Consider the following 255,457-nt stretch of genomic DNA (forward strand, 5'->3'; position numbering starts at 1 on the left):
AATTTCGATGAATTTATATCACGCACGGACGATTTAGAGCATAAATCTGAGTGTTCGAGTTGATACGTAGGTCAATTGAAGTGAAAATATCAACGAAAACTAAGATTTTAGAAAACTGCATTTGAAAATTAGAACTGACGTAACTTTTAGCTCGGAAGACTTGAGGTTTTTCAGTGAGGTGAATATCGTTATGATATGATGTCAAATCTGATACCTTTAGAATTCTTTTTGAATGGGTTACAATCATTAATCGATGTATTTTCGGTGGGGCAATGCAAATTTTCAAAAATATTTGTTTTGCTCACGTTTTTTGCATAGTGTTCGTTTTACCACCAATCGCTGATCATTTTACCCACATAGTGCAGGTAAAATGAACATTTGTATCGCTTTTTGATAGCGATGAAAATTTGTGAAAATTTAGTCATTTTAGTCTGAATCCATGTCGCTGCTATAGATTACATCCCTATTTTTGATGTTGCGCGATAGAACAATACAAATTTCTCGTTTTTCTATCAGAAACAAGATGATTTCCTTAAGGTGTTCATTTTACCACCCCTTCCCCTATAAAAAGATTGCCATTTTGCTCTGCCCGATTTGTTGCCACCCTTGGGGATAACTAAGTACTGTACAATTTTGTTTTTTGACACGACTCCAAATCAGTATTGTTGGCACTTAGTTGCTGCCCTAGCATTGATCTGAAGCTTTACATAACGCTTTGAAATTGGAAAAGTTAACTCAGGGTTAATGAAGTCATGCAATGCTTCATTACCAGCTTAATGGCACAAATCTCCCAACTGGTTGGGAACGTGCCTTCTGATGGGCCACAAATCATTTTTTCGCGACAGAATTTCAAGCTTGAAGGTTAAATGAACAAAAATCAATCTAAAATTAATACAATCCAAAGAAAACAAGTAAAAGTTGTGTTTGTAAGGACTAAATTGCATTTTAAATTGATTTGAGATTTGTAGGGATTATGTTTTCTTTGTAAAATTTGTACATATCATTCATATATTTTAAAGTTCTCAGAATAGTTTGAACTGCCTGAAAATATGATCATGAAGTCATAGTTGTGTGGAATCCATGGACAACTATTTATAAAAAATTTTCATCAATATTTAACAGTATATTTGCATTTAATTGATTATTTTCACTATTAAGTTTTTATAACGCATTGTTTTTACTGTACATTACCTATCACAAGGCCATAAAACCATCATAGAGTCATGGAAGCATTGTGCAACATGGAACAAATGAATATGAATTACATATTTATAGATGAAATGCTTTTTTTAAGTTAAAAATTTCACATTGTTTGAAGTGTTTCTAACAAATTCACTTTCAAACATTATGGTCAGAAATGCATTAGCTGTAATCCTTAATTGATGTGGTTAAACATCAGAGCATCCAGTTTACACCAGCTTTTGGACTATTATCATATGCAGAAAATATTTATATGAGAATCATAAATTCGTATTCAGATCTTGTTTATGATTGATATTATATTGAAATAAATCAGTCAAAATTCCTGATGCCTCATTTACTTTCAACGAAATAAGATAAATCATATATGCACAATTCAATAGTTCATATGCTTAAACTACTTGAACTACATTATCTCGATCAAGGATGGAAAAAATCATCTCTAGCGACAAACAACACAGTATTAGAACGGTCTAAGAGGCTATCGCTCTTGCAGCAGTATGATTTGAGCACTTCACTACCTGTGACAAGACTCGCGGAGACGGTCTTCTTGTTCTGTGATTGCTGAGTTTTTTTTTTCTTATTCCACTCTGTGTTTTCATCAATCATGCGCCAGCCGTTCAAACCTCCACATGAACTTCTCAGCAAAAAATCATTGCGTTTCCCTCACACCGAAGCATAAATAGCCTTTTGAGCGAAATTCCATGCCAGCAAACGTAGCAGACAATAAAAATAACTAGTCCTGTGTTTATATTTATCAACATCTTTGAAAAAACTGCTCCGCTGACTGAGGGTTTTTTTTATTAACAGTTTATTTTGAATACAATACTGTAGTATGTAAAAGTTTTGTAGTGAATTAAAAAAAAACGAAACAAAAAAAAGCGTGTTTGATGACATTCCCGAATATCCCTGTAATGTAATAGATTCAATTGTGTTTGGGGTAGAGATGAAATGTTAAGAAAGAGAAGTCACTCACGAATATGTCCGGAGCAGAGTCTATGAATGGAGAGTTGCGCGAAGAGTGAAACCAAATCTACCTATCGAACTGTCAAACCGTCTACCTATCGAGCAGACCAGCAAAACAGATAGGGGCTATTTTGGAAGACGAAGAAGAACAACCATTCAAAGAAGTCTCTTCGCGCAACTCTCCATTCATAGACTCTGAAGTCGTGATCATTCGCGTCAAAAAGGCACCGGGACTCGATGGCATCCCGAATGTTGCCTTAAAAGTGGCAGTGAATGCTGATCCGGACATGTTCCGAACCGTGATGCAACACTGCATAGATGAAGGAGTCTTCCCGGACAGAAATTGGTGCTACCAAAGGCGAAGAGACCCGTCGGCGTATAGACCTATATGTCTACTAGATACGACGGGCAAGTTATTGGAGAGGTTGATTCTCAAAAGGCTAGTACCGTATACGGAGAGTGTGGACGGCCTGTCCAACAACCAGTTTGGATTCAGGAAAGGGGCGATCCATTAATTACGTAAGACAATTTTCGAGGTTTTTCGACCCCCCCCCCCTCCCCCCATGGTAAGATTTTTTGTATGAAAATTAAAAATAAATTGTATGACGCGTAAGAAATCTCAAACCCCCCCTCCCCCCATAAACCCTTACGTAATTAATGGACAGCCCCAAAGGTAAATCTACTCTGGACGCTATCCAGTCGGTCGTTCAGACAGCTGAAGTGGCAATCGAGCATAAAAGGAGCGGCATCCGTTTCTGCGCGGTTGTCACCCTAGATGTGAAGAATGCGTTCAACAGCGCAAGCTGGGAAGCAATAGCAGACGTGCTTCATCGCCTCAAAGTACCGGTGCAGTTGTGTAAGCTTCTAGAAAGCTACCTTTTAAACACACCATCGTATATGATGGTATACAAGAGTACAAAGGTGGAGGCGATATACGCACATCTTGCATGCAGCCTTGTGGCGCATGAACGTATATCGCCTCCACTTTTATACTCTTATACGCTATCGTATACGAGTTTGTGTTCACTGGGTATTTTGGTGGTAGGATTCTACTGTATGACACAGAGGATAGGTAGAAAAGCGTCGAACGCATAATTACCACAGGAATACCTCAAGGTTCAATCCTGGGCCCGATGTAATGGCATATACGATGTACGATGGCGTGCTGACTCTGTAACGTCCGACGGGTATTAACGATATCAACCTACCATCTACGGCTATGGATGGAGGATGATGTCTAACAGCTCTTCTGTAATTGCCAGCAAACGCAAGCTACTGGCAAGCGTGGCGCTATCCATACTACGGCGCTATCCATACTAGTCTTAAGAGTAGCAGGCGCGTACCGAACGGTATCTAAAGAGGACATGTGCATCATAGCCGGGATGACGCCCATCGGGCTCATCATCAAGGAAGCTGTTCGATGCTTCAACCAAAGAGGTACCAGAGGAGTCCGCAACGCGTGTAAAGATATAACGCTCAGAAGTTGGAAGCAGGAATGCGATTATTCCACTAAAGCAAGATGGACCCATCGGCTGATATCAAATGTGTCAGGTTGGTATGAAAGAAACTATGGGGAAGTGAACTTCCACCTGACGCAGGTTCTGTCAGGACGTGGTTGCTATAGACTATAGAGTATAGACAGTATTTGCATAGGTACTGGCATATAGCCTTCTTCTCAGCTTTAGAAGGCATGGAAATCTCCTTGTTCCCGCGGATACGATCCGGTAGGGAATAACTATTATGAGACAGAGATACGTTCTAGTTCACGATTTATTTCAGATTGATTTAATACATAGAATTTCGCCCTATATATAGTCCTTTACCCTATTGTATATTGCATGGAATTTTCCAGAAGTGTATTGTGGTATACAATAATGAGTTAAGAGATAACTGTAATAGACTGGATAAACTAACTGAATTGAAATTTCTGGAAATGCCAGTCAATGATACAATGCAAGAAGGGTAAACAATAATAATGTGGTGTCGATCTAGAATGATCGTAATGGTATTGTTCGTTTTGTTGACGAATAGATTGTATTGCAAATTTTCAACGTGGGGAAATAAATATTCACACGTCTTTTTATATGACAATTTAGCAGAAGCACGCACCTTGCATGCAATACACAATCCAACACGTTATATGTGCGTTACGTGTTGGTTTTGTCAGCTACGACGCCATCCAATATATGGCAAACATGGTGGGAGAATATTTTGGTGGGACAACATTTTTTAGGTGTGAGTCAATTGGAGGGCAAAATCCCCAATAAGTAGATGTAATGATGAAATTATAATGTTTTACTGATGTTTTCTGTTTTGTTTCAGGTGTGCTCGATTGCTATGGTATGTTCGTAATTTCAGTGGCGTAAAAAAAGGTGAATTTGAAGTGATTGTAGCCGGCAGCGTGTGGTATGCTGCTTCCACTGGTGTGGTGCTGTATTAGGCACCCGGAGGCTTGCTGCTTGCCGGAACACTCCTATTATACGAAAAGATCCTGAACTGACCGGGAATCGAACCCAGACACCTTCAACATAGTTTTTCTTTGTAGCCGTGGACATTACCATTAGACTAAGGAAGGCCCCCAAGATACTTTTAGTCCTGAAGTGCCGAGATTATTACGAAAAAAAACCTTCGAGCAGTGGGATTCGAACTTACAACCCAACACTAAGATAATTTTGAATATTTTCGCGTTTAGCGCTACAGAAATTTGGGCACATAAATAGGGTAACCAATATATTTTGGACCCCCTGGGCCATTTTCCTGCAAAGTTCCCAGTTTAAATCGAAAGACCAACTCAATACGCATGCCATTTGGAAAGATAGGACTATTCCGTTTCAACCGTTTGTATACATACAATGTGTTTATTTTATCTGAAATTAATTTAATTTAATCGGTTCATCCATGCAACCGTTACAGCACATTACACACAGAAATTGGAGCCGTTAGAAATTTTTCAAATGTAAACAAAAACTTTTTTTCAAAATTCTGAACTAAAAGCGTACAATTTCTTCGATTTTCCACTGTTAAACGATTGATTAGACTATGAGAAAGCATGTTATATAACCAGTGTCGTGGACTTAGTCTCCGAACGATAAGAAACGCCGGGGGTCCAAAATATATACTTTGAGGGCCCAAAATGTATTGGTGTGTCTAAAATAATTATAAACAGTGATTAACAATTCAATTATTTTCGACTTTTTTGGATCCTACATGACCGTATGGGCATTTTAATCTCGTAGAGGAAGTTTTTCTCTACATTTTGGCATGTTCTTTGACTTGGTTACGCTGTGCAATTAATTAATTGGGACAAAAAACTAAAATCACTTCCTTAGGGGGTCCAAAATACGACCGTTACCCTATAAACAAAAATAAAAACGATGAAACCGATAATTCACTATCACAAAAGTCTTAATAATATAGCGATTTAAATGGTTGTCCCGTATTTGCTTATCTGAAATAATCTCTGAGAGATTTTGAAAGCCTTGAAAAATCTCTAAAGAAATATTTGCAACCAATCTCGAAAAAAACCTTGGAGAAATTAATGGGGAAATATTGCAAGAAAACTTGATAGATAATGTCTGGGATACTTCAGAATATATTTGATTTTATTTATAATCTCTGAACAAATTAAAAAAGTAGTTCCTGAACGAATTCCTAGAAAAAAAAATAAAGAACCAGAAAAAGTACAAAAAAAAACAGAAAGGAACTTGCAGGAATATTTGGAGGAATTACCCCCGGAAACATGTGTATAATTTATGGAAAAAAAAGTTTAAGAAAAATCTTTGGAAATTTTTTGTATTGGAAACATTTCGTGAAAAATATTTAAATTTTTGGTGTTTAAAAGCTTTCACTTTTAAGGCTCGTTTCAATAATCATTTTCTATAGATATCTATGTCGATTTATAATGCTCAACTACCTTTAACGTCTCTTTAGTCGTTTGACTATTTCATTTGATGATTTGACTTTTCTATATGTGATTTTCATGATCTGCCCGGAATTCAAGTCAAAATGTTCGGAATATGAGGCCAAAGTAAGGAAGTGTCCGGAATCATATAAAGTCTACACATTTGTATTAATTTAAAATTGTTCATGTTGCGGAGTCAAAAACATCACCAAAATATTCGAAAGTTAAGTGTTTTAAAGTAAAAAAGCGAAAAAATCACACGGAATGATTTATTGTATATGTTTTTCAATGGGTTATACCTACTTCATTGAGTCCTAATTCGTCCGTAATATGATAAAAACGTACAAATTTACTACTGAATTGTTTTAAAAAATGCTTAAGAAATTTCTTGAAAGAATTCTTGTTGAAATTACCAAAGGAAATTTTGAAAGTACAGTAAAGAAAATCATACAGAATTACTAGAGGATTCGATTGAGAATTTTATGTAACCGTCAGCGGATTACCTACTTATAAATTCATTTAAGAAATTTAGGTATCCTATATCCATGTAATCATTTGAAGCGCTGGCAGATAAATACCTATAACATAGGGTGTCCTAGAAAGCATGGGTACGACCATTTCAAGACTATTACAGATACAAATCTGATTTTAACACGTTTTATTCTTGGACTTATTAAGAATTTCTAGAAGTTCAGTTTTGCACTAATCGTGTTATACCTGAGCACGAAATTTGTGCTTTGTCATAAAGTACGTACAATAAAAATCTTAAAAAAATATATTTCTCATTGCCGATACGATAAATGATCAGACTATCACTTATTTAAATGGAAATTTTAAATTTAAATATATGAAATTTGAATAGTAACAATACGATTTGAAGTGTGGTCGCTATATGAAAGGGTCAAAACCAATAAGAGAAAACTTTGAAAAACCTTCTTTGTTAATAATTCTTGGACATACACTTGTATTTCTTCTTTAGTGTCTTTGAGTTTCTTTTGTAGTGTCTTAGAATCATGAAAATATTTCAATTGATTTTTATCCAGGAATCTTTTGAGATCTGTAGAGTGGTTACTGAAGGTATCTTTGTATGCATTCTTAAAGTAATTGTTGGTCTTATAGCCATTCTGAAGTAATATCTTAAGGAATTCATGCAGGAAACTCTAAAAGAGTTCAAGGAGAAATCCGTGGGAAAATCTCTGAAGAATCTATGAAAGGTTTCAAGATATAGTTGATAGAGACATTCCTGACATCCATATAGAAATACAAGGATGAGTTTTTTGATAAATTCCGTGATGAATTTCTGTAAGGATCCCTATAGGAATTCTTTAAGCATTTGCAGGATTATTTTTCTGAGCCTTTTGTTATTAAAAGTTTCAGTTTTTTCGAGCTGAATTATTTATCGGCGTGCGAATACAAAATCAACGGCGTAGACATGAAAAAAAACAGATCGACATCTATCAAGATTGAATGCTTAGATACTGGTTCAAAAAGAGCAAGCTAGATCGCGAGAATTACGCTAATAAAGAAATCAATTCGACATCGTACTGCACCTACTTAATGAAACCAGCCAATGACTTTGTTACGTTGCTCAAACGAAAATGATTCAATCTTCCACACCTGCCGGTCTTCTGTTTGAGGAACAGCAAATTCTGCATACCCTCCGCCAGTTATGAGTGGAAAGTCAAAGCATACAAAACAAACCGTGGCTAACTGTCGTAGTTGTTTTTCACTTTTGTTCACTTGATCTTACCGACCTGCGGCGACGATTTAGAAACGCTACTGGAAGTTCCATTTAAGAGAACTCAATTTCTTTATGGGAAAAATATTATCATGTCCTAGAAAAACGATAACCATCACTAGTTTATTCAATAACAGTCAATGAAATATTCCAAACAAGCAGTAATTATGTATAAATTAGCAAATAAAAATTCCGAAATGGCATTGATGTATAGTTTTCGCCGAAAATAAGCATTACAGTATTGAAAATTTCCAAAGAAAAATAAAAAAGTACCACTTATAACCTTCTAAAAGCAATATTTTTTACTGTTTTTAAATGTTCTTTTTATTTATTTACTGCTTATTTTTATTTTTCTATTTGTGTTTTTAAAGTTTTTGGAATGGTTTTGAGTTTTATAGTGCCAATTTTAACATTTTTAGTGCTATTTTATATTTATTACCAATTTTCTATAAGTATAACCATTGATTTTTTTAACTGCTAGTTATTTTATCATTGATTTTTTATTCCTAACACTGTGCGAACTATTGATTTGCTTATGTAGTATCTGTTTATAAGTTTTTATAAGTATCCAATTATTGATAAATCATAGACTATTCCCCTTATTTAAATGCTTGCTAATTTGCCTACCATTTCTTTATGCGAATGACTGACTAGACCCATGATGAAGCACGCAGTTTAACTAGTTTATCGACCGCGTTTACTTCCGCTTTTCCGAAACGATGTCGGGTTTTTTCGTGAGGTGGACGGATTGGCTGCAGTCGTTACAAATGATCGTTTTGAGTCAGGTGAAATTGGTGGCTATTATTATGCTCAAATTGAATTAAACTGAGACGCATGTTTAACGATCTTTTTGATGGTTGGGAGAGTGGTGAACGAGGTTCGTTGGAGCAAAGGGAAACTTTGAATTTGGTAATAATCGCAAAATCTGTGCCAACGGAAAATCAGCTCCAGTCTAGGCACAGTTGGATATGGGTGGGCTGATGGATTTACGTAAGTTGGATGTTTATGATCTATGTTATGATCGGATTTCACTTTCAAAATGCTAGTAACGATTTGAAACTTTGCATATGGAGGCAATCGGAAGACACTGGGAAGCGATTCTTTTATTAATACTAAATTAATACTAAGAAACTGTTAGTAGAAAGTACTCAAGCATAAACACGATTATGAGTTTACTTTCACTTGAGTAAATTACTGTGAATAGGACAACCTAACCATTTTTGTTTTTTTTTATACTGAACGCATTCTGTTTATATTCAGTATTTATTTTTATTCGTTTATTTAGTTAGTATTTAGCTCCATACAACTCACACCAATATGGACCAGCTGTTGTAATGACAAAAAAGCTCTGCTGGGTATTGATTTTCTTTTGAAAATGATTGTTAAGCTCTTTCCCTGGTATAATAATAATGAATTACATAGAACATCCAATGTTGAGATATTTTAATGTTATATGTTGTTAATAAAAGATTAATAATAGCCTAATTTAGTATCATAAAAAAAACAAATGCATCTAAGCAGCTTTGAATATGCTACATACCCAAATATTATATTTCTTAAAAAAGAATCTTCTTGAAAAATCATGAAATTTATTATTTATTAACTGAATATATTAAACTTAAATCATTCCTATTTCTGGCAAGCTTTCAAAAAGGCATATACCTATTCCTGTATTCACAATGTTAAAATATTCCCATCTATCCGACCCACCTCATCCTATTCACAAACCAAACTTCTCACGCCACCACCCGTAGGGTCGGTGTTCCCTTTGTAGACAGTCCCCTATAGTCGCACTAGTGGCTTTTTACGGCTGTTTTGCCAAATTTTATTTCAAAATATTTTTTGACATGAAGGTCAGGAGCTATTTATCTAAGTACCATTGATACGCAGCTTGATTTTGTTCAAAAAATGATCGAAATAACTAGTTTTGCTTAAAATTTGAGCTCCCTTGCGCCTATAGAAAACCTATTGTTCCTATAGTAGCGCTACTGAGAGAAACTATTTTTTTATACGAAATAATTGATGAATTAAAAACTTTTTTTACATCAAACGAAAGTTTTTGATCCACACTTTGTAGGAAAAATGTAAAAGTTTTGTAAAAATACGGTCTTAATTAAGGGTATGCGATATGGATTTTTTTCATGTCGATACGAAACGAAACGATACGCGGAATATCTTGCGCTGATAAAGACGAAACGAAACGAAATATTAAAATGTTTCGTGTAACTCGATACGAAATCAAATATCTCACGGAATTTTTCGAAACGAAACGAAATTTTTGAATTTGTTTCGCGGAATACACGTTTAAGTTTTTGTTCTTGTCAAAAGCTGGAAATTTGACCATAGGCATAGAAAACGTGTTTTTAAATCTTCTACCATATGGAAACCTTAGTGTTGCACAGCGGAATCCTTAGGGTTTTGTTCTACTTCGTCGTAAGCGCTACAATTCGTCGTATCAAACTTTAAATGTTCCACCACGGCGGATAATGAAACTTACCTGCAACATAGATCCATTATCCAAGTGTATTTTTGTGAAAGCTTTTATGGTTTGTACACTTGTACACCAAAAATGCAATAAAACTACTGTATTTCGGTAAATAATTTCAGTTCAAATATCCACTTTGCACTTTTTCACCGAAATCGCATGGACGAACACGATTTGAGAGAAATGCTTAGCGATCGACTGAGCCACACCACTTTCCAACACAAGTTTCTTTCCGCCCCCGTGGGTTACTTACTTCGCCGGGCACTTATTTTCACTATGGAAAACCTTCGTACTTCATCACTGAAGGATTTCATTCCAATCACACGCCGTCAAAGTTCTATAAATCACCAAATTTTACGAAATTTCCTCAACCGCCGCGTATAATTGAGAATGTAAACAAAGTTCGTACTGAGAAAAAAAAGCTTGTGCGCATCAATTTGTGCGCGACGCTCAACGTAAAAATGCGGCTCCTTTGATTGTGTTGTTTTCGCTGTACTGTGAGCAAATACCATAATTGTACGGTCAAAAGGAATTGTGTTCATATGTTAGGGCTGAATTTTGATGACGAACAATTAATTTTAAAGAAAATTAGTATTAGTACTATCATGCTGAAGGAATGGGGAGATGCCCGTAGATCTATATATTCTAGTAAAACATTTTATTAAAGTGTTGATATGTTGTGTTTTAACCACTCAATACACACAGTGAGCCGTAAGTTGTGAGACGAATCTGGAAACTCATTACGACGGAGTTGAAAACCATACGACGGATTGAGAATACGGTAAGGTGCATTTTATTTGCATATTCATTTTTTTACTGTACTGTATGCTTTGTGGCATGAATGAATGAGATAGGGGACACAAGTCGATAAGTGATCATGAAAACACTAAACTGAGATGCAGACTCTGTCCCAGTTGGAACATAACGCCAGAAAGAAGAAGAAAAATAAGTAGAACAGAGATCACTGAAATATTTGCTTTAGTATTTGCTGAAGTATTGAATCAAATTAAATTTTTAAGAATCCATCAACACATACCTAAGAAATCAATCAAGATAAATTTAAAAGAACTGCACAAGTAATAAACTCCAAGGGATGTTGCGGCAGTAACTTAACCAGGTTTGCCTGTTGGTGTTAATTTAGAAGTTCCTAATAAATTTTCTGGAAAAGCCTTCAATAAACTGTGAATTAATTCTTGGAGGGATCAAATTTGGACGAAAGCAAATGTTTAGAGTAAACCTTATAGAAAATACTGAAGGTATTTCTATTATTTTGAAGAGCAAATACTGGAGAAATGATCCTATTCCAAAATCTGTGAAGGAATTTCTGGACGATTTCTGGAAGAATTAAGGATTGTTGATATTATCTCATTTTCAGATTCTTTGTTTAAAACTGACTACAAAATCACATTTTCACTAAATTTTGAGCCTCGAAAGTATTTTAAAAAATATTTGAAAATTTCGAAAAAAAAAAGTTTTGAACCTGGACTTCATAGCATAGAGGAACCGCAAATAAGGTTTACAAGTTCACCCATGTTCGTTCAGACAATCCGTCTTTCAATGAGCTAAATTTAATGTTTGGCTCATTTTTTTTTCTCGGGATTTAGATGTGCGAAAATCGGAAAAAATGTTGCTCTTTTCCATTGTGAAGTACCCTAAGTACCCCACCAAACTTGAATCTATATCCGGAATTAATTTTGATGGTGCATGCAATGCATGAATCAAATTTATAACTGATTTTGCGAAACTAGAGAATTTTGAAACTTGTTGTCGGTATTGAAAAGGTTAAGACTTCTGCCTTGCGGTATTTGGCTTCTAATACTTGTAATGATATATCATCAATATTAGCATTTTTTTAAATTGGGGGTCGTGAGGAAATTATGTCACGTTATAAGAGGAGAGAGGAGTTGGTGGTGTGGTACAGCGTGAATAAACCTAGATTCACTTCTCGTTAAAAAATAATGTATTCATCTTCCTTGTTTAAGGTGAATATAAATCGAAGGCATACCTCAGAATTTCAAGATCACAAATCTAACGAACTCGACAGCGGTTCAAGCTGAACACTTGATCGATTGGCCATCGAGTAACCAACCGATAGAGTTTTCAGCTTGAATGGACGTCTGGTTCTTTAGATTTGTGCTCTTGAAGATTTGAGGTGTGGCTTTGGATCACCCAAATCAACGCGATTTTTTACGGCGACAGCGACAAACAATCGCTGCAATTTCGCTGCTACATGTAGAGTTTTATGACACAACAACGAAATCGCGGCGATTTTTTGTCGTCATCGCGGAAAAAATCGCGTTGATTTGGGAGAGCTGTTCTTATGCTGTGTTAAAAGTGACGTCATAGCGGGAAAGCACGCTCCGCAGCTTTTTTACATTTGTGTACAAACAGTTTTTGCGATATATTAACGGATTTGCTCAACAGGACACGCGATGTTTCCCGGAGGAAACCGTGGTTTTGCTTTCTTCATTCTTATGGAAGATAACATTGCGATAGTTCATCAAACGCAGTTGTTCCTTTCCTGGGCTATTCGCCGCGAGGAATTTAGGGCAACTGGGCGTTTTTGGAAACTTTACAACGGCAGTGCAGTTTATCATATCCTGCGGACCAGTCAATACTACAGTCATCCAACAGTTATGGATAGCACACAGATATGGATCAAAGTTGGATTAAACGGAGAATATCTCATCAAATAGAGTAGCAATTACGCAGAACCTACTTTACCTACGCGAACTATAAATCTATACAGCATCGCAATCAACAATAACATGCTTAAACACTTTTGTTCCATTCGTAGGATATAAAATTTCATACATATGCCTAGAAGCGTCGATTCATATTTGTGGGGCATTGAAACCCATACCACAGTTGGTCGGTGTTCAGACAGAACGGACTAGATGATATTTTGGCATTCTAAAGATACGATAAGGACTCAATCAAATGTGATTTTTCCTATGCTATTTTTATACAGATGTATCATCAAATAGACAAGTTCCATTATTACAGCAAATAACACAAATAATTGGATATTTCGCATGCCTGAACACCGACCAGTTGTGAATCTAAGATAAGACGATTCCTAAAGAAACGCCAAAACGTATGCTTTCACTAGCACACTATTCGTTTGCCTCGCAGATAATTTGCTGTTATAGTGTTCTGATCCATGATATGAGTCAATTTGATCCGTAATACGGACCCATTTTTGACTGTAGCTAGGAGTAGAAGCGAACGCTTTGCCTTTTTTTTGTTCGAAATTAAACTCGAATTTCGCGAAATTCCGTTTTATTCCGTTTGTTTTCAATTTTCCGTGGAAATATTTTAACAATTTGGCGAAACGAAACGAAATAGCAAAATACAAATTTAGCCTGTGCGAGTTCCGTGGAATTCCGCGGAATTTCGTTTCGAAGCGTATTTGACGGAATCATTCGGTATTTCGCATACCCTTAGTCTTGATAAGTATTTTGCCAACGCCGTGAGGCTAGTACTACTATAGGAACAGAAAAAAGACATAGTGCTACTATAGGCACATGTATTCCTATAGTGGCACACGCGATAATAAATACAAACATTTGAGTTTTTGTAGTTTTTTTATATTTTTCCCACAAAACCAAGATAAAAAGCTTTCAGATGATGTAAAAATAATGACGCTAGCGTTATTTTTCGATTTTATACGAATTTTTGTTCTTAGCTATGCGGCTATTGGTACATCGACCCTAACTATCTTCAAGATCACGATCTTAATTAAAATCACATCGATGTCAACACGATTACTTCTCACCTTTTACAAATCCGTTCTCGCTTTGCTTTCCAGTCGACCGTTATCGAACGCCAAAGCCGCGAATCCGTGAGCGCGACGACCGAACCGCCTCAAGCGAAGAGCATTTTCGAACTTGGGCGTCTCTCAGTAAGGAGCGCTAGTTTCTCTGTTTACCGACAAAAGCTCTTAGTTCGAATTTGTGCGCGCGTACGAAACTCTCTGGTCACGAGAGCAGCGATGCCATATTTTCAGAGCAATGATTTCGTAAATTCTATTAGCCAAATATTCGTGTATATTTAATCCAATAACTGCTAAAATTATCTACAGAAAATCTTCGCGAAATTTCCACAAGGGATATTTAGATGATACATCTAATGACTTCTTCAAAATTCGCACCTTAAATATTTTTTCCCCAATATTCCTTCAGAAATTCCCAACAAAATCTGTATAAGATAAATTTGTACTCACATTTTTTAATATTTTCAGGGAGTCCTAGAAAAGAATTTCAAACAGTTTTTTCACCAATATTGAAGAAATTGGTACCTAAACTTTTAAAGCGTTTGTTAGTCCTTCGTGAATATCTTTATAAATTCTTTCAAGAAACATTTTCTAAAATAATAAAAAAATTTCGATATCAATATGTCTAAAAATAATATAAAGAATATTTCTAGATTTTAATTCGGAATTCGTTCCCCAACAGATTTTTAGAAAAGCTTGTAGACATTTCTCATTGAATTGATTAAATTTCTTCAAGGATTCACCTTGTAAATATATAACCAATAATTGCTTGTCAAATTCCTCAAAGGATTTCTGTAGGTTTTTCCCTATGCCTTTTTAAATTTCTTCAGTCTTGTTCTTCAATATTTCTCACATACTACGAGGAGAAATTTCTGTAACTATATGATGCAATAAAAGGTTGAAAAGGTTTCCATGAATTACTTCAGGAATGGTTTCTTCATTTACTCTAGGATTATTTTCATTTATTTTTCTAAAATCCCCTAAGGATTCCGCTAAAGATAAGTTTAGAACATCTACAGGAAATTATGTTTCTTTCAATATTTTATGAACCTCTTTTAATTTATTCAATGGATTCCGGTTGATTTTTTTGTGAATCACTCAAGCAATTCTTCGATGAATCCCCTGTGGCATCTCTCGTGAATCTCTATGAACAAATTTATTAAGAAATAACTGAAAACACTACATGGAATGTTTGCGACAAGTGTCTGTCTCCCCGTTGACTTCAACCTTGTATGCATGTTCGATACTGTAGCTGACCTACAAAACAAGATGCAACAAACATCCATTGTCTCAATCCAATATCGGCAGCAGCGATCGAGATGATAGATAGCGTAGACAGACAGTAGCAGTACCAGAGGGATAGATGATGAGAGAATCGTCAGAATTCAGAGCAAATAGAGCATTGCAAGGTATCCCTCGCTTATTAAGGGTTGAAGTGGTGATTTACTATAACGAAAGCTGAGAGAGTTGCCTTCTGAATCCGATTTTAAAACATCGCATGGAGCGTTCGGGTGGAGGACAACCAGTAGGTATCCAAATTTTAGTTTAGTTACCTACAACCATCATACGAGCATGGAGCTCGCGCGCACAATTTCATCTTCTACTTAATTTGTGCTAGCTGTAAGAAAATTGTTAGAATTTAAAGAATAAATGTTAGTTAAATGGTAATACATGTAGTGTTGTTAAGTGTCAAATAAACGTTTAGTTTTGTTTGTGTGGTGATGTGTCATAATCGCGTATGTTAAGTATTGGCTGTTGAAATTCCCAGGAAGTTCCCACAATTTGTGTCCCGATTCATTTGCCCTCTGTTTTGGATTTAACGCCGAGTGTTGGAGGGCTATTTGGAGGTGGCTATCGAATTTGTAAAGAAAGTACTTAGTTCCCCAACATGTTTGGTCCTTCGAGCCGGATATTGGGTAGCGCGAGGCAAGGCAAGCTTCTTATTACTGAAGCCTTTCCGGAAGAGTCATTGCAGAAATACCTGGATGAACCTATGGTGGAGAAATGTGGACTAAACATCAGGCAGCAGCTTGAAGTTTAAGATGAAAGATACATACTTCACAAGCAAAAGAGGATGAAGGAAGCTAAGCAATTTAGATTAAAACTGATGATTTTTAAACGTAGCTGGAGGTCCTTAGCAAAACTGCACAGAATGTTCAAAGATTATAAGAACTTCTAACAGGTATTTTTTTTAGATTTGGTCACTATCTTCAAGCAAATCTATAGAAAGTTGTTATTTTAAATAGAACATCTCATAAGTCTTTTTGAGGCAAAATTACTATTAAGTTGAAGATGAATCGAAGCCAAAGTTCAAATTTTCAAGAGCACGGATCTGGAGAACCAAACATCCGTTTGAACTGAAAACCTAGTCGATTGGTCAATACCAGCTAGTGACCAATCGATTAAGTTTTCAACTTAAACAAAAGTTTGGTTCTCCAAATCCGTGCGCTTGAAAATTTGAAGTTTGGCTTCGATTCATCTTCACTTTAATCAATCTGTCCGAACTCTTTGGTGGACCCTAGACCGCTATTTGAGAGTTGCCTCCTTCTTGCCCATTATCACATAAAAAGAGAGATTTCGGTCTGTTCTCTACCTCTCAGACGAAACAGATGCAAAATAGTCTCCAAAGTTCTTATTCTAATTTCTCGGAGGAAATGTTCACTGATATAGACAACATAGTCTCAAAGGTTACATTTGAGGATCTTTGTACGAGTTTTCTTCTACAGAAGATTGTCAGATTTTTCTCAAGGTCTTCCATCAATGACAGGTGTTGAATTATGAAAAAACGAGCGTATATCTCACTAACTCACTGAACCACTGCACATCATAACAGTCTGTTTATCGTCTACTGCTACAGCTCTGATTATATCGGAGGGATAACGGTACATGGTAAAACTTATCTAAACAAGCACCAAACTTGGGGGACACTACTGCTTTAGGATGTTTGGGGATGATAAACTGTCCCAGTAGCATTAAATATTTACCCCATTGGTCCCAAAGCCATATCTAGGAAGATAAAATGTTTGAACCTAAACCGTCAGTTGTAGTCTTCCAATTTTTCACATTTTTGCTGAAGTCACCAAAGAGATATGTATATCGATTATTTTTCAAGTTATAGACGTTTTACGTTTAAAAACACATTATTTTCAAAAAAAATTGATTTCTTCCAACAAAAATCGTCCCCACAGTTGTTTTACCTTAACTAGAAAAAAAAGATTATCTTTACAATGGCGACAGAAGATTGAGAGCCAACGGATGCCTTTCAGAGATATTGACATTTGAAACCAACCAATTTTTCCAAGAAAATCTCTGATAACTATGCAACCATAAGAGATAGAACAGTAGTCTTTTCAGCAAAAAGTTGCGCAATCAAAAGTTATAAAGTGGTTTTTGCGAGAAATTATAGTATAAAAAATTATCAAGAAAAAACTGATTTTTAATGTCCACCCTAACTTATTTGTTAAAAAAAATCATAACTCGCGAGCTATAAGAGATAGAAATTTGGGTGCTTTTGCAAAATTACTCCAAATCGATTGTTCTAAGACATTGTAGAACACTGTATAAGGCTAAATGTGTCAGCTAAAAAATGATGTTGTCTGATCTCGTAAACCATGTGGACCACCCTAATTCCACATCACTGAAAAAATGTCTAAACAATATGGATAAACTTTCTTGAAGACACCGTATAGCTAAAACTGGCGCTAGATGTCTTCCTAGATACGGTATGGTGCAAAGGTAAACAAGCAAACAAAATGGATTTTATCATCGCTATCTCATTGGGGCGATTTACCAAATTCTGCAATGCCAAAAACGAATTCGGCAATGCCTGTACAAACAAAAATTCCGTTATCCACATAAAATATTTGAACCCAAAATATAACAAAATGAATTATATTTATTATGAATATACTGTTGTTTGTTCATTTTTTTTTAATATAATAAAAATAATACATAATTGCAAATTTCAATCAATTTGGGTTTTTTGACTCTGGCGAAACATTTTTTTTTTGGGAAGAATGAAAGGCAAATCTTTTGGGTTTGTAAAACCATCCAATCGGCAAAAAAATGTTATGGTATTAATTTAGTCATTGACTTATTGCAAGTGATTGGAAATTGACATGTTACGACAATAGCTCAGTTATGAATTGCTTGTTCTATATCAAAACATACTTTGTCCTATCTATTGCACTGAATATAAAGTTTTGTATGAATGTTCATATAATTTAAAAAAAACACTTGTAGATGAATGTATCCCATATATTAGGCAATTTCATAGTTTTGATAATTTGTATCGAACATCATAACTAAGTTTGATAGGTTTAAAACACATTATGTTATATTGATGTTTAAATTTATATACTTTTTTGTTATGTTTTAGTTATTTCAAAAACATCCTGCATCAAGCTTGTTACAACCTTTGTTCGATAAATCTTTATATCATTTTAACATAAGCTGATATAATTTGTTATGTACCCGTGGTCGGGTACATAAGGAAAGGAATTATTTTTGAAATTCCAGGGCATAGAGTATTTTCGTCCTTGCCCAGGACTTCACAGTTATGAGCTCAGCTTGATTGGTCGCCCACGGTTGGCACTCCAGATCAGCTGCACTTACACAAGGAACCAACCGGATGAATGTTTGTGGATTAACAGACACCCTCAAAGTATAAATGCTTGTGATCTTTTATTTTTAGGCAACAATGGCGCACGCCACGTCAAAATGCTGACCCTCATTGGCCATTGAAAGGGAGAAGAATGTATGCTGCATTAAACTGGCTCCAGTAGACTGGATAAACCCCTGCATCTACGCCGGTTTATACGAGAAGGTGGAGGGGTGTTAAATATATGGAAGAGAGGTTTTTTGTTTGAAACCCAACCACGTATCGTATAAGAATATGCATCCAAAATCACATATTTGTAAGTCAGAAATCAGAATCGTCAGAAAGTGAATCAGAATTATTTGGAATAGATCCATGATTGTGACGAACAATCAATTAATTGTCCAAATTATGGATCACTATTTGGAACAGCTAATATTAAGTATATTGATCCAACAATCAAGAAATATGTTTTCCAACGATGAACTCATACTAAGTCTAAGCGAACGAGGAATTATTATGCTATGATATTTGAATTTTATCACCTGTGGGAGCTTATGAATGCGAACGGTTCTTCTAACTGAAAACGACTATATAATGATGACTTTGTTATAAGAATTCAACTTTTGTTAAAAATACCATAATTTTGTAATTTTGCGGTTCAATTTTATGCTTAAGATTACAAATAGTTTGACTTTCAAAAATAAGTTTCACGTTAACATGTATGTTTTGAGCGAGTTATCCGATGTTGGACGCCAATGTGCGCCAAGTGGTCTCTTGACAAAGAAAGCTCTTAGTTTTCTTAGTTAAAATTATAATATAAAATATTTCAAAATAATATATTTAATGCGTCACCAACAGCACACCAAAAATCCTTGTTTGTCGCAAGGATCAAATCGTGTGTCTCTACTGGGTTTATTAATGTTAACTTGAAATTTGAACTACGATTTATCCATTTTTTTAATGATCTAATCCATCTAGCTTGCAGAATAGGATTCAAACTTTAATGTAGGATACTGTTTAGTTTCAATTGCGCAATTAAATTTCAATTATATCGATTTTTTCATACAATTTTTTTTCTTTTGTATCGCAAGAAACAATGCTTTCCTGAATCATCAAATAATAACTTTTTTGTATCAAAAGTATTATAAACTGTGTTACTTATCATACGTTAACACACAAAGTGTTTGAGCTCCCGAGCTCTGTAATAAGTTAGACAAATAGATCGCCATACAAGCTGGTAAACTTGCATGCAAGTTACATAAAATTATTCAATAATGCATTTTCAACAACTAGGGTTTTGTTCTACTTCACCGTAAGCGCTACTATTCGTCGTATCAAACTTTAAATGTTCCACTACGGCAGATATTCAAACTTACCTGCAACATAGATTCATTATCCAAGAGTAATTTTGTGAAAGCTGTTATGGTTTGTACACTTGTACACCAAAAATGCAATAAAACTACTGTATTTCGGTAAATAACTTCAGTTCAATTATCCACTTTGCACTTTTTCACCGAAATCGCATGGACGAACACGATTTGAGAGAAATGCTTAGCGATCGACTGAGCCACACCACTTTCCAACACAAGTTTCTTCCCGCCCCCGTGGGTGACTTACTTCCCCGGGCACTTATTTTCACTATGGAAAACCTTCATACTTCTTCACTGAAGGATTTCATTCCAATCACACGCCGTAAAACTTCAATTAATCACCAAACTTTACGAAATTTCCTAAATGGCCGCGTATAATTGAGAATGTAAACAAAGTTCAATCCGTCGTACTGAGAAAAAAAGCTTGTGCGCATCAATATGTGCGCGACGCTCGACGTTAAAATACGGTTCCTTTGATTGTGTTGTTTTTGCTGTACTGTGAGCAAATGCCATAATTGTACGGTCAAAAGGAATTGTGTTCATATTTTTGTGCTGATTTTTGATGACGAACAATTAATTTTAAAGGAAATTAGTATATTCCATCATGCTGAAGGAATGGAGGGAGATGCCCGTAGATCTATATATTCTAGTAAAACTTTTTATTATAGCGTTGATAGGCTGTGTTTTAACCACTCAATACACACAGTGAGCCGTAAGCCGTAGAGCTTTGGCGCGGGAAGTGGGTAGGACAGGTAGGACATGTACTACGCATGAAAACACCTGGGTAGGACAGTCAATGGATTGTCCTACCAACGATTCAACAAAAAAAAAACAATATCAACAGAAAGTTTGAAAAATAACTTAAACTTTTAATCATCTGTTCAAAATACATAAAACTCGATCTACGTCGTAAGATACGATAAGGTATTTAAGGTAGTTTCTGCGCGATGAACCATTTTTTCGAACATCTTCAGAATCTCCTGAAAACTTTTGCAATTAGCTGAGTCACTATCGGCGCAAAAAAAAAAAAACTATGCAAATTCACAGAATTTTAGCGCTTCATCCATTTGTCATCTAGAAAAAGATGGGGCAGTTTGGAAAATAGGTCATTTCATTGTTTTACCCAATAAAGTAGATTTGAAAAGGATATAAATATAAAGAAAATTCATTTTTCCATGAATGATAACAAAAGTTGATCCGATGAATAATGCCAAAGGTAGCACTGGTATAAGGTTTCTTTTTAGATACTTGGTCTCTGTTTAATAAAGTTGCAATAAAGTCTGTAAATAGTCCTTATTTTCAATGGAGGGTCTCTCAAGTATCTATTTTATCCAAAATGGTCTCTAAAGTCTTGTGGGCTTCGTGGCCTTGCAATTAGCGGCGTCAGTCGTCTAGGCGTATTTTGAAAACTTTTCGTCAAACGAAAAATTCATCGTTGGGCTGCTGGGTGTTTCGTGTTGTCCGTTGCCTAATGTTAGTGATAGTTCAGTCTGTGCAGCCTATGTGCTGAAGACAGTGTAAATTGTCTTTTTAAGTCTCTTTTTCCTTATTATGCTTGCATTGAATCCTGATGCAAAAATGTACAGGCTTCAAGAAACCTCCGGAGACTATAACGAGTTCAACAGGCTCTTAGGTTTGCGTCTTAGATTTCCCGAAGCTTCAAAAATTATCATAGTGATATTATTTAGTATACTTCAGAAATAGTTCTAAAAATATCTCTACCGATTCTCCCAGAAATTCTTCCAGCGATTTTCGAAGGATGCTAAGAAGAATTTCACTTTCTTTTCTTATCAAGGAAATCCATAACAACTCCAAAGCAACTATCTTCAGTAGTTTCCTTTGATTTTTTTTTCCAAAACTATTCTAAAATTTCATCCAGATTCACTAAACCTTCAACTAAATTCGCCAGTTGTGACTTTAGGAGATCTTCCAAAAATTTGTACACAATTTCTTTCGAGGAAATTTATAATTGTTTAGTTCAAAGCGTTTGAAAACAACAGCTCAAGGGTTCATTTTTTTTTTCAAGAAACTGCAAGAATTCCTCCGCCTGTTTATGTAGATTCCTACAAACATTCATCCACGTTCTCTCTCAAAAGTCGAAAATTCCTTAACGGGTTCTTCAAACAACCAGTTTAAACAAGCATTTTTTAGTTTCCTCCGATTATTACTACACAATATTTAAGCTGAGTATGCTGTTTCGCACGAGGAAAGTAAAGAAATGCTTTGACTGAATGGGTCAAGAAATTTCCTTCAGAGAGGCCTATGTGAAATAATATTCTACTTAACTGCGATCACTTTTCTTGTAATCAGAAAACCAGCTTTTACTTGATAAAATCTCAAAGAATTTCTTTAGAAATCTTGGATGGAACCTCTGGAGCAATTGCTGAAGGTATCTTTAGAGAAATTCTTAGTTGAAATCTTATACAAACCCTGAAAAATGATTTTAAAGGAAATCCTTAGAATTTTAGAAAATGTTTTGATTTGGGAATATTGGAGGATGTCCCAGGGAAATCGATGGATGAAATCTTGGAGGGGTTAGGACTTTCGAAGAATAAAACTTTGGAGGAGTAAGAACTTTCTTAAAAAAAAATCTCAAAGACATTTTAGGTGAATTTAGATGATTTCTGGAATAATCTTTGGAGAATTCCCATTTCTACGGTTCCCCTGGGGAAAATCCATGTTGAATTCTTGAGGCATCCTTAATAAAAATCTTGGTGAAATCCCCTAGCAAAATTCGCGGAAAAATTTAATGGAAAATAATTCGGAGTAACATGTGGGCAAATACTTGAATAAATTTCTGATTCAATTCCTAGAGAAAATCATGATAAAACACAATACTTGTCGTAATGTCACAAGGAATTAAAAAAAATGATCTTACACATATGTCTGCTCTGATGCTAAAAGAATCAAACTCTTATCTTCTGGCTCTTATTAGGTTTTATTTAAAAAACTAGCCAGTCTCCTAAAAATTATGTTGTTTTTTCCCGTTGAGCGAAAAAAAAAAACACTTGAAAATATCGTTAGAATGCTTGGAAACCGTACAATTTCCTCAACTCAACTCTAAGCCGGCTAGAATGTCACTTACATCCTTTGCGTTTGAGCCCCTCAAATATGGGGCTCTGCGCTGTATTAGTTCTGCATGAGATTTTGATATTTACTGGCCTTGTTGTTTACTAATTTCATGACAGAGTGAAAGAGAGAGAGATTGATTTTTGTGCAGAGCCCCATAGTCACTTTTAATTTCCAGTCCAGGGTTATTTTTTTTTTCTTTGATTCACTGTGCAAAAATATTTGCCAACGTTTGTCCTACCCATGGTTGCGAACGTGGACGCGCCTCTGTTTGAGACGAATCTGGAAATTGATTGCGACGGAGTTGAAAACAATACGACGGATTGAGAATACGGTAAGATGCATTTTCTTTGCATTATTTCCAAAAAGAGATCAAGATTTATCAAAATGTTATTGTACAATGCTGAAGCCGTTTTGAGAAAGAATTTTTTGGCATCGGTTTGTATCAGCATCATTCACTGCAATACTGGGAAAATTGCAGTTCTCACTGATCAATGCTAATACGATGGATACTAGCACATCACCCTAAGCACCCTTATTATTGTTTACGGTGGATCCAACTTTCGATCGAATCTCGAATCCAATTCGTTCGAATCCATGCACAATGGTCGGAAGAAAATGAAGTTTGGCCAAAACTATTTTTATCGCCTTAATCGATGAAATATGTAATCTGAATGTGTTATTTGGCGTTTTTATTGTTTCAGAAGGGGTTATTCCCAAATTACGTAACTTTTTGAAAAAACAAATATTTTTAATTAAATTTGTTATCAAACTGGGTTGAAAGCACAAATTTTGTTTGTATTTGATCAAGTTTGATGAAAATGTGTATGAATAGTGGTTAAATATATTTTATATAAACTTTGTATGAAAAATACAGTCAAAATATATGTAAAATAATGAATTATTCAAATAGCTCTAACTTGCAAATCGACAAATTTCTGCAAAAATTTTAAAGGTTTTTTGTAAGATCTAAGGATGCTTTTTGATGAGCAATTCGAAATGGCGGCGACATAACGCGACAAGAGTTGGTTTTCATGTTCAATATCATCAAAATTACTAAAGTTTAATATTGAATAGTATTAAAACTTCAACCAGTTATTTTTTTCCATCCTCATGGTCGATAAAAGTGTTGAACCATAAGCTTACAGATATTGCGTAACTTGGGAAAATATTGCATTCCTAAATTATAAATATTGTGCTTTATTTTATTGTTACATTTTTCAATTTTTTAACTTCAGTTTGTTTGCCATCATAAAAGTCATAGAAATTTAAATTTTAATTCAATTTCAATTAAGGATCATAATAATATAACACATTAGGTATATTTTTAAAATTATAAAAATAATAAAAATCTCAAAAAAGTTTTTGGTAGTTTTGGCCGCCTCTTTATATGGAGCCCGACCATTGTGCCATGGCTGGCGTAAACTGGAATACAAAACAGTTTTCGATCGAAAAAGCATTCGAACGTTCTTATAAATGTTCGAAAGCTCGAAACAAAATGTTTTGCAGTGTTTGTTAGTCAAATCTACGGAATCAAAGTAGTGACAATCTGGCATCACTGTTCACGAGCACGCTCCCGCGGGAAAATAGCAAAGTGCATTTTCGAAATTTTCTCTCCCACTGCTGTTCGTCACCGTCGGCGGCGGCGGCGGCGTCGTCGGAACAGTGTCGCGTAGAATCGGAACTAAAGACAGCGAGCAAGAGCAACATCAACATGTGCGCGCACGACTTGCACTCGGTGCGCTCGCGTTTCGTTAGTCGGTCACCAACTTCCGAGTCGAATAGACGCGTCCGTTTTTCTGTGTGTTCGGTGCCCCAGGATCGCCAGTTCGTTATTTGGCGCCTCGACCGATTCTGGTTGGTAGGTGGATCTTTCCTCCACTGCCCCCGGTGGGGTTCGGTTTAAGTGGATTCGCTAATTAATATTACCGTGCGTTTGGCATTTGGGAGCGCGGCGCGTATAACAGGAGTTGTCTTCTTCCGCGCCTTGGGGGTTTTAGCATAGCGACGAAGAAACACCATCAACAACAACGACAATAATTGCCAGCCGAAAGTTATTTGGCTTTTTATTTGTGGGCCACTAAGGCAGGAAGAAAAGTGAAAATTGAAATTGTGCTCGAGTGCGGATCGAGTGAGTTTTCCGTCTCATGGGGGTAAAGAATCGCTGGCAGTGCGTCAGAGAGATTGTAAAGATCGGGAGCTGGTTGTAAAGCCACATTTGATCGATTTCAACGTTCGACCGCTATCGAGCTGACTAGCGGAATTGTTATTCCAGAATTAAAGGAAATTTTCGAATACGGTGATGTTGTAGCGATCGGAAAAAGAACAACCAAAAAGTGCGCTTCATTATCGAAGCTTGTGCTCGGGAAAGGATTTGCTTCTGAAGTGGTTTTAATTTTAGCATTTGGCACATAAATTAAACGCCGGTTCTAAAAGAATATCCGTCGCGGAGGAATATGTGCACGGTGAAGCCAAGGAGGGTAGAGAATAAATGGTGCACATGATTTGAGAGCTGTATGTTTTTCGGTTTGTTTTGAGTTTTCTTTGTCGGTGACTAAAAGGAGGAAGAAAGAGAAGGATTAGCTTCTGCTTAGTGATACCAGTGAGTGATGTTCAGTAATTATTGATGAGTGAGTTTTTATCTTATATGATTGAGTGACTGTGGCTTTCTTCGGCTGAAAAAATTGGGAACAAAATAAACTGTCTGACAGTAAATTAGGAACGCAGCCGAAACAACAGACATTGTTGAACGTAAGTATGAAAAATGAGCAGTGCTTCTTTATTATTTTTTTTTTTTACATTACGTATGATGGGGTAGAATTTTGATTTAACTTAAATTATTAAGGATCGAAAGTATAAAATCTGTCAAAATATTAAACTAAAAGAAGACTGGGTAGATTGTTACCCGGGGAGACATAATCCCTCACTGATTTCTCGGAATCTGCAACAGTTTTGAACAGCTCTGCAAAATCTAAAATAAATATACCAGTGTATTTTACCGAAGTTTCTCAAATTTGCTTAGTATGACTGAATGAAAAAAACGGGGGAAATATGATGCATCAATTAACATTCAGACAATATATTTGAGGTGCAATAATATTTCATTATATAAGTATCAAAACAAAATTATATTACATTTTTCAGAATACATCTGCTCTCTCTTCAGTACATGTGTTCAAAACGGAATGATGTGTTACTCAACTTTTTTAAAACGATATTTCGGATCCTAACAGAATTGTTAACTCATTCCATAATTTATGGTTATGCAAAATATGTTGATTGGCCTGTGCGATTTCCTGCAGAATTACAGCCGCAACTCGAATGCCATTACCCCGAATATACCTTTATCTCAAACGATATTTGGGGTAATGGCATTCGGGGTAATGGGAAATCTTTGTCCGTTAGCAGTTACTCAATACTCATTTTTTTATTCCAATTTTTTAACTAGCGTTCTAATCTAATAACTTCGACAAAGCATGTGTCATTTTATTTTTATTTTTGAAGTATTTCCACAGTTTTCTATACCAATATATTTTGTATGCGTTTGAGGGGGTTAGAAGTAATGGTTGAGAAAATCGGCTTCGAAGTTTGTTTCAACAACGTTTCATTCCATACAAATTGTATGGGAGCCAAAAAAAGTCAATTTTCTACGAACTACTATGTAATTTTTCCTGTTGATGATGATGATGATGATGATGATGATTATTTAGCCACCATCAGCGCAAGGATTACCTATGGCTGCAGAATCATATCGGGATGGTATGATCTACCTGATGGTTTGTTGTAGCAGGACTAGTTAATATCTTTGAAGACCTTTGGAAGACAACACTAAGGCTGTTTTCTCATGACAAAAGGCTGGCGACCCCACGCACTTTCATCCAGTCAACAGTTCAATTAACTCCCTTAGGCTACCCCTCCCCAATACCCAATATACAGTAATATATCATACATAGTGTTATTAAAGTATCTTACCGTAAAATTATAGGAATAAAGATATTAAAAATTCTACTCAGCTCCAAATAAACTCAAAAACAACGTCCGGGAAAGTATTTCAAGCTTGAAAGGATCACATCCAAACGCTCGCCACAATCTCCTGGAACTTGTATCCGAAACGCTACAGCACACACGGAAACCGAAACATCGAACAGCTTCTATGGTTCGGAAAATTTTCTCTTCCGAGTACTTTCCGGGCACCGAGAGTCTTAGCTTGTCTTCATAAAAAGCTAACCAGCTGCAGCTGGCAGAGGAATCTTGAGATGAATTTTGATTTTCTTGATTTCACGAAAGTATTTATTTTCACATGTATTATAAAACTATAAAATTCACAACACTTTCGAATAACACACAGTTATTATAGTCACTTAAAAATTAGCTCCATCCAAATTCGTGACAGAAGCAAATTTGTGACCAGTCGCTAGCAAGGCTTACTGCGATCTTACTATGTAATTTTTCCTGTTGAATACAAAAACCAACGGAATTTGTTGGAAAGCTTAAAAGTCATAGAATTGTGTAATATATACTCAACTCAAAAGCGATTAAAGTATCTCTTATATCCATTTTCGTTCGGGCCCCTCATTTGTTTGTCGAATTGTGGTTAGTAATTATATAAGAAAAGAACATCAAAGTTGAACAAAACGTTTTAGAAAACCATTTGAACTATTGTCCATTTGTTTCGATATACCCAAGAAGGTGGTTCAAATTACGAAAAAGATTGAAAATTTTCCGTTTTTTTCTAGTAGAAAACATGTTACATGTTTGGAATTACGAAAATTGTCTCTTTTTTTTTGGAATATTTCAAGGAGCATCTATCGTATTTTCACTCAGAAAACCTTACCTGAGTCGAAGCTAGTTGGCTTAGTCATGAGCAATCCAGATTATTTTGATAAAAGCACTCACTATCAGAAATTCTCTTCTTCTTTCTCAGGATTGTTTAAAAAATTTGCAGCAAAAACTGTCCAGGACTTGAAAAATAAAAATAAAATATAAATGTTGAATATTGGCAGGTTGTAAAGTAATTATCATTCTAACAGCACGTCTTGCAAGAGTTGATAGAATAGCAGATTATAATAATGGTTAACATTAAGCTTTACTAAAGAACTGGGTCGCCTATTTTTAAAAGAAGGCAAAATTAATGATTAAGGCCGCACGGGACGTCATCATAATCACCCTATCCATTTCAAGAAGAAAATCCCAAGAACCACTCCATATATCGATGCGAAAATGTATCACTATGATTCTATATATGAAGTGCACAACCCAATACATTTTCAGCTGCATCGGTTCATTAAAACTCGAGATTTGCTTCCACAAAGTTTTGATGATAATTGTTAGAATGAGACGAAAGATAGGGAAAATAACACGGTCTCCCGTGTCGCCTTAAGTCAATAGACGATTGGACGCCAAAAAAATATTGCGGCATAAGAAAACGAAAAGACATAAAAAATTGAGTTCAGACTCATCGAAGTGATTGTGTTACTTTTCCCCAAATGTCGTTTTTCCGAATGTCGGTTTCCCGCATGCCATTACCCCGAATGACCCGTTTCCCCGAAATGTGGTGCAGATTAAATAGGTGCTATAAAAGTCTTCACTGGCTGGATAGTGAACGAAAAAGAACGATAAGCAATCAAAAAAGGAGGTATTCTGTCATTCTCGGCTATACACATGTTGGCAAAAATGCTGAGCACGGTAAAACTCGAAAGAACCGCCAATTAAATAAAGAAGGACGCATATTACATGACCAGTTCGTTCACCACCCTGAACTGTATGAAGTTACGACAATTATGAGTGCTTAAAACTGTTCGGGGAGGTGGGTTAATCGGAGAAACGGGATATTCGGGGAACTGACATTCGGAGAAGCGACATTCGGGGAAAAGTAGCACAACCCACCAAAGTAACTGCAGTAACAGATTTATCTCTTCGCTGAAAACTTGAGCAGATCAATGTTATCGATTGCCGCCCTTTTGTCAGTTGGAAACAATAAAATATTTAAAAAAAATAGATCTCCACACAACAGCCTATGTTTAAAAGAAGGTGAATTTTTTTCAAATTTAAAATCAACAGTTTTTATACCTATAATTATGGTTACATCATATTTAGAAAAAAAAAACATAAAATGTTTGAAAGAAGTGTAAATTTGTGCTAAATATATCAAAATCTCCAGTGCAAAAAATTCAATAACGCAACTCAAATGAAATCAAATGAATTAATATTTGAAAGAAGGGTGATTTCTGGATAAATAATAAAAGACTATTGGCAATAATTTTCCTAATATGCTTTAGTTTTTGCAAGTGTATATGATTGTTGAATTAAGTGTCATTTTGTATCAACTGACTCCATAACAAGCCTGAGGTCACCAGAAAGATTCAATAGAAACGTAAAAACAAATGTCATCTTAAGAAATTCTTGATTTCAGACTCATTATGCCAAACGACTATATGCCAAACGGTTTTATGCTAAATGACCGCGGCTACAAAGCACAGCCATGATGAAAGTGTCTGGGTTCGATTCCCGGTCGGTCCAGGATCTTTTCGTAATGGAAATTAAATTAATCTTGACTTCCCTGGGCATAAAGTATAATCGTACCTGCCACACAATATACGAATGCAAAAATAGCAATTTGGCAAAGAAAGCTCTCAGTTAATAATTGTGGAAGTGCTCATAAGAACACTTGGCTGAGAAGCAGGCTCTGTGCCGATGAGGACGTTAATGCCAAGAAGAAGAAAAAGTGATTTAAAAAATACTAATAAAAGATTTTTTGGAACAAGTGTTATGCATTCCTACTTAATGGATTTTGATCGTAATTGAAAATAAATCTTTGAAAATACCTTTTTTTTACTTTTTCTAAACAAAAGAATAGCACAGTAATCTACTGAAAAAAAATTCAAATATTAACACGACCGCCTTTATGTGACCGTTTTAAGCTTAAAATAATAATTGTCTTTTCCGTGCCTCCCATGTCCTCCCCATGAACCCATGCATATGTATGTTTCATTCATAAAATTAACCTCTTCCAAGTCAATTCCATTCGTAAAACTCCAAGTCATGAATGAAATGTTATTGAACCAGCTGTGTCCACTCACATACCGCCCTTCTTCTTCGGTTCGGTAGCTACAGATACAAGATGAATGGATTTTTCTCTAAACCTACTCTCGCGGTTTCCAGTTTTCTGCTTTTTTTCCACTACCCACCTTTCAATCGCGCAAGTGCCTTTCTTCAGGTTAAATTCTTTCTTCAGTTTAGAGTAAAGAGGTGCAAAAGTACGAGTGATGTTAAAGTTTCTTTTTGATGTTTCTGCTAAAGTAAGAAACTTTCACTCCATATATTTTAGAAACTGATTAATATTTGGAAAAGTTTCTGACGATTTTGTAATTATAATTTTTTGATCAAACTTCCATTCCATGGAGCACAATATGCAGAAGTGCAATTTCATTTAATTGTTTAAGCGTGTCGTAAGGATGTTTTGAAGTTTTTCAACTATATGAGCTCTTCTGAAAATATGGATCATTTCCAATGGTTTAACTTTCGCCCCACCTTACCCTATTCGTTTCGAATGAGCCAGGCAATCGACGTTCGGAAAAAAAGTGCCGGCCAAATCAAATTGGACTGTTGTTACAAGTTACAAGCAAACCCGTTCCCGGGACCGCCCATGTATGGATGGACGGACTGGACATCGAAAGACAAGAGTCTACGGCGAGGACGACTTCGACGAATTCCGAATGGGGGATCTTGATTTAACCGTTCGTCTCGTTTTGTTATCCGGCCCAGCCCATGCTGTTTTTTCTGCTAAGTTGGACTCCAAACTCTTGGTGGGTAATTCCTCAAGACGGCAGCATCGTCTGCACCGGGAGCGGCTTGACGATTCGTCATGATTTCGTTTGCGCGGACATCTGTTTTTCTTTTTTCAAGATCCCTGCCTGGGTCTGGGTCACTTTCAAGTGCTTTCGACTGGATACTTTATAGCTATTTGAATGGTTCGGAGAAATAATTAGTCTAATGATATTTGAAGGATATTAGTCACTGAAAAAATTTCTAATCCTAAACAAAATTTAGTACTGTTTTGCATAAAAGAAGAATCTGTCAAAAAAAAGAACAAGGAAAGCAAGAAAGGTCTAGAAGTCAAAATTCCTTATATAAAAAAGGAATAATTTTATAGCGAAGCAAAACTAACATCTCTTTTTGTCCTAAAGATCAAATTATATGCATCTAGTGTATATGAGTTTAATGAATCTGATGCCGCTCTCAGAAATAATTCAACACGTCCCAATTTTTAAGTACAGGCCACCAAAATTATCTAAAATGCTTGATTTATTGATGTTTATATAAAACTTAAACTTGGATTTATCAAACTTTTAAGTTGAACACTGAAGCACGCAAAATAAGATTTAAGCTTTCGTGTAGGATACTCCATACAAAATTCTTAGTTTCTTGTACATGGAAGCATACAATAAGGTATAAAAAAAATATAAGATCAGAAAATGGTGCATTTTGACAACTAATTTTTTCCCCAACATAAAAAAAATATTTTAAATTTTTTTAAACCTATGTTTTCATCAGAGATATTTATTTGGTTTTTATTTAAGTCTGTTGTTTTGAGACAAACTTTTCTCACAAATATAAGTGTTACTATTTCGTGTAATGTTGCTAAAAGTGATTGTTTACATTATATGTGTAAACATCGTTCTCATAATTTTTGTCCTTAAGGCGAAGTAGGCCGTCATTGACAATTGTATGCGTCGTTGATGATTGCTGCTAATTCATCTCAAGATTTTGAATCAAAGAAAATCCGTTTGGTTCCGCAGTGATACTGCTGAAAAACTATCAGCATGCTTTATGCATGTTAGCGCGTACTGTGATACTTTTTCAAGATAATACAAACTTTCAAGACTGAATTTTATCACTTTGAAATTGCAAGCTTCCAAGTCATCATCACTGCCAAAACGAATGACGAGTTACTTAGCCTTAAAAAAGGCGCTTCTTTGAGTTTACACTGTTCAAGTTAGCGTGGGCGCTTTAGTAACTAACAATTCATCTTTTACATTTGATTTTTTCTTTTCATATTATCAAGAGCATTATGTTAACACTCTCAGGCATATATCAGCAGCATAAAACATATCGATGTCCTGGACAAAATAAAATAACAGTTTTTAGTTTTGTCAAGACTGAAAAGTCAATCTATCATCAACTTTTGAAAAGAAGCCATTACCTGGAAAAACCTGGAAAACCTGGAATTATCAGGGAATTTTATACAACCTGGAAAAAAAACCTGGAATTCTCAAGGAATTTCGATCACAATCAGGGAAACTGTTTTGAGGCAGTATTTTATGATAGAATATGTTCACGACAAAGGGTTTTTGCGTCATCACACAGAGCTACCATTATTTGCCAGAAATTTCTCTTCATTAAAAAAAAATCGGCTGCGCCGCTGTCAAAACACTATATGAGCTGTACAGTGAGGATCCTTTCAAGTATGAAATTTTATCAGCTTATTAAAACATGATTGATGTTTTTAATGTCTCTATATTTATTCAGTAAAGGATTAACATATCTAGGGCTGGTAGCAGGTTTATCTTTGGATACAGTTTTTATGCAAGCCTCTTTTTATGATAAAAGGTGTCTGAAGTCTCTATTTTAACCAAAATAGTCTCTAAAGACTCTTTTTACCCTTACCTTGCTTGCAGATAATTGAGATGCAAAATTTCTTCTCATATATCTCGAGAACAGCTTCAGGAATTATCCTTGTAGTTTCTCCAGAGATTTTATCAGGAGTTCTTCAAGAAATTCCTCTACCAATTCCTTCAGCAATTTTTCATAGGATGCTTACAGGAATTCCTCCAGAATCCGCTACAGGAAATCTTTGAGTATTTCAACGTTACTACCTCTAGTAATTTTCTTAGGGAGTACTTTGAACAAATACTATCCTAGGACTTCCTCCAGATATTTTTTCACAAACTTTTCAACCGAATTCTACAGTCGTTAATCTAAGAGATATCTAAAGTTTTCCACAGAATTTCTTCCAAGAAAACTCGACAAGAATTTCAACGCCATTTCATTTGCGGTTATTCCACAGAATATCTCCAAAAGTTCCTCGAGGGGTTATTCAAGTGAATCTATTAAGAACATTTCAAATAATTCCTTAAATTCGACCTGTGTCTCTTTATTAAGTTTCTTTAGCTTTTTTTCAAGGAATTTCTCCAGAATTTAATCCAAGGATTACTGGAGTCCCCTCCAACATTTTTTTATGAATTTCTCAAAAAATCCCCATGGGATATTGAAAAGTTCATTGAAGGTTTTACACCAGTACATCAATTGTTTTTTTTATGAAATCCTCCGACTGTAGAAATAATTATGCCTACACATTGTTTTAGGCGTTTCGTCCTGTTTTCCAGGAGTTCCTTCACAATAGCCTGCGAGATGTTATGATTTTTCTTTTTTTAAATTATCTTAGCAATAATCTTTAAAATTTTCTAAAAGTTCTTCAAGAGTGAGTTCCTGAAAATCCTATTTCATCAAGGGTGACCTAAGAAATTAAAAGGTAACTATAATAGAAGCTATCCTAAAATTTGCTTTAGGAATACGTCAAGAATTTTTCTCAACAATTTCTCAGCTTTCTGGAAAATTTAATTCAAATTTCCTTGAAGAAAACTCCTGGAAGAATGGTTGAGAAAAAAGTTTTGAAAACTTCCTTAAGAAATCTCTTGGAGGAATTTCCGAAGAAATCTTGGGAGCAATCTCTGGAGTAATTCCTAAAGGTATCCCCAGAGAAATTTGTAGTTAAAATCTTTTAAAAGTCTTAAGAACATTTTTATAGAAAATCCTGAGAAATCCTTGTAGAAGTTGGAGAATCACCGGATAATATCCTAGAGAGCTATGGGCTTTTTAGAAAAATATCTGAAATAATATAAGAAGGAATTTCTGATGGAAGCCCTGGGGTATTTTTGTGATATTTTTTGAAAAAATCCTGGTTATATTTTGAGATATCCAAAACAAACTTTTTGGATGAATTCCTTGAATGTTTGTCCTTCGATGGCTTTGCTGGTATATCGTTGTAATGTCACGAGAAAAGACAAAAGTTTTAAAAACATTCTCAGAGAAATGTCTGGTCTGATCAAACTATTTTATCATGCTTCCTGTTAGGTTTCGTTTTGTTTTTTTTTTATTACTGTTTTGTTTCATTTCGGTCTCTTTTTTCTGGAAAGAGGTTTCTAAATTTCCTATTTTAACTCAGTCACCGCCAGCCCTGCTTCATGCACAATTTTTAAAATTATTGGAAAATATTTCATTTAAGAAAAATGCAATTTACGAAAAGTAACCTGGAATTTAAACAACTTTAAACTCAAAATTTTGTAACAATCATGATTAATTTAGAAATTTGTCGCATGCAAAAAAATAATTAACCACAGGTAAATGTTATACAGCCGAACGCGGTTACCCAGGGGCTTGATTATCCGATGATGATTAAAAAATAATTGATTCAATTTGACATATTTTAAAGAATTTGGCTTTTTTGCAAGTCAGAACTGAATGATTACTTGCTAATACATCTGTAAACTTAGTATACATTGTGAAATATTGCCACAAGTCCAAATAAAGTTTTTTTTTGCGCCTATGAAGCTGTCTTACTTATCCAAACGACCGATGGAAATGAATGGTACATAATCTGTACTAAGAATATTTTTTAGAAAAAGCATAGTGATGTACTTGAAAGTTCCGTTTAGTTCACAGAGCTCTTACAATCGAAATAAACAACATCATTATTGTCAAATACAATTCATTTGAATAAAACTTAAGCTCTGGTATTGTGAGCATCTTCATATTGGATATTGGAATAGCTTCAGCATGCTTTAAAAAATGTTTGGAAGTGTATAAATAGCTATTAAATCGCTTAAACACTTTATAATTTGTCATTAGTTTGTTTTAGACGTATAAAATAAGAGTATTTCTTGAACCTGGACTTTTTTTTTTGTAAAACTTGTAAAACCTGGAAATATCAGGGAATTTCATTTTGGTAAACGAGTAGACACCCTGCATTAAATCATTAATGTTTAATCGAATAATTAGGCGTTCTAATACCATTAAGCATGTTCAAATGTTCTCCAGGACACATTGAACCTACATGCCGCCAAAGTCTTCCACAATTAGCTGTTTTTTCATAGGCTCAAGCGATATGAGGCTATGGTTGGCGAACACATTGACTACCCTATGTTGAAGAGGCTCGACGGATCAGGGAAACTAGTACAGGTCGAACTCGATTATCCGGGATTCGATTATCCGGAATTTTAGACTCGTTTATTCGGAGTATGTTTTTTATATTCTTGTTTTTCAGGTTTTATGCATTCATTTTGTATTGCATGGTTTGGCTGCTTGGGACATAGGTAAGGAAAGGGGGTTTGAATAATGGGATTTTTGTGTATGCTGGTCAAAATTTATTATGTTCTCAAGATCCCCAATGTTCCCAAAAATAATTTCTGGCTACGCCACTGCATCTTATAAAAAAAAAACAACTAAAAAAAAAATATTGAAGTTCTTTTATCGCAGATTTTAATTTTTCTTTTAGTGATTCGATTATCCAGAGTATTCGATTATCCAGAGGATTCCGGAGTAAAAAAAAAATCGATGCTCCAGATAATCGAGTCATGCTAGAGCTGTTAGCAACCTATGAACTGGCAACACTTACCCGCTTGAGTGGCGTGAAATTCTCGTCGTTCTTATCCCGAAACCCGGAAAACAAATGCGGGAAACAACAAGCTACCGGCCAATTTCCCTCACTTGCTGATTTTCGAGAGGATGGTAAACCGCGAGGTCTTGCAAGAAGCGATGGATAAAAACCATAACACCGAGATGATCTCGTTGAAGCCTTTAACCGGATTTGGACGCCTTTCGTACTAGAAAAGCTGGTCAGCTGGGGCCTTACCGGTCATATTCTGCATTTTATCCGAAACTTTCTGACAAACCGTTGCTTCAGGGTAGTCATTGGAGACACAGAGTCTGCACCCTTTAAGGAGGAAACCGGTGTTCCGCAGGGATCCGTCATATCGGTAACCTTGTTCCTGATTATGATGGATGGCATTTTCAAGGATCTTCCTACTGGACTCCAAATATTTGTATACGCGGACGATATACTAATAGTAGTGTCAGGACCGACAATCACAGCTACACGCAGAAAAGCCCAAGCAGCCGTCGTGGCTATTGCCTTTTAAACTAGCCCGCGATTAAGTAATAGCCCTGTTAAGATTCTAAAATCAATCCAAAATAGTTTGTAGTTTTTTCAGGCGAGTCTTTTTGACTCGTCCTGCTTATTTCACTGGAGATGAACCTGCCTACGGTAGAACATCCCTCACTTAAAAAGTTAATTAAAAAAATACTACCGGGAATCGAACACAGCCACGTTTAGCATGGCTATACTTTGTAGCCGCGGACTTTAGTCACTTGGCTAAGGCAGGCCCCCAAACACACATTACCACGGACAGTAGATCAGCAATAAATAACAGTAAAGTCTTGATGTGGATAAGAAAAACAAGGACTTTAAACGCCAAAACGTCTGTTTTAGAATATCTTGAGAAAACACTAAACTAAACTAAATACTCTTTCGTTCAAATACCACAACTTACACATTTCAATAGTTATACGATGTGCAGTACACTAGAAAAATCTGTAACTCATGTAATCATATACCATACCATTTGAAAACAACGAAATCTTATTTAAAAATTCCACTGAAATCTGGTGGTTTACACAAAAGTCGATGTAAATACTTCAAAAATAGAGCAATTTTTAGAACTTTAAGGAAACACGCAGCAAACTGGACTATCGAATTTCATACATTTTTCCTTATGAAAGGTGGAACGATTATCGCAAAACGAACGCTATATGTATCGTTTTAGCATCACTCCACATCAAGACGTCGATAGGCGCGTAGTGTACGCTCAGGCCTATCGATCGCAAGGTGCTTGGTTCGATTTCAGGTTTGCCGCGAAAGCGATTTTTGTTTTCAAATTCTGGTTTCATAAGGCAAATTTATGAATTTCAATCCGATTTCTTGTGGCGAACTTTCATAAGGGGTTCCTATGTTTATCGATACTCAATTTGCCTGAGTGAACATATTGATAAACTTTTAAAGAAAACAGGGGTGCCCTAAAGTCCACTATCTGTAAATTATGGCTATCGTCCATGCACAAACCAACCTCATACTACAGTTCAGTTTTGAATTGTTTTTATGGCAATTGTACTTTATAGCAAACGTCCGTATGGCTAACGTATTTGCGCCTAATTGGGTGTCATCTAGAAAACTTATATGAAAGTTTCCTGAAATCGACAAATAATACATTTTGAACAAACAGCATCTCGAAAAAAAAAATTGTCCAAAAACTTTATTATTTTGAATGAAAGATAATAAAATGAGGCGTTGTGAGCCTCACGGAGGTTATAAGAAGGGTCTGCGTGATCTGTGGGGATTTGAATCCGAAACTAGTAACCTTCTGAGTTATTGGGTCACTAAGAGACTCCCCTACCAGTGGATTACAACAGAGTTGCAACAAATTTTGTTACTCAGTTAGCGCGTTTTTTTTTTCAACAAAATATGTTATAATTTTGGCTGATAAGCAGTTAAAATAACAAAAATTATAATACGATTTGCTCTACACTAAACAAAATCTATATAAATAAAAATGAAGTGGTTTTTGTATGTCACGAAATGGTTTGAGAACGGATGAACGGATTGCCGTTAAATTTTTACAGCTGCACTCAACAAGGGATGCGACGTGATAGTGCGAAGAAAAATATTGAAATTTAGTATGAGGGATAACATGAGGTTTAACAAGAGCCTACTTGATGGCAAGACGAAGTTAATAAATTAAACAAAAAATGTTACTCATTATGTTTCAAATCGAACAAAAATATAACTCATTTTGTTATTTTTAATAACTAAATGATAACAAAATTTGTTATAAGCTATTGCTCTCAATTTTTTATAACAAATTGTGTTATAATTATGTTTCAAATTGAATCAAATTTAAAATAGCTTTTATTATAAATGATTTTGTTTTAAGTATGTTATAAATTCGTCCATCAACTCAAAGTGCTTCTAACACCAATGAAACAAAATTTGTTATTTGTAACAATTCTTGATATAATTGTGCTACAATTTAGTTGTAATCCACTGGTCGAGTTGGTAGCTTAGTAAATGAAGCACTCGTCTAGCATACAAGACATGTGGGCTTCGTGGTCGTGCGGTTAGCGGCGTCAGTCGTTCAGGCGTGTTGTTAGTGCCACCCAGCGTGGGTTCGATTCCCGCTCCAGTCGGTGGAAACTTTTCGTCGAACGAAAAATTCATCACTGAGCTACTAGGTGTTTCGTGTTGTCCGTTACCTAATGTTCGTGATTGATCGATCTGTGCAACTTTAGGCTGAAGAACGGTGTAAATTGTCTTTTTTCATAATTTCACAAATAGTTTTAATAAACTTTACCATACGTAATGAGTTCATGAATTTAAAAACCATGCGGATTGGATTACCGAACCACTCAATATATGTGTCAATACATTTCCATATTTTTGAGGGTGTGAACCAAAAATTTTGCACATAAGTGCGGATACCACATAAACAGAAGGTATAAATAACTCAATGGGGTTTCGTTCGCTTTCTGCTGTCGATCATCATCTTCATCAAAGTTACTATATAATTAGTTTATTAGTTCGACTGCAGCGGTTTACAGTACCAAACTTGTGTATATTTCGCATGTTTAAACAAAACTGGCAGTCGGAAATTGGCGCATTGTAAACTTCCCTCCCCGTAGCTAATTTGACGTACAGCGTGAAATTACGAAGAATCAATAAAAGGCAAAATCCAAAACAAACTGAGTAAGTAATAGCTTCAGCTGCGGTGGTTTCTTGTTAAATAGAGATCAGTCAGGGCTGTTTTAGGAAAATCTCTAAAGAAGGAGTGATATGTAAATGCAAAATCGACTATCGTATCAGTTGAAGTCAAAGCAGATGAAATTGGGTTAGCCTGGAAATGAAAACATGTTAAAACAAGATTATTTTTGAGGTTGAAGGTCCCAATATAATCTCATGATATGACCATCATCACGTGACTGTCGCCGTTACTGACCTAATGAAATTAGAACTTCTAAGCTCGATAAATTCGTTCCACTTTTCGAGAAAAATGCATGATGTTCAACGTCATTAGAACAAACCAATTATAATCTCGTTCTTCGCCGGTAGACTCGCTTCGGAGCTACCTCAATTGGCAAAATATTGAGTGGTCCATATGAGGTGCGATCGACCGCAATTAAGAATCTGCGTAATGTTTTCGGAAGAGGCAGACGTCGAATTGGATACCGCCAACACGTTCACACACCCATAATTTGCAGCGAAGAAACGAAAAATAGAACAAATAATACATTGATTGCATCCCAGATAATGGAAAAGTGTTGTCGGGTAAACAGAAAGACCCGAAAACGAACCTCGTCTGCATACGGCTTTTAAATCCAATTATCATGATTCGCAAGGAAAGGAAATTATCTGTGGTCATGATCTGGTTTCACTGTTTCCCATATCGTGTTTAAGTGAATCCGTTATAATTATTCATGCAATCGGAAATTCTTAAATTGCGGTTGAGGTTTTCGTGCCAGAAATCAAATTGATAACCCAATGATTGATGTTAATTCGATACCCCCCTCATTTCAATCATTTCCGACATTTTTATTTCTCCTTCAATACATGTTAGATGATGCTCCTCTCAGTAGTTCAGTGTCAAACTGCCTCCCACCCCAGGAATCCGGATTGACAATGGCTGCAATTATCTGCTCTATATATTCTCTCTACTTCCAACGATCCGGAATCGTCTCCAACCCAAACTTCCACTCTAACAAAAAATGATAAAATATTGTCTCGCAGCATCATCGTTCACCTATCATGATTGCTGTCAATAGCGAATAAATTGCAGCAACAATCATCGCACTCCGCGAGAACGCATTCCTACCTGTCTGTCGTCGTCGATTGCGTTGTCGTTTGTCGGGTAAGTTGCGAATATAATAACATAATTTATTCGCTTCTGTTCTGCTCGGTCGGATGGTCCTCAATGGATCATGATGTGGCGATGGCGCAGATGGCACAGATTTTTCAATGCCCTGTTCGGGGAAACGTACGACGCGACGACAATCGGGCGGTAAATGATGAATACGAGCAACGATTGCGATCTGCGGTTTTCCACGAACGCGTGATCAAATTAGCTTCAGTTACTGGTTGAATTGTTGTTCGATGCGTGTTTTTGCCGTATAAATCTTTGCGTTGCATGGAATAGGGTGACCAACGATGACTCTATATCGAGAAAGTTGATTTCAAAAAGGTTCAACTGCAGAATGGTCTTTGATTTTTCCCTACGTCTCAACTGTAACAGAACCTGCTTTCCTACGAACACAGCCAATGTTATTAACCCATTTACCGTTAGCATCACTTTCAATTTTTGCACAAATTTTCAAATAATTTATATTTTTAGAATCTGCGTCGATATCAATCAATGTTTCTAAAGGTATTAAGAGGTTCCTTCATTAACCTTAACTAACCAATTAAATACATCGATCGTCATTTATCTTTTTTTTTAATAATGATGGCTATATAATGTTGATATTAAGAAATTTCTCTTAATAAATCATGTAATCGTTTTGTCTCCACCAAATCTGATAATTACAAAATGATGTTTTTTTTATGTTTTCGAATCTTTCTACGATCAAAGTGGCACATGTTTCAATACTCGAAAACGGTTGCACAAATTTGCTTCATCTTTTCGTAACAGACTTTCATTGAAGTATTGTTTTGAAAACATATTTCCTAAACAAAAGAAAAAATCTGTAGCCTGAGATACTTAAAGTGATTCGAGGCATAAGTTCGCAGTGGGTCTTTTTCAGCACAAGAGGAAGAAACTCTGGAAACACTGTATGGGTTTGCACCTTATTAAGTTAACTGTTCATAGATAGAAACAAGTTGAATGAAGTTGTTTTTGAAACGTTCTGATCTAATATTTAAAAATTGTTCAGTAAGAAGTTTAAATGGTAAAATTTTTTTCCAATCTCTAGTAACTTTGAATGGTAAATTATGGCTAATTTTAGGGTACATTTGGAGTACTTCGTGGAAGTCCAAGCAATCGTGTTGGGTTTTGCTGGGCAGTGCGTCGTGGAAGCCTAAGCAGTCGTGTTTTTGTTTCGTCGGGGCATCGATTTTTTTTCTCCGATTTCACGCGTTCTGCTGAGCAGTGCGTGGTGTAGGTCGAAGTAATCGTGTTTTTGTTTCCTTTTTTTATGGCGTCGTGTTTGATTCATGTTGTGCGAGTGCGAGAAGATATACGTGTTCAATCGGAGGATGGATTACCAGCTGGTGAGCTCGTTTCATGCTTTAAATAACAAATTTCTATCGTTGCAACGTACTATTTGTGTAATTTTCAAACAAACTATGGTCGGTTAATCACTTTAAGTGTCGGTATTAACCCTTATTTTTGTTTTACATAATTATAATATACATACAGTTAACTCTCCCTTACTCGATATTCCGTATCTCGATATCGAGTTAGAGAACCATAGTAAAATTTGGTTTTCATGGCTAACTCGATGGTCCCTTGGAACGCAGTTGCCCTGCTTTTGTGTTCTGTAACTCGATACCTCCCTAACTCGATGGTCCCTTCAATATCGAGTAAGGGAGAGATGACTGTAGCTTCCTTTTCTCTTCTATTACTAAATATAACCCTTGAATAGTTCGATATTTTGAATGTGGACATATTTTTTAAAACTTCTACAGGTATGTTCCGTTTTTATAACGTTCCGATTTTGTCACGTTCCGATTTCGTCAACAAATTATTCCGTTTCTATCAACACACAAAAATTGTTTTTTTTTTTTTTAATTTTCAAAATATTTAGAATATGAACCAAATACTTATTTCGATGCAATTCAAATGCTTTTCAATAGCCTCAGAGTTGAATATGCTTATGTTAATATTGAGTACCTACGATACGTGGTAGGTGTCAAGTCATATACGATTCAATAAGGTTTGACCTATCCACTAATCAATAGGAGTTTTCCAACTAAGCATGGTCTGTTGAACAAATTTAACCCATCTTTCAGTTACTCTGGCCACGTCCTAGCAACAACTGCAGAGACCTCTCCTTTGTCTTATATAACATGGTATCAAAGAATTTTCTATGAAAATTCGACAGACATAGGGGCTGTCCTTTGATTGTGTAAGACAATTTTGGCGGTTTTTCTATCCCCCTCCTCCTATGATATGATTTTTTGTATGAAAACTAAAAAAAATAATTTGTATGGCACATCAGATATCTCAAATCCCATTCTCCTCCCATAACCCATTACGTGATTAATGGACGGATCCATACATGTTCAGTTTTTTTTTATAAGGGAAGCACTTGGAAATAAACTCAATAATGTTTGGGCAATGACAAGAGACATGATAGAGTTTATTTTATGTTTGATTTATTTATTTTTATTTTTTTATTCGACTGTCGACCCCGTCATATTTTGGACATTATCTTCTATCTCTCAAACTCGATATCATTGCACAAATTATAACAAATAGCCATTGATTAGATTCTGTTGAAGGGGTAGGGGAAGAAGTCCAGCTAAGCAATCTATAGAAAAATGTTCATCTCCATTTGATAAGTTTGTATCGAGAAAAAGGGGAAATGGCTGAAATGGCTGACAATTTAAGGAACTGTTGATACTGAACATTCCCACGTCACACACGATACCATCCCAAATTTACTGGGATCTTGATCTTTGAGCAGATATAAACCCCTTCCCCACATGGAGGCTATAAGGCTAATTAGGAGTCTTATATCAACAGCCATACGTTTATTCGTAAAACTTTACAAAAGAGTTTTTTACCAAAAAGAGAATTTATACACTTTTGTATTTTGGATGAACTTCTATATAAATTAAAAATGGAATTGTGTTTGTATGTCACGAAATGGCTCAAGAACGGGCTAATAGACTTACATGATTATTTCACTGTCGCATTGCTCAAGTGTTACGACGTGTTTGAGTGAAGGAAATTATTTGAAAAAATCTCTGGAATAATTGGAAAAACAACTGAAAACTAATCGGTCGTATTGTTTGGGAGATTGTATTCCAGCAGCCTACTTGATGGCAAAACGAAGTTTGACGGGATCACTAGTATTTAGGGGTCTATTTTATAACTCGAGTCGATCAAAATGACTCGACCGGAGTCACTGTCGACCAAAAATTTCCATCGACACGGCCTTGTCACTCGAGATTTTCGACAGTTGTCACTTCATGTGACTGAATTAATATGGACCAAAGCACGCCTTCATTATTTGACGTTTGAGCGGTGCCATGTTATTTACGTGACCATAGTGAATTCGGCACCGCGCAAACATCAAATTAGTGAACTCGAGCATTGGTCCATGGGAGTCGCGGGTGACATATGAGATATGCATGCTTACTTTGTTCGACAGCGACCAAAAACGAGTCACCCAAATTTTCAAAACAGACCGCTTAATATTATTTTTACTTAACAAAAAATTAAAATTTTAGGTCAGTTTATTGCCAGTCTCTTCGTGTTCTAAGGTAAAGCTAAAAGGCGATGGTGGCGCTGTTCTATATTGGCGATTAGTGTATTCCTTTCAAAGTTACTAGTAATAACTTCAGAATAAAGATCACCACAATCATTTTACTGATAACATTCTGGCAATTCAAAGCACAGGGAATCGTAAATATTAATTTCAGTTTGCAAAACTTTCGCAACATGGCTTCCACATTTAATCACCAATCGCGCTTTCTCAGTTGGGATATTATTCCAAAAAGAAGAAGAAGCACAAGGTTAAGGATGAACAGTGGAAAAAAAGTGGTTTCTTGTTTGAACTTTCTTGAAAAAAAAAAACAATGATCAGCTTGCCCCACTTTCTTGTAGTTATTTTTACACATTATGATATAAAGGACGTTTATGTGATTACACAGCGTAACAAAAATGACATTTTTGCTTGTCTCAAGGATCAAATTATGTGTCTCTAGTAGATTTGGGGTTGCTGAATCTGGTGCCATTCTCAGAAATGTTCTAGCACGTCACAATTTTTAGCTACAGGTCGCCAAAGTTGTATAAAACACTGGTTTTATTCATGTTTACATGAAATTTAAAGTACGATTTGTCAGAATTTTTTGTGATATAATCCGCCAAACATGCAAAATAGAACTTGAACTTTCATTTCAGACATAATTTGATTGAAATTGCGCGATTAAATTTCGATTAAACCGATTTTTTCAACATGCTTGCAGTCTCCATACAAAATTCTTCGTTTCTTCTATATGGCAAAATACAACCATTCTCTAAACCATCAAAAAATAACTTTTCCGCATCAAAAGTATTACAAACTTTGATAATAAGTATTGTTATACACATAAAGTTTGAATTCCGTGGCAAATTAAGCCAATATATTACCTTACAAGCTGGCAAACTTGCATGCAAGTTGGCTGAAATAGTCATTTTTTGCATTTTCAACTGTCAATATCTCAAAAACTAGACGTGCTATGACATTTCTGAAAACGGCAATGGATTCAGCAACCCTTAATTAAGTGAATAGCGGTATTTTGGTGCTGGAGACAAAAACGTGTTCCGCAGTGTTATCGTTATAATATTCTATAATACATTTATCGAAATTCTAACCAAAAAACTAAAACTATTAATGATTTATTATAAAATCATATTGATTGATAGGCATTTGTAATCAACTTCCATTACAAATCTATAGGAATAAACAATCTACATGGTCCTTTCAGCTCCAAAACATCAATAATGTGCATTTATATGATGAAAATGTATGTTATCATGACAAAACTGCAATTTTATTTTCAAATTTGTAAAATATTTTGTCTAAGAAATTTTTTCCGTTTTTGTCACGGTTCCGTTTTCATCAACTGAAAATTGCCGATCGTGTTGATAAAAACGGAACATACCTGTATTAATATATTTTCACAGCAAAACAGAATTGCAAAACTAGTTTTTATTTCGAAAACGTATTTTTCCTCCCTACCCATGGATCGCATCACCGACCAGGTGACTTCCAGATCCTTTTGCTCCCTCACTAATAAACATCCTTCCCGTGATAATTGTGGAGATGCAAATGTATTTTCGGTCTCTAGAAGCAACAATCATTACACACTAACATTCCTTTCCTATCCTAACTGACTGTAAGGACTTGGCCGACGCCGTAATTGATCAGTAATATGAGAGTTGCTAAAATGTACACTTCAAGAGTAAACGGAAAGTCTCATCCCTTAATCATTTAGATCGAAGTGCAATTCTTACCAGTTCCGATCAATCACGGAGTAGCAACCATTGACATGAGTGAGTCATGCTCTGCTACAGTTGTGTTCAGAATAATAGTAGTGAAAGCCGATTTTCATACAAAATGCTCAACTTTAGCATGCTGTAACTTTGTTTCCATATGAGCTATCGGCATGAAATTTTGGCAGTGAACTACAAATATACTCAATTTACAAATTTACAAAATTTGAAAAAGTTCACACTACCGGCTAAAAAGTTAAGCACCAGGTGAAATCGCTCAAAATAATAGTAGTTTTTCTTTTGCAAATTTTTGTTCAGCAACAATTTTATAAAAAAATTGGCTTGTTCATACATTTATGGCCTGGGTGGAAATGATTAAAACGATCAATAAAGAAAAATTTAAAAACTCAAAATACAGCAGATATTTAAATTGTTAAAACTACTATTATTTTGAGCGATTTCACCTGGTGCTTAACTTTTTAGCCGGGAGTGTAAAAATTTTCAAATCTTGTGATAATAAAATTGAGTATATTTGTAGTTCACTGACAAAATTTCATGCTGATTGCTCATATGGAAACAAAGTTACAGCATGCCAAAGTTGAGCATTTTGTATGAAAATCGGCTTTCACTACTATTATTCTGAACACAACTGTATATTTTGGCTGATTGTAGGGTGCATTCGATTAAACAAAAAAAAAAAACAAATAAATTGAAATTAGTAGAAGACAGTAAAACAATCAACATAACTTCAGCTACTTTAATTCCAGATATAAATGCAAGAAATCTACTAGAAATGCATGAAATGTGCAAACAAAATACTCGGAATATTATGGCAAGAGAATTTATCTAAATTTGAAAAGAAGAATCTGTTATTCTCAATATTCCTGCCACGTGGAAGAGTAATATTTCGAGGAGAGCTTTCAAGTTGTTAAGCATTTCATGTGTAACTGTGGAATCAGCTTACAGATCACTAATCCGAAAACAGCCTGTGCCCATATTCGATTGTAACGCCAAATTCTTTTTTATGTTTCGTAACAAGGGAAAGTAGATGAGTGTAAAAAAAAAACATTATAGTATAGTCAGTGCACACTTTTGTCCATAATATCAAAAATTTAAATCGAGACAGATTCTGAAAATAAAAGAATGTTTCGCAAACTTGTGACGAAATGGTGCTAAAAATGTGTAAAATCATTAAAGTTATAGAGAACAATACATTTTATTTAAAGAAATTGATTTTGACCTAACACAGATAAAAATATTTAAATTTCAATATATTGTCAACTGAGACATAAAGTTAGAATAAACCGAAGCTATAGAAAAGTTTAGTAGAATGAAAATAAAATATCCGGAGAGTTACAAATATGTGTAATGTTACTCCAATTTGATGACTCTTTCATAACTTCGTGAAGGTTGAGTAAAATAAATCATTTGTATAGAATACTTGAAATGGACCTACATGATAGATGATTAGATTGAATTTTGACTGAATTGTTCTAAATCAAGTTCAAAATTTAAAATGTTCTAGTTGAAATCAAGACTTATAGAGATAAAGACTTGGATAACAATACCTAAAGACTGATAGATGATAGAGACTTGGATAATAATACCAAAGATTAAATCAATATTTTTTTATATATATTGCTGCAGATATTTCTCCCCATAAATGATCGCGTGGTTTAAGGACGACCCCATATGAGCCTTTCCAAAGTCTTATGTCTTTGGCCTTTGCTTTATAATTTCAATGTTTCAGATATTGACAACAGTTCATGAACATCTATGCACGCTTAGACAACTTACAGATGATGCTATAGTCTCTGTTAATTGCCTTCGGGCGGAAATCTTGCAAAGACCTTACCACTAGGGCAAGCAATTTAGGGATCGTAGAAAATATACATCAACAATGTACGGTACCGACGCCCGCCCCGGTACAATCTCGAGCGGCTGAAACAACCGGATGTCGCTAATGCGTACGCGCAGCATCTTGAGGCAGCGTTGCCGGATGAGGGCGCGCTCGATAGGGCCCCTCTTGAGGACTGCTGGAGGACAGTCAAAGCAGCCATTAACGATGCTGCCGAAAGCGTTGTCGGATATGTGGAACGGAGCTCAAGAAACGATTGGTTCGACGAGGAGTGCCAGGAGGTTTTAGAAGAGAAGAATGCAGCGCGGGCTGCAATGCTGCAGCATGGTACGCGGCAAAACGTGGAACGATACAGACTGAAGCGGAAACAGCAAACCCGCCTATTCCGGGACAAAAAGCGCCGCCTGGAAGAGGTGGAATGCCAAGAGATGGAGTTGCTGTACCGTTCTCAAGAAACGCGGAAGTTCTATCAGAAGCTCAACACATCCCGCAAAGGCTTCGTGCCGCGAGCTGAGATGTGCCGGGATAAGGATGGAAGCATCTTGACGGACGGACACGAGTTGATCGAAAGGTGGAAGCAGCACTACGATGAACACCTAAATGGTGCAGAGAACACAGGCACAGAAGGTCAGGACAGCGAAGGCGATGGCTACGTCAGCACAGCGGACAGCGGAAATCAACCAGCTCCCACGATGGGGGAAGTTAAGGATGCCATTCAACAGCTCAAGAACAATAAAGCCGCTGGCAAGGATGGTATCGGAGCCGAACTCATCAAGATGGGCCCGGACAGGTTGGCCGCTTGTCTGCATCGGCTGATAGTCAGAATCTGGGAAACGGAACAGCTACCGGAGGAGTGGAAGCAAGGCGTTATATGCCCTATCTACAAAAACGGCGACAAACTGGAGTGTGAAAATTATCGTGCAGTCACCATCCTAAATGCCGCCTATAAAGTGCTATCCCAGATTCTCTTCCGTCGTCTATCACCTATAGCAAACGAGTTCGTGGGAAGTTATCAAGCAGGTTTCATCGACGGCCGCTCGACTACGGACCAGATCTTTTACGTGCGGCAAATCCTCCAGAAATGCCGTGAGTACCAGGTCCCTACGCACCATTTGTTCATCGATTTCAAGGCGGCATACGATAGTATCGACCGCATAGAGCTATGGAAAATCATGGACGAGAACAGCTTTCCCGGGAAGCTCACAAGATTGATCAGAGCAACGATGGACGATGTGCAAAACTGCGTGAAGATTTCGGGCGAACACTCCAGTTCGTTCGAGTCTCGGCGGGGACTACGACAGGGCGACGGACTTTCGTGCCTGTTGTTCAATATTGCGCTTGAAGGTGTCATGCGGAGAGCCGGACTTAACAGTCGAGGCACGATTTTCACGAGATCCGGACAATTTGTTTGCTTCGCGGACGACATGGATATTATTGGGAGAAAATTTGAAACGGTGGCAGATTTGTTCACCCGCCTGAAACGCGAAGCAACAAGAGTCGGGCTAATGGTGAATGCGTCGAGAACAAAGTACATGCTGGTTGGCGGAACTGAGCGCGACAGGGCCCGCCTAGGAAGCAGTGTTACGATAGACAGAGATACCTTCGAGGTGGTGGACGAGTTCGTCTACCTCGGATCCTCGTTGACGGCTGACAACAATGTTAGTCGGGAAATACGAAGGCGCATCATCAGCGGAAGTCGTGCCTACTATGGGCTCCAGAAGAAACTGCGGTCAAGAAAGATTCACCCCCGCACCAAATGCACGATGTACAAAACGCTCATAAGACCGGTAGTCCTCTATGGGCATGAGGCGTGGACTATGCTCGAGGAGGACTTGCAAGCTCTTGGGATTTTCGAACGCTGAGTGCTAAGGACGATCTTCGGCGGCGTGCAGGAGAACGGCGGGTGGCGGCGAAGGATGAACCACGAGCTCGCTCAACTCTACGGCGAACCCAATATCGTGAAGGTAGCTAAAGCTGGAAGGATACGCTGGGCAGGGCATGTTGCAAGAATGCCGGACAACAACCCTGTAAAGATGGTGTTCGCCACGAATCCGGTCGGAACAAGAAGGCGTGGGGCCCAGCGAGCTAGGTGGATTGACCAGGTATACCAGGACCTGGAGAGCGTGGGTCACAGACGAGGATGGAGAGAAGTGGCTATGAACCGAGGGAATTGGCGAAATATTGTTGGCGAGGCTTTATCAAGATAATTGATGTAAAGCCAAATAAGTAAGTAAGTAAAGTTGTGTCAAATGGAAAAGAGTGTAGTAGAATACTGAAATACTGATTTTCCGGTAGAGTACCTTCGTCTTTTCAAAACCATTCCAGGACATAAAGCACTGTAATTTGGACTGTATCTTTTCAGAAAGCTGTGACAGTTTGTTGAATATTAATCCGAGAGTTTTAAAGCGGGCGATTTGAAATGGATGGTGTTAATCAGCGCATAGAAAGGTATTTATTGCAACTGAAAAATTCTGATAAAAGTCGTATGGAATTGAGCTTGAGCTTGATTGGTCGCCTTTGATTTCTGCTTCAGTATTGCCAGATCAGCTATACTTACACAAAGAACCACCCACTCGTTTAGCATCCGTTTAGCATAAAGTCATTTGGCATAAAGTCGTTTGGCATAACGTTGTTTGGCATAATGGCCGTTTGGCATAATGAGTGATTTAGAATAATTATCGGCATTTTTCGAAGCTTTGACAGAGTTCAACACCAACGAGCCCGTAGCAAAAAAATTTGGTAGGCACTCAACAAGCGTTGTGTTCGTTCAGAAGTTTTCCAAGCTATGGATATCAAAAAATTTTGTGACATTAGAGATTAAAACCAAATAAAACTCGTGACCAATGAACAACACATTTTGAAAAGCAAATATTTGTGGAATTTTTTTCCAACGATTCAATATTATTTTAATTTTGAAAATGGTAGCGGAATATGGGGCAAGTGGGCCACCTTAAGCAAATTGATCTCTAACTTTGCCTAAAGCTTATAAAATCAACTTATTTAGCCTCATGATGTTAGTTTCACATCTTTTCATAACCACTGTATCATTCAAAAAGAAAATAACTTCAAAAAGTATTAGTTTTGGAGCTTCTCAAATACCATCCAAAATAACCTATTTTTCGACACTATGGGGCAAGTGTGCCACCCATATGGGGCAAGACGGCCACCGAATGAACATCGCATGTAATTCTACATGTAATACAATTTTCTTATTTCCTAATAATATAACTTACAAAGCAAACGCTAATCGATAATTTAAAAAAATAATTTAAGTTTACCGTAACAAGGGGATGATTTATAACAAGGTTCAAAACATGCCTAGCTCTTTATTACTCAATTAGAATAACTTAAATGGTTGTTTTTGTCTCCATTCAATAGAATATATGTATTACCCTTATATTACGGCGAATATGTATAATACTACACTAGATCAGCACTATATAACCGTGAAATATTGATGTACATATGTCAAACGGTACTTAATAAGCCGAAAAACAAGTTATATTTGAATATTTAGAGAAACAAATCACTTTATTGGCAAAAAAATCAGTTATTCCCCTACTATACTTCAGAAACCACTACTGATGCCTCATTTTGGTTTATTATTATTATTATTTTAATGATGATGATTACATTTTTATAAATTTCACTCCAACAATTTTCGTTTACCAAATAGGTGGCACACTTGCCCCTATAAGTATAGATTTCAACCAAACTGGATTTCGTATGTAGAACTAAATTCTTTTTTCGTTCAAATGACACAATAACTTACACATTTGAATAGTTTCACGATCTACAGTACATAAAAAAAATCTGTTAATAATTTATCTTTTACCATGCTATTTAGAAACAACGAAATCTTGTAAAAGTCCAATCAAATTTGGTTGTCTTTGCAAAAGTCGATGTAAATACGTGAAAAATAAAGCAACTTTCATCATATTTTGATAATTGTATTGTGAACTATAAGGGAACATATTGCTAAGCTCAAATAGAAAATATATATTGTAGTTTTAAGAAAAAGCAGGGGTGGCACACTTGCCCCTATGGCACACTTGCCCCAAAGTCCGCTAATTAAAAACACCGTCTATTATCGAAAGAAAAGAAAATCTGTGATTGAAATAATATTTTTCCACCATATCTCAATAGGAGATCATGTGTGTGTGTAAAAAAAATATATTAGCAGGTTCTAAACTTATGATCATTCTAACCAAACGGCTTGCAAGAATTAATAAAATAGCCAAATATAAAAATGTTTAACATTTAGCTTTACTTAAATTTATCTTTTTACAGTATAAATATGAGAAACAGCATATTAAAAAAAAAGCTTTGTTTAAAAAAAAGCAAAATTTATGATGCCAGAATACTATTTCTCTTTTCGCTGATAACTTAAGCATATCAATGTAATCGAATGCCGCTGAAACAAACAAATGGCAAAAAAAGTATAGCCCCATATAAATAAAACAAAGTGAAATTTATTTAAAATCATCAGACATATATCTATAATAATGGTTACATCATATTTAGAAGGATCATCCAATGTTTGACAGAAGGGTAAATTTGTGTTAAATAGCGCAACTCAATAGAAGAATTATTATATGAATGAAGGGTAATTTCTAGATAAAAAAAACAATACTATTGGCAACAACTTTCCTAACCCAACTAACACAGCTAGCTGTATAAAAGTTTAAAATTCACGATTCATACATCTTCGGTTGTATTTTTCTAGCATTATTGGCTCAATAACATACACTTGTACAGCTGAAAAAGCGCAAAAAATGGCGGCTTATATAACATCTTATAGATGACTCGCAATGAATTTAAAGATGTAGTAAATGTGTTCATAAGTCGAATTATAGACGTATTTCAAACATCATAGAAGTAACGTTTGCATTTACATTCCAGTTAGTTATAATTGGGTGTTTGATCTACAATTAATTCTTGCAAAAGACATGCATATTACAATCACTTACATATGTTGAAATCAAGCTACATGCAAATGATATAACTTGGTAAAAACATTTATATTACAGCATGATGCAAAAGTTGAAATTAAGCTATTTGCAAGTTATCGAACTTGCGGAAAACATTTGTATTACAAACAACTTATGGATAAATCCAGCTGCATGTAAAGTATAGTAAATTAAAAACAACTAAAAGAAAAAAATCTTCGGAATATATATGGCCTCTTCAACTCGAAAAAAATTCCACTAATGATGAAGCCAATGATCGCCAATTATAGGTCAAATTACAAAATCGGTTTGATTGAATATAACATTCAACAATGAGAGTCATGTTTTCAATGCGGTTCAAGATACATGGCGCAACTTTTCATTTAACTCTCCAATAATTCGCGCGCCATCAATGTAATTGGAAAATGAAATACGAAATCATCAAAATTGCAGTTTTCTTGAAACATTTGTTTTGATAGACAAAACAAACCAATATGGCACAGAGCTTACTGTGCCGTTGAAAAATATTTAGACAGTTAATATTTTTAACACATACTTGTATTGAAATTCCAAAATGATACGGATACTGATTAAATTTATGATAATAAATTAAAATTCTACTGGTCACATTAATTTCACCTAACACTTTTTTAATTTGGAAATTTCCATATTTGAATCAACTAACCAAAATAAATTCAGATCTTTGGTCTCAAAGTTTAGGGCATTGCTTACTCGCTTTCACAGATTCATATTTTTGATCGGTACTTTAAAATGCATTCTTTTCTTAACCAATCGTGCTATAATGAAGAAATGTGTTATTATTACATTTAATTTATGTTTTGACGACAGCCTTATAACATGTTTGCAAATATACTTACAATTTACTTCAGTAATACATTATTAAAGCATATTTACAACATACTCTCAAATGAGTTATTATTGTGTATTTCCATAGTCATTATAACACTAAAATAACTGAATTAAAGCTTCTTTTCTAGAAAATCAAAATCAATCCAAACGTCAAAATATTGTTTGTTTGTAAACATTCCGGTGATAATTTTCGCGGCATTCAGAAAAAAAGGCGTTCAATTAAGTTTAACGGGAGTGTGACGAACTGCTGCAAAGGAAAGAGGACGTCTTGATACGGTAACAGAACGAATTTATAGAAGTTCAATTGTGGAATTTGAACGAAACAGTCTGAAGTAACGGCAAAAGCAACACGCCTATCGATTGAATGCCGAGGCCACTTGAACATGCTGGTCGTTGAGCCACAGCTACCAATGTAGAACTCCATATAGTTTTCAGCTCCCGCAGAACATACCGCTAAAACACCAGCAGACTTGCTTCAAAATGGAGCACAATCATTTCTATTGTGTGACAGAACTTCACAATTATGGAAGTAAACACTGGTAAATAGGCGCGATTAGAAGTTGTTTGAGTCAAAGTGAACAATTTGCTGCTGGCAATCTATGTCAATGTTGACATTTGTGTGAAATCCATTTGATTTGATGATCAATGTCATCAAGTGAGAATTAAGTCTTTATGAAGTTATTTAGATGTACATGGAGCTATAATATTACGTAGACAATTCGTCATTCTTCTAATAAATGTTTTTCTGTTATGTTTTCTGTGAACTGTTCAATAGCTTCAATATTACTCAAGTAGTTATAAATTCCACCAATAGAGCTGTTATATAACATCATTTTCTATCTGCTCTTAGAAAGATGTTTTCGGTGTTACTTGGGAATATGCTTGAGTTTATTCAAGATTATATGATTGTTTAACAATGTGTCATTTTTGTACCAATTGACTCCAAAATAATCCTAATGTCGTCAGAGGGTGTCAATAGAAACGTAAAAATGAATGTAATTTTAATAAATTCCTGATTTCAGATTCACGCCAAGCGGCCATTATCCCAAATGACCATTATGCAAAACGAATTTATGCCAAATGACCTTCCGCCATTTGGGACTAACAGGCATCCTCAGTGTATAAGTGCTGGTGATCTTCTATTTTTTGGCAATGCCGACCAATGAGGGGAAGGGGGAGGAACTAATGTTGCATTTTACAACTGGCCCACAGTAGATAGCATATACTCCTGCATCTACGCCAGTTCATGTGGAATAGTAAAGGGGTAAGGTAATTGTTTTATGCCATAGAGGCTTGCTTTTCGTCGAAATGGATCTTGGCCGTTCTCTGGTTCTAGCGAATGCTATGAACGAAGAGATTGTGCTAAATTAACAGTGGAAGATAGAAGCAAGGAATAGATACAACTACAAAGTACAAGAAAAGGGACTTGGGATTGAACCCACGATCTTCTGCATGTAAAGCAGAAGCGACAGCCATTAGACCACCAACGCTGTCTGTCAAAAATCGTATGTAATTCACTAAGCATAAACACATTATCTCAGGTCATAATATATCTGTCAGAAATCTTTCTGGTTTGTATTTTCAATTCAAAATTATTAATGTAAAAAAAAAATCATTGAATTTTGTTTTATTTTATTTATCACTTCTCATTGTGGCACCCTTGATCGGGAGGGCCGGAGCATTTCCTTCCTTAGCACCCCCCAGTACATTTAATTGAAAAATAAGAGATTGATTGTTCCCAATACAGTTTATTTGGATGCTCCAAATATGTGCATGAAAATAAACTTCAATTTGCAACTTTTTTTTAGCTGTGTAGAGGTGTTAAGGAACCATTCAATAAATAAACATTTTTGTACATTAACAATGGAATCATCTTCTTCTTTCTACCAACTTTGATAGAGACTGCTTATCGACTTGATGTTCTTTCAATAGCTCCAGAAGCATGCAAAAAGATTTGGAATCAGTTAAGTATTCATGAAGCTATGGTCAAACAAATATATATTTTTTAGTAAAATAAGGAAAAAATTGGAGGTAACTACTTATAACTAAGACTAGTTTTGCTTTTAGACGAATTTGGTGTTCAACAAAGTTCATAAATCTAATTTTAAAGATAATAGTGCTTAAAGTTTCAAAATTAATCAGAAAATAATAAAGTTATGGTGACTTCACTGAAGGCCATTTTTTATAACTAGAAAATTCACCTTCAGAACGCTTGCACCACCTCTAAATCTTAATATTTTTAGCTCAAACTTTGAGGTTTCCCTTTCAATGTGATTTGCATTCATAAGAGTGCACGAATTTTCAGTTTTGAGAACTTTTGAAAAATAAGCCGCACCCTAATGTCCAGGGAAGTCAAGAAAATTACTTTTACCAAAAGATCCTCGACCAAAGGGATTGAAACCCACGATACTCAGCATGATCTTGCTGAAAAGCTACTAAGGCCCATCAGCAGGTCTTTGGTAGCTTTTGTCCGGGCTGATAATGCTTAATCGCCATGGCTAAGCTATCTGAAACTAACAAACGAGGACATTCGTACTAGTCAGCTGAAGTCTTTGTAATTTTAATTAATATATGAAAGTGCCTAAAACGATGGTCAACACACTCTACATTGTTTGATCCAGGTTCTAAAGCACAGGTTAGGCTAAAGTGGTCCAAAATACCACAAATTGTGTCGGTTTTCTCGCACTAAGATCAACATTTAAAGGCTCCATGACTCCATGGGGAGTTTTGCGGACGCTAAAGAAGCATGATCGAAGTTGTTTTAAATTGAAAGTGCCAGCTTGGTGATCATTTCACATAGAATTGAGCACCCAATTTCCGTTAATGTATTTATTAATTTAAAAAGAACCTTTCTTCAAGACAGTTGAAGGTAAGAGTAAAGAGTAAAGAGTAAGGTAAATTAACCCTCTAATACCCAACCCCGCCTTTAGACGGGGTACACTTTGCAATTTTGTGTATTTTTATGTAGCTCAGAAATCAAAATGATTTTATTTTTGGCTTAAATCTCGGCTCATAACACGCATATAAGGGAAGTTTTTTATAACTTTTGAAACTTTTTTGTATTTTTGAATTTTTTTTGAAAAAATGTATTCTTATATAGCCTCAAATGCCTGGGGTTAATATAAAATCGTATCTCTAATATTTTCCTACAATCAATCTATCATGGAAGAAGAGCCTGATGGTATTGAAATAATTTTTTTCCGTTAGTTTAACGGAAAATAAAATATGCTCCAGAAAAAAAAATTAAAAAAATATATTTTCCAAAGTACCGTAAAATGGGGTGTTAAGGGATGAAAAAATATCAACTTAAATTTCGAGCAACTTCTAGTATGCCAATAATTGAACAAAATACAGTCCTACCATTCTCCTGTCGTGTATATCAAAAGCCAATCACAATGAAGACGATCCTATGGCAGATTTCTGAGATAGTCATACAAATGTGTGATTTTTGACGAAACTGTAAAATGGGGTGTTAAGGAATTTGAGCTTTGTAAATAAAACTATATCTTGTCAACAGCATAAAAATAATATTTTGGTGAATATCGTTGATATGTCCCTTCAATTTTGAAGAACTTGTTCAATTTAAAGATGATATTACTTCAATACAAATCAAGTTGGAACTCCCGAAAACGTTAACCGTTTTATTTGAATTTAGCAGTTCTCTCATACATATTGATTCTATTTTCAAACAAGCTGTCAGTGCATCGCACAATTGTCTTGAAAATATTTTTATGCTTATATGTAGTATTGGTATGTATGTATGTATGTATGTATATTTTTTAGAGACCGTTTAAATGTAGTATTGGTATCCTAGAACAGTGCAGTGCAACCTTGTCAAAAAAGGACAATTTCAACAAGTTTTATGTTTGAAAGGGCAAGTGGGCTTCGTGGCCGTGTGGTTAGTGTTACCAAGCATTTAGCCGCATCGAGTCAAGGAGTGTGGGTTCGATTCCCGCTTCAGTCCGAAAAACTTTTCGTAAGAAATGTATTTCGACTGTGCCACTGGGCGTTGCATGCTAGTCCGTTGTATAGTGTGGAGCTTGCTTCAAAGGGCAAATCGTCCACTGGAAGCATTATCGTGTCGGTGTATTTTTTAAAGTGTTCCATTTGTCTTTTAAATAAAACACCACACCGAATAACGGATTTGCATGTAACACCCAGTGGCATGATCAGAAAAAATCTTTACGAAAAGTTTCCAATATACAGCGGAAATCGCACACAGTATATCACAATGTACTCAATGCTCGAATACACTTAACACATGCACATGCCCACGAAGCCTAGAATGTTCTCCAAAAAGACCTCGGAAATAACATTATATTATTATTATTTATCTAGGACCTAGGTAGTACTTTAAAGAATCAATAGCTTCAAAACCATCCTAATTAAATTTACCAATGTGATGGAACAACTTTTGACAATATTATCATGAAAACCCCATATTTACATTAATCAGTTTTTATCTGCATGTTCCTACCAATTTTACCAAAATTTGAGATGAGTCATTTTTGGTGATATTCAGTGACTTACGAAATAGATCTCTTAACTTTACATTGCAGGCTAACTTCGCGGAACAACTTAAAACTATATTTAAATATATTACGACACAAATTGAATGAGTTTGGTAACATAGAAAAGTTAGAATTGACAATTCCTTAACACCCCATTTATTTTTTAAACAAGACTTTTTTCATAAAAGTTTCCAATAACCGAAACCCATATATAAATTTAAAAAGTTTTTGTTTGTACTTTGATCTCAATTAAATTTACTTATCTTTTACGGTACCCGTAAATTTTTTTAAAATATATTTCTTGGTTTTGTAGATTGATGTATTTAGCTCATAAAATTCTAACAAAAATGTTTTGAAACGTTTTTAATTTCTAGAAACCACAATACTTCATATTAATGGACAGCTCCTATTACATAATACAGTTCACAATCCGCCGAACAAATCGAGCATTTCAGATGACTTATATATCGACTTTCAACGTTTCTGTGATTTGTCGAACTTGATTGAGAAGTTCAATCCCTTAAAACCCCACGTGTCCTTAACACCCCATTTTACGGTACCGTAGAAATGTGATTTTTTATTATTGCCAAAAATCAGTAATCAGGAGAGGTTTAAAAAAAATGAAAAAGGATAGGGATGTTCTAAAATAAAAATTATAAAAATAGAAATTCATAAATTTGCAAATAAAAATAAATCATTGCCCAAAACGTGTTTAGAACGATTTTAGATAACAAAAAATGATATTTAGATTGAAAATAAAAATTTGGGTATTAGAGGGTTAAGAACTTTGTTAAAGTGACAACAGTTTTCCACTAGAGTTTGAGTTTGTTATATATTTATCAGTAAAAAGAACTTGATTCATAGGAAACATGTCAGACTCGGTGAAAAATTTGTGTTTTCACTAATTTGGTCTTATTTTGCCAATAACTCTAAAACCGTAGGCTGTAGAAATTCAACGTCTTCGAAAGAGTTGTTTGTTCTATCAAAATCACGGTAGACACAACAAGGTAGGCTATTCCCACGTGTAAACAACTGTTTTCAATCAAAACATGTGTCGTCATTCCTATCGTCAAGCATGAGGCTTACAGGATAGTAAAAGAGACCAAGCCTTGCTTTCTTTTGCACTCGTTCGAGTTTGCGATAGGAATGACGTCACTGCCAAATGTCACTTTTCGGAGTATAATACCTTGCTTCTTTTTACCGTGTATCAAAATGAACAATTTTGCCAAACATTTCATTTCTCTAGCACGTCACAGTAAAAAGTAAGACTGTGTCGCCACTTACACGGAAAATTTACGAACTATCCGCTTGTCAGTAGAGGGTCCTTCTTATTATGAAAAAACTTTACCCACGACACAAAGTTGCGGAAATGCTTCCTCTAAACTAAAAATACGATAAAATAAGTCAAACAGATGAGTCAACTCATCCATTCCATGTTTTTTTGACTGCTGAGTTGCGTGATCGACAACAAACGCATGAAAATTTTCAATTGTGAGATATGAGAATCTGAGATTCTCAGAACACAGTGTGCAATGCGAAACAAATATCTTAATGGCCAGGTTCACTGTTAAGACTTTTTTGCAATTTCTCACGTAATAGTGTTGAAATATCAATTTCTGCACCGGTCTAATCTAGATGCTGATAATGGACCACTATGGACAAAAGATTGTATGCCAACCGGCTGGACAATAGTTTCGCTTTGCCGTTCGTCTATTGTACACACATGACATGCATAAACGAAAGAGCTGGATAGGTTTGGAGTTTGTGATAATTTGTATGTATAGTTTTATCTATCGCTATCACTCCATGTATTGTAAATATGATACCGACCAAATTGAATTGAATAAATTGTCTTTTGGATATCGATCTGAAGAATACGTAAATAAGGTATATTGAGATTGATGTCAAACCAGGTCCGTCACACTCGGGCTCAGATTGGGTACCACTTCTAGTACTGCATTTCGTCCCTCGGTAGTACAAAACGTACCCAAGTTTGACAGATCGCAGTACACTTTTCACGGCATTCTAGATTACCTTATGAGCCATAAAATTTTGGGCAACTGCAAGGGACATGGTGGTCTTTAATTTGTCTTTGGTCAAACCTCAACAAATAGACTGTTTTTCATCACGCCAGTCTGTCATGAAACGGCCTACTTTCTTGCACTAAAATCAGTTCCAAACTGAACATTACGGCAAGCCTCGTTGGATAAATGTACGACTCGTGTTGTAAAAACCATCGTTCTGCAACGTGTTGCGTAAACTACTATTTTGCAAATTCTCATCATTCTTCTTCTTGGCATTAACGTCCTCACTGGGACAGAGCCTGCTTCTCAGCGCAGTGTTCTCATGAGCACTTCCGCAGTTATCAACTGAGAGCTTCCTTTGCCAAAGTTGCCATTTTCGCATTCCAATATCGTGTGGCAGGTACGATGATACTCTATGCCCAGGGAAGTCAAGGAAATTTCCATTACGAAAAGATCCTGGACCGACCGGGAATCGAACCCAGGCACCTTCAGCATGACTTTGCTTTGTAGCCGTGGACTCTAACCACTCGGCTATGGAAGGCCCCTTAATTACTCATCATAATAGGCAGTTTTTCATCACGCCAATCTGTCATGAAACGGCCTACTTTCCTGCACTGAGTTATGCAGTGCGGTAAAAGTCATAACGTAACTGAAATCAATTGCGTAATGGTAGTTTACGGAACAAGTTGCAGAATGATGATTTTTACAGCACGAGTCCTAAATTTATTCTATGAGGCTTGCCGAGTAGGATAATAACGACGAGTGCTGTAAACATCGAGTTCTGCAACGAGTTACGTACATCATTTTTTGCAATTTCGTAAAAAAACACTTGAGGATATCAGAAATTATATCGCAATGCATTCACCATTATTTTACAATTTCTGAAAAAATGTTGTGTTATCATTCATTATGCAACTCAAAACAATTGCGTAATGAGAAAGCGTTGCGTAATGAATCATTACAGCACTGGTTTCAGTTCCGTAATGACTTTTCTCGTTTCATGACACATTGGCGTGATGAAAAAGAGCCTATTACGATGAGAAATAGCAAAAAAAATACACTATATGATTTCTTATATCTTTAAGTAGTCTTTTATCAAATTGCAAAAAAATACAGCACTCGTCATAATTATCCGACTCGGCCATATTTACACGGCCATTCTGGAAAAAAAAAAAAACAATATTAAAAATATTAACAATCTTGCTTGTTTTCTATTTGCTTTCAGCAGTTTTGCTTTTGACTTGAAGTAAAGGATATTCACAGGGCCTATTCAATGAAATGCGTGTAAATGATAAGGTGGTGGAAAAAGTAAGAAATGACGAAATCTAGGTACCTACATAGGTCAGCCTCGAAAGAGATGAAAAACGCATTCCCAGCGAAGGTAAACTGCAGTATAATTTCTTGCAGTGCCATTCATGATGGGACATACACTGGGTTCACTTTTCCCTGTTGCTGTCGATATTTAATAAACATTTAATTCAGACACGAATCGACGATGGCCCTTGATCGCAAAACGAAACATGAAATATAGAATGAAGGGTCGAAGCACTTGAGTTGTCATTGATGGCGCACGCTGACTTAGGTATACTGACTTGAGGCGGAGAAGGGCCGAGGGGACTGAGAAATGATTGAAGTGATCTTGAGAGTAATTGTTCGTACAGGTGAGAGGGGCTTCGAGATTGAATGTGCCTCGAAAGGTATTTGTTTTGTTGGATCGAAGTGTGTTGACATTTCCGCTAAAGAAAGCAACAATGAAGGATTGTGTGAATGAATGGAACCGAAAGCCCCCGGATGTAGGAAATTTATCCCTTAGACTTAGCGGTTCATATTAATGTCAGGTGTTATTGAGAGTTGATGTGTTTCGCTAATTGAGGGTTAGTGTTGGACAAATGTAAAAATGCAACCTTGAGTGGAAGAAACTTGTTAGTTTGAAATTTCCTAAACGATATTGACGGTTTTACTACCAATGCTAATGTGAAAACTCAAACAAGCATTCACCAGCATGATAACCGGAATTATTTTTATGAAACTCTAATTAATTTAAATGATCTCATTTCATCGCACACCAACTGAACTGCTCTACTAAGGAAATCCCAAGCGATGATGATCCGTGACGACGATCCGTCGTTTATAGACGTGATGACGATAGAAGAAATCTTTGAGCTCCATTCGTATCGAGACAGCCAGTGCAAACGATCCGTTTTACGAGCTTTTTACAGTCTCAATTTTGACTGTTGAGTTCGTAATAAAAAAGAGGAACGGGAAGAATTGCATTCCGGCAAATGTGCGTTGGAGATCGAAACTCTCATATTCAACCGCAAGGTTGTTTGTATAACCGCTAAAAGCTTGATTACAACTCATCCAGGCTTCAAGGAGGCCATATAAACCAGTGGTGCCTGAACTGTGGTCCTCATGACTTTTAAATGTGGCTTGTGGAACGCTTTCTTAAAATACACAAATAAGCTGTTCATTATTCGAATTATAATTAAGCATCAATTATATTTAAAAAATTGAGGAGTTCAATAAATAAACGTTAATGTCTAGCCCTAGAAAGTGTTGTGTTTGGATGGTCATCTAATTTTTCCGAAAGAGGTGCGCTTTATTGCGATTATTGAGCTGAAATCTAATTTGGGTTAACTTCTACGTCCATGAGTCCTCTTGCGGCGTAGGGGTAACGCGTCCTATCTAGTGAACAGGGAGTCGTGAGTTCGATTCTCACCGAGAAGACGTGTAACTTTTTTGCAAATTTCACATCAATTTGTCTATTTAATCCAATTGAAAAGTATATGTAATGTTTAGTTTTTCGATACTAGGATCTCGTTGAAAAAGCTGAAACTTTTGTCCGAAGATTTCAAGCGTCTGTTAAAATCGATTAGAAGGAATTCCCAACTTCAAATGAGATCCCTGGCAGGCAGTGGTGGAAATGTTCGCATCAAGAAGCACATGAAAACATGACATACTGTGAGTACTCTCGCACCTGCTTGCACATACCAAAAAATAATAGCAAAAAGTTCACAAACCTTCACTCGCGAGTAACCGAACAAGGTGTGATTTTTTATGGTTTTGACAGATAAATCAATTGTATATCCATCAAATTGACATCAAACCACCAGTCTGTAGTCAAAAACCTTTAAAAACCTGAATCCTGGAGGGAAACAGTTTTTGTTTTGTTCCAACAGGGCCATTCACTCTGAACAACTCCGAACCCGTTCACGAATCACTTTAGCTTGGTTTACTCGCGAGCATGACAGATGCGAATAAATCAGCACTCTGATGCTCGCGAGCGTTTTGTTCAGAATATTCTATCACTGCTCAAAGGAGCCTTAAGATTTTTAGTATTTACCGTATTCTGGATTTAAACTGATATCTGGGCGGATTTGATCAGATCTGTATCAACTGATGTCTCGTTGGTAACGTCGACATTCCATTTTTTTCATAGAAGTCTACTACTTATTTCAAACTATTTAATTTTAAATATGATTAATAATTTTTATCCTTGAAACACGTACTTGTTTGAAGGAAAATTGGCTACATTTAGGCGTAAAATGCTGATTTTCAAAATTTAACTTTGAAATAGAATGGACCAATGGTACACGAGATATAAGTATTTTGACGTAAATTTCTGAATTAAAAAAAAATATTTTTTCTCATTTACTTGTTTGGTAGGTAATCAATTTTACCCGAATGACGTACACTGATAGAGATCAACAAAGTACTGATTTTGCTGAATTTCTGTTGACAATATCTTAATTCTTTTATCTATTTTTCTATCTCACTTAATTTTGATTGAGTTCTTTCCGGATTCCTTTGGTCTGCTAGGAATCTCAGAGGTTCAACTTTTATGAATCCAACAAGAAGCCTACAGAATTTCATAAGAGTTTTCTAGTAATCCTCGGAATCCACTGAGAATACTCAAGCGTCCACTGAAAACTCAAGCATCTACTGAAAACTCCCATGCCCATGCAAGAAATCGCCAGGATTACATTAGAAAAGCTTTTGCATCTCTTTTCCTATTTTCCCAAGCTCTCACAAGAAATCCTCACAAGCCCACCCCAAATTCTCAGGATCTCACTAGGAACTAACAAAAACCACATCTATATAGATAAAAATGGAAAGGTGTTTGTTCGTCACGAAATTGCTTGAGAACGGGCCTGGTCAACAGATTAACGTGATTCCTTTGCAGTTGCGTTCCTCAATGGTTGCGACGTGATTGTGGGGAATAATAGTAGCTAAACAATCACTGGGAAAGTTAGAAAATCTGGAAAGCCAATTTGACCTGTTTAATTAAAGTTTTTCCATGGCCTACCCCAAAGCCTACTTGGCAGTACAAAGTATGCCGGGACAACTAGTTTGTTATAAAATTCTGCTAGGACATAACAAAATCTCGCTGTAATGTTCTCATCTAGAATTGTCAGTATCTTGCTCAGAGTTTCCCCAAATTGCTCAGCACTCTCATTTCATTCAAGGCTGGAAGGCTGGAAGGCTGGAAAACTGGAAGGCTGGAAGGCGGGAAGACTGGAAGGCTGGAAGACTGGAAAACTGGAAGACTGGAAGACTGGAATAAGGAAGGCTGAAAATTTATAAGTTAAAGTATTGAAGAGGGAAGTCCCTTGAACAAGCCAACTAACATTTTAGAAGAAAAGCTTCAAGGCAAAACATGTCGGTATCCAAACATGGCTGTCATAATGGCCGGCTTGTACCCCTACTAACGATTTCAAAGGCAAAGGGCTTCTGGAATAGACCATCCAAACTTTTGGAAGTCTAGAAGCTATACCGGGATTATGGGTGTTTTTTACAGAATTTTGCTGAAGGTTTTCTAGAGTTCCGTACGAAGCCCCAAGCGCTCGTGCTCCCTTTCGCACGTTCGGAGTGATTTTGTTTATTTTTTTTCGGTTTGCGCTTCGTTCGTTTCCGAGGGGAGTCTGTAAAAGATCAGTCAAGCTAAAAGAGGATTGTGGCTGCTCAGTCAAGGATGAAGGTTCAACTGGTGAGCTTGTTTCATGATTTTATTTTAAATTTATACATTATTTACGACTGTACATTTAATTATTACAACGTGGGACGTATATATGATTTTCAACAAACTATGGAATGTCACTGTCAGTGTCGGCATAAACTATTTATAAATATTTATGTCTTACTTTTATTCAAAACACCCCTTTCCGTTTACCTTTATTTTTGTAATTAAAAAAAAAAACTTTGAATGGTTCAACACTATAAGTGTAGACTTGTAAAAGGCTCACTTAATTCAACAAACTTTGAATGGTTCGCCACTGTAAGTATATTTTGATTCAGTATTTCATGTATGAAGCTTTTGCTCCTGGCACTATAATTCAAGGGGCAGGATCCATCATTGATTTCGGAATTTTTAAAAGCAGGTTTTTCCTTCAAATTCAAGAAACTTTACATGAAAATATGTTCACTGTGTTCTATTCTCCGACCGAAACACAGTGAACACATTTTTATCGAATAATTTATAGCTTTGATCAGTACAATTGCTTTTGAAGTTTTGATGATGACGATGATTGCGATGACGGATCCGCAAGCAAGATAGCTTTTCAACACTTATTTTTGGGACACTCTGTGAATGCTTTTATGTCATTTTTTGTCCCGTTATCAATGTGATGACACTTTCAAGCAATTCCATGAGCAGTGGAAATAAGTTTTTTTTTATTAAGGCTGCACAAATATCGATATTATCGGGTCATCCCGATATTTTCCGATATCGATAATACTGTAGAACTATATTCATTGATTGTATCACATAGATGAAACTGGTTCATTGAAATTTTAAATATTCACATATCATAACTATAGGAATTGAGAGGGGTCAAATAAGCAGAAGGGCATATAGTTCCAGTTACAATGAAAACCTAAGCAAACGGGAAAAGGCGAATGACGCGTCAGTCTTGTAAAGTGTTTCGAGCGACGAAGTTTCGATAGAATTGCTCCTGTTGCAGTTCGGCTGATTGAGGCCATTAGTTTTGAATGTGCCGGTTCCTCCTTCCGGACACTATACAATGGCACAGTTGGTAAGTATATTGTGCGCTCCCTAACATTCAAAGTCTCGGCCTGAAACGGAAGACATTTACTGGTACAAAAGTGGTAAAAACTTTGAATGTTTTCAGTTTTGTTTGGCATTTCCGTTTGAAGTAAACCAAGACGATGAATTATTCCGTAGAGGTTTATATTGGAATCATTTGTGTTGGTATTGCAAGCAGAATAAGCACAATAGCGACGTCATATTTTCGTGGTAAATTTTTTTTTGTTGATTTTATGCTGCATTGCTTTGATGGAATTCAGAGGTCGCAATTCATGTGTTCTTAGGATTTGTTTTTTTGTTGCTTGTAGTGAATTCAAGTGTTGAATAAGCAAACAAAAAATGTTATTTTATATGTATGAATGACCCGGTATTATTCAGAGTAATGTAAATAAATAAGTTTGAACACAGTTTGAAAATGATATTGCGCGTATCATTGCTTAATAACACAGCGCAACAAAAATGACATTTTTGCGTGTCTCAAGGATCAAATTATGTGTCTCTAGTAGATTTGGGGTTGCTGAATCTAATACCGTTCTCAGAAATTTTCCAACACGTCAGGATTTTTAGCTACAGGTCGCCAAAGTTGTTTAAAACACTGGTTTTATTGATGTTTACATGAAATTTAAGGTATGTTTTATCAAAAATTTTCGTAATCTAATCCATCAAACATGCAAAATAGGTCTTCAACTTTCATTTTAGATGTAATTTGGTTGAAATCACACGATTAAATTTTGATTAAATCGATTTTTTCAACATACTAACAGTCTCCATACAAATCTCTTCGTTTCTTCTATATGGAAAAATACAATACTTTTCTAAATCATCAAAAAATAACTTTTGAGAATCAAAAATATTATGAACTTTGTTGATAAGTATTGTTATACACGTGAAGTATGAGTTCTGAGGCAAATTAAGCAAATAAATTACCTTACAAGCTGGCAAACTTGCATGCAGTTGGCTGAAATAGTCAAATCTAGTATTTTTAACATTCAATATCTCAAAAACTAGACGTGCTATGATGTTTCTGAAAACGGCAATGTATTCAGCAACCATTAATTAAGTAAATAGCGGTATTTTGGTGCTTGAGACAAAAACGTGTTCCGCAGTGTAATTTGTTATAAGGTCAAATACATCAAGGCAATGCATAAACTCACCTGAAAGGGTAAATCAATTCCCCTGAGAGGGTAAAGTAATTCCCCCAAGAGGGTAAAGTAATTCCCCCGAGAGGGTTAACAAATTCCCCGAGAGGGTAAAGCAATTCCTCCGAGAGGGTAAAGTAATTCCCCCGAGAGGGTAAAGTGATTCCTCTGAGAGGGTTAATCAATTCCCCCGAGAGGGTAAAGTAATTCCCCTGAGAGGGTAAATGAATTCCCATGAAAGGGTAAATCAATTCTACGAGAGGAATGAAGTGTAATGAATGAGGAGTTAGGGATAAAGAGTGAGGAATGAGCAATAAGGAGTAAAAAGTGAAGAATGAGAAGTGAGGTGTAATGAATGAGGAATAAGAAATGAGTGAAGAATAAGGAATTAGAAATGAGGAATAAGGAATGAGAAGTGAGTTGTGAAGAGTGAGAAATAAGCCGAGGGTGAAGAATAAGGATTGAGAAGTGATGAATAAGGAATGAGAGTGAGAAGTTAGGAATGAGAAGTGAGGAATGAGAAATGCGGAATGAGGAGTGAGGAATGAGTTGTAAAATGAGGAGTGAAATGTGAAGAGTGAGGAATGAAAAATAAGCAGTGCAGAATGAAGATTGAGGAATGAGTGAGAAGAGTGAGAAACGAAGAATGAGGAGGAATGAAGAGCGAGGAATGAGTAGTAAACATGAGGAGTGAGAAGTGAGGAATGAGATATGAGGTGTGGGTGATGAAGAATGAGGAATGAGGTGTGAACAGTGACGAGTGAGGAATAAGGAATAACGAATGAGACGTGAGGAATGAGGAACGAGGAGTGAGGTATGAAGAGTATGAGGAATGAGAAATAAGGATTAAAGAACGAGGAATGAGGAATGAAGAGTGACAAGTGAGGAATGAGAATGAGGAGTGTGGATTGAGGAATGAGGAATACATAATGAGGAGTTAGAGATGAGGAATGAGCAGTGAAACGTGAGGAATGAGAAATTAGGAGTGAGGAGTAAAGAATGAGACATGAGGAATGTGGAGTAAGAAGTGAACAATAAGATGTGAAGTATGAGGAATGAGGAGTAAGGAATGAGAAATGAGAGATGAAGAATGAGGAGTAAGAAATGAGGATTGAGAAATGAGAGATGAAGAATGAGGAGTTAGGAATGAGGAATGAGGAGTAAGGATTGAGGAATGCGGAATGAGGATTGAGGAATGAGGTTTGAAGAGTGAGATATGAGAAATGAGGAGTAAGGAATGATGAATGAGGAATGAGGGGTGAGGTGTGAAAAGTGAGAAGTGAGGAATAAGGAGTGACGAGTGAGGAATGAGGTTTAAGGAATGAGGAATGAGGAGTGAGTAATGTGGTGTGAGGAATGAAGAATTAGGAATCATATGTGAAGAGTGAGAAGTGAGGAATGAGGGATTACGAATGAGGAGTAAGGAGTGAGGAATTATCAATAAGGAATGATGGGTAAGGAATGAGTAATGAGGAGTGAGGAATGAGGAACGAGGAATGAGGAGCGAGGAATGAGGAGTGAGGAATGAGGAGTGAGGAGTGAAGAATGAGGATGTGGAGTGAGGAATAAGAAGTGAAGAGTGAGAAATGAGGAATCAGAAGTGCTAAGTGAAGAGGAACGGATGAAGAATAATGAATGATTTGTAAGGAATAAGGAAAGAGGGGTGAGGAATGAAGAATTAGGACTCAGATGTGAAGAGTGGGAAGTGAGGAATGAGGGATAACGAATGAGGTGTAAGGAGTGAGGAGTTAGCAATAAGGAATGATGGGTAAGGAATGAGAAATGAGGAGTGAGGAATGAGGCACGAGGAATGAAGAGTGAGGCGTTAAAAATGAGAAGTAAAGAATGAAAATTAAGGGTTGAGGGATGAGGAATTAGGAGTGAAGAGTGAGGAATGAGAAATGAGGAATAAGGAGTGAGAAGTGTGAAATGAAGAGTGAAGAATAAGGAATGAGGAGTGAAGCAAAGGAATGAGACGCGAGAAGTGACGAATGATGAGTGAGGATTGAGAAGTGAAAAGTGAGGATTGAGGAATGAGAAATGAGGAATAAGAATTGAGGAGTAAGGAATGAAGAATAAGAATTGAGATATGAGGGGTGAGAAGTGACGAATGAATGAAGTGTGAAAAATATCACTCCTTAGTAGTAAGAAATTATGAATGAGGATTAAGGAGTAAGACATGAGGAGTGAGGAGCGAGGATTAAGGAATGAGCAGCGAAAATGAGAAGTGAGAAGTGTGCAATGAGAAATGATGTTGATTAGAAATAAGAAGTGAGGAGAGAAAAATGAGGACTAAGGAGTTAGGAGTGAGGAATTAGGAATGGGGAGTGAGGAGTGAAGAATAAAGAGTGATGAGTAAGAAATGAAGACTGAGGAATGAGTAATGAGGAATGATGATGATGATGTTGTAGATATAAAATTTGATCACATAAATTACGAGTAACTGACACTGAAGAAGACTGCAAGTGGTAGTCGAAATACGCGTATCTGTCAAAGATAAGCATTCAGGAGCGGAATTTAAAAGGTACACGGTACTCCATCTACTTTAAAGTTTTTCTATTGAGATTCTGCTCAGAGGATTCGAACATTAATAAGAGGTGTAAAAATACAATTTTGGATTCACACACATCTTTTTAAAATTATCAGATATCGGGTCAATGCCGATAATGTCAGAACCGATATTTTGTCGATATCGATATTGGATCAATATGATATTATTGGTACTGATGAATGCTCGTTGTACATTGCCCTATTTTTTATATATATTGCATCAGACCAAACGTGTACTGTAAAAAAATGCCCATAGATTTTTATTCAAATGGTGTAATAATCAGTTGATAATTATAAATGTAAAATATTTCGAGCGTTTATAGATTATTTGCACAACACCTATCGATATTACCCATCGTTATAACTTGAACTCTAATGAAAAATCTCGATTCGGCCCGCAGAACTACTTAAGTTGAGCACCACTGATACAGACGTACAAATGAAGTCTGGATGATATAGAACCGCAGTCGGAGAAAAGCGCCTCCGACGCACGATTTACGATTATGTTTACGGTAATGGTTGTATAATGTTCGATTCAAACCCATTCCCCCTAGGGACCCTAAGGGCAGCGATTATTGAGTGTTTATAAATCAGTTTGATTGCTTTTGCGATTGGGTTTGAGTAGATTTCATCTCAAAAGATAATGGATTGGTTTTACGAGATAAGCTGCGGATGATTTACGAAATCCGACGATGAATACTATGTTGCGACAGTATCAACCGGATTCAGTGTTATCAAATGCTGGTATCGCTAATTGAATTGAGCTACGAATCGTGGTGACATCTTCGTACAGTAGCTTGGCTGGATGTCACTTTAATCCCAGTTATTTTGGTTCGAGAGATAAGGTCGCTAACCGCGCGAAACAAAAATGACTTTGCTGAATCCACTTGTACGCACATACAGTTCCGTTCAGAATACAGTATGGCCCAAAATATATGCGAAAATTGTCATATAATAATGATAATAATAATAATAATATAAGAATAAATTGTATTCACAAGTTGATTTGTTTAATCTGTTCAGACTCTGTTTTTCATTTTAAGTATGATTTTTATCCATCAAGCATACCTTCTAATTTTATCATGCAGCTTGATTCAATTTCTTTGTGAAGAAAGCTTTTAAAACGTCAATGATGGGGTGAGATTCTTCACATGTCGTATCTCGAACATCCGCCCATTTCAAATGATAGAATACATTTATTCTCTATTTGTACTTCTAATATATCTCAACCTACAAATACATAACAAGTCGATTGTTTTACAAAATTGTTGGCCAGCAAACATTTTCTAAATAAACTACTATTATTTTAGGCGGTTTCACCTGCTGTTAAAATTTTTAACAGGTACTTTGCACAACTTTAAATTTTGTGATAACAAACTCGAGTATATTTCTAGCTGCCAAAATTCGTACGAAAACAATATTACAGCATATGAAAGTTGAGCATTTTGCATGGAAATTGGCTGTTATCATTATTTTGAACACCACTGTAAGTTCGCTGTGGGGAACCCGAAGAATTCGCGGGATGCTGGCAGATCTAATGACGACTTTCGGGTCCGCCAGTGGAGATGTTTGATTGCGTGTTCTGCATTCCGAAGGGACTATTAGACGAGTGGTTTCTTTCAACTTATGGGGTAACGGGTTTTATGATTGGTGCGCGTGTTGTTTATTAGGACATGCGCTTGTCTGATACCGAGCAGGATTTACGATTTGCATGTTTAGCGAGTGCGTATGCAGGGGTTGAACTGCGTACCATCGACCTAGATAAATATTTTGTGGAGATTCGCAAAAATCACTTAACTCGTTCAAGTCGAGTGGTAAATCCAACCACGTTGTTGTAGAACATGTTCAGCGAGGTGGCTACGAGTGGATACGAGTAACTGACACTGAAGAAGACTGCAAGTGGTAGTCGAAATACGCGTATCTGTCAAAGATAAGCATTTAGGAGCGGAATTAAAAGGTACACGGTACTCCATCTACTTTTAAGTTTCTCTCTATATGTTTTCGACAGAAATTCTCAAGTACGCAGTGCAATGCAATCCTCCTGCAAAGCGCAACGAAAGCGAGTCACAAAATTAGTGGATGCATTCATCAAAACCCACCAGAAACTGTTGGTAAGATCATCTGAGTTCGGTTCCGTGATTAGACAGTGAACTGAAGACAGTAGTTTTTATCATTTCGGTGGTGTTTTCTTTTCAGATTCAAACATTTATTCCTGCTCCTGTTACGAACGCCATGGAGATCGGTTTCGAAGTTCTACCTATGAGGAATGCCAAAACCGTGCGGTGCTTCGAAAATACTAGTGCATCAAATTAATATATGAATAAAAGATTATTTGATTTACAAATCGCATCAAATGGTTAATGTTTTTCTGTCTTTTTTTTTTTTTTTTTTGATGGATTGAATAGCTGGTGAATGAAGGGGGAAAATGCGAATTACCGTATAGATCGGTAAACGGACCTAAAATTTACCAAAGTGTTCAGCAATTTTTGACGTTTCATGGCAAATCACAGTTTACCGACCAGTCGGTACTTTTTTCGTTTACCGAACGCATTACCGACTGTTCAGCTGTTGAGATTTCGGTAAATAAATTACCGACGTCGGTGATTTATTCTAAGTGATTTATTCTAACTCTTGAGTATCCAAATTAAGTTCATTTTTTGCTATTCAATAGAGAAAACAGTAGATAAAAAAATCTTGTGGAACAAGGTTATGGTTTCCCAATTTTTAAAGTTATTAGTAATAATAAATCAAAATAAGATAGATAGATATTCATCAAACTTATGTGGATCGGAAATTGCAGCTGGAAATTATTGGCAATTTCAGAGGTTCCATTCCGTTCTAATAACACTGCGGAACACGATTTTGTCTCCAGCACCAAAATACCACTATTCACTCAATTGAGGCTAGCTAAATCTATTGCCGTTTTCAGAAATATCATAGCACGTCTAGGTTTTGAGATATTTACTGCTGAAAATGCGAAAAATCACTATATTTTTGCCAGCTTGTACGGCAATTTATTTGCTTAATTTGCCATAGAATTCAAAAAACAATACTTTTCATCAAAGTCCATTATACTTTCGATGCGGAAATAATACTTTTTGATGGTTTAGAATATTATTGTATTTTGCCATATAAGAGAAACGAAGAATTTTGTATGGAGAAAGCAAGCTTGTTGAAAAAATCGGTTTCAACGAAATTTAATCGTGCAATTTCAATCAAATTATATCTTAAATTGAAGTTTGAGTTCTATTTTGCATGTTTGGGGGATTAGATTACAAAAAAGTTTGATATATTGTTCTTTAAATTGCATGTAAACATCAATAAAACCAGTGTTTTATACAACTTTGGCGACCTGTAGCTAAAAATTGTGACGTGCTGGAACATTTCTGAGAACGGAATCAGATTCAGCAACTCCAAATCTATTAGAGACACATAATTTGATCCTTGAGACACGCAAAAATGTCGTTTTTGTTACGCTGTGTAATCCATAAGGTCGAATGGGTAGGTAAGGATAATTTGCACTATCTAGAAACCGCCGAATGAATGTTTAGGTCGAATGGGTTGTAAGTTGTAGGATCAGGATAACTTGCATTACCGAAAAGCCCACAATATCCGCTGTGAAATATAGCTGGAAAAAACAGCCTTTGAATAAAAGAAGAAAAAACACTGATGAATGTTTGTCAAATAATATTTCGGCCTAACGACCCTTTCGTCCTAATGGCGTTTGGCCTAACGTTATTCAGCCTAACGACCTGCTCCCTTTTTCAGGAAACCTTAATTTAACGTTTATTTAAGGGTTTGCATGAGAATATTTCCGCCAACCTAATAAAATTTAACTCAACTTTTATTTTTTAATTCTTCGAGTATTATTTTGGTTGTTAAAAATTTCCTGAAAAAGACACAAATCTATTAAAATGTTATGAAAGATTTTAAATTCTTAAAAAAAATATTAAAGATTAAAGACATATACTCCTTGGTTTTTTAATTCCGTATAGTTAGATTTAAAAAAAAATCAGCCAGCTAAAGTAGTTGAATTTACTGAAAAAAAATCTTCGACAATTTTGTGATCCATAGATAACTATTGAGGATGTATGAAAACTATTTCGGATAACAAAAAATGCCTAAGTTTGATGGACATTCTGCGAATATTATTCGGTTTATCGATAATTAAAACATTTGGAGAGTATATCAACCAACTAAAGTGTTTAAAACTTATTGAAAACTTAACAAAAATGTATTGACGATAACCACTTAGGATCTCTCAAAGCTTAGCTTAGCTTAGCTTAGACTGACTACACATATCAATGGTTGCTATTCCGTGATTGACCGAAGTCAATGAAAATGCACAAAGAATCAACTAGAAGATCGGCTGGGATTGGCCATAATCTTCTTCAGTGTGCATAATTCAGTGCCTCTATTTATACATGATCAATAACGGCGCCGGCCACGTCCTTGCAGTCAGGCGGAATAGGGGGAAGGAATGTTACTGTGTAACCTTTGCTATTTGGCGACCGTGTTTGCCTCTGCATCTCCACAAAGGTTACTGGGAGGGATGTTTGTTAATGGAGAGGATCGTTGGGTCACAGGATTCATCTTGATAAGCGATTAGACCATGATAAATAATTATTGGTGAGATATAAACATGCTTATATGTAAATATAATATTTTCATTTAATACGAACAATATCTATGTAGAGAAAAATTATGCCGACACTTGACGTGATGAACCTTTCAAAGTTTGTTGAATAAAGTGAACCTTTCGCAAGTCTACACTCGTAGTGTCGAACAATTCAAAGTTATGTTTTAATTACAAAAATAAAGGTAAAAGGAAAAAAAGTGTTATAAAAAAAGGGATAAATAATTTATGAATCAGAGTTTATGTCGACACTCACAGTGACGAACCTTTCATAGTTTGTTGAAAAATCATATTTACGTCTCACCGTTGTAACGATTAAAGGTGCAGCCATACATATTTTATAGATTAGAAATAGTAGCATGAAACGAGCTCACCAATTGATCCGTCATCCTTGAGCAGCAACAATCCACTTGAAGCTTCACTCGTTTGCTCGGTTATATAAAAGCACTCAGAGAAAATAGGCGCGCGACCCGAGAGGTAAAACAACTGCTCGGGCTTTCTTGATGCACTGCCCAGGAGCAAGCGTCAAGGTCGAAAGATCAAAAAGAATTAATCGAACGTGGCACTTTTTCACTTTACTCGACCGACGCGCGACATGTTTGATACTGCCCTCATCGCCGGCCCCCGCAGGAGCAAGCGTCAAGGTCGAATGATCAAACACAACTCGATAATCACTTAGGATCTCTCAAAGAATACATAAAGCAACTAAATTTTTCAGACATGTTTGAATTCTTTGAGGTACATTCTTTTAGCTCATGTATGGAAATTTATCAAGCCCTGATGTTTTTCTTCAGAGAAACTTTCGTATATAATCTAAACTATCAAAATTAAAAAAAATGATTTTTACAAGCTTTAACGTGAGAACAATCTAGCAGAATCTTCATGATTGATTTTGGTGGAACCACAACATTTTTGTTTCGTTCCTTTTCAAGAAATTTTAAAAATTTGTCTTAGTAACTAGGGAAAGTGTACCAGTTATGGCTATAGTGGTTCCTTATTTGACCGTATGTGTTTTATCAAAAAATTGCACATTTTGAACCTCTCTGAATGTTTTAACATCAAGATATATTTGATATCAAACTACTTAAACACACAGAATGATTAAACATTTGAATATAACCAAATTATCACGTATGGTGAAACAGTGAACCATTATGTTCATATTTTTATAAGGTTTAATCACCGCATGACTTTAACATTATGAAAATTTATTGGCTTTTCTCGGTGAATGCAATACAATAATATCAAAGTCATACGGTGATTAAACCTTATAAATGTAGAATCAATTTGGCAAAGAAATTTAACTTCAGTTCGAATAGGATCACTTGGGCAAATTAGGGGTATGCGAGATTAGACGCGAAAAATCCAATAAGTAACGTCACTTTCGTATCAATCTCCGAAAATATGCCAACGATCGATAGAACTGTTATATATGCCGAACAATATAGTTAACAGGTCGAGGCGACAAATTTTTGCCTGTCTAGTGTTAGTAGTGACCAACACTACAACATCTAGCCGTTTGAGACCAGGACGTTAGGCAACGATTTGTCGTTTCGATTGTGTTGTTCACACATATGGCCCTCTGTTGAAAACAAATTTTCAACTTCTTTTCATTTCTCTCGTCGCTCGCTTGCGGTTCTATCCATCTTGTCATTTCATTACTTTCGTTACTCCCTTTCACTCTGAGTACAGTATTGCATTCACCGAAAAAAGCCAATAAATTTTCATAACATTATGTTCATAGCTGGTACCCCATGATAGGGGTGATATAGTTGACATGTTTCTAAGAAGCATTCAAGAACATAGGTGAAAATACGAAATAAGTTTTTTTTCGCGACATTTCTCATATTGGCTCACGATCCACAGTTTGGGAAACAATGAACTTAACCTTCGGGCTGTCGCGCTGTTGTAAGGACTGTTCATTTTATATAGTGGACACCTTGTTTATGCTATATCTTTTTTATTTATTGATGAAATCGTAAACGGTTTTCTGTGTATCGTTCAACTATTATTCTACAATGTTATGAAAATACAGAAACTTACAAAATGCTTTCGGTTCAAGAACTAAATAGTTTTTGCAAAAACTCCTAAGAAAAACTGTTCGTCAAGTTTAAGCATTATTTTTCGCATGAAAAAAATCCTAAATTTAATGAACAAATTGTATGTTGGTATCCTTTACTATTCAACTTAAGGTAGAGCTTTTAAAAACATCAATAATATTCCATCAGTTCCTGACGCTGAGTTACTTTAGTGATCTATTCCTTATGTTCAAATTTGCTGATACACCATCTTTTTACTACCAGCAAAAAAGTAAAGTAATAAGCGTGTTGAAAACTGGTTTAGATTACTAAAGAAACTATATATGTATAAAAAAAGCAAAATCTTGAGTTTTAACCGCATTCTTGGGTACCAAATTTACTCTTTATGGTCGTTTTATTGAAAAATCCCATACTTTTAAAATTATATACGCATGTTTATCGATCTAGAGCAAACTGTAAGCGTTTTTCTCAAAATATTTTGATAGGTAGTCTCAGAATAACACATTCTGAAAATAATACATGCACAATAAATTTGATTTAATTCAAGCAGTGTTCCCAATCTTGATGATTGTCATTGTGCTTTGAGTGGTCTTCCGAAAATAAATTATTTGTTTTTCTATTGTGCTTAAAATATGACGTGGGACTAAATCAGCAACTCTATGAAGGCGTAAGTTATTTTTATTATAAATACTATATTATTACTTCCGTCTGGACGTACTTTAAACCTTAAAATTCTACTCATATCAGTTCCATTTAAATTTAAGATATTTTTCTTTAAAAAAAATTGATAAAAAATGATTTTATGATATCTGCAAAATTGCTTCTCCAAAAATAACTTGATATTTTTTAGCAAGCTTCTAATTGATGATGCTTTCTAAGTACAATAATTTTTTGAAAATAAAAAATATAAATTGTCGAATTTTCCTGCCGATTTTTAATAATCCTTGATTTTGATAACCTCCAAAAATCGACCGTTCTAAACGTTGTGGCTTATTAGTGTGAAATCATATTATTTTGGTAACTTTTTTATTACCACAGCATTGTACAATATTAGTCGAACGATGTACAGAAAACCGATGTTAAGAACAATATTCACCGTTTTTTTTTTTTTTTTTTTTTTTTTTTTTTTTTTTTTTTTTTTTTTTTTTTTTTTTTTTTTTTTTTTTGATCGATCGCAGCAAGCCATGCGCGCGGGCGGCTGCGTTTTGAATTTTCTGTTACGTTTACTTCGGTTCCGCGTTTCGGACGGTGAAAAATAGATTCGGCTGATGCCGATATTAGCAGGTGCAACGTAATCCGGGTTGTAGTGCTTTGTACAGTGATAAACAGCTGCAATAAAACTGGCTGATAATGCAGTGATTTACGTGTTACATTTTATTTGCGACGATTTTAAAGATGGCTTGTAGCGTGCTAAATTTTTGCATGATTCCGTTAGTGTTACGCCACCCGGATAGTTTTTTTTCGTTTGGAATAAGTGTGACTTTGACAAAATAAGATAAAAAATCATACGGTTGTGAGATTTATATTATTTTTAATTTGAAAACCTGTGTTAAGTATGAAAGCCGCCTTCGATGATAATTATTGTGCTACGCAGAAATTAGTTCAAACCAAATTCCGATATGGAACCATTCAGAGGATGTCGATTCAAGTTCCCAACAGATTAATATTAAAGTTTTTGAGGAAACGTGTTTTTACTCGGCGTTTCGATAAGTGGACGGATTTGGTGAGTTTGTTCCGATTTAACCGCTATTATTAATTCTGGGCTATTTCTGTAGCATGAGGTTGGGTCACTTTATCTTCTCGTTTCAGAGAGCGAGTAATGGCGCTCAAACCAAAGCTTCTTAGCTAGGGCACAAGGTGGAAATACCTGTGTCTCATCCCTGGAAGACGAACACGCATGGAGTGACTTTAACTTTCTTAGCAACGTCACTCCCAACGATGATGAAAACATTACATTCACGCTTACACTCAATTACAAAAAGTATACTAAACTACACATACACTAAATTTCAATCCGGTCGCATCACTCGCTTATAGTGAATCCTAGATCATTACCCTTCCCATCATCCAACTCCTTGACATCTATGAGGGCGTCGGTGAGTTGCTGGCCTCTCTTCAAGTAGGTGTCATATCATCATTTTCCTTTCCTTTCCTCGTAACGGAGAAGATGGGCGTGGCCGGCAATAGAAATTATCATGTCTTTGCATCTCTGAATTCCGATTGGATAACTATTTGATTCAAAATAGTTTTCCATGAGTAATTGGAATAAGTGTTGTAAAGTTTCTAACATGACAGTTTTCAGTATGCAATCTACGAAATACTCCGTTACCACGCAACGCAACGCAACGCAAGAACAATATTCGACGGTTTTTATTTACAGTATGACCCTTGATAATCCGGTAAACCAACAAATATACATGAAAGTCGCATAATAATGAACGCACTATATACGGTTCGAGTAAACCACAGTTTTAAATCGGTATATGTATCTCAAAATCCAGATAATATAGAAACTTGGGGTCTTTAGTAAAGTTGTTCTGGAGGTGAAGCGCTATTTGATCGTACCGCATTTAATTCGGAATTTGACCGCTAGGTAGCACTAGTGGGCATGGAAATTTTACTTTTGTTTTGCAAATATTTCAGGATCCTGATCATTTAGAAGGATGGCGTCTTCGGCAAAGTTGTTTAGTAAGTTAAGGACTATCATTGTTCGAGCTAGTTGATTCAAAATTTGGCCACAAAGCGGTGCTAGTGTGCATGAATCTTTTGTTTGCAGATATCTCAGAATCCTGATCACTTAGAGAGATAGTGTGTCCGACAAAGTAGTTCAGTAGCTCAAGGACTATCATTATTTGAGGTAAGAAATAGGATATTTTGCCACCAGGCGGCGGTAGTGAGCATACAATTTTTGTTTTGTGGATACTGCAGGATCTTGACTTTTTTTACAGGTACCTTCAGCAAAGTTATTCAGAAGCTCAAGAACTACCATTATTTTACAAAATCTCGAACTCTAAGGATTAAACAAAGAAATAATTTGAACTACTGAACAACTCTGCCGAAGACGACATCTTTCTAAGTGATCAGGCTCCTGAGGTATTTGCAAAACAAATGTTTTATGCTCACTAGTGCCGCCTAGGGGACGGACCTGGTGTAGTGGTTAGAACACTCGCCTTTCACGCCGAGGACCTGGGATCGAATCCCATCCCCGACATAGTCACTTATGACGTAAAAAGTTATAGTGACGACTTCCTTCGGAAGGGAAGTAAAGCCGTTGGTCCCGAGGTGAACTAGCCCAGGGCTAAAAATCTCGTTAATAAAGTCAAACCAACCAACCAACTAGTGCCGCCTGGTGGCAAAATTTTGAATCAACTAGCTCTAACAATGATAGTCCATAAGTTACCGAGCAACTTTGCCGAAGACGTCATCTTTCTAAGTGGTCATACTCCTGGGATATTCGCAAAACCAAGGGTGTTGTACAAAGTACAACGCCTCGCGTTACAAAAATTCGCGCGACGACCGAAAGGTTAAACATTATTGACGATTCCATGTAAAATCGTTCAGTCACAGAACTCCACAGTTTTTGATTAGCTGTAAATTTTGCTCATGTTTTCAGTATGATAGAATATATCTTTTCTAAAGATGAATCGACTCAAGAATAACTTCTTAAAATGCCTTTAAGTTTTGACATGCATTTATTTGAATAATGTTAGCTAGAATACTTAAGATTTTAGAGGGAAACGTTCTATGGACAAGTTGCAGCTAACCGTTAGGGCCACAAGAAATAAATATGCACTTAAAAATATATTTTTTTATAATTAATAATAATAACCTGGTTTTTAAATCACACGAGACCCCCAATTTCAATATTTATTATTATTGTTTATTTATTATATTAATTAGACTCTGCTAATTTATTGTTTTTGATGGTAAATCGCGAATAACTAATTTTAATGACCTTCACCATACTGAATACTCAATAGAATTTAATCCAAATCGAAGGTTATTGGCATTGGCGTAGGAACAGGGAGGGCAAGGGGGCCAGAGCTTAGCTCTTACGGTGAATTCCACCGTAATCTCAACAGCTGAACAGTTCGGTGAAATAAAACACCGTAACTTCGTCGGAATTTAACGGATTCCGGTGTTTTTTTACGGTATACTGTAAAAATTTACCGTACTCCGTCAATTTATTTTACCGAACTGTTCAGCTGTTGAGATTTCACAGGAATCCGTAAAATAATTTAAGTGTGTAGTTTTTCAAAAAAAAAGTCCTTCAGAAATACTTTCAAAATACATCGTAAATTCTGTAACAAATTCTCCTAAAATTTTTGTTTCTGTAAATTCTGCTTCAATTCCCCCGGATTATGTAGGAATTATCTATGAGAAGTATTTTGAAATATCCTTTGGCTTCGAATCTTCAGAGGAAATTTGTTGACAAAACCCCAGGCAAGCTTTTGCTTCCAAAATTAGCAAAATGACTGTGCAGGGATTTATTAAAAATTCATAAAGAAATTTGGCAGAATTCTTAGAGGCTTTTTGGCGGAACTATGGGGAGTCCAGAAGTCAAAGAAGGAATTCAGCTAGCATTCATTGATAATTTCTAAAGAAGATGCTGATGGAGCTCCTTGAGGTATTCGTGTTTTTTAATTTGAATTTTTTAATTATCCTGTAGTTTTTCACCGCAAGAGGAAAGATTATAGATTATCACTTATTTTTGGTTCTTTCGTTATCCATTAACATTTTGTTGTTTCTCTTTCCTTCGCATGACCTCGCAACCTCGTACAAAAAATCGTACTCCAAAAAGTAAAATTTCAAAGAATCTAATGAAAAAAAAATAAATTCTTGCAGTTTTGAAAAATTTCAGAATTCTTATACTTCTCCTAATTTCCTAATTTTTGAAAGTCTATCAGAAATTCTTAAACGTTTTTTCAAAGCAATGCAAAAAATGTCCTCCAAGTTTGTTTTATATTATGAATTTTACCATAAGACATCTTTGGTAATGTTCTTGAAAAATACCGCCAATATTTTCACGTTAAACTTCTACAGTTCTACCACACCAGTTAAAAATATTTCCTCCAAAATATATATTCCCTCCGTTTTAACATAAATCTTTGTCCATTACAAACGACGATAAAAATAAACAAGATTTTTTGTAGGTATTCTTACAAAAAAACACCAGAGCTTTTTCTGCGAGGTACATCGTCAGAAATTTCGTAAAAAGTTCCAAAATTCTACGGTGAATATTTGAATTTCTTGAAAATACTAAGCATTATTAATTTGTTTGTTAATTAATTAATTTATTTACCGGCATATCTATTTTGTCTATATTGCTCGAAGTAAGAGCGAGCATGGAGAAGTAATGAATACTAGATGGATAGGTACCGTAAGGGAACGGCGAGAGAAATTGGATTAGATGTTGAAGAGGGCAAACCATATGAAACAGTATTATTTGAAACGTCCTTCCTTGTGGCTAACGTTCCCTATAGGAACGGCTTGGTGTGTTTTGAGAATGACACTACCAAGAGTAAGTATTTTTTCCAAATTCAATTCGAACTTGAATAATATCAATGAAGTGATTCGTAGAGTAATTTGTTATGATGTACCTTAAAAATATTGAGGTATTTCTGGAGTAGTTTTTGAGTCATATATGCAGAATTATATAGATTCCTAGATATTCTTTATAGAATAATCCTTGAATTAACTTTCGGAAAAATATTGAGTAGTTTTTAGAACCTGAAAGAATACCAGATGAAATTTCTGGAGAATTATTTTGAGAAGCTCAAAATTTGTTTGTAAAATTCTTTTGTAAATTTGTTGAGAAAAAAAAACCTTTTAAAAAATCTCCAGAAGGATCGATGCTGTTAAAAGTAGAAAATCTTCGGAAAATTCTTGGGTTGATCAATGGTGATTTTTTTGGAATGATGCTAGGACGACATCCCAGAGGAAACAATAATATAATTCTCCAAAGAAATCTCTGAACAATTTTTTTTGGGAGATTATTAAATATTTTCACGGCAGAGTTTATGAAAAAATAGCGTAACGTATTGCGCTAATAACTTTAGAATGACTGAATTAAAAAAATAATAGGTAGGCGTTTTTGAAGAAATTTTAAAACATTGTATTCGAGACAGAATTTCGAAGGACTTCGGGAATCAATATCAAATTGATTTTTAGATAAATCTAAAGAAGCACTTAGAGAATTTTCTGTGATAAAATGTAGATAGATTTGTGAAAAACTTCTCTGAAAAATCACAATGAATTGAATTTGATTGAAATTGAAATTTGTTTAATTATTTATGAAATCCTCGTGGAATATTATGGATGAGTCACGAAACAATCAACCAATGTTGAACCGCTGTGAATTTTTCAAGCAACCGTTTAAAAATTTCTCAGAGATTTTTTGAAAGATTTGTTGAAATAATCTGAAGAGAAACCTTAGGAACAATGTCGAAGGTAAATTTGGAAAAACTGTTAGTGCACTCTGAAGAATTTGTGTAAAGCTTCCATTTTTGGTGATCTAGAAGACAATTTTGGTAATATTTATTGTACTATTTTTTGGAGAAATCCTCAGTTATTTTAGAAAATCTTCAACAAATTATCAATGTACAACAGGATGATATTTTCATTTAACAATTTATTTATGTATAACAAGTACGTTCAAACTTCGGAATTCTTCAAGAGATTATTTTGAGGAATTTGATACAGATTCTTCGAAAAAATATATGGATAGATTAGAAAACCTAGGGAAAATCCAAGCAAAAATCTGTGTTGAGACGAAGTTTAGCGAAGTTACCCTAATTGATCGCGGTGGCTTTCATCCAAAGGATTCTTTTCAATTCCCAAAAATCTCTCTCTCTCTCCAATACCTTACAATGTGACAATCGTCGCATCTATTGAATTGTATACCGTAATGGTCTCCATATGAAATGATATTATATAAAAGGAAGAAATGAAATACATCAAGTTCAGTTGAAATTGTAAGCCTAAACCCGTCTCGCGTATCGTTATTTCCTTCCGTTCACATTTCCGTAACTCATCGGCGCGCTTTTTTCGTACCTCAGAAAACCATATGGTCCTTCGAGCCGAATTCGCGAAAGTTTCGTGAAAAGTGCAGTATTGATTAACTAGTGTCACGTGCATTGGCCTTGTAGTCCGACAAGTCCTTTCTGTGCTACTGCCAATCCGTGATAGTTATCGAGCAAAACTCTCTGCGGGAAGGAAGTGCCTAGTGAACTGTGAACCCAAGATGGAGAAACTTTTTCGCGAACGTAAATCTCTGGATCCGCGGATCAAACGTGTGTCTGAAATGGTGGGCAAATTGAAGCCAGAAACAGCAGAAGAGACTGAGGTGCAAACAGAACTAGAAGTGCTTGGTGATATATGGGCCTCATATAGCATGGTGCATAAAAGAATTCTGGACGCCAGCGAGGACGATGAGTTATATGAGGATGCAGTGCAGCAACAATGTCGGTTCGAAAGTGTATATATTACCCTGAAAAACCGTTTGCTGAAAGTGTTGAAAGTGATAAAGAATCGCGATAGCAGTCATGAAGAGCGATCGTCATCCCAAAACGATGCATTGAGTCAACTCGCACAGCAGCAAGCCGAACTGCTTCGATTGATGTCTGGAAGAATGTCTGCCGGTGCTAGTACTTCTACTGCAATAGCTGAGGGTTTCCCAAACCTAACACCACTGTCCGATCTCAAATTACCACGAATGAATCTGCCTGTTTTTAGTGGAGACTATCTCGAGTGGCAGTCATTCATTGACTTGTTTCGAAGCATGGTTGATCAGAATCCTTCACTAAAGGATAGTCAAAAATTATATTTTCTGAAAACAAACCTCTCTGGTGAGGCAGCATCGCTTATTTCGCACTTGAAAATCGAGGACGTGAATTACACTCCTGCTCTGCAAAAGTTAAAGTCGCGATACGACAAACCACTCGAGATAGCCCACAAACACATTGAACGCTTCCTAAACCAGCCAGCTCTGACGTCACCATCTGCACAAGGGTTACGATCCCTGCACGATGTCTCCGATGAAGTTGTTCTCGCACTTCAAGCTATGCAGAGAGAAGATCGCGACACTTGGTTACTTTTCATTCTCATCGAAAAATTGGACCATGAAACCAAGCAGCTGTGGTACCAAAAGGCGGCAGACATGTCCGAAGCCAACGTCACTCTCCAAACGTTCTTCGCGTTCATTGACTCTCGCAGTTTTGCCTTGCAATCTGCACAAACCGTCAAACAACGAGCTTCCACTACGTACAAACCTCTAATGAAGCCGCAATATAGAGGATCAACAACGTTCGTCGCCACTAATACATTTTCGAACTGCAGTGTTTGTGATAAATCTCCCCATCCGCTCTATCGGTGCGGCAAGTTCATTCATATGAGCGCTGATGAGAGAATGAGTGCTGTTAACTCTCAGAGGCTATGCCAAAACTGCCTGAAAGGGCATGCGGGTGAAATATGCAGGTCGGGAAACTGTAGAAAATGTGGCCAACTACACCACACTCTGCTACATTACGCTATTATGCCTACCAACGTTCATCAAGGTCCATCAACAACGTATGTCGTATCTGGTGATGGTTCGGCCGCCCAATCCCTGATTTCGGCCCTTGATTCCAACACCACTTTCGACGCCACCAATACGTTACTCGCCACCGTCTCCATCAACGTCATGGACAAGCAAGGAAGGCCCCATACTTGTCGAGCGGTTCTAGATTCCGCTTCTCAAGTAAGCTTCATCAGTGAAAGCTTCTGTAAGGAGCTTGGTCTCGACTTATTAGAAGCAGACATGGACCTCGAAGGCATCTCATCTACTCCAGCGCATGTAAACAAATGCGCACAAATCGTCTTAGCATCCCGATGCACAGACTACATTACAACAGTTCCGTGTATGGTGCTCGAGACGATCACCAAATCGCTCCCAGTTAAACCGGCGAATATTGACGGCTGGCCCATTCCCAAATCTATTAATTTGGCCGACCCATTGTTCCATCGTCCAGGTAGAATCAATTTACTGCTTGGTATCGAACTATTCTTCCAGCTTCTTGAGCCAGGAAAAATCAATCTTGGTCCCGACGACAATTTTCCCATGCTGCAAAATACCAAATTTGGGTGGGTGGTAGCTGGTCGCTATCGTGACGCCAACATCCCATCATATGCAACTTCTCCAACGTGTTTTTTGGCGACTTCCGATGAAGGCCTTGATCAACAATTGCGACGTTTTTGGGAGCTGGAAGAATATGCTACACCTTCACCCCACCTAAACGAAGAGGAGAAACGGTGCGAAGATCACTTCTATAAGCACACCATTCGAGACACCTCCGGAAAATTTACCGTGCGATTGCCATTTCTACATTCCCCGACTCAACTAGGCGATTCGAGGCAAATGGCTGAAAGGCGATTAAGCCATATCGAGCGAAAACTGGATCGAAACCCACAGCTAAAGCATGAATACCACTCTTTTCTCCGTGAGTACTGTGAACTGGGACACATGACACTCGCTGACGGACCCGCACCTATAGGTTCGGTTTACCTGCCTCATCATTGTGTGGTGAAGGAAGCCAGTTCCACAACGAAATGTCGCGTCGTCTTCGATGCCTCCGCAAAAACCACCAGCGGAAAATCTCTAAACGATGTGCTCATGATAGGTCCAGTACTGCAGGACTCAATAGTCAACATTCTTTTGCGGTTCCGATTTCCGTCGATTGTGGTAGCCGGTGACATAAAACAAATGTACCGCATGGTGGACATTCACGAAGCCGATCGTGATTTCCAGAGGATTCTTTGGCGGTGGTCGAGTGATCGGCCAATCGATGAATATCGACTAAATACGGTCACGTATGGAATGAAAAGCGCATCATATCTCGCCACAAAATGCGTGCAGCAGCTATTAGAATCGCATAGAGATCAATATCCAACGACGGTTGAAAGGGCAGAAAAGGGCACTTATGTGGACGATGTGCTGACCGGCGCTGACACCGAGGAAGAAGCCATGTTATTGCGACGGCAGCTGACAACAATATTTACGGCCGGTGGGTTCCACCTGCGGAAGTGGGCTTCAAACAGCGCCACAGTACTGAACGATATACCTGACCAGGACAGAGAAGTAAAGCTACCAATCGAGCTTAACGAAACTCGCACCATAAAGGCCCTCGGCATCCACTGGCCGCCGTGCAGTGACGAGTTCCAGTTCTCCTACTCACCAACCAAGATCTCTCAGCCCACAAAGCGGAACGTGTTGTCGCAAATCGCCAGTATTTTCGACCCGCTTGGACTGTTGGCCCCAATAATTGTCAAGGCAAAACTGGCAATGCAACAGTTGTGGGAGCTGAGGGTGGACTGGGATGAAACTCTCCCCGGTGAGTTTGTTAACAATTGGTTGTTGTTCGAGCAAAATCTCTCCGATCTCCAATACTTGCAGGTACCTCGCCGAGTGATCGGTGTTGAAGGCGCACACCGCGTCTGTCTGCACGGCTACAGTGATGCATCCGAGCGAGCAATGGGTGCCTGCGTCTATATTCGCGCAGCAGATAAGCAAGGCAATACATCATCGCATCTGTTGTGTGCGAAATCCAAGACGGCACCTATCGGCAATGGACGAACAACACTACCACGATTAGAACTGTGTGCGGCGGTGATCTTATCACGACTCATGGCAAACGTTATGGCAGCAATCTCACTTCCCATCAACGAAGTTCAAGCTTTTTCGGATTCAACGGTGGCTCTGGCATGGATCTACGGTGGAGCATCGCGATGGAAGACATTCGTTGCCAATCGGGTGGCCGAAATTACTACTCATCTACCTGCAATTAATTGGCGGCACATCGACACTCACACCAACCCTGCTGATCTAATCTCGCGCGGTGCGCTACCCGATCAGATCATCGGTAACCCTCTCTGGTGGCACGGACCCGAGTGGAATGGATCGAACAGCACTCATCAATATCCCTCCATCTCCGCTCTCGACATCAATCAACAGCGACATGTGGAAAGAGAACAACGTTCAGTAGCAGTGGCGTATCTAGCAGTTTATGAAAACCCCTTTCTTGATGCGATGCTTGCCAGATACTACCCAAACCTTCAAGTTTTACTTCGAATTACGGCTCGAATATTACGCTTCTCGCACCGTGAATTTAGGCTGACTAGTCGTCTGACTCCTCCAGAAATCGATTGCGCCATGGAAATCTACGTCCGGCACATCCAGCTTCAGCACTATTGGAAAGAAATTAATCAGCTAAAGCAAAACCGCGACGTTCATCGTGGCAGCTCGCTTCATCAGTTGAAACCTTTTCTGGATGCGAATGATCTGCTCAGGGTGGGCGGTAGGCTGCAACTATGGGACCTCAGCTATGATATGAAACATCCGATTCTATTGCCTAGTCACTCACGTCTCACCGCACTGATTCTTCATCACGAGCACCACGAACAACTACACTGTGGACCACAATCATTGCTCGCGTCTATACGACGAAAATTTTGAATTGTCCGTGGAGCAAGTGCAGCTCGCAAGACATACCGAACTTGCGTTGAATGTGTTCGAACGAGATCATCACCACTACATCAGCTAATGGGCCAGCTCCCTGCAGATCGGCTAAAGCCTAATCCACCCTTTTCGATAACCGGTATTGATTATGCCGGACCAATCAACATCATTAGCCGGCGAACGCGAGGTGTTGTACCCAGCAAAGGCTACATTGCTCTATTTGTCTGCTTCACTACACGCGCAGTCCATCTCGAAGCAGTGTCAGATCTCAGTACGTCCGCATTTATTGCTGCCTTTACCCGCTTCAGTAGCCGATATGGGTTACCGAACAAGGTTTACTCAGACAACGCAACTAATCTCCGAGGAGCAGCCAGGAAGTTTAGAGAAGTGTATCAAGCCATCAATACAACTATTACTGCCGATGATGTCGCCGATTTCCTCACCAACAAAGGCATTGAGTGGCTGTTCATCCCAGCCCGATCGCCACACCATGGTGGACTTTGGGAAGCGGGTATAAAGGTGGCGAAAGGTTTTTTGAGCAAGTTCGATGATAATGTTCGGTTCACTTTCGAAGAGCTCAGCACAGTCTTGGCACAGGTAGCAGCCTGTATGAACTCACGACCGATTACTCCTCTCTCCGACGATCCAAATGAACCTCAGCCGCTCACTCCAGCACATTTTCTCATCGGACGTTCCCTAAATGCTGTGCCAGAGATAAATCAGTTGGAACGTCGCGTCGGATCCTTAAACAGGTGGGAATACGTACAACGCATCGGTCAAGAATTTCGATTGCGGTGGCAATCCGAGTACGTTTTATCTCTCCAAAGAATGACAAAGTGGCAGCGTTCAGCTCCAAATGTGTCGGTCGGTGATTTTGTTCTGTTGATCGCAGATAACGAAAAACCTAAACAATGGCCCATAGGTCGTATACTGGATGTTTTCCCAGGACAAGATGGTCATGTCAGGGTGGTTTCCGTCAAAACTGCCAACGGTGTTACACGACGAGATGTCCGGCGGATTAGGAGAATTCCATTGGAAGACGATGAATACGTTCCAGGGCGTAATGGAGCAGAAATTCCACGAGGTAATTTGGTGGGCGGCTTATGTTGAGACGAAGTTTAGCGAAGTTACCCTAATTGATCGCGGTGGCTTTCATCCAAAGGATTCCTTTCAATTCCCAAAAATCTCTCTCTCTCTCCAATACCTTACAATGTGACAATCGTCGCATCTATTGAATTGTATACCGTAATTGTCTCCATATGAAATGATATTATATAAAAGGAAGAAATGAAATACATCAAGTTCAGTTGAAATTGTAAGCCTAAACCCGTCTCGCGTATCGTTATTTCCTTCCGTTCACATTTCCGTAACTCATCGGCGCACTTTTTTCGTACCTCAGAAAACCAATCTGTTAAATAATAATTACTAATCCCGTGAATGGTTTTCCGTGGGAGTCCCAGCAGGAACTCAGTGGAAACTGGTAAAGGCGTTATTGGAGAATGTACTGGAAAAGTACGAAAATAATTTATGAAGAGAACCCCGATACCTGAAAAGTTCGTGTAAGAATTACAAAGGAATATTCCTTGTGAGTTCTTTAAAAGAATTTTTTAAGGATTTTTTACTGGATTAGAAATAGAATGAAAATCATGATTATTGCGAGCGACATTACTTCGGTAATTTTTTTAAAATAAATTGTAGATCTGATGGTGGCTGAAAACCAGTAAGCCGAAACGTTATAATCGTGTTTCAGTGTGTAGTAATCACCGAAAATTATCAACAATCTTCAAATATCACTTCGGTAAGCCAAGAATTTGCTAGCCCCCCCCCTAGGCCCCCTCCAGAAAAAAAATCCTAGCTACGCCAATGGTTATTGGGCACAATTTTCAATCATTTTGACCAATTCTGGGTGGAATTCGTCTATTCAGTTTGAATATGTATTGTGCACTTCACTCAAAATTGGGCCATTACATAAGTTGTAGTGTGGTTCTGGGTTCGTTCTTCTATCGCCGTATGCCAATTTGAAGTTAAGAAAAACTTAAAGTCAAATCTCAAAAGCTAATTGAACACAAGAATAAATTTTAAACTGTCAAATAGTTCAAATATAATGCAGATTTCTTGCAGTGTATGCAATTTTTGCGAAGTATGTTAATTCTCAGGAAATTAAGGGATGTCCATTTCGTCTCGTATGTTCTTTATCCTCTTAATCCTCATACACAGTTGTAGAGTTCAGAAAAATTAGGACAAAAGTACACGTTTGCCTACAGATCATCTCGACGCATTCGTTGCACTTGTTTCTTGAATGACAAGGATTAAGTACACCGAAGACATCCTCAGGATCTAACATTACACTGAGCTGCTATCACACTTTGGAGGAGTATGCACACTTTTGTGGCGGTCCAATTTGAGCATGAGCATTGATGACCGTATAATTCGTAGTTACTACTCCACGATTGACCAGAACAACCGAAAATTTTCGGGGACTTTAAATTTAGTTGAGTCAATAACGGCGCCGGTTATCGGGGAAGGGACATCCATTGCTACTAAAGACCGAGTATACCTCTGAATCTTAATGTAACCTCTATTTGATAAGTTTTTTATCAATGTGCCGACATTTTCAACGTCGAACTATTCAAAGGTTTGAATCTCGAAATTTTATAAAACATGAATAAGCGCTTATGCTGACATTTAAAATGACGAACCATCCATGTTTGACAAATACATAAAAATACATACCATGACACAAATGTTTTATTATAAGCATGAAACTAGCTCACCTCGACCGAGTAGTCACAATCTCGGTGTCAACACGCATAAGCTGGGATATAAAATCACTCCGATGACGCGCGAATGAAGTTCTAACTGAAAAAAAAGATCACTCCTAATGCGCGAAAAACGAATTGGACAACTTGGGCCTTCGCAAAGCACTTTTTTGTGACAGTCCAATGTGCACATGTGAAAGCTGGGAATAGAACTTAATCCTTCTTCTTCCTGACGACACTAACCGCAGCGCCACGAAACCCGCATTACGTTTCTACTGGAACAGATCCTGTTTTTTAGCTTCGTTTTCATATGAGCTCGTGTATTGTGTAGCAGACACGATCTATGTCCAGGAAGGTCAAGGATATTTCAATTTCAAAAATTGCCTGGATTGATCGGGAATTATTTTGCATGGAAAGTGTTATGTGGAAGTACTAGATCATCCAAAAATCTATTCTCCTTACAAATCATTCTCCGAATGTCTCCTACCGCAACCATTCAATCACAATCCAATCTCCTTAATGGACATCTCGATCCTCGAAGCTGCCTAATTATCAGTCTCCGCTTATGGCAAAATAGATCACTTTCTTGGAATTCTACTTCGCGCAAACAACATTGGAACAACGATCATTCGGACCTCGTCAACGACGGAACGGACGTTTGCCACATGCTATTAAACCTGCTGCTGCCGATGGAAACTGTCATTAAATGGCCGTATGATTATATGAATTATTAATAATGTGCAGGGAATACAATTATGGCAGCCGATCGATGGGTGAAGTATCCGTTCGTGGAATCAATCAGTTTGCATAAGACGTCGACGACGACGACGACGACGACGACTAGGTACGCGTTCGCTGACATTTGCAGGGACTCTTGCTAAGGTCACGCGGCACCGGCTAAACGCTACTAATTTGAGCCGGAGTGTTTAAAATTCTTGCGCCCATATTTGGCGAAAAACGCTTCGCAATGGGGCGATCCGGCCCATGTCGGGACGGAACTAATAACTAGTTGCGTCGCATTGAATTCAGGTCTCTTCATTTCGGTGGCAAATTGCTCTGGTGTGATGAAATGGAGCTCAGCACAGATTGTCAAGCCCTAATTGATTTATGTGAAGTTGATTTGCAGCGAAGTCTCTGAGACGATTTCGATTTGCAGTGTTTGAATTTGACCGAAAATGAAGCAAACTCCTTCCGTGATACAAGTTATGAAGTACACTGAAACCTCCGTTTACGTAACTTTTAATAGCACACACTTTTGAATGTTTTGTTAATTCGAATCATTGAAACTATAGTTAAACCAAAGGAACATCTTAAAGGTAACTGTACCCCTCTTGATGATCTAAGGTATGCCTTTTTGCACTCACGAACTTTTTGGAATAAGTGTCTGTTGATGTATCGGAAGCTTTATCATTGTTTGGCGTCAAATGACGAAAAAAGTTGATGTTTTATACGTATATGAATGATAATAGCAACTTCACCACATGCTCCATCCAGTCGATCATTACGATAAAAAAATGTTTGGATCTCTTTTATACAAACTAAGAATTCCATTTAGATACTCCAGACCCATTACGCAAGTGGTGATTATAGTGTAGGAGAACGCCAAAAACCGGTATGCAGGTTCCAGTCCCACGCATTCATCTTTAACCCCAACCTGCTTTCTTCCAAGCACAGACCAGAAGGAATCATCGACTTCAGAAATGACTTAATCTTCCCGGAAAGCCGCTTAACCACGCTGCAGAGCAGGTCGACAGCTTCTATCTCGGATCATTTTTTTAACTTATTGCACTTAAATTTTCTGCTTCAACCCGAATCATATCGGAAGCTGAACGGCAGACGAAGGGAAACCGCAATTAATGGCCTACATAACTTTGTCTTAATTGTTTACTAAATGTTTCTGCTGCTCGAGATGGGACTCCGTAAATTATGCCCGCCCGTTCGTTCTTCAATATGCTAATTCGATGTGATTGCATCAGATGAATCATTGTACCGTTTTAATGTGGTGCGTCAGTCATCTTGCTTCTTCTCAATCCGTAAGGATGAATATTCTATAAATACTGGTTTACGATCTGCCCCAGTAAAAACAAGATTACGTTCATATTTGTAACAATTAGCGTATGTTAATCGATAACGATCTAAGGAGCTGCTAATCCGATTATCACTTCATAAGGAGTTGTTATAGCTGCTGCTACTGATTTCTAGTCGCTACAAGATGAGAGAAGCCTCAGGGGATAGATGCAAATCAGGTGACGGGTGATTCGTTTGTAGTCTCGTTGATAGCGCATGTCGCCAGAGGAATAGCATCACTGTGCGAAATCAGTTTAACAACCGTGTTGCCGTCGTCGGTTCGAAGATTATAGCTGATAGCCCGTGAGCGTTGCACTCATTTACATCACATTGTCATATTTATGAAGAAACAATCGGATCGAATTAAGAAATATGTCTCATCATCATGTGTTGAAACTGCCAATGGTTTATGCAGCCTGGGAAACCAGCGTTCGATCACAATTCATACCGCCCAATTGCTATGTTATCATGTTTAAGGAAATTGTTAGAAAAAATGATCCTATCGCGACTCGACCACTGGGTCGAATCAAACAATATGCTTTCCAGTACTCAATTTGGCTTTCGCAAGGGTAAAGGAACAAACGATTATCTAGCGCTGCTTTCATCGGATATTCAACTAGCCTTTGCGGACAAGAAGCAATTGGCTTCAGTCTTCTTGGATATCAAGGGCGCTTTTGATTCAGTTTCCATAAAAATATTGTCAGAAAGCCTGCACAATAGTGGACTACCTGGAATGTTGAATAATTTCTTGTACAATTTGTTGTCAGAAAAAAACATGAGCTTCACTCTCGGTCCACTGACAACTTCCAGAATTAGGCCTTCCCCAAGGCTCATGTCTAAGTCCCTTGCTCTATATTTTTTATGTTAAAGATATTGACAACTGTTTGGAAGAACCATGCACGCTTAGACAACTTGCAGATGATGCTGTGGTCTCTATGAAGGGCCCACGAGCGGAAATATTGCAAAGACCATTGCAAACCTTCCTTGATAATCTATCCACTTGGGCGAGAAATTTAGGGATCGAGTTTACGCCGCAAAAAACTCAACTGGTTGTATTTTTTAGGAAGCGAAATCCAGCCCAACTAAAGCTTAAGCTATTGGGAACAGACATCGACCAGTCTTTGACTTCAAAATACCTTGGGGTCTGGTTTGATTCAAAAGGCACTTGGCGAACCCATACTAGGTATTTAACGGAAAAATGCCAACAAAGGATCAATTTTCTACGAACAATTACCGGAACATGGTGGGGTGCTCACCCGGAAGACCTCATAGAACTCTATAAAACAACAATTCTCTCTGTTCTAGAGTATGGCTCTTTCTGTTTTCTCTCAGCAGCAAACAGCCACCTTATTAAATTGGAACGAATTTAATATCGTTGTTTGCGTATCGCCCTAGGTTGTATGCATAAGACCCACAATGCGAGCCTGGAGGTGCTGGCAGGGGCTTTACCACTACAGAGCCGATTCTGGGAGCTCTCGCTAAGAACACAGTATGGCCCATAAAAATGCGAAAATTGTTTGACCGTGAATATAGCATCCACAGGCGTTATTTTCATTGTTTTTGATACTGAATGTAATTTTTGATTATTGTAGTATATTCTGACACAACTTCACTATCTAGGAAAATTTTTGTAATATTTTTCTCACTGTCCTAAATAATGTAATAAAGCAAATAAGTTCAAAGGGTTTTTCCGCCCAAAGCTTGAAACAGCGTCTGATTGTCATATACTCTGGTGATAAACTTTCCAACTTCAAAAATCACACTTTATTGTTGAAAATTTTAGTTTGTTTGGTATCAGAGGATGGAGGAGTTCTCAGAGAACGTGTTCTTCCTGATCACAATAAAATATTTTGCCAGGGTCATAGTTTTGAGGGCATTTGCGTCTTATAAGTTTGATATGCCTATATTTTTTTTTGTTAAAGTTGAATAAAAAATAAACACGGAGGCCTATAACAAATTTCTTCCTTCGGTTAGAGACAACTTATATCAATAGTAGCTCATAGGTTCTGAGCAAAACGGAGCCGCTTATCATACTTATACGAAGGTTCAATCAAAGCTCTCCAAAATGAGCCGTTTTTTCGAAAATATGTTTAAGTCTTCAATTACCCAGGTATGAACCGATTCCATCATTTGATATGGGTGTATGCTGAAGACAAAGCCTGTGAGGAATCTCATGCCATCGTTGATGTTTTAGAAGCTTTCATCACACAGATATTGAACTCGACGTCCGCATGATAAAATTTGAAGGTATGCTTCCAATTCCTCTCTGGTAAGGTGAAAATAACAGATAAAAATCATGTCCAAAGCGAAAAACTGAATTTAAATAGATTAAACAATACAAGTAATGAATAATATTTATGTTTCGTTCACATTTTCTATGTAAAAACTTTCGTAAAACATGGTATGACGATTTTCGATTTTTTTTATGGGCCATACTGTACTTATTAAGTGTGGGGTGAGCAACACACTCGTTATCGAAAACTTCGAAGAAATGCTCAAACTGAATACTCAGTCAAAATTCATGAGAGTTTATCTCAACTACATGTCATCTGGCATAAGTCTTCCATGTTATAACCCTCCACGTGTACACTTCACCAATGATAGTTCCTCTGTTGAATACGATCTGTCCATGAAACAAGCTATTCATGGAAGCCCAGATCAACTTCGATGTATAACTATCCCACGTATTTTTAACGCAAAGTATCAGAATGTCGATTCCTACAGGAGATATTTCACTGACGGGTCCCGCATCAATGGATCCACTGGCTTCGGTGTCTTCAATGAAAACTCTTCTGCCTTCCGAAAACTTCAGGAACCTTGCACGGTTTATGTTGCTGAGCTGGCAGCAATCAACTTCGCTTTGGGGATGACCTCAAACATGCCCGCAGACCACTTCTTCATCTTTTCGGATAGTCTCAGTTCTATTGAGGCACTTCGATCGATGAAACATGGTAAGCATGCATCTTACTTTCTTACAACAATAAGAGAGCAGATGTGTGCACTGGTCGAACGATCATATAAGATTACCTTTGTATGGGTCCCCTCACATTGCTTAATTTATGGCAATGAGAAGGCGGACTCTCTCGCAAAGGTGGGCGCTGAGGAAGGTGAGATTTATGATAGGCAAATTTCACACGATGATTTTTTTCATTTAGTACGTTAAAGTTCTCTTCATGGTTGGCAAAGCGATTGGCTAAATGGCCAACTGGGACGGTGGTTACATTCCATAATTCCTAAAGTTTCCTTGCGAGTGTGGTGGAAAGGTTTGGATGTAAGTCGAGATTTCATTCGCGTGATGTCAAAACTTATGTCCAACCATTACTCGCTAGATACACATTTGCACAGGATTAACCTCGCGCTGAGCAATATTTGTAATAGGTTATGGTTATGATGACATCGATCACGTAGTTTGGAAATGCCCGGATATGGACGCCTCCAGAGCGCAACTTTTGGATACCCTTCCGGCCCGAGGTAGACAACCCTATGTTCCTGTTAGAGATGTGTTGGGCACCCTGATCTCATTTATATGGTCGCAATTTACGATTTTCTTCACTTGTCCAGTATAAAAGTTTAATCCTCCTGTGTTCTCTTCTCCAGTTTTTTTTCTGTGTTTTGGCCCCTGTATGTTGGATTGATTGGTACCAACGCCACTACACGTTAATCGCGATACCACGATATACCTCCCGGATGTGCTGCAGAAACCCCGAAAGTGCTCAAAGAACAAATGGGAAGTGAAGCATCGTCTCCATTGGCAAACGAATCTTTGGATTTTGCAAGGATTTTGTGCAACGAGCTGATTTTAAACAAATTGTACATTTTTGTGGGCTTCGTGGCCTTGCGGTTAGCGGCGTCAATCGTCTAGGCGTATTGTGCCACGGAGTGCGGGTTCGATTCCCGCTCCAGTCGGAGAAAACTTTTCGTCAAACGAAAATTTATCATTGGGCTACTGGGTGTTACGTGTTGTCCGTTGCCTAATGTTAGTGGTCGTTCAGTCTGTGCAGCCTATGTGCTGAAGGCGGTGTAAATTCTCGCGTTCAGTATCATAAGGGCGTAACTGCAATGATCAATTTCTCTTCATCGATTTTCTCTTTAGCTAATTACTTGCACAATTTTATTGTTTGTAAATTCATGCGCCTCACATGAAATGGAAAAACAAAACAAAATATCCTAGAAATATGTGTGCATTCCAGTGGATCAATTCCCGATGTCAGAAACAAAATATGGCATCTTCCTTATAAAGCCTGCAGTACCGTCAAAAAATGTTTAGATGTTTATCGTTCCAATATTCAAAATTTTCTCTGTAAATTTGCCTACTAAGTAATATCCACATTACTATCAACCGTACTACCCTGGATAACACACTACTTGTGGATAATAACAATGTTTTTAGTGCACTCATTTCTCAAATTAACATTTGGACAGCATAAATCCGAACGATTTTATATACTTTGGAAATTTTTTTGGCCGTCAATGTTGCCCCGGCAAAGTTTTACTATGCATTTGTGGCATCTAAAGCGTTTGTATAGTTTGTTTGATCAACGTATTTAAGACGTATAGAAAACATGCAAAAACCTCAAACCATAAAGTAGGCTAAAACAAGTGTTAGAAGACAATTTACACCGTCTCCAGCTCTTGGCTGCACAGACTGAACGATCACAAGCATTATGCAACGGAAACACCCAGTAGCCCAATGATGAATTTTTCGTTTGACGGAAAGTTTTCACCGACTGGAGCGGGAATCGAGCCCACACTTCATGGCACAATACGCCTAGACGACTGACGCCACTAACCGCACGGCCACGAAGCCTAATAAGTGTTCATAATGCATTACTGACGTTTACATAACATCTCATTTTGAAGAAAGTTAATAAAGTCATATAGGCCTCTGCACTGTTTTGATTTTGTATGGAATTTTGACGTTTACTGGCCTTGTTGTTTACAAGTTTCATTAAAAAAAGAAAGGGAGAGGTACATATTTGTGCAGAGCTCCATACTTGTGATCTGTGATTTCATGATCTTGCATGACATGTTTTTCGAATACTTTATTATAGCTCTTATAACACAACACAAGATGTTTTATATTACACAAAGAAGCTCCAATATAACAAAATCAATATTGCGAAACAGATTCACACTTACACGTATTCACATCAACACACTTAATTATACATACACTGAATTTGAATCCGGTCGCATCACTCGCTGAATCCTAGACCATTGCCCTTACATCTATAAGGGCGTCGGTGAGTCGCTGACCTCTCTTCAAGTATGTGTCATATCATCATTATCCATTCCTTTCCTCGTAACGGAGAAATGAACATTGTCATGTCTTTTCATCTCTGACTTTCGAATGGATAGCTATTTCTTCCCAAAAAGTTTTCCATAAGCAGTAGGAATAAGAGTTGTAAAGTAAATAACATTCCACAGTTTTCAGTATGTCATCTACGAAATACTCCGTTACCACGCAGCGCAAAGTCTGATAGGCCCTTTTCACATGTTCGTTTAGTTCTGTTACGTCTTCATTCACTGGCTATGTTTTGCAGTGGAAAGAGTTACTGTCATTTTTGATTTCGACATTTATTATCGAACATTTAGCTTTCTTCTTAATCTCGGCTGTTTCATAGATTTTCCTTAGGAGAACCGAAAAAGTGGATTCAAGTATTATACCTTACAATTCCTCCCCAATTGCTTATTTTTTGACAACATATATTAGGACATAATTATGGGGTTACTGTCACTTATTGAGATTCTACTGTAGTATTTATTTATTCTTTGAAAAAATTGACAATTGAATTGAATTTAATTAAATTGAATTGAATTGAATTTGGAATTGACAACAACACTTGAAAATGACCAAATGTGTTGTTTTCGATTCTCACCAAAAATGCTAAGACAATTTTTCCCAAAGATTAAAAAAATAATTAGATGGTACAGTACTCAAAACTACGTTGTTGATAGTTTTGTTGAGATTCTGCTTGGACGGTTCGAATACGTGAAAGAGGTAAGGTGGGGCAAAAGTTCGACCTTAGTGGTATAATAAAAATTTCCAGGAAAGGGGTAGCAGTTGGAAAATAACAAATAGCATATAGTGAACCTTCAACATTTTGGCTATAATTTTGCTGAACAAACTTGTGTCAAAATATTTACTTATTTTTAGTTATAACAGTTTCAAAATTGATTGTCTTAAACAAACTTTTGCCCCACCGGTGGGGCAAGAGTTCGAATCTAGTATGGGGCAAAATTTCGCTGGCTGAAATACAAAATATCGATACTATGAAAGGCATACTTTACACCAGCCATAAACTTAAGTTTGCCGAAAATTACACACTAAAATATCATCAAAAAATTGCCCATATAAGGGTTAATTGTAATATACTCAAAAATAGTCATTTGTTAGTCACTCTCGTACAATCACATATATGCATGCGCCTCGTGCAGCAGCTCGCTTAGCGTCATAGGTGGCTATGTTGAAGAAATACAAATCAATATTGCATGAAGGTAACAAATCTTCAGATAGTTATAGCACCAACTTTATCAATTTCATTTATGATACAACCTTCTACATTATTGTTCGCTATAGTATCAAGCAATGGGTTCAATCGAATGTGATCAACAATTTTCTTGAACCTAACAGTAGATGATATGCTGTTTCCCATATATTTAACCTGAAAATCCCATATTTACTTCAATTCAGATTCGCCAGATCATGGAACGACCTATTGAGCTGAAATTTTAAGAAAGTCTTCCTCTAATCCTCAAATCACCCTCCTAGGGGGTGCCCCGTAAAATTATACAACTTTATTTTTCTCCCATACTAAGCTGGGCCAGTCTGGATGTTACGCTTATGAGGAATCATGATTACGACTTCAGGAACCATGATTTGTGGTCCTGATATCATGACCTAACCTAATTATGAATTTCATGACTTGTAAATCATTGTTTGGGAATCAGATATTTTTCCGTGCGGGATATTACCACCAACATAAAATTGGTTTTATTGGAATAGTATGTCAATTCTGTTTGCTACCATCAAACTTTCGCCCCCACTGGGACAGAGCCGGCTACTCAGCTTAGTGTTCAACGAGCCCGAGGCTAGCTCATCTTGAGTGTTTCGTGAAGCCCAAGCAGGACAGTTCGGTTTTGCGTCGTCCGATAGATTTAGCTCACAGTTTCGCGCATGTTTTCGTCGCCGGAGATTTTGTTTTTTCCTGTTTTGGAGCGTCTTGCTGGGTAGTGCTTCGTGAAGCCCAAGCAGGACAGTTCGGTTTTGCGTCGTCCGATAGATTTAGCTCACAGTTTCGCGCATGTTTTAGTCGCCGGAGATTTTGTTTTTTCCTGTTTTGGAGCGTCTTGCTGGGTAGTGCTTCGTGAAGCCCAAGCAGGACAGTTCGGTTTTGCGTCGTCCAATAGATTTAGCTCACAGTTTCGCGCATGTTTTCGTCGCCGGAGATTTTTTTTTTTTTTTTTCTTCTGTTTTGGAGCGTCTTGCTGGGTAGTGCTTCGTGAAGCCCAAGCAGGACCGTTTTTACATTCAGAAATGGAATAGTGAAAAGTGAAAAATGAAAAAGTGATTTGTTTGATTTGTGTCCTCAGTACTGTTGGTTTTTGGCCGCCCGAAGTTCACCGAACCATCCGGAAGTGACATGCAGCACATAAATTTAGAGAATCAATCCGGTGAGTTTGTTCCAGTATGATACTTTTTCTTTTGTGAGCCTTCCGGATCGTTTTTGTTCGCGTCGTGGAACTTCTGATCGTTTCTTGAACGGAAAATGATATTTTCGGAGTTTGATAATTATGTTCAGATTGCGCATTCTGTCCGGGCGGGTGTAACGCAACTAACAATCGGTTGTGGATGCTTTTTAACTGTTCGATGACCCTGGAGGGATCGATCCTGCTTTTCGTATAATTTTGAGCAGAAAAACCGACTGTGTCCTAGGGTGTTTAGTTCGAACGCGCTTCCTTTCGTTTTTCGATTATCTAAAAATACAGTACCACCCAGTACAGTTTTTCAATGAGCACAGTACAGTTTTTCAATAGGCGTGATTTTTTTTTTTTTTTTTTACGCGTATCGTTACACAATCCGATGACCCTGGAGGGATCGGTTTTGCTTTTTACTGGTTGTTGAGCAAAAATATTACTGCACAATCGACAAGCATTTCGCGAAATACTATTTATACTATAAATAAGCTATTGTTTTCTCTTTTGATTGCCGGCATTCAAAAGATTAATTTGAAAACGCTTAAACAACAAATATTTATGGTCTATCGCCAGCTTTCTAGGCGAATCCTGACAATATACCTTCCCCAACCTCCAACTCCGTAGCACTTATGAGGGTGTCGCTGAGTCGGTGGCCTCTCATTAAGTAAGTGCTACATCAACATTTCCTTCCCCTATCCCAAGTTACGGTAAAGATGGGCGTGGCCGGGAATAGCGATATTCATGCTTTTAGTATTCTTGTTTATGATTTGAACAAGGTATACTCCCCTGCCTTGTTCTTGAAAGTAGTCAGGATGAGATTATTAAAAAGAAACATGAATGTTGCTAGTATCCAATCTACGAAGTATACCGTAACTACGCTAACGCTAACGCTAACGCTAACGAGCCCGAGGCTAGCTCATCTTTTTAGGAAACAGGAAATCTAAAAGTACCTGAAGGGTATCTTCTAGCAATACAGAGTTTGAAAATATACAAAACTGATTTTTTAAAACCATACTGTCAATCAATCATTTGCAAAATATATGGAATTTAATAGATTTAAAAAGAATAACAAAGCAAAACATTCAAAATGTGATAAAAACTGGTTGGGTATTAATTTGATTTTGAGAGAATATATTTTTTTATAAACTCTTACATTTTGATCTTGAAAAAGGTGAACCAAAAATAGCTTCTGGAACAAAGATTGTCACGTGTCTCCTCAGGTTATATTATATACCTATTTTTCACAATAGATCTAAACATTTAGGCATTTCAAAGCCCCATTTTCAATCAAATAACCCCAAACAAGCGTGAAACACAATACGGCTCCATTTTTTCGCCTTCTTACTAATCCCATATGTCATTTCCCAAAACGTATAATTTCTCCCGTAATCAAGCGCAAGCCGTTTCCCAAGACATCAAAGGCAAACAAATCCAATCCAAATCCCAATCCCGGCTACCTTCCCAGCCAGTTAACGCACCGAATTGGTTGGTAGGTGTTGTGTATGCTTAACCCTAAAACACTGTGGAAACAACACCACTAACCAGAGTCGCCCTGAAACAGAGGCATAAATCTGAAGCATAAATAAACATGCCCCGAGAGTTCCACTCGCCACACTGGCGACGACGACGACGATGACTGATGCTTCGGGAAGACCCCGCGACGACTGTTTTGATTTAAAACCCTTCTATCTTGACGTCGTCGTCGTTGTCCTCCATTTCTACACCCGAGTGGAGATACCATCGACGATCGTCCACTTGTAACTGTAACATGTGTTTTTATGTTCCTGAAGTCGTTTTGTTTTCTTTTTACGCGCTCAATGCGCGTAACCATCTAGCTACTTGGGCACATGTGCGGCGTGGAACAAATTAAGTAAGGTTGGATTCAATTAGATTTGATCCCTTAACCGAAACATAGTACAAAAACTTTATTGCTGATAACTTTATCCAAACTTCACTGTATCTGTATCAATCATTTGCTGTATTTTCCGAGATAAGCAAACAAAATTAGAAGCAGACATGTTTTCAGAATTAGGTACATTTGGGAAATTTTTGTTGTTGAAGAAAAAGCATTGAAAATATGTATACTCGGGTATACATATTTCCAATGCCTTTTCTTTCAATATACAAAATCGAACAATTCATTACGATTTGCATATTTTTTGTAGTGGAAAAACGATGCTAGCAGGAGAATTTATTCAAAATGGATATAATCACAAAGCATATTATTTTTTTCACATGAATGATAACAAAAATTGATTCAATGAATGATCCTAAAGACGAAAAGATTCCTTAGCCTGGCATGGAAAAGAGTAGTACAAGCAAAGAGGTTTCAGTGGCACAAAAAATACTTAGAAGTTTTTTCAGAAATATTTTTGTAAGCAATCTTTATGGGAGTTAGAAAAAAAACTAAAAATTGTGTTTTTCTGTTATGCGGAAAAAATCACCTGAAAATATCGTTAGAAAGCTTCGAAACAGTTTTTTTTTTAATATACTAAATTCAATACCGATCAAATAATCACTTACCCCCTTTTGCGTTTTGGCTCCTCAATGCGTCAATTTCAATGTCTAGCCTAGGATTCCATAGGTTTGAACAAATTCCTTAGCTTCATTGTGCAGAAAATATTTGCCAACGTTTGTCCTACCCATGGTTTCAAATGGGGACGAGCCTCTGGTTATCGACGTGATATTACAAGGCTGCCTTTATCAACGGGAAACAGAGTTCGTTCCCTGCGTTTATCTTCAATCACCGAATCGACGAGAATTGCAATTTCATCAGTTACTTTCCACTGAATAGATTTCTTTGGCTCTTGATTTATCGCGATAACTTTTGCGAGCCAAATATCAAATTGTTGCCATTTGCTGCATTTCTGGCAAAAGCATTATCTAATCTTCGAGATTTGGGAAAAAATATTACGGCATGTTCGTTGACTGAAAAGAAAATGCATAATCTACAAAACCTATGTATTTGCACATTGGTGATGTAACAAACTTCTAGTAGCTATGGGTTTATGGCAGTGGTTCTCAACCTTTTTGAAGCTGCGGCCCCCTTTAAAGCTCTACAAACAACCTGCGGACCCCCAAAAATAAATGCCTCAGTTTCACTTTTAAGCTCACACTGCTGAAAGATTGAGCAATGTTTAAGGAATAGAATTATAACGACTGCGTGCAGATTAATTAATCCTCGTGTGCATTTTTCATTAATAGAATGACATCAAAATTATTTGCGTAGCTATAAAAGGGAAAATCAGTTATATTTCAATAATATTTGATACATCAAATGCTTTCTTGAGACAAACTTAGTATGAGATGTTTTACATTTATTCATCAATCAAGAAAAACGACACTTATTTCTCAATGGCTTCGTGGACCCCCTGAAAGGTTGTCACGGCCCCCTAGGGGTCCGCGAACCAACGGTTGAGAAACCCTGGTTTATAGGTACTGAATCTACTGGAGAAAAATCAAGTGAATCGTAGATTTGCACACACTTTCTTGTTTCCATTTTTAGTGAATTGGGACAAAATTGTACCGTAAAATCGGGTGAAATTGATCAGTAGGGTGAAATAGATCACCGTATCACTTGATTTTATTTCTTCCAAATGGAGCACAAATATCAATGTAACCTGCAGTGAATGAACGTTGTTTGTCGTAAGTTTTGTCAAATTGTATGTTGTGAAGTTTTTTTGCGTTAAAGAATGTGTATTTCTATGAAAATAATGAAAAATTCAAAAATCATGTATGGTCCAGTATTGACTAACATCTCTAAACTTCTAGCTCTAGACAAGGATTTGAACATGGTATAATCCTGAAAGTTTGTGAGGATAATTAAGATATATCCCCAAACCAAATTTCATAACCAAAACTCGTACCAATTCGCCCATTTGGTTGAAATAGTTGAATTTCTGTTAGATATCAGGAAAATCCTTAGGAAATTGCATACATTTAGGCGTTTTCTGTGTAATTCTTGAAATTTAATTATTGATTATTTCTATAAATATTGTATTAATAAAAATTTAGCAAGCAGGATTCCGTGAGCTCATATTTATTATGTAGAGTTGTTTTGAAAACTAAAAATAATCGCATTGATAAGTGATCAATTTCACCCCGAAATGACATCACCCGATTTTTTATTTTAGAGATATTTTTTAGCACTAAAATTACTTTTGCTAGAAAATTTCGGTACTTGAGCCAATGAGGCTCACCTTCGTAATTGTTTTTCTGCATTCATTTGTTTGGCATTGGCAACATTATAGAAATCAGACAAGAAAAACCCTGAAAAATGATCAATTTTACCCGAAATTACGGTACTTACTTACTTTTGCTGGCTCTACGTCCTTCAAGACATGACCTGCGCCACAATGTTACGCCAACTAAATCGGTCCATGGCTGCTAACCTCCAATTCCTCGATCGCCCCACACTTCAAAGATCCTGCTCCACTTGGTCAAACCACCTAGCTCGTTGCGCTCCCCTTCGTCTTGTACCGGCCGGATTTGAGTTGAACACCATTTTTGCGGGATTGTTGTCCGGCATTCTCACATCGTGTCCCGCCCATCATACCCTTCCAGCTTTGGCGACTTTCGTGATACTGAGTTCACCGTAGAGTTACGCAAGGTTCATCCTTGTCCTCCATACGCCGTTCTCACATACTCCGCCGAAGATCGTCCTAAGCACACGTCGTTCAAAAACTCCTAGCGCTTGCAGGTCCTCTTCGAGCATTGTCCACGTCTCATGCCCGTAGAGGACTACCGGTCTTATTAGCGTCTTGTACATGGTACACTTAGTACGGAAGTGAAGTTTACCAGACCGCAAGGTCTTGTGGAGTCCATAGTAAGCACGACTTCCGGCAATGATACGTCTTCAAATTTCTCTGCTGCAGTTGTTATCCGACGTTATCAATGATCCGAGGTAGACAAATTCGTCCACCACCTCGAACTCATCCCCGTCGATCGTCACGCGTCTGCCTATGCGAGCTCTATCGCGCTCGGTTCCTCCAGCCAGTAGATATTTCGTCTTCGACGTATTTACCTTCAATCCAACCCGATCTGCTTCACGTTTCAGCTTGGTATACTATTCAGCAACCACCTGGAACGTTCTTCCGGCAATGTCCACGTCGTCAGCGAAACAAATGAACTGGCTGGATTTATTTAAGATCGTGCCCCGCATATTGAAGCCCGCCCGTTTCATAACACCTTCTAGCGCAATATTGAACGGGAGGCAGAAAAGACCATCGCCTTGTCGAAGTCCTTTGCGTGTTTCAAACGGGTCCGATAATGCACCCGATATCTTCACATAGCACTGTACAATATCCATCGTTGCTTTGATCAGTTCCATTCTCGTCCATAATCTTCCATAGCTCTTCGCGGTCGATGGTATCATAGGCCGCTTTGAAATCGATGAATAGGTGGTGCGTAGGGACTTGATGTTCGCGACACTTTTGGAGGATCTGCCGCAACATAAAGATTTGGTCTGTCGTCGATCGCCCGTCCACAAAACCGGCTTGATAACTTCCCACAAATCTGCTTGCCAGTGGCGATAGAAGGCGGAAGATGATCTGGGAAAGCACTTTATAGGCTGCATTAAGAATGGTGATCGCTCGATAGTTCTTACATTCTAACTTGTCACCCTTTTTGTATATTGGGTATATTATTTCCTACTTCCGCTCCTCCGGTAGCTGTTCTGTATCTCAGATCTTGGCTATCAATCGGTGCAGACAAGTAGCCAACCTGTCCGGGCTTATTTTAATAAGTTCCGCTCCAATACCATCCTTTCCAGCTGCTTTGTTGTTCTTAAGCTATTTGATAGCATCCTTAACTTCACCTATTGTGGGAGTTGGCACGTTTCCCTCATCCGCCGTACTGATGAAGCCATTCCTCCTGCTGTCTTGATCTTCCTCCTCTGCGCCGTTTAGGTGTTCATCGTAGTGCTGCTTCCACCTTTTAATCACCTCACGTTCGTCCGTCAAGATACCTCCATCCTTATCCCGGCACATTTCGGCTCGCGGCACAAAGCCTTTGCGGGATGCATTTAGTTTCTTGTAGAACTTTCGTGTTTCTTGAGAACGATACAGCTGCTTCATCTCTCCGCACTCCAACTCTTCCAGGCGGCGCTTTTCATCCCGGAATAGATGGGTTTTCTGTCTTCGCTTCTGTTTGTATAGTTCCACGTTTTGACGGGTGCCTTGCTGCAGCATCATCGTCCGCGCTGCATTCTTCTCGTCCAAAACCGTCTGACACTCCTCGTCGAACCAATCGTTCCGTCGATTTGCTTCCACGAACCCAATGGCACCTTCCACTGCGTTGTTTATAGCTGCTTTGAGACTACTCCAGCAGTCATCAAGAGGGGCTTCGGTGAGCTCTCCCTCTTCCGGCAACGCTGCTTCAAGGCTTTGTGCGTAATCAGTTGCGACTTCGGGTAGCTTGAGTCGTTCCAGATTATACCGTGGCGGGCGTCGGTACCGAATGTTGTTCACAACGGAGAGTCGTTGGCGCACTTTAACCGTCACAAGGTAGTGGTCCGAATCGATGTTTACGCCGCGATAAGTTCTGACGTCGATAATGCCCGAGAAGTGTCTTCCATCAATCAAAACGTAGTCGATTTGCGATTCAGTTTGTTGGGGTGATCTCCAGGTGTACTGATACGGGAGGCTGTGCTGGAAGTAGGTACTACGTTTGGCCATGTTTTTGGAGGCGGCGAAATCAATCAGTCTAAGGCCGTTTTCGTTCGTAAGCTGGTGAGCGCTGAACTTCCCTATAATCGGTCTAAATTCCTCCTCCTGGCCAACCTGAGCGTTGAGATCTCCGATAACGATTTTGACATCATGGCTTGGGCAGCCGTCGTATTCACGTTCCAGCTGCGCGTAGAAAGCGTCCTTATCGTCATCGTCACTTGTTAGGTGAGGGCTGTGCACTAGAGTGATGCAAATTTTGAAATGTTTGCTCCCCTATGCTTAAACGATTTTAATTATGGTAAATAGCATCCTCTCAAAGTTTGAAGTGATTCGGAAGAAATTTGACTGTGCACACGCCATTTGAAGTTTATATGGAGATTACTATGGAAAACGCCAATCTTTTGTTTTCGGCTCTCTATCTCTTCGTCATAATATTTTATGGAAAAGTGAACAAATTCTTCTAATGTGAAATCCTCCCAGCTACAACTTTGCCGAAGACCACTTTTTGATTGGACGTCAGGATAAATTGTTATTCATCATCATAAAGTTGGTTTGCAGGTAGCATGCTTCACCAACTGTTTAGCAGGCAACAGTGGTACTCCTGGCGGGATGAATAGATCAAAGTAATCCAGGCTACTATGTTCTACAGCAAAAAAGCAGTGTTGCTCTGAATATAATTGAATGATCATCTCAGCATGATTTAGACTTTGTTATCAATAATAACAAATTATCCTTACGTTTAATCGAAATGTGGTCTTCGGCAAAGTTGTAGCTGGGAAGTTTTCACATGAGATGAGTGTATTCACTTTTCCATAGATTATTATGACGAGCAGTTAGAGGACTGAACTCAAAAGGTTTGCCTTTCCCATAGTAATTTCCATATAAACTTCAAATAGCGTGTGCACAACCAAATTTGTTCCGAATCGCTTCAAATTTTGGGAGGATCATTTTCATCATAATTGGCATCGTTTAAGCATAGGGGAGCAAAAACTTCAAAATTTGCATCAGTCTACTGTGCACGTTGATTATGCTGATATTGAAGAAACGGCCTTTGATCATCAACTTGCACATTCTGTTGTCGATTGGCCACCACCCAATCACGCGCCTCTGCATTTCGCCCATCACGATAAAAGCTGTGCCCAGCTCATGTCTGTTGCCGCAGCTCTGGTAGATGGTATAACCATCCCTATACGTATGTACCGTCGGCCCTTTCCAGCAAACCTCCTGCAGCGCTACGATGTCGAACTTGCGGACCCTCAATAATTCGGAAAGAATGTGGGTACTTCTCAAGAAATTGAGAGACTTACAGTTCCATGATACGAGTTTCCAATCGTTAGTCCGTTTTCGATGCCTGGGTCTATGCCGATTGTTCCGGTCCGAATTTACATTGTATGCTTCCTGTACTGATGATTTTTACGGCTGGCTTGTAAGGCCTGCACCAACCCCCTGTCTCGCCGGAGGATCATCGTGCACAGCACTGTTTAGAGTCCCACGCTGGCACTAGGACGATGATCATCCGCTCCTAACATGGAGAACAGACGCTGTTTTGAGCCGCCCCTAACATGGAGAACAGACGCTCTGATAAGCTACACCCTCAGAAGAGTGCAGCCCCCTTCCCTGTCAGCATACGACCAAGGTCCCACCAGGGTTGGTTACCCGATCTTCCCTACGGTTACTCGTACCCCAGGCGGCACTACGGGGAGGTAGGAATAGGAGTTACTGGAGAAGAGGCTAAGGACCTTAAATGGGATCTATTTATACCTGCAGGTACGCGAAATAACAATGGTACGCTTTGCCAGTCATTTACCACTCCGACAAAATTGTACTTGCTCCAAATGATTTCGCAATTGCTTGTCACTTTCCTTACAATACATTTACTACACAGCTGTTTAGAAAAAAAGTGTATCAAACAATATAGTAAGCTATACTGATGACTCTCTCTTGAAGGCAGATCTGGTGCTTGTGTATATTCTCGTGAGCTAAATCAGTTCTACTCACTAGGTAGACACTTTACCGTTTTTCAAGCGCAAATATTTGTTCTTATGTGTGGTGTGCAATAACCACTTCAACAGCACGTAATAGGCAATGTCATATTTTCTTCTATTCAGATAGACAGGCTGCTATAAAAGCTCTTGCTTCGGCCAACTCAGGGTCGAGGCTTGTTATCGCATGTCGAACTCCAATTAAGGAACTGAATTCAGTCAACTATGTAAACCTTGTATGGGTACCTGGCCATTCTTCCATCGCTGGAAATGAATTGGCTGAAGAGCTAGCTCGCGATGGAGCATCGCATGACTTCATTGGCCCTGAGTCAGCTATTCTAATTTCGAAGTGCTGGGTGAAGCTTCATATCAATGCATGGGTGGTAACTCAACGCAAGCAATACTGGAATAGTTAGGAGTCGTGCCGTCAAACAAAATTGTACATTACTGAGCCATCTCCAAGGGTGGCAAGGGTTAACAAATCTGTCAAAGCAGAATTGCAGTCTCTTGGTCGGAGCGTTGACATCCCTCGAAAATGGCATTCCTCTTTGAACAAATTTCGCATGTACCACGCTTTATGTTCGTCGACTTGGGGCGCTTGATTTGGCGCGTCATAATTTGTGACGTGAGTTGATTTCGTACCATTGCCTCCGTTCTCGCTCCTGGCTGAGGATTCTATTTCTGATCGGTTTGTTATTAGAACATGTAGTGCGATGTTTTCAGAGCAAAGTGACGATCTGGAACCGGTTTTTGCACCCACACCGGCTCGACAGATGCTAATTTGGGTAACTCCCATCTCTGTCCTGTCGCCGACAGTTCCGCTAGATACGATTTCGCAGTGACATATATACATCACTTTTCGATGATTCCAAGTAGCACTTGGCTGTAATAATCAATCATGGCACCCCACCTCTATAGAGATCAAAGAAGCGTGAAATCAATCATCGTAAAGGTCAACCTTGTCAATGGAATTGTACGTGCAGCAAATGTACATGACAGTCGTCTGACTTCGACACCTGATAAGTGATCAAAGTAGCTAGATTTGAACGAGAACGGGGAACTGTTAATTAACACGCGCCAGTGGGATATCACTTTGCAGGCAATTGGCCATGCAGCTGCAGCGCTCGAGAGATAATGTCCACCGATGTACACTGGTGGTGTCCATAGGACAAAAACCGATAAATAGGTTTTCTTGTTTTTCACTCCCTTACATTTTGATGAATCAATTATGATCTTGAAAATGCAAACACATAAGTTTTATATATCTACCTGATCTATGTTATTGACTAAGTTTCGATTTTCTGTTGATAAGTGGATACTGACATTTTATAAATTTGTTACATTCGGCTTGATTCCCCTTAATGTGATTTTTGACAGTAAGTTTTTTATCTATCATGAGCTCTAGATACTTAACTCCATCTGACCAATTAATTAGAACACCTCTAATCGTGACAACATGTCTACTTGAAGGTTTCAAATAAAGTGCTTTTGGTTTATGTGAGAATATTACAAATTGAGTTTTGGAATCATTAGGAGAAATCTTCCATTTTAGCTAGTATGAAGAAAAAATATCCAAACTTATTTGCAAACTACTACAGATGACACGCAGGCTTATAGGGGTTTTATAATGCACTACTATCCCCCCAATCTGATCAAACTTGTAGCAGTATACGATAAACAGTCTCTCAATTTCTCAATCCCTGGTTACACATAAAAGTTGACTTCTCTGAGAGTAATGGATGCGAGAAACTGACACTGAAAAGAACTACAAGTGGTTGTCGAAATACGCGTATCTGTCAACAAATAGGTAATTAGACTAAAATCATCAGGTACAATATTCAAATCTACTTTTTTGATTCTCTTCATAGATATTCTGTTCAGATGACTCAAATACGTAAAAGAGTGTATAAAATGATGTGTGACCACTTCCTAGAAAAAAAAATAAACCACTATGCGATGTCCGTCCACTGAAAAAACTGATACAAGCAATAATATCGCGTATCACGACTGCGCCATCGTCGTCCATAACTACTTACTGGCTTTGGGGTACACGATCCGCTCAATCGGTTTCAAATCGTGCAGTCAGTGGACCTACCACCCGATGATGATGATAGGAATGCACTTTGTCGGGTTAATGCCAACTAGAATCCATCAACTTTAGGCTAAGAACGAGAACGTAATAACGCCTCGCAGACTTACAGACAGTTGGAAGTGATTAACATGGAAAATGACATGCGAGGGGAACCAGCAGCGCCCCAGAATGCTGTCAAATGTCAAACATGTGTTGGAAAAAAGGGAACATTGTTGCATTCGGGTGGACGGTGAGGGTCTGATGGTGAACAGAGATAATGGGAAGCGTTTGTGAAATAAAAGTAGTTATTTTAAGAGTTCTAAATGTAATTCTAACAATATTGTTGTTTTCTTCGTTTCGGTAGTACTTTCCAATTGGAAGAGCATGCTTCTCAACAAAGTGTTTTTATGAGCATTTCTACACTAACTCACGATGTATTCCCATCGAAACTGGAGGAATTTTTGGAGAGATAATAATGAAAACTATTGGAGAAATTCTTGCAAATCTAATCTTCTCTAATCTATTTTTAATTCAAATTTAAATCTCTAAGATTCTTGATGAGGATATAATACATTCCATCATCGCCAGGGGTTTTCATATTTTTGAGCTTTTCAATAATAGTTCTCACTTCTTCCAAATCAGTCTCCCAGGAATTGTCGAAAACGTTCTCTTGATAGAGAATGCTTTCGAAATCCTGAGTACCTTAATTTTCAAATGGAAATTAAAACTTTACGTGCTCTCAAACTGCATAGCAAGTCTTTGAGCTTTTTCGCAATCAGTTAATAATAATTTGTTTTCCTCTTTCAATGGCGGAATTGGCTTCTGAGTTTTTTTTTTTCAAAATTTTAGACAATTTCCAAGAAGGCTTGGAGCCAAGATTGGGAATTTTATTTTCAAAATTGTTTTCTCCTAATAAAGAAAAGCGTTTTTTTATTCCTTTTTGCAGATCCTGCCATATCATTTTTATAGCAGGATCGCGAGTGCACTGCTTTCTTCTGATGTGTTTAAGACGTGTCAAGAGTTTGAGATCATTGTCTATAGTCACGGATTCGATTTTCACTGATAGGATTGAGAATACCTTCATGGGATATTTGAAATGTAACAGGGAAAGAATCAGAATCAAAATCAGCGTGAGTAACCAGTTGGCTACAAAAATGACTAGAGTCGGTCAAGACCAAATCAATCGTAGAAGGGTGTCTAGAAGAGAAAAAACAAGTCGGGCTCAGGATATCAGGATATTGATTTGAGAAGTATCCTGAAGAACACTTATCAAATAAAGTTTTGCTATTGGAAATGCTTTGAGAATTATTCCATGAGCGATGTTTTGCTTGAAAGTCACCAATGACAAAAAAAATACTTTTTGCTAGTCAGTTAGTCAGTCTGCTCCGCAAGTCAGTTTGAAGCAAATTTACTTGCTGCCCAGTGCATTGAAAAGGCAAATAGGCAGCTTTGCAAGTATATTTACCAAGTTGTGTTGCAACAGAAATACTCGAAGTTTCGAAAATTTTAGTTTCAAATAATTCAAATTCCAAACAATCGATCATAACGAAAAACTAAAAAAATGATCTCTTTTGAGTTTGTATCCTTGAAGCCTGGATACAAACTCAATAGAGTTATTTTTTTTTGTTTTTCGTAATGATCGATTGTTTGGAATTGGAAGTTTCAGTAATAACTGCTAGATGTATATTCTTAGCTCTTAGAAATTTTAACAGCTCGTCTTCTTTACCATTCAAATAATGAGCACTCCCTATTCAAAATATTATGTAGATTCATTGGAGAAACGAAATCCAATAACAATTGTATTAGTAAGTCTTACACCAACTTGTACTGCTTTAGCCATAGTGGTGGTTTTCATAATTGCATCCATCATTTGATATGATTGTTAAGTTAAAAATCAAAATCAGAGGAAGACTTTTTTCTAGAAGTAGGTACACTTTATGTTGAGATTTTTCGTTGATGGAGAGATAGAATAGAATTTACCTGTGGCAACATAAGCATGGCTATTTCCATTACATTCGAAATCTATGGTCATAGCATACAATAACATCAAAAATACAAACTTCCTACATATAGGGTAGATGTACCAGTTATCGTACTTGTTAAAGTGATATTTCAGATATATGACTATTTAAGTATGAAACCTAAAAGAGATATCTTGTGTTATAAGTTTTTTAGATACAATGTTATGTCATTCTTCTTCGTCGTATGCGCTATTATTCGTCGTATCAAACTTCAAATTTTTCACCACGGCGGATATTCCAACTTACCTGCAACATAGATTCATTTTCCAAGTGTTTTTCTTTTTGTGAAAGCTGTCATTGTTTGTACTCTTGTACACCAAAAATGCAATAAAACTACTGTATTTCGTTAAATAGACCGTGCATAAAGCACTGATTGTTTTAAATATTCGTGAACTTGAAAATAAAACTGATAATCTTAAGTATAGGGCCTTCCTTAGCCGAGTGGTTAGAGTCCGCGGCTACAAAGCTAATCCATGCTGAAGGTGTCTGGGTTCAAATCTCGGTCTGTCGAGGATCTTTTCGTAATGGCAATTTCCTTGCCTTCCCTGGGCATGGAGTATCATCGTATCTGCCACACGGTATACGAATGCATAAATGACAACTTTGGCAAAGAAAAGCTCTCAGTTAATAACTGTGGAAGTGTTCATAAGAACACTAAGCAGGCTCTGCCCCAGTGGGGACGTTAATGCCAAGAAGAAGAAGAAGTGGTGCTATGGCGATAACTGGTACGCCATCCATAGCTTAAAAAACCAAGACAACATTCTTTCTGAACTACTTAGTTTGAATGAGACTGCAATGTCAACGATCTCCCTCTTCGTGCTCCAACTTAGTGTGACTTTTCAAGATTAACCTGATCAAAGCATTTCTCGCATTGGGAGCCGCCGATGTTCTGAAAACATTCGTGCACAGTGTTGGCAAAATCCAGACACATGTTTTCCACGCGTTCCCACCGCAAAAGTAAACGAACCGTAAAGAGAACCACAACGATCACGACGATGGAAAGTCGTCACATGTGTACCGAAATATTTCACACCGTTTAGGTACAGTCAGATGCGTTCTCTCTCGACGATCATGTTTCGGAATGGGAATAATATTATCACGTCTTAGAAAAAGTATAACTATCAATAGTATATTCAGAAACAGCTAATGAAATAATTCAAAACAAGCAATAATTGGGTGGAAATTAGCAATAAAAATTCTAGAACAGCATTTGATTTATTAGAAATGTTTGAAAGAAAAAATAATAGCACTTCAAATATTGTAAATACAATTCAGTTTTAACAGCTTATTTTTAATTTTCAAGGTGCTATTGTTTCCATTTAAAATTGTTTGTTCCATGCTCAAATTTTTCATTGGATTTGCTATTTAGTGTTTATTATGATTTTTGTCTTGGAATATTTTTTTGCTGTCACTTCATTTTTACTTACTTATTTTTTAAGTACATATTGTTAATTCTATATTGCTAATTTTTATTTTCGTGAAAATATAGATTGATTTTATGTTGCTTATTTCATATTTGGTTAGGATTATATGAATCGATTCACTGGTGGTTGAATCTTTCAATTGCTCAAAATGTTCAAACTATTGCTTATGTCTAATTCAAGCGTGTGATAGAATAAGGGCTGTAGTCGCATGATCGATTTCTCTTCATCGATCCTCTCTAATGTGAATAAAGGTGACAAGATGCGCGTTTGTTAGCATTTTTACACTTCAAACCGCTTGGCAGCGATGCAATCTTGCGTCATGAGGTGAAAAAATGCTGACAAACTTGTGTCTTATTACCTTTATTCACAGAAGAGAGGATTGATGAAGAGAAATCAATCATGCGACTTACGCCCTTATTCTAGCACACGCTCGAATTATCTCATTGCTTTCTTTTTGAAAACACAGAGTTACCTTCTTCTTTAAATTATTGTTAATTTGGCTGCCATTTCCAAAAAATTGTGTAACCTTTCCGCATTTTGCACGGTCCGTTTGATCGGATAATTACCGAGCATTGGCTAACCATCATCCTAGGAACCCGAATTATGTATTCTAATTACGCTAATTTTCTCTAATTTCAGATCTGCTGATTCCACACAGCAAAGTCTCGATCCCGGTTCCAAATGTGCTCCAAATGTGCGAGTAGCAGCTAGTCGACGGAGTGGCCGTTGCAGAGTGACATCGGATGGAACCAGTGGGCAGCAGCAAAACTCCGAACAAAATGAATCATGTGCGAGCAGCCGCTAGAATCTTGCACATCTTGGCACTGTTGGGATGGCTACCGTATCTAACGGTGAGTTTATTTACTTGTGTACTCACTTGAGGTTGGGTAATTCTCCCCGCTGAACAGTTATGTAACGTGTGTAAATTTATACACGGCACAAAGTGCATCTGAGGTTGTTTCCGTAATTATCGTACGGTTTTGGGATTCCGATAACATGGGATAGATAAGAAATACAATTTACTCGTCGCCGGTTTTTTATTTGGTTAATGAGAATCAGTGGTAATAAATCATTGTAGGGGCTCTAGATAAAACCAATCGTTTAATTTTAACAATGATTTAGAATGATTACTCAAATCTTTTGAGGAGGTAATGCAATATAGTTTGTTCAGTGGCATCAAGTATCAGTTGGCCTCCGCCAAGAGCGCCAGCCTTCAGGGGGTGCCTTTTGTTCGACGACTCCAAACTATTCCAGTATTGCTTGTGCCTAGTCGCCGCTCAAGAATTCATCTGAATCTTCATCCAGCACTTCGAAATCGGAATAGATGGCTCAGGGCCAATAAAGGCATGCGATGCTAGCTCATCAGCCAATTAATTTCCAGCGATGGAAAATTGGCCAGGTTCCTATACAAGGTTTACAGAGTTGACTGAATTCAGTTCCTCAATTTGAGTTCGACATGCGATAAAGAGCTTCAACCTTAAGTTGGCCAAGCAAGAGCTTTTATAGTAGCCTGACTATCTGAACAGAAGTATATGACTGCCCATTACGTGCTGTTGAAGTGCTGATTGCACTCCACACATAAGAGAAAATATTTTCACCTGAAAAACGGTGCAGTGTCTATCAAGTGAGTAGAACTTATTCAGCCTTAGCTCACGACAATATACACCAGCATCAGCTCTACCTTCAAGAAGGGAGCCATCGGTGTAACATTTATTATTTAGTCAGACGTCCACTCTTCCCGTGAAGGGAATTGTGTGGTAAATGTCCTGTAAGGAAAGTGACAAGCAATTGTGAGATTACTCGGAGCAAGGACAATTTTGTCCCAATTCACCAAAAGTGGAAACAACGAAGTGTGTGTAGATCTACGATTCACTGGATTTTTCTCCAGTAGATCCAGTACCCATAAACGGTAAGAGCAAGAAAGTCGAAAAGAGAATCGAGCGCTGCTGTTGGAATTGTATAGAACGCACCAGACATCGCCATCAAGCACATCCTTTGAGGATGGCCCAATTTTGATTGGATTGTTCTCACTTCGCCCTTTTGCCGCCACACAAGACATCCATATGCCAATATTGGTCGAACAACTGTTGTGTAGATCCATGTGATATACTTGGGTTTGAGGCCCAAGGCTTTACCAAATTCTCGCCGGCATTGACCGAAGGTCATGCAAGCTTTTTTGACTCTGAAATCAATGTGAGATGTCCAAGAAAGTTAGGAATCTAGAACGACTCCGACATATTTTACCTGATCAGTTACATTAATCTCAGTGCCAAAAAGACGTAAAGGTCAAATTTCATCGTGGTTTCGACTTTCCGTAAAAAGAACAATATATGTTTTATTCTGGTTAACCGAAAGGCCATATTGGCGACACCAACTCTCGACTACCTGAAGAGCACTTTGCATCAGGTCGAATAGGGTGCTTATGCACATACCAACTATCTTGCCAACTATACAAGTTAGATAGTCGCCGGCAAATCCATAAGTTGGAAAACCGCTATTATCGAGTTGCCTCAATAGCTACAAAATTTCTCAAAACGGGTGATAAGACCTTGGGGGCATCCACAAACACTCAGTTTTCGAATCGCATCTTGACTCAATGTCGGTTTTTGATCATTTGGTGAAACCAATTGGTAATGATTCTGGGCTGCCCATGGTTTCGTAAGCATGTTGATTAACATAAAAAGGTATGTTTGCCAAATAAACATCACGGATGTGATGATCGATAATGCGTTCCAGACATTTCAGAAGAAAAGAGGTCAGATTGGTTTAAAATTCTTCGCTTCTTCATACGGCGCACATCGTCCTTTCGGGATAACCTTCACAAAAAACGCTAGGATCTGGGATACCCGGTAGCAAAACTGCTTACAAGTATCTTTTTTAAAACATGTATGATAAATTCAAGTCCCTTCTGGAGTAGAACAAGATAAAACCCATCTGCTCCTGGAGATTTGAAGGAGCAAAACTATTAAGTGTCCCTTCGAATCGATTCAGTAGTTACGATACTGCGAACCGAAGCAAGAGATTCGTAACTACATGAAAAGACATTTGGTTCATCCGTAAATGCTATGTCCACACATCCGGGGAAATGTGTATCGAATAAACATTCTAAAACTTTTTCATCAGAAGAAGTAAAGTCGCTATTATGTAAGCGACAGACTGGTTAAGTCGCTATTATGTAAGCGACTGAATGGCTCCAACTACGATAATTGGAGTTTCAGGATGAAGCTGTTGCTGACTAAGGAAGGTAACTGGTCGGTTGTTGCGGATGTGACGACGAGCAAGCGCTGGCAACAATCGGAATGGCCGTGGAGGACAACCAATTAATCCACATAAGGAAGGCTTAATCGGCTGCGGATGCTTGGAATGCTCTGGAAAATTTTCACGTGAAGAAAATGTTGACGACGAAGGTTTCGGTGATGCGAAAAGTTTGCAGTTTACGCCTGGAGAAGCACAGAAATATGGAAGCGCACGTGTCGAAGCTGGCGGAGTTGTTCAATAAGCTCAACAATTTGCAGCCTGAAAAATCCAGTGGCTGGTTGCCATTCTGTTCAGCAGTCTGCTGGAGGAATATGAGACGTTGGTGATCGCTCTCGAAGCCCGACCAGAACAAGATTTGACCCTGGATATGGTGAAAGGCAAGCTCATAGACGAGTGCCAGAAAAAGAAGCAGCGCACAGTGGTTCCATTTGTTCTACGAAGCGGACATAAATAATTTTACTCAATATCCGATGATAAATACCGTCAGAAATTGCCAAATTAATTATTATTGACTGATAAAACTCCATCGAGGTTGATACCGTTATTGATATTCCTTCAAAAATTCTAATTAGGATGCGGAGATCATATTGCGAGTGCTCTGTTATATGAATTATTATATGTGCAAAAAACTGACTTGCAATTATCTCTCTTTCCGTGTCCAAGATTTAAAATAGTATTTAATATTTTATTCATAAGTACCATTAAATCTATAGATTGAAAGCAATATATTAAGATTAATAATTGAGAACTTAAGAAGATTCCCCTCACAGAGTTGGCTTCGTTTATAAGGAACTTTTATCCTACCTTATTACATCAGCAGCTTTAGCACAGGACACCAACGCGCCAGGCATCCAGCACACCATCATCCTAGTTGTGGGTTTGAATCCTAATTCCAACAAAATAAAATCATTCAGATGGTAAAGAAAACCATTGGAAGGTAGCCAATGGATTCATTATTTTGTTTATTTTTAACGCAAGCCCTAAACATACATTATTTTAAGCTAATATACATCATGTTTGGGAGCTGGTCCTTACCTTCCTTCCGAGTGGACTGTATTTTTGGTGGCTGAAGTGGACGTCCAGCGATTATTGGGCGGCCAGCTGACCGATTCATGATGGGGTTTCTCGGGGTTTTATCCACTCAACACATCAAATTAACACCTTCACAATTTATTAAGTCCATTACACATTATTTCACATTAACACTACATTTATTGATGACACTACATTTATTAAACTAATTATTGAACATATAGGGTAGAAGCACTAGATTTCGCCCCCCTAAACCATGTAATCGCAGGAATAATAAATTTCTGACTCTATTAATCAATATCAAATAATGTTATTGGGTTTATTCAACTATTCATCTATTATTTTAGGATGATCAAGCTGCAAAGTTATCCAAAACAAAGTTTTACTATTGAAAAAAGTATAATTTTTGGATTGATGGTGTGCTTTAATTTTCGTCCCCCCAAATTCAATCTTCGCCCCACCCATGCTCTAATCTTCGCCCCCATTAATTGAAGTACAGGTTTTCGATAGTTTAATCAAGTACTTATTATCTTCTCACTTTTCATCTTCACTGGTACTTATCCTGCCTATTTCCACTATGTCTTTTTCTTTTTGGCATTACGTCCACACTAGGACAGAGCCTGATTCTCAGCTTAATTTTCAAAGAGTACTTAGTTCATAACTAAATGGTTTCTTTACATAAGTTGCCATTTCTACAGTCGTACCGTGTGGCAGGCACGATGACACTTCATGGACAAGGAACTCAAATAAAAATTCCATTACAAAAATATCCTGAACCGATAGGTAATCGAACTCAGACACCTTCAGCATGGATTTGCTTTGTAGCCGCCTACTAACGAAGGCTATGGAAGGTCCTGATTTCCACTATGTATTGTTTTTATTTATTGCAAAGTAATTATTTATGCTCTTGTAGCATTTATGTGATATATGCAGGGTTCTGAATTTTCGTATCAATGATGCGAAATCTACGATTTTTCTCACGTAAGGAGAATGCTTTTTTCGCTTCCTCACGTGAACATCTTTTATCGCTCACACTAATTTTCCCTGGAGCTACGATGGTGGATAACCGAAAACCACTCCACTCCGGGGATAATTTATTTTTCACTCCATCATATTTTCGCTCATAAACTGCTCCCGAGAATTATCACTATGTGGATAAACAAAAACTAGTGCCGGCGACGGGATTCGAACCTAGTACATTGCTAAAAACAACCGCGATGCGTGCACGCTAACCATGCTACCACCCCAACTTGACGAAAGGAGTGGTTAATTTGGTGCATAAAAGCAACTGCTGCTTGTGGCGATGGATACAGGAAAAGTTCTCCATGGATCGGAGAAAGAGGAAACAAACTTCTCACAGCTGCGGAAATGTGCAATTATCTATTTTCGCTTTGTTTTGTGGACGGATAAAATCGCAAGGCAGCTAATCGCTGAAAATTGCTGTGAGGGATAAATCCATTATCGTGAGAGTGAGTGAGAATTCGGAAGCCTGGATATATGTTATTATTCCCAGGAAGTCGAGAAATTTCCCAACATGAAATAATCCAATGTCAGAATACCGGAATCAACCCCGATATGTCATACATTAAAGTTCTCCAATATTTTTTAAATAATTATATCAAGTACCGTTATTTCGGGAGAAATTTATCATATTCAGCGTTTTCAATAATGTTAGCAGTGCCAAAAACTGAATGCGGAAAAAAAGTACTGCGGTAAACCCATTAACTCATGTAGTGGTAAAAAAAAATATTTAATATTAAAAATCGGTTGATCATATTTCGTTTCTATTCCATTCTTGCTGAATATGGTGGGTTATTTGATTGACAATAATAAGTTCAATTTGTTCTTCGTCACAGACTATCAGTTTAATGATGAGCAACAAATATCATACACTGAAATGAATTTTATTGTAGAAACTACTGAATGCATGGTAAAACTAAGAACTACACCAACAATTTTCAAGACTACATAAATCTGTTAACTTTTTTGAAGTGTAGTCAACATCAATACACAAGAAAATTTATTTATTTAACCAGAATTGCAATATTTATGACTAGAAATAAACTTGATTTGAACCACACTGTGCTGTACGGTAGGTGTCACGGATTTAAATGCTTTGTAGTTAATGCTACGATGAAAATGGTCACATTTACTGCACAGGATTTTTACCAGATTATGGTAAACTAAACAGATTTTAGTAGTCGGTTGAAAAACGTTGATGAAGTTCTTAATCCCACCTAATTCTAGTGGTAACGTCCGCGTCTACAAAGTAAAGCCATGCTGAAGGTGTCTGAGTTCAATTCCTGGTCGGTCGAAGATCTATTCTTAACGGGAATAATATTGACTTCGTTAGGCATAAAGTGTTTTTGTGCTTACCACAGAATAAAAGAATACGAAAATGGCAGCTTATGCAAAGAAACCTCTCAGCTAATAACTGTGCAAGTGCTCATATGAATACTGCTGAGAATATATAGCTAAGAACAGGCTCTGTCCCAGTGAAACGTAATACGAAGAAGAAGGAACTATTCGGTACATTTAGAAAATCCTTTAAACTTCCTGTAACCTCCTGTAAACAGTTAATAAATCAATGAGTTTGTTTTGTTTTTCGAACAATTTCGAGGAGGGGCGAAAATTAATGCACGCACCACTGAAAGAACGTTACAGGTAGTTTCGCCAGGGGCGAAGATTAGAATCGTACGAAAACGTGCTTTAGTTTTCGCCACCCTGAAAAAATAGTTTAAAACTGGTTATAATTGCTGGAATAGTTGAAAAAATCTATTCGTGTCTCTTGCTGATGCATGTCTTATCAGAACTATTCATTTTTTAAAGATGAAATAGTTATCTTAATATGTTTTCCTTGCCTTTTAAAATAGACGCTTTTCTCAATTAACGCAAAAAATAGCGTATCATTTTTTCCACATTTTTATATGTGATTATTTGGCGGTTTAGAAGATTACTTTAATTAGTAACATTTGGAAACTAAGTATATTTTATTCCAATCTTTTATATAAGTTAAAAAGTAAAACATTTTTATTTTATTACAATCTAGAACAAGCTAATGTTCTACCAGGGGGGCGAAAACTAGGGAGGGGGCGAAGATTAATACATCTACCCTATTGGAATTTGGTTTTGGATTATTTCTCGGCTCCGTCCGAGCCATATGCCGACGTATTTTGTACAATTTTATAGTTGGGTGACGAAGTCATTCGTTGTACATTCTCGTTATCTTCGGGTGCAACATTTCATAAAATAGTCAACGATTGGATATGCTACACCAGAGGTTTTTCAACGGGAATCGCAATCGTTGTGATACTCGAACACATCATGAACCCTAAATATACAAACATAAATGCTTTAGTAGGGCTTGTGCATTAAAACTGCTTTACCAAGTATTGCATTAATTTGGTTATTGTTATGCTTTATAAAGCTCTTAAAGGTTATGTCACTTTAAAACAAAATCTGATAGCATACTATAGAGCAAACATAAAGTATTCATATATAGCTTCGTGGTTACCTGGGTAGGATCATGAGAGGTGAGAAAGTGTGCGCTACGGCGGAATCCGTTGGAAATTTGTACGTGCTGCGTCAGCCCACCGAACGCGTATCAATGGCATCGGTGAATGATGACTGCGTGCATGGTGGCATCGACGATTGGGGCACAGAGATTGTGAAGCAGTGCTGAAGCTGCAAACCGTGGCTAACGCAGTGAAGTGAAGAATTGCAACTGCAGCGGTGCTTGCAACTTTATCACGTTCATCGATGACTACAGTAAGTACACGTGGTCTATTTGATGCGTGAGAAATCTGAAGCGCTCGAGAAACTAGCTAAGTACGTCGAAATGGCTAAGACGCAGTTTGGAAGGAAGCCCAAAATTTTGCGATCCGATCGAGGTGGTGAAAACAGCGGCAAGAAGTTCAAAGCGTTCCTGAAGAAAAATGGTATCGTCGGACAGTTGACAGCACCGGACACTCCACAGCAGAATTGGGTAGCTGAACGGAAGAACAGGTACCTCGTCGAAATGGCCAGAAAATCTGGGCAACCGTTTCTGGGGAGAAGCGGTTATGACGGCCAACTACATGCAGAATAGGCTGCCGTCGTGGTCCATCAGTGGCACACCACACGAACGATGATACGGAAAGAAACCCAATCTTGGTCACGTCCAGCGATTTGGTGTGGATGCACATTGTCTCCGGCCAAATGCAAAGCGAGGTAAGCTAGATCGAAAAGCTGGTTGTTCCATCTGTCAGCTGTCAACGGCTGGAACCACCAAATGAGCCGATCGAATCTGATGATGACGATGTCTAGGATGTTTCAAACGATGGAATGATTTATGTAGCGCTGAAGCTGGACTGGAGAACGTGCTTTGTATTGATGCTGGTACACGATGTCATCGATGCAAGCGAACGATACCTGGGATTTGGTCGACCTGCCCGCCGGCCGTCGCCCCATTGGATGCAAATGGGTGTTTACGCAAAAGCGGTACGAAACTGGTAAAATAGCTCGATACAAAGCCAGGGGGGCCCAGATAGCCGTAACGTTAAATGCGCAGCTATTCAGCATGACCATGCTGAGGGTCGTGGGTTCGAATCCCGCTGGTCGAGGATCTTTTCGTAAAGGAAATTTTCTCGATTCCTAGGGCAAAGAGTATCTTCGTACCTGCCACACGATATACACATGCAAAAATTGTCAATCGGCAAAGAAAGCTCTTAGTTAATAACTGTGGAAGTGCTCATAAGAAAACTAATCTGAGAAGCAGGCTTTGTCCCAGTTGGGGACGTAATGTCAGAAATAAGAAGAAGAAGACAAAGCCAGGTTGGTGGCTTGTAGCGATTAGGAATCGAGAAGTGACTATGGATTAGTTTTTGCACCTGTTGTTCGCCATGCAACGTTTCGGACGTTAATGTCCGTCGCAGCGAAGAAGAAGATGTCTGTCAAGCAATTTGACGTCAAAACGGCGTTTCTAAACGAGGAGATCTTCATGAAGCAGCCTCTCGGGTTTGTCGTTAGTGGAATGGAAAGCAAGGTATGCCGTTTGAATAAATTCTTGTAAGGGCTCAAGCAAGCGGCTCGTGCTTGGAATCAGCGACTTCACGAAGTGTTGACAGCAGATGGATTCGAGCGTTCCGAGGCAGATCCCTGTCTGTATAAGAAGCAAGCCGATAGCAAGTGGTGCTATGTTCTCGTCTACGTTGACGATCTCATCGTGGCGAGTGAGGATGAGCGCATCATCGGTGCCTTAAAGACGAAACTGTCAACAAATTTCCGGATTACCAGTCTCGGTGACGTCAAGATTTACTTGGGAGATTTCTTCATCAGTCAGCGGAACTACATTGAAAGCATTGTGCGTTCCGTTGGTTTACAAGACGCAACAGTGTCAACCGTGCCAATTGATCCTGGGTACGGTAAGACGGACGATGATGACAAGCTGCTCCCAACCAATCTGGAGTACCAAAAGGTTCTTGGGCAGTTGCTGTACATAGCGGTCAACAGCAGACCGGATATTGCAGCGGCAATTTCGATCCTGAGTCGCGACAGGAACGAACTGAAACGAATGGTTCGCTACCTGAAGGAGACAGCAAATCTGCGATGATGTTCTTTTGCGATTGGATACACCAATGCCGATTGGGCAGAATGTCGGACCGATCGGAAATCAAACAGCGGATATGTGTTCCATTACTGTGGAGGCGCAATTTCGTGGGCATGCCGGAAGCAATCTTGCGTGTCTTTGTCCACAGCAGAGGCAGAATTCGTGGCTTTTTCCGAAGCGTCCCATGAAGCAGTTTGGCTGCAGAAACTGTTGGAGGACCTAGGCGAGAGAACAAAAGTATTGTTATTTGAAGACAACCAAAGTTGTTTGAAGATGCTGGATTCCGAAAAGTTCAGTAACCGTACGAAGCACATTTCAACCAAATTTCATTATTCCAAGGACTTGAAGACGAAAGGAGTTGTTCAGTACGAATATTGTCCTACTGAAAGGATGACAGCGGATCTTCTCACGCAACCTATATTAAGGTTGCGTTTGGAGGTACTTCGACAGCAGTGCGGTGTACAGCAGCAGCGTTGAGAGTTTCGAGTGTATGCAACACAGTATGCCCTCGACAATCGAAGCAACCTTTGAAATTTGAATTTTCAATTTGACACGATAAAAAGAAACAAGGTATTATATTCCGAAAAATGACATATGCTAGTGACGTCATTTCTATCGCAAACTCGAACGAGTGCAAGAGAAAGCACTGCTCTCTATCCTACTGGACCCATGCTTGGCGATAAGAATGACCTGAGAGAGAGGAGACAGCTCACTGACAACTGGCTTGTTTTCCTTGGTTCGTTGATTTCTTCTTCTCATGTTTGGGTTGTGCACAATGGTTCGGAGAGCACAAACTGGGTCAAAACTATTTTCACATCCCAGTTGTTATCAAAAAGATAACAAAATTTAAAAACAAAATCAATAGCGATTTGAGTCCAATCGACAATCAACGATTTTATAAACGAGAGCACAGGATAACAACCTAAATTTTCAATCACATCCAGTTTTAGTTTGGCCATGTTTTGACGGTTTTTCACGCTCTGCCCTTCGAATGTGCGGTTTTCCAGTGACAGTTGATGACAGGTTCCCTTGACTTTTGGGAGTTCGCAATCTAATGTCGTTTTCGTTTTTAGGAACTGCCCGCATAAACCTGAACCATTCGTGTACTGTTTCCGAAACCATCCACAACAATTTGCGACAATACTTGGATAATTTCGTATAGCGTCTAAAATAACAATAAGTCCACTGTACCCGAAACAATTTCGAAAGTACGGGGAATGATTATTGGATAAATAACAATGTGGGGAATAGGCGGTTAAGTTATGTAACCATTTAAAAACGACGTTTTTCTCGAACAAAATTTGTCATTGAAAGTTTGCCGAATGGTAGATATATTATCCATTTTCTGGCAAATTCAACGTATACCAAACAGTTCAGAAACAGTTTCACTACATAACTTCAATAAAATTAAATAATGTTTGTGGAATTATAAGTTTATGGTACATTATAATGCAATAACCCTATGGCGTACTGTCCTGTTGTATTTGTACTATATTGGGAGATTGGATGGATAAATTCAATGAGAAACAATTAAACAAGAAAATGCGTATAGAAAAAAAACTCTCTTTGATTGAAATTTGTCTTATTTATTCCAAATGACTAACAAGCTGTAACAATTTCAATCAACAATGTATTCAGGCTATACGCACTTCTTGTTTCACTGTTTCTTATTAAAAATAAAAACTTATACAATTATGTTTACTTTAAATTTAATAATTATTATTTTAATCACGCATCACTCATTAAGATGCTAATCGTTCAGAATTAAAATGACACATTATTCACAAATATTGAATTTAACTCGAATCTGATCAGCAGCTGCTGCCATGCTGCAGCGAAAGCCCCCACAACGTTAACTGGATTGGATGCTGAACCTCCGAACACCCCTTTTGGATTTTAGCACCAGTAGTGTGGCAAGTGGTGAGTTCACAGACCAGCTTCCATTGCAGTTCCGATTCATGAGCGATGTCGTTACTCGGGGTAGAGGCTGGAACGGCTATGAATGATGGCAGCAAGTTTCTCTCCAGCAAGTTTTTCTCCCGCTTCGACCGCCACTGCATCATCTGGGAAATAAGCCATGGATTACAACTAAGTGTATGTTGATATGATCAAATTACATACCTGATTTCTTTGATTTAGAATATGATCGAATTGCAATTGAAATCAAACTTAAATCTATGAGAAAAAACTTGTTGTTGATTTCACTTTTATGTTTTCTTTTTGTCGTTTGATGACAGATATTCACTGCACTGAGCCAAGAAATATCATAAAAAGTATTAAAAAGATCACATACATTCAGAATATTACAATTCATATCCAAATTATGTGTATCCATTGGATTTCATGTAGGAATTACATAACCATCATTAAAATACTTGATTATATTCAATGACCAATACTGTAAATTGTATATGAACCAAATTCATGTATGTTATCCGATAACAATCATGTGATTTGCAGATATGAAAATTTTCTGTTTTAAAGCAGTGTTTTCAAAATGGCGTATTCGTTCGATGTACTTTTAGCAGATTTAGGATCCATTACACCTGTTTCAGTGGTTGTATGGTAAAATCAATGTTAAATGGCAACGAAACGTAAGTTAACCTTTTACACAAATCATTATGATATATAAGTTTTTTTCGCATCTTACATTTGCAGAGAGTAAGGAACAGGTCCTAAGGAAAACTCAGATTATTCGCAAGTCGCATTTGAAGGACCAAGGCAGGAAAAAAACAGACTCGGAAACTAAAAAACGAAGTCCAAAATCAAAGAAGTTTGTTTTTAATATGCAATAAGATGTATATCAAGGATGTTACAAGCAAACCCATATAATAAATTTAATAAATATATATATGAATGCAATTTATATTTTTGGTTTATTTTAGCAAAGCAAATCCTGAATATTTATTATTAAATTCATTAAACAAACAAATAAAAATTACGAACAAAACCAATAATTATCATCTTAGTTTCACATGGAATTCATTAACAAAATCCAATAACTCACACATGAATATATTATGAAAGGTATGTGATTTATCTGATGAATCTAAACAAAAATTGATCGCGATAGTTTATGTCATAAGCTGATGAAGGTTATGTGAAAAACTAGATGGAAAAAAACCATATGTGTTTTCAGATAAACCTGATATGATTACTTGGCTCAGTGTGGCAATGCGTAAAGACAAACACGGTTAAAAAATGCCACACTGCCAACAACTGAGTGAGTTTCAAAGTTCGAAACCAAAAATATTTATTGTGTTCTGTATGTAATAAAATTAAACTCGACTAAAAAATTGGATAACATAAATTTATTGTAGTTTTATTTCATAGGACGACTTGTGTGGAATTATCAATAATTTTTTAATAAATGTGAGAAATTTAGTCACCGTTAGCGTCATAATCGTCTCAGTTTTTGAGCGTGGACTCGCCATCACCAATGCATTTAACTGTTTGCCGAACTGTAAAACAAAGGTAATATATAGTGAATTTTACACGTGTAAATGGGTTGCATGAATATGAGAGCCAACTGTTTGACAAAATGTGGCTAAACATTGCTACTATTTCTAACGGGGACCAGCACCTATATTGTTGAACTATATCGGAACAGTGTAATAAATTTTCACAATTTTGTACGCATTACTCAAAACATGTTATATGGTCTTGAGCAATGGGTTTCATATTGTTTAACATAAACGCAACTGTTTGTGGTAAATTAACCTTAACGGTAACAGGATTCTAACTGTTCGCAATGTATGACAAACCGTATTTTTCTATGCGGGTGGGTCGGTGATCAACACATAAACAAACCAACGTCAAGCAAATTGTAGTTCGGTCGAACCTGAATCGGGTTAGGGTTGAAACTGTGATTCAGAACGGGTTGCGCCAGTTCCAACCTAGGTTCAAAAACGAATTCGACATAAGCCAGCTGTCTTCTCTCTCTCTCTCGGGGAATGACGACATATGTTTTTATTGAAAATCGTTGTTTACACGTGGGAATAGCCTACCTTGTTGTGTATACCGTGCAATTTGAATTCGTAGTTTGAATTATACTACCAACTAATAAACACGTATTTTAATTATAGTCAAGTTTATCTTTTCAAGTCCAGTCCGATTGACTCCCACATTCCGCCAATACTAACAGCCGACTAACTTCACTCAAACTGGAAACATTTGTACAATGGTTCTTCCAGCCGGATCGTTTAGCAGAACAAAGGCCTTCTTGTAAGCCTTGTCTAGCCTCCTTCTACATTGTATCCTAGACTCAGATCGGAATTCTACCATGAGGTCAGTGTTGACCAGACTCATTTCCCCGAAATTCGAATTGTGAAGTCATGAACTGTTATAACTGTGCGTTGAATTCCTGAGATGGAAGGGGAGGTGGTTGGGCTTGAGTGTTGCACATGGGATCCGACAGTTTCGATCTCGGTGGGCCGCAATTCAAGTTTCGGTGAAATGATTCGCACTCACTCACTCACTCATTTCATTTCACCGAAACTTGAATTGTGGCTCTCTGGGATCAAAATTGATCGATTTTGTGTACAGTACTCAGGCTTAACCATCTGCTTTTCTATCTTAGGAGGATAGAGCATGGTTGTAGTAGTTCGTGGCTTCGTAGTTCGGAAAATGTTATTTTCGGGGAAATGAGTCTGAGCAACACTGCATGAGGTACTTCTTGTAATCTTCACAGACCGCAGAGGACATGCTTCTTCAAAAGCTTCCATAATGTAGGAAATTGTACATAGTATCAACGGCATCATCCAAATCACTTGGATTTTCAATGGACGGAGAGTATCCATGAAATTAAGTAGCAATCAATTCAATAAAGAGTTCCCAGTTTGTTGACTGGACACTCCTAAAACGCAAAGTCAGCACAGTTGCAGATGTAGCGATGATCATATAATGATTCTTAATCTGATACATGCCGATTCGTCAGCTCGTGACTGATTCAGCATCTAGCAGATACCGTGAGGGTTGACCGATTGTCTATATTAACTAAGTAGTCCAAGATCTGTACATCTTATGTATTCCATCAGACTGGAGAATGTCAAAATTATATCTGAGTTGCCCCAGATGATTTCATCAAGTGATAAATAAACCGAACAATCAACTTTTTTCTATTAAACATCAATTGTAACAGCACTCACATCTCTGGTAGTTAACTGTACCATTTTTCATAAGACTACAAAGATTGATCGTTGATGTTCTTTTACGTTGAAGATTGACCTGAGATGCAGCCACTAGCCAAACCAGGCTGAATTGTCCTTTTTGTTAACCCAGCACGTAAAAGAACAGTACCGAGGAAGCCAGATCTATTAATAGCGGTATCTATTTAAAATCGCTAATGACGAAAAATAACAGAATACACTGTGTCAACAACAGAAACATAAGATCTCCTGTACCATTACTCAGGGTAGCGCAAGATACTGTGGAGCTACTGATAAATTTCAACAATCATTTAGATAGATTACCTGAACCTTTTGAGGTGATAAAGCAACAAAGTGTAATCCAGCTGTTAATTCTTGTCTCGTGAGAACGAACAAGCCGCGCATCCCATTCATCATGGAACCTCCTCAGCCGTCAGGATTAAACCCTTGACCTACGCCAAGTGATCCATTATATTGCTAGGGTACACGAATGCGAATTTCACGTCTTCCGACGAGATAAGGCATACAAGCATTTATTACAATATAAATACCACCGCCCCCTTTCCATGAAAGGCACTCCAAGATGATCATCACGAGTTTCGCGACGTCTGCAATACCAATAAAACCGCACAGCGAGCGTCAATGCGACCGCGTACGCAGAGCACAAAATGTGAAAATTATAATGGCTGTCAACTTGCGGGCTGCTCATGAAACGAGCAGCGGCTTCGGTTCGGAATGAATGAAACTTATGAATGGAAGATGGGAGGGAACGCAGTGAATGGGTAAGCCTCTCTCGTTATAGACGATGATCGGACCGGAATCGACGGATAGTTGGCTTTTATGGATGCAATTGAATGGGGATAAGAGGATCTGCAGTGTGTTTTGTAGGCCACATTGAAGGGTTCAGGTACCATCACTTTATGTTTGCAGGGCAGAAACACCTATAAGATTAATCATTCAACTAGTAGAAACTAGTAGATTGATCATTCAACAGGGTAGAAACATTATTCTGGGTTGTAGTTTTAAAGGTCACTACCTAACGCTTTTTGTATGAACATTTTCAAAAATTTGTTTGAGTCGTATCGCTTGAGCCTACCTTCTAGTAGTTCTGCTTCTTGGTATTACGTCCTCAGTGGGGTAGAGCTTGCTTATCAGCTTAATGTTTTAAAAGCACTTCCACAGTTAGAGAGTTTTCTTTATTAAAGTTGTCATTTTTGCATTCATATATCATGTGATCGGTTGACACTTAATGCGCAGGAAAGTCAAAGACGTAAAATGACCCAACAGTGGATTGTCTTTTTACATAAACTGGTGTAAAATTTATTAGAATTTTGAAAAGGGATGACAAAACTCGATTGCAACATTTACAAATCCTCTGTGCCTTTTTCTAATATCCTAAAAAGTCTTATAGGAGTAACACAAAAAATTCAAGGTGACATTTCAGAATTGTCACATTTCAAACCAATTTGACTATTAAAACGTTAGCAGTTAATAAAAATACAAAAAATCACCATTACTTCGTATTTGACTAATCTGCAAAAACAATCAACTAAAATCTCTGATCGATTGCTTTCTTAATTCTTGAATTAAATGTGTAGGCCGAATATGCGGGGAGCTACTTTCCGCACTCTGTTCAGCGCTTTTATCATCGATGTGTGGGATATGGGTAAATATGGCAAGTGCTGTCCGACCGATTTCCACCCAATGGAGCGTGTTCCATCGATCCGGACGACAACAAACCATTTGAGCCAGCCCAAGATGGACCAAATGCGGAGAATGTTTTATTACTTCCATCCGGTCCGGCAGTCGCACCAGCTTCGCGTGGGAGCCTTCGATTCCAATTGCATTCGATTTAAAGAACACTAGGGTAAAAGCGCCGGTTTTCGCCATAGCCAACTGGAGCAATGCCTGCCTTTCAGCTCAATATACTTATGAACACTTCCACAGTTATTAACTGAGAGCTCTCTTTGCCATTTGACCATTTTTGCATGTGTATATTGTTTAGCAGGTACGAAGATACTCTACCATTTATATTTAATTTAATTGTTAGACTGATCAAAACTAGACCATCTACCCTGCTCCGGAACCGCGCAGAATTTGCTTGCAGTTCTGTTTGCAGCGGGCGAGTCATTGTGCAAAACGATCAGCGAGCATAGATCAAATAAAAGTGATCTATTTGCTGCATCATGTACTGCTGTTGCCATACGATGCAACGCAACGGGAGACCACACGCAAGTCCCAGGATGACGGACTGGTTCGATCGATGATCATCAATAATAATTCGAACCTGAACCGGCTACTCCAGAAGATCTTTAATCTCTTGACCGCGAGTCGAAGAACTGAAACGGTGCCGCCACCGCCACACACAGGAGTGATTTGGATTAATCATGGCTAAATTGTTTTCTGTCCTTAAGAAGATCGTTAAGCCTAAATATGAACTTGAAAATACAATAGCTTTATTAGGATTGATTCCTAATAATTTAGGGCATTCCTTAGCTGAGTGGTTAGAGTGCGCGGATACAAAGCAAAGCCATGCCGAAGGTATCTGGGTTAGATTCCCGGTCGATCTTCTTTTCGTAATGGAAATTTCCTTGACCTTGACACGATATACGAATGCGAAAATGGCAACTTAGGCAAAGAAAGCTCTGTAGGAATGCTCATTGAACACTGAGAACTGAGCTGAAAAGCAGTCTTTGTCCCAGTGAGGACGTAATGCCAAAAAAGAAGAACTTACAATTTTGAGCACGAAACTGAGATTTGGTGCACGAAAACTTCAAGAGCACTAAATGACAGCTAGACACAATAGGGTTGTTGTTAATCCAACCTATCGTTTTCTGGTGAGTCGCAATCTTGGTAGCAATGATGATGTCGCGCTACACGATATGCGTTCATCTGAGACAACCAGACAGCTCACCAATCCATCCCGAGGTGGATCGAGCTGACTAGGCAACTGTTGTTAAGTTCTCGCATAACTTCTGATCTCGCCCTAAAAGCCATTGGTAACCATGTGTGTAGCTCGTTGTTTCTGAGCATCTGAATGAATTTTCATTTTATTTAATAACGCTATGGGGAAGAAAGGATCAACATCTACCAGCCCGTGATGTTGGTTTGGATGCTATTTCTTTCATTTGCTCAGAAACAACGAGCTACGCTCGTGGTTACCAATGGCTTTTAGGGCGTTATCTCAGAGTATGCGAGAGTTGTAAAGGAGAGCGAAAGAAGTAAAGCACAAAAGTAATTTTTGACAGCTCTGCAGAAAGCGCGCGCGCACGGAAACGGACGGCCATTCGATTTTAAATGATCGGTTATTATCATTTTTCCGCTATTGGATGTTCTAGTTTTTGGTTGATAGATTAACACTTGTTTTAGAAGCTGCTCCACTTGTTCTGCAACATTTTGCCGTGTGCAATAGTAAATAACATAACTAATTTAATTGAAATGATTTGAAATTATAATTAGTGCATAAACAAAAGGAGAATAATGCTTATGCCTGTTGTTCATTACAGAAAAAATTCAAAACTCGTTTTGAATTTGTATGTTTGGAACAATTGTTATTGTTTCATACATAGGGTGCCGGTGCCATTAGTGGACTGCCTAAGCTATGAAAAATCATAACATAATAACGAAAAGCCTTAACAGAGATCTTTTGGCGTTAACAGATAGATTTCAACCTTAACTATACGAGAAAAATATGAAAAGAGTGATAACATTTTTTTTTAGCATAAAATCGCTTGGGTCGCTATTGGTACACGTGTTCCAGTATTTGCGCTTGTGCTCCAGTAGTAGACGTTTAGGAAAGTTAAGAGGAATTTTAAACAAAATAGATATTTTTATACAAAGGTTTAACATTTTTCCCTCGGAACAGCAACTAATATCTTTCGAATGAAGCATAAAGATCATCTCTGGTGCTTTTCTTCATTCTTATACAACCATTTCAAAACTGCTTCCATCCGTTGATCCACTACGGGAACACGACGGCAACTACTGGTGCAAGGGAGCAAATTTTTTGCGTTAACTTAATTATTTATATTACTTTTTGATTAAACAAAAAGCTGAATTTTGGCAAATCGACTAAACTAGAGGCGATCTATCCACCAAAAATAGCGCATGTCGTTTTTATCGAAAAATGTACGTTTTATTCCATAGTCCAATCTACTGGTACATTACAACCATTGGTACCAGAACCCTACATATTTGAAAAAAAATTATTAATATTGATACAATATGATTCAAGTATTTAAATATCAAATAACAAACATAACTATAACCTCAAAAACTCATGCGAATGGTATTTTATTCTTTGACCTGCTATTCAATTTGGATGTACCCTAAATTCGGGTCAAATTGAACACCGTATCACACGAATTTTTTTCTTCCTAATGGAGCACAAATATCTATGTAAACTGCTGTGAATGAACGTTGTTTGTCGTAACTTATGTCGAATAGCGTATGGTGAAGTTTCTTGCTTTAAAAATTGTTTATTTGTATGAAAAGAATGTAAAATGGGGACGGACCTGGTGTAGTGGTTAGAACACACGCCTCTCACGCCAAGGACCTGGGATCGAATCCCATCCCCGAAATAGTCACTAAAAATTTCAGTGACGTCTTCCTTCGGAAGGGAAGTAAAGCCGTTGGTCCCGAGATGAACTAGCCCAGGGCTAAAAATCTCGTTAATAAAGATATATATATATATATTTATATATATATATATATATATATATATATATATATATATATATATATATATATAAAATTCCAAAATCATGTAGGGTCTAGTATTGACAAACATCCATAAACTTCTAGTTATTAACAAAGATATGAACATGGTTTTAACCTGAAAATTTGCGAGTATGTATAAATGAATGCTCAAACCAGATTTCATCTTCAAAACTCGTACCAATTTGCTCATTCGGTTGAAATAATTGAATTTATTTTATATATAATTAAATTCTATAGGAAATCGCCTACATTTAGGCGTTTTCCACATAATTCTTGAAATTTAACTGTTCAGTATTTCTATAAATATTGTATTGTCAAGAATTTAGCTAGCATATTCGGACTCAGGGATCAATTTCACCCCGAAATGGGATCTGCACTAAAATCAAATTTCTTAGAAAATTGATGTACATGTTCATTTAAAAACTGTGAATAATGATCGATTCTACCCGAAATTTCGGTACTAAAATTCCTCGAAATAAAGATTTAGAAATTAAATTTAATATTGGCATTATTGTGTCTGCAGTGAAATTAATTGCTACACATGAAACTAATTTTGATCAAAGTATTTTTATATATATCGTATGAAATCAGGAAATCATAAGATTATTTCTGATATCTCTCTGAGTGATCACAGAATGCTTCCAGATATAGCTCTGAATTATTTCCAAAGCAAATTTCGGTACCCTTCCGATATTACTTCAGAGATTCTTTCGTTCCCTTTGTGGTTCTTCTGGACATCTTTTTGGAATTCTTGCTGAAATCCCTCTCTGGTTTTTGCTTGTATGTTTTGAGGTATTACTTTTGAAATCCTGTAAATTAAATTTCACGAAATTCTTGAAAATTCGTCCGGAAATTCTATGGAAAATTCTATCAAAAATCCTGAAGCAATTCATCCGGATATTTTTAGATGCTTTTACCAAACATTCTATTCGGACTCTACTAGAAATTCTTCCAAAAATACCTCTGGAATTTATTCCGGAAATACTTCAGGGGTTCTTACGAGAATACCTCTGGGATTCTTCCGGAAATCACCTAATATGCTTCAAATCCTTTTGAATATCTTTCGAGAATTCTTCCGAAAATATTTTTAAATTTATTCTGTGATTATAGTAAAGTCGTAAAGTCAATATCCTTGAAATACTTTGGGACTCTTCCAAAAATCCGGTTAGAATTCGTCCGGATATCTTTGGAGGATTCTTCCAGAAAACCTTCTGATATTCTTTCGGAAATCTTTCTGAGGATCCTTCAAATGCTTCCTACTAGTTTTTTTGCGGGTTCTCGCAAAATCTTCCCAATTTACTCATAGGATCCAGGAGCATCCTGAATTTCTCAAGAAAACTCTATGTGATTATTCTTTCGAGTAGTTCCTTATAATTCTCTCTGGAATTCTTCTGGAATACCCCTAGATTTCTTTCAGAAATCTTGCTGTAAGGCTTCAAAATGTATTTAGAAGATTCTTCCAATCGTTTCTCCGGAATTTTTCAAATCTACCGGAAGTTTCTTGAGATTCTACGTATACTGTTTTGGTATTGGTCCAGAAATACCATTGGTATTCTTCGAAAAAAAAAAAACTATGATTCTAGAAGTATTTCCGGAAGCATACCAGGTCAATTTGCGAAAGAATTACAGAGAAATTACTGTAAGTTTTTCAGGGAGATTTCTTAAGGAATTATTCAAGTATCTTCATGATATCTAAAAGAATCCCGTGAGTATTTTTGGAATGTATTTTACAGTGATATCCAAAAGAGTCTCAGGAGTTATTTCGCAAGAATCCCTGAAAGGTTTTAAGGAAATTCACAGACCTCCAGGCGCATTCATGAATACTTTCCACAATAATTTCAGAGGAACTCCAAAAGTATTACAGAAGAATTGCAAAAGGAATCTCAAAGGAATCTCAAAAAGAATCTCAGAGGTATTTTTATTTTTATCTTAAGGAATTTCCATATGATTTCAAGAGGAGTTTTCCGAAGATTTCATCAAGGATTTTAAAAAATTCCCAAGGAAATTAACTAAAAACAAACACAAAAAATCAAGAACATTTCCCGAAGACTCACAGAGGGATTGTATCAGCATATCAGAATCCCAGAGGAATATTTGAAATTTTCCCAGAAATATTTCTGAAAATACTGAAGCAGGATTTCCATTAGAATTGAAGAAAGGGCCAGGAGGATTTCCAGCAATTTCTGAAGAGTTTTTGAAAGAATTTCTGAGAAAATTCTTGTAAAATTTCGGATGAATTTCCATAATAAAGATTATTAAATATATTCGAGATATATCCGGGAGAATTTCAACAGGATTTCCGGAAGTATTCCATAGTGATTTCCGGAAAAATGTTTTAACTACAATTACAGATGGATTTCCGGCAGAATCCCAGAAAAATCGAAAAGTGATATGTCTCAGAGATATTATATAACTCGATATACTCTATAAATCAATGGAGTTTTCGGTCCCTTCAAATATCCATACATCGTGCTCTCCATAAGTCGATATTTTTATGACTCTATATCTCCACTAGTCGATGTTACGTGAGACGTAATTTTTGAGCACTTCAAAAAAAGTTTTCAAATTTTTTTTTATTTTTGTTTTCAATCACATTTGTCATTTTACCGTGCACGCGCTCGAGAAATGAATCCTGCCATACTGTAACAACCGCACTGCATTTGAAGAATCATGTGCGGTAAAAATTGTCGGTGCTATCCATCAAATTCACTCATCAAAACCATTTTTGGTAATATAACAACACAGCTGTTTCTTGAGCAATTCACTGAGCGACAGTGAATTTGGAACCCGTTGCAAAAGTCACACTAGGGCTGTTGTTAATCCAACCAATCGTTTTCCTGGTGAGTTGCAATGAGGATGCTGCGCTACACGATAAGTTGTTCATCTGCAACAACCAGATAACTCATCAACTATTCCGAGGTGGATCGTGTTGAGTTGATGAGTTGTGAAGGAGTGAAATAATAATCCGCTAAGGGGACGGGCCTGATATAGTGGTTAGAAAACATACTTTTCACGCAGACGACCTGGGATCGAATCTCGGAAGGAAAATAAAGAATCTCGTAAATAAATATAAAAAATACGTTCTCGCCTAACCATTGCGTATAAATACAAAGCCTCGTGTGTTGTGGAATAGGCATCTTATTCTTCAAAAAGAAGTGCGGTTTGCGAAAAGGATCAGGTCATCGAGTTGAAATCAAATTTAAGTTGCCTTCTGCGTTGATATATCGTATCGTATGTAGCGGTAACGTGATCTGTCTAGCGAATTGTGAGTGTGTAATCTTCATAATTTTTAACTGTGTATCCCAAACATTAAAATTGTTAAAATATTTGCATTATTTGCTGTGATAATGATACCTATTAAGTTGATGATACATTTGTATCAAATTGCATCGAAAAATCAGAACTGATGGAGTTTTTAATGTATCCTTAGAACGTCAAAATATCACCTGGTCCGGTCTGTCTGAACAACGACCATCTTAGTACCTAAAAAAATCCAGTCGAAGTTAATCAAAAGCACATTAATAATATTCAGCTCCCTATAATGGAAAGACATAAAAAAATAGCCATGAACTTGTTTTAGTTACTCCTCTGTGCACCATTTGAGCGAACAGCGGACAGCGATGTCAGCTGGGAGTGAGCACGCAAGCAATATCCAGTTTTCTCCAAAGAACCACCCATTCGGTCGACCTGCGATCTTGATCACCACGCGTGGTGCTTTCATGTGAAGTTGATCTGATTAAGTTGAACCAACAACTCGTCCCGTTCGGGAAGACGATTTGTCGTCGTCTTCGTCGATATGGAGGCGTTTCCAATGTGTATTCTATAACTCAGCATTTCATCACTAATCACTGACCTTGGTCGGTGCTTAGCCTGTATTTTATGCTCGCCTGCCTGCTTTGAAGTGGGGAGACCTCGAAGCTCGAAACTGGAAGCTGCAATTATCATTTCGTTCTTCGTTATTGGTCTTGCTTCGGGTTTTTCGAGGAAAGGTGGATACGGTTGAATCTTCGATTGGATCGGGGCGGATCAATCGGTTTCTCCCGTTCCGAACCGGACAATTAATTCATTACGGAGGCGTGCGTTCAATGAATATGAATTATGCTCGGAGGAGGGTGGAATTAAGTTATTAGAAACGTGCTATTAGCATTCTGTTGATTAATCTCTCAAGCATCCTTGAGTCAGAATCTTCTCTCGAGACAAATTCGCAGATCGTCGCGCCACCTTTCGAGTCAATAAATATGAAGCTTATTATTCATGCGCAATTCATTTATTCTGCGCGATCGACGACCATGCTCCGAACAAGAGCTGAATTAATGCTTCCGATAAAACGCTTAAATTGAGCGTGTAATTGTCATTTATTACTGCAAATTGAGGCAATAAATTTGCGATTCGCAGTTCCATTTCCTCCGCGAGAGTGCACCGGAGCAGGCATTTCACGCACGGCAAAGTGTTTGCATACAAGTGCTCCGTCAACACGTTCCTTGCCGAAGTAAGGGTATGCGATATTGCGACTGAATTTACGCAAAATTACGAACGTCATGGCTTTCATAATGATAGCGCTTGAGCTACTGAACAACTTTGCCGCAGACGTCTTCTTCTTAAGTAGTCAGGATCCTGAGATATCCGCAAAACAAAAATCTCATGCTCACTAGCGCCGCCTAGTGGCAAAATTCCGAATCTCATGGCTCAAATAATGATAGTCCTTGAGCTACTTAACAACTTTGCCGAAAACGCCATCTTTCTAAGTGGTCAGGATCTTGAGATATCCGCTAAACGAAAGTTAATTCTTCTTAAACAGTGTTGCCAGCCACATTAACATTTGTGTATCAACCGACTGTATGGCACGCAACACTTCCTTCAACTTTGGTGAACATTCAGTAACGTTATCTTCAAAATATTTTGGTATTTGCATATAACACCTCCATATAATTGGTTCTTTTGATACCAACGAGCAGTGTCGCCATTTATTATCAGAATATGAAATTTTGAATGGCCATTTTGGAAAGTTCTCAATCAATGCTTCAATTTTGCTGAACATCTCGGATCAGTATTTCCACATCTAGATGTGGCCCCCTCCAGAGTCATCCAGGCCCCCCCCCCCCCCAGAATTTTTGGATGATAGTTAATATAAAAACTAGAAAAAAAATGAATCTAACGTGAAGAAAAATCATCTGAATAACTTTACGCGACTGTTTATCGACAGAAGAAAAATTTCTTATATAGTTACATTCTTTAATTTTGTACAACAGTTTGGAGAAAACCTCGCTTGTTGTACACATTACCAGCGTGGCGGTTCAAACTTCGATGAATCCCACAATAATCGTCTGGCTATCGTTCGATTGATTACCGCTAGAACCAGTTGATAATGTATGCGATAAGCGCAATTTTTTCGACATCTCCGTTACAAAAGAAACGTGGTACATAAAAGCGTCAACATTCCAGAAATTATGTTCCCGAAATTCGTAATATTGCAAACCAATGCTGTTTAAAATGCTTCAGTATAAAGCAGCATATTCACTGCATAAAAATTTCCTTTGTTCATGGAGGATGCTCTGCTCGATCTGTCCGTGGATTATGTTTTTCCTTATAAGAATTCACAACAGAATTCCATACATTAACTACAACTCGTATAGTGTCCGACAAAACTATTTTTAAAAACAACTGGTAACTTAAGGAATTTCTTAAACATAGAAAGCGGGAATTTTGGCAAAACATAAATCTTAATTTAGAATAGAATTTCAGGAAGTTTTAACCTGGCTAAGTTTTTTTCAGATTGGATGCAGAAATTTAACCTATTGTGGAAAATTCCAACAATATCGACAATGGTTTTTATCCCAGCAATTTTTTTCCACACATTCAACTTCAGTTTTTGATATATTTTGCATGAATAAACCCATTGGTTGAGCTCTTATAAACTTTTTGTCAAGAAAACTGAAATATGTTCTATTATTTTAGAAAACATTTGGTAAATTCAAAAACATGTTTGATTTTGATCCTGACAGATTTGTGGAAAACTTTTTTAGGTCACATTTCGATATTCTTTGATGAATTCCAGTATAATCTACTTTCCCAAGGAATAGCAAGTGGTGGTTTCAGAACTTATGCTTCAAATCTCTTGAAAGATAGTAATATAATATAATAACTTTCAAAGTGAATTCCTCCCAGAGTACAACCATTTCTTATATATTCACAAATAAAAAATACTTAACCATTTCGAAAGTTCAAAGTTTTCCCACGCGGTTCCTTCAAAATTCATTGATTCTGTCTTAATCTTATACTGAGATATTTTGCCTGAACGTTCGACTAGAAGTTTCTCAAATGAATTCATTCAAATAGTTTCTAAAAAATAAAATAAATAAATAAATGATACAAATTCTTCGCCGAAGTTCATCGAATATTGTCCAGAAATGTAACCAGATTAAACAAGAATTATCTACAAGAAGTGGTTCTGAAATGTCTCTTGCCTACGAATCGTAGAGGTAATTTGTTGAAAAACACCAGGAATACTTTTGCCTTCATATGTCAACACAGTGGTAAAGAAATTAGTTAAAGAAAAATTTAACAAAAATAGTTAGGAAGGAGAAATTATTAAGTATTCAAAAAAACTGTTAGAATAATAATCTTCCTCAAAACATTTTTTTAGAAATATTTCTATCAATTATTGGAAGAATCCATATTCTGGATGGAACAATTGTGCAATTTCAGGGCAGACTTCTTGGAGGAATTCTGACAAATGGTGGGTATCCAGAAGTCAAGGACGGCATACGGCTAGATGTTCAAGGATAATTTCTTAAGAATATTCTGATGGAACTTCTCGAGAAATTTTGTTTTTTTTTTTTATCATTAGAGAGGGCTTAACAATCTTTTAATTTTTCACCTCTAGAGAAATAATCACTTATCTTTCATTGTCCATCTGTTGTTTTGGACCTGCTTCAACATTTAGCTGTATTTCCTTCCTTAGCACGACGCTTCCTATAGGAACTAGGCACAACATTTTTATATTTCCAAAAACCAATTACAACAGAAACTGAAGAAAGAGGTAAATTGTAGCTTTGAAAATTTGCATAATACTGACACGTACGGCTGCTGATTCCTAAAAAATCCATTATGAATTCCTCAATTATTTTTAAGAGTAATGCAAAAATTTCGTCCAAGATTTAAATTCAGTTGAAACTTACGTTACGAATTATACCACAGACATCTTTGACAATGTTCTTAAAAATACCGGTCAATATTTTCACGTTCACTTTTTACAGGTCTAAGGTCTAAGGTTCACTTTCTACAGGTCTAAACACAATTATTAAAAAAAAAGTCCCTCCAAAAAAGTATGTTTGGAATTTCTGTAAGGTAAAAATTTGATTTCTACATCAATCTGTTCGCCATTTTATCATGAAACTTCGGAGTTTATGAAAACATTTCCTAAGATGTTGAGAACAAATATTGTCAATAAAAAAAACCATCCGTTTTATTGCCAATCAGAAACGGTGAAGAAAAAGAATAACAATTCTTGTAGTAAATCCAACAAAACCCGCTTAAGCTTTTCTGTCAGGTATATATTCAGGAATTTCCGACAAAACGTTTCAGAAATTCTGATGGGTGATTCTTGAATGTTTCGACAGTAAATTAGTAAATAAATGTTTTACTAGAAATATATTATATTTAGATTGTATAAGATAAATTGGATGTGGATATTTAATGATCGTAAAGTTATTTTACAAAGAAATCTCAAAAGAAAAATCCGTATTCCTGTAGTAACTCTTAAACCAAAAATGGAGAATTTGATGGATTTTTTAGCACCTGAAAGGAATACCTGATGGAATTTCTGAAATTCTGTTTAACGAGCTCAAAAGTGAATTGCATATCCTTTTAGAGAATCTTCTTTGATTTTTTTTCAATGTTCAAAAAATGCTAGTGCTTTTTGAAATAAAAATCTGGGAAAATATGTTGGATCAATTTCTATTGAATTTTTTGGAAAAACTCTCAAGCGGGCAGGAGAAAACAATAATGTATATCTCTGAAGAAATCCTTGAGCCATTTGCCCTATATGGAAATTTTGAGTATTTTAGCGGAATAGTTTTTTAATGAACAATGGAAAGTATTCTGCAATAAACTTAAAAAAATCGATTTTATTATTTTTCTTACGTTGGCAATTTTTAAAGAAACTTCAAGTTGTATTATCGAGAGCGTTTTGAAGGAGTGAGAGGACAACATTAAATTGATTTTAGAGAAATCTAAAGAGCATTCTGTGATAACATACATGTGGATTTACGAACAACTCCTCTGAGAAATTGCTATGAACATTTTCACAATTGAATTGATTAAGAAAATTGTGTGGAGTCCTTAGAATAATTCAATAGGAAGTCCTGGATAACTTGCGTTACAATTTTTAAAGATATATTTTCTGAAAGATTTGCTAAAGGAAGCTGAAGAGAAACTTTAGAAATAATCTCAAATTAAAAATTGGAAAAACTGTTGGTGAACTTTGTGTAAAGAATTCTTGCTTGGTGAGCTTGAGTTTCAATGAGACTCTTAGAGTAGCTTCTTATGCATCTTGAAGAAATCCTCAGTTATTCAATAAAATCCTAAACAAATTATCAATAAACAATTGGATGATAATCTAAACTAACAATTATACGTGCATGCAATATGAACGTAGAAGATCTTCCTGGAGAAATGTTTAAAATAATCTCAAATCAGAATAGCCTAGAAATACTGCAAGAACAAAAATTTATTAATAACTACTAATCCCAGGAATAATTTTCTGTGGACTCCCAGGAAATCTCTTAAAATCACATGGTTGAATACCTGAAAAGTTCGTGGAAGAATCCACAGGGATATTCTTTGGAGGCATTCATGAAGAAGTTTTCACTGGATTAGACAAAACATGAAGAGTTTCCGTAGTGAAAATTTGAATTTACAAATATTGCTGATATGCAGTGGAGACAAAATCACAAACAAAAAAAGCAATACAAATCTATGCAAACTACCAAATTTGTGAAAATCGTGATTACGATCGACATTACTTCTGTAAAACAAGAATTTGATAGGCCCCCTCCAGGAAAAAATCCTAGCTACGCCAATGAGACAATAAGCTGCTGGTAAGGGATGGTATCGGAGCTGAACTCATAAAGATGAGCTGATGAGCGGAGAGGCTGGCCATTTGTCTGCATCGGCTGATGGGCACAATCTGGGAAACAGATTAGCTACCGGAGGAGCGGAAGGAAGGGATAATATGCCCCATCTACAAGAAAGGCGACAAGTTCGATTGTGAAAACTTCCGAGCAATCACCATTATAAATGCGGCCTACAAAGTATTATCCCAGATCATCATCCGTCGTCTGTCACCTGTAGTAAACGAGTTCATGGGAAGTTATCGAGCCGGCTTCGTTGACGGCTGATCGACAACGGACCAGATCTGTACTGTACGACAAATCCTCCAAAAATGTCGCGAATACCAGGTTTCAACACATCACCTTTCATCGATTTCAAGGCGGCATACGACAGTATCGACCGCGTAGAGCTATGGGAAAATCATGGACGAGAACAGCTTTCCCGGGAAGCCTCACGAGACTGATAAGAGCGACAATGGAAGGTGTGCAAAATTGTGTGAAGATTTCAGGCGAATATTCCAGTTCGTTTGGATCCCGCCGGGGACTACGACAAGGTGATGGACTTTCGTGCCAGTTGTTCAATATTGCGGCAAGAAGGTGTCATGCGGAGAGCTGAACAGCCGGGGTACGATTTTTACGAGATCCAGTCAATTTGTTTGCTTCGCGGATCATATGGACATTGTCGGCCGAACATTTGAAAAGGTGGGGAGACCTGTACACCCGCCTGAAACGCGAGGCAGCAAAAGCTGGACTGGTGGTGGATGCGACCAAGACAAAGTACATGCTAGCTGGGTCCGAAATACTGAGGCGTATCATCAGTGGAAGTCGGGCCTACTATGGGCTCCACAAGAAGCTGCGGTCAAAAAAGATACATACCCGCACCAAATATATCATGTACAAGACGCTCATTAAGGCCGGTAGTCCTTTACGGGCATGAAACGTGGGCGATGCTCGAGGAAGACTTGCAATCATTAGGAGTCCTCGAACATTGGGTGCTTGGGACGATCTTTGGCTGTGTTGAGGAAAACGGCGAAGGATGAACCACGAGCTCGCCCAACTCTACGGGCGAACCCAGTATTCAGAAGGTAGCCAAAACTGGAAGGATACGATGGGCAGGGCATGTTGCAAGAATGCCGGACAGCAACCCTGCAAAGATGGTGGTTCGCTTCGGATCCGGTCGGTATAAGAAGGCGTTGATGCGCAGCGAGCTAGATTGGCGGATCAAGTGCGTATCGATTTGGCGAGCGTGGGGCAGAACCGAGGATAGAGAGATACGGTCACGAACCGAGTATTGTGGCGTGAAATTGTTGATTCAGTGTTATCTGTCTAGATATTCACTAAATAAATGATAAAAAAAAATCGTAAATAGTGAAACACAATTCCGCGGAATCCAACGGAAATAAATTAGCCAGAAATTATATTTTACAATTCATCTTATTTCGCGAATTATCGAGCTGAATTTCTGGCAAAAATACAAGCTTCGCAAGCTTAGACTGTTGTTAATCTTTATAGGAATATGGGGAAACGTTTATATAAAATGTTTTTATTCCGTGGTTTAAAACAATAAATCCCTGGACTTATCTGATCTTAAACTTGATTGAATGGTCATCGATAGATTATTTTCCTCTCAGCCGCAAGACAAGAGAAAAACACTCAATATTCATTTTAAGGTGGTTTCCGAATAAAATACTTCTACTTCTAGTTTCCTGGAAGCTCACCAATGCTTCGGGTTGGTTCAGATCGCACTGCTGAAGACGTCGAACGGATTCGAAAACCCTAAATAGTTTTTTGGAACCTCTTTGGAAACCATTAATAAACGACGAAAAATATACTTCGCGAATTGAATCGAAATTTTGTCTCATTCCGAAAAATTTGGGGCCATTTCGGATTTAGTATCGATCTTCAAAAAAACATTTGCATGTTTCGTTTTGTACAGTGCTTGCAATTCCGTGTATTTTGTTTCGTATCGACATGCCAAATTGCATATCGCATACCCTGGGACGGAGCGATCCACACACCGTATAGTTTTCGAAGATCAACAAATATTTCTTCGTTCGATCGAACCTGAAATCCGCGCGATTTACGACTGCAAGCCTGGCACGCACAAAACTACAAACCGTATTTATGGGAATCCGTTGAAATATTTTCTCGGCGCAGTTGTTTATCATCGACCGATGGGTGCGTTTCTTGAGGCTTGTATTTTTAGCACGACACGGTGCAGTAAGCATCAAAACCGGACCGTAAATTAAGTAATTTGCTTGCGGGTCCGAATATTTTCCACTCGTGAGTCTCGGTTTTTTTATTTGCACTGTTGGTAAAAACCCAACCCCGAGAGGCAGTCAATTTGTGATGAACGCATTGCTCTCGGTGCGTGACTTCAATTGGTTGCCACGCAATTAATCTTCCTGTTGCCAGGAGCAGCTGGCGGGAAGGTCCCTAATGAATGTGAAATTGTTCAAACAAATGAGGTTTCATGGTGCGAAATTGCAATGAGTGCGTTTTTTGATTTGTGTAAATTAAGGTCTGTAACTGATGGTGTTCATAAAGTTTAAAATTTAATGAATTTCCGCATATCAGATTGAAGCAAATTAACTTGCTGCTCAGTGCATTGAAAAGACAAATACACAGCATGAAAGTATATTTACCAAACTTTGTTTCAAGGTTTCAAAAACTTTTGTATTAAAAGACGAAAACATCCGATGTCCTATACGCCTCTGAATGATGACAGCAACTCCATCACATGCTCCATTCATTCGATCATAACGATAAATGTTCCTTTGCCAAGGGGTTAGAGTCCACGACTACAAAGCAAAGCCATGCTGAAGGTGTCTGGGTTCGATTCCCGGTCGGTCCAGGATCTTTTCGTAATGGAAATTTCCTTGACTTCCCTGGCCATAGAGTATTATCGTACCTGCCACACGATATACAAATAAGAAAATGGCAAGTTTGGCAAAGAAAGCTCTCAATTACTAACTGTGGAAGTGCCCATAAGAACACTAAGCTGAGAAGCATGCACTGTCGCAGTTAGGACGTTAATATCATGAAGAATAAGAAGAAGAAGAAGAAGAAGAAGAAGATAAACAAAACAGTTTGGATCTAGGTTTCAAATTAGTTTCAGTAATAACTGCTCTATGTATGTATTAACTGTCATAAAATAAAACAGCTCATCCTCTTCACCATTTAAAGAACAATCATTCGAAATCAATTTTTTTTTTCTATTTTTAAATGTTGTTTCTTTAAATTCACTTTCACTCGTTTTATTGCAAGGAATATGTAGAATATTAAAATACGAAAACCTATTCAATGTGATGCTTAACATCGACCCATCACCACACCAGACAGCTCACTCAGCCCCGAAACAGTGACTAAACAAGTGGTTAATTAAACACTCATTAACGGCTATTCCGATCTCATCAACATCACACAGTAGGGTCGTTTAGCGAACCGGGAAAAACATAATTTATTATCTCTTCCTGGCAAGCTCTTCAGCATCTCTCGCTCCCTCTGGATCTCGCCATGGGTGTCTAAACGTTCAAACGAGTGTGTCTAATCGATGTTTACGATGGCTTACAGAAGAAACAACGAAAACAAACCAACCAACAACGCAACGAAGCGCGCGGCTGCAAGTGGTGAAAAATTTGACATATACGTTTTACATCGTTTCCATTCCCAGTCCATCGCCATAAAAACCCATATGGTGTCGCTGTTGTAGCATGGACAAACAGACGAAACAGTGAAAACAATTATGATTTGATGATGAATGTCCCTTCTGGGTAAAGTCTCTCTAAACAAAAAAAATAACAATTCAAAAACATAATCAGGCGAATTAACACTGCTAAAAACACCGTGTTTGACTATCCGAGAACTAGATGGCGATAGTGAGCAAAAGCGATACGAGCGTCACGAGTGAGCAATTGGCCAACTACCAAATGTTATAATTGAGCACTATTTTGCAATACGATGAAAGTATTTCGAGTGTTACATCTGTTCGTCTGTGGTTGTAGTTCTGTTTGGCCTATGAGGGATTCGTTAGTCAAACAGCGACACAGATTTCTCCGGATCGATCCGAGATGGGCCGAAGAGGTCGCAACACGCTGCAAGAGCAACACTTATCGCACTGTTTGGGGGTAAAACAATCGTCTAATTGGTTGTTTTCTTTCACCTAATCCCTCTCACCCATACGTCCTGCTCCCGGTTGATGTCGTTTGTCTTTTTACTCGGTAGAATATGACAACGACCATCTATCTATCCACGGGGGACAAGGTGCACACCGACTTAATGGGAAGACAAACTTGTCCCCAAGACTCGGAGCCATGGCGTCCCCTCGACACGAATAAGGTGACGGAAGGCCAGATTCTTTAAATATTTAAAGTTTTAAAATTTCGATTCAATTACTTTTTATTTATAAAGTCCCACTGTTGACAGAAACAGAAGCAACGGCGGTGGCAGCATCATCAGCCATGAGAGACAGACCACTAATTTATGGTGACTTTGGACATGCTGTCTTGACAGAATGAGAGAACTACCGGTGCATGACGAGGAGGAGATGCCCTCCTTAGCGTTCAACATCTCATCGGTAGTTTAAGATGGGTCGGTAGGGGTACATATGTAGAATACAGTACATGTTCAGAAAGGTTTGATACATTTAAATCCGTTTTCCAATCAAATTAACCGAAGTTCTACTTGATCCAAGCGAAAACTTATGTGCTACTTTACGCGGTCTTTTACAAGTCTTCGTAGACCTTCGCCAGTCTTTGTATACATGCCCAGACCAGCACGGGCCTTCGTGCATCTTCGCAAAATATCACGAATATTTACGAACCTTCCTAGTCTCTCAGACAGACCTTCACTTAACTCTGTAGTCCTTCGCAAACCTTCGCGGATTGTCATGAACCTTCTGTTCCATTTCAAAAAAGAGAGATTGTTGGATCACCTGGAACAGCAGTGCAATCCAATCCAATCGGAATCCAAAGATGGCCGCCACTATGACCGACTTGTGCCCCTACTCACGTTTTCAAAGGCACTAAACTGAAGAAATAGTTGGCAAACGTTTCTGATATTCTTATTTTAATTTTTCTACTAGTGCACAAAGCCAAAATAAAAAGTGCATTGTTGTTAGATGCTTCCTTCACGAGTGTTGTGCCTTTGAAGTTTTAGTACAATCTTAGAAGTTGATTCAGAACTGTTTCATCTTAATATTCCGTTTACTTCTCGCGTTCAGTATCATGAAGGCGTAACTGCAATAATCGATTTCTCTTCATCGATTTTCTCTTATGCTTATTACTTGGCCGGGAGACAGTTTTCAACTGCTTTTTTGTAATCTGTAGAAAAAAAACTTATCGTCCTTCGTCATGTTCCATCGTTAAATGTTACCAAAACTGATTGCATTTCTTGTATTGATCCAAAGAGAAAATCGACGAAGAGAAATCGATCACTGCAGATACGCCTGTATGATACTCAACGCGAGACTTGTGTAATTTAACTCATGAACTAAATTCAATTTTAGCAAAAACCTTGATTTTTATTAGATCATGAATATGAGAAAGAGAGACACCATTTATGATTTGAAAATGTTTCATCAATGAATGTTTATTTGAACTCTAAACGAGATGGGTCATTCTGATCAATGTTACCCCGAATTACGGTACTTAAAAACATGAGAATACAACTTCATTTGCGCATTTATAATCATATGCCTGCTCGATCAGGAGCAGAGTTAGGAAAAGTTATGAGATTCACACTACAGTAGACAAGCGTAGCGAATCACAGACAGGGAAGCCAGTGAATCTCACGCCTACATGAAAAAAAATGTGATTCCCAAAGCATGATTAATTTTGAAGTCATGAAATTCATAATTTTGTCAGGTCATGATATCAGGACCACTAATCATGGTTCCTGGAGTCATAACATGGATTTCTCATAAGCGTAACATCCAGAATGACAACAGTAAACGAGGTGCATGAACAAATCTACGATGACGTCACGCTGCAACTTCCAGCGGGAAAAAAACCTTAACTGCGGGTCATGTTTACAAAAAATGAACGAGTTCGTTGCGCATTCATCCACTCAATGTTCATCCGGTGAACATTCCTGATTTAGAAAATTCATGTACCCAAAATGGGCAACTAGATGAGAATCACGATTTTGAACAACTATGGACCGATGCACGAGTTCACTATTTTGACGTTTGAACGGTGCCGAATTCACTCGTTGCCATGGTCACGTAAATAACACGGCACCGCTCAAACGTCAAAAAATGAACGCGTGCATTGATCCATAGTGAGAAGAGTCACGTGATTTTCGCGAAACTCAAGCCTACTACTATTACCATTCCCAGCTCCGATCAGGAGGGCATAACAAAACTTAAAATAAATTATATCAACTGTTTTGATATATATCTAGGTTTGTTTTATTCAGATATTAATAACATAACAATGACAAAACAAGTTACAGTTTTTTTTTTCAATGAATCAACCTTTGCGTCCCCAACCTAGTTTTTACAACCAAATTTTCATGATCTAATTTCCACAATTTTGAGCCAATTTCAATTAAATTTTGACACAAAACCACAACACTATTCAGGTTCCATGACCTGTATTGGGAATCCAAGTCGGACGGTCGGTTCCGGATTTAAATGAAGTCCTCGTGGGGTCTATCCGAAGGTCATTTGAGACATTTCCATAATTATTTTGCTCGAATCAAATTAATCTAGAGTGTTTGTAACTGAATCATAAAGTCATATACTCTTTCAACCCATTCGGAACCATTCTGACCGGTTCTAGATTCCCTGGAACCGGGTCCTGAACTGAGGCATCAATTGGGGATCTAAATTTGATCACCACAAACCATACCATGCGACACATCAATCTTCAAGATTATGCAACGGAAGTATAATGCAGTGCATATTGAGAAACTATATGCGACATATGATCATCTACAACTACTTCTGGAATAGAGTTTCCAATTTTCCAGAGTTCTGACTTCCCGGGAAACGGGGAATAACATTGTCGTTTCCTGGGAATTCCCGGGAATTCCCGGGAAATTTAAAATAAAACGACAAAATTCAGCTAATTTGATGGAGGTTTTTTGAAATTAACCACATTTTATATGTATTATATCTAAGACCAATAAATTTGTGCGGTTGTTTCTCTATTATGTGAGTAATTTATTTTTGTTTCTCCAAAAAAAATCTGTTAGCTTAGACTTAGAAACAAAAAAGTTCAAAAAATTAAGCAAAAGTCCACATGGAGGTCATTTTGGACAAATCGTTTGGAGTTTAAATAATATTTTCCAACATTTAATCAATCTTTTTAACAATAGAATTAAAACCAACTAGAGTCTTTTGTTGAAAATTGTGACTGTAACAATAAACAGAAACCGTGAATACTTTATAATCCTACTCAAATCATGGAGTGGATTCCTCGAACGTTCTTTTATATTGTATTGCATTTAAACTTTCTTTAAAAAACATACCGTCAAAGAGATATGCATTTTCCAGTGCCTATTTGATTACGAAAAACAACCAGTAAACATCAAAATACAATCAGTGATCAAGTGAGGACATTGGTTGGTATGATATGCAAAGTAAATTTTGCGATGGTTTTATTTGAATATAGATGGTCGATTCTATAATAAAATTGATTTTCCCGGGAAATACGTAAATTCCGGGATGTATGGGAATCCCGGAAAACAGAAAATCATTTCCCGGGAAACGGAAATCCCGGGAAATCTCATTTCCCGGGAAATGTTCCCGGGATTGGAAACTCTATTCCGGAATATCCTAGAACTGATTCCGAAACCCTAGAAAAGAACGTCAATCCGATGATTGAAATCCAGATAATGTGACACATCAATCTTCAAACTTTTTTGCCATGAGTGTAATACTATGCCAATTGAAACATTTCTTGCAATACAGGATCAATTACAAGTACTTCCGGGTTGTTCTAAAGTCGATTCTGGAATCGACACCAACCTATGATAACTGTCTCAAGAGACTTCGGATAGACCCCACGAGAAATTTGTTTAAATCCGCAACCACCCGTTCAAATTGGATTCCTAGTACAGGCCAAGAAACTTGAATAGTGTTGTGGTATTGTGTCATAATGTTATTGAAATCGGCTGAAAATTGTGGAAATTAGAGCTAAAGATCACGGAAACTTGGTTTTGAAAAACAGGCACATAGATTAAACAGTTGCTCTACTCCATTTGGCATAACGGCCATTTGGCATAATTTAGAAACCAAAAAAAGGTTTTTTTGCTTTCTTTTAAGGGGGCAGGATCCGTCATTGATATTAGATTTTTCAAAAGCAGTTTTTTCCTTCAAAATCAAGAACATTTACAGGAAAATGTGTTCACTGTATTCTGTTCTCCAAACGAAACACAGTGAACACATTTTCATCGATTTTTTTTTAGTTTTGAACAGAAAAACTGCTTTTGAAGTTTCGATGATGACGATGATTACGATGACGGAGCGTTGATCGTTAAGAGTATATCAAGGCGATATCAAATACTTGTGGATAGCCTCGCGGCATTAACACACAGTGGGCTGTTTTCACAAATTGTGCATTGGAGGCTTATTGGAGGACGTCCATAAACCACGTAGCCATATAGGAGGATGTGTCGGAGCATTGACCAAGGTTCATACAAATTTTAAAAATTTTGTTTGGTTAAGAGACCAAGGACAAGGGACAAGGACAAATTCAAAATAATGATTACATGGTGTATACACAATCCATGGATGAATACATCAGCAAACTAAAGTCTCTATTTGTCACTTCTAAGGTAGAGAATATCGCTGGAGACTTGCTCTCGGAGACGTTTTGCGATTTACAATGCTCTTAATACAACTGTCCCTTCACGTGGCACGTTAATTGGCTTCGCCTAGATGGAGACGCGTAGTATAAAGATACTGTTTTGTAACAAATTCCTAGCATGACTCATATTCTGAACACTCGACCTTAAACATTTTTTTTTTCAATAAACTTTAGAATTTGAGACAAGGTAATACATTTCAATACAGAATCATACGCAAGCTTTCCAGTTTTAATGTGGTGAAACACAAACACCGAACCAGATCTTTGCGCACAATTTGACTACAAGAATGAATAGACTTTTTCCATTAGCTACCGATTTCCACCCAAGCCACAGACAAAAATAGATCTCATGCTTTATCACAAATAAGTAAATAGAGTCGTTCTACATCTATTTCAACGCGATCACTCTCTGGAGCCGAATATTATGCCCCTCACATGTTGCGATACGAATGAGTACTCACAGCTACTAGCGTGGCAGTTGACAATTCTTCTGAATATTGAAAAAAATGATGTTATGGTCAAACTATGATTATTTAATCTGTTAATAGCAGTGAATCGAATTGTCACCAAAGAAGACGAAAAACAAACAACAAAGTACGCTCGCTCACAATTGTTTATCTCAACTTTTGCGGATTATGATACAATCTAAAGCAAAATTGTCATGAGAATCACAGGACGCAACATTGTTGCAACCTTTTCAACTCGTGATTAATCAGTTATTTTAAACACAAAACCAAATTTTGAAAATGTTTACCAATACAGAGAAAGTGCACGAAAATTACATTGCGAAGTCCAGAAAATCACTGCGCGCGTGGTGATCGATAATTGTCATATACTGTTCAAGTGGTGATAAACTGATGTTGTTGAATGAAATTGTTGCAACAAGAATAGGATATGACAATGTCTTTGTTGCTGCGTGTTGGGTGACAATTGATTCACTGAAAGGCATAAAGAAGACGAAGACAGAGAGAATTCCAATTAAAGTCTACGCTTCAAACAAATGTTCGTGGATATACAAGAGGGTAGAGAGTTAAAGCTGACATACAATTGGTTCAGATCATTAACAAATCCGGAGTAAAGAAAAACATTTTGTGAAAATGTATTCCTTAAATTATGTCAAATGGCCGTTATGCCAAATAGCTTTCATGCCAAATGGCCATTGTGCCAAATTACGTTACGCCGAACGGCATTATGCCAAACGGTTTTATGTTAAATGGGGTAGAGCGGTCGTAGAGCCGTGTTCAACTCCCGTCTTGATCAGGTTTTTCAAAAGTCTTGTTTTAACTGTTGTTATGTACTAGAACTACAATGACACTCTTAAAAATAACACAGCAGATCAAAAATAACCTCTTCACGTGCCTCAAAAATCAAACTATGTTATCCAGAAAATTAAGAGCTGCTGAACCCGTTGTTACCATTAGAAATGTTCCATCAAATCACAACAGCACAACGCTACAGAATGTCAAATTTGAGCAAAATTCAATTTTTATCGGTGTTTAAATGAAATCCAAACAATGATTTATTATTATTTTTAAGTACCTATTGAATCACGAAAGTATTACAAACTTTGTTGAAACATATTCTTTACGACCTAAAAACTGAATTGAGCCATTTCGGTGACCTCTTCTGTCGAGTGTTGAACTAGCTTTAAGTTAAAAAAACACTAAAATAAAGAAAAAAAATGAATTGAGCTCATAAATCAACATACAAGATGGTAAACTTGCATGCAAGTTGACTTAAATCGATAAATATGGCATTTTTAACAGACAATTTCTCAAAAACCAGACGAGCCATGACATCTTTTAAAAAAGGCATGAGATTCAGTAATCTCCAATAAAGTAAATAGTGGTATTTTGGTAACAAAACATGCTCCACTGTGTACTACATCAAAAAAGAGTGAATAGTTACCCTAATTAGTTTTTACGCAAAATTTTACAGGTTAAAATTGTTAAAATTTTGAAATAATCGTAATATCTGTTATAAATTTGTTACAGTCAGTGTACATTTTTTATATTTTAACAGCTTATCAGTTTATTTTATAACAATTTTATTTTTCGCCACTGTGCGGGTAAACTCCAATTAGTTATTGGAGGACCTAAGCTTGCACACTTTTTGGCGTAATTATGTTCTACAAAAATCAATGATATGCCCAAAACATTTATATGTACTCGTAAATCAAAGATTTTGGAAACAAAAAAGATGGATTTCCAACAAACGACTCCAAACCCCAAAACATAGTTTAACGAACCAAACGTCCTGGTTTTATCAACTGATTCAATTTACGAACTGCCTGATCTCAGTAATAATTTGCGGTTCCACGGTAAAAATAGCTTCTAAAGAAATCCCTAAGCGCTGCAAAAAAGAAACAATAATTAGTATATTGATAATCAAAAACTTTCAGTTAATAATTGGTAGGTGTTTAGTCAGACGCTATCTCAAATTCCGAAAAGTTTGGATTTCAAAGGTAAGAATTGATATTTTTACTATTTTTCAATGAAGACGATTTAAGTCATAGAAAAACTTATCATACTGTGAAGAAATTTGCTTAGCTTAGCTTAGCTAGCTTAGACTGACTACACATATCAATGGTTGCTATTCCGTGATTGACCGAAGTCAGTGAAAATGCACAAAGAATCAACTAGAAGTTCGGCTGGGATTGGCCATAATCTTCTTCAGTGTGCATAATTCAGTGCCTCTATTTATACAGGGTCAATAACGGCGCCGGCCACGTCCTTGCAGTCAGGTGGGATTGGGGGAAGGAATGTTAGTGTGTAACCTTTGCTTTTTGGAGACCGTGTTTGCCTCTGCATCTCCACAAATGTTACTGGGAGGGATGTTTGTTAATGGGGAGGATCGTTGGGTCATAGGATTCACTTTGATAAGCGATTAGACCATGATAAACAATGATTTGTGAGATATATACATGCTTATACGTAAATATAATATTTTCATTTGATATGAACAATTTCTATGTAGAGGAAAATTATGCCGACACTTGAGGTGACGAACCATTCAAAGTTTGTTGAACAAATACCTAAATGTAACATTCCTACAGCTGTCAGGACGAAAGCATGTGTTATTATATTTTACTTATTTGAAAAGAAACAAAAAACTCGATTGGTTGGGACATCATAGAACACTCTTGTTCTTATGCCGACACTTACAGTGGCGAACCATCCAAAGTTTGTTGAATAAAGTGAACCTTTCGCAAGTCTACACTTGTAGTGTCGAACCATTCAAAGTGTTTTTAATTACAAAAATAAAGGTATATAAGAGGTGTTCTGAAAAAAAATGTTGAACATAAATAAATCATGAATCAGAGTTTGTGTCGACACTCACAGTGACGAACCATCCATAGTTTGTTGAAAAATCATATTTACATCCCACCATTGTAACGATTGAATGTGCAGTCATACATATTTTATAGATTAGAAATAGTAGCATGAAACGAGCTCACCAATTGATCCGTTATCCTTGACTGAGCAGCCACAATCCACTTTCGGCTTCACTCGTTTGCTCGGCTATAAAAAAGCACTCAGGAAAAAAAAAAAAATAAGCGCGCGACCCAAAAAGAATAAAAAACAAACTGTTCGGGCTTTCTTGACGCACTGCCCAGGAGCAAACAGAACTAACCGATCGCGGCACTTTTTCAGTTACTCCAACCGAACTCACCGATCACGCCACTTTTTCACTTATTAGACCAACGCGCGACATGTTTGATCCTGCCCTCGTCGCTCGCCCCGGGAAAAGCAAGTGTCAAGGTCGAAAGATCAAACAGAACTCTAATCATACTGTGAAGAAATTTGAGCGATTTTCCTGATAAATCCCTATACAGGTTGAATGTTCGGGATATGAGTTGATTCGGAAGAGACATAACGATACATCGACTACTCATAAGAACACTATGTTGAGAAGCATGCTTTGTCCCAGTCGGAAGTTACGTCAGAAAGAAAAATAATAAAGTAAAAATAAGAGACAGCAAGGAAAAGAAAAGAAGGTAGGAAAGGAAGTTGAGTAAGGAAACAAAAAGAAGTGGAAGTCCCAGTCGGAAGTTACGTCAGAAAGAAAAATAATAAAGTAAAAATAAGAGACAGCAAGGAAAAGAAAAGAAGGTAGGAAAGGAAGTTGAGTAAGGAAACAGAAAGAAGTGGAAGGAAATGGAAAGAAATGGAAGGAAATGGAAGGAAATGGAAGAAAATGGAAGAAAATGGAAGGAAATGGAAAGAAATGGAAGGAAATGGAGGAAAATGGAAGGAAATTGAAGGAAATGGAAGGAAATAAGAGGAAATGGAAGAAAATGGAAAAAATGAAGCAAATGGAAGCAAATGGAAGGATATGGAAGGAAATCAAAGGAAATGGAAGAAAATGGGAGGAACTTGAAGGAAATGGAAGAAAATGGAAAGAAATGAAATGAAAAGGAAGGAAATGGAAGAAAATGGATGGAAATGGAAGTAAATGGAAAGAAATGGAAGGAAATGGAAGAAAATGAAAGGAAATTAAAGGAAATGGAGGGAAATGAAAGAAAATGGAATGAAATCGAAGGAAAATGAAGGAAATTTAAGGAAATGGAAGTAAATTAAAGGAAAAGGATGAAAAAGGAAGGATGGATTTTGAAGTATTTTATGGTAAAATCATATAGAAATCTCTGAACAACTGGAAAACTGAAAAAAAAAAATCTAGTAATATCTTTGAATTGAAAGAAGTTTGGGCGGGTACAATTGTTTGTAATTAGACATTATTATGTGCAAGACATATGGAGTTCTGTTGAGTTTTAATGCCCCTTCCCAGCTACGCCCATGACACCTATGCTTGAACCCTCGAGTAAAACGCTACATCCACTCAACTCAACTCACCGCCGACGACAAGCATAATTTATCAAGTCTAGAGTGATTAGAGCCGGCTTTAAGCTGATGTCGATGTCGTAAATTGGTTCTCGAATTGAGAAATTAACTAATAAACCTTGAAAAACGTTGAGGTTCTTACGTGGCGAGGACGACGACTGCCTTGGGATAAATTAATTCAGAAGGTTTTAATCGGATTCCCAGCAAAGTATGATAAACAAACAAACAAATTAGAGTTATGGTTCCTCCATGGGAGTGGCCTCGTGCCCTCCTAAATAGCACGATGCCCTCAACGCTCTGCTACCGATGCATGTGACACCCGTCAAGTCATTCGTCCAAAACGGCGATATGCATTTAGCGTTCGGTACGCTCTATGTTCCGTAGAAATGTTTTTTTACCGATTGCATTTGATGGTCACCAGACCATAGAACCCAAAAATAACACCACATATCGGGATGCATATGTTGACTGTTCCTTTCCGAAATAAAAAGCAATAAACCGCACTAATGTCACCCAACAGTGAGCCCATGTTTGAAATCGGAGATTTACGAGATTGTCTCCACATCGGGCGACGAATGAATGACGGGCTGGTGTAATTCTATACCACAAAATAACTCTCGAATCCATTTGTCGTTCCGTCAATTCTTCGGATGTTTCCATGCCAAATATGGAAGAGGAATTCCCTCCACACATGTGACCCCTGGATAGACTACAGTGCACATAGCCCATCCCGACCAGTGGATTACATAAAAACATAATTACAACACAATTTTGTTTTTAATCTGACAATAATTGCTGGAACAACAAACTGAGCTTGAACTTGGTTGCTGAGCTGAGCTTGAACCATGAGCGGTTGCTACTTCAGTATCCCCAAATCAGTTGCATTTACACAAGGGACCAATCAGATGACTGCAGGTGACTAACAGACACAGCTAAAATTATGTTGTAAATTTCAGTTTATTTTCATGCACATATTTGGAGCATCAAAATAAACTGAAATGTCAACGACAAATCGCTTATTTTTCAATTGAATGCACTTTATATTTACACGATCATGTGACATTCAAGCATCTTTAGTTGAAAATTAAACGTGATGCTGTAACAATTGATGAATTTGATTTACTTTCACTATACTATTCTGTTTACGCTACATTGAAATTTAAATATTTTTATCTGTCGACACTTACAGACTAACAGATGGCGATCTTCAATTTTTAGGCAATAATGACTCTTCAGAATGTAGGCCAAGATTGAGGTAAAGGAATTGAAATTGTATTTGGAACTAGACCAGATATGCTCCTGCATCTACGTCAGTTCATGCGGGAAAGTATAGGGGTAAGGAAATTTTTACGGATGAGAGGCTTGCTTTTGTTTAGCAGACGACTGCCTATGTATAATGAAGGAAGAACGCAGGCGTAGGAAAACGGTTTCTTGTCCGTCTCTGGTTCTAGCAATTGCTATGCACGATTAGTTCAAGTGTGATAGATTAAGAGTGGAAGATAGAAGCCAGTGAAAGATATATTAAAAAGTAAGAGGAAATTGAAGCGTCTGGGTTTGAATTCATGACCTTTTGCTTATGGAGCAGAAGTGGTAGCCAATAGACCACCAACCCCGTCCATTGTAACAAACTCCGTTACAATTATGTCGTAATTCACTGGTCGGGATCTCCATTGGAGCGTCATATCTATTGAAGTGGATCGGCGATGACAGTTGCATTCGTATGCGGATCGGCTGCGTTTTTCCCATCGAACGTGCGGTAAAAGTTGATGAACTTTTAATTATTATGCGACTGTCTCCGCCTGTCGACCACCGACGCCATCTATACTTGCTCAGGAATGTGCGCATCTCACGCGAATGATCGCAAACAGCTGAGCCGTTCTCTCGATCTATGATGATGCAGCCTGGTGCATGGAATATTGCAGTGCCCATTAGGGTGGCCCATGATGATCGAACTGCAAAAATCTTAAGTTACATTCGCCCAAATTGTTTCATTTAGAGACCCTTAGAAGCTTCTGTGGAAGTAGTAGTTTCTGGAAGCCCAATTGAACAAATTTGGGAAGGTGTAACGTAAAGTTTTTAAAGTTCGATTTTTTCACATAAAAATGGTCCACCTTAGTGCCCATTCCGAATGACACCACATTTCATTGGCTTTGCAGAACGAAAGAAATTCATGCGTGTTTGCGACGACGGGACACTCCTCAATCAGAGAGCGTGTCTGTTTGGGTGGTTGAAGAGGAGGAAATGGGCACGCTTTGATGCGCATAAATTGAGCAAATCAGTTCCAGGTTTGCCGCCATCAGAATATTTACGGAGTTCGGATGAAAGCGAATCATTCATTGGGATCTCATCGGGGGTTTAATGCAAGTGGTGCCGGTTGATTGTCTTAACGTCTATACGTTTCTGAGGATTTTGTACAGAAAGATTGATGCAATTATAGGTTTCTTGGAGAAATGCAATTAACCGATGATCTGTTATAGATTTGCGCCTTAATTTAGAATAAACATTGTTGACCACTTTTCAATAGAAAAAGCTATCTCAGAAGCTAAACATATTTTGTTGTAATGGAACGCTTTTGTTTTAATGAAATCCAAACATTTACAGACGTTAACAGGTTTGAAGAAACATGAACGGCAACCCAGTTCAAATAACCTCTAAGGGACGTTACTAATTAGCCAAATACACGTAGATGCCTTTACAAGAAATAGGAATGTCTAGGAATTCAACAAATCCTTTGGGGAATTCCGTCAAAAAACATTAAATGCACTCCCCTTCAAATTACTTTTGGAATTGCTGCAAATATTTTTATTTTTTTAAATAATTACACACAGTAATGTGAACTGCATCTCATTCTTCTTTGCTAGTGAATCCTTTAGGAATTCCTAGGAAGAAGATTTAAATGAAGGCCTTTTTCAGAGGCGACTCGTAACCTCACTTTTCACCTGTTCTACGAATCTAAAAATGGTTAATTCAACATAATTAGATTATAAAGCAAACGGTAAATCATTGGAATCGTCCTTTCTAACAGATCTCTTCTGAATAGATACAAATTGGTTGCTGAAATTTAAGAATTTCCATTCGTGGAACAGGTAGATTTGAGGTTAGGGAATCGCCACTGGCCTTTTTAAAAATCTTCATCTTCTTCTTCTGAAACAGAGCTTGTCTATTGTTTTAAAATTATATGAGTATGACACACACACAAGCTTGATATTCTGAAAGTAGATATTTCAGAATTTAATTTTCAGATTTCTGGTTGATCAGTTATGCAGGTCTGTCAGGAGAGTTGTACAGGACAGATTTCACTTCCATATGTCATGGGAAATGAATTCCACCACTACTTAGCGCTAGTGTACATGATTGCTTCCGGTTTGATATCGGTTTGAAATTCATTCTCAATGCTTTTCCGCAATGATATCTCAGACGGACATACATTTAGTGGAGTCAAACAATAATTTCAATGTCTTTACTTAATGTACGCCTACGAAACATATGAAATCATTCGATTTTTCCAGTGAAATACATTTGGAAAACCTTTGTCGAATGTTTACAAATTTGACGTTTTCTATTATGGACCCTCCATTTGATTCCCATGTAATCCGGCTCGCTGTCGACGTGCCTATTATCAGGGTGGCCTCTAAATATCCATTTTAAAATTCCCGCTTTTTTCCTGGTATAAATAAAGCTATAAGTTTTAAAGCTGAATTCAAAAAACTCATTCAATTTATTTTTGAAGAAGGTTAATCATTATTGATATACACATAATTGGCTCTTTGATTTGAACAAACACTCAGTTCTGAAAGAAGAACATCCTAAATGTAAGCAAATATTCACTTTTCTGCTAGCGGTAATAGCTGACAGCAGAAAGTTTTGCATTGTGTTTGTAGTCAGCTTTTGACAGCAGCTAAAACGGTTCACGACTTATTATTCCTGCTGCAGGACTGGATTGCTTTGATCCCTCGAAATGTATCAAGTAAATAATTTCATGATTCTAGCAGTTACAAATTTTGGCTTCATCTTTTCATAACGGAAAAACTGTGAGCTTTTTCCACGTGATTGTTCACCGAGTCAATTGGTTTACTGCTATACGCAAGCAATGGTGCAGAGCTCAGTTCACACGTTGCAATTTTAATAATGGAGGAGAAACAGAAAGAACAGCCTATGATCAAAAGAACGAAAATTTCTTATGAAAATTTAAGAAAGTGCGATGCAAACAATTTTTATATTAGTATAACTACAAAGAACTGCCGATGATTTAAAGAAGGTAAAATTCCCAATTTAATTATAAGCTGAATTATTGCCACTAGTAACGAAACCAGTATAATTCGAAAGAATAGCATATGCCTTAAGGTGAAACAGTTTGGAATCAACTTCTAAGATTGCACTACAACTTCAAAGACACAAATCTCGCGAAGTAATCATCCAACAACAGCGCATTTTTTACTTTGGCTTTGTGCACTAGCAGAAAGCTTAAAATAAGAAGATCAGGAACGTTTGCCAACTATTTCTCCAGTTTAGTGCCTTTGAAAACGTGAGTAGGGGCACAAGTCGGCCATTGTACCGTCCATCTTTGGATTCCAAGATGTTTCACCTTAAACAAGGAAAAAATTCTAATGAAATCATTAAAAAACTGGAACCCCATCATACCGTTGGTAGCCCCAGATAAAACAATCATGAATTTTGAGTCTTGACGCAATGACGCAAATTAGCCCTAAATTAACGGGTCAATTTTATTATTCTCTCGGAGCACTTATATAAATAGTGACAAACATGACGTCCCTTCACATCATTAAAGTCATTTATTGGGCAACACCTAAGAATCTTACACATAAGTGTTGTAGTATTTTGATATTTTTTGTTCGTAATTCGGCCAAACTACCGGTTCGGCCAAATGACGTTCGGCCAAATGACGTTCGGCCAAATGACGTTCGGCTAAAGAGCATTGGGCCAAACGGCGTTCGGCCAAATGGCCGTACACCCTTGAATACATGTCTGATTATCTGATGTTCTGGCATACTGTGTAACAAAAAAAAAATAAACGTCTTATCTCGGCGGAAGTAAAGCAACAGTAGATCGAAAATTTTATACATTGAGGGGTAAATTATGATTTATGAGCATTATATGGAGCGAGATATCTCACACAAGTATTGTAAAAATGCTAAAATTTCAAAGAAGTTTCATGTTAAGATGATTATTAAACGAAGCCACACCTCGTGTACAAATCTAAAGAATCAAACAGCGTTCTAAGCTAAAAATTTGTTCAATTGGTCAACACCAGCAAGTAAATAATCGATCAAATTTTCAACGTATACGGTTGTCTGATTCTCTCGATTATGCACTTGAAAATTTTAAGATTGGCTTACTTTTATAATCACCTATGAACATTTAACATGTCGTATACGATTCAAAACATGCTTAAAACAGAGAATTGAAGGTGGCCCATTTCACATAGACGTTTTGCACAATGAACGTTTCGCATAAAGCAATTGAATACAAGAACAGGTAGCATAATGGTTTAGAGTTGCGACATTGAGGTTCTGCAAAGATTTGGCCATCCTTGGAATTAATCTTGAAGGGTGTATAGAATCAACCTGTAATTTATAAAAAAAAAATTATCTAATAATATGTTGTTTTCGAGTGTTTTATTATAATAAAAAAATATATTATCGATAAAGATTTTAGTTACATTCGATACATCGAAAATACGTAAAAGTACTCTTAAAAATTTATATAACATTTCCTTAGAAATCAAAAACGGTTCCCCATAAAATAATCGACGGAAATCACGTTCTGATCTTACCAAGAATTATTAGAAAATTTTAATTTATATTATATTGGGGATTACGTCTGAAGCTCTTCGAGGATCTTAAAATAACATTCAACCACCATTGGCGAAAAAATACACAGAAAAGAGATAAATTCACCTAGTATTTTGTATTGTACTGATAGTTCCAAGATGAATCTACGCATTGCCAGTGAAATCATTCGAGAAAAAAACATTCAAAAACCGCAGAAGGAGAATGATTTTTATTTTGAGTCAGCCAAGAAACTTTTCAAAATTTTTCAAAGATATCAATAACAGTTCTCTTATGATTTAGAAGAGAATAACGCAGCTCCAAAGAAGGAAATCAGTGAGCACTATGATGATTTAAAATTTAAAAATGTTTGGAAATTGAATCTCCCATATTTGTTTTACCATCCTTACCATAAAAATAGTGTTCTGTGAAATTTTTAGCTTACTAGGTGGTGATTTAAAGGTGGCCCACAGACAATGAAGGTTTATATGGAAATTACTGTGGATAAATTTTGAGAAATTTTCCAAACCCGCTAGTACTATAATATAAGTACAAACTCATCATTCCATAGTGATAAATCATTCTTCAAACTTTGAAGTAAAAGTAAAAAAGTAAAAAATCAAATTATACAACAATCGATCCCAAACTCTTATCTTATCATCCTAATCTCTCTGTAGAATAAGCGTACACTTATGAAAGTCAGATTTGAGTGTTGTGATGTCTTTATCATAAGTGTATTGTTCAATTAAAATAGAACCGCCATTTCCAGTTGATTCAAAGACCACAAGGTTCCTTTGAAAAATTTAATAACAATAACATATTTTTAACAATATTTTCAACAAAAAAACAAGGTTTTAAGGTGACACGGGAGACCGTGTTATTTTCCCTATCTTTTGTCTCTCTCTAACAATTATCATCAAAACTTTGTGGAAGCAAATCTCGAGTTTTAGTGAACCGATGAAGCTGAAAATTTATTGGGTTGTGCACTACATATATAGAATCAAAGTGATACATTTTTCACATCGATATATGGAGTGGGTTTTGAGATTTGCTTCTTCAAATGGATAGGGTGATTATGATGACGTCCCGTGCGGTCTTAACATCTACAGTACTGGGAGCTGAAATAAATGTTTCTAAATTATCTTAACTTTGCCATCATTTCATCTATTCTGATGGAAATTTCCAGACAAATCATATATTATACTATATTTTTGATTCATGCATTGAAAATTTGACTTCAGTGATGGTACCGCATTTGCACTTCATTTTACTTCAGTGATGGTTCCGCATTGCTGCACAAATGTTATGAGACCTAAATGCAATCCAAAAACTGGACTGGAGCGATAATCTAATTTTTGTCCCACATTATTGACCATTGTTTGCATTTGTATGTAATAGTCTCCGAACTATAACAGGTGATACATATGGTTAAGTAGATCAATGTTTTATTGATATTTTGATGTTTTTTTTTCTTACATATTCCCCATGATTTCCATTTCGAAACATTCTAAGTACCACACTAAATTTGAACCTCTATTCGGAGCCATCATTGAATTCGAAATCTTTAATTCTTGAATCAAAAAAATAACCCATTTGTGATGTTTCCTGAATATTTCATCAAAATCGATAGAACGACGGAAAGTTACATAACTTTAAAGCATGGATGTCGACACCCAGTACTGTAAAAGCTAACATGCACGATTTGGATTTGATCGCATTGGTCACCTAAACATTGAAACATAGTTCATAACTCAACTTTCAAGTAACTTTTTCACAGGTTATTTCCTTCTATACATTCTTGAATAGCGATTTTACATTAAAATTAAGACTTGTGGGTAGCCAAAAACAAGACACCAATATTTCTGATCCGTGTGTAGTTTATATTTCCCTTTAGTTTGAATCTGAAATTCTGATTTTCATATTATTCTATCGAATTAAACACTTCTAGGTAATGTTTATAGCCTCTCATGTCAATAAAACCATTTTTGTTTGCAAATAATACAACCACAATTGAAGAAGTCAGAGACATGATACCGTAACAATGAAATGTGGTAAAATGCATGCTTCAAACTGCATAACGATGCTGAAGATACAGTCACCCCACGCAGTTGAATCACCCACAATTTATGAATCAGCTGACTTCAAAAGACAAAATTATTATCAAACTTGTCACAAAACATTACAGAATTATTTTTACTGACAAGAAACTACGTGTAAAAATAATTCTGTGATGTTTTGTGACAAGTTTGATAATAATTTTGTCTTTTGAAGTCAGCTGATTCATAAATTGTGGGTGATTCAACTGCGTGGGGTCACTGTAAACTGAAATGTAAAGCATTTTGAAATGAATCGCAGTTTTTGAGAAAATTGACAATTATTTTCAAGTTTTAACACACTTTCCGGTCCAAAATTTGGCAAGTATCAGAATCTACTGACCTTCAATTTGGTAATATGAATGATTGGCTAGATGGTAGATTGTTTCTATGAATTTGCTAAAATTTTGATTTTATTTGCGCAAGAAAAAAATTTCATGACAAAAATAACATTTACACTAATTTAGTCTAAAAACCATATTATATTGACGAAGTCCAATCAATCGAGACGTTCACTAACTATAAAATTACTATATGGACAAAATAATAAAAGAGAACCGAATTTTTAATTGAATCTCAAGTGATACTGTATTAATTTCGCGTTTTATGAATCTATACTGAAATGTAAATCAATTAACCCTCTATTGCTGTATTACAGTGTTGATTCGAAGACAACCTTTCTTCGAACAAATCATTTACTTAAAGCTGGAATTGAACCCATACTCTCTGAGGTGCCTAATGGTACGATCCGCCCATAGCAAACGCGCAGCTATTCAGCAAGACTAAGTTGAGGGTCGTAGGTTCGAATCACACCGGTCGAGGATCATTTCGTATGTAAAGGAAATTTTCTAGACTTCCCATGGCAAAGAGTATCATCGTAACTGCCACAAGATGTAAGCATGCAAAAATGGTTAATTGGCAAAGAAAGCTTTCAGTTAATAATTATGAAAATGCTCATAAGAAAACTAAGCTGAGAAGCAGGCTCTGTCCCGCCAAGAAGATGAAGAAGATGATGGTAAGATCCGCACGGCCCCTGGCAAACTATATTTATAAAAATCAGTCAAAATCATTTCCCTCCATACAGACACAATCGAATTCAAAATCTAGAATTGATTATCTTTGATTAATTTACATGAATTTCTTTCCTTCCCAATCGATCATCAACCCCACACATGGAAGTCGTAAATTATCACATTTGCGTCCATCATGTTCAACTTTATCGTTATCGCCGATTCAAATTCGGATAAATCTTTCGCTGGGGGTGCCCGTTTTACGATCCAACTACACATGTTTAATATGCACCCAAATGAGCGGGTCTACAACTTTTATTGGGATCCAGTTTCGTGGTGGGGAAATTGATGCATTATGCGAGAAATGGCTTGGAACAGTTGTAGACTGACTGACTATAGAGCCGTCCATACAAATTTGATTGAGTCGTTAAAAGGGCTGTTTGGTGTTCGAACGCGAAGATGATGATAGGTTTTATTGCATTTGACTGGCTGATTGACAAACAGTTTGGTAAAGGGGGAGCGAATAGAATCGGAACTGTGGGATCACTCACGTGATTGAATCAGTTCCCGACCGGAATCACGTAACAAGATCATAACACATTTCTATGACCAGCAGTTAAAAATGACGAAAGTTGCTACAATTTTACTATCAAGATGGCTTTGTTATGAACTTGTCATATTTTATATTAAAGACATCGATTTTTTAAGTTTTTTTTAAATGACATCCGAAATAATGAACATTAATGTATCTTACAATAATTTTGTGATTTTGTACCATTCTTGAACACATTCTGTAATAATTTTCTTTTAATAATGATAGGGCTTGTCATATTCTTGTTTTATTTGGTGCAGATTTTCTTAGAAACTTTTGATATTTTAACTATTACCGGTACATGTTTTATAATAACTAGTGATATAAAAAATCTTTTAAGGGAAACACATTATGTTGTAATCTTGTTTCTTCCATCTCGTCGGATTGGCCGATGATCGTATTGATGGTGCCCTGCAACTGACGTTGTTAACGGATGCGGAACACAATGGAAATCAATTTGACGAACGATTGTTACACAATCATATTGATTTTCTGTTGAACTGTTGACGTACCTCGATTCTAGTTGATTCTAGTCAATTAGGAATGTTTGTCTGGTTGATTTGTCGAATCAAGTTGAAAATAAATACATCTTGGTCAATTGCAACTATGTTTGTTAGAATATTTGAATTTCAATTTCTCTAGGCTTCACTTCAAAGTCTTACATCATTTTTTGCTTCAATTCTAATCCTTCAGTGTCATTCACATTGTTCACATCAAGAACAACACATAAATTCCATTAAGGCTCAGCACACATTCCAACAACGGATCATAAGCAAACCAAAGAGGACTCACCGAATGCACACCAATCGCTGCAAATCGACAGCCCTAATTAGCAGCCCAACCGATGTTTTCGATCCTGTTTGACGATGTTGGACCAACTTAATTATGCCCCTTCAGGGTAGATGCATCTCGACCACTTCCACAAGCAGATTGATGGTCACGGTGTGTTTGAAACCGTTATTAACGAGAAAAAATGACCATTGATTCTGCACCCACCACTTGCAAGATATGGTATCCTAGAATCCTGTTCGTGAATTTGCAGCTTTAATGGTAATTTCTTTCGTCAATAACGATTTCAGGAACACCGTGATTAATGGCTACCTCGCAGCGAAATTCTGCGCCGCGCATACAAAAGGCGAGACACAATATTTCAATTTGCTGCTGCAGCTCCTTCCTTTCGGAACCACAAGCGCCTTACCGCCGTGCCCATGTTCGAACATGTGCCCCTGCAGCGGTCAGTCAATGAGAGTGACCAGAATCAGGCCAAGATCGTGATCGCAAATATTTCACGAGAATTTTTCACCGACAGCATAAAACGGTCCATTACGAGCATGCTTCGCGTGCCTTCCTATGGTCAGATGCCTCTGCTGCCGGTCGTCACACCAACAAACGGAAACGCTAATTTATTATCCCTTTCGCTACGGTTCAGGACTCGGACTTTGCGCGAAACCGAGTCGAGTCGAGCTGAGTGAAATCAAAGAGCGAGAGTTCATAAATCTCGATCTTTTGATGCGATAATCTCCGGCAAGATTGTTACCGTTTGTTGCACTGGGTAACGAAAACCGTGCACTTTTCAGATGGGTAGCCAGGATTTCTATCAGAAGGGGTGAGGGGAGGTCGAACAACCTTCAAAGTTATTTCATATAGAGTGATTAAGGGCATAATGAGCTTGAGCTTGATTGGTCGCCCGTGGTCGCTACTCAAGTATCGCCAGATCTGCTGCACTTTAACAAGCAACCAACCAGATGACTACTTGGGACTAACAGACACCCTCAGTGTTTAAATGCTAGTGATCTTCTTATATTAGGCAACAAAGGCGCCTGCCACGTCAGAATGCAGACCAATATGGGAAAGGGGAAGGAATTGATGTTGCATTAAAAATGGCTCCCATGAGACCACATATACCCCTGTATCTACACAAGTTCATACGGAGAGGTGTATAAGGGTAAGATTATTATGGCAGACAGGTTTGCTTTTGGCTAGCAGACTGCATTTATCAATCGTAAAGAAAATCGTGTTATAATGATGGAAGAATGGAGGTGTGGAAACGGTTCAAAGTATTTTCAAATGACATAAATATTTTATTATGATTACGAAATTCTCTTTGTATAGTCGCAAGCTTATTTCTTTACGTAGTCAGGGATGGAAGGCCATCTCTGGCTCCACCCATGTAGGAAGGTATATCTATCTGTTTTTCATTGCACAAAGAGAAATCCACTTCAGAATCAAACGAGTTGATTTATCGCTATGGTGGCGTCTGTTCAGTACTGTATAGCTACTCGTGTTTAACACGGTTCATTTAGGAAAATTGTCAAACAAAAAGGGGTTCGGATTCACCGATGACCCATGGCGTTACGCGACACTGTGAAAAGCAGAGCGCCTCAACAACCAGATGTCGAGCCGTAGACATTTCGGAGAAATCGTAGCGCTTATTTTTGGGAACTATGTCGACGAAGGGTGTCGGACAACACTGAGGATTTGAGGCCCCGTTACCGCGCAATGGAGTCGAAGTCGTACCGGTATTGCTTGGGTACCAACGCGAGTCGATGTTAAAGGTCGATGATTTACGGCCTGGTTTCATTGACTTAAATTTCACTGTCTGGCACACCAGGGAAACGGTTGGTAGTTGTAGCGTGGCACAGTGCTTCGTCCCTTGGACAAAAGTCAAAAAATCAACTTTCATATTCGAAAGAATCAAGTAGGCCATGATGTTGACATATGATTTGAGCGTGTAATACAGATACTAGAAAGTTCGTGCGCTTATCAAAACAAACCAAAACACCACGTGTTAATAAGTTGTTTCATCGTTATATATAATTCATTGTTTTTGTGTCAATCAAATCCCTTTTTAATTCGCTTTATTCCCATACTAATCACATTTTCAAAGTGAAAGCCGTTAAGGATCGTGTTGAAACTAGTAAGTAGGAGTCATTCCATTTTATTTTCTGTGATATATTTTTAAAAATGTAGAAAAAGATGCTTCTGAACAATAAGCACTTTAATACAAAAGAAAATTAAAACTCCTATCTTCTTCTAGCCCATACAAAAAAGTACCTCAAAGTACCTTTCTGAAATCCACTTTAAAACAAAACTTGAAGTATTTTTCAAATTCTGAAAGTGATTCCAGCTGCATATGTTTGCCGATTGTATGTCATTTTATGATTTTTAGGTTATGCTGCCACAATCATCAATAAAGATTGTTTCAAGCAACGGTATTCTGCCAATCCACGTATTCGAAAAAAAAATCATGTTGTGGGTTTTATGTACGGTTGTTATAGCACTGATTCTTTCTCCCAGATATTTGAAAAACAGGCTTTAAAGGCTGGCATGGGAATGCCTTTCTTCTTCTTCTTCCTGGCATTACGTCCCAACTGGGACAAAGCCTGCTTCTCAGATTAGTGTTCTTATGAGCACTTCCACAGTTATTAACTGAGAGCTTTCTTTGCCGATTGACCATTTTTGCATGTGTACATCGTGTGGCAAGTACGAAGATACTCTATGCCCTGGGAATCGAGAAAATTTCCTTTACGAAAAGATCCTCGATCAGCGGGATTCGAACCCACGACCCTCAGCATGGTCATACTGAATAGCTGCGCGTTTACCGCTACGGCTATCTGGGCCCTTTCATACCGTTCAATGAATGATCATGAAAAGCCTATATATATCTTATCAACAATAATGAACCTGAAGAGCTCGCGTTCGTAGCCTATGTATCAAATTGTTTCTAATAATCATCAAACAGAAACCCACGACATTTCAACTTTCTTTGTAGAAAAGAAGATAATGATTCGATTGATATGTTTTTGGACGATTAATAGCTGATAAATGAATTGTATTGCCAATAAAAATAAATTTTATATAACCATTTTTATTGGGTTTGATTTAAGTCGTTGGAATAATCCGTGCTTATATATCCATGGTTATTGAGACACTTTTACATTTACGCATACCACATACATCGTTTATGCAAACGACTCAAGTACTTTTTCATGCGATTTTATTTTAACCATTTATTCAAAATCGGGCACTGTTCTATGGTGTCTAATGTAAAACGTGGGCTATAAGCCACTTATGCCATTACTGATGTAATATGTGTCATTCATGCCAATAATGAGATTTTTTGTGTATAACAACTTTCTCCTCAACTTCGTAGGGCAAAACCGCATAAAACATCCAGTTCTGACTTTTGTCCCGAAGTGCCATAAGTCCGAAGCACTGTGCGTGGTGTCGAGAGTCGAACAGCTGAGCTAAAAAGTAATGTGACAATAGTGGAAAATTGTTTTGGAGTATTTCCATGGTGGCCATAAATAGGTTTTAGTATTTCCGGGAAAATAATGCACAACTGTCTGTCGCGTAAAGGGGTGGTGATGTTGTCATGCCTTGTTTCATGAGATGAGCGCAATGCAATGTTTACTGTTTTTTGTCTTTTTGTATGTCATGTGTTCCGTAAACGAGGATAGTGGTATTGCTGAGCATTAGCATGACCATAAGAGGCAAATTTCAAATTTTTTTCTCCCCTACGCTTAAACGTTTTTAATAATGGTAAACATCATCCTCCAAAAAAATGAAATGATTCGGAGGAAATTTTGCTATGCACAAGCTGTTTGATGTTTATATGGAAAACATTTCTGTTACGGCCAAATCAGAAAACAAAAATATAATAAAAGGAATCGGTATTGTTCAACAAGTCATAATTCATGCTTATTTTTATTTATAAGTAATACGACATTTTATCGGCGACGAACTATAACTATTGACGACAATCGCAATTTTGGGACCACTTCAAATGGGACCCAGGTTTTCCTTTAGAAAAACCTCCAGAAATTCCTTCAAAATTGCTCTCGAAATATATTCAGAGACTCTTCCAGAAATTTCTCCAGGAATTCATTCGGAAATTCTTCCAAAGATTTTACCAAGGAATCCTCCAAGACATTTAAGACCGGTTCTGATAGACCTTCAAAAATTCGTCCAAGGATTATTCCAGGAATTTTGCAGGAATATTTCTACGGGGATTCCTTTATTTAGAGATTTCGCGGGAGTTCCTGCAGGAATGTCTCCTTCATAGATTCCTCCAGTAAAATATTTACTGGGATTTTTCCAGGAATTTCTTCAAGAATTCCTTCAGAAATTCTTCCAGAAATATTCCGGCATTTTTACGGAGAATTCTCCAAGGATTTTTAAGCGATTTCTCCTGGTATTTCTCAAAAGATTCCAATAGAAAATCTTTCATCCTCTAGGAAAATCTATACAAAGATTCTTTCAGAGATATCTTCAAATCCTTCTCCAGGAATTGTTCCAGAAGTTACACTTCAATCTCTTCAAGATAACTCAAGAGATTTCTCAAGTAATTTCTCCAGATTTATGTCCAGGAGTTATTGTGAAGATTTTTTTCCGGGATTTTTCCACGACTCGCTCCTGGGATTTAACCAGCAATTTTGCAACTCACAAATTACTCAATTCTCGCGAATTCCTCAAGGATTTCATCCAGAAATTCTCCCATTCTTATCAAGAATTCCTGCAGGAATTTCATCAGAAGTTATTCTAATAATTTCTCTAGCAATTACATTAGGTAAATGTCTACAAAAAATCCTAAAGTAAAATCTCTACATTAATTCCTTTTGTAAAATCTCTTCATGGATTCCTGCAGAGATTTCAGCTGAGTTTTGCACAGAAATTTCTCAATGGATTCCTCCAAGGATAATTCTAGGAATTTCTTCAGAAAAAAAATACTTCGGAGGGTTTTCTCGGAATTTCTCTAGGGATTTCACCAGCAAAATCTCTACAGTGATTCTTTCTGAGATACCTCGAAGATTAATCCAAGAATTCCAGAGATCCTCCAAGAGTCCTTCAGTAATAAACTTAGATAAACCTTCCTACAGGAGTTTTTCCAAAGACTCTTCCAGGGATTACTCTAGGAAAATCTCTACAGCGATCCCTGTAGAGATTTCTCCAACTTTTTCTTCAGGAATTCCTCCAAGGATTACTCCAGAAAATCTCTAATGGTTTCCTCCAGAAATTTCTCCAGGGATGAGCTGGTGGAGAATCGACTGTATATTTTAATGAAATATGCTTTCAGTCTACGTAGTCTTTATCATAAAAAAATAAAGACTGCGTAGCCAAAAAGCATATTTTATATTCCATGGATTTCTCCAGGAATTCCTTCATAAATTTACTCAAGAACCCCTCCATAGGCCTGCAAGAATTTCTCCAGAATTTTTTCCAGGAATTTCACCGGAGATTCCTTTCGATTTCTCCATGGATTGCTCCAGGAATCCCTCCTGGAGCTTGTCCAGGGATTTTAAAAAAATACTTCTTCATGAAAGGAACTTCTGGAACTCCAAAGAAACTTCAAAAAAATCGGGGTGCAAACCCTAGAGCACTTTTTAAAGAAATCCCTGGAGGAGTTCATGGGTGAATATCTGCAGGAATTTATAGAGGAATACTAAGAGGAAGGATTACCTGGAAAAACCATTAGAATAATTCATGTAGTGATTTTCCTGGAAGAATTCCTAAAGGAAACAATTGATCTCTATAGAATTTATTGGCGTTATTTCTTGAAGAAATCCTTTAAAAAATTGTCGTAATGTGAACTGGAGAAAGCCCTGAAGAAATCTCTGCAAAAATCTATAGAGATTTTCCTACAAAAAATCTTAGATGCTTCAGGAATAGTTTTTGGATGTATATCAGGAGAAATCGCTTGAAGAATCTTTGGAAAAATTCTAAGGGAGTAACAATTCCTGAGTAAAAATTTAACTGGATGAGTTTATGGTGGAATCGATAAGGGCATTCCGGCAGAAACTCCTGTAGAAATATCCCTGCAAAAATTCCTGGAATAATTCTTGGAGAAATCCCAGGAGCAAATCCTGGCGATGGGACCCAGATAGCCGTAGCGGTAAACGCGCAGCTATTCAGCAGGACCAAGATGAGGGTCGTGGGTTCGAATCCCACCGGTCGAGGATCTTTTCGGGTTGGAAATTTTCTCGACTTCCCAGGGCATAGAGTATCTTCGTACCTGCCATACGATATACGCATGCAAAAATGGTCAATGGCAAAGTAAGCTCTCAGTTAATAACTGTGGAAGAGCTCATAAGAACACTAAGCTGAGAAGCAGGCTCTGTCCCAGTGGGGACGTAACGCCAAAAAAAGAAGAAGAAATCCTGGCGAAATTCCAGAACGAATTGCTGAAGGTATTTCTGGAGCCTTATCGAAACCGGTCTAGAAAATTTGGTAGCAAACAAAAGCTCTTCCTGGATGATTCGCTGATAAAAACCGCTAGGAGAAGCCCTGGAGAAAGCGCTGTGGCGATTATTATCCTTGAGTGTCTCTGAAGATATTTCGAGAGGAAAGAATCTCTAGAAGTTTTCCTGGGGGATTTACTGGAGTCCTATTTGAAAGACACTAATCTGACAAGCAGGTTCTTTTCCGGTTCGGGCATAACACCAAAAACAAGAAGAATTTTGTGTTTGATTTTTGGCATGGTATCTATTTGGATGAAAAATAATGAATTTTGAGCTGCCGCATGATGCAGCTATATGCTGGTTTTAAAATGTCCATATCACATCCTACCGGAACCGGTTCTGGAATACCAGGTTCCCCCGTTGGTTTGAGTGAAGTGAGATGCAACGCTTTGGAACGGAACGCAGAATCAAAACAAAACAGTGAAAGAGGTAACCAGAAAAACGTTTCTAGGGTGACTAGATGTTTAAATTAAAAATGAACCCCGATGGTTTGCATGAGGTACCGTTCAAATTAGCGGGGGTGTACGGTACTCCGATCAAATCCGGCCAAATCCAGTTGTTGTGTCTCTTGTAAATCTGAATGCAAAATCATGAAATTTGAACCTTAGTTAATACATGCGTATAAACTACTGAATATGATATGTATCAGGTCCTTCTGAACTAGGTTCCAGATGTCCTTGTGCCATTGTGTCAGAATGGCCATACTCACAAAAAATGTCCAGGGATCTTTCAGAATATCTTTTATATAAAGTTAAAAGAACGAAAATCGGTTCAAAAAGAATTTTTGACAGCATTTCAAAGTAATCCCTGAGTACCCGTCTATCGCCAAACTGAATCCTAGGCGAACCCTTTTGAAATCGGCTCCGACTAGCGTTAAACCACTGGTTTTTGCCAGCATAAGAGAAAATGTCAATAAACAAAATATGGTAAGCCCAATTTATACTACAAATATGTCAAATGCAAGCTTTCAATCCATAGTATGAAAAATATCGTAACTGAGCGGAATCACATTGATTTCTTATGAAAGAGGCCAAATTAGAGACACATTGGCCAGAAATTATAAGGAAAATGAACTGTTTCCCTTATGTTTTGAATCAATACGGACGAGTAAATTAAGGACTGTTCATTTAAGAAAGTGGACACGTGTTTTTTACAGTTTATATTCGAACAAATTCATGAGTTTACCTAAAATACATGGAAATCAACGTAATTTCGATCAAATTCACATAAATTTGAACATTTATTGAGCATTGCTGGAGAATGCTCTTACTTTTCTTTTGATACCTCCCAGAAAATTCAACACAACTTTTTTCGGAACTTTTCGAACTGCTTTTTGAACTGCTGACCACATTTTCTTGAAAAAATCGATGGAGCTTGCTTCTCTTCCATCCTTCTTAAGATGCCGTTTGATTATTGCCCAATATGTTTCAATGAGGCGTAGTTCTGAGCAATTTGATGGATTCGATCATTTTTCTACAAATTCGACTTATTCCTTCTTGAGCATCTCCGAAGTAGCTGAAGCATAGTGAGCCGATACTAGGTCTGGCAAAAACAATGGAGGCATGGTATGCTTTTAGTAGATGGGCAGAAGCCATTTTTTAATGCATTCAGTTCTGTAATTTTCGCCATTGATTGAACCCGTCGTGAAATATGTAGTACTTTCATACCGCAGGAGCAAATTGCTTGCCATACCAAATCATTTTTCCCAAATTTTTCTGTTGGGATGTATCGTACGTCGTCAGCAATATCTGTTTTGGCCACAGCGTTGAAAAAATTCAATTTGGACACTTCGCGATTTAAACCAAATCTCGGAACGGCAGTTTTTCTGTACACCATTTGTGCAGAAAAAAATTGAGAGTCGTCATGTCAATTCGACCCATCGTTTAGAATTTATAATTTTTTTATGTCAACTTTTGTCTGCTGTCAAAATAAACACTTGAGATCACACTGAAACAAAATTTTATTTGTTTTTATGGAATTTTTACACCAAAATGCTAATATTAAGGTGTCCACTTTCTTAAATGAACAGTCCTTAATGTAGCTCCATCATGTAAATGCACATCCTGCATCGTCACTCTTGTCAGTCTTGTGAGCTTCCTGGGTAAAACATTCTCTTCTAAGATTCCACGATTTGCTTGTTCGGTACTTTTTATAGGGTTTCGTTCTACTTCGTCGTAAGCGCTATTATTCGTCGTATCAAACTTAAAATGTTCCACTACGACGGATATTCTAGCTTACCTGCAACATAGATTCATTTTCCAAGTGTATTTTTGTGGAAGCTGTCATGGTTTGTACACTTGTACACCAGAAATGCAATAAAACTACTGTATTTTGTTAAATAACTTCAGTTCAACTATCCACTTTGCAATTCTTCACCGAAATCGCATGGACGAACATGATTTGAGAGAAATGCTTAACGATCGACACCAGTCACACCACTTTACAAGTTTCTTTCCGCCCCCCTGTGTGACTTACTTCGCCGGGAACTTATTTTCACTATGGAAAACCTTCGTACTTCTTCACTGAAGGATTTCATTCCAATCACACGCCGTAAAAATTCTATAATTCACGAAATTTTATGAAATTTCCTCACCGACCGCGGAAAATTGAGAATTTAAACAAAGTTCAATCCGTCGTACTGAGAAAAAAACACTTGTGCCATCAATGTGTGCGCGATGCTTGACGTAAAAATACGGTTCCTTTGATTGTGTTGTTTTCGCTGCACTGTGAGCAAATGCCATGTGCCTCTGCATGCCATAACACGTTTGACTTTTACTGTGCGCCCTGTTTTCAAGTTGCCCGGGAGAGAGAGCGAGACAGCACCAACACACGGCGCACAGTAAAAGTCAAAAGATATTATGGCACGTACAGAGGCTCATAATGGATCATTGAAGATAGTTTTTGCAAGTGCTCACCGCATCAATACAAAGGCGCCACTGTATATGGAATTTACCATTATGACAGCATTGCTGTTCTGTCAAACACACAAGGCTACGGTGGTGCTATCTATGCTTTCCATAGCGACCGTTTTGGTTATTTTAATGATCCATTGTACGGTCAAGAGGAATTGTTTGGGCTGAATTTTGATAACGAACAAAGAATTTTAATGAAAATTTGTTTATTCCGTCATGCTGAAGGAATGGAGAGAGATGCCCGTAAATCTATATATTCTAGTAAAACATTCTATTATAGCGTTGATATGTTGTGTTTTGACCACTCAATATATCACAGAGAGCCGTAGGTTGTGAGACGAAACTGGAAACTGATTGCGACAGAATTGAAAACGATACGACGGATTGAGAATACGGCAAGATGCATTTTCTTTCCATTATTTCAAAAAAGATCAAGAGATCAAGATTTATCAGAACCTTATTGTATAATGCTAGAGCCGTTTTGAGAAAGAATTGTTTGGCATCGGTTTGTATCTGCATCATTCACTGCAATACTGGGAAAATTGCAGTTCTCACTGATCAATGCTTAATACGAAGGATACTAGCACATCACCCTACTGGGTATGAATTGTTTATCATAAAAAATATTGAACATCCCGCTTTTTGATTGAAAACTTATGAAGTTCAGTATAATTTTTTACTTTTTACCGAACTACGGTAGCTGTCATACCCATTTCGACCCTAATATTGCAACATTACCGAACAGGCCGAAAATTTAGTAAAAATACCTACCGAAGTATTTTACTGACTTGTCGTAAAAATCAAATGAAAACAAACGAATGCGCATGCGGGAATGTGTTATACGAGAATCTCCAGCTGTAGAATCATCCGGCATCAGGAGACATGTCTGTGGCGACCAAACTTTTCCTGTACCTATTTTGCGCATTCTTGTGGTAAGTAGTCGAATAATAAAGTGACAAAGTTAACCCTCTAATACCCAAATTTTTATTTTCGATTTAAGTAATATTTTTCGTTATCTAAAATCGTTCTAAACACGTTTTGAGCATTTATTTATTTTTATTCGCAAATTTTTAAATTTTGGTTTTTGATTTTTATAATTTTTATTTTTGAACATCCCTAGCTTTTTTCATTTTTTCTTGAAGCCTTTTCTAGTTGTTGATTTTTGGCAATAATAACAATTTTAATTGTTACGGTATTTTGAAAAATATTAAATTTTTAATTTTTTTTCGGAGCGTATTTTATTTTCCGTGTAACTAACGGAAAAACAGGTTTGAAATGATTTTAATACCACCTGGCTCTTCGTTTGTGATAGGTTAATCGTAGAAAAATATAAAAGGTACGATTTTTTATATTACACGTTCAATGAAGCCCAGGTATTTGTAGGTTATATAAGAATGCAATTTTTCAAACAATTTCTAAAAATACAAAACAGTTTCAAAAGTCATAAAAAACTTTTCTTATATGCGTGTTATGAGTCAAGGTATAAGCCAAAAGTAAAATCATTTTGATTTCCGAGCTACGAAAAAATACACAAAATTCCAAAGTGTACCCCGTCTAAAGGCGGGGTTGGGTATTAGAGGGTTAACCATTTCAAACTACCGGCTCAGCATGATTTAAACCGGTAACACTGGTTAATTTTCTTGGTTTCCATACAAGAGGTAAAATCGTCACCATCATTGAGTTTGCCTCTTGTATGGAAACCATCGAAATAGTAATGATTTTGTCACATTTTTTGACTACTTCCATTGAGATGAAAGCTTATGGTAGATGTTTATTTTCCATGTCGATTGGGTTTTTTATAAGTATTCTGTTCAAAATAATCAGAATCCGGAAGAGCAAAGGGTGAATCATGGGAAACTGGAAAAGCCAGTAAAACGCTCTACAACTGAACTGTCTAATTCAGTAATTTCCATCAATCAAAACTTATTTTGGTTTACTGGGTTTTTTTTTTGGTAATCATAAAAATTACCGAAAAATGCGTAGTTCAAAAACCCAGTAAAATTTTACTGGGGTCGGTTGTCTGAATAGGCTGTGTAGCTCTACGCGGTCCATACTATCGTATGCATAGAGATCGACATTTCTCAATTCTATAAATACACCTAAAAAAGTAAAGCTATCTCAATATGGTCCAGTTTTGTTCGATTAATTGTCAAATTTCACAGCTATTTGTTATGTTTGATAGCATCAGCTGTTACGCTATTTTGTAAATAATACATAATGATAATTGATGGGTGAATTTGGCTCAATTTCTTACACGAATTAGTAAATTCGGAATTCAACAGGAAGGTGCGACATGGCTTTCACTCCCGATCCCGCCGGAACTATATTGCCTAATTATCATAACCTCTTTGGCACATCATTTACAACCCACCCGAAATGGTCATTCCCAATTTGTTAAAGTACCTGTTGATTCCACTCGAAAATCTCTAAGCAGCACACCCACCCCCTCAGCCAGTAGAGTCCAACCAAGATGGATTATCGATCCTGATTGCAGCGCCATTGACGACGCTAAATGCCATGTACCGGTCGGTTTGGGGCAGCTCGGCCCGAGATTTATGACGCCCATTAATCTTAAGTCCCCGCGTACGACAACAGCAGCAACAACTCAACTGTACAAAGATGGCAAGGCAACTCTCACATGTTCTACTGACTATGGGGAACAACACCTATGATGAAAAGTCGCGCTTTAGCAAGCTTTTGAGCTGCTCTCCTCGGACAAGGTAATCCTTCGACCCGCTAGAGGAGTTGTAAAATTAATAACCTCGATCGTTACATGCTTAATTCAATAAGTCAGATCCGATGGCGAAGGATAGCTGTGTTTGATCTTTACTCGGAGAAGAACTTTATGCCCATAGTAGCAATTCGCGGGACACGAGGTATGATCCTGAGTTGCATTTATGGCTGATTGTGATGCAATGATCAAGTAACTGTCGTTCCGACTGCCAGGGGTGATGATAAATATTAATCTAATAAAATTCAATAAATAACTATCCACGGGTTGAGATTTAACAAGATGTCAGATTCGCTGCTGGTGGATTATGTGAGTGGGTGATGGCGAGAGGTCAGTCAGTGGAGGCGGGGAGCATAATTTATGTTAACTGAAATCAATCATTAGGGGCAAGCACACGCGCACTTCACGCTGGGGTCCGAAGACCTTCGCGAGCTCGTTGAAAAGAGGTGGATAATTAGATTAAATCGTTTATTGACCCAAACCTGATGGGAATCTAAATTGAACGTTTATGAATTTAGAACCACTAACGCCACGGGGGTTGAGTTCGTTTGAAAAGAGATTGTTAGTTGGTTTGAAATTCTAAATTATAGGCGGGTTTTCCAGTTGAACGAGTTCGAATGCCGGGCGAGCTTCTGTTTCTTTGTTCCGAACTGAGCCATAATTTCCCGCTGATTTCCCCACTGGTTAACAAATGGTCTCTGGCATCTATTTTTCATCTCACCTTTAATGGTCAACTTCTTGGGCTGTGTCGGCGGTCATGCTCACCTCGAATCGTTCCATTTATAGCAAGCAGTTCGGACTGCCATAGTAGCAACCAATCGGTAAACCGCCATAAGTTGAAATATTTGAATGAAGCCAAGAAGCTCGCGTATTGGGCCCACGCTTTATTAAAGAATGGAGTTTCAGCCCTTTTCGCGTGGTGCAGTGTGAAAGCGAGAGTCTGTGCAAAGTGCGTGGATTTCCACCACCCGCTGGGAATGTTTTGATTAATTTCGTCGCGATGGGACCCACCCGAAACCAGACGAAACGAAACATGCAAAGCTCGCTGCACTTGGTAGGCAGAGCGATGGTTGTGCCCTATATGGGAATGCGTGTTATGCGAATGGGTGGTTCATTGAAATGGAGAAACATGCGATCGTTAGCACCTGGTTCGATGAGTTGATCAAATAGTGGAAACGGGATAATGAGGTGCAGCGATTCTTAGCTTCCTACTGGAGCAGAACTTTAATTATTTTCAACCTAACTTGACTAATAGTACAAAGCACTTGCTCTCATAATTAAAAGAACACACAATCGGACTCTTCTGGACCAACACATCGTATGTGTGTTATTAGAATAGTAATCTTATATTCTTTGAGGAGCACTCCAAAAGTTTTGACGGAAAAATCTGAAAACTATTCAAAATCATCGTACATAATTTTGGTTTCACCAATCAGTAAAGTGTATCGGGCAAAAAGTTTGAGTTCACCTAAACTTACTTAAAACGCTAAAATTTTGTAAGATCTCAAACCAACCATGTACACGCCATTATTTGCATTTGAAAAAGCTATGAACTATTAAAATCTGTTAAAAAATGGCAGAGATATTGACAAAAAAATATTTGCGTGCGGCTCAGATGATCCCACACTTTTGCACGACACATAAATCATACTAAGGGGTGTACCCAAACTTTTGCACGATGACTTCGACACTGTTTCATGGATTTTGAATAGCGTAGAAGTACCAATTATGGCAAAAGTGGGAACAAAAAGAGATTTGTCATATTGTTCTAATATAATATAACGGCTAATATTCACAGGAATGATAAACCTATTTATTTTTGATGATAACAAAACATTGATAAGAACATTCAAATAATAAGCTTCGTAAAATGAACATTTGAAAATTTTGCCTCACACTTATGTCACCTTCTTAGCAGTTTGGTGAAGGACACCCGTTACAAAATTTATGTATTCATCCGCTAAAACTGCCTCAATCGATAAATATATGTTTCCTAGTGAGAACAAATGAACAAATGTAGCTGGTGAGCAATTAAATTTACTGTTTTAAGTTGGAAATCGTGTTATTTCCACTATGTCTATAATTGGTACAAAGAGTGTATTAGAGCCCAATTATGGCGATACTCTGGAGGCGGTTTGTTTACATTTTACGAACAGTGAAATAAAAGAAGTCTAGAAAGATTCGCGAATCAGGCGAAACTGACAAAATGTACACAATTTAAGAAAATATAGCGATAATTTAACTATTCAAAAAACGCAAATTTGTAGAAGACGAAACTTCAGCTCATGCCAAACCACACACTTTATTGGTTACGCCTGTGTTTTTGTTTATCAAAGTGATGGGCGCATTTGAAATCGAAATCAAAACACGGTGAGAGTAAACGGTGACACTGCAAACAAAAAATAAACAAGGCGTACATGGCGGGCTTAATTGAAACCAGAATGTAAACACGGCGCAAAGTAATAGACGACACTGAAAATAATATCGATTACAGGCTCATAACATTGGGCGATACTGGCATTCTCGAGTACGTTTTAGGTGAAACCCTTAAAGATTTTTTGAGTACGAAATAGCTAGGGGAATTGTAGGAGATGTGTGTGGTATTGATGAGGATTTTAAAACTTAGTTTATGAAATATGTTTTGATGTGAAAAGGTTAAAGTTTGAGTATATTTTCTCAAATTGGGATTTAAAATTGCACATGAAAATTTCATTGATTATTTTCTCATTGTTATTGATTTGTCAGATAGGCCCTAATCGCGAATTCCTCTAGAAGTAAAGCTATTTTATGGGTGACATCCACGACGCACAGTGGCGGGCTTTCATACAAAGGTCGGACAAAACCTCAAATACGTCCAAAATCGCTTGATAATGATAATCTATTAACTATCTTGTATACCTGATACCATACCGTTGGAAATAACTGTCAAATTGAAAATTCGATTTTTTAGTGAAATATGTCCAAATGAAGTTTTTCCATCGAATCGATTAAAAAGGCTATTGTTACAAAAAAATGGTCGTAATGCTGAAATTTGTGTAACTAGAGATACATATTTAAGTTTCTTGTAGTTATTTTAGCAAAGTTTTAAATGACTTAGAACACATTATACAGATTTGAATGATGTAATAGATAAATTATGATGAAAAATGGAAATGGAATTTTCACCTCTAGGGGCAAAGAGGAGCAATAAAACTATTGCACGTCAGAAGGTATAGATGATTTCTTCATAGTGAGTGACTTATTTTCTCGAAACACTTCACATAAAACGCACGAAATTTTTGAAATTTATCAAAACCCATTAATTGTATAAATATTGGAATAGATTTTTATTTCAATTCACGATTTTAATAGTTGACAATCGGTTGCTGAATTTAAATGTGTGGATCACCCCCTACTTTAGCTTCTGGTGTTCCGGTGTTTCTTCAAATAATCATATGTTCTTCTTCTTCTTCTTTCTGGCGTTACGTCCCCACTGGGACAGAGCCTGCTTCTCAGCTTAGTGTTCTTATGAGCACTTCCACAGTTATTCACTGAGAGCTTACTATGCCAATGACCATTTTTGCATTTGTATATCGTGTGGCAGGTACGAAGATACTCTATGCCCTGGGAAGTCGAGAAAATTTCCAGCCTGAAAAGATCCTCGACCGATGGGATTCGAACCCACGACCCTCAGCTTGGTCATGCTGAATAGCTGCGCGTTTACCGCTACGGCTATCTGGGCCCCTAAATAATCATATGTATGAAATGAAAATTATATGTTTATATCCTACACTGCGTAATAGAATTTCAATTTGCGAAACAACCCTTTCTTTATACTCCTACCCTCCTATCTACGACCAATACTGGTTAAACAACCATATTATGTATTATAACACTAAATTACTTCAAACTTTCGCATAAAAAACTAAAAAAAAAAACAATCGTAAATAACATACTTCAGATCAAGGCCGTACATTTTCATTTCGTTGAAAGCATTTTCAGTCCATAGCTGACTGACTCAAGCTTATCTTTAGCGTAGTCTCTCATTTCATCCGTGCTGCTTGTGCATCGCGCGTCATAAATCGGGGCCTCATCTTTCAATCGATAGTCTCTAACTTTAGAAGCTGATTAATTCAAATGAACGAAGTGGTGGCCAGCTTACTGCCCATAACTGCATAACAGTCACATTCGACATTTTTGACAAATTGTAGTTAATACTATGAAGAGTCATCAAATGATAAATACTTGCGATCAACTTAATGAAATCTGTGAGATTGTTCTAGAAAATTAGAAAAAAAACAACTTGTTTTGTCACATTGTTAATTATAACCGTATAACAGTTACATTGAGATTATAAATGTGCCTCGTAGTGTAATAGCAATGAAATTGCTATCAGAATTATTTTCTGACTATACACTTAGTATGCGATATGATCAGCCTCAAATAAACACTTTTGAGTTCCTGGTAATTTGTTGAAATTTTAGTTTCCTGCCATACTGCTATAAGATGCACACTTGGTATTCCATTTACTCAATGCCTACTTTTGTCGTATGTTAAAGAATGTCCACGATGAAATTGCCACACACAAAATTGATTCGCAAAATTCGAGTTTCCATCCGATTGCCATCAAATTTTCAGGGATTGAAAAATAACTATTAAACTTCATTTTACCATTTTACTCGAATTTTATTTACAGTCCATACGCAAATGCCCGCACCTTGGCCTTAACCCCGGCCATAAGATTCTGCACAACCGTTTTTTGCATGTAAACCCATACTTTCTTCAGTTCCTCGACTGTCTTCACTACCTTAGGTCTTTTAAAAAGGTGCTGCTTCATAATCGCCCAGTACTTCTCGATGGGGCAGAGCTCCGGAATGTTGGGAGGGTTGAACATTTTCGGCACGAAATTGACCTTATTGTCCGCATACCACTTCAGCACGTCCTTGGAGTAGTGGCATGAGGCCAAATCCGACCAGGACGTTGTGGGCCTTCAGGAGAGGAAGCAGCCGCTTCCGGAGGCACTGTTTCATGTACACCTGTCCGTTCATCGTGTCCTGGGTCACGAAAGGTGCACTCCGCTTCCCGCACATGCAGATGGCTTGCCAAACCAGGAATTTCTTCTCAAATTTGGACATCTTCTGAGTGCGGACATGCTCCGGAACGCTGAACTTATCCTTGGCCGTGAAAAACAGGTTGCCGGGGATCTGTTTGAAGTTGGCCTTCACATATGTTTCGTCGTCTATGATGCAGCATTCAACTTTCGTCAGCATGTTGAGGTACAATTTCCTGGCACGGGTTTTGGCGGACTTGTTCTGCTTCTCGTCGCGATTAGGGGTCTTTTGTACCTTGAACGTTCGAAGCCCAGCCTTAGTTTTGGCCTCCTTGACAAAACTTCGGCTTAGGTGCAGGTTCTTAGCCACATCTCGAACGGAGGCGTTCGGGTTTCGGTTGAATACTTTTCTCTTCGCTTCTGGGCTTCCGATCGGTGGTCAATTGTTCCTCGAACCGCTTAATCACGCGACACCGTGGAATTCACGATTTCCAACGTTTTAGCGCTGGAACGATGCGAGAGATCCTTGTTCTCGTGATGAATGTGCAAGATTTTATCACGCACGAGCTGTTCTTTCGACTCCATTTCCGCGAGTTTTGATCACAGGACTTTGAAACTTGCAGGATGTAAATAATGCAATATGAACTAAATTCACCCAATTTTCATTAAATTCTACCCAATGGCAAAATTGTGAAAATAGTGTGAAAATTTCATCGTGGACACCCTTTACAAATATACACTGCATATATATATTATATATTATGCAGTTATGGGCATCATAGTTCCCCTATCTTAATTTATTACCTAACAAGTTACCGTTAAGTCACCAGTCACCGTGCGGCCTTCATTCACCGTGCACATATCCAAAATTCTACAGAACATTCATACAATTTTCATAAATTATTCTTCTGTCAGCAAAATAAGTTAAAACTGATGAAATGAAGTAGTTCTTCTCACAAAGCATTTTGAAAAACCTAATATATGTAGTACATATCATGTGAATTCTGTTTAATAATGGGATGTTTCTAAACTCTTAGTGGAAACGCCAAAATTTCACATTTTTCATTTTAACGTTGGAGTATCAATTTTTCATAATTTCAATAAGGCCTAGAGGCTGCTTCGATTTGAATTTCAAAAAATATGTCTAAAACGTTGAACTGATTGCTCATTTCGATTAGGGTTATCAGACGTACTCTTTTTAGAGTACATGCACTCTTTTCTGGTCTTAAATATGGTATACTATTCTCTTTTGCTAAATGGCATCAAATGTACTCTTTTCTAGACATTACACAGGATTGCCGATAATTTATTGAACAAATCAGATGAAATTATAATGTGTAATTAGTTCCGGGAAAAATATGTTGCCTTAAACAGCTTACTTTTTAACTTTTGGAATAAAAATCTAATACAAAGTTTTTCAGCCTTTTTAGCTCGCGGAGCAGTTTTTGAAATAACACAGTTGCGCGGAGCACCTGTTTTTCATCTCCACTCCATTTACATAATTTAATCGACCCTTTAATTCACGCTTAAATCGACCCTATAATTGCAATGAAAGTAAGATTTATGTTTACCAGTTTTTCTTCAACGTGAAGATGATGTGAATCAAAGAGTTCTGTTTGATCTTTTGACCTTGACGCTTGCTCCTACGGAGGCGAGCGACGAAGGCAGGATCAAACATGTCGCGCGTCGGTCTAGTAAGTGAAAAAGTGGCGTGATCAGTTAGAGTAAATGAAAAGTGCCACGATCGGTTAGTTCTGTCTGATCTTTCGACCTTGACGCTTGCTCCTACGGGGGCCAGCGACGAGGGCAGGGTCAAACATGTCGCGCGTCGGTCTAGTAAGTGAAAAAGTGGCGTGATCGGTTAGTTCTTTTTGATCCTTTGACCTTGACGCTTGCTGCTGGGCAGTGCGTCAAGAAAGCCAAGTTTTTTTTTTCTTTCGGGTCGCGCGCCTTTTTTTCTGAGTGCTTTTATGTAGCCGAACAAACGAGTGAGGCTGAGAGTGGATTGTGGCTGCACAGTGAAGGATAAAGGATCAATTGGTGAGCTCGTTTCATGCTACTATTTCTAATCTATAAAATAGGTATGACTGCACATTTAATCGTTACAATTGTGGGACGTAAATATGAATTTTCAACAAACTCTGAATTGTTCGTCACTGTGAGTGTCGACACAAACTCTGATTCATGAATTATTTATGTTTCACATTTTTTTTATTTTCAGAACACTTCTATTTTTGTAATTAAAAAAAAAACTTTGAATGGTTCGACACTACAAGTGTAGACTTGCGAAAAGTTCACTTTATTCAACAAACTTTGGATGGTTCGTCACTGTAAGTGTCGGCATAAGAATAAGAGTGTTCTATGATGTTCCAACCAATCAAGTTTTTTGTTTCTTTTCAAATAAGTAAAATATAATAACACATGCTTTCGTCCTGACAGCTGTAGGAATGTTACATTTAGGTATTTGATCAACAAACTTTGAATGGTTCGTCACCTCAAGTGTCGGCATAATTTTCCACTACATAGAAATTGTTCATATCAAATGAAAATATTATATTTACAAATAAGCATGTATATATCTCACAAATCATTATTTATCATGGTCTAATCGCTTATCAAAGTGAATCCTGTGACCCAACGATCCTTCCCATTAACAAACATCCCTCCCAGTAACCTTTGTGGAGATGCAGAGGCAAACACGGTCTCCAAATAGTAAATGTTACACACTAACATTCCTTCCCCCAATCCCACCTGACTGCAAGGACGTGGCCGGCGCCGTTATTGACCCTGTATAAATAGAGGCACTGAATTATGCACATTGAAGAAGATTATGGCCAATCCCAGCCAAACTTCTAGTTGATTCTTTGTGCATTTTCACTTACTTCGGTCAATCACGGAATAGCAACCATTGATATGTGTAGTCAGTCTAAGCTAAGCTAAGCTAAGCTAACGTGAAGATGATGTGAATCAAAACCTGAAATATTCAAGAACACAAGTCTGTTAAGCCAAACAATTGTTTAACTGAAAACTTGCTGTGAGTGACTAATCGACTATATTTTCAGCTCAAATATATGCTCGGTTCTCCAGAATTGTGTTTGAGAAAATTTAAGGTTTCGCTTCGATGCATCAACACATAAGTTTTGATTGCTTTAAATTTTTTAATTGTAATCTAATACATGTGTTTTATTTTAATGGGAAAGCTTTTTTACTTCAGGATAAAACTGAGACAGTTAGGTTTCTAAATAAAACGCTAATTTTAACCAAATATTTCAAAATTCGTCGTTGTTTGTACATGAAAGTTCAATAATGATCGAGATTTTGCCACCGTATGTATAAGATTCGTCATCCACCATGACGTCGAAAATATCATAAGGTGAAGATGACCACCATTTAATTTTCAAAAAAACAAATCCTGAAAACAAAACAATGGTTTTAAATGAAAATTCAATCGGTAGGTCGCATCCAACGTGTTTCAAATCGAATAAATTTTCAGCGCAATCAGTTGTTTTGTACCTACTATGAGTTTGTACTCTCGAAAATTCTAGGTTTGCTTGGTTTAGTATAATTGGAACCGTATTTCAAAGCAAAAAGTTGCGTTTAACAAGGAATTAGTACAATTGTTCAAAACTGTAGCGGAGCACTTGTCAAAGCTTCGCAGAGCACCAAGTGCTCCCCGGAGCTCGATAAGAAAACCACTGCTCTAGTACATCTCTACTCAAATATACTGCCTTAGATCCTTAGGTTTTAATCAGGAGCCCTTTGTCGCACTTTTAGTTACTCTGCTTTCTTTTACAAACGAGTATTGTTGTATATATAGTACACACATTTTTGCTACATTTCAAAGAGAAACATTTTGAGAAAATGAAGATACTAGAAGTCGAATAACAATTATCATCATTAACCATTTCACCCCTGGAAGAAAGCGTGCATTCCGGAGAAACGTTCATTTTTCCATTTTTGCCACGTTTAGTGAAAATTTAAAACCCCACTTTTTTGGACAGAAGTTCTGAATTTAGAGATCCATTCTTCCTTTTATTCGTGGGCGCAACAATGTTCAGGTGAATAAACGAAAGAAGAGACCTTCTAAGAGGTTTTTTTTTTCAAGCTAGCTCCTGCTAACGAATCCACCGAAAAATCGAAGGCACGGGTCCAAACAAGGATCGAAAAGGGATCAATAGTGGATACTATTTTATCTACTATTGATCTTTTTCTCTAAAAATTTGTATACGCACAGCACGAAACTACGATGCGCGTTGTTTTTGATTATATGATTGGTAATAGAAAAAAGTGTTTTTAGACAATATGAGTAAACACCGTCAGTGATCGGAACCGGTTCCACCTGCCTAAAATAACGTAGAAAACTGTTTGATAAATATTGGTTCTCTCAATTTCTTAGTCAAGCATTAAGCGTGAAATAAGATTGACCTTAAAAATTAAATTTCTTTTTCCATGGTGGTAATCACATCCAAGCCATGGACAAACTCCAAATCCGGTTCTTCCAGCAGTCCTTCAGCACAGTAACAGGCAACAGAGTTCTGTATCTTTACACATCAAAAACAATATTTCAAAAGAGCGTATTTGATTTTATAGAAAGGTTATTCAAAGCTTTAAGCGACTGAATTTGTCCTCCGCGATCCAGCCTCATTATTGGAGAGAGGCTGATTCTCCAAATGTCCCGACATAGTGCCGCACAGCTACTTAGAAAGGAGTTGTTCACAAAATCATTTACGCCCTTTTAAAATATTTTTCCCGACATAAATCATTACGCATTCATCGGTCTCGTGGTATCGGTCGAGACTTACCCGACCTAGAGGTGCTAATTGAATAACTTGTAATGTCTCTGTACGCCTCGCACATGCAGAAATAGTGGGACTTCGGCGTTCATCGGTGACACGGCTTCCAAGTGCGAAATATCGCCGAAACGTTGCCGGAATTAATTCGATGACTTCGAGACGGCTCCAAAAGAGGGGTACGTGCTGTGAATTTATTGAGATGGGAGTTTTTTTTTCGTTTGCGATCAACCACCGAATCGTGAATGCAATCGATACGGGGCGTTATCTTCTTTGGTCCGATCACTGATCGACGGTATCGATAACTCATGTGGGTCATAAAAATGAAATTTGATCTAACGGACGTGCAAATTTAATTGGAGGTAGTAAAAGTTTGAATTTGGCAGGGAGTTCACGGCGAGTCGTGTGGCTCTCGCATGACTAGAATGCGAAGTTGAATAAAAATATAATTTGCGCATCGTACTCTCGTGCTGTGCGTACACAAACTCTTCCTGCTGACGAAAGCTTCGATACTACTTAAAGCATTAAAACAGTACTTTTCAGCGCTACTTTTTATACTTAATAATTCATAAGTATGCGGCATAAATGGAGAAAAGGTATTTACCGATATGCGTGTTTTCTTTAAAATGTTAAATTGTTAATGTTGATAATTGCATCGAAATGAGATTGTAAACAAATTTTTCGAGCAGCAAATCGAAGCAGCCTCTAGACTAGGCTCTTCAAATCAAATGAGGAAGCAAAGGGTGTCGCCAATCGTAGTCAGTTGTTCCGAATGTGGAGAATTTAGGCAGGAGATCTTGAACTCCATTACGGGAATTAAGGTTTCCTTCCCAATTACAAAGGATGAAGACTGTCGCGTTTTGCCGTAAACCATGAAAGATCGCGAACTTCTTCTCAACATCTTGAAGAGAAGAAGCACAAATGTTTTACTTATGACGACAAAACTGAACGTTTGTTCAAGGTCATCTTGAAAGATCTCAAGTTATTATTAGTCACTTAAAGAGATCAAAAACGTAATACCGTTTTGTCTCAAATTCCGAACAGACTCATATTCCGAACACTCGGTTTTTGTATGGCAACTTGGTTGAAATGTTTCGCTGAAATATGTCATTAAATCACTACGAAATGGCTGTCAATTGCAATTACATTTTAACGTCTTCAAATCTATTGTATAGCTCTGGAGTAGTGATGATTCTTTAGTTCAAGACCAGTAAGGCTAACTCAGATAAATTTATTTGCGAAATTATTTATTTGAATAAGATTTATTCGTGCTGTTCGGAATTTGAGTCAAGGTGTTCGGAATATGAGACAGAATGAACACAGTGTTCGGTATTTGAATCAAAATGTTGTTCCATACTTTAACGTAAAAACAATAGTAAACAAGTCTAAATAAATATTTTTTTCGGTACACCCAACAGCTAAGGGTTAGACTTTGTGAAGAAATTTAAATTTTCACAAATATCGCCTAATTTATGCTTATCAGATGCATTTGAAGTCACTGCTGACCTTAAATGTTCGGAATATGAGTCAAAACGGTAAATGATTTCTTGGATTTTCCCTAGTCCAATCCAAGTAATCATTATGTAAAAGAGAACCCAAACTGGCATTCGTCGAAAAGGGCTTTCTCAAGAATATTGTTAAGTCCACTTTAGCAAAAGTGGTCCGAACAATAGTGAGCTTTAGTAAAAATGAAAATAGCATAATTGAGCTTTATGAAATAATGATAAATATTTAATATGAATGTAGTGTTTGAAATGATACTTATAAAGAAAAGAAAAACACATAAAATACGTGGAGATGGAGAAACATAATTTGCGTAGTTAAACTGATGAACACTTAGCCTCGCCAAGATGACAACCTTCGCGAAGAGCGCGCTACATAATTCTCCCATATTTATGACACCTAACTTGACAGTGGGGACATCATCGTCGTCGTCGTAGAAAAACAATAGAGCCATACCAAACCCGAACCTACACCACGCGCAAACATTAGCAAGTCATAACAGTTTAGATAGATGCGATGTGTCGGAAGTTCGACTCCTCGAAGGGGATCGACGAAAGACATATATTCTCCACGCGGGATGTGATCTGCCCATATAGGCAAAAATAGCAACTTCTCGCAACTCGCCCGCCAAGCCAAGTCGAGACCGAGACCACCGCCGTTTTGGCTTGCGGAGGGAAAAACGATTATCGTCATCATAAACATGCAAGTTTGGCCCCGTGGGTGTTACACATATTTAAAATTCAATAATTTATTCAAATGAGCGACATCATTCCGCGAGCAGCGTTTGTAGCGTTACAATATCTTTGTTTTGCACAGATTTAGGACTATATGTCTCGCCGCGTTCGGAACTCCACACCAAGATGGATCGTGGCAAGTCCAAATCGAGCGATCGCGTACTCGATATCGAGACGGTCAATATGGAGGGAAAGACAAAAATGGCGTAAGACGCGATGTGGAGAGGGGCAACCTTGAAGGAAAAGTCGATGTGTCCAAAGATGTATTTTATCTTAACCATCTTGTTTTTGGATTCTAACGATCATACGGAAAGATATGATTGCGATCTTGATAGCGAACGTGACAGACAGTCGGATGCAGTATCGGACGCGATGGAGAAAACATCGAGGCTATGGCGATCATCAACCGTTGTTCAACAGGGTTTGATGTGGTTTGGTGAACATTTTACACGTCCGGTGGTAAAAGTCAATGTACAAGAATCGACAGCACCAAATTCACAGAGTCGGACAATTAACCTTAGCCCCCCTTTCTTAACACAAGGAAGGACGTTTCAAGTAATACTGTTTCATATGGTATGCCCTCTTCAACCTCTAATCCAATTTCTCTCGCCGTTCCCTTACGGTACCTATCCATCTAGTATTCATTGCTTTCTTCTCCATGCTCCCTCTTACTTCGAGCAAAAAATAGACCGATGTGCCGATAAACAAATTCAAAATATAATTATCACGGTCGATACCTTTGTATGTAACATTAAAATTTCTCTTAATTAATAAGAAAAAAAATGGTTTTCAGTTTTAGACGATCGTCTAGGATTGAATGATAGATTTTTGAACCTCGGTGAGCATATAGCTTATAGCATAGCGAGAGTACGTTTACTCGTCTTGGCGGTAGGTTTATTATTATCAAACAGGGTCATGACAGGGTCGGGGCAAAGCAATGATGATATACATCGTAATCATAAACTAGACTGGTCCAAATTTCAACCCTCCTCCTCGATGTGTCATCACTTGTCTACACAGTTACACAAAGTCTTGAAAACAGTTTCCATTGGACCACACAGTCTGCACAAAGCTCCCTCTCTTGCACCAAACACTCCTGCTTCGTCTAGTATAGCACTAAGTCAAAAAATTTACAAAGACTGTCCACGATGTCACACTTAGCATCGGTTTCCTTCGTCAAAACAGTCATGAAATTTTTCTTATTGGGAGCACTCCTCCTCAAAAGGATGCCCAGCTGCAGTTTTCCGGCGGTTGCCGCTCTTCCTCATACACACCGCGATCTTCAAAGCGTAGAGCTCTCCACGATGATCCGCTACTGCTTGCACCTTCCCGCTGAAACTCACTATCTGGCACCTGAATTTCACAAAGTTCGCTCTCAGTCCCTTTTGTACCAACCTCCGCAAAGAAAGTTTTACACTATCTAGCAGGTCTTTAACCCCTCGACCGGCAGCTTCATTTTTTACCGCCAAATAAAATTTCAAAACACGATATTTTTTTTATTTCTCAATATTTTTGCACCATTTTTTCACAAGATCTCAAAAAACTCTTCGAGTTTAAGAATCCTTGTCGATATTGATCATTGGTTATCTGGTTTTGAAGATATTCCGATGTTCCTTGGGGACTGACATTTTCCATATAAAATGTCTTTGGAGGCCATTTTGTTTTTAGTCAATTTATCAAAAAAATAAAATGTGTACTATATAATACCAGGTAATATGGAACTACTCTGAAAAAATTATACAAATCTGTTCAATATTCTTGGAGAAATCTGAAAATTACGATATGAGGTTTTTTAGAGTTTTCAAGGTCTTTATTTGTCCAGGGTGGTACCAGAAACATAAATGCTCATTACTCAGAGATGGTTGCATCAAGTTGCTTCTTTTTTTTCAGACAGTAAGAGCATACCTGCTGTCTTCGTTTTCGTCCTCTGTCTCCGTTATTCACTTTCAGCGCACGGTCACTGCGCTCATTGGACACTTCTCGCGTCTCCATCTGTCGGCGGTACTCGTTCATCAGTCACTGCTTCACGAACTCCAACGGTTGGTCCGCATCTGGCCGGTTCTGGCTGCACTCACTGGCTCAGGTTTCACCTCAGAAACCGCATGTCACTGACCGCAACTGATCAGTAGTAGCATTTCCATTTTCACCTTCCACATTTGATAATTTCGATTATCTAAACCGGCGGTAAACATTTTCCATTTCAAATTTCGATTTTTTTTTAGTTGGCGCACACTGTACTTACGAAGGTACAATCAACACTATTGAAAGTACACACACGCCAGCAATATACGACACAGAATCACTGCAGATTTGATTTCAATTAAATACCACTACGACTACGGCAACGATTCGCGGCACAAAATGACAATAACTTTTTCTTTTCTTCAGCCACTTCCAAAACAGTCCCTGTTGTAGCTTTTCTTCACATAGCAGCTGGACCACAAGCCAAAACGAGCGCAATAATACGATTCGCTCCCTGCAACCGGCACCACATAGGAGGTTCGTTTGCGGAACGATTTGCAATACGCGACGTTTCCGAGAAAATTCACCAGTTCTTCCACTACACTGGGCCCATAACCTGTGGCACGGTGTGCTGAAACACACATATTATCGAAGTTGCTTGAACCTCCAATCTTTTTTGACTAAAAGTTAGCCTTCATATCATGAACACGAATGTGTTATCAGGTTTAGAATTGAGCATTTTTTCTACCTGCACTCACACAACATGAACATGAGCTTTTTTTGACTACCAAGGCTAACTTTTAGTAAAACAAATCGAAGGTCCATGCAAGTTCGATAGTATGTGTGTTTCAGCACAACGTATGTGGGAATTGTTTAACCACGGAGACTCACCAGGTACACAGTGGCACCGAACAAAACAACCGGAGAAATTTTCGGACGCGTTAACGGGAAGAACACGAGAGTGCGTAGAGTACATTTACTCGTCGCGTCGGTCGGTTTATTACTACCGCCATGCGGGGTGACATTGGGCCTAGGGGGTGACTTTGACCGCCTCTTCCGATGCATCTCATGGCTAGTAGGAACGCCAAAAAAACTAATCTATGACCATGTACTGGCTATTTGTAACGCATTCTTGAAGCTTGATACATTGTTTTCATTATTCTGGCTTTAGATTGCTGTAAAAATATTGGCCCAAAGTCACCCTTATGGACCAATGTCACCCCGCACGACGGTATCAAATAAAACAACAGTAAATATACATATAAATTACAGGGTCGGCGCAAGGCAATGATGATAAGTATCGTAAACATAAACTAGACTGATACAAATTTCAACACGTACCCAGCTCTTTGAATGGTTCCTTCGAATGATATGGTAAACAACAAGTTACGAGGCAAGTCACTCTGCCTCAGTGATTCTAAAGTTATTAATATAACTGATGTTACGAACAATGCCTAAGTTTACTAATCAGTCTAAACAACATCGGGTGAAATTGATCAGTAGAGTGGAATTTATCGCCGTGTCACACGATTCTCTTACCTCCTCATGAAGCACAAATATCAAATAACCTACAATGGATGGACTTTGTTTGTCGTAATTATCGTCGAATTGTATGTTGTGAAGTTTTTTTTCGTTAAAGAATGTTTATTATTTTAAAATAATGTAAAATTTCAATATCATGTACGGCGCAGTATTGATAAACATCTATAAACTTCTAGTTCTAAACAAGGATTTGGACACGGTATAAACCTGAAAGTTTGTGAGTATGCTTAAGATGTATCCCCAAACCAGATTTCATCACCATAACTCGTACTAATTTGCACATTTGGTTGGGATAATTGAATTTCTGTTAGATATCAGGGAATTCTCTATGAAATTGCATACATTTAGGCGTTTCACACATAATTCTTGAAATTTAACTATCTATTATTTGTATGAACATTGCATTGTTAAGAATGTAGCAAGCATATTCGTATTCATCGTATTCAGGGAGCTCAAATTTAGTACGTAGAGTTGTTTTTTTAAAACTAACTATAAACGCATTGACAAGTGATCAATTTAACCCCGAAATAAGATCCCCTGATTTTTTATTATAGAAATATTTCTTAGCACTAAAATTACAATTGTTAGAAAATATCGGTACTTGAGCCAATGAGGCTTCCTTAGTACTTGTTTTCCTGCATTCATTTGTTTGGCATTGTCGTCATTGTCGAAACAGACAAGGAAAACCGTATAAAATGATCAATTTCACCCAAAATTACGGTAATCAGAATCCTAAACTTATGATTATCATGATTCTAGTGAGTTTTCATCTTTTTAAAATACCTACCTGCTTTGAAATCATGACATCATGATTTACATTGCCGATACTTATTCATTACTCATATTTATGTTACTGATTGATTAAAGTCATGAATCAAATGCATGAAACCATGATTCACGCATGCATTATGCTCCATCAACACAAAAATGTCAGAAACCAAAAAAACATAAAAATTAAAAATAGCTTGAACGGGATTCGTATCAAGAACCTCCGGATTAAGAGCCCCGTGTTTCATAACACATCCACTTCATCGTATTGGGTTGTGGGTGATCAATCTGAATAAATGGATGCAAGGCTGTTGAGTGTTATCATTTTGGATATTATGTTCATAAACAGTCATGATTTTGACTCCAGAAATCATTATGATGTCATAACCTAACCAACTTATGAAATTTATAACTAAAAAATCATGATTTAAGGATCATATTTTTATCGGTGCATAATTTATCTCAACCTGTTTGCTGTTTCTATATATTGATTTGAACGAAGTTTTGTATTCTGCAAACTACAAGTTTTGCTGCAGTAATTGATGGAGGATTAGTTGATGTATAAGAATTTGAGGCGTTGTTGATTGGAGCTCACGAATATCACCGACAAAAAATTGCATCAATCGGTTTTAATCTATTGTACAGAAATTCAGACTTGATTATGTAAGCCAAATTAAAGAGTGTTATTTCTTGGTATTCGATGCCCTATATTGTTCAAAATTTAATGACAGAAGAAAATATCCATCAAGCTAGTAGGCAGTTGTTCTTCTCCATATACTTCCGTATTTAGGAAACTCGATCCTTATCGTTCGTCAGGTCAATTTTTTGCATCCTTTCTAACCCGCTCCCATTTCCAAAAACAGTGGTTCTCTACAGTGCTTTTTCCTATCTAGTGGTCTCTATAGTTTCCTGAAACCTTCGCATGTCATTCTGATCTGTTTTGTCGCAGAGCTATTATGACACTTTCATGCTTCTTTTTCTTCGTGCCTCTGCTCAGACGGGTACTAGAAACCAACATCCTGCTTCTTCATATCCGTCACCCTTTGGCACTCTTCGTGAATCCAACCATTTGTCTTCGTTGAGTGGATAGTATATTGACAATTCGAGTGACAATAGGGTCCTAAAGCCCTGTCTCAATTTTAGTACCAAACGCTTGAGTTTAGGGCAGAAACACATATTAACTCAATTTTTAATTGATTTTCATTGGTTTAAGTACAAAAAACATTTTTTTATGATTTTTGAGATTTTGTCACACCTTTTGGTTTAAACTCAAATGTTGGGTATATTTTGTTTTCCGTGTCCCTTCCGAAATGTCAGATAGGAACAACCCCAGTGTTCAAACTATATGCCCTGTGGCATTTTTGATGAAAAAGTGAATGTCAAACAAGATCACAAGTGCCAAGGTTCATATTCGGAACCATTTTTTAAATTGAAGTTTAAAAATGTTATAGCCGTTATTTGAGCTGGAAAACTTGTTAAAGTAGTTGCAATCAGTGCTGAGAATGGTAATAGTAGTAGGCTTGAATTTCGAGAAAGTCACGTGCAAGGTATATTGAAGACAGGTAATGGGATCTAAGCAGTCAGTGGATGCGAAGTGTGGTAAACCGCGGGGGGAGGAAAATGACAGCTGACGAGTCGGCGAGCTGGCAAGCTTGTCTAAATGGTTTTGCTCCGCTATCGTTTCCATGGATATGTTGAATTATTTGTTGTTGGTAGCAGCGTCTTAAACATGAGTGAAAAGTTTTACAAAAGCTTTCGGCTGTAAGTATGTTTGTAATATTGGCTCAAAATAACTGTTAATACTGCTATTTTCAGGATACCGTTATAACATTGGACTATCTACGAGATACGAGAGGGGCACAAGCTAGTAATATAGAGCAGAGTACGTGTTGAAACCCGTTATTATGCAAATTCCCAACAGAAGCCATCAGCTGAATTTACCAGAGGAATCACAAGTTCTGAGTGACCGATAATTCGTTATATTCTTGAAAACGAGAGTTATTAAGTTGTATATTTTCTTAACCTTATACTAACGTATTATCTAATTTTCAGCACTACAAGCACATCAATGGCGAAGATGTTTCGCATTGTGGCATGCCTAAAAATAATACAGCACTAGCTCCTGCTGAACTGGTCGTGCAGAAAAGCCGAGAGATTGTAATTCGAAATGGAAGTGTTTTATAATCATGCTTGTGTTCAGAATGTTCAGAATTAAAACTTAATTTGTCGTGAGACCCATATACAATGCAAATATTTAGGAATAAAAAATGAACAATTGCGCCTAAAGTTGTTTGATTTATCAAATGCAATTAGGTTGAAAAAACATATTCATTCATTCAATTCAACTGTTACGATAAAAACTAAAACATAAATAGTTAGGGCTAAATGTTCAATGACGTTTCTTCAAGATTGAGATAAAATGTTTTTGGATTTCATGGCTTGCTGACCTGATCGTGCAAAATAAACTGGCCAGCTGTCAATTATTTTTCCAATATGGCGAAACACTGTAATTGACACATTGAAGTACCTCCCTTCTAAATACCTTGGTCACGTGGCTCTCTGACTACAGTAGTTCAAAAACGTGAATCTCATCAAGTAGCCTATGTTGGGTGTATGAATTTTCTAAATCGTTAGTGTCATTGAAGGCTCTAAATGCGGGAAATACAGCGGGAAGTAGAACATTTTTCTACAGTAATTTTAAGTTGTCCTTAGCAACGGGAGTTTTGCAATTTTCAAGGCTTTTTGCCTACAGCAGCAATGGGCGTGAGTTTCACTGGCTTCGCTGACTGTGATTGGCTTTGTTCGGCTACTGTAGAGTGAATATCAGATTTTTTACCAACCCTGGTTGCAATAACATGCTCTTTCGTATTATTAAATAAAAACAAGAATTCATTAAACATTTTAGGGCCCAATTAGAAGTTCGCCAGTCAAAACTTCGGCGAAGTTCGGTGTCGGCGTTCTAATTTAGTGCTTCGCCGACACATAAGGAATGCCTTGTCGGCATAGCACTTCGGTACTTTCATTTCTCTTATGAACTTCGGTCTTAAGTTAATCTGAATGCACAATATTTCTTCCGTGTTCCGTTTGAAATAGTCATTTAGCTTACTCCATCAAGTATCTACACCGTCAACAAGCAACTAGACATTGGAACGCATAGATTGTGAGTTCTTAGCATTCAAATGAATTGATAAATGTACTTGAATCTCACTAACAATGAGGATAGAGATATAAGATCTAACTCCTGAAAATTCTAACATCCGAAAAGTTTCATTCGATGAAGTTGCAAAATTCGTCACTTTTAGAATATCCTTGCTAGCAAACTAGGTGCTACTGATGGCTATCAAATACATCATGCTATAGGCATAGTTCTTGTCGTTTTCCGGATTTGGGCTACCGTGTACCCCCGCTAATTTGAACGGTACCTCATGCAAACCATCGGGGTTTATTTTTAATTTGAACTTCTAGTCACCCTACGTGCAACAGAAAATCGTTCTTCTGGTTACCCCTTTGGCTGTTTTGTTTTGATTCTGCGTTCCATTCCACCGTGTTCCATTTCACTTTACTTTGGTCCATGAGCAGAATGACATTTGAACTATTTTTAATCTGAACGATGTGCAAATTAGCGGGGTACAAATTAAAAAGTGTTCAGATTAAATGTGGTCAAACCAACGGGGGTACCCGGTACCACAATTCCTGAACGGCAGTTACACAGACATCAACGTTTCACAGTTCACTGGTCAAATCCAGAATCCAGGTTCGTCCAGAATCGACATTCCATATAACAAGCTTTCAATAGTGACTTATTCCAACAAGCACAATGTTTTCAATATGGACAAAACACGACAATAACTTGAAGAGTAGTATAAATAGGAACGAAAATTCAATACAGGCACCCCACAGTTATGGATGACCTAAGGGTCATTTTGTAGAATAAAAAATCGTTTAAAATCATGGTGACGCTATACAAAACAAAGTTAACTCTCTGGCACTGCAGAATATAGTTGATTTCGTAAATACACTTCAAAACTCGCGGTTTTTTACGACAAAGTATCGATTTCTGTAGAAATTTAAAACGTTGTCTATCCCACAGAAGAGGATCAATGTGAGAGGGCGATCCCTATTATGGATCAAATCCACTCATATTATAGATCAAAACACGATACAGCAAATTAATTATCTGCGAGGTGGTGTGGTATAATGGTGCGATAGTGAAAGCATACGTTTTGGCATTTTTTCGGAATCGGCTTATCTTTGATCCATAACTGTGGTATGGTTTTCAATGCCCTACAGTTATGAATCCACGTTTTTATGAATTTGGTTGACATTTTAGTTTCTACCAACAAAACAAAATGCTTTCGAGTATTACAACTATTTGCTATGTTTTATAGATTTATGCCTTACGTAGGTAAAATGTTTTCTGCGAAATTTCAATTATATATGATGAGATATTCTCAATTTTTTTTTCAACTTTGATCAATATCTGTGTGTTATCCATAACTTTGGAGTACAATGCTAGCTTTTTTTGCAAAATACAACTCTATGGATTTAAAGAATTTTCGATATCACAAACAAGCATGGGAAATATTCACTCGAATATTGCATTTCTCTCGCTCACATCCACAAGCGGTCAAGAGCGAGATTGCCGTTTCTCCGACCAAGCTAAGTGTTTCAATTTCCAATACGCTTTCTTTTTGTTCGCCGAGCGACAAGTTAGACAAAAACGGCAACAGAATGATTCACTACCGACTCCTTGTGCCGAAGGCATCCGATTTCTGTAGCGAACGATTCTTTACATTCCGATTCCGCACGAGTGGCATTCGTATTTGAGAGCTGAAGAGCGTTCACTGACTGGTAATACACAAGGCGAAATGTTTCAGTGAACGCAAAATCTGTACATTTCGCAGGAAGCTTTCAGTGATCGAATGGCGAACGCGTTCTTTCGTGTCTCCAATCTAAGAGAGGATAGGTGCTCTCTCCGCTCCGTGTATCTTTTCATTTTCGGTTTATCTCAATCGTTTACGATTCGTCGGGATTGCGCTCACCCTAGTAGCGTTCAGCAGTCATTGAACATTCGGTGGCAGCAGATACTTTGCAGATATGTTATCGGTAGCGTTCGGGTGAGTGAGTGAATTTTCCCATGCTTGATCACAAATAAGTTTTATTTTCAAAATAATGTTTCCATTCGTAACCATATTTACACAAAAATATGCAGCATGGCGAATAATATATGAACTTGCGAGGCTTATATTTGCATTAATGAATACACCACTGCAAAACTTGACTTGCACAGAACGTAATTTTTTTCTGTTATTATGAACAATTGAAAATTTTTCTTAATCCAGAATTCAGGTTCGTCCAGAATCGACATTCCATATAACAAGCTTTCAATAGTGATACAGTCATCCCTCCATGAGTCGATGTTCCATTACTCGATATCGACTCATGGAACCATACTAAAAACATAAAATCATGATTACTATGATGGTCCCTTCAAACAGCTTTCCAAAGAATAGCTGTTCCATGACTCGATATTTCCATGAGTCGATGGTCCCTTCAATATCGACTCATGGAGGTTTGACTGTAAATAGAATCTTGTACGATGCACAATATTTAGTAGACCGCAAATCCAGTCGACGATGATAAAACGAGACAATGAATAGGAGGGCATTCAAAAATGACGTCCATCATTTGGAGGAGGGGGGGGGGGGTGTTTATACCAAAGTGGGACAGTGCATGTATAAGGTATTGGAAAAAACGTGACAGTGGGGGGGTCTAGAAATCCTAAAAAGTGATGGACGTCATATATTAATCTTCCCTAGAGGAAACCGTGCTTGAGAATCACTGTTCTAGTGTAGTAAATGTTAAAACTATCCAGCCTCAAAAACCTATACGGAACAATTATGTTTTAGATGCAGTAAAATGGTACAACTAACTAAACCAAGTTTATTGTCAACATCCCAATATTTCGTACTTGGTCTGAAAATTACCTATTTCACTTCCCTTCGCTTGGACTTCACTCTCTATGGCAGGTCACATTTGACCCGGCTCACCGTATGTTCGCTCATGTTGCACGAATTTTCCACCTCGCTATTAGGTGAAGGACTCACTTCATTTGGAATGCATCGTGAACGACCTATTAAGATAACAAATTGTGTCCTAAGCTGCCAAAGTGCAGTCATGAATTGAAAATTTAGTTCGTTTCGTTATGGAGTGGCGTTGGCGTGGATGATGATCGTAATTAGTTTTCGCTTATTCAGAGCAGCCACGAAATGCAAAAAAAAGGTCTCTTCCCTATGCAACTCCGTGCAGAGTGTCACCACCAGCGGCAATGTTGCATTTTCTCTTCCTGGTGCAGCGATATGATCCGGCGACCGCACGGTGCATAAAATGTTGCACCTGAATACCAATTTCTTCGGGCTGATCGAGCTGACGAAGATTAGCACCGAATTAATCAAATCGCCAGATGAAAAGCGAGTGGTTTATTTGCACAATCGCCTGTCAGCTCGATCACGAATCATGTGCCCTGAATATTACACCTGAGTAGCGGTCTGGTTTGCTGAGGGCCTCCACTACCGTGGGATTCGAAGGAGATCTACGCCAGATCATAGGTGTCACTTTCTATATAGACCTACCTATGTACCTTCCGGGCGTTCGTTCGTTTGTCGGGGTGAATTCAAATGGGAAACGGTTACTTCTTGAGGAACGCGTCTGTGGGCCCAAAGGAGGGAACGTGTGTCGCCTACGCTCATATTGGAGTTTCGTGGAATGGAATGAAGCAGGCAGTTGAGCCATCATGTCTACCGCAGTTCGTGAACAGACCGGTAATGGAACTGCTTGAGATTTAATCGTTTGCAAATGTGACATGATGTATGAAGTGCTGATGAATTATAGTTTGGGAGATTATGGCAGAAACTGTTGTCAAATAGATACATATTACGACATGATCTATTTTAGCGTTTAAATGTGATTTGAATTCAAGGCCTGAGCGTTTTCTAATGCACGATTGATTGATTGTTACTATGAATTATTTTTGTTTTTTCGTGATATTTACATAGGATTTTGTTCTACTTCGTCGTAAGCACTATTATTCGTCGTATCAAACTTAAAATATTCCACTTCGGTGGACAACCTAGTCAACATAGACTCATTTTCCAAGTGTATTTTTGTGAAAGCTGTCATGGTTCGTACACTTGTACACCAAAAATGCAATAAAACTACTGTATTTCTAAAAATAACGTGAGTTCAATTAACCACTTTGCACTTTTTCACCGAAATCGCATGAACGAACACGATTTGAGAGAAATGCTTAACGATCGACACCATTACACCACTTTATGATACAAATTTCTTCCCGCCGTCCTGTGTGACTTACTTCGCCGGGCACTTATGTTCACCATGGAAAACCTTCGTACTTCTTCACTAAAGGATTTCATTCCAATCACACGCCGTAAAAGTTCTATAATTCACGAAACTTTATGAAATTTCCTCAATGACCACGTAAAATTGAGAATGTAAACAAAGTTCAATCCGTCGTACTGAGAAAAAATATGCTTGTGCGCATAAATGTGTGCGCCATGCTCGACGTAAAAATGCGGTTCCTTTGATTGTGTTGTTTTCGCTGCACTCTGAGCAAATGACATAATTGTTCGGTCAAAAGGAATTGTGTTTATATGTTTGGACTGAATTTTGATGGCGAACAATGATTTTTAAAGTAAATTAGTATATTCCATCATGCTGAAGGAATAGAGGGAGATGCCTGTAGATCTATAGATTCTAATAAAACATTTTATTATAGCGTTGATATGTTGTGTTTTGGTCACACACTATATAACAGTGAGCCGTAACTTGTGAGACGTATCTGGAAACTGATTACAACAGAAATGAAAACGATACGACGGATTGAGAATACGGCAAGTTGCATTTTCTTTGCATTATTTCCAAAAATAGATCAAAATTTATCAAAATCTAACTGTACAATACTAAAGCCGATTTGAGAAAGAAATGTTTGGCATTGGTTTGTTTCAACATATTTCACTGCAATACTGGGAAAATTGTAGTTCTCACTGATCAATGCTTAATATGAAGGATACTACCACATCACCTTAAACCTATATTTACATCATAAAACCAGCCACAAAAAGTTTCATTTTTAGGAATTCTACTACTAATGGCATAATTAATAAAATGAGAACTAAGGCTAGTCTAGTACACGACACTGAAGATGACCAGTTAAGGTAATACGCGTATCAGTCAAAGGATAAAAACTCTAGTGGAATTGAATGGCAAAGTACTAAATTTGGTTTCATTTATTTACAAAAACTTGTTAAAACGAACACGAAAATGTTTTTTCTCTTGTGCTTGGCATTACACCTCCAATGGAACATAGATTGCTTCTCAGTTTATTTTTTTTAATATTTTCACTGTTTTTATCTGCCAACATCTCGTATATCGTTTGTAAACATTTAACACTATAATACTTAAAGGTAAAGATGGTACGAAGCCAAACTTCAAATTTTCAGGAGCACGGTTCTGGAGAACCAAACATCCGTTTAAGCTGAAAACCTAATCGATTGGTCACTAGCTGGTCGTGATCAATCAATTAGGTTTTCAGCTCAAACGTATGTTTGGTTCTCCAGATCCCTGCTCTTGAAAATTTGATTTGTGGCTTCGATTCATCTTTAAACTCAGGGGGGTCGAGAAAACTCTCAAAATGAAATGTTTTCACCGGGATTAAAAAAGAACCCAGTTGCCTTCTGCTTCATAGGTGTCCGTTTAGTAAGGTAACCAAATAAGTTTTAGCGTTGAGCTGGGAGTGTTTAAAATAAATTGAGTTAAAAATAAAGGTCAAGAAGAAGTCACAAGTAGATTAATAGAAATAAAAAAATATTTACTTTGAGACCGTGTCGAGAATAAATTGAATTTAATTCGGAAGTAAAAATTGCATCGTAGTGAAATGAGAGTTACTAGTGAGTTACATTAGGGCAACTTCACCGGTGGTCCAAATCACTAGTTTGGTCCAATTTTGTTGACAATGTTAAAAATTGGAGCTTGCATCGGTGTTGCAAATGCGGTTCCAATTTTATTTTATACCAGTTTTCTGGTCTATTTTTTTGGAACTGACTAACTGCCTGGTCCATTTTTGGTCTGATTTGGAACAAGATTTGAACTGTTCCAAAGATGGTTTGACATATGTTTGTTTACTAGTTCGGATTTTTCTCTCTGAAACAGCCATTGTCTCTTCTTCTCATCTCAGGTAACTAGGTAAGCAAAAACAGCAACAAAAATCGCTGCTGTTTCACTAAATAATATTTATTGCTATTTCAGCACATCCTTCAGGAATTGCTTCAAGAATTTATATAGAAACACCTCCAGGAATCACCATGATTTCCCAGGAGAATCTTTTAGGAGTTCCTACAGAAATTCGTCCATGAATTTCTTCTGGAACACATCTGAAGATTCCTCAACGAAGTCCTCTTACAGAAATCTCCAGAAGCTTTTTTAGAAATTCTACCGAAATTCCTCTGATGTGTGATGAGGATTTTCTACAGGGATTCCTCGACGGATTTTAGATTTCCTACAGGAATTTATCAGAGGATTACCCCCAGGAATTTCTTGCTTTCATTATTTAATTCCCACAGGCATTTTATCCAGATTCCTTCGAGGATTTTTTCAAAGAATTTATCCGAGGCATTCTTCCAGAAATTTCGTGGAGATTTGCACCAGGAATTTCTCCGGGTATTTCATCCAGTAATTGCTCTCGGAATTTCCTGCAAAAAATCCCCCGGAGATTTTCCCCAGGAATTCCTCCAGTGATTCGCTCCAGGAATTCCTCCGGGTACTTTCTTAAGAATTTCCCTCGGAGATTTTTAACTCCGGGGATTCCGTTCAGAAATTTATTAAGAAAGCCCTCCGAGGATTATCGCCAGAAATTCTATCGGAGATTTTTTCGGAGGTTTTACCCATAGATTTCATTCAGATTTTTCTCTGGGGATTTGCACAAGGAATTTCCCCGGAGATTTCGTCCGGGAATTCCTCCGAGAATTTCCTCTTCATGAATTCATCTGAGATTTTTAATAACATTTTCTCCGAGGATTTCGTCAATGAATTCCCCTGGAGATTTCGTCCGGTAGTTTTTACGGAGATTTCCTTCACGGATTGTACCGTTGATTTTCTCCAGAAGCACCACCGGGGATTTTCTCCGGAAATTTCTCAGGGAATATCCAATAGCAATTCCTCCGGAGATTTCGTCCAGAAATTCTTGCGGGGATTTCATGAAGCAATTTCTTTGAGGATTTGCACCCGGAATTTCTGCGGAGATTTCCTCCAGAGAAGTTTTCCAAGAATTCCTCCGGAAATTTACCCTAAGAATGCTTCAATAGCAATCCCTCCGAGGATTTCGTCCAAAAATTCCATCGGTGATTTTTTCAGAGAATTTATCCGGAGATTTCCTCCATAAATTTCTCCGGGATATCCTCCGAAAATTTCAAGGATATCCCCAAAAACTCCTCCGGGGATGTCTTCCAGGAATTCATCCGGGAATTTTCTCCATGAATTCCTCCGAAAATTCCAGATTCCTCCCAAGAACTCATACGGTGATTTTCTCGAGGAATTCCTTAGGGAATTTCCAAAACCAATTCCTCCGGGGATTTCTCCCACGAACAATGGCGATTTGCTCTCGGAATTAATCCGGGAATATCTCCAAGGAATTGCTCCGGGGTTTTCTCTAGAAATTCCTCCAAAGGTTTTTTCCAATAAATTCTCCGGGGATTTCCCCCAAGAACTCCTCCGCGGATTTTTTCCTGGAATTTTTCGGATGATTTCCAATAGCAATTCCTCCTGGGATTTCAACCAGGACTTCCTCCGGGGATTTCGTCTGATTATTTTCTCCAGAAATTCCCTCTAGGGTTTATTCAGATAATTCATACCAAAATTTCCTCCAGGAATTTCTTCAGAGTTTTTCTAAAAATTATTCTACAGTTCCTCCAGCAGTTGCTTCGGAGTCTCTACACAAATTCCTTTGGATGTCCTCCAAAAATTCCTCCAGAGTTTCTCATGGAATTTCCTCGGAGTTCTTCGTGGAATTTCTCCGGAGTTCCTATGGGAACTCCTTCAGTTTTCCCCTGGAATTCTTTTGGAGCTCCACCAGGATTTCCTCCATTTTTCTTCATGGATTTTTTACGGAATTTCTATAGGAATTCTTCAGAGTTCCTTTAGTAATTATTTGAAAATCCTTCGGAGTTCCACTGGGAATTATCTTGGAGTTCTTCGAAATATTCCCTACATTTCATCCGAGGAATCCTCCAGAGTTCCTCAAGAATTCTTTCAAGAGTTTCTACGGGTATTCCTCTAATCGTCCTCTGATGATTCCTCCAGGGTTGCTCGTGTTATTCCTGCGGCGTTCTTCCCGGATTTTATAAGTGCTTCCAGAAATTATTCCGAAGTTCCTACGGCAATATCTCCGGATTTTCACCGGGAATTCTTCCAGAGTTCTTTCCAAAACTCCTCTGGAGTTCATCCAGCGATTCCTCTGGAGTCATTCAGTAATTCCTGGAAAATTTCCCAGGAGCTCCATCGGGAATTCCTTCGTATTTTCTCCTTCGTTTCTGCAGGAGCTTCTCCGAAGTTCCCCAAGCAATTCCTCCGGAGTTCTTCAGAAACGCCTCCGGAGTTCGTCCTGTAATTCCTTTGGAGTTTCGCTAGGATTTTGTTCAGAGTTCTTCCAGAAATTCCTACGGAAATTCTTTCAAAGTTCCTTCAAAAATTCCTTTAGAGCTCCACCGGGAATTGTTTTTGGATATCCTTCTTTTTTTGGATATTTTCTACTTATGAATTCCTTCAGCAATTTCTCCAGAGTTTCTCCAGCAATTCAAATTTCTTCCAGGAAATTCTGAAGAGTTCCTCCAGAATTTTCTTTTTCAGAGTTCCTCCGGGAATTCCTTCAGAGTTGCTTCGGGCATTCCTCCAAAAAAACAGAGTTCCTTCAGCTATTCTTCCAGAGTTCCTCCAGAATTTACTCCAGATTTCCTCCAGCAAATCCTCTGGATTTCATCGAACATTTTTTTCAAGATTTCATCCTGGAATTCCTGAGAAGTTCCTCCGGAGTTCAACCGAGAATTGCTCCGAAATTCTTCCGGAGTTCCTCTACAAATACCTCTGGATTTGATCCAGCAAGTCTAAAGTAGTTCCTTTGGAGCTCCACCAGGAATTCCTTCGGATTTCCTCTATAGTTTCTCCAGGAATTCATTCGGAGTTCCAGAGTACAAGAACGCTTCGGGAGTTCCTCACTCCAGAGTTACTCAATGATTTTATTCGGATATTCTCCAGTAATGCTTCGGGAGTTTCTTCAAAAATTCTTCGGGAGTTCCTCTATAATTTTTTTCAGGAGATCTTCCAGGAATTTCTAAAGTTTCTGTTCCCAGGAAATCCTCCAAAATTTTTATCGGTAATTCACCGAAGAATTTCTTAAGACCTTCTTCAAAACTTCCTAAATCCTTCTCCTAAGTTGTAATTTCTCCGGAAAGTATACGATATGTTCCACCAGGAGTTCCACACACATGACAGGTCCATTTTTGTTGAAAATTTGGACCAAATAATGGACCACCGGTGAAGTTGCCCTAAGCGAGAACTGAGAATCAGTCGAAGAAAGTGAAGGGTGATTCGAGAATGAGTCAGAAACAGAAAAATTCTAGAGCAAGTCCGGAGTTAGTCAAAGTTAATCAAAAATAGATCTAAAGGTATACCTGAACTATAGTTCAGAATGTCGCCAAAGCTGGAAAGTCACGATGGGCAGAGTACGTTGTGAGAATTTCGGACAACAATCCCGCAAAATTGTGTTCACTTCGAATCTGGTACAAGACGAAGAAGAGCGCAACGAGCTAGGTGGTTTGACCAAGTGGAGCAGGATCTAGGAAGTGTGGGGTAACCGGAAAACTGGAAGCTTGCAGCCATGGACCATGTTTATTGGCGTAACATTGTGGCACAGGTCATGTATTGAAGAAATAGCGCCATAAAAAAATTAAGAGGTATTTCAGAGTATTTTTCGAGTTATTTATAGAATGATTTAATAAAGATTTAATAAAGAATTAGTCGACTTAGTATTAATTGTAATTGTAGAGAACTTTAACAGAGAGTTGACAGCTATGATACAGAATCAGTCAAAAGTGCGTACTGTAGGAGTTGAGTTAGTCGAAAAAAATATTTATAGTGAAGAATTAGTAGAAAGTACGCCGAAAGCAATATGAAAGATGTATTTTTTTTTAATATTTTTGATAGGTACAAATTCCATGTCACAGGTGACCAACAACCCAAGCATAGCTTGAGATTATATTGAAAACTAATTTTGATGTTCTGATGTTACGAATTTAGGGCCTTCCTTAGCCGCGGCTACAAAGCAAAGCCATGCTGAAGGGGTCTGTGTTCGATTCCCGGTCGGTCCAGGATCTTTCCGTAATGGTAAATTCCTTGACTTCCCTGGGCATAGAGTATCATCGTACCTGCCACACGATATACGAATGCGAAAATGGTAACTTTGGCAAAGAAAGCTCTCAGTTAATAACTGTGGAAGTGCTCATAAGCTGAGAAGCAGGCTCTGTCCCAGTGTGGACGTTAATGCCAAGAAGAAGAAGAAGATATTGTGAATTTTGATAACTCAGTTTGCTGTCTTTTTGGTCGTTTTAACGGTTAAAATATCAAAACTGAGAACAGAAAAATTTTCCCATGAAATCAAATTGAAAGCTATTTTTGCTATCAGTTACAGCAAATTGACAACTATTTCTGCTATCATGGAGGCAAAATGAGAACTCATTGAGATGTACATATTATCGATTGATATTGAAACGAGTGTGCGACAAAATATATGCTTCATTTTTATATTCTCAATTTGTTTATACTTGTAGCACGAATTTATAATTATATAAAATTAAAACATTACCAAAAATTTGAAATGATACCAGAACGAAAACAAAACATGACATCAAATATTTCAATGACAAATTGACATCAAATTGTAATATCAACTTGATGCTGAAAACAGAATATGTTTTCGAACAGAATATTTCTTTTTAATGTTGGACTTTGCTCGGGAACTCACTCCACAAAATTTTAATATAAGTAATTAACAGCAAAATATATAAATATAACAATTGGAATTCTACAATCAAAACAAATAAAATTCACACACAAATTTCTTTCTTCATTTAAAGCCACATGCGAGTACACTAAACCTACCAGTTTTCAAATTGGAAGTAAAAATACACACTGAATATCAAGCACCAAAAACTGTGGGAAAACTTTAATTGCCTGTTTTCACCACCGGAACACTAGTACACTAGACAAACGTGAGCTTGGTTTGGTTTGCAAAACATTTTCCACACCATTATCAAAACTTTTACCTGGCACACAGCAGTTTACAGCAGTGCATGTTTCTACAAGTAGTCATGAATGGCCTTCTAATCCGTATAGGTAGTTTTTTTTTTGTAGAAAACTATCTCTCTAGAAGTTTTTTGATTTTGGTCGCAATCATTGTTTAAATGTTCCTGCGAACTCTGTTTACTATAAATGTGTCATTCGTAAGAACGAAAGGGTAAAAATTATAAACACAAAATCCCGATGCCAATATGTTAAAAATATAACAATTCAACGTTAAAAATATAACAAAATATAAAAAATGAAGGAGACGTGGTCTTAAAGTTTTATGCGTAGCAATTTTAGAGAATGATTTTTTGGGCATTCACATCAGCCTAATATAACTTCCAAACTATGATGGCAAAGAGAAGGTTATCAATGGACAATTCATAAGCACACTTGTTAAAATTTCATAACAGATTATTCATTTTGAGTCGTATATCAATTAAGAAGGAGAAAAAGAAGCATCTACCACCTCTCCAGTCATGGATCATGAATGAAATGCCCACCTGAGGGAAAGATGATCCATGAATGAAACTTCCTACACCCATTCAGTCAAGGCGCTCCAATAGAAATGCGTAAAATGTGTAGGCGTGTCAGCATAAATAATATTCCCTTATATCTTCGACCCATCTCGAGAGGTATTAAGTTAAGCAATGTGTTGATTTATCGTTCACCAACAAACCATCTATTCAGAGCGTTTATCCACGATCGTCAATGAAGAAATTCTCAGCTGACTTGTCTAGTCAACACCGAACTGCTAAACTGCGGTAGCCCAAACAAGCACTCAACAAGCTCGTTACGGTTGGTCCGGTCATCAGACACCGCTGCACCAAGAAGGTAATCACCTCCATTCATGCTTGACTAGCACGTCGAAATCAATTTCCACACCTGATCAACGCATCTGAGAAATGGACTTTTATCACGTTCCATTAGCATTTTAATCTCTCGACGACTGGTTCCTCGGAGGAGACCCGCCCAAGTCAAGTCCCTCGACCAAAGTGACTACGAGTGGCCAATTTAATGGATGCTTCCGAGCAAACGGTTTAAGCTGCAAGGATCAGATTACCGAATCACGGGTTCTGCTCTGCTGCATGTTCAACTCGCTGTCGTTCGTTTGTTCGAGGTCTAGCAGGTCAATCTTTCGAGCTCCCGTTCCGTCCCTCGGCATCATCGATGAATCGGATGTGGGTGGAAAGAAATCCGTTACTTGCGTGTGCGCGCTTCGCTTGCTGGATGATCATTTGCGTTTTGAACGTTTGTTGTGACCGGTTCCATATCTGTAGAGCATTGGCGTAGGAACAGGGGGGGGCAGGGGGGCCTGGCCCCCTCCAGAACCGTCCAGGCCCCCCCCCAGAATATTTGATGATATTAAAATTAAAAAATTAAAAAACAAACAAACAATTTAACTTGTAGCAAAATCTTCCGAATCAATCTAGGTACATGACTCTTGTTATTGACAAAAATTTCTTAAGTAGTTACGTTATTTTATGTTGTAGAACACTATAGCGAGAAAACCTCGCTTGTCTTATACAGCATCAGCGTGATAGTTCTGACTTTGGTGAATAACGCGACAACCGAAAGCTTATCCGTCCGGCTGTCGTTCGATTGGTTACTGTTAGAACTAGCTTCATGTTGTATGCGGTAAGCACAATTTTTCTGACATATCCTTTACCAAAAATATCGTGGTATGAAAAAGTGGAAGTTTGATCCCAAAAATTAGTTTTTTTTTCTGAACAATCCAATTAATTCTGTTTCAGCATAGAGCAGCACTGCAGTCTGGTTTCTCATGTTTTTGGAGGATACCCTGCTCGAGGTTTGTGGTGATGATGATTACCCTTATGAGAATCCACTAAAGAAATCCATTTAACTTCAACTCGTATGATGTCCGAAAAAAATAATTGAAAAAATAGACAAAGTTACTATAGGAATTTCTCAGACAATACATAGCGGGAATTCTTGTCGAATAATAAGAATTTTTCAAGGAATTTCGGCATGGCCAAGTTTTCTTCAAATGAATGGTAGAAATTTAACATGGCGTGAAAAAAAATGTAACAAAATCAACCATAGTGACCTTAGCTCTCTTTGATTTGGATTCAATTTTTTAAGTAGTTTTGCATGAATTAATTTATTGCTTGAACAATATTTTTTCAAGAAAGATTATAAATTCCAAAATTATTTGATTAATATTCAACAAATTTGTAGCACAATTTTTCAAAAAGCTTTTCGATATGCATTATAAAATTTTAGTTTAATCAAATACCTCAAGGAATATTTAAGGGGGGCTTCAGAACTTTCGCAAATCTTTTCGAAATAAGTCAAACAATATTGTTGGACTTGTTCATACTTACTCCTATGTCAACTTTTTATTATCAAATTGGTTTCGGATAATGTTCCCAGATTTACCTTAAAAATGTTACTTTATCTTTCAAAAAGTTTTCGCTCGCAATTCCTCCAAAAAATCATTAATTCTGTTATATCTAATTCAGAGGTATTTCGCTGAAAGTTCTATTAGAAATTCTTCTTTGAATTGCTTTAAATAGTTTTCCCAAAAATGTTATTACAAATTCTTCCGCAAATTTCATCAAAAGTCGTTGAGAAATATTTCAAAAAATGCGTCAAAAAGTTTTCTTTGTTTTCTTTTTTAGAAATTTTGGTTCAAATCCCCGGATCATTCAAGAATTGTAAAAAAAATGTTTTCAAAATGTCTCTCGAATCTTTAGAGGAAATTTGTTGAAAACCCCCAGGATAATTTTGCTTTTGAAATAAGCATAGCGGTAGAGGAGTCTGTAGCAAAATAACTGGGAAGGAGAAAATTTATTAAAATATTCATAAAGAAATTTTTATTGATTTTCTTTAAAACACTTCGTTAGAAATTGTTTCTTGGTTTGATTTTTTGTGCGATACGAAAGCGTAATTTCTAGAGGGAAAACCAGAAATCAAGGAAGGATAGCTTTTAAGGATAAAAAAGATTCTGATGTTTTATTTGTTAATTCATTAGAGAATATTTTACTATCCTGTAATTTACCTGTAGAGAAGATATTATAAATTATCTTTCATTGTACCATTGCCCACCTATTGTTCGACTTGCTTCAACATTTTAATGTTTCTTCGCAAACCGCTTTGAGGAACCTCGTACAAATCTTTCCATACTCCAAAAAGCATCGTTTTAAAGAATCTAAATCTACTTATACAAATTGTGAAAAATTACAGAATTATTCTTATGCGATTTTCAACAAATGGTAGCTAAACCGAATTGGTACGAGTAGCTCAATAATGATTGGAATAAATTTATTCGCTCATATGTCTTATCAAACATCGAAATAAGTGACCTTAGGGTCAAATTATTGGAAAACAATCAACTAACTATTTAAAAACAATAAAAAAAATATTGCGACTTTGAATAATATAGCTTATTTGTAAAAACTTTTTGTTTTTTGAAACGCCATTTTGATAGTTAAATTGTCAAACAAAGCTGTGGGAAAAAAAGGGTTAAATTAGGATTTTACATTTTCACGTTAAACTTCTACAGTACTACAAAATAGTCGATAATAAAACCTTCAAAAAAGTTTGTTTGGAATTTCTAGAGGTAGGAAAAAATGGGTTCTACATCAATATGTTCACCATAGCATCATGAATCTTCAGAGTTCATACTAAAGATTATGTAAGACACTAGTTACAAATACTTTCAGTAAAAATTTCATACGTTTTAACATGGATCATTTTCTATTATAAAAGACGTCGAAAAAGAATACGATTTTATGTAGTAAATCCTACAAGAACCACTTAAACTTTTCTGTGAGGTACATTGTTAACATGTTTCAGAAATTCTTAAATTTTACGACAGGAATTCAGTGATATTTTCCGAAGTATGTTTAAGCTGCAATTGTTCAATAACTTATCAACAAGGTTATTTCAAACCTTTCGTTACTTTAGAAATCTGATATGGAGTGATTCATAGAGGAATTTATAAAGCAATCCCTGAAAAATATTAAGTTTTTCCAGGAGTAGTTTTAAACCCAAAAAATGGAGAGTGTTTAAATTTTTATATGTCTTTTTTTTTTTTGGAAGATTCCTGAGATTTATATTCGCAAAAAATGAGTTATTTCTAGAACCTGAAAGAATATTTGATGGAGCTTCTGGAGATTTTTTTTTAAGATTAAGATTGAATTACAAGTGTTTAGTGAATCTGGTGCAAAAAATGTTCAATTAAAATCCCAAAAGAATCGTTAGTGCGGTTTTATGAAAAAAGCTCTGGAAAATGCTAAGATGAATCTTTGGTATTTTTTCAGAAGAATCTACAAGAAACAATAATATAATTCTCTAATAAATCTCTGTACAAATTACTCGGGAATCTTTGATTATTTTCACGGAAGAGATTTTGCACCTTGATTTTAGATAAATCAAAAAAATAATTATCTGTGAAAAAATACAGATTTCTTACGGAGAGCTTCTCTGAGCAATCATGAATAAAATTTCCTAATTGAATTCTTTTAAATTGCTCAGGAAAATTTTGTGGAATATTGCTAGGAATCCTTAAAGTAACACCTGGAAGAGCCAATTAATATTTTTGCAGGATGTCTGGATAATTTTGCTACGATTTCTTCAAACAATTCTATAGAGATACCTTAGAAAGAAATTCAAAAGCAAAGTTGGAAAAACTGTTTGTGAACTCTCTGAAGAATTCGTGGAATGAATCCTTGCTTGTTGATTGTGAAGTCATTTTTGGTGAGAATCCTATATATTTTTGTTCTATATTTTGGAGAAATCCTTAGAAATCGTAAACAAATTATTTATGAACACAGGGGGATACTTTAAACTAACAATTGGAATTTATATTTAATGTGTATCTAGAGGACCTTCGAGGAGAAAGTATTAAAAGAATTTATAATGCGGAATTCTTCAAACGATTTTTTAAGCAGTTCGATAGAGATTCTTCGAGAAATTTTCTGATGAGATCAAAAGGCTGAGAATGATTCTCTTGGGGAATCCCAGGACGAACTCAATGAAAACTAGTCAAGGAGTACTTGAAAAAAGCACTGAAAAGTGCGAACATAATTCATGAATAAATTCCCGTAGGGGTTCTCAAAGGAAACTCTTCAAAGCACATGATTTAATTCCTGAAATAATCAAAGAAGAAACACAAAAGACAATCCTTGTGAGCTTTTTACTAGAATTTTTTAAAGATTTTTGACTGGTTACAACATAAATGAATCTGTTTCGTAGCGATGATTGAAATTTACAAATATCACTGATATGCCACGAGATGAGACAAAATTATAAATGAATGAAATCGATACAAATCTGTAAAAACTACCAAATTTGTGAAAATCGTGATTATTGCGTCCGACATTACTTCTGTAAAACAAGTATTTGCTAGCCCCCCCCAAGGCCCCCTCCAGAAAAAAATCCTAGCTACGCCAATGCTGTAGAGTGTAGAGTAGAAGCGCAGACGAAACGATTTCAGTCTACTGTCAATAAAGTCGTTAGTTGAGTGCTCCGGGCACAAGAGGCTAACCGAGTCGACTGGAAACGAATTGAGTGCTCAAACGCGATTTCTTTTAGCATCATTAAGCGACAATAATCCGATCGGATTAGCGAGCGAATCGCTTTGCCGAGGTTGCAGCTTAAGGATTGAGCATTTTCAGAGGATTATCGGATGATTGGTGAATCGTTTAGCGATACCGACATGATTTTTGCCTTTTAAAATTAGCTTCGTTTTGCTCGATGGTTGATTCTTCAATATTTGTTGGGGTGAAAACTTATGCCAACTACCGAAGGTAAAAAAGTCGTAAGTTCCACTTCAACTATTCTGATTATCTAAGTTGTTTTAAAGGATCTTAAAAATTCTTTCAGCAATGGAACCCAAATAGCACTGGTATATTTTAGAAAAAATTAAAATACTACATTGCAATTGCAAATCAGGTACTATGTAACTTATCTAATTTATAATTACTGATATTGGTTACTAAGCTATTGCATTGTGACCAAAACGTTGTTGACATTACACAGGTTTTGCATTGTACTTCGTAGAATAAAAAGAAATTAATTACATTTTTGGTAAACATTAGGGTACACACAATCAAATACAAAGTTCGTTACAAATAGATTGCTAACTCACATGTGTGTGTTCTTCCGAAAGAGATGCGCTTGATCACGTGGTTATTGAGTTGAAATCAAATTCAGGTTAACTTCTACGTTTGTGGGTTTTCTTTTATGACGTAGCGGTAACGCGCCCTGTCAAGTTCAGTGGCAGTCTTGAGTTCGATTCTTACCGAGAAGACGTGTAACTTTTTCTCAAATTTTTTTCAATTTGTCCATTTAACCCAATTGCGAAGTATATATAATATTTACACAACTAGGGTTCTAATACCTATTACGGCTTGAACCAGCCGATGGCATCTTGAAAAAAAAAACTGCAGTTTGTAGACACAAGCAGGGCTGTGCATTTTCGAAAGCATTATTTGAAACACGAAGGCTTGGCTGTGTCGTCTCGATGGTGACGAACAAGAAAGGTGAAATGAAATAGTAAGAATTTCGTTTCATTTAATTTCATTGAAATGCATCAAAATGTTTAAAATTGAGTTTTAACTATTTTTTGCAATAACTACACGGGTCATGACGTCGTTCATTAAATTAATCGGCTCCTAAAAACAGAGACTACCGATTGAAAGGCCAGCTCGCTGCGGTGACACTCCGATTCATGACGCGCGACGCACAAGCAGCAAGAAAGAAAGGAGAGACTACGCATGCTGTGATGGAAGGAATGGTTTGTCGGTTTGAAACGAAGCAGTAGTGTTTCAACTGAAAGGTAAGCTTGAGTCAGTCAGCTGGGGACTGAAAATGCTTTCAATGAAATGAAATTGTACGGCCCTGGACACAAGAGTCGATTTAGTCAAATTGAGAAGTAAAATTAAAAAAATAATAATGGAAACGTTCTGGTGGGCTTCGATCTCACGACTCCCAGTATTTCCAGTATCGTTACCCATTCTGTGGTGTAGTTGGTTAACGCACCCTGTCTAGCGTACTGAGAGTCGTAGGATCAAAACCCACCAGAACCAGAATAAAGGTTTTATGATATTTACTTTTTCGGCAGTTGTTTAAACTTTCACTCCAGCCGTTAACCACAGACAAACAAACGTCCCACTCTCATCATTGTCCATCGACCACTTTTTAAACGTTCGATTTAAATATATTGTAGGGGGTCAATTCACCACCCGCAGCGCTCACATCGTTTTTGTATGCATTTCACTTTTACACACTACCGCCATCTGCTGGCCCATCAGCCAAACACACCGATTTTAGCACAGGGCGTACATGTTATCTCGACTATGATTTTGATCGAAATTTATTCTAAGTGTTACGTCTGTTTGTCTGTGCGTGAACGATGTTATAAAAGGTTGGACGGTCCTGTTCTATGTCTTATTTGAAAATAAATAGTGGAGTTACAACTTCTTCTTCTTGTCATTACGTCCTGATTGGGACAAAGCCTGCTTCTCGGCTCGGCAGAATTCAATGAGCGCATCCACAGTAGGGTGCGGCTTTGACCAATCTGGTCAAAAGCGCTTAGAACGAGCAGGAACCTAAAGCGGTTCGAAAGCACGTACAGGATAAAGTGCTTAAGAGTAGCAAGGGCATACCGGATGATATCTAAAGAGGCCGTGTGCATCATAGCCGGGATGACGCCCACACGGGAAAAAATCTGATTCCCAAATCATGATTTACAAGTCATGAAATTCATAATTTGGTTAGGTCATGATATCAGGACCAAAAATCATGGTTCCTGGAGCCATAATCATGATTCTCATAAGCGTAACATCCAGACTGACAATACTAAACGGGGTGCATTGCATCATTTCATTCGTTTCGATCTCTCTCATTTCAATAAGATAAAGTGGTAGTGTGTTATGCTACGGGACTCTCAACCCGAAGGTTCTTGGTTCGATTCTCGGTCTAGCTTTTTGATTTTTTTATGTTGTCATAAACGGATGCGTGACTCATGATTTTAGGAATGTGATTTATGATTTCGAGCGTGTGTTGCGTTACGGCAATTTGACTCATGATATCATGAGTCCAAATCATGGTGTATTTTTATAAGCTGAAAACACTCTGAAGTCATGATATCTCGAGTCATAATCTTGTTATTGGATGCTGATTCTACCCGTGCATCGGGCTCATCATTAAGGAAGATGTTCAATGCTTCAACCAAAGGGGTACCAGAGGAGTCCGCGACACGTGTAAAAGAGGAAACGCTCAGAAGCTGGCAGCAGGAATGGGATAACTCCACTAAGGGTAGATGTGTCAGATTGGTGTAGTAGAAACCATGGGGAAATGAACTTCCACCTGACGCAGTTTCTGTCAGGACATGGTTGCTATAGACAGTACCTGCATAGGTTCGGGCACTCAGAATCTCCTGCGTGTCCCAATTGTGCTGCTGTGGAGGAAACAGCAGAGCATGTCGTGTTCGATTGCCCCCGTTTCATTGTTGTGAGAGGTCGCATGCTCGCTACATGCGGAGGGAACACGTCCTCCAACAATATAATAGAGAGAATGTGTGCAGATGCCGAGTGCTGGAATGCAGTAACTACGGCTGTCACTCACATTATGTTAGAATTGCAGCGCTAATGGCGCGCCGACCAAGAGTTGGCTGCAAGGGATTAGCCCTGCTGAGACTGGTTCCCTGTAACATTGTTCAAGTCGGCTAGGACAGAGTTTCTCAACCGGTGGTCCGCGGCTAGGGGGCCATGAAGAGTTCTCAAGGGGTCCGCGAAGCCATTGAGAGCAAGTGTCGTTTCTCTTAATTAATGAATAAGTCTCGCGTAACAATTCAAAATGGCCAATCCTCAGATCGTTGGTTCAGTGAATATTCTATTTGAATATTATTCACAACATTTTTAATTCCCATTTATCAATATTCAAATCAATCTATAAGATTTCTTGCTCGTTGATTGATGATTTACTATTCTAATACTGTCAAAAAAGTGGAACAAAATTAGGAGTTTAAATGCTTTTTTATTTGCAAACAGGAATTGGCCTATTTATGAATTTTGTTAGCGCGCCATTGCCCAAGGCTATGCCCATTTGGTTTTCGAAGAATGAGCAAGAGAGAGTCATTGGCCTCTCACCATGCTAAGGCCTGTTTGCGAAATTTTCCGATTGAAGGCCATCGTGACGGAGATAGATCCGACCATTGAACAGAGCCGTTTTAAACAGATGACCAATGAATGGTTTGCAAAAAAAAAAAACGTTAATTAGTAATTTTGAGAATCGGTTTATAACGGTAAGTGTTATGATAATGTTGACAATGCTTGCATAATTTGTGAGCGTTGGTAGATGCTATCGAATTGTATCAAAGCCTGATTTGTTTACAATCTGATCATTGACGCTTTAGAATTGCAACGCGAAAAATGTGATAAATTTTCAATCCAACTTGGTTTCAAGAGAACATTATTACCGATTTGTAAATTTTTGATTTGTGAAGTACTTTTAAAATGAAACCTATTTTGTTACTTCCAACTGTGAAAATACTGGTAAATATCATCAATGTGATCCTGTCTGTTAAGGATTGCTAGTCAACTATAGTTACTTAACGCACATCCATGAAAATTCTATCCAGTGTGAACTTGAAAATTAAAAACTAAGATAATTTCTGTAGGTATCCATATGAATTATCTGGAATATTTGCGGCTTAATCTTTAGTAGATTTTGCAGCTTACTGCGAGATCTAAAGTTTTCAGAGATTTTCTGACGATTTTTTTTTTTTTGATGATTCTTCCTACGGCTTTCAAGGAACACGTGAAATCTGCAATCATCTCCTGGGAATATTTTTGACGATTTATTAGCAGAATTCGGAGAGTTTCCATGTAAAGTATGTTATTGTTTGCTTTCCTAATTCATTTCGACAGGGGTTTTTAGATATACTAAGCTCATATTTGATCACAATATTTCTTGTTTTCAAGCGCTTCCTTTTGCCAAGTTTCAAACAATTCGGCCGAGAAAACTCCCCCTGTCAAAGTGGATTCTAGAAGCGTCAAAGTTCTTTACTTCGTTTTGAACCGTACATTAATGAGGCATACTGTTGTGTTTCAGACAATTGGATGGCGTAAAACCCCAAGAGTAAGAGTTTGAGGCCAAAAATTAGTGTGCTCTTCTGACTTCAAATCACATAAGAAGAAAAACCTCAAATTTTGAGCCAAACATATTAAGATTTAGAGGTAGTGCGAGCGACTTGAAGGTGAATTTTCAAGTTATGAAATATGACCTTCAGTGAAGTCGTCATAACTTTGTTATTTTTCAACCGATTTATAAGCTTAAAGTATCATTCTCTTCTAAATTAAATTTTTAAAAAGTTCGTAGAATATTAAATTTGTCTAAAATCAAAACTAGTCTTAGTTAAATGTAGTTTTCTTCAAATTTTCAAATGATGAAGTCCATTGAGTTTTTCTTAACAAACATTTTCTCCAAGATTTTAATTCAGTAAATTCATTACCCACTTTACCAATACTTTGGCAATGTTCTTAAAAAATATCAATCATAGTTTTTAAAAGAACAGTTGAACACTTTCCGCTAAAAACTTTATAGGAATTTTTTTTTTTAATTTTCTTTAGTAAGCGTTTACTGAAGAAATATTAATTTTAAAAGTCTCTTGAAATATTAATTTCTAGAGACTTTTAAAGATATGTGGGAGCAACATCAAATTGAATTGAATGCAGATATATCTGCGGAAAACTTCTCTAAGTAATCGCTAAGAACATTTTTCCAATTGAATTCTGTTCAGTTGCCTATGAAAATCTTTTGGAATATTAGCAAAAATCCTTAGAGTAACACCTGGGAGAATCATTTAATCATGAACAATTTTTGCCGTAAATTTTTCAACCAAATTCTTCAAGGATTTCCGATAGTTTTCAGAAAAAAACATGTTGAACGAATCTAAAGAGAAACTAGACATCTTGACAAATTGGTGACTTCCAGTATTTCTTGTACTATTTCTTGGAGAAATCCTTATAATTCCAGAAAACCCTAAGCAAATTATTAATGAACAAATAGATGGCATAAATACATAGAGAACCTTCAAGAGAAAATGAATTTCTAAAGCATTCACTGGCCGAATTCTTCAAGAGTTTTTTTTAAGCAATTTGATAGAGATTCTTTGTGAAATTTTCTATTAGTTCAGAAAGCCTAGAGAAAATTCAGGAAAAATATGTTGAGTAATAACTACTAATCCTGGGAATGATTTTCCTTGGAAATCCCAATTGGAACACCGTGGAAACTTGAAAAGGAGTTCTTGGAGAAATTACGGGAATAATGCATGAAGATATCCCAGTGCTAGTTCTCAGAGAAATCTCGGAGGACGTGATTGGGAACGTGAGACGTTCGTGAAAGAATCACAAAAGATATTCCTCGTGAGTTTTTCGGAAGAACTATTGAAGCATACTTTTACTTGATTAGACAAAGAATAAATATTTTCCGTAGTGTAAATTAAAATTAAAAAATATCATTGATGTGCAGCGATATGAAAAAATCACAAACAAATTAAATCTATGCAAACGGGTGCAAGTCGTTAAATCGAATTCTGTTAGGCCTATGTGATGCTATTTTCAGCAAAAACACGGGTCTTTTTATGACAAACAACTTTGTAGAAAACACAAAAAATGTTAAAAATCTTGGAAAAATGTTATGATAAAAAGTATGATTTTTAGGGGCCATTCACATACAACGGCATATATCTCAAAAAGTATAAGAGATAGAAAAATCGTGTCTTCGACAAAGTTGTTTCAAATGACCAATTCTACAACTTTGCTGAAGACACCATATGTCTATCTAAATGTTTTGAAAAAACAATTTTTCTATCTCACTGCTAGGAGGATTGATCATAAAACTTTTTTCGTCAAAAGTTGCGCTTTAATATACCAAGAAACTTCTCCGAACAAACTATATCGCTAAAATCAACGGTTTGGGCGCTATTCAAAAAGCGCATGAAATCGATAAAATAAAACACAGTGCGATGGAAGGTGTGCAAAATTGTGTGAAAGTTTCAAGCGAACACTTCAGTTCGTTTGGATCCCACCGGGGACTACGACAAGGTGATGGACTTTCGTGCCTGTTGTTTAATATTGCACTAGAAGGTGTTATGCGGAGAGCCGGGCTTAACAGCCGGGGTACGATTTTAACGAGATCCAGTCAATTTGTTTGCTTCGCGGATGATATGGACATCGTCGGCCGAACATTTGAAAAGGTGGCAGACCTGTACACCCGCCTGAAACGTGAGGCAGCAAAAGTTGGACTGGTGGTGAATGCGACCAAGACAAAGTACATGCCAGCTGGTGGACCGAAAGCGACAGGGCTCGCCTTGGTAGCAGTGTTACGATACTTACGGGGATACTTTCGAGGTGGTCGATGTACCATGTACAAAACGCTCATAAGGCCGGTAGTCCTCTACGGGCATGAAACGTGGACGATGCTCGAGGAAGACCTACAAGCACTTGGAGTCTTCGAACGTCGGGTGCTTAGGACGATCTTCGGCGGTGTGCAGGAGAACGGTGTGTGGCGGCGAAGGATGAACCACGAGCTCGCCCAACTCTACGACGAACCCAGTATCCAGAAGGCCAAAGCTGGGAGGATACGATGGGCAAGGCATGTTGCAAGAATGCCGGACAGCAACCCTGAAAAGATGGTGTTCGCTTCGGATCAGGTTGGTACAAGAAGGCGTGGAGCGCAGCAAGCTAGGTGGGCGGATCAAGTGCGAATCGATTTGGCGAGCGTGGGGCAAAACCGAGGATGGAAAGATGCGGCCACGAACCGAGTATTGTGGCGTGAAATTGTTGATTTAGTGTTATCTGTCTAGATGTTAACTAAATAAATAAAATAAATAAGCACTCGATCATTTACTACTGTTCCAAATGGCTAACACATTCATCAGGGTTTTTTCTTTCTTTCAATCAAAGGTCGTTCTTTCTAGTTATACATCACAGCGAGTACTGTAAGCTACTAAGTAATGCAAATTATCCTGACCTATCCCAGTTAGTTACCATTCGACCTTACGGTTCATTAGAACTTTTGGCCATTTTAAGCCTAATGATCCTTTCGGCCTAACGACCCTTTCAGCCTAACGGCATTAGGCCTAATGGCATTCGGCCCAACGAGATAGAACCAAATACATGCAAACTACGAAATTCGTGATTATTGAGACCGATGATATTTACAAAAATAAAGAAGAAATTGCTAGGCTCTTCTAGGCCCCCTCCAGAAAAAAAAACATCTTGGTTACGCTTATCTAGTCTCTAAGTAAACATCTGAAGCTATAGAATTATTCTCATGTTCGGTTATTAACTTTTCAAGACAATATTTTGATGAAAGTCCGTTGTGAAAAAAATGAAGCAGATTATAAGCAATGGGCATTTTTTGTTTCTGGTACCACTCTCACGGAGAAGAATTTGTTTAGGTTGAGATTATTATACTGTTAATTACATTTATTAACGCAAAAATAGTAGTTTAAAAGTAAAATCAGCTACTAGGGTGCAGAGCTACTTGGGCACTTCCATGATTCACTTTGGCATTGGGGGCTTTTCTCGGCCAAAATTGTAGAAACTTTGCAATTCTTCTTCTTTGTGGCGTTACGTCCCCACTGGGACAGAGGCTGCTTCTCAGCTTAGTGTTCTTATGAGCAATTCCACAGTTATTAACTGAGAGCTTACTATGCCATGACCATTTTTGCATGCGTATATCGTGTGGCAGGTACGATGATACTCTATGCCCTGGGAAGTCGAGAAAATTTCCAACCCGAAAAGATCCTCGACCGGTGGGATTCGAACCCACGACCCTCAGCTTGGTCTTGCTGAATAGCTGCGCGTTTACCGCTACGGCTATCTGGGTCCCTAAACTTTGCAATAAGAAGCACTTTGATATGACGCATATTGTGGCCGAATATGAGCTCGGTAGCTTGCAAAAAACCCCACTGCCGAAGTGAAGTGCCAAAAATAGGATCCGGCTCCCTACTTGATATATCGCATACTAGTTTTCAGAACCGTTCATAAAGTGACTACATTCAGAGCCGAATCTTTGACATAAGGCCAAATAAAATTGGTTAGAGTTTCAAGTGGACTTGTAGATCCAAGAAACAGGGCTATACCACAAGACGTTCAACTCAATGGACCCAGTGGTTCTACGCCCCAATAAACAGAAACATAGATTCGGGAAAAAAAAAACGAAAAAGATGTAAAAACATAGATTGGTAGTACTGCACAGAACATGGTTGGATATGAACAGTTGAAAAGGAAACATTGAGTGGTTGGTAAACCTTCTTCTTCTTTTTTCTTGCGGTACGTCCCAACTGGGACAGATTTTGCTTCTCAGATTAGTGTTCTTATGAGCACTTTCACATTTATTAACTAAGAGCTTTCTTTGCCGATTTACCAATTTTGTATTTGTATTTCGTTTGGCAGGTACGTCAAGAAAGAAGAAAGTTTGTTTAATGATCAACGCTCCGTCATCGTAATCATCGTCATCCTCGAAACTTGAATAGCAGTTTTTCTGTTCAAAATTAAAAATTATTCGATGCAAATGTGTTCACTGTGTTTCGGTAGGGAAACAGAATACAGTGAACGCATTTTCCTGTAAATTTTCTTGATTTTGAACGAAAAAACTGCTTTTGAAAATTCCGAAATCAATGACGGATCCTGCCCCCTTAACGAAAAGGTCCTCGATCGCTAGGATTAGAACGCACGACCCTCACAGCTTGGCCTAGGCGGGCCCCTAGCATTGGTAGATCTAGTACACTATTTGACCTTAGCTCTCGGATGATTTGGTGAATTTAAACAATCTACTTTGCAATAAAATTGAATTATACGCCAACACTAAAACTCACGCAGAGTCATATTATGACATGGTTGGATATGCCTCGTTGATGACAAAATCTTATTGATGGATCTAGTACATCGTTTGTTCTTGATTGGTTGTTATTGATCTAGTACATAGTTTGTTCTGAAGTCTTCAGTCTTCGACGGTAGCACTGACCCGGAATATATTGAGTATATGAAATGAATCATTTGACTTCTAGTATTGTTGAGAACATCATCGACATCCAGGCTGATCAAGTAGATCAACTGATCAGAACTACAATTTGATTTGGAGACCTTGGAACATCAAGTATGAAAGTAAATGGATTGGCAGTGCTGCACAAAGGCTCACTGCTCACATAACATTGTTGGAAATGTATTATTCAAAAAGAAACAATGAAGGCCTTGGTAGATCTAGTAGATTACCTATCCTAAAATCCCGGAATGAACGGTAAGTGCACCTACCGTTTATCTTAAATTCTATGCATCCACAGCTGGATTAATATGGGTTAATTATTGAAAAATTTCGAAGGATTATTTAATGCTTGTTGAAAATCGTTTAACGATAATGATTTTTGCCTTCTAGAATAAGCTTCGATGATCAACATGCTTTGAATCGCGTGTGCCTGCTCTCACCTCAAAAGTACTAAAAGTGGTTCGCCTACAGATGTACCTTTTCCAGCGCAGAAATATTTCTATAAATATTGATGACAAACACCTCCACGCACGTTGGCAGACAAGTTCTCAAACCGCCAAACCGAACTGGAGTCAGAGGTGTACTATTGCTATGGTGAGCATTGCACAGTGGTCAACAAATTGGGTCCTAAAGCCCTGTCCCAATTTTAGTGCCAAACGCTTAAGTGTAGGCCAAAAACACATGTTTACTCAATTTTCTAATGTTTTTCGTTGGCTCAAGCCCAAAAAAAAATTTATTAGAATTTTTCACATCCTTTGGCTTAAACTCAAATTTAGGGTGTATTTTGTTTTCCGTGTCCCTTACGAAATGTCAGATAGGAACAACCCCAGTGGTCGAACTAAAACCCCTGTGGTGTTTTTGTCGACTAAGCGAACGTCAAACATGATCAAAAGTGTCAAGGTTCATTTATGGACCAAATTTTTAAATTAAAGTTTAAACATGATATAGCCATTATTTGAGCGGGAAAAATTGCTAAAGTAATTACAGTAACATGCTTTTTCGTGTTATTAAATAAAAACAAGATTTCATTACATATTTTAGGACCCAATTATTCAGCATTTCCTGGCCGTAGTTTCCGATACGTAGGCTGTTGTTAGAAATACATAAAGGTTCGACAACTACGACGCGACCACGAGAAGATCAATGGCCAACCTGCTTCATTGATTTCGACACCGAATATCGAGAAGTCTAAGTGCTTGTTGGTCCATCGGTCGTCACAGAGCGTTTGCAGTTGTAGGCAACGAAAGTGTGACATGGAAAACATAAAATCAAACAACCACAGCCGGTATCCAGCTAAGATTACAAGTTGTTTTCTCACTTGAAGCTGTGTCATTAGCATATGCTGACGATTGACGACACTGTTTGTTTTGATTTTTGTTACTGTTGTAAGTTTTCGTTTTGCTCCCTCGTGACATGATTCTGAAGAGCAGCGATCTTTATGTTGCACCTACAGTAAAATCCATTGGTTTGATTTTGAAACCTGGAATAAGCATATTCCGAATTATTACACACAGTTTTACAAAAAATTGATAATAAAAACATTAATTAACTCTAAGGTAACCGGCACATAGAGCGAAAACGAATCAACATGGCAATTAAATATATTAACTTATTGCGCGTGGTAAACGTGATTAAACTATGAGTGAAATTATTGAACCTCCGATCTTTTTTTTTTAGAATTCAAACCACTGCGACAATGAGGTTGATCTATTGTGGTATACCCACGACTCTTGTGTTTGAACCGAGCGTTTTGACCAACTTAACTACTGAACCACTCGATGAGCCAATTTTTCATTAAATTACAAATTTCGAATTCAAACCCAACAGCTCACGCAGATAGCCGCAGGGCCCAGATAGCCGTAGCGGTAAACGCGTAGCTATTCAGCAAGACCAAGCTGAGGGTCGTGGGTTCGAATCCCACCGGTCGAGGATCTTTTCAGGTTGGAAATTTTCTCGACTTCCCAGGGCATAAGGTATCATCGTACCTGCCACACGATATACGCATGCAAAATGGTCATTGGCATAGTAAGCCCTCAGTTAATAACTGTGGAAGTGCTCATAAGAACACTAAGCTGAGAAGCAGGCTCAGTCCCAGTGGGGACGTAACGCCAGAAAGAAGAAGAAGAAGCTCACGCAGATCTCACGAAATCCCGTATTGGAACAAGACAAGACCCACTAAGACAATTTAATTTCATGAAGCTAATTAATTGACCCATCTTGCAGGACTCTGCATTCCGCCATCTGCGACCACACAGCAAAAAGACCCTTTCACGGCCTCCGGGCCCAGCAGCGGGGCCACACGATTAACTCAACTCGAATTTGGATTTTCTGCAGTTTGATTTATGACCAAACTGTAAATAAATCACGTCTCCAACCGGTCTGCCAGGTCCACCACTTGTGGCGGCGTAGAGTACAGTAGAGAACAGTATGTCACTCCGCCAACGACAGCTAAATTAACAAGCGTTTAGTGAAGTGTCCCCTCTGTGTTTTATGAAAAAGTAGTCAATTATATGATTAGACATGAGCAATAGTTTGAACATATTTGGCAATAACAAACTTCAAAGAAGCACTAAAATGTATTTTTTTACCGGTAAATCAATAAAAATAAGCAATGATAAATTGGAAACCAGCAATAAAAAAACACATCGATAATCCTAGAGTAATTTATACACGAGCATTAAGAAATTGACACTAAACGAAAAACAAGCACTAAAAATGAAATTGTCTGAGAACCAAATGATAATTGATAAAAAATCCAAAGAAAAAATAAAACTTGGCAATGAGAAATTGAAGAACACAAATAAAGAAGAGCACTAAAAACAAAAAGCAATAAAAAAGAAACTATAAAAACTTATTGTTCTCCATATTTTTAAGTGGTATTTCTATTTTTCTTTGAAAAATTTCAATTGTAATGCTTTTTTTCATTTTTTGCTTCAGGACAAGTTGTTTCGAGTTGTTTTATTGACTGTTTTTGGTGAAACTAGTGGTTGTTATCCTTTTCCTAAGGCATGATCATATTTTTCCAACCCGCCACCTCTCCGCCAGTCAGTCAATCTTTTCGTTGACGGGGTTCATTGGCGAGCGGTAATTCTGCTGCCCGTCTCTCTCTGGATTAGGTTAGAAAAATTGGTTGGCGGCTTGACGAGCAGCAAGTTGACAAGCCACATGGGTGTAGAAGGTAGCCAGGTACATATATTTCGTACTTACTTGGTTATTAGCGCTTTTGAAGTGGCAACCACGTCCGCGTGCTTCTGAAATGTCGATTCGTGTCACAAATTACAACACAACCGGCGGTTGTGGGTAGCGTCAGAGTGTCTAGCGAGGACGTTTGAATGTTCGGGGAACTACCTAGAGAAACGGCTGTAAGCGATTCAGTAATAGCGTTTTCATAGTTCATAAATTGTTTTTCTAATCTTTTTGTTAGAATCATTTCAGAGATAACATTTATTTCTTATACCTATGAGTTCAGTGTTTTTGGCAACACTTTATCCTAATTTGGACAAACTTAATTAAGCTGTTATTAATATTTTGTTAACAACAAATTATATTTGATTTTCCGTTATATTTGAAAGTCAATTTTTATCTAGCATAAGTCCTAGATACTTAACTTCATCTGAGCAATTTATTGGAACCCCTTTCATTGTGGGTGGTTTATATCTACTTAAAGGTTTCAAATAAAGAGCTTAGATAATTAAAAGTGGATCTGATAGGATTGAGAATCACTTCATGGGATATTTGAAATTCAACAGCGTTATGATCAAATTCTAAGTTGACGTGAGTAACAAATTGGCTACAAAGCTGACTAAATTCGGTTAGGATCAAAATTTGACCTAATCAATCGTAGAATGATTTCTAGACAAAGAGAAACAAGTAGGGCTATTAGGATATGATATTGAGTAATATTCTGAAGAGCACTCATTCAATAGAAATTAGCCGTTGGAATTGCTTTGCGAATTATTCCATGATTGAAATTTTGCATAAGAGCCACCAATGACATTTTTTACTTTTTGCGAGTCAATTTCCTCAAGTCATTTAGAAGCAAATTAACTTGCTGCCCACCGCATTGAAAAGGCAAATACCTATGAAAGTATATTCACCAAGTTGCGTTTAAACAGAAAAACCAAAAGTTTCAAAAACGTTGGTTACAAATGTCGAAAAAAGTTGATGACAGCACTTCCACCACATGCTCTATCCAGGCGATGATTTCGATAAACAAAAAAGTTTTGTTCTAGCTGTGAAATAAGTTTCAGTAATAACTATTAGTTCATACAATGTTAACTGCCCACTGCACAATGGTCCAGATAGCAAGTTTAGGCGGACATGAACTTTTCGACGTCATTTTGTGGTTTTAGAGTATAGGTTACTTCCCAGAAGTGTCTCGAAATTAATTTTACTACAATTCGTACGAAAGGAATTTTTACTCTGCACTAATCGCAATAGTGTCCTATACGCCAACTTTTTTATGTTAATAGATAGCAAGTTGGTATGTTCAGCAAAGTTGTAGCATATTTCAATACAAAAAACTTTGTAGAACAAACTTTTTCTCTATCTCTTATACTTTCTGAGATAATTGACTTTATATATGAAACAAATGAAGAAAATCATTTTTTCACTCATAAGTCATTTATTTACAAATTTTAGCAGCCTACTATGTTCTACAAAGTTTTTGGTACTGCTATATTCTACAACTTTGGTGAATATACCACAGTTGTATTTCTTCTCGTTTTCTTATTGTCTTCTTCTTCTTCTTCCTGACGTTACGTCCCAGAGAAGATTTTAATTTAAAATCATGCCGTATTAAAAGTCATACATGGTAATATGTTGCAAGAGTTGAGAGGCATTCAATTTATTTATCTTGAGTCTTTGATTTATGTATAGCAGTAATTATTACAGTAGTTAAAGTCGTATTGACATCAGTCATAGTAACCATGTCAAAAAAATACAATTGCGATTGCCACTCACATCAGATCCAGTGATCTCACTGACAAATCGTCGAATCGCACAGAAGCATTCGGAATTGCACGAAAAAGCGCAAGAATTATTGAAAAAGTTTTGAAAATTATGCTTTTTAACAAATATAGTACACTTTACAAAATCAAACAGGTGTTGATTATTTCATGCTGAATCGCGGCGGTCATGACTTTTGTGTGTTTTATAAAAAAGATGACTAATTAATGTGTTTTTATTGCAAATCACCCGTCATTGAAAATAGTCTTAAAAATATATATAAACATAATATATTCATCAAATTTCACTCAAATACTCTTTAAGGGGTGTAGAGCCACGGTGTGACAGGTAGGTTCATTTTCAAGTGCATCTTTGCGAGTTATTTGGCCTGTAATACGGTATGATTTTAAATTAATATCTCCTACAATAAGAAAACCAGAAGAAACACAACTGTGGTATATTCACCAAAGTTGTACAATATAATAGTACCAAAAACTTTGTAGAACATAGTAGGCTGCTTAAATTTGGATAAATTAAATTTAAATGACTTATGAGTGGAAAAATGATTTTCTTCATTTTTTTATATAAAAAGTCAATTATCTCAGAAAGTATAAGAGATAGAGAAAAAGTTTGTTCTACAAAGTTTTTTGTATTGAAATATGCTACAACTTTGCTGAACATACCAACTTGCTATCTATTAACATAAAAAAGTTGGCGTATAGGACACTATTGCGATTAGTGCAGAGAAAAAATCCCTTTCGTACGAATTGTAGTACAACTAATTTCGAGACACTTCTGGGAAGCAACCTATACTCTAAAACCACAAAATGACGTCGAAAAGTTCATGTCCGCCTAAACTTGCTATCTGGACCACTGTGCACTGTTATTAACGATCGCCGTTTCACCTTATTTCCTTACAGGCGTTCCACATTCCACCCACAAAACCAGGAATCCAGACGTTGAGCAGCATCAGACAGACATCCACCAAGCAGAACCTTCTGCATCCGGCGCAGTTTTTCGTGCCGGTCAAAGCGAACAACTCATCCGACGAGGACTACGAAGGCTCGGCCGAAAGCATAGACCGCAGTTTTAAGGCGCGCAAGATTGTCTACAAATATCCGGTGCGATATTCGAAGAAGAAAGTCAAACACCCGCCGCTGCATCCCAAGTTCTACACGCCGTACTCGCACTGGACGAAGTGCGACGTGTTCTGTCGACAGCGAAGGGAACGATACTGCGTTGTGCGATCGAAGTGCGGCTATCACATCCACGTGGAAGAACGGCGATGTAATCGACATTTGTAAGTGGACACTTCAATCTGTTTGAGCTGGTAGAGAATCGACTGTGTGGTTCAAATATGTTTTCCGGCTACGGAGCCATGTACCTGAAATATTCAGACCTGATAGTTAAAGTTATGGACCAATGTACGAGTTCACTAATTTGACGTTTGAGCGGTGCCGAATTGACTGGTTTTAATGGTCACATAAACTACATGTCACCGCTAAAACGTCGAATAGCGAACTCGTGCATTGGTCCATACAAAACATAGGACTACAAACGACAAAAATATTTATAGGGGAAGGGGTGGTAAAATGAACACCTTAAGGATATCATCTTGTTTCTGATAGAAAAACGAGGAATTTGTATGGTTCTATCGCACAACATCAAAGATAGGGATGTTATCTATAGCACAAATTCAGACTGAAATAGCTAAATTTTTACTTACTCTTATCGCTAGCAAAACACGATGCAAATGTTCATTTTACCTGCACTATGTGAGTAAAATGAACAGCTGTTGGTTGTAAAATGAAGATCATGCAAAAAACGTGAGCAAAACAAATGTTTTTGAAAATTTACATTGCATTCCCGAAAATATACGGGTTTTCGGATAAACTTTATAATGGCGACCAAATTCAGAATGGCCTCCTTTTTTCACTTCGAATGAAAACTGCATTCTTCTTCTATACGAGGACACTGAGTTTTATATGTATTTCAAAAGAAATATGAGATACAACTCGTAAAGAAACACCTAAGATTCATCAAAAACTGAGCTTTTTACAATCTATCTAGTTCACTGATTTGCGAGGGGTCAACTAATTTGAGTTAATCAAAACACTTTTCATCTAGTTCTAGCATACTTTGAGATCTGTCTTTCTATGATTTTATTTGAGGAGTGTTGCCAGTTTCCAAAAAATGTTTTTAATAGGGCGTCTGTACCAACGATAGAGGCAATAGTAACGGGTTGAGCAACACAAAATCGCCAGAAAATAACGGAAGCTCGTTTTCCATATCTGAATACGACATTCGAAAGCTTTTTTGTTCTATTTCACGTAAAAAATAATCTTAGAACGATAAAATCCCTGAATCCTTTCTACTGCTTCCTAACTAATTTCCAAGATTTTTTTTTCAAGGGCAATGTTAGGAAAATACACATTTAAATAAAAATTGCCTATAACACGCTCGAAACCTCACTACCACTATTATTGGTACACACGCTACCACTGGATCAGCCACCCTAGCATATGCAAATCATCATTAGAATGAGTGGAGTGCTTCGACATTGGCGTAAGAATATTGTGACCAGGAGGGCCAGACCCCCTCCCCTAGAATTTAGGATGTCAATGCCAAGGTTTTTGGATGATGCCCTGCTCGAGGTGTCCGATGATGATGACGATAATTTTCCTCATAAGAATTCGCTTAAGAAATCCATCCATAAAACTTGTATATTGTCCGACAAAATTATTTGAAAAAAAATAGGCAAAATTAGTAGGAAAAATCTTGGACAATAGATAGCGGAAAGTTTTTCGCGGAAAACTAAGCTTAATTCATTACAGATCATTTCAAGGAATTTCAAATTGGCTAAATTTGTTTTTTGTCAGAGGGGTGACAGAAACCTTGTTTGAAAATGATTAACAAAATCGACACAGTTTTTTATATTTGTTTGATTTTGATCCAATTTTTTAAAGCTACTTCTATTTGAAAGTATGCACTTCAACAGAAACGTAATCGCCTATCTCGATGCGTGGGAAATTTTTTGCAAATAATGCTCAATAGAAGCATTTTTCTTTAATCGCAGTTCGCAGTGGAAATGTCAATACAAATGGAGTTCACTGTGGAAAATTACTTGAACATTTCTTGCGCTGAAACTTTTACTTTTCTTGAACGGAACAGCATACCTAGCTTATAAATTAACTTATTACTTAAATTCTAAACTTATTATGTTTTAAATTCTTGAGAAATTCAAAAAAAATCATTAATTTCAAATTGATTTGTAACAAAGTTTTTGACGCCACTCTTCGATTTTTGCTAAAGAATTTGAGTATAATCGAATTTTGCATGGAATATCAAAGGGTAGCTTCAGAACTTTTGCTACAAATCATGGAAATTAAATAATCAAATAATGTTGTCAAATCTATTCATAAATTCAACATGAATCCCACCTGAACAACTGTGAGCAGAACCACTGCACATGAAGTGCGCTACACGAAAAAAAAGAACCGAAAAGAGATTTCACCGAGAATGAAAAACACGAGACACGTTTAATTTAAGAAAAGATTTAATTCGTGTGTTAACTTTACGAAGTACTGGTTGATACTGAAAACAGAAGTTCACCGCGCTACTTCAGTGTGCTTTTGTTTTGTCTCTGTCATGTTGGCAATGCTAAAAGTATGAGTGATCGTTTATGCCTGATTCGCTGCTGACAAGTAATTTCTCGGCCTATCTTGATGCATGGAAAATTTCTGCAAGGAATCGATCAAGAATGCGCTTTTTTCTGATCGCAGTACGCAGTTGAAAAGAAATGTCAGTACAAATGGGAGTCGCTGTAGAAAATTTCTGCAAGGAATCGACGAGAAATTTCTTTAGCGATTCCTTTTCAGTAGCAAATCAGGCTTTAGCAGCAAGATGGTTAGATGAAAGGAGGTAGACGTGTTGCCAATTTCCACAAAACCAACGATTGTTTCTATGTATTCTTTTTATCCACAAATTGATTCCAGAATATGTTTCCGGAATCAACAATACAAATTTAACTATACCTTTCAAAAATTCAAAATTTTCCTTCTCAATTCCTCCAAAAAATCATCGATACTGTCTTAGCTGAAAGTTCTATTGGATATTACTCTGTTAATCCCTTAAAATAGCAGTTACACAAGAATTATTCCAAATTATTTTGCAAAGTTCATTAAAAGAAATATTTCATAAATATTATAGATTGAGCCAAAAAGTAGTGCTTTGCGAAGGCTCAAGCTGTCAATTTCTTTCAATATATTTTCACTGTGATACAAAAATTCAACACTTTCCCTCCTAATCCATGGATCGCATCACCGACCAAAGGTGACTCCCAGATATTTTTCCTCCCTTACTAACCACACCTGTCCCGTAATGATTGTGGAGTTGCAGAGGTATTCTCGGTCTTTAGAAGCAACGATCATTACACAATAACGTTCCTTATCCTTCCCAACTGACTGTAAGGACTTGGCCGGCGCCGTTATTGATCAATAATATGAGAGCTGCGAAAATTGCACTTCGAGAATATGCGGAAAATCCCATCCCTTATTCATTTGGATCGAAGTGCAATTCTTACCGGTTCGGATCAATCACGGAGTAGCAATCATTGACATGTACAGTCAGTCTATGCTATGGTATGCTTTGCTAGATTGAGCCAAAAATTCTACAATTTCTGCTTCAAGTCTCCGGATTATACAATAATCACCTAAGAAAAATGTTTGGAAAGTTCTGTTCGTATCTTCAGAGGAAATTTTGTTTAAAAAAACAGGAACATTTTTGTTTCTGACATCATAATAGCGGGTAAGAAATTTGTGAAAGAGCATTTAGCAAAATAACTGGGTAGGGGAAAGGAATTATTAAGATATACTAAAAGAAATTTTTAAGGGTCTTCCTTAAAATATTTTTTTAGAATTCATATAGAATTCTGGGAAGTCCAAAAGTTAAGAAAGGAATTTAGCTAGATTTCAAGTTAAATTTTTAAAATATATATTCTTATGGAACTTTTTGATTTTTTTACATTAGAGAGCTTTTAAAAATTTAGCAATAATTCACTTCTAGAGAAAAGATTAATAAATAATCACTTATATTTTGCTGTTCATCGCATGACACGTTCTTGAGAAACTTCACACACCAATCTTTTCGTACTCCTAAGAGCAACACTATAAAGAATCTAAAGAAGAAAGTAAATTCAAGCAATCTTGAAAAGTTGCAGAAGTCTTTTACGTATGATTCCCGATTTCTGAAAGTTCATCTGGAATTCCTCAAAATAAAATCAAAGTAATGCAAGCATTTCCTTTCCACGCCAATAATTTCATGTTAAACTTCCTCAGTTCTAACATAATAATTGAAAATACGAATGACGATTTCAATTGATTATATGACTTTCCTATCTATGCTTTAAATGAGCTGTCCGGAATTTGAATCAAAGTGTCCGGAATATGAGGCAAGAGTGAGAAAGCGTCCGGAATAAGTATCAGGAAAACTCCACACATTTATATTTATTTAAAATGAATCATGTTTCGGAATCAACATCTTCACCCACCATTCGAAAGCTAAGTGTTTTAAAGGCTAACGCGGAGGAACCATACATAATGTTTTAATTTGTATGCTTTCTTATAAATTATACTTCACTGGGGCCTTAAGTGTCCGTAATATGAATAAAAACGGTATTCCTCCACTCAGGCAAATGGACTATCGATAAACATAGGAATCCCTTATGAAAATTCGCCACAAGAAATCGGATTGAAATTCATAAATTTGCCTTATGAAACCAGAATTTTTAAACAAAAAAATGTTTTCGCGGCAACCTGGAATCGAACCAAGAATCTTGCGATCGATAGACTCGAGCGTACATCACGCGCCTATCGACGCCTTGATGTGGAATGATGCTAAAACGATACATAAAGCGTTCGTATTGCAATAACCACCTTTCCATAAGGCAAAATTTATGAAATTCGATAGTCCAGTTCGCTGCGTGTGGAGTTGTTGGTTCAATTCAAACCAACAATGGAGAGTGGGTTGATTTCTAGACGTTATACGTTATACGTTAGGCTGATACAAATATTAATTTTCTTTTATGTCCGAGACCACTTGGACGGTACGAGGGGGGGGATAAAAATAAATAAGGAACAAAAAAATAAAAATGAAAAAAAAAGTTATTTTTCGAATTTTTATTTTTAACGATAGTTGTTAAGCTTTTTCCAATCGTCATCTGGATCACTATTTTACCTGGGTTTTACTCTAAAAATTAAAAAAAACCTAACTGATTGTAAAAAATTTTTTTTTTCTCCCCTTCAAAATTTTCGGAAAGAAGAAAATTAATATTTGTATCAGCCTTATTAAAAAAAAAGTTGTTTTTAAAACCAAAAACAAAAGCTGATAGAATTCCTGGATATTATTTTCGAGAAGTAAGAATGAATTTCAAAATCCTTTAGTAAACCAGTTGAAAAAATTATTGAAAAAAATGCCAGAAGAAAACAATCTCGGGATAGTATTTGGATCAATCTCTTGCGAATGTTTCCGAAAAGTCCCAGGACGACATCCCAATGGAAACAATTATATAATTTTCTAAAGAAATTCCTGAACAAATTGCTCAGGAAAATTGTAAGTATTTTCATGGCCGAGTTTTTGAAAACAATTGAACGTAGGGAGACTTACGGCTTCGGCACCTTGCGACTATTATCGGCAACCAAATTTCAAACGCCAAATACACAGTGTATAACTATCAAAACACACCAATGAAAACATTCAGATGATTTTTCGTTCTGTCAGCTACCCGCTTACGAGATTTCCGAGACGGAACAAACAATTACGCCAAAGATGTCAGCAATACAAATAACCACGCCTCAAAATGCGACTGATTTGGAGCTGCCGAAGTGATTCATTTGCAGCTCTTATGGGAAAGCTGCCGAACAGAATGGGAGCCTCAGTAGGCTCCGTCATCGTTGAATTCTTCTTTGTGTGAATGTTTGTTTGACAATACATGCACGAATCTGGTAGAACGTGCATTCAGTTTTTCAATTACTTTTGCTACAGTTATTCTCATCCACTACTGACATTCAAATTCAATTTCACTAGTGAAAAAAATCATTTCCGTCAGAATACCCCACAAAACATCCGGAAATTGCAAAAGTTGTATTTTTTTATTAAAAGACAATCATGATTCATCAACTGGAGGCATCACATTGCCGTTTTCTTACACCAGTAATATAAAATTCATTTGTAATTTTTTATATTCAATTTTCAATTTCAGTGCCTCTAGGTGAAACTGAATTTTGAAATGAGACCAACAGTGGGTGAAACTGAATGTGTGCGTGCGTTGCACCCACTCTCTTTCTCGTCGCATTCGCACTCGAAGTCAGATTGGTTTCTTGCTAGCGGAGTTTGTTTTTGTTCGTTTTCGCACTGATCGGGTATCATTCGGCTGAATTTTTACGACACTGGTTCGCAGCGTTGTAAAAACGTTTCCAAAAAGCTTTTAACAAATCTGTCGGTGTGAATCGATAAAGGATTGATCAGTGCATAAATGTAAACAAACAAATACGTAATTTGTCTGCTGATGTCCGAAAAAATCACAAGATTAACGCGGCATCGGCTTAGACTGCCGAGAATACGTAAGTTCTCCTATTCCGCAATAAAATTTAAAGAAAATTTTTGACTTTTTATACATTTTCTTGGGAGTGAGCGAATTTTTATTTATAGAGAAACATTACTTAGAAAATGTTTAGTTTAGTTTAGCTGTTAGATCTGTGAAGAACTTCTCTGAGAAATCACTAAGAACATTTTCCTAAATGATTTATATTTTTTCAATTGATTGTAAAAATCTTGTGGAATATTAGGAGAAATCCTTAGAATTGTACCTGGAAGAATCATTTAATGTTTTTTGTTAGAAGTTCCGGATATTTTTTACTGCAACTTTTTCAATCAATCCCTGTAGAATTTACGAGAGATTTTCCGAAAAATTTGTTAAATGAATCTGAAGAAAAACTTTAACCTCACAGGCAAAAATGGAAAAACGGTTGGTGAACTCTCTGAAAAATTTGTGGAAAATTCCTTGTTTGGTGATCGTGAAGACAATTTTAATGAGACTCCTAAAATTTCTTCTAATTGTGGAAATCCTCAGTTATTTTTTAGCAAGTTGATATTTCAAAACTAAAAATTGTAATTTATATGTAATAAGTACACAGAGAACTTTCCTGGATATTAGTTTACCGTGGTAATCCCAGGAGGAATCGAAAACTAGTAAAGAAGTTCTTGTAGAAAGCACTGGAAAAGTACGGAAGTACATAATTCATGGAGAAATCCCAGTGAGAATTCTCACAGAAATTTCTTAATAGTAAATGGTTGAAAACTTGGAAAATTTGTTGAAAAATCACAAGGGTATTCCTCGTGAGTTCTTGGGAGAATTATCCTGACGATATAGTTATATTATTTCATAATCGTGATTATGGCGACCAACATTACTTCTGTAAAACAATAATTTCTTACTCCTCTTCTAGGCCTCCTCCAGAAAAAAATCCTATCTACGGCAATGTCCTTCGGAAAACTCAAGCAAGACGGTTTGTTTTCTGAACGCCGGAGTATTTTTTTTTTTTCATTTTTGTACACTCAAAATAATCCAAACGTCATTGTTACGTGAAAACGTACGTGGTTTTTTTCCATCCCACTTTTCACGTAGCACCTACGTGGATCATAGACAGCACTGAATGAACGCATGAACAAATGCACCTCATCAGATCCATCGAAGTTTCGAAGTCACAGCTACATGAATTTCCACGTAGCTTTTACGAAGTATCCCAATAGATCGTAAATGGTTATTCATTAAATGTTATCAGAATAATTGCATAGAAACCAATTCTGTTTTGCATAGGCTTATGCAATCAAATAGCTTTCAAATTAAAAAACAACTCAAAAGATTACACTATTTATTATATTATAACACCATTTCCAATAAAATATCCAGTAAGATGACTAGTAACAAAAAATACATTGGCTGACACGGCGGCATTCCATCAAAACAAACGCACATTTTTCTCAAGTTGGTCCATTGAAAAATGTCTGGTTTCTCCACTCTTGCTGTTCAAAGTTGCGTAATATGAAATTTATATTACATAAGGTGTAAAAATGTATGATTCATTGGTATTTATCACATATTTACCTTGAAATCAGTTATGTTGAAGTCCAGCAGCTCCTAGATAAACTTGCGGCCACCATCTTTGAATTTGAACTCAAGAGAGAATGAACACGAAATGCAGACATCCAAATTAATTTATGGGCCTACGTGATTTTCACGTCAGTGCTATTGATAGCCTCAGTACATACATGCTCTAGTAACTATTACCACCTACAAGTATCGGCATACTATTTTATGTATTCCTGTTTTATAAAATTTCAATATTCTTATACTTTTTTCTCATTACTAAAATAAGATTAAAAAATATTTCAACATTTATAATGTCTAGCCTTTCAATTCAACATTCCAGTTCAATAGTTCGAGTTATGGAAAGTTGACTGTGTAAAGAAGTGTCAGTATCTCAAAGACAAGGAACAAATATCTTCTAAACCAGGTGACCAATGATCAAAACCTATACAGATTTTGAAAGTTCGAAACCTTTCCCTAACTTTGATAAATATCTTTGCGTTTTAATATCTATTAATATAATTTACATCAAACGGAAGCTTTTGATCCACACTGTGTAGGAAAAATATAAAAGTTTTGTAAAAATACGATTTTGATAAGTATTTTGCCAATGCCGTGATGCTAGTGCTACTATAGGAACAGGAATTAGAAATAGTGCTACTATAGGCACATGTATTCCTATAGTGGCACACGCGATAATAAATACAAACATTTGAGTTTTTGTAGTTTTCATATTTTTCCCACAAAACCAAGATAAAAAGCTTTTAGATGATGTAAAAATAATGACGCTAGCGTTATTTTTCGATTTTCTACGATTTTTTGTTCTTAGCTATGCGGCTATTGGTACATCGACCCTAGTCGTTATTTTTTCTGGAAACATAATAAAATCTTATTTTTTTACGATTCCATTATAATAGGTCGGAGCATGTTTAGCTCAAAACTAACAGCATAAATTATCCCAACATCTTTCAGGTGTTCACCATTGACGATCCCCGGGGAATACGATCGTATCCCGGTGCACAAGTACTCCGTCACGGGAGTCGAACCGTGGAAACCGAAGAAAAAGAAGAAACGGATTATCGTCGAGGAAGAAGACGATGATTACTATGATGAGGACGAGGATGATACCGAGTACGTGATCGTCAAGAAGAAAGCTAAGAAGACAAAGCATAACCGATGGAAGCGCCCCCACATCGTGTACAGACACAGGAAGTTCCCAAAGAATCACCGTCTAGAATCGGACTACGAAGACGAAACAGAATACGTAACGGAACAGCGGATCCACAACCAACGGAAACCCCTAAAAGTCATCGTCGATGATTTCGACGATCGTAAGATCTTCAGCCCAAGTCCTCATTTCCATCAACCGTACAGTTCGGCGCAGAAATTCCAGCGAAGACCTCACACAGCTGTGATCAAACGAAAGCCCCAGAGGCTCACCGATTACTTCGAAGACTATTACGATCATCTATATCGGGACGGTACTGGATTTGCCAACCGAAAAGATGACCTGGTTGATCTCGATGGGTTGCCAGCCGTTCAAGAAGCGTTAACCTCGGTTACAGACGACGATCATGAGGACGCAAACGTCACTACGTCCTCGACGGAGTTCAATAAACTAATGGAATCGTTTCCAACTACCGAACCTTCGTCAGGGGAGTCACATCACACTAAGCGAGACATTAGTAACTTCCTGGAAGACTCCGCGGAGGATCTGGATGGATCACAAGAAGATGACTTCAACAGTGACAGTCTAGATGAAATCTCCAATGATGGCAAGAAAAATCCTGAAAAGAGCATGCTCAAACTTGGGACGGCCGTAACACAGAAAAAGGCGCGGGAGAAGGCGGTGTTCGAAATGCCACGAAAGGTTGACAATCCGTATTCCAAGTGGAGCCGATGGTCCAAGTGCACTGCGAAGTGCACCACTCGGAGATTCAAGTAATATCCTCTCTTTGTATTGCAAGCATTGAAACTCATTCTACTATAATCTTTTTTCCACAGACGATGTAAGATTCCGTCCATCTGTAGCAACGACATCATCCGAGAGGTGGCCTACTGCTACACCGAGGGCAGTTTCTGCGAGGAATGGATCGGTAACCAACTTTATCAGAACAATAGGCCTCAGCAAACGCCGGCGATCGTCGCTACGACTCCGAAACCAACGAAACCTGCCCGAAATCAGGCGCTGTCGAACTACCAGCCGGTAGGTCGGGGGCGAAGTGATTTTCAGGATAACTCGATCGCACAACAACCTGCGGCCAATCGGAGAGGATTCCTCCAACCGGAATACATGCCGCAGGAGTTGACCTGCGGTATTCCAGCGGTACGTGGAAAACCGAAGAAGTATCTCTACAATATGCTTCGCATAATCGGCGGGAAAACGTCTCGCAAAGGTCAGTGGCCATGGCAGGTTGCCATCCTGAATCGGTTCAAGGTACGTTTACTTTGCCACTTTGAGTTATTCTTGAAGTTTTGATTAAATCCTTCTTCTCCTTTTCTAGGAAGCCTTCTGCGGAGGAACTCTGGTCGCACCGCGTTGGATCCTAACAGCGGCGCACTGCGTCCGCAAACGGCTCTTCATTCGCCTTGGAGAGCACAACCTTCAGCAGCCGGACGGAACGGAGATGGAGTTTCGCATCGAGTACAGTATTAAGCATCCCCGGTACGACAAAAAGATAGTGGACAACGACGTAGCCCTACTGAGGCTTCCCCGTGACGTCGAGCGGTCCAACTACGTGGGGTACGCCTGCCTGCCGGAACGGTTCCAAGCCCTTCCCACCGGCAACACGTGTACCATCATCGGGTGGGGCAAGAAGCGGCACAGCGACGAGGCCGGAACGGACATTCTACACGAAGCCGAAGTTCCGATCATCAGTAACGAGCGTTGCCGAGCGGTGTACCACGATTACACCATTACGAAGAATATGTTCTGCGCCGGTCACAAACGTGGCCGCGTGGACACGTGCGCCGGCGATAGCGGAGGTCCTCTTTTGTGTAGGGACTCCACCAAGGAGAACAGTCCTTGGACGATATTCGGAATAACCAGCTTTGGCGATGGCTGTGGGAAGAAGAACAAGTTTGGTATCTACACCAAGTTGCCAAATTACGTGGACTGGATTTGGTCGGTGATAAACTGTAACGGAAACTGCCGAACGTGATGATGGCGGGAGGACGTAAGCTATGTACGAGAAAGTGCAAATGTGTGCGAGAGGAAACGGCGAGAGTAATGATTTCAGCTGGATTTTTATGTATAAATTAAGATGCTTCTATGCTGTAGAGAAATGATCCTTCCTCCACAGTTTTATATTTATTGATGAGCTCTGCGAAATTGAGCTCATAAATAGAAGAGATCTAGCCGTATCGATAATTTCTACGTTAGTTATTTATTACGATTACTGTGTATAGTACTTTTACGAACAATAAAGGTGATAATTTAATAACAGTTACCAGCTTGTTGATGGTGTTTAATTTCTTAACCTTGCCAATGGTCAATTCAGATTTCCTTTTATCCCAGACTGTGCTCAAACCATTCCAAAATTGATTATGTGACTCTACCCTTAGATACTTTTGCAAAATTGTTAGAAACTTCTCCGCAAAGTTCTGAAGAAGATCACAGTGCACTGCAGTGGAACTAAAGGTAAAAATAACGGGTTTTTTGTCCCATGTCGTTCCCAAAAATTGTACAGCGTGTGTGGTAACAACGCAAAACCAAAAAACCCCATCAAATTTTTGAGTAAAATAACGAATCCAGGAATGTTCTTTTTGTTTATTTTATTGGGAAGGAGCACTTTTACTTATAAGAATAATATTGTTTTCTTTAGTTTCACTTAATTCATCTGTCAATTTATTACAACTCTGGTGTAGTATTTATGACTAGGAATATTCTAGCTTTAAGAAGTTTAGCATCATACTTTTGACCACACTGTGTTGTACGGTGGGGTTCACGGATTAAAATACAATGCTTTGTAGTGGATGATACTATGGACATAGTCAAATTTACTGCACTGCTCAGTGATTTTCACCAGATTATAGTAAACTTAACAGATTTTTGTAGTCGGTTGAAAATTGTTGGTGCAGTTCTTAATTCTACCATGGATTCGGTAGATTATACAAGAAAATTTGTTTGCGTGTAGTTTATCCAGAGCCGTAGCGTGGCTTCATGGCGCCCTTGGCGAACCTCCATTTCAGCGCCCCTTAATCAAAGCTCAGCAGAAAAAAAAATGATTCTGAGCGATTTCTACGAGAATTTTTATGAAAATCGTCAAAAGTGTCATAAAAGGTTATATTATTTCCTTGAGATCAGAACATATTAAATTATTGACTAAATCTCCTGCAAGAAAAAATGAGTATTCTTTTATTTTCTAATGAAAATTTTCTGAGTACTTTTGAATAATATCTGAAAGATGCATTGACAAATTCCGAAGAAAAATATAGTTTATATAGCTAAGAACAAATGTACAGTTTCTACTAGATATTTCAAACAAAATTTGTAAATTTTGGTGAAATGCAAATTTCTAAAGAAATTCTCCTTTACATGTCGGACCATTTGCTTTCAAGCAGAGTCTTAAAACTTTTCGCTCTGAATAACTGGAAAGAATTTTAGAGCTTATGCCAGAAATACAACTCGAAAGCCATAGCAATCCTTTACAAAATTATGATTCTTAAACAAAGACCAACCTCATAATAGTAATCGTAAAGGAAAAATTGTTATATTTTCTGAGATATGATAGGATGGTTTAGATTCTTTGGATATTTATAGAAATATCATTTTTCAGGAAATTCATAGAGAAAGCAAAGAAAATCTAGGATTCAAAAGGAAATATTTTTATTTGAAATTTTGCGTAGATTTAGTCAAGACATTATTTAAAAGCTTGATTGCAAAACTGCTGTTTGTTAATCAATAAAAAATATTTGAAATATATCGAAGAGTTTTCAATTTACTTTCAAGGAATTGCTATTACCATTCAAATTGAAAGCATTCTTCACAGTGAGATATCGAAAAGTGGAAATATTAACAAAAAATCTAAAGTTTTTTCCAAGAACCTTTACGGTGGAAGAGAAGGTGAACATGGAAAATGTCAATCATGCAAACTTTTTGAAAGGTGATCAAATATTAACAATAATGTTAATTAAGAAGTCTAAATAGTTACATTCAACTTTTCCACCGCATTTTTTTTAAACCAAACGAGTTTCAGCTAGTGTAGAACATGTTTACGGTTATCTATCTATATAAATAAAAAATAAATGGTGTTTGTATGTCACGAAATGGTTTACGAACGGGTCAACGGAATATAAAGATTTTTTCTCCGTTTTGTTCGTTAAGGGTTCCAACGAGTTTGTGTGTATAAAAATCCCAGGATATTCACCGGGAACGTTGAAAAAACGAGAGTGCACGGAGCTGTCATTTTGTATGGTACGATCCATAGCGTTTTTCAACAGACTACTTGATGGCAAGACGAAGTTTGCTGGGAACACTAGTTAAAAATATATTACAAATTCTAGAATTATGTCTGGTGTGAGAATTTTCGTCTAGGTATAGAGCAGTTTACAAAATAATTAGAGTTATGAAAAAATTACGCAACATTATATCAGAATGACGCCTAGAGTGAAAGACCGATCAAGATAAAGCAAGAGCCTGCTGCTTAGAATCTTGTAATTGATTCTGTGAGAATCTTGCCCAATTTTCTGTTGAAAATCTTCCCATAATTTCGTGGATCCCACTCAGGATAATCTTAGATTCATGTTCAGTATTCTGTGAAAATATTTCTTGTAATTTAACTAAAACAAACGAGTGATCGAAACATACAGTCTAACTTTTAGCATACATACAAATCTGAATGATACAAATCTTTGTTTCTTATCATTAACAAATTTAATTTATGTGTATTTATTTGAACTTCAAACTTTAAAAATACATATAGGAATGAACAATATCTTTTGAAATACTTATTGTATATTTCGTTAAAGCCTTTCAAAACCTGTTTTGTATGTTTTTTTATTATGTCATATTTGTTTTTTTTTTTGGAATTGTTACTAATAATAAGCACTATTCGTTGAGTGCTATGGAAAATGGAAATCATGTGGAAGCTTTGTACACAGATTTTAGTAAAGCATTTGACCGTGTTGATATACCCATGCTTATATTTAAACTGCGAAAAATGGGTATTGAAGCCAAACTGCTGGAATGGATCGAATCATATTTAACCACTCGCGAGCTAATAGTGAAATTAAAAGGAAATAGGTCAACTCCCATACATGCCACTTCAGGGGTTCCACAAGGCTCTCATTTAGGTTCGCTCTTGTTTATACTGTTTGAGAACGACCTGTCTTTTATTCTTGACAAACTAAAAGTATTAATATATGCTGACGATATGAAACTTTATCTGGAAATAAAAACTGCACAGGACATACATACTTTTAAATATGAAGTACAAATTTTCCACACATGGTGTCAGAAAAGTCTGCTACAACTGAATGTAAAAAAAAATGTAACCTGATATCTTTTAACAGGAAAAGAAACATTCCTAATATAACAATAACTTTAGGCAATCAGAATGTTGAAAAATGTAATAGAATCAGAGATTTAGGCATAATTTTAGATTCAAAACTTACTTTCATTGATCACTATAACACTATAGCTTAGCTTAGCTTAGCTTAGCTTAGACTGACTACACATATCAATGGTTGCTATTCCGTGATTGACCAAAGTCAGTGAAAATGCACAAAGAATCAACTAGAAGTTCGGCTGGGATTGGCCATAATCTTCTTCAGTGTGCATAATTCAGTGCCTCTATTTATACATGGTCAATAACGGCGCCGGCCACGTCCTTGCAGTCAGGTGGGATTGGGGGAAGGAATGTTAGTGTGTAACCTTTGCTATTTGGAGACCGTGTTTGCCTCTGCATCTCCACAAAGGTTACTGGGAGGGATGTTTGTTAATGGGAAGGATCGTTGGGTCACAGGATTCACTTTGATAAGCGATTAGACCATGATAAATAATTATTTGTGAGATATAAACATGCTTATATGTAAATATAATATTTTCATTTGATATGAACAACATCTATGTAGAGAAAAAATATGCCGACACTTGATGTGACGAACGTTTCAAAGTTTGTTGAATAAAGTGAACCTTTTGGAAGTCTACACTTGAAGTGTCGAACCATTCAAAGTTTTTTTTTTAATTACAAAAATAAAGGTAAAAAGAAGAAAGTGTTTTGAAAAAAAAAATTAGACATAAATAATTTATGAATCAGAGTTTATGTCGACACTCACAGTGACGAACCATTCATATTTTTTTTGAAAAATCATATTTACGTCTCACCGTTGTAACGATTAAGGGTGCAATCATACATATTTTATAGATTAGAAACAGTAGCATAAAACGAGCTCACCAATTGATCCGTCATCCTTGAGCAGCAACAATCCTCTTTGAACTTCACTCGTTTAATAGGCTATATAAAAGCACTCAGAGAAAATAGGCGTGCAACCCGTGAGGGAAAACAACTGACGACTGCTCGGGCTTTCTTGACGCACTGCCCAGGAGCAAGCGTCAACGTCGGAAGATCAAAAAGAACTAATCAAAAGCGGCACTTTTTCACTTTACTCGATCGACGCGCGACATGTTTGATCCTGCCCTCATCGCCGGCCCCCGCAAGAGCAAGCGTCAAGGTCGGAAGATCAAACACAACTCCATGCCATGGAATCGGAAGACCACACATTACAAACGCGAATCTCTTTTCGCACTCGCGCCACGCGGACCGAAAACAATTGGTCTTGATTCCATCGCTCGCCCTGCAAGAGCATGCTATGGAATCGAAAGACCACACACTACTAACGCAAACCTCTTTTCACACTCGCGCCACGCGGACCGAAAACAATTGGTCTTGATTCTATCGCTCGCCCTGCAAGAGCATGCTATGGAATCGAAAGACCACACACTACAAACGCGAATCTCTTTTCGCACTCGCGCCACGCGGACCGAAAACAATTGGTCTTGATTCCATCGCTCGCCCTGCAAGAGCATGCTATGGAATCGAAAGACCACACACTACTAACGCGAACCTCTTTTCGCACTCGCGCCACGCGGACCGAAAACAATTGGTCTTGATTCGATCGCTCGCCCTGCAAGAGCATGCTATGGAATCGAAAGACCACACACTACTAACGCGAACCTCTTTTCGCACTCGCGCCACGCGGACCGAAAACAATTGGTCTTGATTCGATCGCTCGCCCTGCAAGAGCATGCTATGGAATCGAAAGACCACACACTTCTAACGCGAACCTCTTTTCGCACTCGCGCCACGCGGACCGAAAAAGATTGGTCTTGATTTCATTGCTCACCCTGCAAGAGCATGCTATGGAATCGAAAGACCACACACTACTAACGCGAACCTCTTTTCGCACTCGCGCCACGCGGACCGAAAACAATTGGTCTTGATTCCATCGCTCGCCCTGCAAGAGCATGCTATGGAATCGAAAGACCACACACTACTAACGCGAACCTCTTTTCGCACTCGCGCCACGCGGACCGAAAAAGATTGGTCTTGATTCCATCGCTCACCCTGCAAGAGCATGCTATGGAATCGAAAGACCACACACTACTAACGCGAACCTCTTTTCGCACTCGCGCCACGCGGACCGAAAACAATTGGTCTTGATTCCATCGCTCGCCCTGCAAGAGCATGCTATGGAATCGAAAGACCACACACTACTAACGCGAACCTCTTTTCGCACTCGCGCCACGCGGACCGAAAACAATTGGTCTTGATTCCATCGCTCACCCTGCAAGAGCATGCTATGGAATCGAAAGACCACACACTACTAACGCGAACCTCTTTTCGCACTCGCGCCACGCGGACCGAAAACAATTGGTCTTGATTCGATCGCTCGCCCTGCAAGAGCATGCTATGGAATCGAAAGACCACACACTACTAACGCGAACCTCTTTTCGCACTCGCGCCACGCGGACCGAAAACAATTGGTCTTGATTCGATCGCTCGCCCTGCAAGAGCATGCTATGGAATCGAAAGACCACACACTTCTAACGCGAACCTCTTTTCGCACTCGCGCCACGCGGACCGAAAAAGATTGGTCTTGATTCCATCGCTCACCCTGCAAGAGCATGCTATGGAATCGAAAGACCGCACACTACTAACGCGAACCTCTTTTCGCACTCGCGCCACGCGGACCGAAAACAATTGGTCTTGATTCCATCGCTCGCCCTGCAAGAGCATGCTATGGAATCGAAAGACCACACACTACTAACGCGAACCTCTTTTCGCACTCGCGCCACGCGGACCGAAAAAGATTGGTCTTGATTCCATCGCTCACCCTGCAAGAGCATGCTATGGAATCGAAAGACCGCACACTACTCTCAACTAGAAGTTCGGCTGGGATTGGCCATAATCTTCTTCAGTGTGCATAATTCAGTGCCTCTATTTATACATGGTCAATAACGGCGCCGGCCACGTCCTTGCAGTCAGGTGGGATTGGGGGAAGGAATGTTAGTGTGTAACCTTTGCTATTTGGAGACCGTGTTTGCCTCTGCATCTCCACAAAGGTTACTGGGAGGGATGTTTGTTAATGGGAAGGATCGTTGGGTCACAGGATTCACTTTGATAAGCGATTAGACCATGATAAATAATTATTTGTGAGATATAAACATGCTTATATGTAAATATAATATTTTCATTTGATATGAACAACATCTATGTAGAGAAAAAATATGCCGACACTTGATGTGACGAACGTTTCAAAGTTTGTTGAATAAAGTGAACCTTTTGGAAGTCTACACTTGAAGTGTCGAACCATTCAAAGTTTTTTTTTTAATTACAAAAATAAAGGTAAAAAGAAGAAAGTGTTTTGAAAAAAAAAAAATTAGACATAAATAATTTATGAATCAGAGTTTATGTCGACACTCACAGTGACGAACCATTCATATTTTTTTTGAAAAATCATATTTACGTCTCACCGTTGTAACGATTAAGGGTGCAATCATACATATTTTATAGATTAGAAACAGTAGCATAAAACGAGCTCACCAATTGATCCGTCATCCTTGAGCAGCAACAATCCTCTTTGAACTTCACTCGTTTAATAGGCTATATAAAAGCACTCAGAGAAAATAGGCGTGCAACCCGTGAGGGAAAACAACTGACGACTGCTCGGGCTTTCTTGACGCACTGCCCAGGAGCAAGCGTCAACGTCGGAAGATCAAAAAGAACTAATCAAAAGCGGCACTTTTTCACTTTACTCGATCGACGCGCGACATGTTTGATCCTGCCCTCATCGCCGGCCCCCGCAAGAGCAAGCGTCAAGGTCGGAAGATCAAACACAACTCCATGCCATGGAATCGGAAGACCACACATTACAAACGCGAATCTCTTTTCGCACTCGCGCCACGCGGACCGAAAACAATTGGTCTTGATTCCATCGCTCGCCCTGCAAGAGCATGCTATGGAATCGAAAGACCACACACTACTAACGCAAACCTCTTTTCGCACTCGCGCCACGCGGACCGAAAACAATTGGTCTTGATTCCATCGCTCGCCCTGCAAGAGCATGCTATGGAATCGAAAGACCACACACTACAAACGCGAATCTCTTTTCGCACTCGCGCCACGCGGACCGAAAACAATTGGTCTTGATTCCATCGCTCGCCCTGCAAGAGCATGCTATGGAATCGAAAGACCACACACTACTAACGCGAACCTCTTTTCGCACTCGCGCCACGCGGACCGAAAACAATTGGTCTTGATTCGATCGCTCGCCCTGCAAGAGCATGCTATGGAATCGAAAGACCACACACTACTAACGCGAACCTCTTTTCGCACTCGCGCCACGCGGACCGAAAACAATTGGTCTTGATTCGATCGCTCGCCCTGCAAGAGCATGCTATGGAATCGAAAGACCACACACTTCTAACGCGAACCTCTTTTCGCACTCGCGCCACGCGGACCGAAAAAGATTGGTCTTGATTTCATTGCTCACCCTGCAAGAGCATGCTATGGAATCGAAAGACCACACACTACTAACGCGAACCTCTTTTCGCACTCGCGCCACGCGGACCGAAAACAATTGGTCTTGATTCCATCGCTCGCCCTGCAAGAGCATGCTATGGAATCGAAAGACCACACACTACAAACGCGAATCTCTTTTCGCACTCGCGCCACGCGGACCGAAAACAATTGGTCTTGATTCCATCGCTCGCCCTGCAAGAGCATGCTATGGAATCGAAAGACCACACACTACTAACGCGAACCTCTTTTCGCACTCGCGCCACGCGGACCGAAAAAGATTGGTCTTGATTCCATCGCTCACCCTGCAAGAGCATGCTATGGAATCGAAAGACCACACACTACTAACGCGAACCTCTTTTCGCACTCGCGCCACGCGGACCGAAAACAATTGGTCTTGATTCCATCGCTCGCCCTGCAAGAGCATGCTATGGAATCGAAAGACCACACACTACTAACGCGAACCTCTTTTCGCACTCGCGCCACGCGGACCGAAAAAGATTGGTCTTGATTCCATCGCTCACCCTGCAAGAGCATGCTATGGAATCGAAAGACCGCACACTACTAACGCGAACCTCTTTTCGCACTCGCGCCACGCGGACCGAAAACAATTGGTCTTGATTCCATCGCTCGCCCTGCAAGAGCATGCTATGGAATCGAAAGACCACACACTACTAACGCGAACCTCTTTTCGCACTCGCGCCACGCGGACCGAAAAAGATTGGTCTTGATTCCATCGCTCGCCCTGCAAGAGCATGCTATGGAATCGAAAGACCACACACTACTAACGCGAACCTCTTTTCGCACTCGCGCCACGCGGACCGAAAACAATTGGTCTTGATTCGATCGCTCGCCCTGCAAGAGCATGCTATGGAATCGAAAGACCACACACTTCTAACGCGAACCTCTTTTCGCACTCGCGCCACGCGGACCGAAAAAGATTGGTCTTGATTTCATTGCTCACCCTGCAAGAGCATGCTATGGAATCGAAAGACCACACACTACAAACGCGAACCTCTTTTCGCACTCGCGCCACGCGGACCGAAAAAGATTGGTCTTGATTTCATTGCTCACCCTGCAAGAGCATGCTATGGAATCGAAAGACCACACACTACTAACGCGAACCTCTTTTCGCACTCGCGCCACGCGGACCGAAAACAATTGGTCTTGATTCGATCGCTCGCCCTGCAAGAGCATGCTATGGAATCGAAAGACCACACACTTCTAACGCGAACCTCTTTTCGCACTCGCGCCACGCGGACCGAAAAAGATTGGTCTTGATTTCATTGCTCACCCTGCAAGAGCATGCTATGGAATCGAAAGACCACACACTACTAACGCGAACCTCTTTTCGCACTCGCGCCACGCGGACCGAAAAAGATTGGTCTTGATTCCATCGCTCACCCTGCAAGAGCATGCTATGGAATCGAAAGACCGCACACTACTAACGCGAACCTCTTTTCGCACTCGCGCCACGCGGACCGAAAACAATTGGTCTTGATTCCATCGCTCGCCCTGCAAGAGCATGCTATGGAATCGAAAGACCACACACTCTTCATTGATCACTATAACACTATAATAAATAAAGCCAATAATATGTTAGGCTTCATTAAACGCTTCGCTTATAACTTCAATGATCCATACACAATAAAAACATTGTTCATTGCATATGTTAGATCAATACTTGAATATTGCAGCATAAATTGGTCACCTTTTTCAACAGTACATGAAGAAAGGATAGAGTCGGTACAAAAACAATTTTTATTATATGCTCTTCGCAAATTAGGTTGGACTGAATTTCCATTACCATCTTACAAAGCTAGATGTATGTTGATTGATATTCAAACACTAAGAGAGCATCGCGAATATGCTATGATTTCATGTATAAACGATATTGTTTCTCATAAAGTTGATTTACCAGAATTATTATCTAAATTAAACTTTTATGTACCATCAAGACGTTTACGCCATCGAGAACTATTTGCAATCAACTATCACCGTACTAATTATGCAAAATTTGGGCCAATGAACCAAATGATGACTACTTATAATAAACATTATGATTTAATTGTCTTAACTTGGTCCAAAGTGAAGCTAAAACAATACTTCCGCACATTATCTTAAGTAGGAAAATTGAATGTATTAGTGAAACTAGCACATAAGAAATTCTATGTAACGGTCTACAAACATGATTGACGACAATAAATAAATAAATAAATAAATATGCACCTTTGAGAATTTTACCGAGTGATTCACACTCTTTGGCGCCCCCTTTAGGCTGGCGCCCTTGGTGGGTGCCAACCTGGCCAACCGCACGCTACGGCACTGAGTTTATCTGAGGTTTATAATTCAATAGAGTCCTGAAGATCTATCTCAATTTTAGTACCAATGAATAAGCCCTAAGAGTGCACGCTTGCAACGGATCATCTCAACGTTTTTGGTGCACTCGTTCCTTGAACCACAAGGAATACGTGCACTAAAAACATTATCATGATTCGACGTATCCCTGCTATCACACTTTGAGGGAGCTTACACACTTGTGATGGTCCAACTTGGAGTGAAATCGACAGTATTTGCCACCGGTAACAAAAGGGCACTGCTTGCAGTTGCACAATTTCCCAGCCAAGACATGCAGCATCCATGGTCCGGAGGATAGGCGCAGCGAGTCATCGAAAACATCTCACTTAATTTGGGTTCGAATCCCATCACTCATTCAAAAAAAAAAAAATCTACAGACAAATAAGTTCGTAAGCAACACTGACCTGACATCCAACAAACAAAAAAATACAATAATATTTTTGTGTTTCTATTTTTGATCTTAAAATAATAGTGCATTAAATACACTTTGGCTAAAGCTTTTATACAGTACATACAGTAACTATACTTTAGCAATTGCCAACATAGAGCTAAGGAATGTAGCCTATTTATTACACTTTGACAGCGCCCTTTTCCACTTTAATACTGCATTAATGAGACATGTAATGCATTATGACTTTATATGCCATATTTTATAGTAGCATATTAAGTGATATTGATGCACGGGGCACTGTTTTCATATCAAGTTGGTATAAATCTATTAAATGGTGCATGGACTTCGATATACTTTATCAATATTGAAGGTTATAGATGTCATCTATTGTTTGGCAATGACAAACTGTATTCATTTGCTTAAATCTTTGGAATAACGTAAAAGTATTGAGATTGTGTCTATAATTGACTCAATTCCATATTCGTGCACCTAACAAAAAAGAAATATACAGCATTCAAAACTAATTTTTAATGGACTAGATGATTACTTACGCTCTTTGTTGTGTTGTTCAGATGCAGTAGAATACATTTGGAAAATTTAAAAGCGGACATATTTGAAATTAAGTAAATTTAAGAAAAATACCACTTTTCTCATGTTTTTTGCTAAAATATTCGGTAAGTTGCACAATAAATTGCATTTTTTCAACATCACTTCCTTAAGAATGATAAATGCGAATATTGCACAAGTTTCAAAAAATTATAATCAGTTTTAGAGTAGCTAGGAGTGGATATCGACAACTTATACTTTTGAATCTTAAGTAGTATAACATTTATAACAAATCCAAAACCAAAAATTTTAGTCTATTTCTTTATGTTTGGCTCCTAAATGTATATACATAATCCATAGTTAATGTTCCTATCAAAACATTGCGTAATTATCATTTTTAATTTACATTTCACTACCAAACATGATTATAGAGATATAAAGAACAAATATTATTGCCATAACCGCAACACAAACGTTTTTAAAATGATGAAAACAACAGGATATATACTATCAAATCTCTGCTCATTCAAGTTATTTTGTATTTTTCTTATAAAATCAATAAATTGCAAAAGAGGGTGCTATTTTGAATATAATTTGAATATTATTTCAAAGATAATTGAATATTACGATGACATCAATTATGTGGAGGTATGTACAGCGAGGATTAGGGTACTAGAGTGGTTCAAAAAATCGTTTTTGCTCCACACCGCTCATTCGATTCTAAATCAAATTCTGAGTGTCCATGTTACTGTAACTACTTTAGCATTTTTTCCCGCTCAAATAATGGCTATATCATGTTTAAACTTTAATTTAAAAATTTGTTCCATAAATGAACCTTGACATTTGTGATCATGTTTGACGTTCGCTTAGTCGACAAAAACACCACAGGGGTTTTAGTTCGACCACTGGGGTTGTTCCTATCTGCACGAAGAAAACGGAAAACACATATTTGAGTTTTTGTAAACTTACTTTTGAGTTATTTTTCTCTCCCTATTTCATTCGCTCTTTCTATTGTTGTCAGAGAGCGAAGAGCAAAACAACCCAAAAACCGAACCTTTGTGCGTTACCTCAAATTTGAGTAAGTGACATAGTACTGGAAGTTGAGTTATTTGATCTGCCGGTTGAGTGAAAAGAACTTAGCCAGTAGGTATTTTTTCGAATGGCTGCAAATGAAAACAACTTCTACCCCATCAACTCAAAATTAGGTTAACGCACGAACCCCCGGAATGGATCATTAAAATAACCAAAACGGCCGTTATGGAAAGCATAGATAGCGCCACCGTAGCCTTGTGTGTTTGACAGAACAGCAATGCTGTCACAATGTTAAATGCCATATACAGTAGCGCCTTTGTTTTGATGCGGTGAGTACTTGCAAAAACTACCTTCAATGATCCATTGAGTGGAATGAACTCACTTTTGAGAACTTCATTTTCTCCGTGTGACATTTCGCAAGGGACATGGAAAACAAAATACACTCAAAATTTGAGTTTAAGCCAAAGGATGTGACAAAATCTAAAAAAGTGTTTTTTTGGGCTTAAACCAACGGAAAACATTGGAAAATTGAGTAAACATACGTTTTTGGCCTAAACTTGAGCGTTTGGCCTAAACTTGAGCGTTTGGCACTAAAATTGGGACAGGGCTTTAGGACCCTATTCATTCAATCGGTCATAGTTTTTACCCATGTGCTATTGGGGATTAGAGCTACATTGATACTGTGAGATACATTCATCAGCTACAACTTTGCTGAAGACCGTTTTCAAATCGGACGCCTCAGTAATTAGTTATTGATTTATATCCAGTCACAAATTCTTCAGCAGTGCTCATTTAACTTCTGAACAGGCAACATTGATGTACCTGGCGCGAAAGATAGCACGCACAAATCATGGCTACTATGTTTTACTGCACATATGCAGTGATGCCCGCAGAACAGCCCAATAATTATAGACAAAGTTTTACAACTAATTCAAAAATCAATAACTAATTACTGGGCCGTCCGATTTAAAAACGGTCTTCGGCAAAGTTGTAGCTGACAATTGTATCTCACAGTATCAACGTAGTTCTAATCCCCAAGTGCACATGGGCAAAAACTATGACCGATTGAATGAACTGCTTGCTTTTCTCATAGTAATTCCCATATAAACTTCAAAGGGCTTGTGCAGTCTCAGTTTTCATCCGAATGAGCTCAAATTTTGGGAGGACACTCAGAATTTGATC

The 255,457-nt window shown here is 37.6% G+C and overlaps 1 protein-coding gene and 1 long non-coding RNA gene across 2 annotated transcripts; one reads left to right on the forward strand and one right to left on the reverse strand.

Moving 5' to 3' along the window:
• The first annotated feature begins 24,837 nt into the window (after window positions 1–24,837).
• LOC5574705 lies at window positions 24,838–242,376 on the forward strand. Its single transcript, XM_021841536.1, has 7 exons — window positions 24,838–24,965; window positions 25,643–25,855; window positions 114,842–115,053; window positions 230,703–231,082; window positions 239,900–240,868; window positions 240,932–241,364; window positions 241,432–242,376. Exons 3-7 carry the CDS (start codon window positions 114,946–114,948, stop codon window positions 242,086–242,088), a joined length of 2,547 nt encoding a protein of 848 aa, XP_021697228.1. The 5' UTR covers window positions 24,838–24,965; window positions 25,643–25,855; window positions 114,842–114,945; the 3' UTR covers window positions 242,089–242,376.
• On the reverse strand, window positions 125,860–126,310 carry LOC110675778. Its single transcript, XR_002499790.1, has 2 exons — window positions 126,201–126,310; window positions 125,860–126,142 (listed from the first exon to the last, which is right to left on the reverse strand). It is a non-coding gene; the product is annotated as an uncharacterized LOC110675778 (long non-coding RNA).
• Window positions 242,377–255,457: the final 13,081 nt, after the last annotated feature.

Source organism: Aedes aegypti, chromosome 2 (genome assembly GCF_002204515.2).
Source record: "Aedes aegypti strain LVP_AGWG chromosome 2, AaegL5.0 Primary Assembly, whole genome shotgun sequence".
NCBI lineage: Eukaryota > Metazoa > Arthropoda > Insecta > Diptera > Culicidae > Aedes > Aedes aegypti.

Bases quoted from the DNA above. Each gene is read 5' to 3' on its own strand.
- LOC5574705 (XM_021841536.1), top strand. From the start codon at position 114,946: ATGGAACCAGTGGGCAGCAGCAAAACTCCGAACAAAATGAATCATGTG. The intron at 240,869-240,931 runs GTAATATCCTCT...TTTTTTCCACAG, and splicing joins TGCACCACTCGGAGATTCAA to ACGATGTAAGATTCCGTCCA. The intron at 241,365-241,431 runs GTACGTTTACTT...CTCCTTTTCTAG, and splicing joins CCATCCTGAATCGGTTCAAG to GAAGCCTTCTGCGGAGGAAC.